This window comes from Euleptes europaea, chromosome 13 (assembly GCF_029931775.1).
Source record: "Euleptes europaea isolate rEulEur1 chromosome 13, rEulEur1.hap1, whole genome shotgun sequence".
Taxonomy (NCBI): domain Eukaryota; kingdom Metazoa; phylum Chordata; class Lepidosauria; order Squamata; family Sphaerodactylidae; genus Euleptes; species Euleptes europaea.
In genome coordinates, this window is record NC_079324.1 from 45,458,038 (window position 1) to 45,746,395 (window position 288,358).

General features: G+C 44.7%; 4 protein-coding genes across 7 annotated transcripts; 2 read left to right on the forward strand and 2 right to left on the reverse strand.

The window, feature by feature from the left end:
• Positions 1-36,641: 36,641 nt before the first annotated feature.
• Positions 36,642-90,540, forward strand: MTMR3 (myotubularin related protein 3). Of its 4 annotated transcripts, XM_056859276.1 has the most exons (20): positions 36,642-36,685; positions 37,253-37,334; positions 40,369-40,458; positions 41,424-41,540; positions 45,260-45,342; positions 47,523-47,689; positions 56,318-56,414; positions 63,192-63,305; positions 65,276-65,481; positions 66,481-66,612; positions 69,759-69,870; positions 71,883-72,078; positions 74,198-74,383; positions 77,372-77,542; positions 78,397-78,542; positions 78,744-80,145; positions 84,589-84,699; positions 85,197-85,285; positions 87,440-87,466; positions 89,586-90,539. In XM_056859276.1, the coding sequence occupies exons 2-20, from the start codon at positions 37,332-37,334 to the stop codon at positions 89,755-89,757; spliced, it is 3,621 nt and encodes a 1,206-aa protein (XP_056715254.1). In that variant the 5' UTR covers positions 36,642-36,685; positions 37,253-37,331; the 3' UTR covers positions 89,758-90,539. The 4 variants fall into 4 exon arrangements, with proteins under 4 accessions (XP_056715254.1, XP_056715256.1, XP_056715255.1 ...); XM_056859278.1 differs by lacking the exon at positions 84,589-84,699 and having other exon boundaries at positions 36,667-36,685; positions 89,586-90,540; XM_056859277.1 differs by lacking the exon at positions 87,440-87,466 and having other exon boundaries at positions 36,667-36,685; positions 89,586-90,538.
• Positions 90,541-99,159: 8,619 nt separating this feature from the next.
• LOC130485901 (acyl-CoA dehydrogenase family member 11-like) lies at positions 99,160-117,785 on the reverse strand. Its single transcript, XM_056859050.1, has 15 exons — positions 117,775-117,785; positions 117,062-117,341; positions 115,483-115,715; positions 115,171-115,270; positions 114,163-114,280; positions 111,594-111,736; positions 111,322-111,471; positions 110,486-110,580; positions 109,232-109,331; positions 107,209-107,349; positions 106,582-106,674; positions 104,283-104,390; positions 102,856-103,027; positions 101,884-101,950; positions 99,160-99,286 (listed from the first exon to the last, which is right to left on the reverse strand). The coding sequence occupies exons 1-15, from the start codon at positions 117,783-117,785 to the stop codon at positions 99,160-99,162; spliced, it is 1,938 nt and encodes a 645-aa protein (XP_056715028.1).
• A 7,619-nt stretch (positions 117,786-125,404) lies between these two features.
• HORMAD2 (HORMA domain containing 2) lies at positions 125,405-195,578 on the forward strand. The gene is made up of 12 exons (XM_056859051.1): positions 125,405-125,455; positions 125,561-125,705; positions 127,630-127,693; positions 127,905-127,941; positions 129,619-129,639; positions 134,003-134,029; positions 137,288-137,355; positions 141,537-141,688; positions 142,807-143,072; positions 180,742-181,182; positions 182,026-182,100; positions 195,537-195,578. Exons 1-12 carry the CDS (start codon positions 125,405-125,407, stop codon positions 195,576-195,578), a joined length of 1,389 nt encoding a protein of 462 aa, XP_056715029.1.
• Positions 195,579-274,755: 79,177 nt separating this feature from the next.
• LOC130485903 (oncostatin-M-like) lies at positions 274,756-283,915 on the reverse strand. The gene is made up of 3 exons (XM_056859052.1): positions 283,903-283,915; positions 276,263-276,411; positions 274,756-275,229 (listed from the first exon to the last, which is right to left on the reverse strand). Exons 1-3 carry the CDS (start codon positions 283,913-283,915, stop codon positions 274,756-274,758), a joined length of 636 nt encoding a protein of 211 aa, XP_056715030.1.
• Positions 283,916-288,358: the final 4,443 nt, after the last annotated feature.

Consider the following 288,358-nt stretch of genomic DNA (forward strand, 5'->3'; position numbering starts at 1 on the left):
ATTGAATGTAACTGTTGAGTTGACCGAGGTGGCCCATCCAGTCACAGCTTTGATGTTACACAAGGGTTTGACGGAGATATTTCACTCATCTCCTTGGCTGTTTTCAAGCTTTAAAGGAACTCTCCTGGCTCAGCCGATGATAAGGCACAAGGCAGCATTTTCATTTCAAAGAAAGCACAAAGAGAAGCCAAGAGAAGAATTTCTTGAGGTTGGCTTTTCAGCTTTCCTTGCATGTCTCACGCAAATCACAAGCTCAAATATTAATATTTTGTTTCTTGTGAGGAATTTGAAAAGCCGCCCAAAGTTTCTGGGTTATTTCAGTGTCAAATGAGTTTCCAAGTGGATAACCTCACAGTTTAAAATAAAGACCTGCTTTTCTGTACATTCAGAGAGTCAAGGTCTGTTTAAAGGTCTTTTCCCTCCAGCTCCCTCTAACCTCAGTGCAGCCAAGTGACCTTCCTTCTTGCATGCAAACAAGGCTACCGTTGACTTGCTGTGCTTTTTTCGTTCTCCCCCCACCCCCCGGAGAACATAAAGAAGTGCTTGCAGACTGAAGTTTGTGCTTGTGGGTTGTGTTGTTGATTTTTTTTCTTCTTCCCACAACTGGGTCAATCAGCCTGAGGAGTATGAATAAGTTAAGCTATAAATGTATTAGAGACTGGGGATATTAGAAGAAGAGATCCAGAAGTTACAAAACAGTTACAGAGTAAAAGGCATCCCAGTCCTTTCATTGAATGACAAAAAGACTTGTAAAAGAAGTATTTGATTAAGAATGTGAAATAAAGGAATAAGGAATTGTACAATGCTGCACCCCTTGCAAGCTCCATTTTTCTCATTTGGCGTTGTATGGGGAGGTCACATACTGTCTTCAGCTGGCCGGATGTTGGTCAAGGGCAGCCCAGGGAGCCAGCAGGGTAAAAAGCAGGATGTTCAAGTCACTAGGACTAAAGTAGGGTTGTCAATGTTCAGGTGAGGCCTGGAGTTCTCCTGGAATTCCAACTGCTCTCCAGACCATGAGATCAGCTCCCCTGGAGGAAATAGCAGTGTCAGAGGGAAGTCTCTCTGACATCACATCCCTGCTGAACTCCCTTCCCAAAGCACACCCTCCTCAGGCTCTGCCCCCAAATCTCTAGGAATTTCTCAAGCAACCCTTGACTAAGACTTGTGAAGAATTTGGTAGGCAGGACTGAGAGTCAATAATAGCTTCCTTTATGACAAGATTAAAATAGATTGTTGCCCAGAAAAAGTCCAAGCTTGATCTGAAAGCTTCATTCCTGCCAGGCTGGGGGAAATCACCTTAGAATCCGGAAGAACTTCATAGCTCTGGGAACAAAGGCTGCAGAATAAAGATACAGAGAAGCTGAGGTCTAGCCCGAATTGGATCCTGGCCTTTAGTCAGATGGTTTTCGTTCTGAAAAGGCTGAATACTGCCATGGTCCACCAAACTGGGAGGATGTTAATGTGAAATTAAAACATTGTTATTATTAGCTCTTTAGTCCTAGGCAGAGTTATACCAACTGACTTCAGTGGACTTAGACGGGCATCACATTATTTAGAATTGCACTGTAGATCTGCAGCCTGTGAGCCTTTTTTGTCAGATTAGGATCCAGATCTCATATCTGAATTGTTTAGCCAAGCAATATTAATACATACGATCAAATCTAAATTGATTGTTTTGCATTCTTATTTTTTAAACATGTAAAATCCTTTTGTGTGCTTCAGCTACCTTCTAAATAAGCTCTGTCACACTGCTACTTTCTATATTTTGGTTTTGCTCCATGATTATGCTTCCTTACACAGCCATCTTTGCCTTTATAGATTTCAAGTCAAAGTTGCTATTACTCATTATATGAGAGGCGCCTGCTCAAGTCCATAACCACGGGGTGGAGCCTACAGGGTGGGGTGAATGTTTCACAAGATATGTACTTGAAATTCCTCTATCCTCACACCAAAGACCATTGCCTGAACTCCTACTCTGTCCCCTTTGTATGTCACTGAATGCTTTTCTCTACCTGTTGTATTCATTTACTCTGCAATAGCCTGTTCTCCAGTGGCTTCTGAAGCCAGTTGTGTTAAGAAATAGTTCATGATAAGGCATTTCTTTAATTTAAGAAACTTAAAAATAACATTTAATACCAAAATAGGTCTTTTTGTATTTGTTATTGAATAACCTCAGATCAGCTAAATTCAGCAGTATTTTCTGTATGGATATGTATTGGTGGGCTGCACTGGTACTTTGAGAGGGAAGTTCACATGGCATCCTCTCCAGCTAATCAACCTAAGGCACAATTCTTTGGAAATTTCTGCTGATTTTTGCTGGGCTTTTGTGCAGCTCCCTCTCATTCCAGTATGTTCTAGGCAACACAATTTGCTGGTGGACTTGTCTCCAGTGGTAATCTGTCTCCAATTCAGGGTAGCTCCCAATATAATAGCCACCTGAAGAAGCTCCCTCAGCTTGTCATCTCCAAGGGGATCTTTACTTTTATTGTTATTATGGTCATTGACCAAAAAAAAAAAATCAATTTACTTCCTAATGCTGTAAGGAAGCAAACAGTGACCCCAATCCAACAAAAGCTATTTGTGACCAACAGAGCAATCGTAAGTAGAACTGAACCCTTCTAAATCCATTGAAGTCAATGGGCTTAGAAGGGTGTAACTCTGTTTAGGATTGTGCTGTCAATTCCATTGAAAGCAATGAGGCCTAAATTAAGTAACCAACTAGCTGGCTCAAAGCTTAAAGATTCTTCCTGTTTCCCCCTCATTCTGAGTCATCTTAGAGCTTTTATCCTTTTCATGTTTCTTCCTTGACTTATATATATATCAAACATCGTTACTCAGCTCCAGAACCACACTATGATGACTTGCAGAGGAGGATATTATCGTTTTACTTCTCTTACTATGCCCTTTGCATATTTAGAAAGCAGTTCCTCCTGTAATCATTATGTAATATTGGGCAAACAGGATTGAGGGTCATGTTTTCCTTCCTGTTACTTGTATCTCTTCAAGCATTCCTTTAGAAGATAGTTAACTTTTAGAGTGGATTATTTGGTCACATGTATAAAACATACTATGACATAGCCTCAGCTATGCATTGCTAAATAGTATTTATAAATGGGGAGCCTACTAGGGCTCATGGGGGGGGGGGCTCTCCCTCTTGCTTTTTTTCTTTGCTTTCCTCTGCCTGTAGCCTCTCCCCTTTCCTTCTCTCCCACCTACCTACTGTAATGCCCAGATATAAGGGCTGGTATAAAATACTATGTACTCATATGCACACACATGAAAGCTTTGGGGAAGTTGGCATCTGGGAGCCATGAACCAACAAATCATGCTCTCTGGGCCTGGTACGGCCTCACACCAGTAGAGAAAAAGCTCTGAATTACCTTCATCCTTAGGAATGTGTTTTCTACTTCCTAACTCACGAGATCAAGCATTCGCTCAGTGAACGCCTTTGGGCAATATCTATAGGCTATACTAATTAGAGTGGACACCTAATGTGTATTGGTGCTTTTGTGTATCAATCTGCTTGTCAGCAGCTATGGGCCTGCCCCATCCGAATGCATAAATGATACTGACTTTCCTTTGTTCTCTGGTGAGTAACCTTGCATCTTATCTTTGGTTATTTCACCCCAGGTCTGTGTTTAGCTAAATAAAGAACTGTTGCTTTAACTTAACCTCCTCCTTGGTGTCTATCATTGGACTCTATAAGACAACCAGGCACTTCACTACCCACCCACCCACCTACCTACCTACCTTTTTTTGGCTCCCCTTTTCCATTTTAATATTTTCCTTTTTTGCCTTTTCTGCTCCTCCCTCTCCAGCTTTATTTTCCCTCCTTCCTATCTTTTACCCTTTTTCAGTCTGGTTCTCTCTCTCTCTCTCTTACACACACATGTTCCCCACACTGACACTAACAAAGGCTTGGAATCCTTGGCAATGTTGGTGGTGAGATGCCTGGTGGTCAATAGTTCAGTTGAGTCGCAGCTGACTTATGGTGACCCTGTAGGGTTTTCAAGCCAAGAAACTAATAGAGGTGGTTTGCCATTAACTGTCTCTATGTGCCGCCATGGGATTCCTTGGTGGTCTCCAATGCAAATATTGACCAGGACTGACCCTGCTTAGGTTCTGAGATCAGGCTAGCCTGGGCTATCCAGGTAGGTGAAATACTTAGTGACCCCCAAAATGGTTACCAAGATCTTACAATGTGGTCTTGTGAGATCTCAATGGCATACTTTTATTAAAGAAGCAGACATTGCGTCTATGATTTTTAGGTTTTCTAAACCTCAATGCATTTTTTTTTACATTTCATTTTTTCCCTGCAAAGCTGGGGTTTCCCCCAGGCTTGTCTATCCCTGGCCCTGTTGTGCGGATTTTTTGATCCACACTTTATGGGTTGGTTCAGAATAAAACATAATGATCAGAGGAGGAAGACTTTAGAAATGTTAATTATCTTAAGCTCCTATCCCTACCCCCAAAAAGGTAAACTTGAACTTGTGAAGCTAACAACAGCATTCTACTTCTAGTTTACTGATGCAGTTGGCAGTAGAGGCGATTCCACAAATCCATCAGTAGTCTACAACACATCAGGCTTCATACATTACATTTCTTCTACATAGAGAAAACTTTACACATGGAGAAAGTGTCTGTTGCCACATATTGAAATCATGCAAGACTTTCTTGTGTTTAGAATGGTGCAGTGTGGAATAGCTTCCAAATTTAGGCTCCTAACAAAATAGGTTTGCACCTAATTTACAAACACGATGGTGTGCACTTGTCTGTATTAGACAAAGAAATCCTCTCTGTTAGAAATGTGTTGTGCATGAATCTTCATAATTTTGACAGCCCTGGGAAAGATACTATCAAGCTTTCTTAACCAGCAAGGGGTGGAGAAGGAGATGGCATGAAGCATAAGAACACCCTGGAGTAGCTGTCCAAATGACACTTCATTATTACATTTTTATCTTGCTGTCCTTACAAGGAGTTCAGGGTGGGTTCCACCCCAGTTTTAACAATCTTGTGATATATTTAGGCCAAGAGAAAGCAACTGGCTCTGAGTGATCTTTGTAGCTGAATTGAGCTTTTAACATGGGTCTCCCCTATCTAAGTCCAACACTAAATGCTAAACTGCACTGGCTCACATTGTTCGTACAAGCAGTCTTTTATCTTGCTTTTCCTCCAAGGAGCTCTGGGCACCATACATGATTCTCCCCTCCTCTTTTTATCCTCACAACAACCCTATGAGGTAGCATAGGCAGAGAGAATAAGACAGGCTCATGGTCACACAGTGAGCTTCATAACCAACTGGGGATTTTTTAACTCAGGTCTTCCAAGCCCAAGAAAACCAAACCAGATGTCAACCAAACCTTAAATGGTTATAGTCCATTACCAACTACCAGCACATATTAAATGCACAGTTTCTAGGGAAACAAATGTAAACAGTATGTGGGGAAGGGAGAGATGTTTGGGGTGAAAAGTTAGTTTAATACCTTTGATTGTCAACCCAAATGAGTAAATATGTAGAGTGATGATGACAAAGAGAGTAAATTGTGAAGGAAGACTTGCTGACTTCTAGGACCAGAGCTAAGTGAACAGAATTATTTATTACAGTTGTACACATACTTCGTCTAAAGGTCTTAGGACAACGTAGCTGGGGATCATCACAATAATTCAATGAGATAGGTTAGACTGTGAGATGGTGACAGTCTCAGAGCATCACTACCAAGGGGGAACAATGAAATCAAGGCTCCTTTGTTCAAAGTTGACAGTCTACTACACACCACACAGGTTAGTATTTTTGGCGTTACTTTTTATGCTAGGAGCAAATGTAATGCTAGGAGCAAAAGTAAGCACAGTGCTTACTCAATTATCCGTTAAAGGAGATGTACCCTTGTGTGTGCATCTGTGTGTTCCAGCATTAGCAACAGTGATGCAGAGTGAGGATACATTAATTCTACTACATAACTTACCACAAAGTTAGCATTTCCTTCCCATTTTGGGGTGATAGTCAAGAAAAAGAAGGAAAAGGAGGAGTTGATTTTTACATGCTGACTTTCTCTACAACTTTAGGAAGAATGAAACCGGCTTACAATCACCTTCCCTTCCCCACAACAGATACCCTGTGATTTAGATGGGCTGAGAAAGCTCTAAAGAGCTGTGACTAGCCCAAGGTCACCCAGCTGGCTTCATGTGTAGGAGTGGGGAAACCAAACAGGTTCACCAGATTAGCATCTGCTGCTCATGTGGAGTGGGGAATCAAACCTGGTTCTCCAGATTAGAGTCCACTGTTCCAAACCACTGCTCTTAACCACTACACAATGACATTTTAAGAAAAGTGGAAAACCTCAGGGCAGAGTACAATCAATGGCAGTTGTTGCCTATAGTCTACCACTCTGACACAAATTCTTCCTTGTACTGGTATCATTTTCCAGAGCCTCTAGAATTGGAGTAGAACCAGTTATGGAGAAGAATTTGTTGCTGTTCACAAATCAGCCATTTAAATCTCACTTTTGCAAGTTTGTTCTGGCAGCCAGGAATTTCTTTGACAGATTGATCTTTGTTCCTTCCAACAAGGTAGAAGTAAGGATTTAGTTTCAGCTCTTAGTCTAGATAATATCATCTTTGCTCAAGGAATGTTTTGAGTACAGGAAGTAGATTCATAATGTTTAAAGGTTTGGAAAACTAGACATAACTTTAACAGTATTGCCAAACTGCATGGATTTTAAGATTCTTTAAATATCTGCTGTGTTTTCTTAATTTACAGCATTAAAGTTGATGTGATCTGACCTTTTTTTCTCCACACTGGTTTCTAGCCTTGTCTGTTGCAAAGCAAAACTGTTTGTATCTCATGTTAGAAGGTAAATAATGAAGAATCATTGCTGTCATCAGAGTGAGCCCGCAATGATGATTTGTAAGAAACCCAATGAATGGCATGTATCGGCAGTTCTTGAATTATGAGGGAACAGTAGGGGGGCTCTTTTAAAGCCCCAACCCCTGACCCACATCAATGTTAGCACCTCCTACCTGCCATTATAATACACATAGCCCATCCTGTTCCTATGTGATACATATTTTAAAAAAATCCCCTGCACCACTAACCTTCTTTGTTGCCAGGTTGGTTTCTGGCCTAAACACTTGTCCTAGTGCTAAGAAAGTCTTGGGCCAATGCTTGTAGATTTTATTTAGGTATTTTCTTATGCAGTCTTTATTTGTGTTATAATACTTTTTAATTTGATTGTTGGAAGCCTGAGTGAGAGCAGGTGCTGAGGTGCAAGGGTATGAATGTTTTCAATCCATAAAATGTGTTTGCTATTCTTTAAGGTGCTACAGGGCTCTTTGAAAATAGTTTTTGTTTAAGAGTTAAAGAAGCTTTACTGCTTGTGTACAGTCATTCTGTTTTCACCTCAGATAAACAGAGTGGACATGTTTTTGTATTGCTTGAATAACCTGCAGTACCTATAAGACCAGAGGTGACACTGGGCAAAAATAAGTACCGGTATGTGTGAACATCATGGGTAGTGATGCTTCTCTCAAATCACTTTGAGCTCTCTCTTAAAAAGCATTGCCGGTTTCCAGCCTTGGGTTTGTAGATACAGAAACATCCTACAGTCACCTTGAACCTGGCCCAACTGGTTTGTAATCTGCTTGTTGTTTCAGAACAAATTTTCCCGTTCTTTGCCTGAGGGCTTAATTTGTGGCAGAGGCTGAGCCCTAGCATCTGTTTTCAGTGGTAGCATGCAATCATGGAACATAAGAAGACTGGATGAAAGTTCCTCAGGACAAGTGCAGAGTGCCTTTCTGCCATCATCACTGGTGATTAATTCCAGGAGGGCACATGCTTCTCTCCGCAAAAGCTTGGACCACGTTACATACCAACTGACGACAACCCTTCATGCTTCTGAGTAATCCTTCAAGCGCTCTGATCAGTACTGTCCTCATGGTTGTAAACATTTGTCTATTGTTAGATTTTGCTCTGATTTTAATCGTGTTTTGTTTATATATGAGCCACATTTATGTCTAGATCAGCAGCATATAAATCAATAGAAGAGTTGTCTTTAGCTGGCAGTTTTGCTTTTTAAAAGATAAATAGTGTGTGTGTGGGGGGGTAATGTCAGAAGGTAGCCGTGTAGAACAGCTAGATTCGAGTCCAGTAGCACGTTAGAGACCAACAAGATTTTGGGGGTATAAGCTTTCGAGAGTCAAAGCTCCCTAAACTTATACCCCCAAAATCTGTTTGGTCTCTAAGGTGCTACTGGACTCGAATCTGGTGGGGGAATAAAGACCCTAATCTGGTGAACCAGGCCATGAAATAAAAGCTTCTGCCACATCAAATCAATTAGTCTTTAAAGTGCCATAAGCAGGGCCAGTGCCAGTCATTTTTGCACCCTAGGTAAGGCTAATTTCTTGTGCTCCCCCCATTGCTAACCAGTTTTCAAAAACAGATGTCTTGTAGGAAAATAAAAGCACAGAACTTTTTATAAGACATAATTAATTATATTCCATAGCACTGTTGTAGTACTTATCTTACAATTAAAAATATATAAATTGTCAGTTGCGTTTTTTTCAAAAAACGAATCGGTTTAAAACTGTGCCCCTCAGGCTAGTTCTGTGCCTCTCTGAGGTCTGCGCCCTAGGCGACCGCCTAGTTCCCCTGATGGTAGCACCGGCCCTAGCCATAAGACTTTCCCTTCCAGCAAGGTTTCAGAGCGCAAAGGGTTGCCTTTTCACACAGGCAAGGAGAACCCGGAAAACTTGAAGGAAGCAGGAAAAGAGGAAGACCCTACAAGAGAGGGAGGGGCTGTGGCTCAGTGGCAGAGCATCTGCTTGGCATGCAGATGGTCCCAGGTTCAATCCCCGGCATCTCCAGTTAAAGGGACTAGGCAGGTAGGTGATGTGAAAGACCTCAGCCTGAGACCCTGGAGAGCCGCTGCTGGTCTGAGTAGACAATACTGACTTTGATGCACCGAGGGTCTGATTCAGTACAAGGCAGCTTCATGTGTTCAGATGGAGTGACTCCATAAAGGAAGCCACAGCCCTCAATTTGCAAGCTCTGAGCAAGGCTGTCAAAGACAGGACATTTTGGAGGACTTTGATTCATAGGGTCGCCATGAGTTGGAAGCGACTTGACAGCACTTAACATGCGTTTTAAGGTTGACAATGAGGAAATTGAAATTGTTCAAGACTTTCTATTCCTTGGCTCCACCATCAACCAAAAGGGAGACTGCAGCCAAGAAATCAGGAGATTGATACTGGGAAGGGCAGCCATGAAGGAGCTAGAAAATATTTTGAAATGTAAGGGTGTGTCACTGACCACCAAGACTAGATTAATTCATGCCATCGTATTCCCTATTACTATGTATGGGTGTGAAAGCTGGACGGTGAAGAAAGCTGATAGGAAGAAAATAGATTCCTTTGAAATGTGGTGTTGGAGGAGTGTTACGGATACCTTGGACCGCCAAAAAAACAAATCAGTGGGTTATACATCAAATCAAGCCTGAACTGACCTTATTATTCTTTTTATAATTTTTTATTTTTATAATATAAAACAAAACAAATACAATAACAAAAATAAAAAGAAAATACAAAAAAATACAAAAGAGTATCAATATTAATTATACAAAGTTATAAAGTTCAACAAAGCCAAAATACCCTTTTGACCCTCCACCCACCTTAAAAAGTGACCCTTCACCTGACTTCCGCAGAAGTGTCTAAACGGTTTTAAAAGTTGTTAATAATAATATAAAAGTAAATAAATTTGTTTCTATAACTCACCAACTAAAATAGTAAACAAAAAGGGCAAGAGTCCAGTAGCACCTTAAAGACTAACAAAAATATTTTCTGGTAGGGTATGAGCTTTCGTGAGCCACAGCTCACTTCTTCAGATACCTGATGAAGTATCTGAAGAAGTGAGCTGTGGCTCACGAAAGCTCACACCCTACCAGAAAATATTTTTGTTAGTCTTTAAGGTGCTACTGGACTCTTGCCCTTTTTGACTACTGCAAACAGACTAACACAGCTACCCACTGTAAAATAGTAAAATCCATTTTTGCCAGTTTGTCCCAATACGTGATGGCCTTTTGCCCAAGTTTTTTTTTAATTCTTCCATATCTTTTCCATGTAGGAATTCTGTTAATTTGGCCACCCAAGCCTGAACTGACCCTAGAAGCTAAAATGACTAAACTGAGGCTGTGGTATTTTGGTCACGCCATGAGACGACAAGAGTCACTGGAAAAGACAGTCATGCTAGGAAAAGTGGAGGGCAGCAGGGAAAGAGGAAGACCCAACAAGAGATGGACGGACTCCATGAAGGAAGCCACGGCCTTCAGTTTGCAAGATCTGAGCAAGGCTGTCAAAGACAGGACCTTTTGGAGGACTTTCATTCATAGGGTCGCCATGAGTCGGAAGCGACTCGACGGCACTTAACACACAGGCCAGAAGAGCCGGCGCCTCTCTTTTCTCCAGAAACGTAAGCCAGCTCCCGCCTTTTCTTAGGGGAGACCGTTTTTTCCCCCCCTCAGTTTGCAGAGGGAGGGTTTCTCGGGAGGTGGGGGAACTTCACTCACAGCCAGAGGGAGGCACCTCCACCGCCGTCGGCTTCCCGACGCAGCCGCCTAAGGAAGGAGGGCGGGGCCTGGAGGAGACACGCCCCCGACACGCCCCCGCGTTCCCTCCGGCGAGCGAGAGCCCTGCCCCGCCCTCCGTGGCTCGGCTGGGTCTCTCGCGGCCGGCCCCGCCCCGCCCTCCTCGCTCCCTCCCCTCCCCGCCCTCGCTCCCTCCCCCTCAGTGTGGCTCCGGCCGCCATGTTGTTGTGGTTGTGAGGAGGGAGGCGGAGGCAAAGCGGCGGAGCGGGAGCGACGACGGAGGGAAGGCGAGCGACCACCCCCCTCCGAGCCGCCGCCGCCGCGCCCCGTTGGGGGGTGGGGAGGGACCCGCGCCATGGCCGGACGCTGCCGGGTAAGGAGGAGGCGGAGGCGGGGGATGGAGGAGGTCGGGGCCTGGCGCTGCTCAGGCCGCCCGGGCCTGTCTGGGGCGAGGGGGGCTCCTCCCCAGGGACTCGGAGGGTCGCGGCCTCTCTGGGGCTCCCCCCCCTCCCCGATTCCTGCCCTTGTCTGGGAGCTGTTTGGTCTCCCCCCCCCCACTCCTAATACTAATCTGGCATTAAACGTTTATATGGCGCTCAATTAAGAGTCGCTTTTCGCGCGCATTGTCCCAGGCCACCCTGTATGGGAGGTCAACGTTAGTGAGTGAACTGGGGTGGGTGGGGGTGCTCAGATAGGCGAACCATTCGCAACCCCCTACCCCGGCGCAGTCTTCTCATACGGGGATCGCAGCCCTGTTCAAATAGGTCGTGACAGTTGTGGGGAATAATAGACGGCTGGTTGTTGTAGGTGATAATGGGGAGGGGGAGGACCCTGAGGCCGAGAGTGACTTTCCTAAAGCCACCCGTTAAGGCTGTGTCTGAGAGGAGATTTAGACGGGGCTGGATCTCCTGGTTCACTTGCAGCTTGGGCCATGGATGCACGGGAGGTTTTGCCTTGGGCTTGCCGCTCAATAGATGCAGGTTTCCCCCGTCCAAATTCTCCAAAGTCAACCAGAAGCCCCCATGCAGAGTTTTGAGAATTCGGATGGGGGAAATGTGGGTCTGGAGAGCAGCAAATCCAAGGCAAAACGTCCCGTGCATAAACGGCCTTAGTCTCTTTACAACCCTTGAGCGGTAGTAGCTTGTGTGTGTATACACAGAGGGGGGGGGAAGGCATACTTGTCCTTTCCTGGGCGGTCTCATGTGATTTGGGCTAAAAGCTGATTTGTACAGCAGACCAGATTCTTTCTTCAACCTAACCTTCTCTCTTAGGGACATGGTTTTTGGAGCTTCTTTTTAATTAAGAGATTGGGGATTTTGAGTCATTCCCCTACATTAGCGTTGTTATCAGATCACTTCTGTATTCTTCAGTAATTAAGAGTAACTTCCTTTTGGTTGCATAGTTGATAGCGCCATCCGGATTGAAAAGGCTGATGGGGGAAATCCACATTTTTGTCTCTACAGCAGGGGTGGGGAACCTTTTTTCTGCCAAGGGCCATTTGGATATTTATAACATCATTCACAGGCCGTACAAAATTATCAACTTAAAAATTAGCCTGCTATATTTGGTCAAACATTTAGCCAAGAGGCATGACCGGAGACGGCTCTGAGTGTCTGCCACACAGAGTGACTCGCTTTTGAGCTCTGCTGTCCCCAGCTGGGCCCAAGAGATTCAGGCAGAGCAGCATCCTTCTGCGCTAGAGATCTGGCAGGATCCATGAAGGGCCAGACCAAATGATTTCGCGGGCCTTTTATGGCCCCCGGGCCTGAGGTTCCCCACCCCTGCTCTACAGTCTGTGCTATGACTGTGAAGGGGTTGTTAAAAGTTGGTTTGTCAGTGGCCACTTACCTGGTCACCTATGGTGAATAAATGCCCTGATGCAACCATAAGCAGATACTGTTCAGAAATTGGTTCTTCTCATCTTGTAGACAATGCATGGGTAATTGTATTGCATTCCTCTCCTGCGTGTGTTTGTAAAGATGCTATTCACTCACTTCTGTATGAGATGTGCTCTGTGATGTTGTGAGGCAGCAGGAAGGTTCTTTGCTTGTGAAGGAACCCAAGTTAATCTCCTTCCATTTTGCAAAAAAGACTCCATCATCCCATTATAAATGCAGGTTTTCCTCTGATGTAGATGCTGCTTTTCCTTCCTGTGTTTTCTTCCTGAGTGATAAGCTAGATTTCATGTATAGGTAACGTGGAGGTCAGGAGGTAGTAACGTGGAGGTCAGGAGAGAACAAATAATGGAACCTTTACTTCGTGGATGACATGTTTTGAATGGAAGGGCTGGATTCTATAGCTGCTGGTGTGACTAGAAAAAGTAAGAATTATACCATAGGACCCAGTTTTACTTCTTACACTTTAAATTGTGTTGCAGATCCTGTTTGCACTGCTTCAGATACGAGATGCAATGTGGCATACTAAGAAAATGAGTTGTGGTGTGTGAAAGATTTCTTGCAGGCTTTCAGGGAATATAACCTTTGTTTCTGGACTTTGTTTCTTGAATGTAAATAGCAATTGACAGATTGCTATTTTCCTGCATGTAGTGGCAGTATATTGCCTGTTGTTTTGAAGGGGTTTTAATTCTGTACATTAAATTTCATGATCAGCCTACCTGTAAAGGAGTAACTTAGTGTTAAGAAACCATTTTCTGTATTAAATATCATTTCTTAAAAGCTGCTGCAGGTGTTTACACAAAGAACAGAACATTTATATACAAAGATCTGCCAGTGAATCCTTCTGTTCATTTTAAAGTCTCATCATTTGACCTTAGTGGGTTTGTAGGAGTCTGCCATTCACTAATGGACAACCCCTGAAAATTAACCCCTGGACTTGCTAATCAAATAATCAATCTCGCTATTAAGCCATATCACAGGGAGAGAGTAGATGAAATTGAGTAGGTACACATTTGTTTTATCTGTCCGTTTAGGAAGAATAGGAGCTGCACATACTTTTTGTGAAGTTGGGCTGTCATTTCCTATTGGCTGGCTAGAAGGCTTCTGCATATTCAATATGCAGGTACTGTTTGTGTAAATACCCAGTCTGGTTTCCACATTCTTGCCTTCTACTCCATATGATGGACAGTTATTACTTGTAAATAGTTTAGATACCTGTTAGGGTTTGAAAATGGCAGGGATGTTTCAGAAGTGTGAAAAACTTAAGTTATTAGAATGGCTAAAAGTATGTGGTGCTGTGTTACAGTATGGAGTGATTTCTCTAACTTCCATGCTAGAACATGGTGAATGGGGGAACAGAATTCAAAGGAGATGGGGAAAAGTAATGTGTAGGATTTGTGAGAAGGGAAAGGGGTAGTTGAACAGCTTCTGACTTTTGAGTAAGGGTTTCTAGAAGGCTGGAGATTAGGGTGAATGTCTTGTTTAATTTGATGTAACTAGCAAGGTATGTTATAATGTGTGGTACCGTGTTGAGCTGTGCATTGAGATTAAGTTGCTGCAGAGGTGTTAAGAGAAGAGGGGGGAGCTAAGATGAATGCAAAAGGGATACTTATTGTTCCAGGGCAAAATTGCAAGTGGTTGTTATGCGTAAGAAAATGTATAATCAGGTATGAAGGGAGGTTTTCCCACCTTTGATACTTTGTTTAAAGTATAGAGCTTGCTGAAGAATGTGATTTTAACTGGCTCCAGTGTGCTTATGTTAGATGTTCTTAATGGATAAGTAGAGTTTTATATCTTAGTAAAATTTTTGGATCATTCTGGAGCATGATAGTATGCTTCATGAGCACGCTTTACAGTTCACCAGCTATAAAATACAAACATTATCAGATAAAATCTTCCATTTGAATTTTTGTCCTGTTTTGACCTAATGCTTTTAGGCATATTTTAATGATATCTGTTTCTGATGTTGCTAGTGTTGGTGAGCTTATCCACAGATGTAAAATTTGTATGCGACCAGGTAGATTTGCATCTGTCTGTATAATCCCTCCCCATCATTACTTCAAGTAGACCAGGGAGGTGAACATGGTTCTCCCCTCAAGTTTGTCACAATAGCCCTGTGAAGTAGAATAGGCAAAGAGAATGTGACTGGCATCAGGGTGCTTAATGGCTGCATGGGGATTTGAAACTTGATCTCCCTGGTCCGTCACACTTAAGTACTACACCCCCAGGTTCAAGTGAGGGAAAAAAGCAATAGTTATCAAGTTCTGAAGATTTACTTTTTAGAAGGCTTGTAATCCCTCTAAGGTACCATGTATGCCCTCCTAGAACCATTTAAAACATTTGTTTGAGTGACGTTTGTTAAAATGCTTCTCTAGTCAACAAGAACTGCAGGTTAAAATGTTGGTTGTTAATTATTGTACAGTTTAGAACCTATTTACCAGAAACTGTCAAGTGTTTAATTCTTTAGCCTCTGCTACATTGAGTGGCATGCCAACTAGCACTGGAGTTGTTTGTTGGATGCCGAGAAAAGGGAAAACTGAAAATGAATAAAAGAATCCTGTGGTATACTTCTCCGTAGATCATACGTGACTTACTTATATTACTGGAGTTTCTGAAGCGGCTTTGGAATTTGTTTAAAGCTCATTCCATTTTGACATTCTCTCCTTCAGTTAGTTACCCAAAGCTGAAACCATAGATCCCAAAATAACTTAAAATGCCAACACACTGTTTTGAGCGTACAAAGAAAAACAGTATAGAAATATTTTAAGTAAACACACACAAGGCATGGAAAAGGAGCATTCTTTGCCAATGCTTCATTGTGCACGGGCGGCCCATTCCTGAAGGGGGGGCAGTTAGGCAGCGGCTGGGAGCGGGGCAGCCATGCCGTCTCTGCAGAGGCTTCCCGTCTGCTACAAAGAAAATAAAAAGCATTTAAAACATAAAAAGAGGAAAATACCCCCATTGAGAAAAGTGAGGCCACGTGCCCAAAAAACCTGGCATAGCAGCGCTGCAGCTCGACAGCATTCCCGGGTCCAAAGAGGTCCAGAAGCTGCCTGAAGGCAGCTCTGCCCCCAGGAGCCAGCACAGGCTCCCACTTCTGGGATTTCACTGCTAGCGGAGCCGCGCCAGCAGCAGTACCCCACACAGCAGTGTGGCTTCCTGGCGCTGGTGTGTTTGCCCCTGCGCCAGTGTGTGCGCCACTTAATCCGTGATAAGGTGGCACCTATGCTGGTGCGAGGTCACACCAGCTCCTGAAGAGCTTCAGATCCCCCCTTTCAGGATTGCAGTCTTATTCTCTCCTCTTAGCACATTGCTTTATAAGTTCACTCCTGTTTCCATGGTTCAGTAGTTCTTGGAGATGAAGCAGTGTCTAACTAGTCTGTCAGTTCACAGATTGCCCCAAACAATATGCTTCCTTAACCATGGTTTGGTATGATGTCTGAAGTAAGACCATCAAAATTGGTTCTTTTAGAAGATGTAGTCTACTACTTACCTAGCTGGTATGTAGGTGCTTAGTGAGAAACATGCTCATTGCAGCTAACAAAGTAAAATTAAACAAGAAAAGCATAAAACAAAATAATAAAAACTGTGAATAAGAGTCAGCAATAAAATAGTTGGTAAAACTGATACGTTTAAAACAGAATAATAAGGCAGAAGTTATAAAAAAACAGTAGTAAAAACATTGAACTCTTATTATGAAACATATGGGGTGATTAATTTTTGCAACAATTCATATATTTACAGCTTGAATTGGTGGTCCACAGAGAGTCCTCATTTGGATAGGAAATATTTCCAACATCACTGAGAACATCATCACAGCTGAGGAAAGCCTCCATTGGTGGGAGAGAGACACTGTTCATTGGCCAGGTACAAGAGTCTGACTCTCCCTCAGAGTTAGCCTTAAGCATGAATAAAACAGAGAAAATAATTTGCCCTTACTACGCTATCAGGAGAATGTTGAATCCTCAGGTTTGCATCCTAAATGAACAGGCCGGGGGGAGGGGGGCAATGCTGCAGTCTCTGGTGGGAAGCAGAGACCCTTTTGGGGGGGCATCTCCTAACCCTGAGAGTGGAACACATCAGCAGAGTTCAGAATACTCTTGGAAACTGGTTCAGCGGACAACAGCTGGATCAGGAAGACCTGCTGATGTGTTGGCACCCTCAAGTGGGCATATTTGCATTCCCACAAAATGCAGCTTCCAGGGTTCTACTGATTTCAACACCAAGAAGGGCAGCAGATCAATGCCCTCAAGGCATATTAGCCTCCAGGTCTAGTATATGTCTCCCCACCATTCCAGGGATTCTGGAGAAACTCCAGTGGAATAAGGCAATGCTAGTTTATGTTACCGCACACTGGCGCGGAAGATCTGGGTTGTCCAGCCTGGTGGAATTGTCCGTGGCATCACTATAAAGGATTCCAGTCACAGCAGACGTGTTAATGCAGGGTTTTCCTTTGTTCTATGCTGCATTAGATTCCATTGCCTCAGCTGATGCAGCCTTTGCATGAAGGGTCCTTCTGAAGGTTCTCCAGAAGTTTGATTTGTCAGTAATCTGAACTGGTTTATAACATTCTGGCAATCAAAATAATGTCTATGCTTCCATTGGAGAATTGAATGTTGAAACGCGCCATAGAAGTCTCTTCTACCTAGAGCTTGGAGGACATTTTGCCCCACCCTATAATGAAGTCAATGGCAAGTCTTGATGCAGGTTAATTTGTTAGCCACCAGTGACTGTTCATTCTTTTTCTATTTTTTCTTAGTTTTGCCCTCTAGCTTTTTGTGGTTAATACTTTATTTTGCATCAGTTGAAGTTTTGTTTTACCTTTATGTTCTTTCTATAGTAATTTTACAAGCCATATGGAAGTGTTTTTTAACTTTAATAAGTGTGGAACTCTGAATAGAAGGGAGTGATGGGTACTTCAAGGGGATGGAGGTAGCAATCTGCAATCAACTCACTTTTTTTTTAGGGATATAGGAAGAGCATAGCAATCACCTCTCAGTTCCAGGCAGAATTTTCATGATAAGTGCCAACTTTCCATTCCAAAGATGAAGTACCACCACTGAGAGTTCCATTTATATTTGTCATCTTCCTTACCTGTGGAGGCACAGAATAGGGCATGGAGAGCATCTTTCCCATCAGTTTGGACAGTAGGGCAGGAGGTAATACTTCAGGCTCTTAAAGATACGAGCCATCATTTAAGTTAGGCCTGGAAACAAATGGGCAGCATGTATAGATCTTCCAGCACAGGAGTGATATGATTCCTGTGTCCAGCCCACGAGACTAGTCTAGTCATTACATTTTGAACTGAATGAAAACAGTTTTCAAAGGCACCCTCATTTAAAAAGCATTACAGCAATCAAACATGGATGTGATCAGAGCGTGAATCACCATGGCCAAAATATGCTTTTCAAGGAATGTCCATTGCTGGTTTATCAGCCAGAGCTGATATAAGGTGCTACGTGCCATAAAGGAGACCTGAGCCTCCAACTGCAGGCCAGGGTCTGGCAGCACCCTCAAACTACTAACCAGCTCCTTCAAGGGGAGTGCAACTGATTCCTCAGTCCTTAAGTGGTTTTGTCATTGACCAGCAGCACCTTGACTGAACTTCAGTTTATTCTTGGCTTTCATCCATCACATGGTGTTCTCCATGCATTTGTTCAGGACTGCCACGGAGTCCCCTGACTCAGCTGTTAAGAAGTAGAGCTGGGTGTCATGTTCATATTGATGGCACATTACTGCAAATCCCTGTACGATCTCTCCCAGCAGTTTCATATAGATGTTAAATAGTTTGAGGGAGAAGCTGTGGAACCCCACAGCTTAAATCAGGGATGGGGAACCTCAGGCCCGGGGGCCGCATACGGCCCCCGAGGACATTTTTTGTGGCCCTCGGGAGCTCTGGGGCCCTGCCACGGAGGCGGGGCGCCAGAGCTACCCTCCCCGAGGGTGTTCCTGGGGCCGCGGCTTATAGGGGTGCTGCGGCGCCCTTTGGACCTCCTCTCGCAGCCTGTCGGCTGTTGGTCAGCGAGAGGGGAGGGGGAGGAACGCTTCCCCCAAGGCTGCCTCCTACAGCCGTGGCGTGCAGGAACGCTGCAGCACATTGTGAGCCCCTCTTGCTGCCTGTCGGCTGTTGAGCAGCGAGAGGGAGGGGGGAAGAGGCCGGCAGCTCCCGGCGGCAGAGCATGCATGCGGGAGCCGATCGGGCTTCGGGGGGGAGGGGCTTTTGTGGACTCTGGGGGGGAGGGCACGGAGACTGGGGCCCGGTCACGCGGGGCTCCGTGCGCCGCCGTGTGTGTGTGTGGGCGGGGAAGGCGGGGAGGCTGAGGCCTGGTTGCGTGGGGCCAGTGTGCGCGGGTGTGTGGGGGGGGAGAGGAAGGCTTTTCTCTCTTTTCTCCTTTTTCTGTCACTCTTTCTCCTTTCTCTCCCTCTTTTTCTGTCTCTTTCTTTGTCTCCCTCCGTCCTTTTCTTTCTTTCTCCCCCACTCTCCATTTCTTTCTCCCTTTCTCTCTCTCCCTCCCTCCCTCTTCCTCTTTCTCTGTTTTCCTTTCTCCCTTGCCGACTGACTGTGGGCTGTGCCCTCCTAGCACCTCGTTTGCTCAGGCCCACTGCTGGCTGCCCTCCTGCCTGGAGGGGGGGAGCGGGGGCGCCCTGCAGGCCTTCTCTGTGTGGCCTCCCCTGGGGTTGCCAACCTCCAGGTGGTGGCTGGAGACCTGGCAACCCTAGCCTCTCCCCCCTCCACCGGGAGATCTACACCTGGAATGGCCCCTGAATGATGTCATAAATGTGCAAATGGCCCTTGGCAGAAAAAAAGTTCCCCATCCCTGGCATAAATGCTATGGAGCCATGCAGCAGTCCCCCAGCACCATCTACTGGAGTTTATGGGTGTGGTTCTAACCATATGAATAGTGTGTATAATTTCCACTGTTTGTTGAAAATGCTTGTTCCAGGTATTTGATTTGTTGTCCACTGTTCATATGTAGTTTACATTCATGTTTGTACATCTTTTAGTGCACACACACAAAATATTAGGTGGACACCAAAAAATGTAATATGTGAATTGGATTCCACTGTCTTGGTTGAAGAAACGGAGATCTGCAGGAAGGATGAAGGACCAGGGGGTGCATTTTAATTGCCACTTGGTGGAAAACCAAGTTGAGATATGAGATGTCATGTGCTTTCACCTGAAGGCCAGTACCTGAGTGAATGAACAATACAGAGGAAGGGTGGGATAGAACTGTGGTGAAATCTTGAGCAGCACCTGGCAAGGTTCTATCCCACCCTTCCTCCAAAAGAGTTAAAGGCAGCATACATAGGTGACCAGCACCATTGCCATGGCTCAGCTCAGCCCAAATCACTGGCAGCATTGGTATGGGAGGCAACAAACATATGCTGTACCCATCGTCTCCTGCAGCACTACTGGCCAGGAATGAAGTGAGTCTGTGGCATTGCATGCCAGGACTTAGCTTGGACCCAGCAGTGTGTTATGGGAGGTAACAACCTACTGTGCCAGTGCCCTCCCACACTTGGACTCTTCTTGGTCAGAGAAGTTGTTCTCTCAATAAGAGAACCTTCATGTGGAATGCTCACCTTTCATTAACCAGTTGAGGGAATGAGCAGGGCCACAGGGCAAAGGAGGGGAAGGGAAGAGAGGAGACAGGCCCAGAGCCTCTGCTCCCAACTCACCCTGTTATTTGTATGACTCTCCTGAGAGAGTCGCAACCCAGTTTTGGGTCCTGACCCATAGATGGCGCACCATTTCCCTGTGATGCAACGTGTGCCTGGGGGAAGGGCTGCAAAGGGAAAAGTTAAGGACGCTCCCTCGGCTTCCACTTCACTGCCTATTATGTCCTTAAAATAGTTCGTACGATACAAAGGACCAAGTTGATCAATATCTATTATTTTTGAAATAAAATACTGTTGTATTATCTGATTAGAAGAACTAATATAGAAGAGAAACCAATGGCAAGGTGGTAGAGCATGTGACTTGGAGGAAAATTTGTTTATTAGGCAAGGTTGTAGACAGAGGAAATTCACTAGTTGTCAAAATTATAACAAGTGATCTTTTCCAGAGCAAATTTAGTTGGATCTCAATTTTTGTGATTTTGCGCCTTTTTAAAAATAGGACCTCATCTGCAGTCTGCTAACTTTCTGTTCACCCATCCTCTTTTCCAGATTTTACCTGGGAAGGTCTCACATTAAAGATTCCTTTTTGCTTGCATCAGTGTACTGAGAAACATCCTGCTGCCAGTTCCATCTACACAAGCTATGTTTGGAAAAGGAGTGCTGGCCAGGCAGATTGTTGGCAGTGAGCCGAGTCCCTTCTGAAACAGGGTCAATCTTTAGAATTGTCATCTGGGAAGGGGGGTACTTCTGAATTTGCTATTCTCGTTTCTTCCATTTTGAAATTCAGCACCATCACTAACCATCCTTTTTGGAAATGCTGTGCTACTCTGAGATTATAGCTAACTAGAAAAAAGTGATTATCTTTTTTAAAAGGCAGGGGAGCATAGCTTTGTGGGCTGCTTGCTTCTTAGTTAAAAAGATGAAGCGTGGCTGTATTTAATATTTATGCATCTAAAGAAATGAAGCAATTTCTAGCAGGCATTAAGTAGCACTTTGTTAAGAGATATCATGTCATCCCAGTACAGTTTCATCTCTTGGTAGAGTAAATTGCTTGGGGTAGGGTAATGCAGTTGATTGAACATATTATCAAGCCATCAAATGCAGTTTGCATGAATTATAAAGAAACTGGACCACTTTGCTTGGCATGCCAACTTCCTTGCTGTACCACGAAGCAAAGGTGTAGTTGAGCCAGAATGGGATAGAGTGCAACTCTGGGGTCTTTTAAAGAAAAAACCCTGAAGTGGACTTGTCATCAGCTGGAACTCCTGGCCCCACCCCCAATAAACTCCAGCAGCTTCATACCTGTGTTTGGTGCTGCCCTGCGTGAGTATGCAAAATTGATAATCAGTACACTCAGTCTGTGCTATAACTGTTGGATGTGTATTTTATTTAAATATTTATTAGCTGCCTTCCTACCTTATAGTAACTCAAGGCAGCTTACAATGTAAATAATAATGCAATACAATACAGTACATTAAAACCACTAGTTAAAATCAGTAATTTAAAACTGCCTGTTCTAAATACATGCTATGATGAATAAAACGGTCTTCAGCTGATTCCTAAAGATCGAGATTGAGGGGGCAAGGCACACCTTCCTGGGAAGGTTGTTCTATCATTGTGGGGCTGCCAGTGAAAAGGCCCTCTCTTGTGTACCCCTCAGACAAATTTCTTTGACCGATGGGGCTGACAAGAGGGCCTCTCTTCGTAATCTTAGTGCCCAGGCAATCGTACATATGATGCTGCTGTCTCTGAGGAGCAGGAGCCATTGAGGAGCCGTTGTCAGCAACTACTGAGGTTACGTGTAGCTGTAGCAAGCCAATCACTGGGCCCATCGTTAGGTTAGTGCAGTGGCCCATCCTGGGTGCCACTGCACCCAGGCCCTTAGGACCCATTGCTATCACCACCATCAGCTACCTGGCGTGATTCACCTGTGTTGGTGAAAAGATATCCCTGGTCTCCCCCCCCACCCAAAAAAAGATAGTGACCTCTTTTTCAGCCTAGTTTACTGGCTTTCTTGCCCGTAAATAGAATTTATTGGAAGCGCTGGTAGAGCAGGTTGATACCTGCACACGTAGTATATGAGAGACATATACTAACCAGTATCACAACTAGAACTAATCTGACCAGATGTTTGAGTAATTGGCAATAGATTGTACAACCTATACACATGCCTGGTTGGGTTTGAACTGTTTGTATATTTATTTATTTCTGTAAATGTGTGCAGGCTTAACATGGGTTTAATTAACCACTGATGAAGGCCCAATAGGCCGAAACGCGTTTGGTTGTGGTTACAGATGTCAACCTTAGAAAATGCCATTGTGCTATTTTAATGTTTTAAAAATATTTTTAACCTTTATATATTTCTTGCCAGTATACCAGCATCTTTGCAGACAGTTGCATTTTTTTGCTTGCCTGAAAAGAAGGTTGATGAGAAAATTGGGGGTGGACGGCAGGGGGGAAGAGACCTAAAGCCAGATTTAGTTTGAGTCTGGGAGGCAGAAGGACAGAAGCTATCAGGATTCTGGGGAGAGATACCCCCATGTAGACCAGCAGTTGTTTAAAAAGTATAATTTGAAGTTTGGTAACACCAAGAGTTTGTGTGTAACCTCTTTCACTGATACCTACTAGACAAAGCATCTTTTAGGATTAGTCAAGAGTTTTCATCCATTGTAGTCACAATCTGTGTGTATATCAAAAGCATGCCATTAATGTTTCATACTTGCATACCAGCATCTTTGTAGACGGATGTTGCATTTTTTGTAGCCCTCAGGCCAAGGACAAGGAACTACTTAAGTCAATTCTAGTCACGTGTAACATTGGGCCTGGCTAGATACAATTTCATAGCACAGGTGGAGATTCCCATGATTTGAATGTTCCTGAACTGATGTTGCTGCTGGGGTCCATTGTGTAATCTTGCTTCTCATGATTGACACATAGTACTCAAAAATAATTCGATATGCTTTATAGCATGAAGATTGGACCCCAGCAATTAACTTTAATCATTATTTTGAGAAATAAGTTAAACAGGCATTTCTAGCTGTAGCCGTATGGTTTTAACTTCAGAGAAATGTTTGTGATTCAGTTCCTGAAATATGCTGTTCTTTTGTGGCAGCTCGGCACAATTGGCACTTACAGTCAGCTAATAGCTCTTCTGGGAGCCTAAATCCCTAATGAATGCATATATGCAGGCCTTGACAAAATTTCTTTGGCTATAGGAGGCAGCCCAAACATTTAAGAGCTAGACTCATTTTCAGTCATCAGAGTTTTGTGTATTAATTACTGGATTTTATAATTATTGCTACCACAAAACCCAATCTTAACCTCTTCAGTTTCTTGTAATCTTATTAAAGCTATAACAAGTGTTGTATATAAATGCAGGGATAGGCCTGGTTGACATCGTTATAACAAAAAGCTAACCCCTAACTCTAGCTTAACTTGTCCCCTATTTCTGATCATTCCACTATGGCTTTAAAAGCTCAATTTAATTGAATATTTGAGCCAGTATAGAAAGCAACTAGTAAAGAAATGAATTCATCCACCGGGGAGGGGCTGAGGCTCAGTAGACAATACTGACTTGGATAGACCAAGAGTGTGATTCAGTATAAGGCAGCTTAATGTATTCAATATGCCCTGGCTGGGTTTTGGGGAGGGGCTGTGGCTCAGTGGTAGAGCATCTGCTTGTCATGCAGAAGGTCCCAGGTTCATTCCCGGCATCTCCAGTTAAAGGGACTAGGCAAGCAGGTGATGTGAAAGACCTCTGCCTGAGACCCTGGAGAGCTGCTGCCAGTCTGAGTAGACGATACTGACTTTGATGGACCAAGGGTCTGATTCAGAATAAGGCAGCTTCATGTATTCATGTGTTCACCACTGAACGTGTAAAGTTAACATATGAACAATGACAAAAACTTCATGCATAGGCATTTTTATGACATACAGCGAAATATATTCTGAAGTGAAATGCGAAGCTTTGTTTTTTTGTGGAGAGACTCACTACACTAAAATCATTGCTAAAAATACTAGGCGCCACAGTGAAATTTCTAGGTGCCATGGTGACCTGGTGCTTGAGATTTGTCAAGCTTGCATATATGAGTCTTGTTACAAATAGGTAAACTGAAGACTTCTATCTTTGAGTCTCTTTTCCCTCCATATTTTTGCTGTGCACATTGGCAGGAAAATGCCATTTTTAGGTTATTAAGTGCTATAGTACTTCATTGCTTCTGATTTAAAATCCAGCTCCTTACATCTGTGAGTAATGGAAGTTCTAGCGCAAGGTTTGTAAGAGGGTAGGGAGCAGAACCAAATACAGTCATTTTGGGATACATAAAATGATTTTAAAGAAGTCTGGTTAACTGCATGATGAGGTAATTGGTACAGCTTTGCAGGATAAACTATTTCTAGATGCAAAACAGCATATTGGTAGTATCTCCTTGGCCAAATTATGTCTGTTTAATTCTTCCAAGATTCATATGTAAAGTTTGTGATGTGTAGATTTATATAAAATGCATGGACTGTGAAATGAAAGAAGCTGAAATGTGAAATCCTACTTTGATTAATATTGGTGTCATGATACCCTATTAATATTAAATATTAGTCATTAGATTCTAAACAATGTGTAATATAGTGCCTCTTCTTTAATATGATAATAATTCCAAAGGGATAACCATGTTAGTCTGTTGCAGCAAAAATAAATTTGAGTCATGTGGCCCCTTAAGGCCAACTACATTTTACTCCTGCATAAGCTTTTGAAGACTAGAGTACACTTCTTATGAATTGGAAGAAGTGGACTCCAGTCTACAAAGTTAATATTGATTTAAAAATTTAAGGTGCCATAAGACTGTTTGTTTTACTATGCCAAGAACTATTAAGCGGCTCTACCCATTTCCACCTCCAAAGCCTTTATTATGTGCTAAGCAATAACCAGTCTTTTGATGTCTTGTTCTTGGAACATATCCAGCCACGTTGTGAAGTGTGTGTATTTATATATGGTGTTACTGGTTTCTATCTTTGTTTTATTTGTACCCTGCCCTTTCCCAGCAAAGTCCCGCTCAGGGCAACTAACAACATAATAAATACAACAAATATAAAAATTAATATAATATACAATTAAAACCATAAAATCTAAGCTAATAATATATTCTATCCAGTATATAGATGGTGCACTAAAATGTGCTCCAATTACCCGACCCCCTCAAAGGAAAAAAATATCCTCACGTGGTGGCACGCCAGCATGATTTTTAGAGGGATTACATGATCTTCAAATTAGAGTTTGAGAACCTCCTTATACCATCTTGGGGAGAAAAAAAAACAGATACACATCTTTTGGGTACCTGGATATTTGATGCTAGTATCTAGTAACTTGAAGTATTAATTTTTCCCTGCCCACCATTTTAAAATGCCAGATGCGATTTCTAGGAATTCAAAACAGTTATATCCTGACTTTTCTGAAAGAGAACCTCAAGGCAACAAAAACAAAGCTTACAAAATGAAATTAATCTCAGAAAGCTAATTGAAGAACTTTGCTGTCTTTCTCTTCTTCTTTTTTGCCAGCTGCGGGTGATGGATTCAGACAAGGAAAGCACGGGACAAAGAGTTTGTACTTTCCCTGCCCCTCCCCCACAGAATCTTGAACATCTTATTGCTTAATGATAGTTGATCCATCCCAGAAAAATCTAGTGCTATTTCAAGGGATCTTCCTTTCGTGTGACCATTATATGATGGTGGAAAACTATTTGGAGGAAATGCTTTTCGTTCTAGAAGGTCATCAGTTTGGATTAAGTCTGTTGTTTTTTGAGTTTGAACAGCTGAGTTGTTACCTGAGTTGGTTATGTGAATTTTGGGGTTTTGTATGCAATTTTGTATGTAATGGGGTTTATGTTTGTACTTTGCTTTGGAGCACTGGTTTGTTGGAAAAGGTAATAATAAATATGTAAACATCTGGAGGGAATCAGTAATATGGGGGAGAGAATTCATATCATAGGGATTGGTGCTTTTGCAAGTTTGTCAGGGAATATATTCATTAGGAAGATTTAGAATATGTCTACCCTGTCTCCAGAAAATCTTGCCTAAGGCAGCTGTTTACTCTTGGCAGTTACGTTGGCACTGATCACTACTTACCTTTGAAAGGTTTTCCTGGATCACTCAGTGTAGGGAACATCTGATCATTCAATTAACTGATTAATGTGCTTATAATGAAGACTGGGGCCCTGACTTGGATGGGCCAGGTAGCATGATCTTGGAAGGTAAGCAGGGTTGCCTTTGGTTTGTATTTGGATGGGAGACCGCCACGGAAGTCCAGAGTTGTGATGCAAAGGTAGGCAATGGCAAACCTCCTCTGTTTGTCTCTTGCCTTGAGAACCTATGGGGTTGCCATCAGTTGGCTGCAAATTGATGGCACTTTCCACCACCAGTGAAGGCTGCCTAAGTCAAAATTGTCCATCAACTAACTTAATCAGTTCCGTTTAAAGCATTGGCTTAGATCCCATGGAAGATTTCCATGGATGAAAGGGTGGATGAACGAGAGGTTAACTTTTCCAGATTTTTCCCTTCCAGCTATAGACCTGACTCTCCTTCCATGTGTTTTTTTGGGGGGTGGTCCCTTTCCCAGGAGCAGCATTTCAGGGGATAATTGGGCTGCAGCATGCGGGGGAGGGGAGGCAAAGAAGATGCACTGCATGGCAGAAATCTCTTCCCTCTGTGGGAATCCTTTGTAGGATCCAAGCCATTATCTCTCATGTGGACAGACTGATAATCATATACATGTGAAAAATTTATCATAATTGCAGACAGTTTTTTTATTTCCCATGTGTGTTTATGGCAACATTAATACCTAACATCAAATGTGAAATCTAGCCAAATGTCTGTCCGTAGAGAAAATAATTCAATGTGGATAGAAGGGGGAATGTTCTCAATTCTCATTTATATTGAGGAAATGACCATATGTGAGTTAGCAAGCGCATAACTTACTTGGGGAAAACTCAAATGCTTCTGTTCTTGCTGTTGTTCATATTCCTTGTAACAAGAATTTGCTGTGAATAAGAGCGTCATGTTCTGGCAGAGTACTCATAATCAAATTATGCTCTTTGTCTGTATCCAGTGAACCTTTTTTCTTTAATAGACAAGCTCCCACAGAAAATAATGTACCTTTTCATTTTAGAAAGAATTCTGCTTGCACCCCCCCTTTTTGTTTTTGCAAAGTAAACATTTTTGAGAACTAATGGTTTGCTTTCTACTGGCATTCTTGTAAGCTTTGGTTTGTAGCTGTAATATATAATATTGATCTGTCCTGGTGAACTGAGCTAGTTGTTCATGTTGCTTTGGCTTGTAATTTCGGTTTAACACGTTCTGTCTCATATCTAAATATTATATGTTTTGAACATGTTGGTTTTCATGTAGCTTCCTTGGGAATCATCTTGTTCTGCAGAGAATAATTAAAAACTCACAACTACTGTTTAAATATAAATTTAATTCAGTACCTCTAGTTTGTACCAGTCCTCTTAATATCTGACACTTTCTCAGTATGAAAAACGATGAACAACCTTATCCAATTGTTGTCAACCTTTGAGGAAATATGCCAAAATTGGTCAAATATTACTCCGTATTCCCCCCCACCCGTGCTTCGGCTTTTTTCTCTGATTTACATAGTTGCGAAGCAAGCTACAGTACATTGCTGAAGTGGCTGGCCTGGTTATGAACCAGGCTTATGGGCTTTCATGATCCCACCCAGGAGTGCTGCAAACATCTGTTAACTGTACTACTTGTGGCACCTGCACTACACGTTGATCCCTTATGCTGTATCTCAAGGTCTGGTCATTTTTAAAAAAAAAAAATTAATAGCTTTTTGCTCAAAAATTTAAACTTCGGAAAAGATACTATCTTACAATAAAATTGTACTTTTTGTCATCGCTCCTTTCTGGGGGCAGCTATATAATCACCTTTTAGTCAGGCATTGCACATTTTTCTGAAGTGACGTGAGTCTGATTTGTGTAGCTATTATACATTTTTCCAGTGCATGTAATCAGATATGGTATGAAATATGTGCACAAAAATGTAGAATCTGGAACATCGTGGTTTAAGGGTAAATGCTTTGCGTTTCTAATTAATTGTTAGGCAATTTATGTGACAGATTTATATGCATTTTAAATGTTATGGTGCCAAAACCACTTACAGTGCATTCCTAAGGAGAGTTACTCCAGTCTAAGCCCATTGAAATGAATGGGCTTAGACTGGAGTAACTCTCCTTAGGGACGTACTGTTGGTCAAGTTATTTTAATGACTCTGTGCTCTGAAAAAAAATATGATACAAAGATCATTGGAACTCTCTTCATAGAAAATTGTGTTTTTCCTCTAGTGTAAGTAGTCAAGGTAGCGTTTGCATATCTAGAAGCTCTGTGCTATTTAGTGGCTAATGAACAACATTGATGTAAAATGGGTGACAGGCAGGAGTATAGTTTCAAGAAATTCTAATATAAAATATTGCCCTAATAGCAATCATACTTTCTTAAATTTTTGATCCGTTGTGAGGTAAAGTACAGGAAGCTATGCTTTGTCCTTCCCTCCTCTCCTAATGGGAGGAATTGCTCCATGACTGACATTTTGTGTAATCAGGCCTTCAGCAGCAAGCAGGTTTAAAATGTATTACTCTTTCCCATGAGATTAAGTTGCTTGAGAAGGTATGGCCAGTGTTGGAAAGCAGGATAAAATATAGTACATTTGCTTTCCAGTAAAAAAAAATAAAGAATTGTTCTGTTAATGTTCCTATTGGGTAACTTATAAATGTTTTGCTGATTCTGTCATTCAACATTTGGATAAGGTGGGAATCCCCAGCGTGGCTCCCACGGGCACTGTAGTAGTCACTGATACATTTCCTGGTGCTCACCAAGTGTTTTTAGAAAGTGGGTGGGGCTTTCGTCCAGCAGGGCTTCTGATTGGCTGAACAGATTTTAAAAATTGTTTTCAGCAGCAGCTGCCACCACAGCACAAGGAACTTCACTGTGTGACTGAAAGGAAGCTGGGTGTGTGCAAGAAAATATTTTTTAAACAATATGTTCATTTGAAAGGGCACCACGTTAAGCAAATCTTCTGCCTAAAATGTTGCAGTGATACTACAAGTTATGTGTAATCTCACTTCCTGACCTTTTGTAGTTGGCTCCACCCCCTGTGGCAGCCATTTTGCAGTTGCATCCACAACCCCGTGTTAGAATACCAAAGGTGCCTGCAGGCTCAAAAAGATTTGGGGACCCCTGGGATGGGGGGGGGGTTGTGAGAAACCAAAACTGATAGTTTAAAAGAAAAAAAAGTATGTTTTACGATGGTTCAATGTTGAATTCTGTCACGCCTGTATAGTAAGAATAGTTTCTTTAAATTAAACAATGCTGTAGATTCTAGAGGGTAAAGATATATATAAAAAATCTGATCAAACTCCCCTTTAGTTAACTCAGTTCTTTGAAATGTGAATATAATTTCATGCAGACCATGGCTATGAAACATGCTTAATTGAAAACATTCTGAAGGCAGTCTTAAATAAAAAGTGCTTAATAATTTCCCCCAACCTGTCCTATGCCCTGAACCGATGGCCCAGGCTAGTCCAATTTTATCAGATCTTGGGAGCTAAGCAGGGTCTTCCCTGGTTAGTACTTGCATGGGAGACTGCCAAGGAAGTCCAGGGTTTCTACACAGATGCAGGCAGTGGCAAGCTACCTCTGAACATCTCTTGTCTTAAAAGCCCTACAGAGGTAGTCATAAGTCAGCTGCTTCTTGACAGCACATTTCACCACCACCCCTTAAGTCCATGTTGGGTGTTCTCTTGTCTGATACATGGATATATAATTTATCATTTTATAAGGCACCAGGTGTGAGTGAGATCCTTATGACCCTCTCTGATGGTACTTGAAACAGTTCTGTGTCAATGGGAAGCTAGCTTAGACTTCCACACTGATAAATGCCCAGCGCTTGAAACCTAATTCTCTTTAGAGCAAGGACTTAATAATGGGCCAGTCAGACCGCTGTCGAGGAAATTTCCCTGCTAATTCATTTGGTAGCCTCAAACTTGTGACTAAAATTTCACCTGACTGGTTGGTAATACAAACTTCATACAAAAATGAGGTCAAGAATGCTGAAATTCCCTGGGGAACATCAGCAGAGAAATGGCTGTGTGTTATTGTTACTTCATTCATTTGGGAAACAGTTGCCAAACTCTGCTGCTCACTTAGATATTGAGTTTTTAATTGCTTGTGGTTGCAGTAGTGCTTCTTATGCAGACCAGGCTTCAGTCTGTAATGCTAGTAGAGTGGCCAGCCTCTCTGTATAAAGCCACTGAGGTGGCTTGCATAATGTAAACAGATAACAGTTAAAATCCATAAAAATTAAAAATTCTAAACCTTTAAAGCTAAGTAATCAATAAGACTAAAAACCACAACTTCTCAAGTGCCTAAAATGGCTTAAAAATGGAAATAAATGGTTGCTTCTGTAGTGAATGGGTCTCTTTCTTACCATAGAAAACTGAGCAGCTCCCTCAAGACAAGTTTGCATTTTATGAAATAATACTATTACTCTTGTGTGGCTGGCTGTCCCTCCACAGCTACTGTGTTGCAGAGAAGTTCCAGAAATTTTTCCATTTCTAAGGACTTCTTGTTTCTTCGAATTAATAACAATGACTGGATGTCATTGCCAGTACAACATTAGACAGCCTTGACACTTCAACATTACAGTGTTTTGCAGGTGATTAGCTCAAGGAGTTGTGTGAGGTAGTAAATTTTATTGATATGTAAGCTAGGGGAGGGGAGAATAAAATCACAAATACATATAATAACCAACATTAAAATTCAAGGCATATATTCACCTGATGGGCTGTGCAGGTCAAATCAAAACCAAATCTAAAAATTCTTATTTCATCTCAGACTGCAGATGAAACCAAGTTTCTGTGTGTCACATTCTCTTGCTTCTGGAAAAGCTGTCACAAGCTCCACTAGCAAAGAAAACGTAGTTTGATAAGTTGCTGTAGCCCACAGACTCATTGCTAAGTCAGCAAAAAGTCATACTCATGTCAAGACTTGTGTAGCTTCACTGATTTCAACTGGCAGAAATAACCTATTTCCACTCTTTCCCCACAACCATTGTATAACTTTGTAGTACAAATTAGTGGCTGAGGCTATAGTCATGCACCATTATGAAGGAAGTCACAATTAGCATAATGCTGCCTTTTTCTTGAAGATCATAAATAATCTTGATTTTCTTCCCTGATGTTGAATTTATGTTGTAAGCTCCTGAAGCAGGTGCCTGTATTTGTTTCTCATCTGTGAAGTAGGGTTGCCAACCTCCAGGTATTGGAGCAACCCAAAACAGCACTATAACGCTATAAAGCAAATAAGTGAATTTTATAAAGTGCAAAGTGAATAAATATATACAACATATACAAAGGGAGTACAAACAGATACAAAATTTACACTAACAATCCAATAAATATGACTTATCAAGAGGATGCCAAAGATCCTAATTCAACAGGTAAGTTCAAGTATTCAACCAATTAAGGTATCATTTGATATTAGAATTTTTTTGAGTCTTTCAAATTCTTTTTAGGTTGCAGTTATTGGAACAAAGGCACAGGAAAAAGATGTCAGACGTGTCATCTAGATCGGGACCACGTTTCGCATATGGCTTCTTCGGTGACCTGTATCAATAATAAATATATGTATAAGTGCCTTAGTAGGTGTTGTCTCATAGGGACCGCAAAGATTTGTATCCAGGTCTCCAAAAGGTCTCCTTTTGGAGACCTGGATACAAATCTTTGCGGTCCCTATGAGACAACACCTACTAAGGCACTTATACATATATTTATTATTGATACAGGTCACCGAAGAAGCCATATGCGAAACGTGGTCCCGATCTAGATGACACGTCTGACATCTTTTTCCTGTGGCTTTGTTCCAATAACTGCAACCTAAAAAGAATTTGAAAGACTCAAAAAAATTCTAATATCAAATGATACCTTAATTGGTTGAATACTTGAACTTACCTGTTGAATTAGGATCTTTGGCATCCTCTTGATAAGTCATATTTATTGGATTGTTAGTGTAAATTTTGTATCTGTTTGTACTCCCTTTGTATATGTTGTATATATTTATTCACTTTGCACTTTATAAAATTCACTTATTTGCTTTATAGTGTTATAGTGCTGTTTTGGGTTGCTCCAATTATCCTTACAGCACTGAGCCTTCTTTTCTTGTGGTGAACCTCCAGGTATTAGCTGGAGATCTCCTGCTATTACAACTGATCTCCAGTGATAGAAATCAGTTCACCTGGAGAAAATGGCTGCTTGGCAATTGGACTCTATGGCATTGAAGTCCCTCCCTTCCCCAAACCCCACCTTTCTCAGGCTCCGCCCCCAAAACTCCCGCCAGTGGCAAAGACAGACCTGGCAACCCTACTGTGAAGCAGTATGCATAGTCATGGGGCCATATAAGCAGAAGCGAGAAACGTTCCCATTTTAAAAGCTGCTTGTTTAAAAACATTGAAATATTTAATATTAAACCCAAAATAAACCTTTTACTTAAAACTGGGTAAACATTCAAACAATCCAATAAAGAAATCCTTTGGAAGTTATAAATATTGTGAACTTGCATTTTGGTATTTGCTTTTTAACAGAACATGCACTGTTTACAATCTAATTTTTAGTAAGCTGAAGAGCAAAAATCTGATATTGAAATTGTTAGAATGCGAGTCCTTTTTTTAAAAACAAAAACTATAAATGTCATTACTATACCCAGATGCTCCTGTATGTATCTTTTCATTTTATGTATATGGCCTGTAGAAAGAATTATTGTAGGGAACGGTTATCCTTTATGTTCTGCATATATACATTTTGATTAGAGGATTTTACAAACACTCTTTCTAAAAAGCATTGTCAGTATGTAAATGACTTTCTAAATTAGTATGCCTGTACTCTTGCAAGAGGTATAGAAGAATACGGGAACTAGCTATTTAATTTTGTGAATTTGGATATGCTGTGTGTATAACACATTTCATTACTAGCATTGTATACCTTTTGCTAGACTTTTAAAGGAGGTGTTTATCTGAAGCTTGGAGGTGTTGTGTGCATTAGTAGAAAATAATGTGTTAGGGGAAGAAATGAATTAAGCTTGAGCATGTTGCTGTGTATCAGCCTTGTAAAAAGAGGGGGAAACCTTTTAAAAGCCCGTTTGAACATGTGGATGGGCATAGAAGAGTCATGTCATCCATTTTATACAGAAAAACAAAAATTAGTGGGCAGGAAGAAATGGTGTTAAATGCTATCAGCAAATTGCGTTTTTCAGCATATGACATAGTCATGTGCATTTCTGTTGGTTTGAGATAAAGGTTGCCGTGTAAGGGTATTTAACAAACCTGCAGTGCAATTCTATGCATATTTCCTCAAAAGTCAGCCACACTGGGTTCAGTGACTCTTACTCCCAGGTAAGTGTGTGTAGAATTGAATCCTTAAGAGTAGTTTTAGCATGTTAAAGTTGTTGTGATACTTGTTAGCACAAAACTTGTTCCTGACAGTCTGTTCATGCAAATAAAACATCATCTAAAAATAACAGGCTATATATGGCTTGGTTTCCAGAGCTCAGTTGGGAATTTGGGCTGTGGTATCTGCACTGTAAATGCTTCTAAACAAACTCTGAAAAGTAACTCTGTGCGGTATGTGATTTCTTTTCATTTACCTTTGTACATGAAGTACTGGAAGTAGCTCAAGATCATCTTACTGCTGAGGGGCTATGTCAAGGACTGTTCAGAAAATACTTCACTTTCTATGTGCAACGAGGGGGGAGTCTCATGGTGTCTCCCAGTTCATGTGTTACATTCTTTGTTAGGTTGAGGTGCCAGTTGAAGATTCAGCCTTGCCCCTAGTTTTCCTGTGCATGGGGCTTGTAGTGGAGGATGGGGGATTGCAGTAGGCCCTAAGATGGTGCCATATCCAAGGCCACCCATTGGATTTAAGAGGCTGAGAGAAACTTGCATATAAGTTTTCAAGGTCTGACCAACCGTTATGACCACACTGTTTAGAACATATGTACGGTCCTGCTTGATCAGACCGGTGGTCCATCTAATCTTGTACCCTGTCTCTCACAGTGGCCAACTGGTTACCCTGGAAGGCCAACAATGGGGATTAAAAGCTAAGGCCTTCCCTTGATGTTGCTTCCTGGCACTGGTACTCAGAAATGTACTGCCTCTGAAGTTCCATTTGGTCACCATGGTTAGTAGCCACTGATTTTATCCATGACTGTGTTCTCCATGAATCTGTCTAATCCCCTTTTAAAGCCATCTATGCCTCTGGCCATCGCTACATCATCTGGCAGCGTATTACACATTTTAATCACTCATTGAGTATTTCCTTCTTTATTTAAATATTGATTTAGTATGTATCCCCTGCCTTTTCTCTCTGGTAGAGACCCAAAGCAGCTTACAGCATCATTCCCCCCTTCTCCATTTTAAAAGCATTGCACTCATTCCAAAAGAAAAAAAATTATAGGATGTTTTTGTGGTGCACCCCCCAAATTCCCAATTTTTCAAGGTTTTTACAGGCCTTCACAACTATAGTGGAGAACCATTGTCTCAGATTACAGTTTAAGGTATCACCATTTTTCCTCACCTGCCTTGATGTTATGTAAATTCATCTGGCTAGACTAGATTCTAGTGTGAAGGAGTCTACCTGCTTCCTCACGGTTTTCTCTTCCTTTTATTGTTTCCTGTTTATATTACACCATTAACATAGGTGGTGCATTACACACTATCAGACAGAAAAGATTGTTCCTTGCCCCTAGAAACATGCAGTTTAGATCCTGTCAGTGAGGGAAGGGTGGACCAAGAGACAAGCGTGACAGAGTTAATATATGCAAATGCAGTTACACATTCTGGAGTTTTGTTTCAACTGAGGGTGAGGATTTATGCCAGTTTATCCTGAATCACTCACTATATTGATTACTCAACAAAGTTCATAACTAAGTCTACCGTACTTTGTTGTATTCATCTGTATAAGTTGGAGTTGGCATGTCAACTGAATATTGTCAGTTGACTGTTCAAATACCCCATTGTGTAGATGGAAGCTTAAGTTTTTAATGATATTACAATGTAATTTGTTAGCAAACAAATTTGTTAGGAGCGAGGATTGTGTGCTCTACAATAGTTGGAGGCAATTCTAACTGCATAACAAAAATGTTCCCGCTTTAATTGCAGGCATCTACAAACAGGAACACGAACAGTCATCTGTGGGCAGAGATCTCTCTGCCCATTTCCATCTTGCTTGTTGCAAGAACTAGGGACCAGTCCCTTCCCGTGTTACATTGATGTTGTTGTTTTCTGTTTATCACTTTTGATTTAAACTGCCTTTGTGTTCCAGGATAGAAGCTGAAGAAAGGAACAGTTCAGCCACATAGAAACCTTATTTAATAGTTCAAAACGTTGTAAATTAGTTAACTTGTGAAAATGGTACTTACTTTAATAATTGAAATTACGTTAATTATAGAAATATCATTTTTTCTGTAGTAAAGTTCATGTTTTCAAAATTAGTTCCTACCTTGTTAGCAGCTTTGTTAAGTATACTTTTCCCTGCCATGTCACAGTGTTTTGCAGCTTATGGCCTGGGGCTTAGTGGTGATAAACAGAGTGCTTCATTGCTTATTTGGGCTGTTAAAAACAGCAGATGCTCTTCATGCCTTCTTCTATCTGCTGGTAGAAAAAGGATATATGGATTCCCAGTCACCTATGCTCAGCTGCTTGCTTTTGGTTTGGAAGGTGTTCATATGCACAGTTGTGGGAATGCTATATTCTACTGAATAAATACAGGAAGTGGCATTGGAATTGGTTTCCAGCGCTGCATCTAATTAGATGACTTGTCCTAAAGTAAAGTAGTGATGTATGCTGTTCTAAGGCTGAGTGGTGGAGTATTTTCAGTCTTGAACATTGCAAGTTTAGGTGATCAGTGTATTAGAGTTTTTTTGCTCTAAGAATAAACTAGGATATATAGATTTAAGGAGTTCTTTTGCAGTCTTTGTGTGTTTGTAATATTTGAATACTTTTTCATGTTTCATTTTTCCTCTTTTCTGTGGAATAAAGAATTGAAACCCTTGGAGAACTGTTTGGGAGGCAGATGAGAGAGGTCACAGGGATGCCTAGCAGTTGAGCTAATGAAGCTGTATGGATTAGAAACTTTAGTCTCATATCCCAAGCTTTGCTGAGATTCTGTACAGAAATTATGACTTCCACTAATATTTCAGTGTCTGAAAAATAATTTAAACTCAGATCATACTTGTACAAGATTCAAAAGTCTTTTATTGCTTTCGTGTGTGTTTTTTTTTAACTTGTAATGATGAATGAGCTGAAGAGGCTCGTATAGCTTAATTTGACTGCTTAAATACCATTTTGGGATGAAAGCTGTTAATTAGTAGAATATGTAATTTTAATTTTATTTTAAAGTTTTGATCAATTAGGTTTTCAAAGTGGCTTGAACAAATACCATTACAATTTGATTATAACATAATTTTTTTTTCCAGTTTTCAATTTGAAACAACAGAACATCAACAACTTTTGAACCTTATTCGCAAGGAAGAGTATTACTAGCTGGTAAGTTGAGATGCTAAGCAAAGAAAAGAGACTTTTAAATTATGTGGACACATTTCACAATTTTATGTGGAAATTATTTTATTTATAGTCCACCTTTCAGTTTTTCAGAACAAATAGAGTTGTTCTCATTTTTATACGTTGTACTCCGCTTGAGTTTGTATCTGTACCTGTATTTTTCAATCTCAGCGCTTGCTTTTGTTTACTCTTTTTGATCTTGAGAATTTCAGGGAACATTCAGATGTACCAAACAACCTGGGATTGTAAATCACAATTAAATATTTGTTTAGAGACCTGGTTTATAAGAAAATACAAACTGCAGTTTGTTAAACTGCAAGATTCAGGCATCATAACAAATTATGGCTTATAGAAAACTTCCTGCTTTGCTATTTTGGCATTGTACATGAGGGGAGAAGTGAGAGGAGTGTGCATGCCCAAGGATGTTGGCTTGTTTTGATCACAAAGTATAAAGTTTTTGTGACATCTCCCTTAAATGAATATAAGCTACATATTTGCTAATGGTTGGTGATTTTTTTTACCCATCTTCTGATTTTTTGTTTTGTTTTTCAGAACTTTGCTTTATATACAGTGCTACAAAAGTATTGCAAACAAGGGTGACGAGGACCTTGCCTCTTAACCTGGCTCTGTCATGGTAAGTGTGTAAATTCTTCTAGGACTGACCAAGACAAAACAGGTTGAAGTATGAGAAAGTGGGGAGTGGCAGCCCTTGGATAATTATGGCAGGTTTTAAGTTCATCTATACCAAACACAGGGACTACGTTTCCTTCAGAAGATACTGCCACTGTCCCTTTCTGTTTGATGTGGGCAAAGATTGGTAGAACTTCCTTTAACCACACTTGAGTACATAATATGAATACGTAGTTGCCAGTTGCATTGTTCCCCTGCAAAAGGGATTCAAGTTAAATCTGTGGCTATTCTGCAGTACGGTGTACATAAATTATCCCCATTCATTGAAGTGGACATTCTGTTGGAAGTAGTCTCCCTTGAGTCTTGGAGACTAGGCCTTTTTTCCTGAGACTGCTTGAGGTATGTGGAAAACAGATCTGTTACTCTTGACTTTATAAGTTCTACTCACTTTTGGGTGCTCTTCATTGCTTTTAGTGGGAGAGCCCATTCTTTCTCGCTCTTACCAGTTTTGTGTTCCTCTATCTTGAATAGTTTAGATAGAAAGGCAGGTAGACCCTTCCTAGGAAGCACTTTAGCCAGCTGGACCAAATCACTACAATCCCTTTAATCCCCATCTTTGGAGTGACTCGGAGTCAGAGTGAGTTAGAATCATAGAGTTGGAAGGGACCACCAGGGTTATCTAGTCCAACCCCCTGCACAATGCATGAAATTCACAACTGCCTCCCCCCACCCCCAACTGTACATCAAGCCCCCTTTCCTATGTTTCTGTGGAAGAAAAGGGATGTAGATGGAGCAGGACATCTGTCCAAATTCATCAGGGGTTTGGATGGCTAAATGGTATCCTTTTTCATCACCTTCTGTCATCCTTGTCTGCACCATAATTTAACTTTTTAAATGTATTTATTTCATTTATATCCCAGCTTTCTCCCTGATGGGAACCCAAAGCAGTTTATATCATTTGCCTCTCCTCTATTTAATCAGCAGCCCTCTGAGGTAGGTTGGGCTGAGTGTGCAGCTACCCACAATCACCCAGCAGGCTTCCATGGCAGAGTAGGGGTTTGAACCTAAACCTCCCTGATCCTAGTCTGACATTCACACCACTTTGCTAATATGGTTGAAGTGTCATTTGTCAGAAGTCTGAAATTCATCCCTCAATTTAACTCAATCCTAGGAAAGATGGCTGTTCCTATCCTGTAGTTGGCATGGTTTCTGAGATGTCTGAAAATTAATGGTTGGTGTCACCAGAGATATGTTTGGAGGGTTTTTTTAAGAACTGAAGAAAAGCCATGCTGGATCAGACCAAGGCCCATGAAGTCTAGCAGTCTGTTCACACAGTGGCCAACCAGGTGCCTCTAGGAAGCCCACAAAGAAGATGACTGCAGAAGCACCATCCTGCCTGTGTTTCACAGCACCTAATATAATAGGCATGCTCCTGTGATACTGGAGAGTACTAGCATCATGGCTAGTATTCACTTTGACTAGTATCCAGGGATAGCCCTATCCTCCATGAACATGTCCATTCTCCTCTTAAAGCTTTCCGAGTTGGCAGCCATCACCACATCCTGGGGCAGGGAGTTCCACAATTTAGTGATCCCTGCACCACTCTCCTTTTCCCATATGAGAGCCAGTGTGGTGTAGTGGTTAAGAGCAGTGGACTCTAATCTGGGGAACTGGGTTTGATTCCCCACTCTTCCACATGAAACCTTCTGGGTGACCATGGGCTAGTCACAGTTCTCTCAGAACTCTCTCAGCCTCACCGACCTCACAAGGTGCCTGATGTGGGGAATAGAAGGGAAGGCAATTGTAAGCCGCTTTGAGACTCCTTACAGTGGAGAAAAGTGGGGTATAAAAACCAACTCTTCTTCATCCTGTGTGTTCCAAGTCCCCTGGCCTTGCTGGTTTTGAAGTCCATGACTCCTTCATTCCTAGCCTTTTATCCTTTCTAGCCCTCATCACAATATTTGAGTTTGGGGAAAGACTTCCAATTGTCTGTTTATCATTGATAAAGGGTGTCCAATTTAGGGTTCCTTAATATGGAATTTCAGTTGTTTTTGCAGTGTAGTCAGGGTTTATATTTAATATCAGTTTAGCAGTTATATGCAGACTTTTTGTGTAGGTGAACTGCTCATGTTGAAAAGCCTGTGATTTGGAGGAAGTTGTTCCTTTCATGTTCTGATGATCAGGCTGCATCTGAGATGGAAGTGGGAGCTGTATTTTTCAGTCAAAATGTAGGTTAATTAGCCACTGGGTGACATTTAAATGAGACCTGTTGCAAGAGACCACTGGCCAGGTCACATGTTGTGACAATCCTAGAATGGAGTAATTTTGAACTATAGGCGAAACCGATAATTTGATTTACTGTAAATACATAATCTGGCTTCTAAAAGCTGTGGCTCCTAAACAAAAGCTGCTTTCTTCATGGTTAACAAATGAAAGATATGTAAAATAACTTGTGTGGTCCTTTACATTCAGTTACAATGGTTGATATTTTTTAAAACCACTTTGAGCTTCATTGAATAAGTACCCCCTTGTGTGTGAGTGTGCAAGATATCTGCAGCAAGTTAGCAAATGCTGGGATACTTGGTGGGGAGATCCTTTGCTGCTGGAAGATGAACAATAGTTGGATGTCCGGGCTCTCTCCCCCCCACCATTTCAGGCCCTGTGGGAGAACTTGGCAGCTGCAGGAATGTGCTACTCAGTTCCTGTCCTTGGGTCGGTACCTGAATGTCCAGGCAGATCCTATCGACAGACATTGAAATGGAGAGAGAGACAGACTGGGGAAGAGAGAGTAGTAGTTCTGAAATCTGTTTGCCCAGATACACACATTTGCATGGGCTCCTATGAGCATCATGTAAGGATCCCCTCATGTTTCCAGCCAGAATAGATGATGATTGTGAATTCAGGGGGATCCAGGTTTGCTTGAGTAGTTTGTAAAAACCAATTCTTTAGTCAGTGTCTTGAGACAAATTTTTCAAACTTTTCACTAACTAGAAATATGTATGAATGCTAAGAAATCAACTTAATGATGTATTTCTCAGGATGAAGAGACTCAGCACAGCCTTGAATGCATCCAAGCTAATCAGATCTTCCCCAGGAAGCAGCTGATCCGAGAGGATGAGAATCTCCAGGTAACTGCCTATATTTTTCCTCATAGCATGTGCAGGCCTAGTAGTGCTTCCTTCTAGCCAAGACCAGACAGCAGAAGTTAAATGAGTTTGATTTGATCTGTGTAATGGAACTATACTTCAAAATTTGTTGCTGCACTTATGCTTATAATTACACATTTATTTTGTAATTGAGTTGAAAAGTCTAGGAAATGGAGCATTTCATTGTGAGAAATTTTCCTGCAACTACTAATACTCAGTAGCCTTAATCATTTACTTTTGAGGGCCTTCATCTCTGCCTTTCCTTCAGATTGGAAGAGTTCATTCTTCAGCAGGACAATGTATATGAATATTTTGGATTTCTCTGTGTATGTGTGTGTAGCTGGAAGGTGAAATATAAATTACCCAAGTAAGTACTTCTTGCAGTTGTGTACAATGTAGAAAAATAGTTTGCTCCCCCCCCAAATAGCTCCAGAGATTTTAGCCTTCTTTCACCTTTTCAAAATTTCTATCAAGTCTGAAATTAGACTAAGCCTCACCTCTAAAAATGTTAGTTCCAGACAGGTGTAATGTTACGCTATAGGAGTCCAAATTATTTGGGGTAAACATTTATCAAAATCTGTTCTCCTGTGAGCCCCGTGTGTTGAGAATGGTGACCACACACTGCCCTTTTATAGGAGGAATTCTGAAAGTTTCTTCTGAATTTAACTGCCTGCTATATGAATGTCACTTTCAGCAATGTTATTTTTGCTATGGGAATATCAAGTAGTAGTAACTTCCACCAGAACGTTTCCTCTTTTCTTTTGTCTTTCTGTAACTCAAGTTTTGTTCTAGCAGTGCTTTCTGTAAGCATAAGTGCTATATGTCTTATCATGTCATGTCTCATATTTATACTTAACGGTGTGTGTGTGTGTGTGTGTGTGTGTGTGTGCGCTAGCACCCACAGAGCTGAAGAGTCGTTTTTTTTTATCTTTCCATTTTGTCTGCAGGTCCCTTTTCTAGAACTTCATGGTGAAAGCACAGAATACGTGGGACGAGCAGAAGATGCCATTATTGCACTTTCCAACTACAGGCTTCACATCAAATTTAAGGAATCCATTGTGAATGTAAGTGTTAGTTTCTGCCTTTACTCTTCAGGAAAGGTGATTTAGCTCGTGACTCTGTCAAATAAACTTGTTGGAGGAGCATGAGCTGCAACTTCCTTAATATGCAGTCAGAGATTGGTAGTTCCGTGTGAATATCTTTGCAACCTCTGGAAATAATGTCAACAGGTAACAGAACAGTAGTATTCAGTTTCCCACTGATTTGAAATCTGTAGCTCCACTTGCAGAGAGAAGGGTTTGTTTTCTGTGACAAGCATTCTTTGGGTTGTGATACACTGAATCTCATTTAGGAGAAGGCTGTTCCACTGCTTGAAATAGATTCTATGGTCCCTCTTTGCTGTTTGTGCTAATGTGGTCAGGCAATCTGAGTTTTAATGATCTGTTGCAGTCTTTTTTAAAAAATGTTGATTAGGGCAAGAAATGCTTTGCGTAATTTTCAAAAATCATGTATTTTGGCTCCCATGTCATAATCCTTCAGGTTGCAAGTTACAACAGTTCTCTTGGGTTGCAGCTGCAAACCTTACCTGACATCTCAAGTGATGTTTCTTTTGCTTCATACCTCCTCACTAGCTGTGAGTCATGTGGAAGTTATGTTAATGAAATGAGGTAGACTAGAATTCAGCCTGTCATTCCATAGTAAGATTTGGTCTTGTTCTCTGATCCTAGTATATCAGTGTTGTTGGCATTCACATATGTGTTAAAAATGTGAAGAACTACTGAGATAGTTGTCTGAGAGAACAAGTACTTCAGTTGTCACTGAACATATATTGCTGTGATCTTCAGCATTCTGAAGAGCAAGTTTAGCGCCTTCACTGAACTAAGTAAATGTAGCATAAGGTTTACTGATGTGATTACCATAATTAAATTTTATGCTGCAAGGTCTGTGAGCATTAATAATCTAATAGAAAAAATGAATGGGCTCCTTGCAAAGTTACTGGCACTTAGCATGTAATGTTAGACATGAAATTCTGATAATTTTGTTACTGTTACCTGCCCCCCCCCCAAAAAAAAATACTCCTGAAGTTGCTGGATATTGTGGGTAGGACATTGGCAATCCGGCCCCTAGTTACTGATGTTTGGCATGTGAGAGGTAGGGGAAGTGAAATCTGGTTGAAATTGTCCAAAGTGTGCCTTCTGGTTTTATTCTAATTTTGTTCTTTGTTTACAATTCAATAGAATGTCTGTAAATTTGCTGCTTGTGAGACCTCAGTAAGTAAACTAGTGATACTATACAACACTTTTTTTTTCTGCTACACCTTTGCTTGGAACAGAATAAACGTGTGCTGACCAATGCTCACCTTGCAATAGAGGCTGGAGCTATTGTGCATGAGGCATTTGAGTGGATAAATTCATGGATGACCCAATGATAGGAAGTTGATGTTCCTTGTAGAGAAGACAAAAGGCTCAGTAGACCAAGTAATAAGCTGATGGCATTGTGACTTTCAAAAATGTTGACACATTCATCCGTGGGATCATTTGTACACCCAAGAGTGACAACTTCTGTGCGAATCTAAACTTGAATGCTCAGGCTGGTCTCTTGGTTGGCTTCAGTTAAAGTCAGTTGAATTCTAGCATCTGGGAAATGGGAAATGTAGAGAAATGAATATGTTTATGTGGTTTTGAATGCCACAGAGAACAATTGAGACTTTGAAATTAATTTTGAAATATGGCACAATAGGATTTAAGGAGTCAGAGATGAGAATTTTAATGATGTTCCCCCCCCCCCCTTTGGTTCAGTTAAAGTCTTGATTTTTCCCCTTGCTTATCTATGGTCATTTAATATCCCTAGAAGTAGCTCTTATCTACAAAGCACAGCAAATTCAGAAATGTTATTTCCCCCCCCTCACATCTGTTAAGACAAAGCTAGTTTAAGTACTGGCAATTGCCCACAGGAAAATGACTCTGGTCAACTTGGACAGCTTTGCATGATCACTAAAAGGCAAATTGATTGCTTTATACTCAGAACTGGTATACTTCTGTTGGATTCAACAAATTGCTGTTTGGAGAGTGAACTGACTGCATGGTGTGACTTGATTTGTGATACACTTAAGCATGGAAGTTGGTCAGGAAAAGAGGTTTAGACTGTCAAATGGACTGAGAAAAGTGGAAGGGCATGTGGTATTTGCATGGCAAAGTGAAGTGGTATGCATGGCAAGAAGACATAATGGAGCATGATACTGAAGTCTTTTCTAGGAAGTATGTGTGCCACACTTCGTAGTATATGATGCAGAAGGCTATATTTGATAAAGGAAGTTTGTTCAGAAGGAAAGAAGGAAATTAAACAAATGAAGGCATGGCACTGGCCACGGGGAAAGACAAGAGGGTGCTAAGAAACATCTGTTTGAACCAATAAGTTAGAGGAAGCGTTTAAAATTAGATGCACAAGTTAAATCTCAGAAAGTATTAAGGGAAAAGAGGAACTGACCTACAGAGAAAATACTTGGAATGAACATTTAACAAGGGGCTTCAGCAAAAGCTTTCTGCAAGTATATAATGTTTACCAGATCACATGTACCTACGTGTTTGATAATGTGGCAAGGCTTCCCTCTGGAAAAGACAGCTGATTCTTCCTCAGAAAGCCTTTTTCTTAATCAGATGCCAAAGTGTGAAGGAAGCCATTTGTCCTCTAGGCCAGAGAGATTTTTGAGGACCGAGCCCACGTGTGGCTCTGTTTCTGTATTCTTGGTTCTGAAGACAGAGAAGTACATGAAGGAAGCCCTTGTCTTGAAGGGAGGCTCAGTCAGCAAGGCTACATTAGTACTTTCTCTTCTCCACTAGTGTGATTCCTCTTAATCTAACAGGTTGTTGTCCTCTGTAGCTCCCTACCAGTTGCAGAGTTGTTGCCATCCTGTTTCCATTCAGCTTAAGGGGTGAGAGGAGGAGGATCTCTGTTTGATGCAGTCTGGCCTCTGTGACCATCCCCTCTCCACTTGTACGGTGAATGTGTATGCCATGAATTCTGGAGACAATGCTTCCATTGTTGCTTGATCTTACTGGCTGCTCTTCTGGTGGAGTGCGCAGTCTTCTCCACCAGAAGCTGAGTTATGAAGAGTTAAGAAGTGCAGAACTTATAAATGCTAGCAAGATGCACATCGTTATGATGGGCATGTCTGGGTATCGCTTCACTTGGGAGAGTACATTTCTTGCACCGCTAGGTGCTTGACAGCATATTCTGGGTCAGTCGCGGTCTAAGGAGGGTAGCCTTTGACATATTCCACTATACCTGTGGATGTGGCATTTCATTTCATCCCATGTAAATAGGAGGCTTCCTTTCAGTCATATTGGTATACAAGCTGTGTGTTTGGGGTACTGTTCAGCTGCAGTCCTCTGGTGATGCCAATATCGGGGCTGGAGAGGGCAGATTTTTATATCACCCACACAGTGGAGAATATCCCTATGCTCAGCCCTAGGAGTGGGTTTTGTTGTTTTTTTGCAACATGGCATGCATTTATGCGAGTGGAGAACAGCGGTAACTTAGGGTCAAAGCAGGAGGGTGAGGTTAAATTAATATGGCCTATCATAGCTTCACTAATGTTCCCAAGAATGTAGCCTTCTTCATGATTTAACACATGGTGCCTGTTCATTTGGGAAGCAAAGCGTGAGAGCGTTCATTCACTTAAGAGTAATAGCTCATTTCAGGTTCCGAATTATCTAATAAATCCTAATGAAACTACCGTTTCAGAGCCTCTTTGAGTAAGGCCATTTAATCTTTTTAATTGCAGGTTCCATTACAGCTTATAGAAAACGTTGAATGCCGGGACATATTTCAGCTTCACTTGACTTGTAAGGACTGTAAAGTTATAAGGTATGTATAAATAGCCTTGGAGGTTAGACAATACTGCAGTCAGTGGCCTTTTAAAAATAATTCTGGATTGTTCCCTCTAAGGGCAACATTTTGTTATCGGTACTTATCCAGTAGAACATTTCACAATCCAGTACAATTTATGTTTAACCAGAGTTGAAGGTGTCCCAATTGTAGCAGCATAATGAATTCCCAGTGTCTGGATTCAGCTTTAGTTTATTGGCACTGATCCATTCATTTGTTTATCCAAGCATCTGTTCTGGACTTCCACCAACCCATTTGCATCAAGCAAATTTTATTTATTTATTTATTTATTTATTCAATTTCTTCCCCGCCCTGGGTGAGGCCAGGCTCAGGGCGGGTCACATCAAGTTGTCAAGGAGAAATAGAGCTGGGTATCATCCACACATTGGTTACACCTTACTCCAAATCCCTGGGTAATTTCTCCAAATACTTTCATGCAGATGTTAAGCAGCCTGAGGGATAGCACCTTGTTGGGACACCATAGAGTGCTATGGAGTTGAGCAGAGTACTCCAGTACCACCAGCTAAAAACAACTAGCTGGGTAGGAGCAAAACCACCAGAACTCGGTGCCCTCAACTTCCAACTCAGCTAGCCTACCCAGGAAGGATGTCATGGTTAGTGTTATTGAAAGCCACTGGCAGACCAAGGGAAACTACCAGAGATGCTGTCTTCCTGTTGCTGTCCTGGCAAAGATAATCTGTCAGGGCGATCAAGGAAGGTTTAGTCCCAAATGCAGACCTTAATAATGTCATGGCTCTAAATCTCATGACACAGAAGCTGAAACAAGATCATACATCTTGCCACACCAGTTAGATTAAATGATACAACAACATTTTCCAAGTATTTTTCTTTTTGCATTGACTGTTGAAACTGGTCAGCATTTGGTAGAACCCAAGGTATGAATTTCTGCTTGTTTTTTTATTTTAATTTTTAATTACAGAAGTATTGTTATCACAGAGATTAAAGAACATAAAAGGTCTAATCCCATCTCTGATTTTATCATTTCACGCTGCTACAAACATTGACCATTTTTCGATGAATTTATCTGATTTTACCTTGACATCCTTAAGACTATGGTGGTACAGTAACTTAGACATTAATGCTATTTCCAAATTCTCAAAATCCAGTCACTTGAAGGAGATGCTTCTGATTTCCATTGGGAATCAATACGCTGTGACACTGCCGTTAATGAAGTAACTAGTATTTCCCTATCTGTGGCCAAGACACTTTCCTTTAGGTAGAACAACAAAACTATAGGTTTTTGTGGCACATTGTAACCTGTAAGCTCATAAATAATAATCAGAATTTGTTACCAGAAAGGTTGATTAATAGGACAGGTCCAAAACCTATGTATGAAATCTGTTCTACTGGAGGAACATCTCCATCAAGCACTAATAGACCCTGGATATATATGAGCCACCTTTTATGCATTAAGTACCAACTATATATAGTTACTGCCAAATTTTCATTTTAATCAGAAAATAGTGAATTTGAGCTGGGGTCTCATCTTTCATACCTTTGGGATTACAGCTCATGGGGCCCATGGCATCCATTTAACTAAGCCCCTCTTTCGCACTAAGATTGTAGGTTGGATCCAGCTAATTTTCTTGTTCAGTCTCACCAGATTCCCCTCATATTACATCTTCCCTTCTATTTGGCTTTTGTCCATGCAGTCCCATGATCCCCATCATAACCTTTTGGTGGTCATAGGAGACCGACCCCTTTCCTCCCTTTTTCACTAGTGGAAAAGCTAGTGTGATCCAAGATCCAACTTATTTGAAATTTCTATTCTATGGCTTAGGCCTAGATGAGCAAAGATATGCCGGATATGCCCCTTAAGGCAAGAAGTGATGCTAACCTTTGCTTGATTGGAAAAATAATTCAAATAACCATGGAAAAGGAATGAAAGTTTGTTCAGAAGAAACATGAGATTAGCTTAATACTTTAAATATAAATATCCTTCTTTTCCAAACCTTTCACACATATTAATACTTATGATATTCTATGGGTGATGGCATTATACTGCATTTTTGTATTTGTTGCATACAGTTTCTCTGCCATCAAATAAGCTCATGAATGCTTTCTACTCTGGTTTAGTGTGAATACTGTGGCTTGGATCTCGGTGAAAATTAATAGATCTGTCTTTTTTAAAAAAACAGGTGTCAGTTTTCTACCTTTGAGCAGTGTCAAGAATGGCTTAAACGGCTGAATAATGCAATCCGTCCTCCATCAAAGATAGAAGATCTGTTTTCATTTGCTTACCATGCCTGGTGTATGGAGGTGTACGCTAGTGAGAAAGAACAGCATGGTGATTTGTGTAGACCAGGTATGATGTAGACACTTTGTATGCCAAAATGAGTGAGCTTGTAACAGTTTTTAGCGCTATACTAGTTTTTTGCCTGGGAGAATTTGGAGCAAAAGTGGGGGATAACATTTTTGTGGAAAAATCTTCTCCGTTTTGAACATTGCTGACCATTTGCAGCCATTTCTTTCTCCAGTCTACAGCTTTTTGTGCCACTTTTTAAAAACATCGGCTTCTTCCTAAAGCAATCCTAGCCATTGAATGATCACATAGACAGCATGTTGATATCACAAAGCCATATTGGAGTGTTTCCTCCTTTCAGTATTTACGGGTAAGCATTTTTGCCTTGTTTGCAGGCCATTGTGAACATCTGCCAAAACAGCACAGTACATCTCACTCAAGGCAAAGTTATTTATAAAATATGCCCCTCTGCTCCCCACTGCATTTTGGCCCAGCCCTACAATATATGCATGTAGAAAAATACAGAAAATAACAAAATGCCTACTCTCTACTAGTGTTACAGCAGCATCCAGTTATAAATGAGATACATGCTACCTGCGCTAACTTCTTTATCTTGTAAATTAGAATTGATTCTAGCGTTTCTGTCACCAGCCTGAGATTAATTCAGGTCAAAATTAATTCATTGATTGGTTTCCAAATGGCGGCCTGTAGGCGCAACCAGGCTGTTACCACCTCATTGGGCCTGTGAGACTGCAGCCTGTTACTGGTGTTATGGGCTTCCATGAGGCTGCAGGATGCTTTGAGAGCCCGGGAAGCCACAGGAGGAGAGGCTGTTGGCTAATAGACTGCAGTAAAGGGAGTAGGACTCCTTAGAAGATGGTAGTAAGAGAGCCAGGAGCTTGACACAAAAGCAGCTGAACTTGTAAGCCTTAAAATTGATGCCATGTTGCCATCTTTGATGGGAGAAGAGACCTGGCCTAGCTATAGGGTTCCTTTAATGCCTGTATGTTAATGGTGTGGTTGGCTATTTAGATAGACACTATCTGGGCTGTAATAAATTCTTTCAGTTGTTAAATTAACTAATGAAATGCAGTGCACAGAGCTATGTTTTTGTAGGGCTTGAGGCTTGGAGCAGCAGGTTTTGGTGCTGCACTCAGTGAAAACTTGCTCCACAGTCAAAGGGGCTTTCATCAAACAGCTGAATCAGCCCTGTCTGATTTAGTGTGACAAGCAGCCCAGTTGTTTACTTCTGACAAAGGCAAGCCAGGCAGAGGAGTGCCGGGAAACGAACAGTGTTAGATCATCTTCCTTGGGAACACCTTCCTTTAGATGCTAAGTAAAGGCTGTGATTTAACTCCACACACCACCACTTCCTCCAGTGTTCCCACTGTGAAGTAGCAGGTGGAGCACCATCCCTGTCTAAGAGAACACCTCCAAGAAAAGTCACAAGAGACTCATCTCTAGTGACTAGATACCTTTGCTTGGTTATCCCGTGTGGTACCAGCAAGGTGTTGGAGGAGAGTGTTACTGATTCCGTGGACTGCCAAAAAAAACAAATCAGTGGGTTATAGATCAAATCAAGCCTAAACTGACCCTAGAAGCTAAAATAACTAAACTGAGGCTACTTTGTTCTTTGGTCACGTCATGAGACGACAAGAGTCACTGGAAAAGACAGTCATGCTAGGAAAAGTTGAGGGCAGCAGGAAAAGAGGAAGACCCAACAGGAGATGGATTGACTCAATAAAGGAAGCCACAGCCTTCATTTCGCAAGATCTGAGCAAGGCTGTCAAGGATAGGACATTTTGGAGGACTTTCATTCATAGGGTCACCATAAGTCGGAGGCGACTTGACGGTACTTAACACACACACCAGCAAGGAAGACAGGAACTAGACTGCTAATGCAAAAAGCTGCATTTCTTTTCCCACCAAATAATTGCTTGCAAACCAGCTGGGCATGTGTGGAGGAAGAGCATGCTGAATCAAAGTGCCCAGTCTTTGTATTCTTAATTATACAAATAGATAATATTGTGTAGGTACCAGTCAGACCTGTCCACACACGTTCTGGTGTTTAAAGAAAAGCTGCTCAAAATGTGAGAGTTGTTATAGGCTTGTCCCAGCTTCCATGCACTGTGGTGTTTGAAAGAGGATAGGCTTAAAGTGATTGTTTTTAATTTTTTAAGGTTGCCCCAAGTTTCAGTTCCATTGGCTTTAATTCTTTGAGGTTCTCCCAAAACAGGATAGGTTACATAAAGATCAGTAAGGACGTTCAGAACAGTGCCTGGGCTTTGTTTGAGGACTGTATTTCATTAGGTTTTGTGCCATAAGAATGCTTCCTGTTGTCGCTCCCACATCTCCCCAAAAATCTTGTGGGAAGGCTGAATATATATTACAACTACTTTTGAGGCCATCCCTGGTACATAGGAGGATCAAGGAGCATCTTAGAGTACTCACATGTATTTAGCGCACTATGTGTCCTTGCTTTAGGAGAGCTAAATTCTGGAAAAAATCTTGTGGTCAGCAAAAATGTAGAAATGAGAATTAGATACCTGTTCTGTTTCCAGGCCTGCAAACCTTCCTTTTGAGAATTACACACACAAAAATAATGATAATCAAGTAACTGGTATAACCAAATTTATAAGAAGTGTAATGATGGCTTTGTGAAGGCATAAGTGACACTTGTTCTGTTCTCGGCTCAGAGGGACAAAGGGCATCTTCAAGATGGGTGTTTCCTTTTCCTCTTAGCTCGGGAGGCAGGATTAAATATTTAAAATTTTTCTTGGCTTCTGAGGGTAAACGCTCCCTATAGCCAGTTCTATTTCCTGCCTTGATCGGGAGAGCAGTCCTTTGCAGCTCTCAGCTATTAGGATTAGAAATTCCAAGCTTTAACAATAACCTTCTTATCTAACAAACTTTATTTCTTCTACTATTCTATCTCTTATTATTCTATCTCCTATTCTTTCGTGAGGGAATAGGAGGGATAAAATCATAGTTAATAGGATCCTTCCTGCCAAAACAAAATGGCGGACCGGCAGGACGATAACTTCATCGCCTCAGTCAATTTGGATCCAAGCCTCTTAACGGCTTTACCAGAGCCATCCGAGGCTAATATGCCCTCCACCAGTCAACTTTCTGACTTGGGGGCTAAACCTAAAAGAAAAGGGAGTTCCAGCAGCGGAGGCAAGCGAAAGAGGGCCGTCTCGGCCAGCAACAAGCGTGTAAAACACCTCATCGCCACCGCTTGCTCTTCAGCCACACCGTCGCGAGGCGGACAAATGCTCGCGACGGCAAGCGGCCCGGAGAACACAGCGGCGTCAGTCGCTCGCGACGGCAAATTTCTCCTGGGGCGCACCAAGGAGGCTGGCGGCTCGCCATTAGCCCGTACTACCCCAGAGTCTGACGCAGGGATTACAGCAGCGGCGCCCGCTTCTCCTGCGCAACTTATACAAAAACAAACACAAGAGGCTAGCGGTTCGCATTTGCCTCATGGAGCTTCGTCCGTGGGTGTCTCGCCCTTTTTTCGCGGACCTGAAGCCTCAACTGAGACACCGGCTACCGGTAGGACCTTCTCCCCCCTCTTGCAGGATGGCGGGCTAGCTCTTTTTGAGGGCAGAGCTCTCCTCAATTATAAAGGACTCCTTTGCAGAAGTTTTAAGAGCGGTTCAGCCTCCCCCCCCCCCGCTCCTTTGTACTCCCAGCAAATGCAAGGATTACAACAGTCCCAAATTTATCCCCACATGGGAGACCAGGTTAACCGGGCACCTATTAATAATGAGGCCAACACCTTTGGGGACGGTAAATGGCCAACCAAAGCGGCACTAAAGGACAGTTCTGGCCAACAGACTGCGCAGGGAAAGGAGGGGGATGATTCTATGTCTTCTACAGGGGACAAATATGAGAGAGAAGAAGGGGAGTTCAGCTCCGATGGGGAAGATATTGTGGAGCAGCCTAAACAATCCAGAGTTTTTAATGCAGAGGAATTTCCTCTATTGCTTACAAAAACCTTGGCTGCTCTTGATCTCTCAGATGACTCTGAAACACCATACTCTCAAACCAAAAAAAGGGTCAAGAGAATTTTTTCATATGCGTGAGACACCAGACAAAGTAGTTCCAGTGCCTGAGTATTTTTTGTCCCTTATGAAATCAGAATGGGAGAAGCCCATGGCCTCCAAGCAATGGCCTATACACTCAAAGAAGTTTTATAATCTAGATCAAACCGCCTCAGAAATACTCAAAATCCCTCTGGTGGAAACACCAGTCACTGCACTACACACATCAGACATAGTTACAGAAGAGGGGCAGGCCTTGATCAGAGATCAGGCTGACAGAAAGGCAGAGCTGGCCTGCAAGAAATCTCACGAGGCCGCTGCCTTAGCAATCAGAGCCTCAGTGACCTCAGCACTGGTTTCCAGAGCAGCAATTATCTGGGCCCGAAAATTGACACAACTCATTCCCCAAGAGGAAAAACAGGCATGTGAAGGGGTTTCTCGTCTCAACAGACACAATGACATATGCAGCTAGCGCCTTGGCTACCACAACAGCTGCTAGGAGAGCACTTTGGCTCCGCCCTTGGCAGGTAGAGCACCGCTGTAAATCAGTGTTAATGGGTTATCCCTATCAAGGGAAATGCCTATTTGGTGATAAACTGGACTCCATATTAGTGGAAACCAAAGACAAGAAAAAAGCCTTGCCTAAGTACTTGAACAAAGATAACAAAAGTTCATCCAATACATCCACCTTTCAATCCTATCATACATTACAAAGATATAGACCAGATCACCATTGGAACCAATGGAATCAGAGCCGTGGTTCCTTTCGGAGAGGGGGAAGATTCAGCAGAGGGTCAAAATTTCCAACCTTCTAAGGAGACAAAGGGAATAAACCCAACAGACAACCAAAACAGTGATGCCAACACGCTGCCTGTGGGAGGAAGGCTAACACTGTTTCACCCACAATGGTCTTCCTCCCAACCGGACCAGTGGGTGATGGACACAATAACACACGGTTACAAGATAGAGTTTTCCCACATACCTCCAAACAGATTAATGATCTCGCCAGCATCCAAAAACAAGGACAAGCTGCTCAGAACCTCAACAGCGATCCAACACTTGTTAGACATCAATGCAGTAGAGATAGTGCCTCTATTGGAACGCTCATGGGGAGTCTATTCAGTGTTCTTTACAGTTCCCAAGAGAGATGGAGGATGGAGAGCCATCCTAGACTTGAAGTTCCTGAACAGATTTATCCCTTTGAGGCGATTCAGAATGGAGACACTAAAGTCAGTTGCGGAGGCACTACGACCTATGGACTTCCTAACCTCCATAGATCTAACAGAGGCATATTTACATATACTCATGCACCCCCATCATCAACGCTTTCTGAGGTTCTTATACCAGGGCATACACTACCAGTTCAGAGCCCTCACTTTCGGACTAACATCAGCCCCGAGAGTATTTACCAAAGTTCTAATCACCCTGTTGGCAAACTTGCGCAAAAAAGGGATAAGGATATATCCTTATCTCAACGACATACTGATTTGTGCGGACTCAATCCAACAAAGCATACTTCATACAAACATGGTCTTAGACACACTGACAACACACGGATTTGTAATAAATTACAAAAGAGCAAACTGAACCCCTCTCAGAAATTGACACACCTAGGGGTGGAAATAGATACACAACAAAGCAAACTCTTTCTCACAAAAGAAAAAATCCTACTCATCTCCACACTAGCAAGGAAGGCATACGCTTCCCGGTTGTGCAAGCTAATGTCCCTCGCCAAATTACAGGGACACATGGTAGCGTGCATACCAACTGTTCAGTGGGCGCACCTACATGCGAGGCCTCTACAGTGGCTACTCAGACCGTACCAAGGAGACATACAGAAGAAAAGAGACAAAAATGTCCTCCTTTCCAGGGTGGCCAAAAACAGTCTGATATGGTGGTCAAACCAACACAACCTGTCAAAGGGCCTCAGATTCATATATCCCGTTCCAGAACAACTATACACAGATGCTTGCACGACGGGGTGGGGAGCAACCTTTCACGAACACATAGCACAGGGCACCTGGTCCCCCCAGGAACAAAAATTACACAAAAACGCTCTAGAAATCAGAGCAATATTCAAAGCTCTACAGAGTTTCAAACATCTGGTCAAGGGAAAAGACATCTTAATCAGAACAATGTGGCCGCAAAGGCACATTTAAACAAACAGGGGGGATCCAGATCCTCAACGCTACACAAGGAAGCACTATCGATTCTATAGTGGGCAGAGGTCAATCTAACGTCTCTCTCTGCGGAACACATACAGGGAATCACAAATACACAAGCAGATTGGCTCAGTAGGGAGACACTACACGAGGCGGAATGGGCACTTCACCCAGATGTTTTCCGCAGCATCACACAAAAGTTCGGGACACCGTTCGTGGATCTGTTTGCCACCAAAGCGAACCACCAGATTCCGAGATACTACTCCAGATACACACAGGTAGGAGCCGAGCAGACGGACGCACTGACGGCACCCTGGCCAGCGCCACATTGGCCCAGGCGGCCATGGTTCCCTACACTGATACAGCTCTCGAACAACAGGACCTGGAGATTACCAGTAAGACAAGACCTTCTCATTCAGGGTCCACTTTGCCATCCCGATCCAGGATGGTACAAAATGACCGTTTGGGAATTGAACGCAGGAGATTGTCCAAGCTAGGTTACACGGAAGACATTATTAACACCATTCTGGCAGCACGGAGACCCTCTACACAGAGGATCTATAATTCAACTTGGAAAGCATTCACTAGATGGTGTAGGCGCAAGAAATTCAATCCCATCAAACCTCACACAATAGGCATCCTGTCATTTCTTCAGGAGGGTCACAAAATGGGTTTGGCTATCTCCACGCTAAAAAGACAGCTGGCAGCAATAGCCACTATTGTACCACAAGTAGCAGGCTACAGGGTTACAAAGCATCCTCACATAGCATCATTCCTTAAAGGCATATCTCAAATCTCTCCACCGGTTAAACATAGATTTCCCACGTGGAGCCTGCATACCGTGCTAACAGCACTCACAAAACCACCCTTTGAGCCTCTGACAAAGGTGAGCTTAAAATGGTTGAGAATGAAGGTCCTCTTTCTAACAGCCATAACATCAGCTCATAGAGTCTCGGAGTTAGGAGCACTGTCAACTCGTCCTGGTCTTATAATTTTCCAGAAGGACAAGGTGATTTTGAGACATGACCATTCTTTTATACCCAAGTGTAACACCAAATTTCATAGAGGGCAGGACATAGTTCTACCATCATTTTCCCCCAATCCAAAGACACCTATAGAGAAGTCGTGGCATTCATTAGACCTGCGTAGAGCATTACATGTCTACATATCCAGAACAGAAACCATTAGATCTTCAGAGTCACTATTTATAAACATTTCACAACCAAAAAAGGGTAAACCAATGTCCAGGGCTTCTATCAGCCGCACTATCTCACAATGCATTAAAACAGCTTACACGGAAAGTAAACTACCTATACCTGGGGGCATAACTGCTCATTCCGTTAAAAGCATGGCCACCTCGATGGCCTTCGACAGACAGGCGCCCATAGACGAAATCTGCAAGGCGGCCCACATGGTCGTCTGTGTCTACATTCGTAAGACACTACAAATTGAACATTTACTCGTCCGCTGAAGCAGCTTTCGGCAGACGAGTTCTGCAAAGTGTATTAGAGGACGTCTAACCCTCCCTGGGCGAGGACTGCTCTGGTATGTCCCATCTTGAAGATTCCCTTTGTCCCTCTGAGCCGAGAAAGAGCCTTGGTTACTTACCTTGAAGGCTTCTTCTGCTCAGAGGGACGAAGGGCATCTTGCCCTCCCAGACGTCCATCTCAGGTTTGAGTTTTCAGTTTCCTAACAGTTCACTACAGTTTCACGTTCAGCTACACAAACTGATAGTTCGTTAAGATAGATGTTTTTTAATTACCGTTATTAACATTCACCAGAGAGATACTGGGGACAATAGAATGTTGTTTAACTTTTCTGTCAGCATTTATCTACTAATCTTATAAGGCTTGGAAAGTATTTACCTGGCTATAGGGGGCGTTTACCCTCAGAAGCCAAGAAAAAATTTAAATATTTAATCCTGCCTCCTGAGCTAAGAGGAAAAGGAAACACCCATCTTGAAGATGCCCTTCGTCCCTCTGAGCAGAAGAAGTCTTCACGGTAAGTGGCCAAGGCTCTTTCTGGGTATCATCCCCATGCAAGGTGGAAAATATATTAATTGGCAGCTGTTTAATTAGCATACTTGCAATAAAATGAATGCAGGTTCTTTACTTCACACATGAGGTTGTACAGTGTCACCTGAACCCTCCCTGAGAGTTTGGTAGAACTAATTCATATAAATTGAGCTTCTATTTGCTGTTGTGCTTGCACCTGATCTGTTGAAACATCATTGTGGTGGTTCCTGGGTAAATCTAGAGAGATTTGAGTCTTAATACTGCTCATGAAACTGTTGACTATTGATTTTTCATTGTGTGAGTACCCAGTTAAATCACAGGCCATTTAAAGATAGCTACTGAATACAGATTTTTTGCAATGGAGAGAAATTCAGCAGATCTGTTGTTGTTGTTTTTTCTTTCTAAATCAGTGAGAGAAATTGTATCGTATAAAAAATTAAGTGCAGTTTTGCCTTTTTTTATACCTAGGCGATCATGTAACATCAAGATTTAAAAACGAGGTTGAAAGGATGGGTTTTGATATGAACAATGCCTGGAGGATTTCCAATATCAATGAGAAGTACAAGTAAGTTCTGTGGATACTTGTAGACAGCTGACCATTGACTAGATGTTGTTGATACTAGCATTCTGGAGCAGATCAGTCATGGCTACAACTGTGATACAATCTTGTTGCAAGCCTGGCACCGTCAAGAATGTTTAGTTTTTTTTGTGGATCATGTCTAATACATATGCTTAGTTTTCAGATTTCTGTAATCTTGGTCTTATTAATTTACTTATCAGATGTCTTATTCTGTTGATTGCACTGACTGACTTTGTGCCATTAGCCTTGAGCCTCAGTGAAAGAGGTGGGCTATAAGTAATATAAATAAATAGCCTTAAAGATCTGGAAAACAGAATTGACGAGTCTCACGCTCAATTAACCATTGAGATCAGGATGCGCAGCTACAATGCCTGTTGCTGGTAGCTGCACACCCTGTTCTCTGCTATGTAGCCATAAAGAGCTCTTGAGATAGTTCAGCATGGTATAACTAGGGGTTTTATATTAACAGTTTTTTAAATGGTTGCTTCTGGTCTGAAGTCTGTTTTATAGATTGTTTTTACACTGTTGATGTCCAGTGGCTTGTTTGTAATGGCTTATTGTTATATTCCTTTAATTGTAAGCCGCTTTGAGCAGGACTCTGAAGAGGTGCCAGAATATATTCCAAATAAATAAATAATACACATTTCTGACCCTGCTGTTGGCTCTCTGCTGGCCTTAAAGAACTACTAGCTGTCAGCCCTTGGCCCACAGAACCAGAAATCACCACAAAGTCGTATAGAGTCCAAACAGATGGATTTTACTGATCAAATAGGCATACAGTGCAAACGAATAAAATGACAGCTATGAAAGGCTCACTAGCTGAGAGATATTATAAGGCAGGAAAGGCGGGAGATTACACGCAGGAATACAGTTTCCCAGGAGCTGAGTTCCCAGGCTTAGGCTTAGGCATGCGACCTTGGGGGGCAGACAATACAGCACAGAGACAGAGGCAATAACGAAACCGAGATAACAGCCTGACATTCTGCTCCCCTCAAGGCCCCCTCCCAGTTCGCAAGGGGGCTGGCCTGTTCGGGTAAGCAATGTGAAAGGCGTCGACGAGGTCGGGGGCGGAGACATCCCGTGCGCGCACCCATTCGTCATAGGCAGGGGGGAAATGTCTCCAACGAACTAGATACTGGAGAGTACCATGGTGAATACGGGAGTCAAGGATCTTGGAGACTTCGAAGTGTTCTTCCCCCCCCACCATGATGGGTTGCGCAGGCGATGGGTCCGGATGCCACCGTGGAGAAGCAACATGGGGTTTGAGGAGGCTTATGTGGAAAACAGGATGCACACGCCTCAAAGATTTGGGGAGAGCCAGTTCCACTGTGACAGGGTTTATGACCCGAGTAATGGGGAAAGGGCCAATGAATTTGGCGCTGAGTTTATGGCACGGTTGGGTGGACCGGAGGTTTTTGGTGGAAAGGTAAACCAAAGCACCCACTTGCAGATCACCCCCGGGGGAGCGATGTTTGTCAGCTTGCGCTTTGTATTTACGTTTGGCCCGGTCGAGGTTGCTAACGAGCCAGGGCCAAGTGGTACGGAGGGCGTGTGCCCAGGAGGCAATGTCGGGGTTCCCCTCCCCCTCTACATCATCTGTAGGAACGATGGGACTGAAATCTTGTCCATACACAGCGAAAAACGGGCTAAAACCTGTGGATTGATGCATGGCATTATTGTAGGCATATTCTGCTAAAGGTAACAGTTCTACCCAGTTATCCTGGTGGTAGTTAACATAACAACGCAAATAACATTCGAGTACAGCATTGACACGTTCAGTTTGACCATCAGTTTGAGGATGGTATGCACTAGACATTCCCTGTTCCACCCCCACCAACTTGAGGAAAGCTTTCCAAAACTTAGAAACGAAACCACTTCCGCGGTCACAAATTATTTTACGCGGAAACGAATGTAAACGAAATATATGCGTTACGAAGAGGCGGGCCAGTTTCTGAGCAGAGGGGATCCCTGCACATGGAATCAAATGTATTTGCTTAGAAAACAAATCAGTAACAACCCACAACACAGTTTTACCCCCACTGAGAGGGAGATCAGTCATGAAGTCCATAGCAATCACTTCCCAAGGTCTGCTGGGCGTTTCAAGAGGTTGTAGCAATCCCGGGGGTTTGCCCTGCGATCGTTTCGCAGCGGCACAAACGGGACAGCTGCGGATGAAGGAGTCAATGTCGGAACGCATTCCCCCCCACCAGAACTGTCTGCGCAATAAGTGAAGGGTCTTCAGAAACCCAAAGTGCCCAGCTGTTTTGGCTCCATGAGCTAAATGTAAAACGTCCTTCCGGAGAGCTTTGGGTACATACAATTTTGAGTCTTTGTACCAGGACCCCCCTTGTTCCAAAACACCAGGAGGTAGGGTATGAGCGGAACGTTCTAAAAGGCACTGGTCCCGAAGGACCGTTAAAAAGGATTCGGAGATGGGGAGCTTGGAGGGAGCCCCCCCGTCGGTCCCGGAGATTTGAGAAATAGTTATAGGGTTAGTGCTTACGTGCGGCGGCGCGCAGACTGCAGGCGGCTGAGCGGTCGGAGGGGTAGGAGGGGCGGGAACTCCGGTCTGTTGCGGTGGCGGCTGGGCAGCCGGTTGGGCTGGCGGAGCTTGCGAGTTAGGGAAGGTGTGTTGATGCTGGGATCGGGTTTGCACAGCCAGCATAGGTAGGGCCCCACGTTGCATAGGGGTGAACAGAGAGTTGGTGGGTCTTTCGAGTTTCACCGGATATTGTGGTAAACGGGAGAGGGCATCCGCGAGAACGTTCTGCTTCCCAGGGACGTGCTTCAGGGTGAAACGGAACTGAGCAAAGAACTCCGCCCACCGTTGCTGTTTCGCCGATAGTTTATGGGACCCCGTGAGGGCAGCTAGATTTTTGTGATCGGTCCAAACTTCAAAGGGTACTTTAGACCCTTCCAAGAATTGCCGCCATAAAGTCAGTGCATGATGAACTGCAGAGGCCTCTTTCTCCCAGATGGGCCAGTTTAATTGAGCGTGCGCAAATTTTTTTGAAAAGTAAGCGCAAGGGTGAAGAAGACCGTCCGGTCCTTGTTGGAGGAGAGCCCCTCCCATGGCTACATCGGAAGCATCGACTTGTACAATGAACATTTGATTTGGGTCTGGGTGCCGTAGCACCGGCTCCGAAGTGAAGAGGCGTTTGAGGGCCAGAAAGGCGGCTTGGCATTGCTCAGTCCATAGGATTTTTGCGGAGGGCAAGGCAGCCGAGCTCACTTTTCCCTTAGTTTTCAGTAGGTCCGTAATGGGTAGAGCCACTTGGGCGAAGTTAGGGATGAATCCCCGATAGAAGTTTGCAAATCCCAGAAATTGCTGTACTTGTTTACGGTTGGTGGGGGGAGTCCAATCGAGGACGGCTTGGACTTTGGCGGGGTCCATGCGAAGACCTTGGTGGGAGATGATGTATCCCAAAAACGTGAGTTTGCTTTGGTGAAATTCACACTTAGCTAGTTTAGCGAACAGTTGATGGTTACGCAGGCGTTGTAGAACTTCTCTGACCAGAGTCACATGCTCGTCCATAGTTTTCGAATAAATGAGAATGTCATCTAAGTAGACCACCACCCCACGATATAGAAGGTCATGTAGGATTTCATTGATGAGTTGCATGAAGACCCCCGGGGCCCCTTTTAATCCGAACGGCATTACAAGGAATTCATACATTCCGAAACAGCTAGAGAAGGCAGTGAGGTGTTCATCTCCTTCGCGGATACGGACTCGGTAGTAGGCTTCCACCAAGTCTAATTTAGAGAATACACGGCCTTCCTGTAATTGTCCCAAAATATCCGATATTAATGGGATAGGATAGGCGTTGGTCTGGGTAACCGCATTGAGCTTTCTGAAGTCAATGCACAGGCGAAGGTCGCCCTCTTTTTTCCGGACGAAAAACGCGGGGGCCGAGTTTGGGGCATTCGAAGGGCGAATGAACCCTCTGGCGAGGTTTTTGTCCAAAAAGTCCCGGAGGACAGTGCGCTCGGAAGCGCTCATAGGGTAAATCTTACTTTTGGTCAATGTGCAGTCCTTTACTACTTCAATCGCACAGTCTGAGGCCCGGTGGGGGGGTAAGGCATCACATTCCTTAAGGTCGAAGACATCTTCAAAGTCCCGGTATACAGCGGGTAGAGCCGGTGGTACTGGAGTAGTAGAGGTTAACGCTGGAACGGGCGGAAATGGCAGAGCAAAGTTTTGCCGATGCTGGTCGCAGGTGGGACTAGCGAAAGAAATAGTGTTTGTTCCCCAATCAATACTGGGACTATGTCCTTTAATCCAGTTAATTCCCAAGACCACGTCAAATCGGATAGGGGCTATAGTGAAGTCTATTTGTTCCCAGTGGGAACCAATTCCCATTGCCACCCCTATGGTGCGATGATCAACTGGACCCCCCTGGAATTGGCTCCCGTCCATTTGAGCAAATTGGACGGGGGCGGGTAAAGCCTCTGAGTCGGCTCTGAGGGCAGCAAACGTGGCTTCGTTTATGAGAGTGCGACAGCAACCGGAGTCAATTAGTGCTTTGACGGGGATTTGTGGACCTCCGTTAAGTTGTTGTAAAACTGCATCTACGTAGACGGTGGAGTCCACTTCTTTGATTTTGGTAGGAGCATTCGGTTTGATAGGAAGATCCTGAGAGGTCTGTGGAGATGCTCCATTCACCACAGACCGGAGCCGTTTTTTGACAAGTCGAGGGGAGATTCCAGGTTTAAGGCTGGAGAAATCCAAGGGTTTTCCTCATCCGAAGAGGGAAAGCTGTCCCCCAATGGGGCACTTGTAATCCGAGACCCGGCGGGGTCGTTGGAAGCAGGCAGGGAGGCTGGGTCCCCGGCATGGAGTGCAGAGGGTGTGGGCCTTCCCGGAGCTGCGCTGCGGGTGGCCGCGGTGCCTCTGCGTGGTGGACGACCTCGGGCGCGGGTTGTCGTGCTGGGACGAAATAATTCCTGGCGGCGTGGGCAAACGGCTGCAAAGTGGCCCATTTCTCCGCATGTAAGACAGGCACCCCTCTGAAATCGGGCTTCACGTTCCTGGAGCGGACGTGGGGGATTTCGCGGGACGAGCAGTGGTGCCTTGGGTTGAGGCTTTTGGGCGCCCTTCTCCTTGTGCTTTTGACGGACGAGAGAAATAAAGCGGCGGCGGCTTTCCACTTCCTCGGCTAATAGGATCCAGCCTTCGAGGGTATCGGGATCGCCCCGCATGTAAGACCAGTTCAGAATGTCAGGATGCAAGGCTTCCCTGAAATGATGGATTAGGGTGGTCTCGGGCCAACCTACAATTTTACTTGCCAGGCGCTGAAATTCATCGGCAAATTCCCGAACTGTAGCAGAGCCTTGTTTTAATTGTAAAAGTTCCGTTTTGGCTCTTTCTCCCAGGAAGGGGTCCTCAAACCTCCTTCTCAGGGCAGTCATGAAGTTGTTGAGGGAACGAATCGCACGAGAGCGGGTGTCAAACTGGAGGACCATCCAGTCAGCCGCTTTGCCTGTCAGGAGGGAAGCTACGTACCGCACCCGGCTATCTTCCGTGGGGAAAAGTTGACCTTGTTCTCGCATATAACTGTCCACTTGATGCAAGAAACAAGGCAAAGTCTCAAGAGATCCGTCATACGTAGTCCTCAATTTGAGTTGCTTCCAAGGGCCGGGCGCGGGCTGACCCGGTTGCACGGGTGGTCCGGGCGGAGGAGCAACAGGAGCTCCAGGAGGCAAGGGTGGAGCAGGCACATTAGCAGGTGGTTGCACGGGTGGTCGGAGCGGAGGAGCAACAGGAGCTCCAGGAGGTAAGGGTGGAGCAGGCACATTAGCGGGTGGTTGTACGGGTACCGCCTGACCCGGTATCGGAACGGGCTGTCTCTGAGCTATCAGGGTTTGTTGTAATTGCCTGTTCTCGTGAAGCATAAGAATGTCAGGCTGTTATCTCGGTTTCGTTATTGCCTCTGTCTCTGTGCTGTATTGTCTGCCCCCCAAGGTCGCATGCCTAAGCCTAAGCCTGGGAACTCAGCTCCTGGGAAACTGTATTCCTGCGTGTAATCTCCCGCCTTTCCTGCCTTATAATATCTCTCAGCTAGTGAGCCTTTCATAGCTGTCATTTTATTCGTTTGCACTGTATGCCTATTTGATCAGTAAAATCCATCTGTTTGGACTCTATACGACTTTGTGGTGATTTCTGGTTCTGTGGGCCAAGGGCTGACATTATGACAGCTAAGAAAGGCTCACTAGCTGAGAGATATTATAAGGCAGGAAAGGCGGGAGATTACACGCAGGAATACAGTTTCCCAGGAGCTGAGTTCCCAGGCTTAGGCTTAGGCATGCGACCTTGGGGGGCAGACAATACAGCACAGAGACAGAGGCAATAACGAAACCGAGATAACAGCCTGACACTAGCATACAATAACAGGGCCAGCAACTGCAGCAACAGAATCAAGCTGTCCTCTAACACAGAGCCGTGTCTGGTAATTTGAAAGCAGTTATCACTGAGTGCTTATTAAGTAACTGACAAGAAGGTAATGCTAACAAAGGACACAGAGGCAGCAGAGGGCAAGGAAGGGGCACCATACAGCTTGATCTGAACTTCAGCAGTTATAAATCTGTTAGAGGGAAGTCCGAAGACAAATCCTAGCAGGTTGGCAGTTTTCCATTGTGCTGTGTGTGTTTTGCTCACTACTTCATACTGCTGGTTATGTTACAGTACGATGGAGCTGTAAATACATGGTTTGTTTGTTAGCCTATCACTTGCATTTTTTCTGTTAATGTGCTTCTTCCATGTAGACTTTGCAGTAGCTACCCTCAAGAACTCATAGTTCCTGCTTGGATCACAGACAAAGAGCTGGAGAGTGTGGCAGGCTTCCGATCTTGGAAACGCATCCCTGCTGTAGTTTACAGGTAAGATTTTCCATAAAAACAGTAATCTGGTCATCAAAAGCTAATTGATCTGGGCCCAGGTCAGCCTCACTGATCTTCGAACAGGCACAAGTGACCTTTGACTTGCCTTTCTCAGGCAGCCAACCACTGACTGCTCTGATAACAAGCAAAATCACCGAGGGCTCTGGGAAATCTCTGGAAAACCACAATAGTGTGAGTTTTATGTGCCTTCAAGTCACTTCTGACTTTCTTTAAAGCCAGAGTCATTCAGCATACTTAAGAAGAATTAAGAAAAAAGATCACTGTCTCCCTAAATAAACCAAATATTTGCAGCAGTGTGTAAATTTTCAAAGTCAGTAATATCTATCTAATTGCGGTATTGTGTATGTATGAGAACATTATTGCCTTTAATGATACTCTACATGCCATAAATAAGCGTTCCAGATATTCTGTTTATAGTAAACAAATTAAAAGGATTTTTGTCACATTGAACAGTCAGTTCAGCATCAGCAAGCTTATGTTTCAATATGTTGAAGGATTTGGTTCCTCTTACTTTCAAACCATGTTCTTGTTCTCCGCTGAACATCTCCCACTGCAGAGGGAGCATGTGCCCAGGCTTAAAGCCGTCATATTAAACGCAGCCTTGCAGGAACAACATTTAACACACACACACACACACACACACACACACGAACAGTTGCATGTTGGAAATAATATAGTATGACAGGTGTCGTCTTAACTCTGCAATCTCTCATTTGCCCATAGCAAGATACCTGGCTTTGGTGATGCATAGATTATATAAAACTATGCATGAGCTTTCCCGATGGTTTGTTCTGGGGGGGGGGGGGGAAATGCATGTCCGAATTGTTGAAGATGCTAATCAGCATTAACCTTAGCTGTGCATCACTGTGACTCGAGGACTAAATTGGCAGCTGCTCAATTCCAGATGTGTCTCTTTTGTACATATACTTGCCTAGACAAAAGCAGATTCAAATCATAACATGCTGTAAACGGAACCTTTGGTTCAATTTTTTTTTTTTTTGAAACATTTTTCTTAGGTGCTCTCACATAGCCTTTTAAAACAATTAAAAAGCTGAAACTTCACAGTTAAAAGCCTGGCTAAAGAAAAATGTTTTGATCTGTCTTCTAAAGGACAGTAAATACCTAGCTAGCCTCAAGGACTCCAGAGGTGCAGGGCTACAACTGAAAAAGTACTCTCTGGTTGCCACCCACCTCACCTCTGCAGGGCTTGGGATAAAGATCTTTACTGGCAGGCTGAACAGTACAGGAGAAGATGGGCCTTCGAATACCCTGGCCCCAAGCCATTTAAGGCCTTAAAGGTAAGGCCCAGCACTTTAAATTTTGTTCAGAAACTAATAGGCAGCCCCTACAATCTTTCAGCAGAGGGTGATATAATCCCTATACCTGGCCTCTGACAATAGCCTGGCTGAGGCATTTTGGAAGTTTCTGACGGAAGTTTCTGAGCAGATTTCAAAAGCAATCTTTTGAGGAATGGCACATCAGCCGAAGCTGGTAAAATTTCAGCTGGTGCAACTGTCCATCCTAAGCAGTGAGAGTGAAGTTGGAAGTCCATTTCCCCACCTCCCTCTCTTATTGCAGCTTTCTGTGCTCCCTATAATTATGCTTCTGCAGGTCAGGAAAAGTAAATGATCAGTTTGGGGAGCTAATTGGGAGTCTGCAGCAGGAGGAGGAATCAGCAGAACCCCCCCCCCCCCAACCACACAGGCACACAGCAATGCCACTCCATCAGAGGAGCTGCTGTTGTGCCCACAGAATGGTACCTTAGGATTTAAGCCACAAATTGTACATATGGAATACTGTTCTGTGAGGCATGCAGGCATTATAAACATTTGAGCTTGAATAACTTCTGGAATCTGCCAATGAGGTGCTTTTTATTCTAGCAGTATCTGGGTTTAGGGTCCTCTTATGATGTTTATGTTTAGATGGGTTGATTTCTGTTTCCTGTACAGGCACCAGAGCAATGGAGCTGTAATTTCCCGTTGTGGGCAGCCTGAAGTCAGTTGGTGGGGCTGGAGAAATGCCGATGATGAACATCTTGTCCAGTCAGTGGCCAAAGCCTGTGCTTCAGACTCTAGGTCCAACAACAGTAAACTAATGAATGGAAACTGTTCAAGAGACTTTTCTAATGGAGGAGACTTCTCTGATATGGAATTTGGTAAGCTCCCAAAGTTCTTACATTTTTGAAATGTCTTGTTCCATGAAGCTAAAATGAAAATCCCCGCCCCCCAGGAGAGGGACAAATTTCAATTAAAGATTTTTTTCCAAAGGATGTTTTAGGAGTACTGAAATTATGATCTTGGAGCACTGAAATGATGGAATATTTTGTCTTTTGGAAAAGCTTGGAACAAGCTTTTTAAGACAGGGTTTTACCCAAAATCTATGTGAACCATGTATTTAATTTTTGTTTATTATAAGACAGTGTACAGCATTATATAATAATTTAGGTGTGTATTATAAGCATATACAACATAGAATGTGTGTGATTATAATACTCTGTTGAATAGATCAGTATTTTCCATTATAGGAAGTTTAACTTAATATTCAAATATGCAGCTAGTCTTATTGTGACTGTTACAGTTGCTTGTTACAACATTTGTATGTTCTATTTTCACTGTTTGTTTTTTCCTACCTTTCATATGGCACAAATTACGATACATGTGCTAACATAGCACATAGTGCAACAGTCTACAGCTCTTTAGTAAGGGGTAAATTCACAGGATGGCTTGTATAAGCCGTTCTTCTTTTAAATTTCATAAATATACCAAACAGTACAATTTAATATGGTTCAAAATTTTAAATGTATTTTCCATTGTTAAACAGCAAAATATATTTGCCTGTATTTCAGTTTTTCTCCAAGTTTCTGTTTTTTCCAGGGGTAGATAATCTCTTTCCCACCTCCCTCCCGGTGGCTAAAATATTTCAGGGAATTTTGCATCTCCACTCCAGTCCTTTGTGTTGTTGTATAAAAGTTATAAGGCACTGGTCACAGTCCTGCTTTCAGTTAGGCTGTTCTGAAGTTGGTATCATCTTAAGCTGCCTGAATTCACCTCAGATGTGAAATAGATATTAACTTGCCCTGTGTATGAACTGTGTGGTTTTGAGATAACTGCTATAGAATAATTATCTCTCCCCCCCTTAAAAAACAAACAAACAGATTCCTCCATGTCAAATGCTTCAGGAACTGAAAGCTTAGCTATCCAGCCTCAGAAACTCTTGATCTTGGATGCACGCTCTTATGCAGCTGCTGTGGCAAACAGGGCCAAAGGAGGAGGCTGTGAATGCCCAGGTAAGTCATGGTGTTGTGCTCATTGTTTTACTGAGATATTTACACAGAGAAGAAAATAGATCTGGTTAGAATAGCTGCCATTAGAGACAGAAAGATGATAAGAAAGGAAGAAAGTGCCCTAAAAAATTTTTTCCTTCCATTATTGCCTGCCTCTGCATCAGGACCCTGGTATTCCTTGGAGGTCTCCCATCCAAAGACTAGCCATGACCGACCTTGCTTAACTTCCGAGATCTGATGAGATCGGGCTACCCTGAGTTATTTCTCATACTGTTTTGAGCCCTATCAACACTGGCAAGGCTAAAAGTGACAGAAGCTAAGTTGGAGGTGAAAAAGGCTGGGAAAGACAGACCCCTGCCTAAGATGTGAAGTATTGCTGTCAGATAATACTGGGTTAGATGGACCAGTGACTCAATATAAGGTACCCTCATATGACACAAATACATAATTTATCCAAAATACACATAAGAATCTCTTTTCTTTACAGTGAGCCACTGAATAATTTTTTTTAAATTATGTTGAAATAGAGCTCCATCCTATTTTATTTCACCAACAACCCACAGTCTGTATGATGTGATAAATGCCCACTAATCCAAGTATGTCTAATTTTGGAACATCGCTGATGGTTGTTATTAGACCTTCCTTCATCATTAACTAACTGTTTTATTCATTTCCCTTATTACATGTGATTACTGTTGTTATTATTAATAGCTAATAAATCATGTTAAAAAAATGAACAACTTGGACATCAGTAATGTTGTTTAAAAGGGTGGACCTAATCCAGTTCTTAAGTGACCCTCCATTTTTAGTTCTCTAAATTTCAGGGCAAGACCCAGTGTGGTGTAGTGGTTAAGATGTTGGACTAGGATCAGGGAAAGCCAGGTTCAAATTTCCACTCTGCCATGGAAACTTGTTGGGTGACTTTGGGCCCATCACACATACTCAGCCTCAACCCTGGGAATTATTTGGATGGAAGACCTCCAAGGAATACCAGGGGCATGATGTGGAGGCAGGCAATGGCAAACCACCTCTGAACGTCTCTTGCCTTGAAAACCCTACAGGGTCATCATAAGTCAGATGAGACTTGATGGCAATTTCCACCACCACAAAGATACAACCCAGTGCCACCAAAAACAAGCCCACAGGATGAAATCACAATTATATCCATATACCTCAAGTTCTGTGAAGGTACCTATACCAAAGAACTACCAAGTTTGTATCCTTAGGGTCACTTGAATTGAGATTCCTGCCTGTGTAGATGCAGCTGGTTTGGTACATCCAGTTACAGGTGCCACATTCTAGTAAGGGATGGCTGAAAACAAATGTGTTCCCAAAGAGTTTGAAATGGGAATGACATAAAAAGAGGCCCTGGGAATAATGACAATCCGCATCATTCCTCTCTCCCCAGTCATGCCATACTGCCAACTAATGGGTGGGGAGAAAAATGCACCACTGTACTGGTATCAATAGATTTGGAAATTAGTACAGGAGCGAGACAATATTTAACAAAGTGCAAAATAGTTTATAGTATGCTAATAATCACAAACAACAACACCACAATGGATAGACAAGACCTACAACATCATAAAGTGACAAGTGATCAAGTGCAAACAAAAAAGTCACATTTCACAAAAGTCTCTAGAAAGAGTACTATGAGTTTTGAGGAAATATTTCAGATGTCTTGCAGAAGCCAATTTATAAACCAGGATACGGCTGTTTCAGATTCTTGATGGGTGATTCTTCATCAGTCCTTCCTATGTTATAATCAAGTAAAAAACACTTATAATGTACAGCAAATATCTTATAACACCATATTAAACCAACAAGCAATTTACAGCTTTTATACATAAAGTCACATAATACTTACAATAAATGGTCTTCTAAAATTCATATATTTCCATTAATACATTGTAGGTTGCTTCAAAGTGTCCCATTGGGGTAAGTATGCTCAGTGTAGCAGATCTCACAATAGTAACTTCTAACTGCTAAATAGCTAACCGGTGTGTGATTGACGCGGTGAAGCTGCCTGCTTAAAGGTACAATGCACAATTCACAGAAAATGAATTTACAGCATAGCGAAAACGATCTGAGACATTTTGTGATTTGGTGCCTTAACAAGAAAAGATTTGATAGACAAGATGGTGACAGAATCTTGAGGCAGAAGGAATCATACTTTATTCATCTTCTGAACACACTGACTCCTCATGGTTTAAATTTAGATAATGACTTGTCTTGTTTTCTGTAAATTGGGCATTGTACCTTTAAGAAACCTCTTGGTAACAAAGTTGCTGGTGCAGGCAGCTTCACTGCATCACCGGTTAGCTATTTAAGCAGTTAGAAGTTACTATTGTGAGATCTGCTACACTGAGCATACTTACCCCAATGGGGACACTTTGAAGCAACCTACAATGTATTAATGGAAATATATGAATTTTAGAAGACCATTTATTGTAAGTATTATGTGACTTTATGTATAAAAGCTGTAAATTGCTTGTTGGTTTAATATGGTGCTATAAGATATTTGCTGTACATTATAAGTGTTTTTTACTTGATTATAACATAGGAAGGACTGATGAAGAATCACCCATCAAGAATCTGAAACGGCCGTATCCTGGTTTATAAATTGGCTTCTGCAAGACATCTGAAATATTTCCTCAAAACTCATAGTACTCTTTCTAGAGACTTTTGTGAAATGTGACTTTTTTGTTTGCACTTGATCACTTGTCACTTTATGATGTTGTAGGTCTTGTCTATCCATTGTGATGTTGTTGTTAATTAGCATACTATAAACTATTTTGCACTTTGTTAAATACTGCCAACTAAGGCAGTTCTCAGAATTGCATTCTGTAGGGGTAAAAATGGGTGCTGAATGGGATTTTATGGATGGAACCCTGTTGTTCTCAGTCTAGTGGATAAATAAGTTCATGTGTTTTCCTTACAGTGTGTTAGAATAATGTCCTCTATTCTGTCTTAATAATCACTCTTTGTTTTAATGTTTGGACTGCCTGAGAACCTCAAAGGCTGATGAGATAATGGTGCTTGGCATGGGCCACAGCTGCCGCTAGCTTGTTTATATGGTAAAGCTGCTTCATTCATTCAGTTTCTCCTTTGTTTGAAGTGGCTTCTCTTATGCTTCTGCTTTTTAACAGAGTATTATCCAAACTGTGAAGTAGTGTTCATGGGAATGGCAAACATCCATTCCATCCGGAAGAGTTTTCAGTCGCTGCGTTTGCTCTGCACACAAATGCCAGACCCTGGAAAGTAAGTTGTGTCCTCGTGTCCTTTTTCTCTCCGTTCCTTTCATAAGAGCATAGGAAAGGCCATGCTGGATCAGACCAAGGCCCATCAAGTCCAACAGTCTGTTCACACAGTGGCCAACCACGTGCCTCTAGGAAGCCCACAAACAGGATAACTGCACCAACGTGGTATAGTGGTTTGGAGCGGTGGGTTCTGATCTGAAGATCCAGGTTTGATTCCCCACTCCTCCACATGAGCAGTGGAGGCTAATCTGGTGAACTTTCCCCACTCCTACACACGAAGCCAGCTGGGTGACCTTGGGCAAGTTCCAGTTCTATTAAGAGCTCTCTCAGCTCCACCTACCTCGCAGGGTGTCTGTTGTGGGGAGGGGAAGGGAAGGTGATTGTAAGCTGGTTTGAGTCTCCCTTAAGTGGTAGAGAAAGTCGGCATATAAAAACCAACTCTTCTTCATTGTCCTGCCTGTGTTCCAAAGCACCTAGTTTTTGCTCCCCATTAGGCCCCTATGCTGCATTTAATTTTATTTATACACTATATATAAGTAAAAAAAATTTGGAAGGAGCCCCTTGGCGCAGAGTGTTAAGCTGCAGTACTGCAGTCAAAAGCTCTGCTCACGACCTGAGTTTGATCCCGATGGAAGTCGGTTTCAGGTAGCCGGCTCAAGGTTGACTGAGCCTTCCATCCTTCCGAGGTCGGTGAAATGAGTACCCATCTTCTGGGGGTCAAGGGAAGATGACTGGGGAAGGCACTGGCAAACCACCCCGCAAACAGTCTGCCTTGGAAACGTTGAGATGTGACGTCACCCCATGGGTTAGGAATGTCCCGGTGCTTGCACAGGGGACCTTTACCTTTTTTAAAGTAAATTTGACATGGTTCTGGCTAGTTCACATACAAGTGACAAATAGTAAAGTTTAGATCCATGTAGCTCCACAAAAGTCCATTTAAAACGCACTCTTCTGCTTTCCTTCTGCAGGTATGCTCTCAAGGAGTTCTTTAGTATTGTGCTTTCAATCTCTGTCTTCTTGCTAGCAACATTTTGCTGGCTGTAGTGTACCAAATAAGCCTTTAAAACATCCTCTTAAAACATTGCAGTGTTACAGATCAGTATCTGCTCAGAAAGTTAAATTAGGTGAGATAGATTATGTGAAACTTTTTTCAGGGCAGAGTATGGTGGCTTTCCCTCACTTAAGTGTCACAACAGCTATGTGATGTAAACTATATTAAGAAGAAGTAGATGACTTTCAGCCAGTTACTACATCTTCCTGACAACTATGTCAGTGCCTTTCTTATTTTCTCCCTTTAAAGAAATATTTTCACTCGGGAAACTTTGCAGTAGGTTGTAAGGTGCACTTTTGCCCAGTTCATAGACTTTTTGAACGTTGTTGGCCCACCCAAAGCAAGCATGTTGCTGTTGTAGGGGAGGGTCAGTAATGGTGGGCAATCTGTCTTCACACTGTTAGATTTTTCAGCCCATGCTTGCTCTAAGGAGTGGTTTTCCCATGCTCAATTTTATCTTCTGAACAGCCCTGTGGAGTAGGTTAGGCTAAGTGGTTGAGAAGCCCAAGGGATCTGGTGAGCTGTGTGGGGATTTGCACCTGGGTTTCTCTGGACATGATGTGACTAATCGCTTTATAGCCGTTCACTCCCACTTCTGATGTACTGTACTTACTCAAAAGGAAGACTAGGAGGAGGGGTTGTCTTAGGTTCACATACAAGTTACAAGTATGCACAGTAATTAAAAAAAACTTGTGTGTAAATTTTTTTGGGGTAGTCATCTTACATTCAGGGTTCTCTTCCTTTCAGATAAATGCAGGTAATTAAGGAATCTCCTGCAAGGTTCCAGGCCACCTCAGGGATCCTTGGAAGATAGTTTGAAAAATAACTGCATTGAGCTACACTGACTCTCAGTGCAGATGAAAGATAGGTGCCCTCCAGTTACTGTTTTAACAGGAATTTAATTTGCTGACCTGAGACTTCATTTTATGAAATAAAGACTATTCTCCCTTCATTATCTGTAGCTGGCTATCGGCTTTGGAAAGCACCAAATGGCTGCAGCACCTGTCTGTGCTCCTGAAATCGGCACTGCTGGTAGTTCATGCAGTGGACAGAGACCAGCGACCTGTCTTGGTGCATTGTTCAGATGGCTGGGACCGAACACCGCAGATAGTGGCTCTGTCTAAGCTGCTACTGGATCCATATTACAGGACCATAGAGGTTTGTAACAGAAGGCACGGGAAGTAGCAAAGCAGGGCTGCCTCTGAATATTACTGGAAAAGACTTTGGTCAGAGGTCGCAAAAGTGCGTCTCCTGAGCCGCAAGTGGCTCTTTGGGCCCCTGAGTGCGGCTCTTCCCACGTGCGAAAGCAGCGCCCTAGACCGGCCGAAGCAGCGGAGGGTCTCCGAGAGAGGAAGGAGTGGCCCTTCCTCCTTCTCGCCCTAGCGCCGTCCCCGCCTCCCACCATTGCGGCGGCCAGAGAACGACAAGAGCCCCTCAGCTGCCACCCCCTTCTTTTCTTGCCGCCCGGCTGCGCGCCTTGGTTTGGCAGAGAGGGGGCTCCTCCCTTCCTTCTCTCCACCATGAGGAGTGAGGTGTGGCTGTCCAGTCCTCGTCTCGGCCGCCGCCTTCCCTCCTCTATCTCTATGGGCGACCGGAGCTGGGCGACCTCTCACCCCCCCACCTCCTCCTCCTCCTGTTGGCTCCACCTGGCCCCGGGCAGGGAAGGCGACTATGCTTCCTGGGCCAGGACCGAGCTCGCTTCGCCCTCCCCGCTCCTCAGACTGAGAGTTTGGAGCCGGTCCGGCACATCGCCTTCCTGCCCCCCGCGCAGGCCGCATCTTGCCCGGCCGGGATCTTGCGGGGGAACTTCCAGGGCGGGGAGTGGATTTCACGCCTTAATCACCGGCCCACTTGGAAGGGGTAAACTCTCCTCCTTGCCGCCTTCCTCCTCCTCGTCCCCCTCAGGCGGCTCCCAAAAGTCCAGCTCCAGGCTGCCTTCTCTTTCCTTTCCCACTTCCTTCCTTTCTTTCTGTCCCTCCCCCACTCTTCCTTCCTTCCATCCTTCCTCCCTTTCATCCTTTCTTCCCCAGTTCCTTCCTTCTCTTTCCTTTCCCCCTTCCTTCCTTCCTTCCCCTTTCTTTCTCTCTGTCCCTCCCCCCACTCTTCCTTCCTTCCATCCTTCCTCCCTTTCATCCTTTCTTCCCCAGTTCCTTCCTTCTCTTTCCTTTCCCAGTTCCTTCCTTCCTTTCTGTCCCTCCCCCACTCTTCCTTCCTTCCATCCTTCCTCCCTTTCATCCTTTCTTCCCCAGTTCCTTCCTTCTCTTTCCTTTCCCAGTTCCTTCCTTCCTTTCTCCATTCCTCCCCCCTCCCTTCCTCTACTAGCGTTTGCTGTTCTTTCCCTTTTCGGTTCTACATATTCATGCAAACAATCTTTTTCAAGCATGAACCTTATCAAAAGTAAATTGAGAAGTCGTCTTATTGATGAGAACCTGGAATCATTCCTAAAATTAAAAACAACAACATACAAACCTGATTTACCCAAACTTTCCAAGGAGATGCAAGGCCATTGTTCACATTAAGTGTTTGTCAGTCATTGTCATGATTTAATTTTATGGATACCTTACTTACAGTTTAATTTTTATCAATAAATAAGATCATTATTAACTATGATATCAAGTTTTATTCAGTGTACCTATAGTTTAATTAAGACTTAAAACTTTAATTAAAGTTTATTAAGTTAATAAACAGTGTACCTACCTATATATAAGTTTAAGAAATTTGGCTCTCAAAAGAAATCTCAATGGTTCTACTGTTGATAATTGGCTCTCTTGACTAATGAGTTTGCCGACCACTGACTTTGGTGGTGGTTCTAAAGAATATTTACTCATTTGAAATATTTTTATTTTACTTTCCTGAGCAGAGGACCAATGCGGAATAAAAATGGGGAAAGGACAATAGATTTAATGCTGAAATGAGATTTCAGACTGGTAGGACATAAGTGCAGTTGAGTCTTGGAACAACGGGGGTGACTTTATTGTGAGACAAGGATGGATTTTAGATTCTGTTAATGGTGGCAGAGTATTAAACCGATCTTGCTTTGGGACACAATCCAGAAGGAAGCAGTTCTATGGAAGCTTCATTGGATTGAATGGGAGCAGCTGTTCATTTAATCCAGGCTTGTACAAGAGAACTTTCTGGTGGATTTTGACCTATGTTAATTAGTTGTCAGAAATGGAGCGATTTTGGATTTCCACCTCAGATCTCAAAATGTTTTTGGCAGGTCCACTGGAGTGGAAGGGAATTAAATGAGCAGATCTCATTTCATTGTTTCTCTCAGGGTTTCCAGGTGCTGGTGGAAACGGAGTGGCTGGATTTTGGCCATAAATTTGCTGATCGCTGTGGCCATGGTGAGAATTCGGATGACCTGAATGAACGCTGCCCAGTGTTTTTGCAGTGGCTCGACTGTGTCCATCAGCTCCAGAGGCAATTCCCTTGCTCTTTCGAGTTTAACGAAGCATTCCTTGTGAGTTGAGTGTGTTTTTTCCACACCACATCTAAATCAACAGATTAATATTCTGAATAGCCAGCCCGCAGGGGATTCTCACTTTTCCGACTGCCTTTGTGCCGTAGTTCAATAAAACATGTGAAAACTATCTGTCCATCCATACGAAGCAAAACAGTTTATTAGGGTGTATCTCCATCACAACCTCAATGGAGTAGAGTAATTCTTACTCAGAAGCTAATGTGGCATGGTGTTGCAGCATTTTGAATTTAGAAATCGCACCAATGTCTGTCATTCAGATGAAACATACTAGAAAGGAGTATCAAAGCCACATAGCTTTGGCTTGCTTAATAGAAGTGCAGGATTTTTTCAGAACACGTATTGTTTCAGAACATTTATCATTTTTCCTGGATCTGAGGAAAAGGAGAAGTAAAAATGGTCTCCTGTACTTTAGTGACACCTTACTCCAGATCCCCAGATGATCTCACCCAGTGATTTAATGTAGCTTCTAAAAGGTAATGTGTGTGGTGGTACTTTGTGGGATCCCATAGCACAAGTGCCATAGGCTCCAACCATTATCCCCAGCACCCTCTTCTGGTACTGATTAGCCAGATAAACCATTGGATTCCCCAGATTCCCACTTCTGCTGAATGTCCAAACATACACCGTGGTCAGTGGCATTAAAGCCTTTGAAAGATCCTGGAGAAACAACAAGGTTGCACTCCTCAGTCTCTCTCCTGGAACAGATACCGGTGGACTTGAGGTGGTTTTACAAAGCCAGGCCTGAAGCTAGATTGAAATGGGTCTGAATAAATCTGTCTCATTCTAGAAAGCCTAAAGGTATCTCTCAACCACTTTCTCGAGCACATTGCCGAAGAAGGGGATCATCACTAGAAGACTATAGTTAAGCTCTTCGGGGCCCAGGGTTGCCTTTTTTCAGGAAGAGTTTCGTAACCACTTCCTTCAGGACAGTTGGCACCACCCCCTCCTTTAGAGAGGCATTTACTGTCTTCTCAAACCAGCTAGATAATCCCCTCCAGCTGCCTTTTCATGTCATGATGAGCAAGGGTCAGGCCATGAAGATTCTTTCCAGATTGTGTGAATCCTCAGTTTACAGTAACTGAAATCCATCTAGGCAATTGTGATCAGACAGAGCTGTGGCAATTCTGTGACTTAACTCTTAAATTTGTGGCATTTGAGACATTGTGGATGTGAGAATTTTTTTCAGCAAAATGCCTTGCAGCTATGTCAGTGTAAGCTCAGCTTGGTGACTGTGTGCAGGTACAGCTGTGATGGTGAAGTAACCTCACTTTGCTGCCATTGCCACCACAGAAAAGGGAAGAAGTCGAACCACATTTCTTTCAAGTTTTCCTTCTCTTGCATTCAAGTTGCCTGTTTCATTGCTCCACAGTGAATCAAATAGCTGAGTGGGCTGTTCAGGAATGAAAACAGTACTTAAGTACTACCTAGGACATCTCTGTCTTCCAGAGGTTAATCAAATCTCTGTCTGTCCTCTCTGATTTTAACTAAACTAGTTATGTCACCATAACCATGAGAGGGAGGGCATCTTGGCCGTCTTCTGGGCATGGAGTAGGAGTCACTGGAGGTGTGGGGGGGAGGTAGTTGTGATTTCCTGCATTGTGCAGGAGGTTGGACTAGATGATGATGAAGAAGAAGAGTTCGTTTTTATATGCCGACTTTCTCTACCACTTAAGGGAGACTCAAACCGGCTTACGATCACCTTCCCCTCCCCAAAACAGACGCCCTGTGTGGTAGGTGGGGCTGAGAGAGCTCTAACAGAGCTGTAACTTGCCCAAGGCCACCCAGCTGGCTTCGTGTGTAGGAGTGGGGAAACAAATCCAGTTCACCAGATTAGCCTCATCAAACCCGGTTCTCCAGATCAGACTCCACTGCTCCAAACCACCGCTGTTAACCACTACACCACGCTGGCTCTCTTCCAACTCTATGACCCTGGTGGTCCCTTCCAACTCTGTGATGCTATGATTTTTGCATATGACTTTTAGTAGCCAGGCTGCTACTTGGGGAGCCCCCTCTTGGACACAAATTCCAGTTTTGCTGGGATTAGCACATCTGAGACTATTGATAATTCTTGCTTAGCATAACTCCTGATAATGTTCCTGTTGTTTTTTAAAATAAATTCACTCCAGTTGAATAAAATCTCCAAATTATATTTCCAGCATTTATTAGGAAAAGGGTAATTTTTTTCCTTTACAAGAATTTCTATATGCCACCTAACGTTTTCTGCAGTTAGAAGAAAGAGAATGCAGAAGGCTGTTTAGATGAATGATAAAACACTCCTAGGATTTTTTCTTCCGACATCTTGTCCCACTTAGCTGTTAAACTATAACATGGATCCTCTTGCATTGTCGCTATTGGAAAATAAATAGCTTCCTAATCTTTGTTGTGTTAAAGAACTAGCAAAAGGAAGAATGGGTTGTCATGTTGCTCATCTTTAGGCCAGTTCACGCATGTAAACCAGCCAGGTCACGCATGTAAACCAGCTGCTTTCTTTGCTTGTGTACATCTGTGTGCCATGACTGTGTGAAGACACCTCAGAATAATCTGGGTAGTACTCAAATACAGTTTGACAGCAATCAGTAACTGCTTTTGTGATTTTATCACCAGTTTTTCCTGGTTATATCATTGTATATTGTGGTTCATACCAAGATTTCTCTGTAAGATCCTATATTCATGGTGTGTGGAAAAAATAAGCAGCCATCTTGTATGTGTGAACTTGTCCTCTAGAAACAACAGTTTTGTGGCACCTTCAATTCTACAACTTTTTTTATTCCACATTTGCTTTTGTGGACTAGAACCCATTTTGTAGTAATAGTTTCCTGGTAAAACATGCAAAAAATGTCACATTTTCCTACAGCACCTGTCTCCAAAGCCTTGAAATAAATAAAACCACAAATGAATACATCGTTTTATGTTTTCAGGTGTGCGAGCTTTTTAGGCTTATGTGCTGACGCTGTCATTTCTGTGTAGGTCAAGTTGGTGCAGCACACCTACTCTTGCCTTTTTGGTACATTCCTGTGCAACAATGCGAAGGAGAGAGGAGAAAAACACACCCAAGAAAGGACATGTTCAGTTTGGTCTCTGCTGCGAGCAGGAAACAAAGCCTTCAAAAATCTGCTCTACTCCTCCCAGTCGGAATCTGTGTGTACCTCTTTAATTCCTTGTGCCAAGTGGAATAGATAGTATAGCTGTCAGATTAGCGGAGGAAGGAAAATATGTTGAGGTGAGGTACTTCTAGCCTGCCTTGTGGATTAAGAATTTGTATCTTAAGCAGGGGTAAAATAGTCTACCTGCTAGGAGAATACAAATTACTACATTAGATTAGCCATTGAACTCACTCTGTGTTGGCAGTTTTTATACTGGATGGCCAAACTTTGCAAATGCCAAAAAGGACACATGGTGCTGCAGCACTTTGAGAGTAATCGTGGCACAAAGCCTAATGATGTAGGGCCAAATCCAGTGGGAAACTCCCCTGTGTTCTGCAAGCCCCGCTGAAGCATATGGGAGCTGCTCCTCAGGATGGTAGGCAGCTCAGAGTGTGGCTTGAAAGCACATTAATGCAGTTCTGTTGCTGAAGTTAACCCATTAGATATTGCCTGTCTGGGGAAGCAAACTGAGAACAAATTTAGAAGTCCCTTTCAGCTCCTCTGATAAAAGTGTAATTCATAAAATCATTCTGAGGGCATACTAAATTGACTTTCTAGTTATTAGTCTGATTTCATTTAAGATAACTCCTGTCTGGTTGTTAGTTCTGCTTTTCCAGTCTTTTTCTAAGTTGGTGAAGATTTGCTGCTGAGAGCACATGCTGCCTTCTGGCAAGAACATCATATCAGTGGTGGGCAAAGAAATTTCAGTGGGAGAGGGGCACAGTTCAAAAGCCTTTCTTGCATATATTCATGATTTAATTGCACATTGGTGTCACTGGTCAGCCTTAACAAAGGGACAGCAGAATTCTGCATAGTGAGTAATAAGCATTACCCTTGATCTCCTCTTAGGTGCTGTATCCTGTGTGCCACGTACGAAACCTAATGCTTTGGAGTGCAGTTTACTTGCCGTGTTCTTCCCCTTCTACCCCAGCGGATGATACCTGTGCCCCTTATCCAGTCCCAAACTCCACTCCTGAAGATCAGCCTCTGGGCAGGTGAGTTCAACATTCTGTTGGTGGTGTGATTTAAGGTAGCCAAATTCTTCACATGTGAGGGAAGTGCCTTTGTCCAAATAATTGTCGACCGTAAGTGCAGCAGCCTGTTAAAGCTTACTGTTTGCAAAAGTGATTTGTTGTTGCGACTGAAGGAAAATGAAGTTAATATGGTGCCTAGAATTTTGTTCCTTTCTTCTTCAGGCTACCAAAGACAAGGTCCTTTGACAATCTGACAACGGCCTGTGACAGCGGTGTACCTACAACCAACCGGCGCAGTAGCGACCCCAGCCTCAACGAGAAATGGCAGGAACATCGGCGTTCTCTGGAGCTTAGCAGCCTTGGGAATCCAGGGGATGATCTCTTTGATGGAGAGAACCTGGGCAAACAAGGCAGGACTCTGGTTGGAGCAGAGCTTTCTGTGGCTGCAGGTGTAGCAGAAGGACAGATGGTGAATATCTTACAAGAGGCTACCAAGGAGGAAGGGGCCCTGGAGGAAAGCTTGAGGAGCACTGTGGAAACAGCAGATAAAGAAGGGGAAGAGGATGTTCCCCAGGGTAAAGAAAGCAGGACTGAAAACTTGGATGGCTATGCTGATAGTCAGCATAAAAAGATTGAGATGGAGGCAAAAACTCTTGTGGACAATCAAGTTTCCATCCAACAGGTGGATTCACAGGATGCTTTTGAGCTTCAAGGACAAGAGAATGAGCATATAGCTGTCCAGAAGCCATCTCAGGTGAGAGGACTGCAGACTGGCTTTTTGGACAGCATTGTAAATAGTAGCGTTCAAAGAGCAGAGGAGGACAATGCTAGACTATCTGTAGAAACTGAACACCCCCATGGTACCCCCCAGCCTAGCCCACCGTCGCCTGTCCTGCAGGAGGCAGGAATATCAAACATGGAGAGTTCTACTGAAACCTTAACAGAGAATGGAACTAAGCCAGAGCTGATCCAAAATGTCCCTTGCCGTTGGTTCCATTCCACGGGAAACAGTGCTGATCAACTTGCTCAGACTGTTGAAAGTAGACCTGAGAGGGAGGACACGATAGAACTTCACAGATTGGCAACAAACTTAAACAGGACTCCTAAGATCAGCAGCATGCACAACCTGTTGCCTTCACCTTGTGCCTTGCCTTTAAGTGAATGTAAAGAAGAGATTGTTTGTAATGGGGAGCTGGAGTCAGAGAACAAGGTGACAGAGAAACCTGCGGGGTTCAGTGTTGGCCAGAAATACCCCGCGCCAAATGGACACTGTGTGAATGGAGAGGAAGGTAGGATAAAGGTCCCTCTGAGCCGGCAGGTCTCCACAGCTAGCTGCAGTTCTGCTCCGTTGCATCTGAGGAACTTGCACCACAAGGGGGTTCATACCGCTGCAGGCCGGCAGCAGACAGCAAACAGCCCGGACCAGCCTGCACGTAGCCATCTGGATGACGATGGGATGCCAATTTATGCTGATGTGATTCAGCAACGCCTCCGCCAGATCGAAAGCGGACATCAGCAAGAGGTGGAGACATTAAAGAAGCAGGTGCAAGAATTGAGGAGCCGGTTGGAGAGTCAGTACCTGAACAGCTCACTACGTTTCAATGGTGACTATGGAGATGAAGTGGTAAGTCAAGGGGACAAGTCATTGTGGGTTGTGCCTGTGGTGCCGTGCAAGGTAAACGTTTGCAAAGCTACTGGTGTGGCTACATCCACAAAAATGAATAGCTGACAAGCATTTCCAGCCCTCTTGCCCACAGGCATCTATGCTAGTAATTTGTAGCATGTTGAAGGCATGAAAAGGAATGTTTAGGTGGGCTCTCCTCCAATTCACAAATGCTTTTTTCTCCCTGCTTGCCTGGAGGTGATTCTTAATTGCTGCACACAACTAGGGAAGTGGCTGCTTATAAGCTTGTTTACTGCTTTTCGATAGGATGGGTGGGTGTATGTGTGTGTGTGTCTAACATTCAGGCGCGGAGCTGGGGGAAGGAGTTCCTGGGGCAGGGTGTGTGCCATGTGCATGCTCTGTAGCCAGGCACTGGTGGCCAGAAGGGTGGTCGCTGCGCCGCCATCACGTACTCACCTGCCCCCTCACGATGAGAATGGGCAGGGGGCTACATGTTGTGTAGTGGGGCACACACCAGCTGCGCCACAGGCAGGCAGCTGCGCCTGTGCCATCGTGCAGCGGTGGTACTCCTCCATGCTCACACTGGCACCCCCCACCTACTTGTGCCTGGAACACTCCCCCCCCCCCCCAAGATCTGGCCCTGCTAAAATGATTGTAAAACCATACATGCTTTATTTGGCTGGGTAGGCTGGTGGTCTTTTCAAACCTATTATAAGAACATGTGCTTTTATCAGTATAAGATGTTGAAACACCGGTGCTGTACATCCCCACCGATCCATCATTTCAGCTTAACAACCAATGCAGTGATAGGAGGTTATTCAACAGTTGGGTCTGGTAGGTGGCACGCACTATCTGTCTCAGTTATGCACCTCCACCTCATACCAGTTTGTTGTTGTTTTTGCTCTTTTCATGCTCACTGGTCATCTTTCAAAAGAGCAGTTGCTGGTGGTGGCTCAAAGGATAAGGCCGCTGTGAGTGAATGTGCGGGCATTTATGGCTGCCCCAGATGTGCAGAAAACGTGTAACAGCACTTTGTGAGGGGTGGGAGGAGCAAAGGGTAAATCATCATGTGTGATGAGCAGCTGAATAGGACTGTGTTCTGCAGAGCCTCTCAGGTGGTGCTCAGCAGTTCACAATCCTTGGCCCAAACCAGTCCTGCAACTGGTACTGTCCCAAATAACTATAGTTGCTGTTATCCCATAGCCAATTCCGTGCCACTGTGTGACCTCTTCAAAGGGGTGGCCAGTTGTGTAGAAGATTGATAACAGCCAGCCAGCAGCCATGTATCTCTTGCTCTTCCCACTGTAATCTGGTGAGAGAGAGAGGTCCCTTGGTAGCTGGCTGAAAGCAAGATTGCAGGGAAGTGGCAAGATGAGCCCTGGCATTTGGAAATACATTGGGAGACACCCTATGTGTATTTGTATGTGTCTCAAGACTGCCCCCCACCAGCCAACTTAGTTGTTGCCTGATTAAAGACTTTGTAGGGTGAGGGGAGATGGAATTTTCTTTCTTTGAATGGACACATTATGGTCCTAGTTGTGATTGGTACCCCAAGACACAGTGACTTTTGGGGGCAAGCTCTTACCACACATGCATGTTTTACTGTGTGTTGGTTAGGACTATTTATGTGCTGCCAGGTACTGTCTTTAAAGGGAAGTGGTGGTGAGGGTTTTAAGGCTCTGTTGCTGCAGAGACTAGGATACGGAGTAATGGATTTAAACTAATAGAAAAGCGATTCAACCTAAACATTAGGAAGAACTTCCTGACGGTGAGGGCTGTTCGACGGTGGAATGTGCTGCCTCGGAGGGTGGTGGAGTCCCTGTCTTTGGAGGTCTTTAAGCAGAGGCTAGATGACCATCTGTCGGGAATGCTTTGATTGTGGGATCCTGCATGGCGGGAGGAGGGTTGGGGTCACTGGGGATGTGAGGGGGGAGGTAGTTGTTAGTTTCCTGCATTGTGCAGGGGGTTGGACTAGTTGACCCTGGTGGTCCCTTCCAACTCTATGATTCTAAGGCCCTGTTGAAGTCAACATATACCTTAGGGACTATGTTCAGACTCCCCTCGCTGCCTCCCTTCCTTTCCTTTCCTAGAACTGTTCAGAAAGACTGATACGGGTGTGGAAGGGAGAATTTTTTTCCCATATGTTCCAAACCCTGACATTTGTCCTTTCTTACTGCCAAAGTAATTTGAAAAGACTAAAGGGCATGAATGAGAAAAACTTGTTTCGTTGCATGCTGCTGTAGGTGGTTCCTTGGTGGAAAATAGCTAAAGAAGGAACTCTTGGACGCACAAGTAACATACACGTGCTTGTTCTTTACATAAAGAATGGGGTTAGGGAGTTAGATGTACTGGTAGGCCAGTTTGAATTTTGATTCAGTCATAACTGGGAACAAGCACTTGTTATAGAATGTGACTGAATACCTGTAAACAAAGATAGGTGAAGCTCTTCTTTTAACGAGTGCTTGGTCCAAGGAATGAAAGTGATCTCCAGTTTTAGTTTCTTGCCTTTTAATCTTGTATACCCATTCTTGTAATCGGAAGGGGTTATTAAGAACAGCTAAATTCGAGTCTGGTAGCGCCTTAGAAACAAACAAACCTTTTCAAGACTCAAAGCTGCCTTCATCAGATGCTCTTGAAAGCTTATACCCCAAAACTCTTGTTGGTCTCTAAGGTGCTACAAGACTCAAATCAAGCTCTTCTGCTGCAGACCAACATGGCTACTCTCTGAAACTATCTTATTAAGAACATTTCTTTAAAAAGCAGTAGTCTTTCAGCCCATTCCTGAGCTGACGGCGTAGGGGAACGGTGGGGAAGAGGCGCAGCCACGCCTTTCCTAAGGCATTTTGCCTACGCCATTAAAAAAATGTCGTTTCGCAGCTTTTTTTTAACTGGAGCTTTTTGCCCCATTGAAAACAGCGAGGCTGTGCCTGCAAAATAGCAGGCATAGCAACACCATTCCGGCTGCCGGCACAAGTGGCCGAAAGTGGATTGGGAGCCTCCTTACCTGCTGCTCCTCTCCCCGGAATGCCCCCCTGCGCCGACGCGGCCTCTCTGCGCCGTTGCCAGCGCCACGGAGAGGCTGCGCCGGCGGAGGGGCATGGCGCGGCCCTCACAGTGTTCCTCTGCCCGTAGCCCTGGCCTCCCCGCCAGCGTAAGTGCGTATAATCGCGTGATTACACACACTTACGCCGGCAGTGGGGTCAGGCTGCCTCCTAAGAGGTTCCCCACCTCAGGAATGTGCTGTTAATGACTGGGGTCAGGCTGCCTCCTAAGAGGTTCCCCACCTCAGGAATGGGATGTTAATGACTATGCAAATTATAAAGTTATTGGAACACCTGGTTTGCTTTCAAGGCACCAGCAACATGCAGATAGGTGGACACCGTTCTGTCTTCATATCTAGAAACTCTTGATTGTCCCACTATTGGTATAAGGTTCTTGACTAATGGGAGGCAATGTTGAATTGTATTCTGTGTGCCTGTCTGGCAGGCAACAACCACAGAGGATAGAACTGGAGAAAGCATCTATGGCTGCTGGCATAGGAAGTATGTGAGCAATGCTGGACTCAGCTTACAGAGCCCTCAAGTGGAACAAGCTCCCAAGACTCTTCTCACCCTCACTGGTGATGTCTTCATTGCATGACCAGAATTGCTCAGCAGTCTTATCTCAAGGGAAATCTGTACACCACCACTGATCCTTCCCACACACACACACATTTGCTGCCATCCAGTTTTCCATGCATGATATCTGTGGGTACCAAGAGGCAGATTTTCTTGGACTGGTCTAGGAGGCCCTTTCCACTTCCTTCTTGAGCTGGATTTTATCCTGGCTCAGAGTCCACATTATATGGTTGCATGTTCAAGGCTGGTCTGCTCTTCTGCTTCAGTTTGGTTCAGGCAAGTCTTGTTCCCTTGCATGCCCTAGAACTATCATAGGCTTGGGTGGGGTGGGGGGGATCATCCTGTCACAAGGGAATGAATTTCAGCATTGGAATTTTTTTATGCTGTTGTGGCATGAGAGTAGTTCGTCTTGGTGGAAACCTGAGGATCTGTGTTAGGTGTTCGAGTGATTACCACTGTAGGTTTTGTGTTCTATTGCAATGCCCTATGTCTGATAGTTCTCTCCTGCACCACTGCCATCCCTAAAACGTACCTACTGCATGAAGACAGGTAGGATAGAGTAGATAATAGGCATGCTTTAGTTTCAGCACCTGAATCTTTATCAACGTAGTAAAACCCTGGAGGCACTGCAGCCAAAACCACTTAAGATACAGTTTTCACCTGCAACATTTTTCTTCAACATGGAAAATAGAAGAAGTGCCCCTCCCTATCCCATAACCTTATCGTTTTTAGCAGGAATGTGCAGATTCCTCGCTCTCAGCTTTCTAATCCATGTTGCTTAGAATTTGAGACTAGGTTCTGTTCAGCTGTGTTTGTTTACCAACAGACTTCTATACCTGACTCGGAAAGCAATCTGGATCAGAACTGCTTGTCTCGCTGCAGTACAGAGATTTTCTCTGAAGCCAGCTGGGAGCAGGTGGATAAACAGGACACAGAGGTACAGGCATAATCCATCTCCGTGGCCTTCCTCTCCCTTTTCTTACATCAGCACGTGATATACTAATGATCCAGCTGTCTTATATATCCCTTCAGCTCTAACACTGGTCTTTGTAAATCTTGCCTTTTGTCCCTGTTTCTAACACTTTGTTCCCATGCCGGGGGAACCCCCCCCCCCCCTGCTAGCACCTGTCTCTGGACTCTCATCAAGAAATTATGACTAATAACATGCAGCATCCGTGTGTTTGGCTTTTGTAGCTTTTAACTGTGCAAGGAAATTGGGAGACGTCGTTATGATTCCCCCCCCCCCCACCGCCAACGGCTGACAGAATTTGGCGTTTGGGGTTCGCTGAGAAGATGTTTGTCTTTTATTCCTTGATGATAATCAATGTCTGCTGTTCATGGCAAATCATGCGATTTCCTTCCTTTGCTCCATTGTTTCTATTCATTAAACTTGCACGACATTAGTTGGTTTAAAGCCTTCTCTTGCCTTTCTAGGTGACGCGGTGGCTTCCTGATCACCTGGCTGCACACTGTTATGGCTGCGACAGTGCGTTTTGGCTTGCTAGCAGGAAGCATCACTGCAGGTAATGCGTGCCATGGGCAGAACAGGGTGATGAAGACGTTGCTGGCAAGCCAGGTCCTGTCTTGGAGGGATTCCTGTTCCTTTAGCCAGCTTTCTCTTCCTTGGTAGAGTCTGGTCCTCAGCCTGAGCCATTGTCACATCTACTGCGGAAAGCACATGCCCCTGCTAGGAAAAGCAGGGCTGCAAAAGGACAGTTGCGTTTCATGTTGTTTGCATCTGCTTCATGGAAATCAGCTTTGTGACAGAAGCAATTTGCTCTTTGAAGGCTGCAGGAGTATTTAGAAATATGCTGCCCCTTTTTCATTTCTTTCAACGCCAGGAGAAAATAACACCCTGGCATTTATATACGATGTTTTCAAGTGCTCGAAGTGTTTTTGTTCATAATTTCAAGTAATGCTTATAACAGTCCTGCAAGGCAGATTAGTATTACTATTACTGTCTTCTCCCTTCCCCCCCTTGAAGCTGTTGGTCTGAGGCAGAGAGATGGTAGCTTGCCTGTGGTCAGCCAGAGGGCAACACGCACTGCTGTGTGCCATGTCTCTGATCTAAATTACGTCTCCCCTACTTCCCCACGTACTAATATTTGGCCCATGGGGGAAAGCATACTGGTACCTTTATGTTACCTGTGTGTGTGGCTCTCCCATTATGGGGCAAACACCAGGTGGGAGGGCTGTATTTAGAGATGTGCCCATTCCCTTTGGTTTATAATTGATGTGGTCAGGGCTGCCCCCAAAGTATGCTAGAGCCTGAGGCAGACAATCCCTATAGAATCATGGAGTTGGAAGGGACCACCAAGGTCATCTAGTCCAACCCCCTGCACAATGCAGGAAATTCTAAACTGCCCCCACACCCCCAGCAACCCATACTCCATGCCCAGAAGATGGCCAAGGTGCCCCCCCTCTCATGATTTGCCTATGATCATAGAATCATTGCTGACAGATGGCCATCTAGCCTTTGCTTAAAAACCTCCAGGAAGGAGCACTTACCACCTCCCAAGGAAGCCTGTTCCACTGAGGAACTACTCTAACTGTTAGAAAATTCTTCCTGATGTCTAGACGGAAACTCTTTTGAATTAATTTCAACCCGTTGGTTCTGGTCCGACTTTCTGGAGAAACATAAAACAACTCGGCACCCTCCTGTATATGACAGCCTTTCAAGTACTTGAAGATGGTTATCATATCACCTCTCAGTCTTCTCCTCTCCAGGCTAAACATACCCAGCTCCTTCAGGCTTTCCTCATAGGACTTGGTCTCCAGACCCCTCACCATCTTTGTATGGTACACCTACTCCCTCCCTGTTAACATGGGGGGCACAGCCCACTTGGTAGTTCTGATGTTCCAGGCCCACTGAAATGAACAGGGTTGTGCAAAAGTGCAGTGCTGTTTCAGAGAGCTTCTGGGTGTCTTGAACCCCATGGAAAAGATTCTTCTCTCTCCCCCCCCCCACTGCCTCCTTAATAGCACCCAAATGCTGCTGCCTGTGCACCCGTTTCACCTTGCTAGAGCCTCATTGCTTCCTTTGGAGTCAGTTGAAAAATTAATACTATTATGCATTTCCAAATGTCTATATCTGGCAGGGGCAGGTCTTGCTTCTTCCGATCTAAAGTACTCTTTGAATGCTACATGTTTGTGATTCTTTTTCTATGTGCCAAAGGAACTTGAGATGGTTGGCCCTCTGCCCTTATTTTAGTAGGTTGGCTTGTTTCATGGTGTCTTGCTTACTTGTGTCATGTTTGCCATTGAGCAGCGTTGTCTCTTTTTGTAATTTGTTGCTCCCTTAGTAGTCAGAATAGTTCCCAGAACTTCCCAAGGCACATTTTCCCCCTCCATCCAAGGTGGAGAGAGTCCTGAAGGTGAGTTACTCCTCAGTGGAGCCCACCCACTTTGTCTCTGCATGAGTCAGTGTTCTGGGCATTGGAAGTCCAACCGGAAGTGGTTAGTAGAGAGCATCCTCTGTGAGTGGTACTGTGGTATTTACTTCTCACAATGCTCTAGCTGTTCTTTCACAGTGCAGTTTTTTTGAAAACAGTTGCAACGGAAAAAAATCCATTATATATTACCCTCTGTCAGACTGAAGAAAAAAAACTATCCCGCCACTCGTTTTTAAACTTCTTCGGTTTAGTCCCCTTTTTGAGCTTTCTCTCCCCTCCTTGCAGGGACCCTGAACGTGTTGATCAGACTTGGTGAGCATTTGCAACAGCCTCTGTTGTCTGTCTGCATTTCTCTGATAACCTCTCCAGACTAACTTCCTGCTTTATGCTCCCTTTGCCCATGCATAAAAATAATGAAGCCTGAGGTGAATGGCAGCAGCCTGTGTAGTGTGATTCAGTCCATGGCCATTGGACCAGGCATCTCTTCCCACAATAAATTTTATATTCCAGCCTTTTGTTTCATATTCCTCCCCAAGTGTCTTCTGTGAACGTTGGGGAATGCTTAACTTATAACAATAGGCAATGAGTTTCTATTTAGGAACCATCGAGAACCATTCTTGTTGATAATAGAGAGGTCTGGTGGTAGCTTGGGAGTTCTTGAGCAGCCTGATCAGAGAGAGTAAAAGCTTTTTTTTTTTTAACTGACAGGCCCAGGCTAGTAGGGATAGTAGTTGGGGCAAGGCAGCACAGGGCTGTAGGATCTTTGCTAGCCCTGTGAAGCACAGTCTCTGAGCAGGAGCACAACTTTTACAGTGCTCCCCAGGAATCTGGTAGAGAAAAATGAAATAGGTGAACACAGCTTCTGGGATGGGACAAAATCGGACCATTTGGGCAGTGACACTTTGGACAGGCTCTGTGAAGAGCCTGTTTGAGGATAAATGATCCCTTTCTATGACATTTAGACAGAGATACTGAGGAAGACGTCCCATACATAGACTCTGCTTTTCAAAAATATTCAGGAAATTCTCTTAAAACAGATATTCGTTCCTCTTAGCAAGTGTCTGCTGTGATTTATCATCCCTTTGGTATCAGAGCTGCAAAGGCATTGTAATGTCTTTTTCATAACACTTTTTAAAAATTCACTGTACTAAAGTTTTCATTCCTGCTGTTTTTTTCTAATAGCAGTTTCTATTGGAGTCCCTAAGAAGACTTCCAAATCTACTGCCCAAGTCTAGCCTGAGTGAGTTCCTAGAGTTGAGCTTGATATCCCAAGGCTGCTTTGCAAAGCTAGAAAGGTCAAGCTGAGAGATGGAAAATGTGGGGGGTGGTCTCTTTGCTTGATTGTCATTGCACCAATTATTAGCATAAAGAAAAATCACATTCTGGCATTGCAGCTTTTAAATCAAGGCTGTGTGAGATGCATCATCAGATTTTTCTGTCCATAAAACCTGATTGTCTCAGACCTTCCTCCATCAGTCAGTACATGTACAGAATGCTGAAATGGAACAGATGCAAGTTGCAAGCTTGTGTGTGTGTGTAAAAAAAGTTAAGTTGCAAAAGCTCAGACCACTGAAAGTATGGGGCACAAGTTTTTATTTAATGCTTGCCTAGATTTAGAGGACAGGGACCTGCTGCCTTGTCAATTTTTGTTGATCTGAACCCCAGTTTGGGGGAGAGGATATGAGAGAAAAAGTGTGGGGTTGCGGTTTCTGTTTTCTGACAAACTCTCACTCACTCTTACTTAAACATGTGCATACATACGCACCCCTTCCGGCTGAAGGTGCATGTTCTAGTGTGCCCCTGCTGACTGACACCTGACAGGAATGTGACTGCTTTATCATTCAAAGCCTATGGGGCTGTGTCATCTCTGGCTGCTCACCTGTGTGGCTTTGCATGGTCCTTGTTGACTCACACACTCTCCATGCTTAAGGATGGTGCTGCTGTAGTTCCTCTGGGCTGCAGCTGGCTCAATGTTTCACTGCTATATATTTTTTGGAATAGTGATTGGCGTGCCAATTTTCAGGTTTGATCCTAATTTACTTCTCTTCCCTTAACCCTTGGAGAGCATTAACCAGAAGAATATGGAGGAGTAGCTGAAGTGTTCCGCTGCACCCGCTGCAAGGCCTCAGTAGTTCAAAATTTAAGGGCTATAATCCTTTTTTTCCCTCCAGGTCCTCACTTTGGGCTGGCATCATAGCAACATCACCATCCCTTGGCGCTCTGATCCACTGCAAGTTGCCGGAGGGAGGGCTCTTCGCTTCCTCTGCCCAGGCTCTTCTTCGGCAACTAGCCCTTAGACCAATGGGTTGCCCCCCACCCACTTTTTTGGGGGGGCAAGCAATACATTAATTCCTGTACTATTGTTGTGCAAACTGCACTCCTGAGTTGCAAAATTTATTTTAATTTCTTTTCTTCCTGTTCCTGACTGAAGGAATTGTGGGAATGTGTTTTGCTCCAGCTGCTGTAACCAGAAGGTGCCAGTCCCCAGCCAGCAGCTCTTCGAACCCAGCCGGGTCTGCAAATCCTGCTACAGCAGCTTGCATCCTAACAGCTCCAGCCTTGATCTCGAACTGGACAAGCCTATTGCTGCCACTTCAAACTGAAGCTCCAGCCTGCAAGGAAGCTGGGGGAGAGGCTGCCGCCTTCACCCCCCTAAGCGGACACGCGCCTCCTCGATGGACTGAAGCTGGTTGGACTGGAGAGGCTGTGCACTTTGGAGCGGAGAGTGCAGAACACTGCTCAGAGGGCGAGTGTGAGGATGTATCTGCGGAGTGTGGAAACCTCTCCTCTCCATCTGTTGCTCCCCATTTCCTTCTCATCCTACTTGTGTGTTATATTGTGTTGATTTTGCTGAAAGACTGTGAAAAAGGGGGCTGGGCCTGGAAATCTGTTTTTCCCCCCCACAGGCATTTTTTGCTGCCCTGCTGATGAATTGCGCTGCAGACAGATAGCTCCTGTCTTACCCCAGATGAGAGTAGGTGCAATCAGTGCAGGGACATTGTGAATACCTGTAGCATCAGTGCTAGTGCTTTCAGTCACTCCTGTTGCTTCCCAACAACAAACTGCTGTTTGGGAAGTTGTTGCTGCTAGAAGAAGTGGAAGCTGCCTTCTCAAGAGAACTCTCTCCCTCTCTGTTCTTAGAGTGGGTTTAGTTATCCTTGCTGCATGAAAAAGTGGGAGCCGGTCGCAGTTCACCTCACTGGGCAATTCTTTGCCAATGTCGGCCAACCTGTGGCTTGGAGTGGGAAATGTCAGGACAGTTATGGCTAAAGGAAGTGTGTGCTTGTTTGAGGGAAGTGTGAGGGAAGGTGATTGGGCAGGCCACCTGTTCCCAGGGTGGGTTTTTTTTTTAACTGGCACCTCTATGTAAGATGCAACCTATTTTAAACAAATTGGTGGCTGGGCTTGTTAGAACTTGTTGAGCATCTCCCTTTGCCCCACTTCTTAAGACTGATTTACACAGGAGGCTCAAGAGGCTGCATGAAAAAGTCTGCCTGCGTCATGTCGTTGGACAGGTTCTCCCCGTCAGACTTTCATGCTGAGCAGAATTTCTCAGCAAAGAAGGAAAGCTGCTGGTCAGGGAAGATTGGCCTGCTGAAGCCCACAAGGGGTGGGTGGGGGCGCTTTTTCTCCCAGGTTTCCTCCCACACAAAAATCGTATATTTAAGGATATGACTGGACCAAAACAATTTTTTAAAAGTTTCCCTTATATTAAAATCACCTTTTAAACGTTGCCCTGTTAGAATGTGACTGTGCTCACATTTTGGGGGGTTTATGTTGGCGTACTGCTCCACTTTTAATCTGCTTGATAGCTGGAGGGGCCACAATGCCACTTTCCCCAATTTGTTGTCATGGCTAAGCTGAAGCAGTTTCTGCCTGACGTCATCAATTAATGATGTGCCTCTTCCCCCCCTCCAAATTTGGATTAGTCTGCATGTTTCTTTACTGTACTATTACTGCTTGGAATGGCATCCATGAGGTGGTTTCTCCCGGGCTGGCATGGTTGGCTTGATGCAGTAATGCTCCGCACGGCATTCTTGTGAGTTGTGCTAGTAGTTTCCACATCAGAGCCAGTACCTGCCGCAAAGATGGCATGAGAAAACTCTTCATGTGGTGTGTCTGACCTGCGCAGGAGGAGGAGCCACACAGGGAGGTCATTTCATGCAGCTGTAGTGTCATAAGTGTGTGGACCAGCTTTAAGAAAAGAGCCTGCAGACAGTTGCAAAGAATTTACTGCAAAGACAGGAGTTTTGCCTTCTGTGTAATGTAACAGTGATGGCTTTCTGAAATGAAATTTATAAGGCTAAGATTGTCTTGGAATATCCGATAGATCTATAGATAGAAAAGATGTGTCAGCATCTGTGACTCTTGATGCCTGAATTGTTCAGGTTGTTTGAGGAAAGTACGAGTGTTGCCTATAACACAATGCAAAGGAGGTGTTGGGGGGTGCAAACCAGGATCCCAAGAGGCCAGCATAGAAGAGCCTTTTTATTTTTAAGGCAGTCGTGGAGTCTAGCTTCTTGGCATTGTTCACTTCTTCCAACAGGGGGAGGATCAGTGCAAATTCCAATTTAGACTTTTAAAAATATCAAATTAAATGATTGGAGATTATGCAGTGATGCATAGTATTTCTGTAGAGGTTGCAGTTCTAGGTACAGCAGAGACTGTTGGAACAGGAAATGGGAGGAAGAACAGAGTTTTTCTGTATTTTCCATTAATGCAGGGTTGTTGTTTTTAATTGTTGTTTGGAGGGAAACGGGATTGCATTACACACTGATGGCTGTGTGGTTTTCTGGTACAAGTAGATGGCGAGAACAAAGTCTGATATTCTGCAGTTCATAACGACAGGTGCCAAGAGGTTCTGATACGGGTTTTTGGGGTCTGTGATGTACAGTGTGAATAAACGCTTGCAGCTCTTAGTCTTTTTTGATGAATGAAGCACTTTTTTATTAATATTTTTCTTTGTATGTAAAGCAGGAAACTATCTCCACATAGCTGTATATAACCATTACTTTCCTAAAGAGGAGCAAAGTTGCTCCTTTATATTTTTCATTTTTTTGTCAAAGCAAGACGTAAATACTTTAGAATTGTTAAATATATAAATAAAAGTAAATAAAAGTTTAGAGTTTTGCATGGGAGCATTTGCTGACCTGCTTCCTACTTTTGATTTGCCCTTTCTAGGGTCAGAAAACCCATCTGGTGTTCCGTGACAGTGTGTGCTCTTGGTAACATTACTGCCTGCTTCCCTATAAGTTCCATGCCTTTGGCAGTAGTAGCACAGAATGCCCAGGGTGGGGTGCTTGCTGCCTTTAAAAGCCAAGTGATCCACTGTGGCTTTCTGGTATAAGAAGCCCCACTGTTCATTTTTTGCTTAAGAACCGGAAAGCATTTTGATTCTTCAAATCTCTCTGTCCCTTTTAGGGGCCATTACATTTAAAAGTTGATCCAAAGGTTTTTTTCAATTCCAAACAGCCCAAAAGTATACGGGGAGGGCAAGTACAGTTTCTGACAGCTTAAATCCTGCTTCACTGCAGTGTAAAATTCCTACCTCTGAAGCTGTTGTTTAGGCCTTTTTTGTTTACACGTGCAGGAAATTGAGAATAAGGCAGTAGAATGCTGCAATGATGGAACGAACTTCATCATTTTAGACTGTAAATGAGAGTATTACATAGGAGTGATCTCCTGTGTACAAAGCTCCCTGTAAATAGAATACAGCCACATCAGGTGACTAGCAGGGGTAGAAGCTGTCTCCCTGCTGTGCTGATTTTCTGTTTGCATCTAGTTTTTTTAATGTGAGTAACATTAAAAGATGGGATCCATCATATAGTCTATTCTACCATCTCATAGTCTTGCAATTCAAAACGTGCAATACAAGTGTATATGAAGAGATGCTGTTGGAGAGGTGATATTTGCTGCTGTAAGCAATCCTTCCTGTGTTCCCACTTTCTCGCTATAAGCGTTTTTTGGATTATGTGCAGCTACATATCTCCGAATAAGCCTGGAGTTCTTCCTAACCACTTCCCTTTCAACTACTATCTTTTGGCAGGAATCTCCAAGCTTAAGGTCCCCCTTCTTTCCCTCCACTCTAGTGCTGTAGAAAGCACTTCTAGTCTGCCAGTGTCAGATGTGCTACAAGTCTTTAGGTGACTCCATGAGAACATTTGTGGTATAGAAAGCCTTGCATCAAGAACCAATGATATATATTCTCTGGTCATGTGTGGTGAAGCTACTCTTACCAGCTCCCCCCCCCCCCCCACACACAGTTTTTTTCAGGAGCAGGTAATCTCACTGTAGAGCTGGATGGACTGGCTATACACCAAGTGAGTAATCACACGTTTTTAGGAACCTTTGGCCCTGCTGACTTTTGGAATTGCAAATTGAAATGGTAGCATAAACTTAAATCTGTTTGTGACATTTCATCACTTCTTTTTTAAAAGTACTTGTAAAATTCTAAGCACTGTACAGGAACAAAGACATTCAGGTCCCTGTCCACAGCCTAAATGTTTTGAGCAGAGCATGCTTTCTACTGTGCTAACCAGCTCTGCAAGCAGTTCTCGAGAGTTAGGGTTCACTTTATGTTGCATAAAAGCTTAGATAGTGGTTTTGCTGAGACACTGTGACAAACTTGGAACTGGACATTTGTCCTTGGACTTGCATAGTACGTCCTTCTGTGATGATAGGGACAGGAATTAATAGAATATTGATCTCACACTTTGAACACACAATCTTCTTTTTTCCATTATTAATTTCTGCTTGGTATAAGAGCAGGGAGTATGAAAGCTCAAGATCTCATCCAGGCTACGGTCCTGAGAAGAAGTGAGTGACAGGGAAGGTTAAGATTATTTTCTCTACATATGGGGGCAGCAAATACCAAGCTCATATAGAAAGACTTGTGTTCTCCTCTCCTCCTTGTTTCAAAGGCTTTATTTACAGCTATGTACAGCATGAAACATAGTTTTAAGTGTGCCAAAATCTGTGTGGCAGGCTGTGGATGTCATGGATCCTCAACCATTTTATGGGTTCATTGTTCCTAATCAATGAAATCCGATTTTAGTGCTTTGTTAAAAATTTGGCAGGAGCAGAGGTAGAGGGATGCTGTAGCTGCAAGAATTATCTCCTGGGCCTGCTATGCATTTCCTGAACAGTGTATGTTCAGTGATGAACTGCATCTAGGATGGCCGGCTATACCACACAATAAGGTTATGAAAGAACAAGCTAATAGGTGCAAGAAAGGTTGACATTTCAAGCTAGATTCCAAATTTCCCAGTAAGCTTTGAATAAAAATGTTCTTCCTCAGGATTTGCATAGCTTCTTGCACACTTTAGAGTAAGGCAACAGTGGACTGAATTTATTAGCATCCTCATGGTCTACTAACGTTTACAGAGTTTACAAAGCAAATGTGCATTCTGAAGTCCTCTTAAGGTGTGACTAATCTGTGTTAAGTGGTGATCTTGCTTAACATAAGATTTGCTTTATTAGAATGGCCCAAGGCCTGTCCAGCAATCTTTACAAGAATCCAAACAACAAGGAGGCCCCAGGTACCCTGTTAGTAATTAGGGCATAGACCCGTGTTGGCGAACCTATGGCACGGGTGCCACTTCCGGCACTCGTAGCCCTCTCTGCCGGCACGCGCGGTTCCTCCAAGCCGCTGGCCTTTCCGGCTCTGCCCTGCCCCGGATGGGGGAGGCTGTAGCCCAGGGGTGGGGAACCTCCGACATCATTGGCGGTGGCCCCCGGACTCTCCCACAGAAGCTGCCGCCATTGCTGCCACTGGAGCATGCGTGGCCGGCCAGGTGGGTGGGAGAGCGGGGAACAGAAGCCGAGCGCCCACACTCGGCATGGCCGGCAGCTTCTCCGGCGCCCTCTGTGCGGGTGGAGGGGCGTGGATGGCCGGTGGGTGCGAAGGAGGCGTCCTCTGCCCTACCCTGCTCGCCTCTCACAAGCCTGCCGCCACTGCCACGCCCCACTGAGTGGCAAATCCAAGGCAAAACCTCCCATGCATAAATGGCCTCTTTCTTTTTGTCTCCCTCTGTCCTTTTCTTTCCCTACTTTTCTTTCTCTCCCTTGCTCCATTTCCTTCTCCCTTTCTCTCTCTTTTTCTTTCTTTCTCTCCCTCCCTTCCTTCCCTTTCCTTCTCCCTTCCCTTCTTTCCTTCCTTCCTTCTTTCCCTCCAGCGGCTTCTCCAGCGCCCTCTGGGTCTGTGCGGGCGGAGGGGTGTGCAGTCCTATTCCACCTTTGAAGTGCCCACAAGCCATCCTTCAAACACCTTTCCATTTGTCTGGATATGTAGAGAGAAAACACTAAGGAACTGGTTGCCAATCTCCAGGTACTAGCTGGAGATCTCCTGCTATTACAAGTGATCTCCAACCAATAGAGATCAGTTCCCCTGGAAAAAATTGCCACTTTGGCAATTGGACTCTATGGCACTGAAGTCCTTCCCCAAACCCCGCCCTCCTCAGGCACCACCCCAAAAACCTCCCACTCATGGCGAAGAGGAACTTGGCAACCCTAGCCTCTCCCTCTGGGCCCCCTCTGGGGGTGGTATTCAGGTTATATTGCCGCATTGGCACTTGGCGATAAATAAGTGGGTTTTTGGTTGCAGTTTGGGCACTCGGTCTCTAAAAGGTTCGCCATCACTGGCATAGACCATAGCCTGTTCTGCTGGCCTGCAGTCTAAAGAACATTTACATTTCCTTCTGTCTACCCATGTTGAGTCGCTGTCTAGAAGGGGGCTGCTTTGCTATTACCCACCTAATTCACTTTTTCTTCTTTTTGGAAAAATCTTGTGAGTAATTGTAGCATTCTGCAGTTATACTGGACAAATTCAGTCTCCCATAAAAACCAACAGAAGTACCTCCACTGCCAGATGAAGGCAATTTGGTTTAATGGATCTTACCTACATATCCATTTATTGCACTCTAAACTGAAGTAGGAAAACTTAATAGTACAATTTTCACACTGGGAACGTTTTCAGACACTTGACTTCTACATTATTTATCCAGATGCTACATGCAAAAGGTGCTGGCTTTACGGGAGCCTTCAACGTGTACAGTCAAGGCATGATGAAGACAGTGTTGTGTCTTCATTTCAGAGTTGCCTCCCTGAACAGTTCACTGTTTAATGAACAACTGGATCATCCTTATTGTTCAGAATAGGTCTTTTAACATATGCTAAGAAGAGAAAATTTTAGCCGCACCCACACAGCACAGTCCTAACCCAATGCAATTACATTACACTAAATCTAAGTTAATGTCTGTTTCTTTAAAGAAGGGGGTATGGCCAAATGTGGGAGGGGGTTGGGTCTTCATAGATGTGGATCAAGGAAATGGGGTGATAGGGCTACAAGTCGATATCTGCAGGTTTTTTATTCTTACCATCCCCACATCCAGACATGAAGTAATTTTTGTTTGGAAATGAGTGTGACTTGCTTGCCTCTAAGTCCTGAGTATCGCCGTAAGAAATTATCAAGACCTGAGCACTGTAGCCATATATCACAATTAAGATGTGGGTGCAGGAAGATGGAGCTGCCCAACTAAGTTTATAGAATTGGAAGGGACCACCAGGGTCATCTAGTCCAACTCCCTGCACAATACAAGAAATTCACAACTACCTTACCCCCCACACCCCCAGTGACCTTTACTCCATGCCCAGAAGATGGCAACAAAAACCTTCCAGGATCCCAGGCCAATTTGGCCTGGAAGGAAATTGTTTCCTGACCCCAATGTGGCGATCAGCATTTCCCTGGGCATGTCAGAAAGGGACAGAGAGCCGAGCGCTGACTCATCCCTTCCTGCCCTCGCTCTCATGATCTGCCTAAGTTCACAGAATTAGCATTGCTGTCAGATGGCCATCTGGCCTCTGCTTAAAAACCTCAAAAGTTGGTTCACCAACTTAAACAAAATATTGCTTTCTAGGCAGCAGTTTTAACTTTTGGCGTTGTTTTCTTATTAGAATCACATGTCTTTTCTACCCAACTAAAGTTGCATAATATTTTAGGGTACTTTTCTATCATTGCTAGAGAGAAGAAGATTCAAAGAAGAAGAGTTGGTTTTTACCGTATTCTTCGCTCCACAAGACGCACTTTTTTCCTCCTCAAAAGTGAGGGCAAATGTCTGTGCGTCTTATGGAGTGAATGTGTGTCCCAAGGCCGACGCCCGGTCTCGGGACTAAACCCCGCCCCCTCCGCGGTTCCCACCCTCCCGGGGGTTCCCGGAAGGGGAAGGGAAGAACCCCACTTACCAGGAAGAACCCCACTTACCAGGATCCCCGGAGGAGCGCCGTGGAGGAGCCGGGGCGACAGGCCTGGGTGGCAGGAGCCGCGGCTGCACCCAGCGCGAGTGGCTGGTGCTTGGCCGTGAGAGGGGAGGGCTCGGCGCGGAGGCGCCCGTCCCCAGTTTCTCCCTGGTGGCGGCAGCGCTCCGGGCGCATTCGGAGGGGGCCAGGGCTTGGCCGGGAGAGGGGAGGGCTCAGTGCGGAGGCGCCCGTTCCCAGCTTCTCCCTGGTGGCGGAGGCGTGCTGGCCGCATTCGGAGGGGGCCGGGGCTTGGCCGGGAGAGGGGAGGGCTCGGCGCAGAGGCGCCTGTCCCCAGCCTCTCCCTGGCAGCAGCGGAGGTGCGCCGGGTGCATTCGGAGGGGGACGGGGCTTGGCCGGGAGAGGGGAGGGCTCGGCGCGGTGGCGCCCGTCCCCAGCTTTTCCCTGGCAGCGGCGGAGGTGCGCCGGGTGCATTCGGAGGGGGACGGGGCTTGGCCGGGAGAGGGGAGGGCTCGGCGCGGTGGCGCCCGTCCCTAGCTTTTCCCTGGTGGCGGCCGGGCACATTTGGAGGGAGACGGGCCCCTGCCCAAGGCGGGCCGGGGCAAGGAGGAGACACCCCGGGCCAATAGTCTCCCAGGGGCAGTGGCTGGCCTGACCGGGACCCGCTGGTTCCCCGAGGCGGAAGGGAGGGGAAGAGGCGGCGGCTCGCCGCTGAGCGCCCCTCCCAGTGGGACAGGAGGAGGTGAGGGAACAAGGTGGCGCGGGGTGGCGAGACCCTACGAGGGGGAAGGCGGGGGTTCGGCCTCTCTTTTGGCGTTTGCTGTAATTCTTTCCACAAGACGGTCACTGCTGTGGATGCAGCCATTCTCTCACGCTGCTTGCACCTGTTTTTCTTGATCTTCTGGAAGATCAAACTTGGATTTTTGGAGGGTTTCACTCTTCATTTCTGCAATGGCACACTGAAGAGACAATTCTGTTTACAGACTCAGCACAACTTTTTCCCACCAGTAAATCCGCTCACTTTTGGGTGACTTCACAGTCGTGTTGTAAATTGGCTCCTGGTTGCATGTGGAATTTTCTGCTTCATGAATGCCGCAGGAATCTTTATAGTTATTGTTTAGCATTTTTTTAAATTGAGTAGAGCCTTTCTGGTCAAAGTATTGAAACTCCTCTCTGTTTGGTCCATCTGACTTTTTATTTAGTCCAAAAAAATCCGTCCAAAAAAAATCTGCCTTGGCTTTGCAGGATGTCACAGCTACGGTATATTTTTTCTTGTTTTCCTTCCTCTAAAAACTAGGTGCGTCTTATGGTCAGGTGCGTCTTATGGAGCAAAAAATACGGTATATGCCAACTTTCTCTACCACTTAAGGCAGAATCAAACTTCCTTTCCCCTCCCCACACTAGACACCCTGTGAGGTAGGTGAGGCTAAGAGAGGGTGATTCACCCAAGGTCACCCAGCTGGCTTCATGTGTAGGAGAGGGGAAACAAATCCAGTTCACCAGATTAGCCTCTGCCACTCATGTGGAGGAGTGGGGAATCAAACCCGGTTCTCCAGATCAGACTCCACCGCTCCAAACCACTGCTCTTAACCGCTACACCATGCTGGCTCTTAGTCAGCGCTATGAAGCATGCACTCATTAATTCACCCCAACAATCGCTGTTCTATTCATGGCTTTATTTTATCATGTACACAGAACTGTGCCTGCAGCTTTTTTTTATTCCAAGCAGGCACATGGCATGTTTTGATTCTTTGTCACAGTTTTGCTCCCAAAACTGGACATCCATCATAAACTAAAGAGAGATCAAGAAAAACTGCTTCAGTGTTGTATGAGCCAGCTTTTTCTTCTCCGTCTATAGGGCAAAGGTCTTGGTGGCACCACCTGCAAGAAAAGCAGTAAGCATATCCAATTTAAGTTGAAACTGCAATTCAGATTTAAAATTTGTTTTAGTGTTTCTTTGTTGTGATTATATGTTGAACTGGAAAATGATGTTATATCTTTGTCATCAGTATACATAATTCTCAATGTGGCTAAATCTGTGGATATTTAAATCTGGATATTGAAGCCATGGACAGACAAGACAGATCTTTCTACAAAACTGAAAAACACCCAGGTTGGCAGAAAAATCTGAAATCTAAAAATAAACACATACATATTGGAGAGGTTAAAAAAACACCCCAAAATCATAGTAAAGGCACCTGTAGTTTCAAGAAACGCATGTCCTCAGTGGGTGTTGTTTGGCAACCATACAGAATTTCCAGTTTTCGTGCCTTAGTTTCTTTCAGTAAAAGAGGGGGAGGGCTCTTTCCAGGACTTTGGCCTCTGAGGGAGGATTCATTGGAGCCAGCCCAGCAGCAACCACTGGGCAACTTGCTGCCATGTAGAATCATAGAATCATAGAGTTGGAAGGGACCACCAGGGTCATCTAGTCCAACCCCCTGCCCTATGCAGGAAATTAACAACTACCTCCCCCCCACATCCCCAGTGACCCCAACCCTTCCCCAACCATGCAGGATCCCACAATCAAAGCACTCCCGACAGATGGCCATCCAGCCTCTGCTTAAAGACCTCCAAAGACAGCGACTCCACCACCCTCCGAGGCAGTGCATTCCACCATCGAACAGCCCTCACCATCAGGAAGTTCTTCCTACTGTTTAGGTGGAATCGCTTTTCTCTTAGTTTAAATCCATTACTCTGTGTCCTAGTCTCTGGAGCAACAGAGAACAAGCTAGTTCCCTCATCACCATGACATCCCTTCAAATATTTAAACATGGCTATCATGTCTCCCCTCAACCTTCTCTTCTCCAAACTAAACAAACCTAACTCCCTAAGTCTCTCCTCATAGGGCATGGATTCCAGACCTTTGACCATTCTGGTCGCCCTCCTCTGGACACGCTCCAACTTGTCAACATCCTTCTTAAATTGTGGAGCCCAAAACTGGACACAATATTCCAAGTGAGGTCTGACCAATGCAGAATACAGTGGTAGTATTACTTCCCTTGATCTAGACACAATACTCCTATTGATGCAGCCCAGAATTGCATTGGCCTTCTTAGCCGCCATATCACACTGTTGACTCATGTTCAGTTTGTGGTCCACTAAGACTCCCAGATCTCTTTCACATGTACTGTTGTCAAGCCAACATTCTCCCATCCTGTACCTGTGACTTATGTTGTTTCTGCCTAGGTGAAGTATCTTACACTTCTTCCTATTGAAATCCATTTTATTACTTATGGCCCAGCTCTCCAGTCTATCAAGGTCATTCTGAACTCTGATCCTATCCTCCGGGGTATTAACTACCCCTCCTAACTTGGTGTCATCTGCAAATTTGATTAGCATGCTCTCTATCCCATCATCCAAGTCATCTATAAAAATATTAAATAGTACCGGTCCCAGGACAGACCCCTGTGGCACCCCACTGGTCACTCCTCTCCAGGATGAAGTTGTGCCATTAATGAGCACCCTTTGGGTTCGGTTGGTCAACCAATTACCAATCCACCTAACAGTAGCAGTGTCCAGCCCACATTTTACTAGCTTTGTTTCAAGAAGTTCATGGGGGACTTTATCAAAGGCTTTGCTGAAATCAAGGTACACTACATCTACAAGCATTCCCTTCATCTACCCTACTTGTCACTCTAAAAAAGATATGAGATTAGTTTGGCATGACCTGTTTTTGAGAAACCCATGTTGACTGTCAGTGATCACGGCATTTCTTTCTAAGTGTTTACAGACCTTCTGTTTAATTATCTGCTCTAGTATTTTACCTGGTATTGATGTCAGGCTGACTGGGCGATAATTGTTTGGGATTTCTTTTTTCCCTTTTGTAAAGATGGGGACCACATTTGCCCTCCTCTAATTTGCTGGATCTTCTCCTCTTCTCCATGAATTCTCAAAGTGAGGATATGGGGGTTTCCAGGAGAAGGGAATAATGAAATTTCCCCTGCAAGTCTTTGCAGGTCTCTCTTCATTTAATTTTGTACCAGACCATAGAGAGTGGATTTTAAAAAATCCACACAATAGGTCCAGATATAGGTGGGGAGATTTTCTTACAAGCTTGATGAAACCACAGGTTACAGAAGAAGGTATGTAGTTGGAAGGGAAGGGAGAATGGGAGACAGGCTGCAACCAATGCCAGAGGGGAGGCAAAGATGAAATGTAAGAGGAAGAGGGAAAGGAGAATCTGTTTGCATCCCCTTTCCACCAGTATTACATAGCCCATTGTCTCAGACCCTCTTTGAGACTAACCATCATGCTCTTCGGTCTTTCTCTCCTGCAGCGCACACCCCTTCTGCCTCTAGGCCCCTGGGAGAAGGTTTGTTCCAATCAAATAGCCCTCCTTCATCCTTCACAACAGCTGTATGGACTTCAGTATTTCACGACTGTCGCTGTCCTTCAGTGGCATCACAGCAGCTCAGTCAATTGTGGGGGGGATGTGACTTGACAGCAAAAAAAGGGAGGGAATTAGGTATATTTGGTACCTCTGAGCAGTAACGATGTCTGTAGTTGAGGCACTGGGTCTGGCGGCATACTCCAGCAAAAGCACTCCTGCAAGCAGTAAATGTATTATTAATGTTTCCAAACTAGATTAACAGTCCGTTATTCCAAGATATCTACCACATGCAGCTTAATTACTCTGGCATATGTGGGCTTTTTATAGTCCAACGATTTAGCCCCCTCCATCTAAGGGCAGGGTGTCATCAAAGCAGCAGTACTCCAAGTTCTGGTGCAGTCTCCTTCATGGATGCTTTGTGACAAATCTGATTCTGTGGGCAAAAGCTTTACAGCAGCTTGGGAACAGGCCAGGGTAATGAGGGCAAGCTTTCCTATGGAAGCGGTGGCAGTAGCTTAAATACAATTCTGTGTCTAGTGTATAATGCTCTCCTCCCCTAACACTGCACAATGATTATTTTAAAGTAACTGTGGACATACGTCTACAAAGCAGGGGATCTTCTCAAGGAGGTGTGAAAAGGGCCTGAATGTGATGCAAAGAATGGAATCTCTTAGAAGAACCTGAAAGAAACCCTGCTACTAGAAATAGAGCCTTCCTCCAACGTGTACTGGGGAGTGTTCAAAAAGAATCAAGTCAGTTGCACAAAGTTTCCTTATGTTCTTGATGCTAACAAGAGTCTCAGTTTCTAAATAAAACCAGCACAGCATGTGATGGGGTACAACAAAATGGATTATCTGTTCACTTGTTAGAAGTATGCAAATGAGTTGGTGCAAAGCTGAGTTTCTGGGGAATAAGCAGGAAACCTACTGAGAGTTTTTTCATTCAAGTTCCTAGAAATGTGATTTGATTTCTAATAACCTGAATGATGCATGCATGATCTCCTGTTCCTGTAAGCCACAGATGTGAGCTTAAGAGCCATATGTTGCCTGTGACAAGTAATTTTTGACATTTCTGAATTTTAGTAACTGGCAAAGGGTTACTTTAACTGTATCCTCCTTACCTCCATATATCCGGGCTAGAGTGTAGGCAAAGTCTCTTGCTGCTAGCTGCATTCCTGCGTCCACCTTTGAGCCTGCTTTCTGAACAAACTGTCCAAGCTTGTGGAGAGCACTTTGAGCTGCTTGTACAGAAGGCTTCAGTTCAGAGACGCTGACAGCCGCCTCCATCTTGGCCTGCAAGGAAATCACACAGGTTGCGTTTCCAAAGATCTGCTGCTATTGGCCAACCCCAGTCATTGTAACTAGGAGCTGCTTTGAAGAAAGTGCCATTTATTTTGTTATCTGTACACCAAGGTTCTGTTTGGCTATCCTGGCTCATAGCTATTTTTCAGCTTATTCTCCATGTATTAATCTAATATTTAAAAAAACTTTCTAAAGGCCAGCACCATAGTCTCTTGTAGTAATACCTATGAGGCAGTTTCTTATTTTTACACAGATTTTCACTACTTCTTCCTCTGAAATGTAAAAAGTATACTGGGGGCCCATCTTCCACCGCTAAATGATACTGTCTATCTCGCTGCATTATATTCTGGTTAAGACTGGAGTTCTGAAAAGGAGTTGGCTTCTGACTTTAGACCATAAGAGTGGAAGTGTGTCAGAAGGTTGCCTTGGGAAAACTTACCGTACATTGTGCTTTTTTGCTCTTCTCATTTCTAGTTCCAGATGTGTCAGTCATACTAATGTGCTAAAGTGACTGCCAAGCAGTGGGTCATTGTGCTTCCTACTTGCAAGACTGAGACCAAGCCAGTAAAGTATCCCTGCTAACCCAGCTTTCTGTTCTCTAGAGACGTCTTCCCCCAAGAGATGCTATATGGAATCTTGACTGCTATTGTTAACGCAAAATTGAATGCACTGCACAGAGCAACATGATCTTTCTATCTGTGACTTATTGCAGCAGCCCAATAGAACCCACAAAATAATTCTAACCATTTCTTTAAGAAGACAAACTTAACAGGGCCCTAGGTTGTTCGCTTACAGCACCTCAGTGCTAGCTTTAAAGCCAAGAAAGCTGCTTGGATTTCATTGGCAGCTGATTTGGTCCATTGCTGCTAGGTTCATTTGCAAACTGAAAAGCATGCCCAGCAGAGACACAAGTGACAACCCCCAAAGCCAGCGTGGTGTAGTGGTTAAGAGTGGTGGACACTAATCTGGAGAACTGGGTTTGATTCCCCACTCCTCCACATGAGTGGCGGGGGCTAATCTGGTGAACCTGGTTGGTTTCCTCACTCCTACTCATGAAGCCAGCTGGGTGACCTTTCTGGGTCACATTCTCTCAACCCCACCTACCTTACAGGGTATCAGTTGTGTGGAGGGGAAAGGAAGGTGATTGTAAGCTGGCTTGAGTCTTCCTTAAGTGGCAGAGAAAGTCGGCATATAAAAACCAACTCTTCTTCTACTTCTAAGGCAGAATTGAATAGCATACGCTCACCTGTGCAGAAGAGAAAAATGCATCCAGCACCTTTCCTTGACTTTTGATGAGGGAGCGCAGGACATCCAAGGAAAGGATATTGGTTGTTCCTTCCCAGATGGTCAGCACCTGTTACGGGAAGGGAGGTACAGAGCTAGAGCTGTTCAAGTGAACTGATCATACGGGAAAGTGAGATTCCTTGAGGTTCCCACCCACAGCAGATGAAAAGAAAATAAAGGATACTGAAAAGAGATTGAGCTAGTAAGGGACTGGAGAGTAAGAAAAGCTGCAAGCCCCTCCTGACAGATTCTATTCGTGGGAATCTTTCCTCTGTGGAGTGAATGATGAGGGGAAACCTTGGGGGCATACCGTTATACTACTGCCATAGAATCAGAGTTGAAAGGGACCACCAGGTCATCTAGTCCAACCCCCTGCACAATGCAGGAATTTCACAACCACTTCCCCCACGCACACACAGTGACCCCTACTCCATGCCCAGAAGATGGCCAAGATGCCCTTCCTCTCATCATCTGCCTAAGTTAATAGAATCAGCATTGCTGACAGATGGCCATCTAGCCTCTGCTAAAAAACCTCCAGGGAAGGAGCACTTACCACCTCCCGAGAAAGCCTGTTCCACTGAGGAACCGCTCTGTTAGAAAGTTCTTCCTAATGTTTAGACGGAAACTCTTCTGATTTAATTCCAGCCCGTTGGTTCTGGCCCAACCTTCTGGGGCAACAGAAAACAACTCAGCACCCTCCTCTATATGACAGCCCTTCAGGTACTTGAAGATGGTTCTCATATCCCCTCTCAGTCTTCTCCTCTTCAGGCTAAACATACCCAGCTCCCTTCAACCTTTCCTCATAGGACTTGGTCTCCAGACCCCTCACCATCTTTGCTGCCCTCCTCTGGACACGTTCCAGCTTATCTACACCTATCTTAAATTGTGGTGCCATGTCTAATAAAGACTTGACAGCTCCCTTCTCCAGTGCAAAGGCCTTTCAACAGAAGGCTCTTCATAGTGGAGGGGGTGCGTTTGCTTAATCCCTTCTTGCATTCCCTGCTGTAGTATTTCTGCAAGGTAAACAAGATATGAAACTTGAGAGGGAGACAAGCTGCTGGGGGGAAAGCAGCTGGTAGGGGAAAGGTTAAGCATCCCTTTTCTGATTAAACGTACACCCTACTAGGTGTGCTTTGCAGTTGCTGGGGTTTGTTGCACATGGCTGCAGTGCAGTGTGGTGTTTGCCTTTCAGCAGGTGTAAAGTTATACTTGAACTTTGAGCAGACAGGTCTGTGTAACCACTGTAAATGTGGTGTTCACTCTATAGCTCTGAGGAAAAGCCCCCTTTCCATTTTTGCCTGACAAAGTTCAGTAACCCAAAGGCTTACATTTCTCCTGCACCAACAGCCACTTCTTAAAGGTATCAATTATACCCAGCAACAGCTGCGTGCTTAGAACTTCTTAGAAATGGCATCCACAGCAAAGAACTGAAGACGATTTTTTTCTTATTTAAACTGGTGTTAATCAGAATACCTGGTTAATTGTGAATCAGATGCAATCCTTTCGTATCAGTGCTATTTATTCTCAGCCAATGTTATTCATAACGTTTCGGAGTGAAGAGAAGATATAGAGAATATCGGTTCGCAGAACTGGGCCAGTTCTAGCGGGATCTTAGAACTGGGTGGCAATGCACTCTTGGACAGCGGTGGCAGGGTGTGTTTTATGCTTTTTTTTTCTCTGGGAGAAAGATCAAGCTGCACTGACTTGCTCAACGCTCCAACGTTCCAGCAATCCTTTGATAATCCTAGTGCTTTTATTTTTTTAAAAAGTAACAACCCATGGCAAATGGATGCGGGAGTAAAAGAGGGGAGGGAAGATGGGTTACACAGCTGACTACAGAGGGGCGAAGAAATATGCAACTTTTTAAAGGTATACGCTCCTCAGGGGAAAACGATCCTGAAACGGAGAAAGTGGAAACATCGTGCTATCAGCGTATGTTGAAAGCACGGACATTTGGCGCTTTCAAATCATTTCCAGGACCATGGGGTGCAATCAGACAAATATAAGATGTTTGTTTAAATGTTGTTTATTGTTAGTGCGTTAACCCCCCCAAGGGGTTACTGGCAGTGTTTTAATATAAGCTACCTTGAGCCGGTCTCTGGATGTGAAGCACATATATATTCCAAATAGATGAACACAACACAAAACACTGGAGCCTCATAATGAAGACCTTTCTCCTCTTTTTCTGACCCTGTAACATTTCAAGAAGCAGTTCAGAGGGAAAAAATGAGAGACCACATTACTAGGTGGTGTTTCCTTACCTGGGCATCCCGGAGAGTGACTGGCAGGCCTGTGTCTTCTATGTAGCCCTGCCCTCCGAAACACTCCAGCCCTTCTGAGATAACAGCGATAACCTGCAAAATGGAACTGTGATGTGTGTGTATATCCCCATATAGTTTGTAGACCAGGAGATCATGTCTCTACACGCAGCTGTCCTACTACTTAAGTTTGGTTCATGGACATGTATTGGATGTGATGCGCATGGTACCTGCTACGTGCAGTCAAGGGATGGGACAGGCGCAATACAGCAGCTCCACAATGCAGTCTGTTGTTCACAGCATGGAAACAGTTATTTTTATTAAAATATTTATACCCTGCCTTTCCTCTTGGATTAAGGTATACAGAAGAGAGATGGGTGAAACTTCATCAAAAAGCAGACCTAGACTGAGCCCAGACAAGAGAAGGCTGAAGGAATTGTCCCTGCTAGCATTTTGTCCTTAAGTATGAACATACAACCAAACCAGCGGTGAGGCACTGAATAGGATATTTTAATAGTAATTTTAAGAATATGTGGTTCACTTTTCACCTGTGGTTTTTACTACTTTCCTTTATGCCTTGGAGTGGAGAACACAAGAGGAAAGCGCCAAGTTTAGGATGTGGAACACTACCTGTTTACCCGTGTAAAGTTTTGCAACTGGAGTGAGCAACCTGAGCATGTGCTGGTCCTGCTCAGTGGCCATGTTGGTTTCCTCCAACCCAAGCAGTCTGCTCATCCCCATGAGGAGGAGGAATGCTCCTCGGGCTTGCACCTGTGAAGTCAAGAAAGCTGGTGACCACTTGTGCGATACAGGATCTGCCCCCCCCCCCAAAAAAAAGATTAAAACAGAGAACTAAGCAGTCTCCATCTGATCAGAACCGAGCTAAAAATACAGATACTGTTTATATTGGGAGGACTGGACCTCACCAACTACCTCTGCATTAAAAGACAAATGTGCTAATCTAACATGGAAAACATTGCCTCGCAAACGCTCTGAATCGTCCAACAAATAAGAACCTAAGAAAGGCCATGCTGGATCAGACCAAGGTCCATCAAGTCCAGCAGTCTGTTCGCACAGTGGCCAACCAGGTGCCTCTACAAAGCCCACAAACAAGACAACTGCAGCAGCACTGTCCTGCCTGTGTTCCAATACACCATGCTGTTCTATTATGAAGTATAGCTACTGGCCATGCATACTATCAACTGTCCCCACCCCCCCAGCAATGCTGACATCTATATAGACTTTTTTTTTAGTTTTCAGACTACCGTATATACCCGTGTATAAGCCGACCCGCGTATAAGCCGAGATGCCTAATTTCTCCCAAAAAATGGGGAAAAATTAGGCACCCGTGTATAAGCCGAGGGTCGGCTTATAACCCCTCCCCTCCCCCCGCAGGCTTACCCGACCGGGCTCCTGGCGGCGGGAAGCGGCGGATCCGGCGGGGGCGGCTTTCCTGCAGCTGCAGGAGGCCCCCCCAGGCCGCTCCTGGCGGTGGGAAGTGGCGCGAGCCTGGCGGCGCAGCCTCCCTGCGGCCGCAGGGGGCCTCTGGAGGCCGCTCCCGGCCGGGAGAAGTTCCCCCCTCCCTCCCCTCCCCTACTGACCTGCGTATAAGCCGAGTTCGGCTTTTTCAGCCCTTTTTTGGCGCTGAAAAACTCGGCTTATATATACGGTATATACGTATATACGGTACTTCATATGCATTCTCTTGGTGATCTTTACAATTGACCATGTATACGAGGCCATTATTCCTGTTTGTGTGTGTGGATGAATGCTATGCACAATGATTTTACAAACGATTAGAGCAAAGCAGGACCTCTCTGAGATCCCAACTGTTGAGTTCACGTGACCCGGTTTCACAAATCACACTCTTAGCCACTGCACTAAATCTAACAGCGATGGTCAGTTTCAGACCTGACAATTTGCTCCTGTATATGAAGGTCAGAAGTCATACATATTGGCATGTATCCACATCAATGAGCAAAGTTTGAAGACGTCCTCCAACCTCAGTGGCTCTTCTTCCAAAGGAAGAACCACTTGAGTTGGAGGAAAGCTTCTTAGGATGGAGGAACCACTTCTAACCTAAGATAGGATACAAGCAATTAGGTTTTTCAATGAGGCGATGGCTATTGACAGCCACTGTTCGGTAGAGTTCAATATGGAACTGAACTGTAGGAAGGTTCCTGATCATGTTCCATGTAGGTTCTCAGAGCAAGGCAGCTGGGAATGATGACTTGAAAAGATACTTAGACACACTGAATTCCGTATTTTGATTGATTGTATAATTGCCTTGTGTGTTACTGGGACTCAGCACCCATAGCTTAAAAGGGGGGATCACAAGAAGCTGATTATAGGCAGACTCATAGAGAGGGCCCGGTTAATTGTCCACTTTTCATCTGCAAAGTAACTCGGCCACTGTTGTTGAAGGCCGCTCAGTGATGATCAGTCCCAACCAAAGAGAGTAGTTTTCCTCCAGCACATCAAGTGAGTGTGTATTGCAGCACAACTGGCAAACACTTTGGTGACCAATCTGCACCCTAATAACCATGAAAGAATAAGATGGTCTCGTTCAATTACAACTCTACATGGTCGCTGGGTTCTTTGCCAGGCATTTCGCCTTATGTAGTCAAGGCAACCAGCCCTTCAGAAGGCTTACCTCCATTCTCGCCAAGGTCTGCATGTGCAAGGGGTGCTCCTTAAGGGGCTTGCCAAAGGCCTCTCTCTTGGTGGCATAGTCCCTTGCCATACTGATCATTCTGGGAATGGGAGTGAAACAAGTCAACAAGGATCCATGCATGCGTTTCATGATCTCATTCTATACTTCAGTTCAGGGATCCCCAAAATGGTGCCTCTGGACACCATGGCACCCGCTGACACCTTTCCTGATACCTGCCAAGTGTTTTTGGAAAGTGGGCAGGACCAGGTGGAGCTTTTGCCCAGGAAGCTTTCGATTGGTCATCAGATATTTGATTGGCTGTGCAGATTGTTAAAAACATTGCTTTGGCAGCAGCTGCCACCACAGCACAATGATCGTCACTGTGTGGCTGAAGGTAAGCTGCGGCAGCCAGCTCCCCCTCTTGTGGCAGCTGTTTCATGGCAGCTGTTTCATGGCAGCCCACCCCACTGGGTCAGAATTCTGAAGGTTCCTGCAGGCTCAAAAAGGTTGAAGGCCCCATGTTAGTTGCAGGTTGCTTTCATGCTCTTTGCTTTATGTCACAGGATAGCTGCAGGTCTGGTCCAAGGTCTTTTCATATCTGAGGAGGAAAATCCCTCCTCATTACCTTTTGATTAAGCCACACCTCAGGCTTTTGGGAAATTCTCCAGTGCAAGGCTCGCTGGGATCAACAGAATGGTGCAAGAGTTGTACCGTGCTCTTGAACAGCACCCATTCGTTTCATTAAGGCTTGTTCAGAAGAATTTGCCAATAGATTGTGCTCCGTGCTGGTTTCTTCATCTCTCACTTTGCCATTTGTAAGGGCACCCAAAATGCAACATCCGAAGCCACGGTCTCACCTATGACCATCACATCTAGAGTCCTACATTTGAGGGATGCAGTTTTCAATGCTCAAAACCTTGCAGAAACATCCTGCCTCCTCATTATTTACATGGCCTGCTGTCAGTGTAACAAACTATTCAGCTTTCAAGAAGAAATATCTTCCGTCTTTTCCTCGAAGGGACGTACCATTAAGCAATTATTTATTTGCAAAGAAATAGGAATGTTAATAGATGAGTTGAACCCTCATTGCATGCAATAAATTAGAAAGCTAGTTCTGAAATTCTACCATGACTTGGATGCCAGGAAGTTTAAAGATGCATTTTCTGAATCAACATTTTGCTGCTATGCTCGGGTCCTTTGGTTCTACCAGAAATTGTGGGGCAGTTGGGGGCAGAAATAGGGGACATAAATTACCTTCTCATACTTGCAACTGCATATATGACATTATGGATCCTCGTGATGGTCAACATGTTAGCAATGGAGGCCACACCCCGACCCAAAGAAGAGATCTGGAAGCATCAAAGCAATAGTTTAGAATGAGTTCTGGATGCTCTGTCAAGAATAGGGTAGCACATGAAATCTCTTTGCTCCCCCTTTATTATCTAAGCAGTTGAAGCCCTATCTAAATCTTCACCCTGGGCATGACCCATAAAAAGAGTGGTGGAAACCACCCCCCCAAATTCTGCAGCCATAATTATGCAAATTGAGAACATTTGCCCAGGTAAATGCATTTTTATACTCAAGATCAAAGATGGAAGGGAGGGTCAAGTGTGGATTGTAGGCTATGAAAGTAAGGAAAGGGAAAGGGAGAGCAGTTTTAAAAACATAAAGCCTTCAATGTACCTTGATTATTTTAAAAAATGCAGTATGTTGTACAGATGTGAGTGATGAAAGAGTATGATCACGGATGGAGTACAAGTTACATGGAAGCTGCGCAGGATGCTGAATCTCTCACACACATAAATACAAGCACACACACAAAGTCCTTCCTCTGGATTCTGGAAGATTTCACTAGGCACCTAGTTAAATGGTCTTTTCAAGTGGCAACTCACTTCTCCTAAAATAAAAATATACAATCTGGAGCATGCTGCATTCATCACTGGCTATCAGGCTCAGCACCTGCATAGTTGCCCTTCGTATGCACAAAACTCACAGAGACCTTGTTCTTCTTAAAAGTTGCTCATCTCACTGAGTTAGGCAGAAGAGATAGAATGGTTAGGGCCTAATATTTTCCCCCTTGTTTGGCTTACCCGGTGTGCCCTGGCTCCATTTAGGAAGAGCTCAGCGGTTAGCACTGGCTTCGAGCCCAGCTTTTCCTTCAGCCGTTGTATCTGGATCCCATTTAGCATCCCTTCCTTATCTCGTGTTTCCAGGTAGAACAAAGATAAGCCTTTGGAGCCCTGCATCCAGAAAGATGCTCACATGAGAAAACCCTGTCAGGTAGTAATTGAGGACAATAGGAAATATACTACTGCTTATGTGTATATCTCTACGACTATCTCGTTTCTCCCAGGAAACTGACCTGTTCTATCTGCCCCTCAGCAGTCATGGCCCTTGCCAGGGTCAGACTTATGTCCGAGTCAGTGGCTGATGAAAACCATTTCAAACCATGGAGGGTGTAGGTGCCATTAGGCAGCTCCCGGGCAACTGTCTCAGTGCCATTACCTGCAAGAAAAGAATGAAGAAGAGTTGGTTTTTATATGCCATCTGTCTCTACCATTTAAGGAAGACTCAAACCGGCTTACGATCACCTTCCCTTCCCCACAACAAACACCCTGTGAGGTAGGTGGGGCTGAGAGTGTGACTAACTCAAGGTCACCCAGCTGGCTTTGTGCATAGGAAATAAATTCAGTTCACCAGATTAGCGTTAGCCGCTTGTGTGGAGGAGTGGGGAATCAAACCTGGTTCTCCAGATCAGACTCCACCGCTCCAAACCACCGCTCTTAACCATTACACCACGCTGGCTCTCACAATGCAGGATCCTAGCTGCTGGGAATCTTTCTAGCTGAACAACACTGGCTGGAAATTGAGGAAGGAAATATTACTGGTTGTTTCATGTCATATCAAACTTGTGTTTGTGCAAAGTGCTGTCAAGTTGCAGCCTGCTTATAGCAATCTTAGCAAGGGGTTTTCAGGGCAAGTGAGAAGCAGAGGTGGTTTGCCATTGCCTTCCTCTGCAGAGTCTTCCTTGGTGGTCTCCCGAGTACTGACCCTGCTTAGCAAGATCTGATAAGATCAGGCTATACCATGCTGACTTCCCTCATATCAATCTTAGGTTAAACATATGTAGAATGTGCAAAGCACAAGGTTTGCCATTGTCAAGAAGTTGAGGTCCCTCAATTTCTTGGGGTTCATGATTTCCTTGGTTCAGGCCTGGAGGCCTATGAGTTTTGTGCTATTGGGATGTTAGAACAGTAAAATAGTTCCATGTTGAAACCTGCTTCTGGGGAGGGAATAAGATAGGCATCCAGCTGCTGCTCGCTGAAGCCTCCTCTCCCCTTTTTGGAATGCAAGGCCATGCGTTGTCACGGTAACTAATCGGTCAGCCACTACCTTAATGTTTGTGACGACATTCAGGTGCAGGGAGTTCTGCAGGCTTCACCACCTGTGTGAGCAGCAACTCTTGTCTATTTGCCTAATTGGGTCCCTTTGCCTGGTGGAGGCTGGCAAGGTGCCCTGCAAGTGGAAAGATTGTTTGCATTCTGACCCAGATAGGAGCCTCCCACTCCTCAGAGCTAGGCACTGAGGGCTGGAACTCCTTGACAGCCATATCGTAATCAGCACCAACATTCTCATGATGCTTGCTGCAAGACTAGAAGATGTATGACTCGGGACAGCAGCTTGGGGCCTTGGAGGACCAAGTTTCACTACTGACATGGGATGGTTGTATGGTTTTGGGTAAGTTATGCATTTCTTAATTATTCCTATGCACACATATGCAAAAGGCACACGTAAAAATTAAGATGGGTTGCCCCTAGGGATGTTGCCCTGTGTGGCCAGTGAGATTCCCCTGCTCCTTTGGGGGTTCTCCACATGACATCTTGCTCATTCCAAGCAGGAATAATGTGGCTCCTGGGATTTTCTCCTGTAAGACAGGGGAAAGGAAACACCTCCTTTGCTCCAACTTAAAACAGTGGGGTGGCTGCAGCACAGCCTCTGTATGGAAGATCTGACTACAGCCAATCTGGAGAGGGGGCTGGAGCTGAGCTCTGCCTTCACAGTGGCCAAGCTAAGCTCTGTTTTGCTCCCCAGCCCTTTAATGAGCTCTTCTTGGTTGTTTTTCCCAGTTGAGCCACAATGTTCCTTTAACCACAGCTGAGCTGTGAAGGGGGAAAGGGGTGTTGCTCAGCATACATGTGTGTGTGATTGTCGTACCCTCAGTGCTTTCTTCACTAACACAAATAACAAACGGGAGGGGCATGAGTGGTGGTGGCGGCGGCATGGATAGAAGTGAGCAGTATGGAACCCATCCCCTCCTGTCTCCATCCCATTTACTTCTTCCACAGCATGGGCACCGTTTGTGAATCCATTTGAAGTGTCCCTAAAACAATTTGGTGTGCTCCATTTGGAATGCCCCAGGTGCTTCTGGGAAGGGCCCTGCAATGTCACTTCGGGTCATGTAACCAGAAGTAATGTTGTACATTGCTGGGACACTAGTAATCCCCCCCCCAAAAAAAACTCTATGGTTGTACCATAGAGTTTTAGGAGATTTCTAGAACATCATGGTGACACATGACATCACTTCCAGTTATGCAATCTGAAGTGACGTTGCAAGCCCTCTCGAAACCTCCTGGAGCACTCCAAATAGTTTTAGGGCATCACTTTTTGGGCCAAATTTCTCTTGCTGCTGCTATAGCGGGAGACCTGGTCTCTCTACATAAACAGTATCCCAAAGAAGTAGAAACAAATAGTTGGAGGGGGGAAGAATAAAATTACACAGAATACTATCTTTAGAAAACGTAAATGCAGTTGATGGCATAAATGTGGATCCTCAAATAAACCCTCATTGGCTTTTTGAAATTTTTTGATTTTGTGGCAGAACGAGCAGGAAGAAGAGGTCTGGTGGTCTTCCCACTTTACGGCATGCTTACCTACATCAGAACCTCCTTTGCGTTCAGTCATCCACTGGCCAGAGGTCCAGAACTTCCTGGGGTCATGCGATGTTAAGTTGGCATAGGCTTCTTGCACAGGCCTGGAGATACCTAAGGACTGTTAGCGGAGGGTGGGGTGGAACAGGAAAAACCCCGGATTTCCTTAGATGTGGAAAATGTCCCCAAATCAACTGGGGTGTGTTTCAGTGCCTAAATGCAACTACTAGGACCATGGGAGTGAAACAGACATAGTCAGAATGGTGAAGTGATTTCATTTCAGGTGCACACAGGCCCACAATCCCATCCTCTTCAATGGGAAAGGGAAGGTAGGGTACACTTCAGACAACCCCTTTTGTGAACATTCCCTGGAGGTTTTTAAGCAGAGGTTAGATGGCCATCTGTCAGCAATGCTGATTCTATTACCTTAGGCAGATCATAAGAGGGAGGGCATCTTCTGTGCATGGAGTATGGGTCACTGGGGGTGTGGTTGGAGAGGTTGTGAATGTCCTGCATTGTGCAGGTGTTGAACTAGATGACCCTGGTAGTCTCTTCCAACTCTATGATTCTATTCTATGATGAGCTGAATCAGCATGCCTGACACCCACAATATACACACAGTGTTCTAATTCTTGTGCTGATCCCAGCATGTAAGTCATGACCACTTAGGGTCCCTGTTGGGGAGAAAGGCAGGGTATAAATGAAATAAATAAATATATAACAAATCCTGCCTGCTACTGTTCATATTTCTCCAATGAAATACTTTCCTGCCTCTAACTCCCCCGCCCACAAACACACACACACATGTACACTTTGATGCTGGGACACAGCTAGCTAGAACAGCCTAAGAAAGATTTGTTTGGATCCCAGTTGCCCTGAGGAACAGATTGTTTCCCATTTCCTCACAGGATCAGAGTGAACTATTCTGTTATTTGCAAAGAAGCATTTTGAGCCGCTGCAGCTTACTTTTTCATGAATGTAAAAACGATACCCTGCAGGCTGGAGTCTCACCTCAATTACTTTCGCTGCTCCATCAGTCATGGCCAGAGGACATGTGAAGAAACCAGCAGAAGGTGCATATAGGTAGAGTTTGGCTACCTGATAAACTCGGCTGCAAAAATCAGAAACACAAGATGCCTCCCTAAGTTTAGTGATACCAAGTATTAAGATCTTCAACCACAGACAGAATACAACCGGGAAACTTTTGTACTTTGAGAACACTAGTCTGAATGATATTGGGGATATATAGACCCATGCATGATTATTTGCCTTGAGATGTAGCTAACTACAAGGCTGCAGGGGCCAACCAGATCCATATTTTACCTCCAGCTGGAGTATCGCCTCTCGTAAGCCTCAGCAATCAGCCCCTCTTTGGCTGAGATCTCCTTCATCTTCTTCCAGGCTGCACAGGTGATAATTTGGTCGACACGCCGGCCCCAGGCATCAAACTGCTGCAGCCTCGGAGGGTTTAACTCACACTCGCGTCCCAAGGCGTCAATTTCATTCTTCACACGAGCCCCAAACCTCTCAAGGTCAACATTAATCTCAGTGAACACCTACAAATTAGGAGTGTAAATGTTCTGGGGAGGCCGGAAGCAACAGTAAATATTTGGCAGTGATAAAAGCAGCTACTGAATTTACCTTTGCTCTGTAATGTGTGCCTGGGTCTAAAGCAGCTTCTCTACGAAATGATGCTGAACATGTTGGAACACCTTTCATAAGGTACTTGATGCTAGTACGAGGCCCATGTATTTGCACCCTCGTCTGCTCAAGAATTAAGCTCCTTCAAAGAAACTCTGCCTCTGCCTTGACAGAGGTTTAATTTCTTATCTCCATTACTCCTTTGCTATATTCACCAAGCCGAAATGAATGCTTAGCTGATCACAACACTGATTGATGTAACTATGCCAATAGGGGAAGTTTTTTTTATTTTGTTTGTTTGTTTACTTAGAAAGTCAGACTTGAAAACTGATGCCTTGCAAGTGAGTGATTTGACCCTACGTTTACTAGAAAGTGAGTTTACTCTGTATTTGTAAATTGGGAAGATGGGACTGGTGATTTGAGATGTCAACTGTAATACTCCAGGTATTTCACAACCCAGAGCTGGCAACTCTACTTCTGCCAGCTCCGGGTTGGGAAATAAGGTATTCTGCCAGCTCTGGGTTGGGAAATAAGGTAGGGCTGCCAGCTCCAGGTTGTGAAATACCTGGAGATATTGGGGGTGGAGCCTGATGAGGATGGGGTTTGGAGGGGGAGGGGTTTCAGTGGGGTAAAATGCAATACAATCCCCCATTTTCTCCTAGTAAACTGATCTCCGCCATTCTCTCCAAGTAAACATAGGACAAAAGGGGCATTTTCCACTGACAAAATTGATTGTGATTTTTTTCAATAAATTACAGTTTGTTCTAGGAAAGATATTATTGTTGGTAAAGATCCTCTTCCTAAGTCCTGCTCTCTGTGGAGATAAGGCAATCAAAGATGGGGCTTTTTCAGTTGTGGTGCTTTGCCTTTGGAATAACCTCCTTTTTGAGGCTTGTTTTGCACATACTTCACTGTCCTTTAAATACCAAGTCAAAATATTTTTCTTTACCCAGGCTTGTAACTGAAGGGTTCCATCTCTTAAAGCTGTTTTTATGATCTGCTTCTAGATAGGGGGTTGTTTTATGCATTAGGCTACTAAATCTGTGTGTCAGGAAGGCAGTGATCCTTCATATGATCAGGGTGTTAAACAGGTATATCTTCTTCATATATGTACTATTGGAGCTTATATAAAGATTGCCAAGCTAATTTATATGAAGGGCTTTGGAGAATCAAAAGTCATACATATAAGAATTAAGTATTATTATTGAAGTATACCCATGTATGTTTCCCCCAACATAACATAAAATATAATAAACCAAACCTTGGGTGGTAGATGTGACTTCAGATAAGCCTGAAGAAAAGTATCTTCCAGATATGGGTTTCCAAGCTGGGGTGGTTCTTGACAAAAGATCCCAGCTTTTGCTCTGGCAAACAATGATCTTGGATGTTGTCTGGTATATGCATCCATGGCCTCAGTTTGTAGACTCCGCTTTTTAGACAGCTGGATTCCTCTATGTTCCAAGATCCAATACCAATCTTTGCAATTTGACAGCCTCAGTTTATAAGAATTCCAGATGGACGAGTGACCAATAGAATGGATCCTTCGAAACACACAGGCTGCAGGTTTGAGTTCTGAGAATTCAGGTATGCAGGTATAGCCTACACAGTTGTGTATAGAAGGTCGCTGGATGAGCTTCGGACTACTGAACCACTCAGAGACTCTAAAGTGGCTTTTGTCTTGCCCCTCCCCTAGTATACAAGCAGCTCTACAACTAGGGGAACCGGCCCTGCTTCTCCCTGCCTGTCAGCTGTTGGGCAACTAGAGGGATGGGGGAAGAAGCAGCCAGCATTTAAAGCTGCCTTTATGTTTCTCGCATGTGCACACTACCAGCTAAAGAAGGGCTGAAATGTGCTTCAGGCAGAATATATGGATTCAGTTTTAGTCCCATAACTGCATCATCAGCTAGCAATTAGCACTCACAACAACCCTCTGAGGTAGGTTAGATGTGAAAGCATGACAAGCACTCAACTCACGCGAGTTTCATGTTCAGCTTCCGAACCCAGGCCTCGCCAAACCAAGCCCAACACACTGACCACTACACCACATTGGCATTCACTAGTGGACTTAAATTGGGGCGACCAACGTGGGCTTGAATTTTCCCTTCAGCCCTGAAGCTGGAGGGTTGTTGTGAGAGGGAGTGAATGGGATAATTCAATCCAGGTAAAACCACCCCAACTCCTTGGAGGAAAAGGGGTGCCGTAATAATACAGACTGGCCATTTATGCATGGGAGGTTTCGCCTGGGATTTGTCGCTCTCTAGATGCACATTTCCCTAGGGTTGCCAGGTCCCTCTTTGCCAAGGGCGGGAGGTTTTGGGGGCGGAGCCTGAGCAGGGCGGGGTTTGGGGAGGGACTTCAATGCTTAATTCCTGGGAGTATATGACTGCAATGCCATAGAGTCCAATTGCCAAAGCGGCCATTTTCTCCCGGTGAACCCAGATAAGCCTCTCTATCAGCTGCAGATCAGTTGTAACAGATCGCCAGCCTGTACCTGGAGGTTGGAAGGAATCCAGACAGCACTCACACGATATATATTAAAGTACTAATTTATAAAGGTGAGGGAAGGTGCAAAAGTGAACAATATATACAACAAGGTAATAACCAGATACACATATAGATATCAATAGCAGTCCAGCAGCAAAAAAGTTCTATGTATAAATATCCTGGGAGTCAGGTAAGTCAACGTCAATTCCTGAGTGTCCTGAGTAACAGGTAAGAAAATTTTTATACTCAAATATGGACTTCTTTCGATGTTGTAAGTTGCTGGAAAGCGGAGTCCCAGGCAGGAGCCACGGAGGGAAGCTGTTAGGACGTGTTGTCTAGATCCAAATCACGTTTCGCTCATGGCTTCATCAGCTATCTGTATCTTTTATCCAGGCTGAGTCTGAAATAAGGATGGGAAGTTGTCTCCTGGGAGGCAAGCAAGCCGCTTCTTCTCTGGCAGCCGTCCTGGTTCTCCAGACGCCCTCTGAGAACCAGGACGGTTCATTGACTTCTCCTCCCCCTCCTCTATCTCTTTAGTATCTCTCTTCTCCCCTTTGCATTCAAATTCTAATTCATTATATGTCATTTATATATTTAATTACCTATCTCATGGTCTTAAAAACTAAGTTTATCATTATTTCTACTTTAATCACTTGAATTAGCTCAAAACATAACCTTTGACACTTCCCAAACTAAATTAATTTACGCAATATGTTGTCCAAGCCTCCCATTCTCCCACAAATTCCATATTTTCCTTCTGATTTACTAATGCTGTTTTTTTATAACGTTTTCAAACTCTTAACACAACGGTGGGACTAGGTAGAAAGTGCGAACAGTATTTTTTTTGTAACGTTTTCAAACTCTTAACACAACGGTGGGGCTAGGTAGAAAGTGCGAACAGTATTTTTTTTATGTTTTCCAACTCTTACCACAACGGTAGGAATAGGTAGAAAGTGCAAACAGTATTTTTTTTTATAACGTTTTCAAACACTTACCACAACGGTGGGAATAGGTAGAAAGTGCACAGTATTTTTTTTTATAACGTTTTCAAACACTTACCACAACGGTGGGAATAGGTAGGAAGTGCGAACAGTATTTTTTTAATAACATTTTCAAACTCTTACCACAACGCTGGGAATAGGTAGGAAGTGCGAACAGTATTTTTTTTAATAACGTTTTCAAACTCTTACCACAACGGTGGGACTAGGTAGAAAGTGCGAACAGTATTTTTTTTGTAACGTTTTCAAACTCTTAACACAACGGTGGGGCTAGGTAGAAAGTGCGAACAGTATTTTTTTTATGTTTTCCAACTCTTACCACAACGGTGGGAATAGGTAGAAAGTGCAAACAGTATTTTTTTTTATAACGTTTTCAAACACTTACCACAACGGTGGGAATAGGTAGAAAGTGCACAGTATTTTTTTTTATAACGTTTTCAAACACTTACCACAACGGTGGGAATAGGTAGGAAGTGCGAACAGTATTTTTTTAATAACATTTTCAAACTCTTACCACAACGCTGGGAATAGGTAGGAAGTGCGAACAGTATTTTTTTTAATAACGTTTTCAAACTCTTACCACAACGGTGGGACTAGGTAGAAAGTGCGAACAGTATTTTTTTTGTAACGTTTTCAAACTCTTAACACAACGGTGGGGCTAGGTAGAAAGTGCGAACAGTATTTTTTTTATGTTTTCCAACTCTTACCACAACGGTGGGAATAGGTAGAAAGTGCAAACAGTATTTTTTTTTATAACGTTTTCAAACACTTACCACAACGGTGGGAATAGGTAGAAAGTGCACAGTATTTTTTTTTATAACGTTTTCAAACACTTACCACAACGGTGGGAATAGGTAGGAAGTGCGAACAGTATTTTTTTAATAACATTTTCAAACTCTTACCACAACGCTGGGAATAGGTAGGAAGTGCGAACAGTATTTTTTTTAATAACGTTTTCAAACTCTTACCACAACGGTGGGACTAGGTAGAAAGTGCGAACAGTATTTTTTTTTTATAACGTTTTCAAACTCTTAATACATCGCTGGGAATACAAGCGCGGTAACAGGTGGGGGAGACGGGCACCTAAGAGAGCGGCAAACCCAAGGCAAAACCTCCTGTGCATGAAAGAGACATATTCGTTAGCAAAACAATTGTAAATTCATCAGGCCATTTATTCATAGAAGGTTTCGCATTGGATTTGCCACTCTTTAGATGCACTTTCCCCCCATCCCTATTCTCCAAACTCAACAATAAGCCCCCATGCAGAGTTTTGAGAATTCAGATGGGGAAAATGTGCACCTAGAGAGTGACAAATCCAAGGCAAAACCTTCCATGAATAAACGGCCTCAGTGAGCGCGGGAACCCCGCTTGGCACGAAGGGAAAAGAGAAGCCGGAGAAGGCGATGGGGGAGAGCGAGGGGGAGGCGGGGAGCCTCGCGAGGCCCGGGCGGAGGCGCCGGAAAGCCGCTCCAGCTCTTCTCCCCTCAGGCCGCCGACTCCTCCCCCCCCCCGTTCCCGCCTAAAATCCAACGGCCGCCCTTTTGGCTGCGGTGGGGGAAGAGACCGAAGATTCGGGGCAATTATCCCCCCCTCCCCCCGTCCCCCTCTCTGAGGAAAGAGCTCCTCCTCGGCGCCAAGTGAGGTCAGGGCGCCTTCCCGTGTCGGAGATTCCCACGTGTCCCTAAACGAGGGCGAATGGGAACCCTGAGGGGAACGTACTCTGCACGTGCTCGGGGGAACGTTCCCATCTAGTGTGCCTGCTCGTGTGTGCGTGTGTGAGGGGGGGGGGGTTTACCACACTTGTATTCCCACGGAGGCATTAAGAGTTTGAAAACGTTATAAAAACATCGCTTTAAAAGGGGGGTTTTACCAACTTTGTATTCCCAGCGATGCATTAGGAGTTTGAAAACGTTATAAAAAACATCGCTTTAAAAGGTTTTTTTTTTTTACCGCACTTGTATTCCCACGGATGCATTAAGAGTTTGAAAACAAAAAACATCACTTTAAAAAGGGGGGTTACCGCACTTTGTGTTTCCAGCGATGTATTAAGAGTTTGAAAACGTTATAAAAAACATTGCTTTAAAAGGGGGGGTTACCGCACTTTGTATTCCCAGCGATGCATTAGGAGTTTGAAAACGTTATAAAAAACATCGCTTTAAAGGGGAGGGTTACCGCACTTTGTGTTCCCAGCGATGTATTAAGAGTTTGAAAACGTTATAAAAAACATCGCTTTAAAGGGGGGGGGCTACCGCCCTTGTATTCCCACCGATGCATCAAGAGTTTGAAAACGTTATAAAAAACACTGTTCGCACTTTGTTTGGCCCCTTTAGCTGCGAAGACGTCTTCCAACCATTTATAAGCTGTGGTATCCAAAAACCCTTTTAAAGCAATGTTTTTTATAAAGGGGTTACTGCACTTTGTATTCCCAGCGATGTATTAAGAGTTTGAAAATGTAAAAAAAACAAAACATCGCTTTAAAAGGGTTTTTGGATTTGCCACTCTCTAGGTGCACATTTTTCCGATCCAAATTTTCAGAACTCTGCATGGGTGCTTATTTTTGAATTTGAGAATTTGGATAGGGAAAATGTGCTTCTAGGGAGCGGCAAATCTAAGGCAAAACTTTCCATGCATAAATGGCCAGAGTAAAGTGGGATTGTGGCACATTGGAGTTTATATGGGGGGGGGGGATAATAATAATAACAGGAGTAGCAATATTAGATGATATACTTAAAGGATATATGATATAGTTTTTAAGAAAAGGTAAATAGAGATCATTAGTTGATTGAAGATTAAGCGGATAGGTAAGAATGATTAATACTATTGCCATCGTTCAAGATTAAACAGTGTATTGTAAGATAGTTGAAAAGCCATTGGTTTTCTCCATTACCCTTTTTAAAAATAATTACTATTTTTGTAAGCTGGTAATGATAAATTTAAAAGGACGCCCCTGGAAGGTGGATTATACTGTATGTATGGGAATGATTGAGTTTGTTATGTGTGGTTTTGTTTTTGAATTTTCAATGAAAATTATTTTTTAAAGATTTTTTTGCCCCATGTGCCCTGACTCAGAAACTTAAACTGAAATAAATTCTCTTCATCTTTAACATTCCACTGGATTTATGTTTTACATGTCTGTATGTGATCCTCTGGCTACCCTCCAGGGCCAAACACAAACTCCCCCCTTTAAAAAAAAACCTTTTAAATTGATTACCCCACCGTGGGTGCTGTTTGGTTTATGTTTTTACATACGGAAATGTTTTATTGTTTTCCATATTTGTTGTAAACTGTATTGAGTATTTTTAGTTTGAAAGGTGGCATATAAATGTTCTAAACAAACAATTGGAATTGGGTGCCCTGTAAACTCCTTGGGGCAGGGACCTGTTTTCTTGCTGTCTGTAAAGCAGTGCCGGATTTACGTATAAGCTAAACAAGCTATAGCTTAGGGCCCCACTCTCTTGGGGGCCCCCAAAAAATGTAAAGGAAAAAAACCCTGGATGTAAATAGAAGATAAAAAACAAATAAAATAAAACCTACGTACAATTGTATTTCAGTTCAACAATTACTTTGATAAAATACATATTTTGATGTGTGCAAATGGCTTTAGATACCTATTAGGTCCATAAATTACCATATAGCATATATTCAACACAAAAAACTGTGATAATTTGTTGTTGACAAAGGACAGCTGGACATATAAAGGGCCCCATTACCTTCAGTAGCTTAGGGCCTCATCAAACCTAAATCCGGCCCTGGTGTAAAGTGCAATGTATATTGGTGGAGCTTATTATTAATGATAATACCTGGACCTCAGACTGATTAACCCACCCTCTGAGGAGGAAATATAGTGCCTATCTCAGTATCATCCTTAGCAGAGTTACACCCTCCTAAATCCATCTAGCTCTACCTCTGTTGATGGAAACAGAACAGTCATATTTAAATGCTTACACTTTGTTTCAGGTTGTTTCACATTTCTGCTATCCATTCTCTATTGCACTATTTTATTGGATGCCTAATGCTGTTGATTGTATCTGACTTACACTTAATGTGTTTTTAATGTCTATGAATTTTAGCATGAGAAATGTATATGTTGAATTAAGAGTTCTTTTTAAAGTTCAGAATGGTTAACCTACTTATAATTAATACCTTCCTTACATAAAACATAAGCCCAGTGGCACTTTAAAGGTTAACAAAATTTATGGCAGCATCATGTGATGTATCTGATGAGGTGAGCTTTGACTCAAAAGCTTATGCTAAATAAATGTTGTTAGTTGTTAAAGTGCCACCATATTTCTTTTTTTATTTTGCTGCAACAGATTTTTGTTACTTCCATTAAATTTCTTGGTACCTCCATTGATCCCTGTGCCTTGTTCAAAGTCATAGTAACTAAATGAGGATCTCTACCATGCCAACACCTTAAATATGGTAAAATAATCACTGTAAGCTACAAGGATTTTGGATGGGCACATGGGTAGAATTTGCAGAACTACCACAAAGGTGAGCACCAGCAGTTAACTATTTGCTTTGTATAATGCAATCCTTCCCTAAATAAAACAATGAACCTCAATGGACTTAGAAGGGTGTAACTCCACTTAGGACTGCAGTGGTAAATCCCTAAATAAAATTCAAAATCGTTCAATGGGAACTGTCATGTCTCAAAATTAAAAAAACCTTTTAAAAATTCAAGAGTAGTAACCATACTAGTTTGTTGCACCAAAGAATAAACAGGAATCCCGTGGCTTTGGGGTTGTTTTTAGACATAGGAGTAGCTGTAAACAACAATTGCACTACTTTGTGCAAAATGTACAGTGCAATCCTAAACAGAATGACACCCTTCTTAGCCCATTGATATCAATGGATTTAGAAAGGTATAACTTGATTTAGGATTGCATTGGTAGTCTGGTAGGACAGGAAGCAGAAGGGAAAGTTGGCTTATTGAATGATGCAGCAGTTACAATAAACATACTGGTAACTGTGAACTTTAAATTGTATTCAGTTGCTTAAAACATCACACCTTAAAGTTTTACAGATTTTTACTGTAGCATAAAGTTTTATAGGTTCTTGTCTGAGAGTTTATGCTACAATAAAGTTGCCACAAGCCTTGTCCACTGTTTCTTAGGATCTTAAGTAGCAGGTGTTAGGAAAGACTGCCTGAGACCCAGGAGACCACTGCTGGGCAGAATAGGTAGTACAGAGCTTAATAGCAGTCTGACTTGGTAGAAGGCAGCTTTATAGGTATGTTTATATTGGGCTGCTAATCAAGTAACTGAACTTAAAATCATGAGAAGACATTTGAGAGATTGGATAGATATGGTGATATCCTGGTGATATGCAGCGGCAAAGGAAAAAGGTAGAAAACAAGAAGATATACTCAGAGGTCTCCTCTTTTATCTCATGAGCTGGAGTAGTATCATGACTAACAGAAGAATCATAATTAATCTGACAGCTATGTTTGTTGCGAGCATACCAGTGTTATGCATCAAAGAAATAAATGTGAACAACAGAAACTTGTCCTGATTGGGCTGGAGTTCCTCAAAATTTATATACTCTTCACACTTTAATTTATGTACTTTGAGCAAACATGATTGCACGTAGTATGAAGCCACTCTATACCCCCCCAATGCTGTTCCTCTGGGACAGGGACCCCTTATAATCAGCACCAGGGAAGAGTTGTAGGTCTGTAGCAGCAGGGGAGAATTGGCAAAAACCATCTTCCTTCCAGCCAGAAATCCTCTATGGAATAAAAGCCAGTCTGTGGAATGTTTTTGCATTTTCTGAGGTGTTATATGAATGCTAAGAATTATTATTTTAAACAGCAACATGTAGACAAGGGGCAACTTACAACCATCACAAATTGGTAGTCAGAATAAAACACATCAGCCTTGGAATACCCCTGCCCCAGTTGCCAGCCTGTAATGATAACTGGCCTGCTCAGAAAAAGGGGTGGGGCCAGTTGTTAAATATCCTAAATGGATGGTTTCTGAGCCAATTCATACCATTGATAATCAGACTAGGTACTGTTTGCAGGCTTGGCACAGGTAGTGTATATATTTCATTCTTTTTCTTTTCTTTTGTAGCTTTTGTTTTTACTGCAGGTCCTTTACTGCACGTGAAAAAAAAACAATATGGCAACCGCTCAGCTCGTGCACAGTGGGCAAAAGCCAAAAACATCCAAGGTACAAAATGTGGGATCACAATAAACATTTTATAGGAAAAAATGGACCTCTAATTTATTTCTTTGCCTTCTAAAACCAATAGGAGACACATCTTTGTCTTTTCAGGAAACAGTTCTGTTTCCAAACAGAGTTGCTACTGAGCAACAGTCTACAAATCTGGTGAAAAGGCTGCTGGCGATTTCAATCTCCTGCATAACATACCTCAGAGGGCTGTTCCCAGAAAGCTCTTATGGAACTCGCTATTTAGATGGTAATGTCATTTATTCCTTTTAACTCTTCTGTTTTCTCATTGAAGGATGCTCGAATTTTGTGATTGGAACTACAGTTACATAGTTTCACTCTAAAGAGTTGTTTATTTATTTATATAGTCAGTGATTTATAGCCAGCCCGCCCTGGCCGAAGCTGGCTCAGGGCAGGTGACATCATATAAAAGCATTATACATCAGTAATAAAATTAATCACAAAATCTAAATTTAACAATTATGGGGAGTTATGGATCTGGATCAAGGCTGTAAGTGCTGAAGAAGGGGAAGATAATTCTTCCCTGCATGTCATTTCCATATTCAGAATTGCCCGAGACTGCTTTTAGCCCCAGCAGGGACAAAAAACAAGCACAAAAAACAAATCTATATTTTGAACATACCAGGGATCAAAGCATTGTGGGGAGAGGGGAATTTCCATTGAAAAAATGGGATCGGGTGTTACACCACATTCCTTAGCACTGTGAAACATTTACAGCGCATTCCTGACTAATGAGGACCAAAGTCCTCAGGAGGCCAGGAAGGGGCTGCGTTGGGTGTTGGGGGCCCCTCGCTGTCATTTGGGACAACTTATGCTTTCTTAGCCAGAGCCAGGTAGCTGCCAGATTCTCAGATCACCACTTGGGCCATTGAAACAGTTTCACCTTGAAAGAATGAATATCTAAACGCATCCTCATAGATCCTGACTCTTTTTTCCAAGTTAGCTGTATGTTTTTCAAGGACATGAAAAACTAGGATGGATCTACTCCACTACCCCTCTACCCGAGTCAATGTGGGAAACCTTCATTTCTTCTGAGCCTTCAAAATCCGACACCCACGGCTCGTCTCCGTGTTCCAGCTGGTCAATGAGCTCTGGCTTTGGAGCCAGAAATCCTACTCGGAAAAGAAATGAACAAGAGGATTTAGCAGGAATTTAGAATTTGTGTTGCTTTTATTTTTATTTCTATAATTTAATGTAGTAGTATAGTTCATACTCTTGTCCCCCTAGCATTGGGTTCAGTAACGAAAGATTGTCATACACAAACAGAACAGTTGTCTGTGGGGGGGGGGTCGTTCCTGGGGCATGCTGGGGGGTGGTGGAGCTGCCTTTAGGCAGCTCCCTGTGCCCTTTCAGCCCGGCACATCAGTGGCGAGAACAGTGTTGCTGTGCCTGCTTTTTAGCAGGCGCAGCCTCGCTGTTTTCAATGGGGCAGAAAGCCCCTTTTTAAAAGAAAAAAGCCATGAAAAGGCTTTTTCCAAGCTTTCAGCGGTGGGGAACTGCTTAGGAGGCGCCACGATGGCACCTCCACCACGACACCCCGCATGCCAAAAGCTCAGGAATGGGCTGCTAGATAGCTTCTTCACAGCTACTTTATAGGCCTAAATTGTATATCTAGAGTTGCAGTCATGGAACTTCAGCCTCATATGTAGTTGGGTCTGAGATAGATTAACTGCCTATTGGCAAGTTTCCAAAGAGGTCAAACAATGCTAACCCCACTTAACGTCAACCAAAAGCTGGATACAATTGGTTTTACCCTCACAAAAACTGTGATATTTATTGGCCTTAAGCCAAAACAAACAAGCTATGAAGGGTGAAGAGGCTGCTCAAATTCCAATGCACAGTTTATCCATTTACACTGAGGAAGGTCACAGTGCAGCTCAATAGTGGGTTTTTCTTGGTTTTTCACGTCCTGTTTATGAATGACAAGTGGGGACCCCTCAAGGACTTGCGGGGGACACTTCATTTCCCCATATATTCCCTTACACTATTTCTTCTTTCTCTCCTCCTGGCAGACTCTATCCTCTCCCATCTTATGCTACAGATGTAAGCATGGTGTGCAGAATGCCACAATCTTTGCACTATTTTTGTGTAGTATATGGAAAGCAACAATGCAAATACATTAACTCTGGTTTGTGTGTGTATGTGTTTTGCAGACATGTGCCTCAAAATCCTTCGGGAAGATAAAAGCTGCCTGGGTTCACTGCAGATAGTCAAATGGTAAGGATCAAGAAAATGTAGAGTAAGTACCTTATAGTTGATCCCTGGCTCTATACAAGCTCCAAATAAGGGCAGAAATTGTTATGTCATTACTGATTCATTATTCCAAAAGCTCTTCATTCTGTTAGCTGTGGGCACCAGATGCCATTTGACAGCTCAGAATATCCTGCTTTTATACATTTTCATATTCTTGACACATTTGTCTTATCAGGATTCAGGGATGCTTTGATGCACTGGAGAAGCACTATGTAAGTTTTTGTTTAATTATTTTTAAAGTGGGTTTTAAATATTGTGCAGTTTTCTTACAAGTTTTTTGACAGCGTGCTGTGGTGGGGGACCCATTTCTGCTCAGTTTTCTGCAGATTTTTCTGGAATTATCTGTCTTGCACTGCAGGATGGTGTGACATGGTTGTTCAGAGATGGAAAAGATTCCTTTTTAGCACAGGGAGCTTCAGATACCCCCATTAAATCTCTCTTCTCTCTCCCACACAGTCTGTAAAAGAACAAAAACACTTTAAAGTGATTGGTTGTTTATGTAAAATATAATAAATTGTAGTTCCACCTTAATTTGGAACTTTTGTGCCAAATGTTTTGCTATAAACAAGTGAAGAGCTGTTGGGGCAAACAGAACACAGGGTTAGGGTTGCCTGCTTTCCTCTGGCATCTTCTAACAGTTGCATAACATGGTAGGGAAAGGGAATGTATATAGGACTTTAATAAAGGTGGATGCAGCTAAAATATATACTGGAATAAATCTGTTTAAATGAATGCATGCGTTAACCCAATTGGCCACAAGGTGTCAGTGATGCTTTTTGCACATAGGTTTGAATTGCATAGAAAAATGATGCAAGTTCAGGTATTGCCTTCAGGAAGGGAACAAATCATTTAGATTTGAAACTAATGGGCAAACTATACTTTGTACTGGAGGTCTGATTGTACCACTCAGTGTATAATTTAGCCTCAGAAATCAGCTGTAGAGAGCAATATAGACTGGGATGTTAGTACTGAAAGGGTTTTTTTTAAACAACAACAACAACATTATTATTTGTCTGCCTATTTGTTCAATAAAAATTGGGATCCCTGGGCTATTCTTTCAATCCAGAGAAAAAGACACATTTACCTTTCCCCCTACCAGAGCTAAGGGCAGCTTGGGAGAACCAGTTTCAGAATACCAGAAGAAGGAGAGAGAAATTCACTGTTCCCCACCACTGAGGACCAATCTGTGTGCCCCCACCCCCCGCTTTTTGAGAGTAAAGTATATTTGGGGGGCTCTATCATATTTTAATTTCACCCTTCCTTCAAGTAGTTCAGCATAGTACATAGTTTTCTAACCCTCTTATACTCACAGCAGTCTGGTGAGATGGTTAAGGCTGAGACACAGTAGCTTGTCTAAGGAAACCTCATGGTTGAACAGTGATTTGAACAAAGGCTGTGCAGTCCACCTTCAACATTCTAATAATTACATCATGCTGTCTGAAGCATGGATTGCCAGTATTGTATGACATTTAGCCCATAACATTAATCACTGGCTGAGATCATATTACACTTAATAAAAAGAAGCCAGATTTTCTTTTCCTAGAGTTTTTAGGGCCGTGACCTCGATAGCCCCGGCTACCTCGATTTTGTCAGATCTCAGAAACTAAGCAGGGTCAGCCCTGATCTGTATTTGGATGGGAGACCATGGAATACCAGGGTCACTACACAAAGGCAGGCGATGGCAAACCACCTCTGAATGTCTCTTGCCTTGAAAACCTTATGGGTTTTCCATAGGTTGGCTGTGATGTGAATGCAAAAAAAAGTGTTAGGAGTTTGTAGTGGTGATGGGTATTCACCAACTTCTTCATTGGCTCTAACCATCAAATCATTGCCTTTTTACATTTGGTATGAAATGTAGATTTTTGACCATTTCTTTCCCCCCCCCCCAGCTCCATATGGCTGTCTTGGCAGTAAGTACTCACGAAACTATTGCAAACCTTATGCTTGAGTAATGTCGATGATAACCTGGGACACTTCTGTCTACCCTTGACTGTCTTAGGCAAAGATTTAGAGATCTCAGCATCGCACTTAATGTCAGTATCTGGGTTGCTTATGCAAGTTTTACTTCCACATGTGATAGACATTAACATGAATGATTTATAAAAGGCCTGCCTTTGCTCATATCCACATTGACTAATGCGGGCTGATTGTGTGAGCATCTCCTTTGCCTTGTGAAAAGGGGACTCCTTCTCAAGCCCCACCACAGACCTGAACCTTTGTGGGAGATAGATCCTAGGCTTTCAGTTGGGGCTGTCTCTGCCAAATGAGCTGTGGAGGCACCTGGCTGGAGTGGCCACAGTTCCTTCCCTGTGTGTCTGCCTGGTGAAAATTTATGTAGTTGCAGGAGAGAAATCAAACCTATCTGTGTAGGATAGGGGTCCTCAAACTACGGCCCGCGGGCCGGATCCGGCCCCCAGAGGGCTTTTGTTCGGCCCGGGGACTGAGAAAGCCAGTCCCCCCTTGCCCCCCTCCACAGAGCTTTTCTGGGCTTCCTGGCAGCGTGCGCCCAGCCGGAAGCCTCCCTCCCACCCCAGTCGCCCCTTCCCTGCTCCCTCTCCAGCCCAAAACCCCCTTTCCTGGGCGCACGAGGCGTCTTGCCTCCCAGTGGCCCCCTTCGCCCTCTAACTCCCACCCTCCCCTGCCCCAACCCCCTTTTCCTGGGCGCATGAGGCGTCTTGCCACCTTGCGTACCGCCCAGTGGCCCCCTTCACTCTCTCCCTCCCAGGCCCAAAACCTCTTTCCTGGGCCCGGTCGCCCCCTTCTCTTCCGCAGCACTCCCCACCGGGAGACTTCTCCCATTGCCTAGCTTTGTGGCCTGGCTGGGCCTGGCCTCCTCGAGCTCCATGCAGCTGCGCCTGGGCCTTTGGGCCCTCCACGATGCAGCCCAACGTGACCCTGGCGTTCCTGTTTTGGCCGCAGTCGGGCAGCGTTCTCACAGCTTGGGGCTCTCTCTCCTCTTGGGGGTATCCTTGTGGCCTGGAGGTAATTGTAGGGGCCCCTTGGGGGAGGGGGCTGGGCATATCTCCAGGGAGAAGAAGAAAAAGACTTGTGGCCATTTATGCACGGGAGGTTTTGCCTTGGATTTGCCGCTCTCCAGATGCACATTTTCCCCATCCGAATTCTCAGAACTCAAAAGTAAGCTCCCCCCACCCCCGGGAAGAGTTTGGAGAATTTGGATGGGGAAAATGTGCATCTGGAGAGCGGCAAATCCAAGGCAAAACTTCCCGTTCATAAATGGCCTTGTTTTTTACATGCTGACTTTCTCTACCATCAAAGGGAGACTCAAATTGCCATACAATCCCCTTCCCATACCCTCCCACAACAGACGCCCTGTGAGGCAGGTGGGGCTGAGAGAGCTCGAACAGAGCTGTAATTTGCCCAAGGTCAGCCAGCTGGCTTCGTGTGTAGGGGTGGGGAAACCAACCAGGTTCACCAGATTAGCCTCCGCTTCTCATGTGGAGGAGTGGGGAATCAAACCTGGTTCTCTAGATCAGAGTCCCCTCTCCAAACCGCCACTCTTAACCACTACATTTGTAAGGCGCAGGCACTTGCCGCGGACTCCAGCCTCTTTATTCCCCATTAACTCGCCTCTGTGCATGCGTGCGTGTGGAGAGCGCAAGGGAGGCTGGGGCAGGGGCGAGGCTGCGTCTGCCGAGGGAAGGTCGAGCCCCAGCTGCAGAGCGAAGGGGGAAGGTCCGGGCTCGGTAGGAGGATGCTTTTCAGGAGAACCCCCTCGCGCCGCCTCCTCCTCCCCACACACACGGGGAATTTGTTCATACTTTTTTCAAACTATAGTCCAGCCCCCAACAGTGTTTGAGGGACAGTGAACTGGCCCCCTGTTTAAAAAGTTTGAGGAACCCTGGTGTAGGACATCAAGGGAGCATGCCAGCATCCATGTGTGTTGGTTGGCTACTTCCATCTGTGGCTGACACAGGGTTGTTGTCAGCATGTATGGTGGGTATAAGCATTGTTGCTCTGGACTCCTGTGCAATTCACAGAATCATAGAATAGAATCATAGAATTGGAAGGGACCATCATGGTCATCTAGTCCAACCCCCTGCACAATGCAGGAAATTCACAACTACCTCTCCCCCATACCCTCAGTGGCCCTTACTCCATGCCCAGAAGATGGCCAAGATGCCCTCCCTCTCATGATCTGCCTGAGGTCATAGAATCAGCATAGCTGACAGATGGCCATCTAGCCTCTCCTTAAAAACCTCCAGGGAAGGAGAGCTTACCATCTCCCGAGGAAGCCTGTTTCACTGAGGAACTGCTCTAACTGTTAGAAAGTTCTTCCTAATGTTTAGATGGAAACTCTTTTGATCTAATACCTCCCCCACACACACCCAGTGACCCCTGCTCCATGCCCAAAAGAGGGCCAAGATGCCCTCCCTCTCATGAACTGCCTTTCATGAACTGCCTAAGATCATAGAATCAGCATTGCTGACAGATGGCCATCTAGTCTCTGCTTAAAAACCTCCAGGAAAGGAGCGCTTACCACCTCCCGAGGAAGCCTGTTCCACAATTGCTATGCTCTTGGCTCCTTGGAAGCGAGTCTTTTTGTTGAATATCTGTTCTATGCTGAGAGAGAATGGGATACTGAATAACTATGTTGGCACCACACTAACATTGGTCATGCACTGCTGTCTCAGATTTGGGATTGGGATACCTGTCGCTCACTTGCAAGGAATCAACCACAAAACAAAGCAAAACCCCCCAAAAAACAACACCAAAACTTTGGCAGTTAGCACAGTTGAATCAGTGTTGTGGTCACCTGAGCATTTGTTTTGGCTTGGTGGGGTGCACTGCTGAATCCAGTAGATGAACTTTCTGGAATAAGCAAATGAAAAATGACCTTGACATATTTCTTTGGCTTTAGGAGCCAGCCCTAACAATTGAACCGATGCATTTTTCAGCCTTCAAGGTTTTGTATTTTAATGACCATATTTTCTCATTTTTTTGCTAGCATAAATTCTAAGCTCTTCACAGTTTCTTCTGATTTTACTAAAGCTATGACAAAAAATGCTGCATTGTATAGATAAACATGGGGTAACCCTGTCATTATCACAAGAAAAATGTAAGCTGTAACCCTAACTGAACTTCTCTCTCAATTTAGTTATTGCTTTAAAAAGCTCTATTTAAGTGAAAAGTGGAGACAGAAAGCTTAGAAAGCCACTGCAACAAAGAACTGAGTAGAAGTGCAGCTCTGCACACTCTAGGCATGCGTAGTTAGTGCATGCACTGAAAACATTTAGCTCTAAAACCTGAAGATGGTCTCTGCGCTCACAAAATCCCCTCAATGTGATCCATAGAGACCAGAAAGAAGATTGAATGTATCTACTACCAGTGAATGATGTGAAGTTAACATCTAAAGAAACAGTGAGAATAACTTCAGTCACATGCATTTTTATATCATACAACAAAATGTTCTGATATGAAATGATAAATAAGCTTTGTACTTCGGAGGATTGCTGAGAGACTCTTCAATAAAATCATTGCTGAAAATACCGTAATGAAATGTCTAGGTGCCATGGCACCCTGGCACCCTGGATTTGTCGAGCCCTATATTGTCATACAGAGTCAGAACTACTTAAAGGTGTATATTACTTAAATAAGCCTAAATCCTTTGGTCACTGAGAAGATGCCCAGCAACAAGGGAGTTCATGCACTGTTGAGTTTAATGTCTGTTAAAAAGTGATGTCTTAATGCATCTTTAAGTTTTGTTTTTTCCTGCCAACTAGTAGGTTTCATGATTAAAAAGGCAGTTTCTCCACTCTGCATGATAAGTTTTAAAAAGGGTTGTATCTCTCCCCTTTAACAAAACCCTGAAACCAGTTTCATAGCACTCATGATTCTAGCTTGGCTTTGTGGTGGGCTTGATGCTCTAGATATTGTAACTGAAATTTCCAAATAGGTTAAGACCTACTGTTAGAACTTAATTTTTTTGGGAAGCACTATGTGGTGGGTGGTTTGGAAACTGACCACAGGTATCATTTCTGGTGATACAACGTGGTGAATTCTTTGAGTAGATACTGAGCTAATGGAAGCTTTGTACTAACTTTGCTTGATTGAGGCAAAGATAGGTATTATAGACAGCGTTTTCACAATTTGTTCAGTTTGCACAACTGTTATAGGTAGGAAGGAGGATGAAAACAAATCTCTACAGTGAGTTTTGCTGTTTGTCATTTACCATATTGAACTGTACTTTGCTTTATTTTTCTGTGACAATGCAAGGAAAGGGCAACATTAATTCAGTCTGCTTCCTTAAAACAGATCTATACCAATCCCCAAGAACCGGAGGTAAGAGAGTCTAATGATGTCTAAATCAGAGATATCGTAGAAACACTGGCTTTATGTTAAAGTGAATCAAAATATAAGCTCCCTTCAACATGCACAAACATGACACATGCTTATTGAATGAGGCGAATGCTAGAGGGTGAGGGGCATTTCCAAAAAATCTTTTCTAAATTCTTCAGTTACCATTAAAGCAGTGCCTTTCACTACACTTTAAATCTGTCTATACTAGTAATAGATCTGCCAGCAGCAGGAGGAGGCTTCAAGGCAGCCAGCCCTCGATTTATCATCCCCACTATTGGGTTTGAATATGACTGTCCACAAGTGGGAAAGGGGGAAAAAACTAGCTCTTATTATTTAGAATGAAATAAAATAGGAGTCCATGGCTCCTTAAAGACTAACAAAATGTATTCCAGAATAAGCTTTCGTGAGTCAGACCTCATTTCATCAGATGAATGCAATGTACATCCATTAGACCTATACATTTATGTTCACGACAGAAATGCAAGAGATGTTACAAAGAGAGGCCAGTTTAAAACGAGCCAATCCAAAGTGTGACTGTTGTTAGGTAGATAAAGGTGTTTTCCACACATGGACAGGCATGTGTAGTTTCCCCACTGCTGCTGTAACTGCCAGTACAGTGCTGCAGCAACGAAGCTTCCACCTGGCAGGTTTTTCCAGGATTTCCCTGACATTCAACCCGCTGCCCTGTGCTAGCAGGGCTTTTTCATTTTTAAAAAATCAGCAGTTGAATATTGTTCCATTGTTGTAGAGGTATGCCTTTCCCCTTATATCTTCTCAGTGAAAGACTTTTACTATGTTCAGTTGGGACGGCAGGTAGTAAATATATCATTAAGGCTGTTGAAAAAAAATTCGGTAAGATTTGGAAAAATTCGGCCTGTTTTTATTTGGGAAATGCCAAAGTCCAAACTCCCCCACTTCGAGTCCGTGCAATTCGGCATGAGGTCTGAAGTTCGGGGAAAAATTCGGCCGAATAAAGCCATTAATATCACAACCGCACCTTTTTTCGGCTCCGGGGGGGCATTTTTGGGGGTAGAGGTCCCAAACTTTCAGCGTAGCTTCAAAGGACCCCTCTTGCAATAACCCCCAAGTTTTGTAAAGATTGGATCAGCGGGGGCTGAGATATGGGCCCCGAAAGGGGTCCCCCCTTTTTAATGTGCATTTGCAATTAGCAGAACTTGCCGAAGCTCCCAGCCCCGACAAACAGCTGAGCTGCGGGGAGCAAGGGTGGGGCAGGTGCGAAGAAGTTTGCAAACCATGCAAAGCAACACAACTATGCAAACCATCACGTTTGCAACCATGCAAAGCAACACCTGACGCCTGTGTGTTTGCAAACCTTGGAAAGGGACAGAAGAATTTTGCAAACCATGCAAAGCAACACAACCATGCCTGATGCCTGGGAGTTTGCAAACCATGGAAAGGGACAGAGGCATGCTAGCTAAGCATAAGGAGCAGGAGGGGGTGGGATTTCCCCTTTTGCATCGGACTCGGGACCAGGCAAATGCATTCTTTAAGTCACAATTTGAAAACAATTTTTGAGCAAGCATCAAAATAGACCTAACCAATCTTATGAATGAGGGAAAACCTGAGGACACACAACTGAAGTCCCGCCCTCAAACCAGGGAGAGAGAGACTCGAGGGGAAACACACCCCAGACAGAACGGGCGAAATCCCCCTTTGGCTTAACCCTCACCCACAGAAACTGCTCCCTCCCCCCACACACACAGACTCTGCTTCCCCCACACACACACACACACAGGAGAAAAATTATAGATTAAAGCCCCCAAAGGGGTCTTACTGTGGATGTCTTCTGTTCCATCAGGAGGGACTTGGAGGACTGGGTAATCCAATACGGTTCCATTTAAGCACGGGAGGTTTTGCCTTGGATTTGCCGCTGTCGAGATGCACACAGGATCGGCTGATCCCATTCATCCCAATAGGGAAAAGGGGGCATATCTCAGCCCCCGCTGATCCAATTTTTACAAAACTTGGGGATTCTTTCAAGAAGGCTCCTCTGAAGCTACGCTGAAAGTTTGGGGGCTGTGCCCCCAAAAATGCGCCCCCTGCAGCCACGGAAAGGAGCGAATGTGTGCTGTAAATGGAATAAAAATGTACATTAAGGGGGGACCCCTTTCGGGGCCCATATCTCAACCCCCGCTGATCCAATCTTTACAAAACTTGGGGATTCTTGCAAGAAGGCTCCACTGAAGCTACGTTGAAAGTTTGGGGGCTGTAGCCCCCAAAATGCACCCCCTGCAGCCACAGAAAGGAGCGAATGTGAACAAGCACCCCCCCCCACGGGGATTTCTCTCTCACACAAACAAATACTCTCTCTTTCTTTCCCCGGCCGGGCTGCGCAGCAGCTGGGCTCATGCACTCAATCGCGACTGATTGGCCAGAAGAAGACCCAGCTTGGCCACCGATTGGCCGGGGGAGAATGCTGCTTACTAACTGACGGTTATGCTGCTGCGCCGAACCCCGAATTTGCCTGATTTATTCACCGAACACCTCGAACTCACTGAATTCGGCTCCCCGTTTTCCCGCCTTTTTTGAGTTCGGTTCCATCCGAACTAAAAACCGCTGAATCAGGGGAAATACGGCTGTTTTTCGGTTCGGGACAAACCGAATCAACAGCCCTATATATTATTGCTTGTTTCATTGTAAGCAAGTTGTCTCTTGATGTTTCCTTCTTTGTCCATATATATAGTTACCCTTAATATGCTCCGTGAACTAGGACACTCCACTTAAACGTTTCCTGCCAAACAATAGTATACTATACAAGTTGGGGGCCCCTGAGGAAACATAGGAAGGAGAAGGGGGGAAACTGGGAAATTGCCTCCGTTTGAGCCTAATCCGTCCCCTCTGGATACCATACATTGGTAGGATATTGAGTAGTAGACAAACGTTGGCAGCCATACTGGTCCAAAGTCAAAATCAAAAACATGAGGTAAAACTACATGGGCCAAGAAGGAATTACCTATATTACACTGCTATTTATGCAATGAACTTGTTTGTTAAATAAAGTGTGGAGCTGCAATTCACGTGGCACACTAAGAGTGTCTATGGAAAAATAAATAATTGAAGGAAGAGGAAAATGTCAAGAGACAGTTCACTTGAATTAATCTCAGGAGACTATGAAACAGAGTGGGTATTCTTGTGTGATAAGAAAACCCTTTAATAGTCACAAGCATATCTGTTGTGATAGCTTGTTACAACTGGACTCTTTTTCCTTTTGTTCTCTAGCAAGTGACAGAACTCTACCAGTTCAAATTCAAATACTCAAAGAGTGGAGCCCAGATGGACTTTGCTAGGTACGTTATCGCTATTTCTGGAGAAACTGATGTTTGCATATTTGAATGAAGAAAACTTCCTGCTATGTGCACACAGACCTTTATTTTCTTATTTATCTTTTGTATAATGTTTTTAAAATGCAAAATACTTCATAATCCTTGATTTCCTATCCCCCACAACAGGTTGGTGAGTTCATTATAACAACCAGTTTACAGCTGAAGAATTAAAGCCGTCATTCCTAAAACATAATCCTATTGAACATAGAGAGGCTTATTTATGCACAATCATGGACAGGATCAGGCTATATGGTTGAGAGACATTAGTGAGCTAACCAAGCCTGCCTTGTGACTTGACAGACAACCAGAGATCTGTTAGCGGAGGTGCAAATTTAACAATTTCCCACCATATGGTGCTCCTTCCCCCCCATTTCATACGGCAGAAATTATGTGAAAATTTCGCTTACAAAGGGATCCACTATATCAGGGGTGTCGAACTCATTTGTTACAAGGGGCCGGATATGACATACAGTGAGGGGGGAAAGTATTTGATCCCCTGCTGAATTTGCCCGTTTGCCCTCTGACGAAGAAATGACCAGTCCATAATTTTAATGGTAGGTTTATTGTAGCTGTGAGAGGCAGAATAACAACAGGAAAACCCCCAGAAACCCAGAAGACAAAAGTCAGAGATTGATGTGCATTATAATGAGTGAAATAAGTATTTGATCCCTTTGCAAAAGATGACTTAGTTCTTGGTGGCAAAACCCTTGTTGGCAATTACAGAGGTCAGAGGTTTCTTGTAGGTGGCCACCAGATTTGCACACATCTCAAGAGGTATTTTGTCCCACTCCTCTTTGCAGATCCTCCCAAGTCAGTAAGATTTCGAGGCTGATGTGTAGCTACTCGAACCTTCTGCTCCCTCCACAGATTTTCAATGGGATTAAGGTCTGGAGACTGGCTAGGCCACTCCAGGACCTTAATGTGCTTCTTCTTGAGCCACTCCTTTGTTGCCTTGGCCGTGTGTTTTGGGTCATTGTCATGCTGGAATACCCATCCTCGACCCATTTTCAGTGCCCTGGCTGAGGGAAGGAGGTGCTCACCCAAGATTTGACGATACATGGTCCCGTCCATCGTCCCTTCGATGCGATGAAGGTGTCCTGTCCCCTTAGCAGAAAAACACCCCCAAAGCATAATATGTCCCCCTCCATGTTTGACGGTGGGGATGGTGTTCTTGGGGTCGTAGGCAGCATTCCTCCTCCAAACACGGCGAGTTGAGTTGATGCCAAAGAGCTCGATTTTGGTCTCATCTGACCACAACACTTTCACCCAGTTCTTCTCTGGGTCATTCAGATGTGCATTGGCAAACTGCAGACGGGCCTGTACATGTGCTGTCTTGAGCAAGGGGACCTTGCGGGCTCTGCAAGATCTCAGTCCTTCACGGCGTAGTGTGTTACCAACTGTTTTCATGGTGACTATGGTCCCAGCTGCCCTGAGATCATTGACAAGTTCCCCCTGTGTAGTTCTGGGCTGCTTCATCACCGTTCTCATGATCATTGCAACTCCACGAGATGAGATCTTGCATGGAGCCCCAGACTGAGGGAGGTTGACAGTTAGGGTTAGGGTTGTCACCTTCTCACCAAGCTGCTTGCCAAAAGTCTTGTGGCCCAGTCCAGCCTTGTGCAGGTCTACAATCTTGTCCCTGACATCCTTGGACAGCTCTTTGGTCTTGGTCATGGTGGCTAGTTTGGAATCTGATGGATTGATTGCTTCTGTCAACAGCATAACCCTAACCCTAATCTGGCTGGTTGATAGGGGATCAAATACTTATTTCACTCATTATAATGCACATCAATCTCTGACTTTTATCTTCTGGGTTTCTGGGGTTTTTCCTGTTGTTATTCTGTCTCTCACAGCTACAATAAACCTACCATTAAAATTATGGACTGGTCATTTCTTCGTCAGAGGGCAAACGGGCAAATTTAGCAGGGGATCAAATACTTTTTCCCCTCACTGTAAATGTCACTTGGTTGGGCTGGGCCATGCCTTGCCGGCCCAGATCGAGAAATGGGGTGGGGGAGCTGCCTTGGCTGATGAGCCCATAGCAGGCTTGCCAGCTCAAATTAGGACTGGGTGGTGGTGGCTGGCTTGCAGGCTGGATAAGAGCTCCCAAGAGGCCGGATGCGGCCCGTGGGCTGTATGTTTGACACCCCTGCACTACATTTTAGCATCAAGTTAACTTTCCAATTTATCTGATAAGAGTGGTGAAAAAAACATAGCCGCTCTTTTATGTGGGTGTTCTGTATTTCACACTGGGGCACGGAGAATGGTACTGTTGCTGCTGGAAATACTTTTTCTGTTTTAGCTTCAGTAATGCCAGGGAAATTGCTTCACTACTGTAGAATAGGTAGTTGCTCAAGCAAACACACATGCTTGCTCTGATGTACCTGAGAGTGATACTATGGGATGGTAAGCCATCTTGTTAATGTTATTTATGGGTTGCACTCTTGTCACAACAGTGTGCTACGATGTGCTCCAGTATTATCTATTCAGATGGTTAAAGTTCTCTGCAAGTAGCTCCGTGGTCATCAAAATACCTTCAGGTGGCACATATGTGAGATATACCTCTGGTACACCTCTTAACATAAGAACATAAGAAAGGCCCTGCTGGATCAGACCAAGGCCCATCAAGTCCAGCAGTCTGTTCACACAGTGGCCAACCAGGTGCCTCTAGGAAGCCCCCAAACAAGACGAGTGCAGCAGCACCATCCTGCCTGTGTTCCACTGCACCCAAAATAATAGGCATGCTCCTCTGATACTAGAGAGACTAGGTATGCAGCATGACTAATATCCATTCTATCAACAGCCATGAATACCCCTTTCCTCCATGAATATGTCCACTCCCCTCTTAAAGCCCTCCAAGCTGGCAGCCATCATCACATCCTGGGGCAGGGAGTTCCACAATTTAACTATGCGTTGTGTGAAAAAATACTTCCTTTTATCTGTTTTGAATCTCTCACCCTCCAGCTTTAGCAGATGACCCCGTGTTCTAGTATTATGGGAGAGGGAGAACAACGTCTCCCTGTCCATTCTCTCCAAACCATGCATAATTTTATAGACCGTTATCATGTCTCCCCTCAGCCGCCTTCTTTCCAAGCTAAACAGCCCTAAGCGTCTTAACCGCTCCCCATAGGACAGTTGCTCTAGTCCCCTAATCATTTTGGTTGCTCTTTTTTTTTTTGCTCTTATTTTGGTTGCTCCCATTTGCTTGCTCTCATTTTTGCTCTTATTCCATGTTCCCTCCTAGCCCTTTCATAGGTTGCAGAATGACTTGGTATATCTCGCTGTTGTTCCCATGTTCCGTTGGTTGGTCACTCTAGCAAGCAACTGTTCATGTGATTGGCCTAGTAGCATGAGCAATAAAATATCAGAAGAGCAAATTGCAAAATCACTTTTCCCATACTGTGAACTGGACAGTTAGTAGCAATTTTTCATTTCTGGGAATTGGAGTTGCAGTCTCCTATGAGTTCACCAATCTGATGTTCCCGTATTCATGAGAATGGACTGCTTGTGTGAGGAGTTAGTTATCTGCAAGAATGTGGTTGGCTATAGCAGTCGGAGCAGACACGTCATATCTTACAATGGCAGCTGTTACCAGTTTAGTAGTAGCAATGTTGCATCCTCCTGTTGATCTGATGCAATATTTTGAATCCATACTGCCAGCATGCAGCTATAAGTCACAATGCTCAAGGGGGCCTGGGCAAAAGTCCAGAATGGGGCCCCAGAATCACTGCCACCTCTCACCAGCCCTCCCTTGGTGGGGCCAAGCAAGGGGTGGCTGTCACCCTATATAAGGTAGGTGGGAGCCACTAGATGGGGCAGGTGCAAGTAATGGCAGGAACCTGCTCTATTTCTTTTTTTCCTCCTGTTTGGGGGACAGGCCATCAGAGGTCAGAGCCCCCCACCCCAAGCATGGGGCAGGTACCCTTGTTGCCCGTTGGCTAAGGCCACCCCTAATAATGCTGCTCGGCTCTAGGACAACAGTCCTTGCACCTAATTCTGTGCATCTGTGTTCAAGCACACTTGTTTTGAGGGTTAGACGGCTTCAGCAACCTGTTTCTTAGCAGTTATTGAAGCTTGACCTCTCTTTGTCATTCTTTTACAGCGGCTTGGGACAAGCTTTGATTTCTGTCTTGTTTTGGTTCCAGCTCTCAAGTGAGCGTTATGAATAGAGTAAACAGCGAGGAAATTAAGGAAGCCAGCATCCTACTGATCCGCAAATTGTATGTCTTAATGCAGAATCTCGGACCACTTCCTAATGATATTTCTTTGACCATGAAACTCTTCTACTACAATGATGGTATGTGGTTTAGACTGCCACCCTCCTCCCTTCTGACCATTTGTGTGTGTGTAAAGTGCCTTCAAGTCGCAGCCGACTTACGGCGATCCCTTTTGGGGTTATCATGGCAAGAGACGAACAGAGGTGGCTTGCCAGTGCCTTCCTCTGTATAGCAACCCTGGACTTAGTGGTTGGTAAATAGCACTGAAATAAAGAGAGGGAGAACCTGCTGCCATCAAACTGTGTGTCAGAATTGGCAGCCTGAGGGCAAGCTGTCATGGAATCCATAAACGAGGGATGGAGGGGCAGCCTGTGATAAAATGCTCAAAGTGAACATTCAGGTCACAGTCAGAAACTTCATTGGGCTGTGCAAAGACCTATCAGTTCTGTGTGTCACCTGCTATTTGTAGAGCTGCTGGAAACAATACCATTTTCTGGCCAACTGCAGTGATATTGCTAAAGCCACAGCAGAGTGTAGGGCAGCAACTCCTACTTTTCACCTGTGCTCCATTGTTTGAGACCCTTGATGCTTTGCACTTGAAGGGCTGTCATATAGAGGATGGCGCCAAGTTGTTTTCTGTTGCTCCAGAAGGTCGGACCAGAACCCACGGGTTGAAATTAAATCAAAAGAGTTTCCATCTAGACATTAGGAAGAATTTTCTAACAGTTATAGTGGTTCCTCAGTGGAACAGGCTTCCTCGGGAGGTGGTAAGCTCTCCTTTCCTGGAGGTTTTTAAGAAGAGGCTAGATGGCCATCTGTCAGCAATGCTTATTCTATGACCTTAGGAAGATCATGAGAGGGAGGGCACCTTGGCTATCTTCTGGGCATGAAGTACGGGTCACTGGGGGTGTGGGGGGGGAGGTAGTTTGGAATTTCCTGAATTGTGCAAGGGGTTGGACTAGATGACCCTGGTAGTCCCTTCCAACTCTATGATTCTACGATTCTGTGGTTCACTGTGCTCAAGAGACACAATTATAAAGGCACCTCATGTAGCCACAGTGCTCAGTGGACTTAGCATGGTTGTTTTTGTGTTCTTTCTTCCTCTGTCCACCCCAGCTTCTTGCTGTCAGTATTGCATCTATCTCTTATTGCAGATTAAAAAGCTTGTGTAATGTAGGATTGTATCTTTCCTTTGTAGTCACTCCTGATGATTACCAGCCCCCTGGTTTTAAGGAAGGTAGCAGACCAGATTGCCTGCTTTTTGATGGCAATCCAGTCAACCTAAAAGTAGGATCAATGTCCACTGGATTTCATGTTCTGAAAGTGAGAGTAACAACTGAGAGCAAAAGAATGGGGACGCTGGAGAGCAGCCTGGTTGAAGAGAGCAGTCCTACTGAGATCTCCCATGAGGGACTAGACTGTGAGGAGGAAGAAGAGGAGAATAGCACTAAGGTACAAGAACAAGTTAGTTTCATGACATTTTCCAGAATCTGTTGTGGGACAGAGTTACATACAACTATACATCTAAAAGGAACTGTTCAAAGACAGGCTATCGTATATTAAAACATCCATGAGAGGTATCTATACACTTTTTTTAAAGGCAGGATGATCTAGAGCAGGCTTGTCCAAACTGCGGCCCCTGGGCTGCATGCGGCCCAGGACAGCTATCAATGCCCAACACAAAATTGTAAACTTACCGTATATACTCGTGTATAAGCCGAGTTTTTCAGCCCCAAAAAAGGGCTGAAAAAGCCGAACTCGGCTTATACACGGGTCAATACGGTAGGGTAGGGGAGGAGGGAGGAGGGAGGAGGGAGGAGGGAACTTACTGCCGCCGCCGCCGGTCCCACGCCGCTTCCTGCTGCCAAGAGCGGCCTGGGGCGGCCTCCTGCATCTGCAGGGCGGCTGCCCCGGCCCTCGCCCGGCCTCGCCGCCGCTGCTGCCGGCCGAGGGCGGCCTGGGGCGGCTGCCCCGGCCCTCGCCCGGCCTCGCCGCCGCTGCTGCCGGCCGAGGGCGGCCTGGGGCGGCTGCCCCGGCCCTCGCCCGGCCTCGCCGCCGCTGCTGCCGGCCGAGGGCGGCTGCCCCGGCCCTCGCCCGGCCTCGCCGCCGCTGCTGCCGGCCGAGGGCGGCCTGGGGCGGCTGCCCCGGCCCTCGCCCGGCCTCGCCGCCGCTGCTGCCGGCCGAGGGCGGCTGCCCCGGCCCTCGCCCGGCCTCGCCGCCGCTGCTGCCGGCCGAGGGCGGCCTGGGGCAGCTGCCCCGGCCCTCGCCCGGCCTCGCCGCCGCTGCTGCCGGCCGAGGGCGGCCTGGGGCGGCTGCCCCGGCCCTCGCCCGGCCTCGCCGCCGCTGCTGCCGGCCGAGGGCGGCCTGGGGCGGCTGCCCCGGCCCTCGCCCGGCCTCGCCGCCGCTGCTGCCGGCCGAGGGCGGCTGCCCCGGCCCTCGCCCGGCCTCGCCGCCGCTGCTGCCGGCCGAGGGCGGCCTGGGGCGGCTGCCCCGGCCCTCGCCCGGCCTCGCCGCCGCTGCTGCAGGCCGAGGGCGGCCTGGGGCGGCTGCCCCGGCCCTCGCCCGGCCTCGCCGCCGCTGCTGCAAGGCCGAGGGCGGCCTGGGGCGGCTGCCCCGGCCCTCGCCCGGCCTCGCCGCCGCTGCTGCCGGCCGAGGGCGGCCTGGGGCGGCTGCCCCGGCCCTCGCCCGGCCTCGCCGCCGCTGCTGCCGGCCTGGGGCGGCTGCAGGGAGGCTGCCCCGGCCCTTGCCTGGTTGTGTCGCCGCCGCCGCCAGGCCCGCGCCGCTTACTGCCGGGAGCCCAGGTAAGCCTGCCGGGGGGGGGAGGGGTTATAAGCCGACCCTCGGCTTATACACGGGTGCCTAATTTTTCCCCATTTTTGGGGAGAAATTAGGCACCTCGGCTTATACGCAGGTCGGCTTATACACGGGTATATACGGTACTTAAAACATTATGAATCAGCTATCGTTAGTGTTAGTGTATTTTATGTGCGGCCCAAGACAATTCTTCTTCTAATGTGGCCCAGGGAAGTAAAAAGATTGGACCCCCTGATCTAGAGGCAGCTTGGTTCATTGCTGAACTGCTGTCATGCTCAAGAAATTCTTCCTATGAGCACATCTAAAAGGTTAATTAAAAAAAAAGAAACATTACATTTGTTTGTTTGTTTGTTTCAAGTTTCTTTATTATTACAGTCCATGACCAGTATATAAATAAAGGAAACATTAATTACAAAAGGGATAAAAGTAATATACAAAAATTCATTAATAAATACAGGATAGTGTTTGTTAAAGAATTTCTGTGCCACCTTTCTATCCAAATTGGTCCCCAAGGCAGCGAAACTCAAGGAATTAAAACATTAAAACTACATTTAAAATGTATACGTAAAATATTTAATAATACAAGAAAAACGTATAGAATACAAACACAACACAACCAGGGAGGAGGGCCAGTAAGAGTTTACTGGGGATACACCAAACGAAACAAAAAAGTCTTCACCCACTAGTGGAAGACAGTGACAGAGGGAGACAGACAAATCTCCCTGCAGAGGAAGTTCCAAACTTTCAGTGCCACAACCAAGAAGGTCCTTTCACAGATTTCCACCAGTTAGATGGCAGGGGCACCCAAAGCAAAGCCTTCAGACACAACCATAGTGGACAGGAAAGTTTCCAATGGGAGGATTTTCTGAATAAATGTCTAAATGATAGGCTTTCATTCTTTCTGTGTGCAGAACCTATGGAACTGCATTGGTGATGGTGACTTCTAATACGGAATTCTTAGTTCTCTCACCAAACTATAATACATAGGATTCTTGGAGGGAAGATGTGTCTGCTAAATTGATCATAAACCGACATAAATTTGCAGTGTAGATGTGCCTGTGTGTATGAGCTTTTTCCTTGTTGTTTCATGACAGATTTGGGTTTCTTCTGTTATGTAGTTCTTAAAAGCAGGACTGCAAGCTTTAGTGAATTTAATCAGTAGATTGATCAACCAGAACCACAGATTATAATTTTTCATGTACCGGTAACTCATTTAAACTGCTTTACAGGACACAAATAGTCAGATTCTGTCCTATATACACTGAAGTTAGTTTTTTTAAAACCCTCAGGGTGCTATAAATTTGATTTACAGAAAGACCTTCAGGCCATTAGCAAGAAACTGGATAAAAAGAGAATGCTTGAAGAAGCTGCAGATTCAGGCTGCAAGACTGTTTTGTCTTTGGATCCAAAGAAAGCAGGTAGCAATCTTATTTTTAAAAAAATCAGGCCCCTATTGCAACAATGTACTAATATTTCCATTTTTAAAAAGGAGGCAAGTCTCTAGTTGTTTTCTTCAGCAAGGAAAACCTGCTAAGCCTTTCACACAGGACGCTTATGAGACAAGGCCTTTATATTATAGCTTGCAACATCTCTCCCCCCTCCCCCTGAAAAATTCTGAACTCAAAGGTTTGCCCATTTTATGTCTTTTGGTTGGTCCTAATAAAAGGCATTAAATTTTGCCTTGCACTAATGTGGTGACTTGCAACCTCTATGATATTTGTGTTTCAGAAACAACCAGGAAACCTGGAATAGAAAATCCAGAAACTGCATTTGGTGCTAAAACATATTGTCAGGTGAGCATCACTATGACCTTTTGCACATGGGTTATTTGCTCCAGGTTCAATGCTGTTGGAAAGCAGGTTTCTTCCCCACTTCCCCACAGCATCATAGTGCATTTGTGTATATTCCATGTTTTCCCCAGCTTTCCTCTGATCTTTCTCAAATATGGTTTGCTGCAAAGTTTTGCAAAAGATTGCAGTAAAGCCTGGATGCCTGCAATGTGAGTGGGAAAGTCTGGATTTTCTAGTCTTGCCTGCATGGCAACCTTTTTGCCTTCACCAGTCCTAGCAACATCCATTCCTCCTGCCACTGAGGGGTCTCTTTGAGGATTTTAAGAAATTGGTAATTGACACAGCAACATACTGATATAATGGTATATCACTATGTCAATTATCAGTAAAAAATAAAACATAGAAAAAGCCTCCTGGTGGTCTCTGTGGGGACTGGGGCAGGGAAAATGCAGGGAACCGCAACATCTGGAAGTCCTATTGCTGCTAAAATGTATTTGTTTAGAAAATAAGGCGTTATCCCCCCCCCCCTCTAGATCACCAATTGGGGTGGCAGGACCGAAGTCCTGTCCGTACACTGCATAAAAGGGGCTGAAACCTGTGGATTGATGTACAGCATTATTGTAGGCATATTCTGCAAAAGGTAACAGTTCTACCCAGTCATCTTGGTGGTAGTTAACATAACAGCGCAAATAGCATTCAAGTACAGCATTGACACGTTCAGTCTGGCCATCCGTTTGGGGATGGTATGCACTAGACAATCCCTGTTCCACCCCCACTAACTTGAGAAAGGCTTTCCAAAATTTAGCAACGAAGCTACTTCCGCGGTCGCAGATTATCTTGCGCGGAAACGAATGTAGTCTAAAGACATGTGACACGAAGAGGCGGGCCAACTTTTGAGCAGAGGGGATCCCTGCGCATGGAACCAAATGTATTTGTTTAGAAAATAAGTCAGTGATAACCCATAATACAGTTTTTCCCCCACTGAGAGGGAGATCAGTCATAAAGTCCATAGCAATAACTTCCCAGGGTCGGCTGGGTATTTCAAGTGGTTGCAATAGTCCCGGGGGCTTGCCTTGAGATCGTTTGACTGCGGCGCAAACAGGACAGCTGCGAATAAACGAGTCAATATCAGAACGCATTCCCCCCCACCAAAATTGTCTGCGCAATAGGTGAAGAGTTTTCAGGAACCCAAAGTGTCCGGCTGTTTTTACTCCATGGGCTAAGTGCAAAACGTTTTTTCGGAGCGCTTTGGGCACATACAATTTTGAGTCCTTGTACCAAGAGCCCCCTTGTTCGATTACACTAGGGGGTAGGGTTTGGGCTGAGTGTTCCAGAAGGCATTGTTCTCGAAGGGACCTTAAGAAGGGTTCGGAGATGGGGATCCCCCCCTTGGTCATAGTGGATTCAGGAGTTGTTATGGGAACTGAAGAGGGGGAAGTGCTTACGTGCGGTGGCGCGCAGGCTGCAGGCGGCTGGGTGATCGGTGGAGGAGCGGGAGTGCCGGCTGTTGTAAGTTTCCGGGCAGGCTGGGCAGTCGGCTGTGGGGCTGGTCGAGCAGCCGGCAGGGCTGGAGGAGCGGGTGCGCCGGTTACTGTGTGCTGCCGCTGGGGCAGCGTTTGGGAACGAGTTTGTACAGCTAGTCCAGGCAGGGCTTCCCTTTGCGCGGGGGTAAATAAAGAGTTTGTAGGTCGATCAAGTTTCGCCGGGTATTGTGGCAACCGGGAGAGAGCGTCTGCGAGAACGTTTTGTTTTCCCGGAACGTGTTTCAGGACGAAACGAAACTGAGCAAAGAATTCCGCCCAACGCTGTTGTTTTGCTGACAATTTATGAGACCCCGTGAGGGCAGCTAGATTTTTGTGATCGGTCCAAACTTCAAAGGGGACTTTAGACCCTTCCAGAAATTGTCGCCATAAAGTTAGTGCATGGTGAACTGCTGATGCCTCTTTCTCCCAAATGGGCCAGTTCAATTGGGAGTGCGCAAACTTCTTTGAGAAGTAAGCGCAAGGGTGAAGGAGACCATCCGGACCTTTTTGGAGGAGAGCCCCCCCCATAGCCACGTCGGAGGCATCGACTTGCACAATGAACATCTGATTCGGGTTTGGGTGCCGTAGTACGGGTTCTGAAGTGAAGAGGCGTTTGAGAGCGACAAAGGCAGCTTGGCATTGGTCGGTCCACAATATCTTAGCGGAGGGTAAAGTAGTTGAGCTTTCTTTACCTTTGGTTTTCAGTAGGTCGGTGATGGGTAGCGCCACTTGGGCGAAGTTAGGGATGAACCCACGATAGAAATTTGCAAAACCCAGAAATTGTTGCACTTGCTTGCGATTGGTGGGTGGAGTCCAATCGAGGACGGATTGGACTTTGGTAGGGTCCATGCTAAGGCCATGGTGGGAGATTATGTAACCCAAAAACGTTATTTTGCTTTGATGAAATTCACATTTGGCTAACTTTGCAAAGAGTTGGTGATTGCGCAGGCGCTGCAGAACCTCTCGGACCAGATTTACATGCTCGTCCATGGTTTTTGAATAAATAAGGATGTCATCCAAATAAACCACTACTCCGCGGTATAGCAAATCGTGGAGGATTTCGTTGATTAGTTGCATGAAGACCCCCGGGGCCCCTTTTAATCCGAAAGGCATCACGAGGAATTCAAACATTCCAAAACAGCTAGAGAAGGCAGTGAGGGGTTCGTCCCCCTCGCGGATACGAATTCGGTAGTAGGCTTCTACCAAATCTAACTTGGAGAATATACGACCTTCCTGTAATTGTCCCAAAATATCTGATATTAGTGGTATAGGATAGGCGTTGGCTTGAGTAACTGCATTGAGTTTTCTGAAGTCAATGCATAGGCGAAGGTCGCCCTCCTTTTTTCGGACAAAAAACGCGGGTGCTGAGTTTGGGGCATTCGATGGGCGAATGAATCCTCTGGCAAGGTTTTTGTCTAAAAAGTCTCGTAGAACAGTGCGCTCGGAAGCGCTCATAGGGTAGATTTTACTTTTGGTCAGTGTGCAATCCTTGACTACTTCAATTGCACAGTCAGTGGCCCGGTGGGGGGGTAAGGCATCACATTCTTTAATGTTGAAGACATCCGCAAAGTCACGATATGCATCAGGTAGGATTGGGGGTGTTGGGATCTTGGAGGCTAATGCTGAAGCGGGTGGATGTAGCAGCGCAACTCGCTGTCGATGCTGGTCGCATTTGGGGTTGGCAAAGGAGATAGTGTTCGTCTCCCAGTCGATACTGGGACAATGTCCTTTGATCCAGTTAATTCCCAGGACCACTTCGAACCGGACAGGGGCTATGGTGAAGTCTACCTGCTCCCAATGGGAGCCTATTCCCATTGCGACCCCTATGGTGCGGCGATCAACTGGACCCCCCTGGAAATGGCTCCCATCCATTTGGGCAAAGTGGACGGGGGCTGGTAAAGCCTCGGAGTCTACTTTGAGTGCGGCAAACGTGGCTTCGTTTATGAGAGTGCGACTGCAACCAGAGTCAATAAGCGCCTTTACTGGTAGTTGGGGACCACCTTCATGGTGTTGTAATATTGCGTCCACATAAACGGTGGTTTCCACTTCTTTTATTTTAGTGGGAGCATTCGGCTTAGCAGGAGAATCTGCAGGGGTCTGTGGAGACGCTCCACTCACCACAGACTGAAGCCGTTTTTTGACAAATCAAGGGGGGATTCTAGGTTCAAAGCTGAAGAATTCCATGGGTTCTCTTCGTCCGAAGAGGGAAGGATGTCCCCCAATGGGGCACTTGTAATCCGAGACCCGGCGGGGTCATCCATGGCAGGCAGGGCGGCTGAGTCTCCTGCGTGAAGTGCAGAGGGTGTGGGTCTTCCCGGTGCTGTGCTGCGGGTGGCCGCGGTACCTCTGCGTAGGGGTCGTCCTCTGGCTCGAGTCATTGTGTTGGGACGAAAGATTTCAGGGCGATATGGGCAGGCTGCTGCAAAGTGGCCCATTTCCCCGCAAGTGAGGCAGGCGCCCCTTTGAAATCGGGTTTCACGATCCTGGGGCGGACATGTGGGTTTTCGAGGGACAGGAGGAGGCTGGCTTGCCCCTCTAGGCTGGGATTTTGGGACGCTCTTCTCCTTGTGTTTTTGACGGACAAGGGAAATAAAGCGCCGGCGGCTTTCCACTTCCTCGGCCAATAGTATCCAATCCTCAAGGGTTTCGGGGTCACCCCTCATGTACGACCAGTTCAGAATATCAGGGTGTAAGGCTTCCCTGAAGTGGTGAACAAGGGTGGCTTCGGGCCAGCCCACAATCTTACTTGCCAGTCTCTGAAACTCATCGGCAAACTCCCGAACAGGAGTAGAGCCCTGCCTTAATTGTAACAGTTCCGCTTTGGCTCGTTCTCCCAAAAAGGGATCCTCAAACCTCCTCCGTAGAGCAGTCATGAAATTGTTGAGGGAACGAATAGAGCGGGATCGGGTGTCGAACTGGAGAACCATCCAGTCGGCTGCTTTACCTGTCAAAAGGGAAGCTACATAGCGCACCCGGCTATCCTCTGTAGGGAAAAACTGTCCCTGTTCTCGCATATAACTGTCCACTTGATGCAAGAAACAGGGTAGGGTTTCGAGAGATCCATCGTACGTAGTTTTCAACTTGAGTTGTTTCCAAGGACCGTGCATCGGATGTCCCGGTAGCACGGGTGGGCCGGGTGGAGGTAAAACGGGACCTCCGGGGGGGGGGGTAGAGGTGGGGCAGGCACATTAGCGGGTGGCTGAATTGGCGCCCCCTGCCCCGGCATTGGAACGGGCTGTGCCTGGGCTAACAGGGCTTGTTGTAATTGTCTGTTGTCCTGGAGCATACGTTCCATTAACTCTTGGAGCTGATCGACTCGACCGGAGAGCTCTCGATTCTGGGCTCGTAAGAGGTGAACAACTTCTCCTGGCCCCCCGGTACGATGAGGTTTACTTGTACGAAAACTCGTGGCCCATTGAGAACTGTCTCCATATAGATCCTCTTCCTCAGACTCACCGGAGTCTTGGCGTCGATCCGCAAGGCGGCGTGCGCGTTGGGTTGTGCGCGACGGGGCAAATACCGGGGAGAAAGACAGTCCCAACGGATGGTCGCTCCTCACAGTGTCTTTAGGGCGGCTGCCCGTCCGCGCCCGATCCGCAGCCAATTGTAACTCTTTGTCCCTTGCGGCTTGAGCCTCGGCTGCCGCCTGAGCCGCTTCTGCGGCTGCCTTATCAGCGAGGACCTTTTCGTTTTCAAGTCTCAGGGCTGCAGCTGCAGTAACATGGGGTAAAAGTTCCGTTTCCAGGATAACAAGAATAGGATCTGATTCCCCGCCCAGCAATGGTTGTATACGAACAGCAATAGCAGGTGCATCGGGCCCAAACGTCGACGCCAAACGCTGGGCCAAGGTAGCTACCGGGGTATCCTTTGTACAATCCACAAAGAGGAGAGCTGTGTGAACAGCGATCCGTTTGGCTTCGGCTTGACAGTCGGCCGCATTGGGTACCAGGGAAAAACCTTCCGGTGCAGGCCCTGCCATGGCACCTATATCCAGGGTAACAGTGCGCGTTAGAGCCGTAGACGGGAGAGACTCCTGGGCAATAAGTTTGTCCAATAATCCGGTCAGTACTTGTAAGTCCTCGGTTGCTGATCGAGCATCATCCAGTAGTCGGTCAAAATCCTGGAGGTCTAAACTGGTATTAGTATCCTCCGCGGTTAACATCCAGAGAGCCCTCCCTAGAGACTGCCACTGAGTTTGTACCAGGTCCCTCAAGCGGCAAACCTCTAGAGTAGTCCTAAAAAGTTCAGCGACCAAGTCCTGTAACAGGGTAGGATCCTCAAATATGGACTCCAGGGTTCCACAAGGCCGCAGACACGGTTCACTCGGAGGGCAACCTCCTGGCTCCCACCCGAGTGGCAGGTGAACCCTCCCGGGCTCCAACCTGACTAGGGGAACATTGAAGAGTGATAGCTGACATAATGTAAGCTCCTGACCCAAAGAACCAGAAATCACCACAGAGACACTTAGAATCCAAGCAGATGGCTTTTACTGGTCAAATAGGCAATACAGTGCTTATAGAGTAAGATGTCAGCTATGGGTGCCTTGCTAGCTAGTTGGCAATATAAAGCATGGTAACGGCGAGAGATTACAAATCATAAACATCAGACACACTTTCCCAGGAGAGCGTTCCCAGGCATAGGAATGTGGCGTCGTCCTTGAGACCAGGACGGTTCAGCCAGGAGAGAGAAGCAACACTGGAACTGAGATAACGGCCTGACACAGTCACAGCAAAACGGAGCTTCCAAAGGAACAGTCCTAATTGAGTCACATCTGCTGGCTCTCTGGCACTTGGAGAATGGTTTTCTTTTCTCTTTTCCCATTTGGAGTCCAGCTACTTTATAAATTATTTCACATTAGCGCACCAAACAAAATGGGAAAAAAATATCCTTGTGCTGTGGAATGTGTGAAACTGCTGGATTTTCTGGTGTGATGGCTGCTGTCGATATTAAATGACAATTTTTTTAAAAAAAGGTTGCTCTATTCATAAGTAGCTTAAAGCATAAAGAGTAAATTTTAATGAGACAAGACTTGTTTTCTCTACCGGGTACCCTTCTCATTATTGAAAGAGCTAATGGTATATTTCACCCTAATCCAAAAATCTATGGAGACTTCTTGTCCTATCCCAAAGGCTGCTAATCAGTCCCCAGATCCACATGATGGTACCAATGTGAGGTAGAAACAAGCTTTCTGGGAAGGAATTAGAATGAATGTATGTGTGAAGGTTTATTAGAGGAGTGGCTGATGCAAAGGTCCTATCAGTTTGTTAAAAGCCTCGTTTATTTTCAACTCTGAGTAAGGAGTTCTGATTTTCTGGATTAGAGAATCATGAATGTTCCAAGATTGAGGGGCTGTTGATCAATGAAGAAGCTGCTCGAGAAATGCAGAGCCAGCCTGTTCTGGAGGGGGTTGCTCTTCCCCTGAAGGTTTGTAGCCTGCAGGTTCTATGGGATCCTGGCCTAAAGACGGAAGTTTGGGTCTTCTCCATGGCATGTAGCGCCTTTTATCAGCTATAGCTGGTTCATCAACCATGGCCATTCCTCAAAAAATCTGGTCACAATCCTCCATGCTCTGATCACATCCAAGTAAGATTACTGAAATGCGCTCTCTGTGGGGCTGCCATTGAAAACAGTTTGGAAACTTCAGTTGGTCCAAAATGCAGCAACCAGGCTAATGTCAGGGGCTGGTTACAAGGATTGCATCACCCTTGTACTGGAAAATCTGCACTGGTTACCCATCTGTTTCCCAGCACAATGTAAAGTGCTGGTTCTTACTTTTATGGTCCTAAATGGCTTGGGCCCAGGGCTCTTGAAGGATAGTCTCGTCCCCTACTAACAAGCCTGCCAGTTAACAGCTATCTCTCAAGCCTTGATCTCTATGCCCCTGCCTTCAGAGTTGAGGTGGGTGGCAATTAGATAAAGGGAATTTTCTGTGGTGGTACCTCACCTTTGCAATTCCCTCCCCTTTGAGGCTCACCTGGAGCATACTGTACTTTCTATTAGGTGCCAAGCTAAAACACATATTTTTACCCAGGCTTTTAATGAGGGGTTTTATCTTAGCTCTTTAGCAGTCTGCTGTGTTTTATGGATAGTTTCTATGCTGCTTATGCCTAGCTTGGGTTTTTTTATACTGTGTTTTTTAACTGTAAGCCATCTTAAGCAGGATTCTGAAGAGGTGGCATAGAAATGTTCTAAATTAAATAATAAACAAGCATTGGGCATCCATGTAAGGGGTGAGAAGACCAAATCTGCCTTCATGTATGACTCTCATGTTGTCTCTCAACCCTTGTGTCAAGGTCTCCAGCCAACCTGGGCAATTCCCCAAAAGCCACTCGCTCAGACAGCCAAGTCAGAAGCAGGTAAACTTTATTGTAGAAACAACAGGTCAAGCTAAGGCAACATGCAGTTTCAAAGCTGCTAATGAGGAGCCAGGCTACTAGGCATAACTTAAAAGCATGATTATATCACAAGTGCAGGTTCAAACGGCCTGGGAAAACGGTGCTTGGCAGGAAGGAGGAAGACGGAGCCTAAACACGGCGCTGCTCGTTAGCCTGCTCAAGGCAAGGGAGGGGGGAATGGACAGGGAGTGGGAAGAACAGAGCAAATGAACATCAAAGCAAACATGCAAACACTGGCCTAACTCATGTCAGGAGCCTGACCGCTTATATGGGTCAGCCCAAGCATGGCTAGGCAAGGACTCTGAAGACATTCAGTGAAGAACCAAAAGGCAATTGAAAGGCAACCTCTGACACCTTGGACATTAAAGTATATCCAGGTACACTGTTCTAGCCCTCACAGTACAAGCATGTGCTTTCTTTCAGGCTATGCCGGTTCTCCAGTGACCTGTATAGTCCACAAGCCTTGCTACTCAGAGTATGAGCACTGTTCTCCACATAGAAGTGGTATATTCAGAGCTGGCCCAGGCTGGATATGGTAAGCTATTCCCTTTCAGCCTAGCCCCTGCAATATAATGACAATAAAACTGGCCTACTGTGACTTGACAGGACTTTCCACCACCACCTTTCATGATTGCTGCAAGGATAACTGAGGAAGTATATGTGAAAGACTGTAAATACCACTAAAGCAATATATAAGCTATGATAAAGAGGAAAGAGGTTTCAGGGAACCAACAACTATGAATCCAGCACTACACAAGGGGAAATGGGACAGGATTAATGTTTTACCAAGATAAAGATGATAATAAGAACCTGTGAATGAGAAAACATACTTCTGTGCTTCTACTTCTGCAAGATTTGTTGTTGTTTTTAAGGAAAAGCTACTTTTTCTGAAAAATGGGGAACAAGAATATTGCTAGAGGGAATAATCTTTGAGTTTAAGGGCTTGTTCACATCGGCTCACACTTCTTTGAATCAACAGTCCGAATTTGCTGACTCACTGAACATACAGTAGGATTCTAGCAGCTATCTGGTTCATTAAAGTTGCATGACTCATTCCATGCTCCAGATCTGAAGGGAATAGCTGTATACCTCTGAAGGCAAGGAGTGGGAATGAATACATGTTCTACTTTCTTGTACCAAAGTAACTTGTCAGTTCTCATTTTCACTGGCATTCTTATCAGCAACAAAACTGACCTCTTTTTTTGCAGAGACGCTTGACATGATCATGTGGCCACTTCAAGGAAAAAGGAAATCAGATCACTAGACAAAAACAGACCATTGGCCTGGAAATGCCATTACTTTTTTAATGATTCATTCATTCTGTTCCTCATCAAAGGGACTTTCCCTTCCTATTGTCTCACTTAGGAAAGGAAGCAAAGCACATAAACAGTTAGTGCATACTTCAATGGAATTAGGGAGGAAGTAATAAAAAAAATCACATTACAAAACTTTGAACAAAGCACTGTGATTCAGATTGTGCTTAAGTGCCCCAAACTGTAGGCAAGAGATTTCACAGTATATACCATGGTGGTCTTGCTCTTTTTTCCTCGCAACCTAGGGAACACTGAAGAACATGTTATTTGATAATGCATCTAACAGTGCTCCAATACTTTTTCTTAAAAACAAAGCTATATCAAGAGGGGTGAATTCAGAAGCAACAGGGAAGGAGTGATTAACATTTTCCCCACCAACCATTTCTCTGCTCCAAATTCCCGTCCCTCAGTGGCTTTCCCCCCTTTAGGATTCATTAGCTTATGCAAGGATAAGCATGCATTTGGAATCTTGTTCTAGGAAAATTGAGGAAGAGATTTATCTCTATGATAAATACTCCCCTATATAAATAGCTTATTTTTAAAGGCATTAGGGCAGGGGTGCAAACATAAGGACCATGGGCCGGATCCAACCCCTTGAGAGCTGTTAACTGGCCCACAAGGCAGCACCCCCTCCCACTCTCGATCTGGGCTGGTGAGGCCTGGCCCAACCAAATGATTTTTATGTCATATCCGGCCCTCATAACAATTGAGTTCAACAACTTTGTCTGCCACTTCGCTGTGGACATAGATGAACACCAAGATTCAGTAGTGGGAAAGGCTGTTTTACATTCTCTATTTGATTGAACAGCTCACTCTGCCTCCATTGGTGAGTAGCTTGCTAGGCTCCCAATGTGGGACTGCACAGAAGACCAAAGATGAAAACAGGGTAGCGCTTACCTGTTACTGTTTGTCACGTTGTCTTCTGTGCAGGCACACATTCCCTCCCTCCTGCCCTTCAGTGAGAGCTATAGATATTTGACTTCCGATGGTTTGGGAGAACCTGCGCCCTTCCCTCACAGCGTGTGACAGTTTTGGCAGGAAAACACCTCTTCAGGTGCTCACCAGAAGCTAAAAAGTTCTTTCTGAGGCTAGCCTGCACATGCGCAGTCCCTGATGAGTGCCTGCACAGAAAACAACTTGATAAACAGCAGTTACAGCTAAATGTAACCCTGTTTTTCCACTGATAAAAGGGTGGCTAGGGTACTCATGGGGTGAGCATATGGAGTTTAAAAGTATTTCTTTATAGTTTCCTTCCCCACCTCTGCTCCAGGAACTGTCACCTCTATCCTTTGCCAAAATTGTTAGCTTTCCAAGGGCAGTGCAGTCTCCAAGGAGAAACAAGGTGGAAACACAAAGGATTAACTCTGTAGTGGTGATTCAGGGGATGTGCAAAATCAATGTCTGTGTGAAAAGGAAGGTTCTGAGACAAAGAGGATATCCAGGGAGCAGATCTTGAGTCGAAAATGCCTTTCTTGCATAGTCATTTTTCTAATGATGTAAATACATAATTGTCTGTAGAGATTCTTGACTGGAAAGAGTTGTCCATGAAGGGATTGGCTTCACTTTCCCTTACTCTTCATACTTTTCATTGCCATATTTGGTTAAAAAAAATGGAGGTATTGGGGTTTTCAGAAAACCTTGTTCTTCACCAGCTCCCCCCCCCCCAGTCTGATATAGGTGTGTAATAAAAACCTATTCATGCAACCAGTTTGATGTGACAGCAGCATAGCAAAGGCCATTTTATGTTAAAGAGTCGCTGATGTTGTGAATGCGCTGCAGGTCAAGCACATAGATTGATACATACTGAAAAGCTTTCAAAATGTGAGTTAAGCCACAGTGTAGTAAGTTCCAGTATGTGTGGATGCGAGCTTGGCTGAAAAAATGGCGATGTGGCCATATCACTCTACACCCACATCAAATTAATATTGTGCTGTTAAAAAAAAATGTTGGGGCAAAGTTATGCATAAATGCATGAAATGTTAAGTGTGACAAATTAGAAGTTCCCATTTTAAAGCTGATCCTAGTCATGAAGACATTAGGTATCCTTTGGCAAGCCACTGTCAGCTTCAGCCTCTCACCTACAACGAGGAGATAACAGCACCAAACTTAGTTGTTGTTTTTATATATATATATACACACACACACACACACACACACACACACACACGTAATGTCACAGAAGAAAATCCTAGAAAGATGCTGATGACAATTAATGATGACGTTCCAGTAAATAATTTCAAATCCATAACAGATGATAAATCAACAAAAAAATCTTGCATGATATTTTCACTGGGCATAAGAACATAAGAAAGGCCCTGCTGGATCAAACCAAGGCCCATCAAGTCCAGCAGTCTGTTCACACAGTGGCCAACCAGGTGCCTCTAGGAAGCCACAAACAAGACGACTGCAGCAGCACCATCCTGCCTGTGTTCCACCGCACCCATTCAGTTACCCATTCAGTTACCAAAAATAAAATAAAATAAAGGAATACCATTGTTTCTTAAATGGTTCATATGAGTCTCTTATCTTCCAGTAAGCATTTGTATGAAATTAGTTTACTCATTCACATAATGTTCCAAGTTTTCTGCTTCTAAATGTGTCTTGATGTCTTGCTTCAAAATTTTGCAATAAGATTTTTTGCTGTTCAACAGATAGGTTACAAGATGGCCATGATCTTTCTTTATTATACCCTTTAAATATCCAACTAAGGTTAAAACCAGAACACAGCGACTTGCATATCCAGTAATTTTACCAATTTCAAAATACATCTTTCCACTAAATCTGTGCTTCTCATGATGCCTCCAAACATGAATATACGTTCTGGAGACTTTTTTAGACCTCTAGCACAGTAGCAAACTTCTTTATAGGGTTTTTGTAAGGATTGCTATATTAATATATGTGTCGTTTGAGCATATATATATTTTTATTTATGTATCATCCACTTTTCCACTAATCATTCAGCCTTAACAATTCATGACCTGTCTCTTCCTACTTAGAAGATATTTTAAAAGAATTTAAGCTCTGAAAACTGTTACAAGACAGAAACCTCTCACTTGAGGAGCCCTGCAGAGAAACTGATTTTTTAAAAACTACAAAGACATTATCTCAACCGTTTACAAGCAGCAGTTTATCGCTTCATTATCTTTGTGCTGTATCAAATAGAAACTTCCAAGAATATCTCTCAAGTATACCCAGAGCAACGTGACCTAAACAGTTCAGAGCTCACTGTTTCTCTTCTTTTCCAGTGGCCATTTAACACATTAAAAAGGTAAAGGTCCCCTGTGCAAGCACCAGATCATTCCTGACCCATGGGGTGACGTCACATCCCAACATTTACTAGGCAGACTTTGTTTACGGGGTGGTTTGCAAGTGCCTTCCCCAGTCATCTTCCCTTTACCCCCAGCAAGCTGGGTACTCATTTTACTGACCTCGGAAGGATGGAAGGCTGAGTCACCCTTGAGCCGGCTACCTGAAACCAACTTCCATTGGGATCTAACTCAGATCGTGAGCAGAGCTTGGACTGCAGTACTGCAGCTTACCACTCTGCGCCAAGGGGCTCTATTTTACACATTACATAGTGACAAATCTGGATTTGCCTCAAGGTACAAATCACTTGGAAGTTGTTCTGTCCACGTTTGTGTTATTTGATGGCTTATTGCTGAGACCAAAAGGGGTCAGTTTCACTCTCTTTTCCCCCAACTTCTTCCAACTTAGGGCCAGCTCTGTTGTTGCTCTATATGAAAATTAATTTTGCTGTCCTGCTTTGTATCTGATTTCATTGTGCATTGGTAGATTGTGTCCCCTGTAGAGTTTTCCAAATTGTTTCAAAAGTGAATGGAGCAAGAGGAAGGGGTGGTAGCTGGGAAATACTTGGGTAGTGGGATCTGCTGCTGCTTCTCCTGTTAACCCAGTGTACCAAATGGGAAAGTACTATACTGTTATTTGAGGGGTTCCCACAGTCATGGCACCTCTTGAATTCTGATACCCCTGCCATCTTACTTGTGTTGCTTACTGTATTGGGACAGTTCTTCCCCAGTTTTAACGAGACTTAGGTTTGTGTGAATCTGCTCCATTAGGAACAGGAATCAGAGTCATAGAGTTGGAAGGGACCACCAGGGTCATCTAGTCCAACCCCTGCACAAGGCAGGAAATTCACAACTACCTCTCCCCCATACCCTCAGTGGCCCTACTCCATGCCCAGAAGATGGCCAAGATGCCCTCCCTCTCATGATCTGCCTGAGGTCATAGAATCAGCATTGCTGACAGATGGCCATCTAGCCTCTGCTTAAAAACCTCCAGAGAAGGAGAGCTTACCATCTCCCGAGGAAGCCTGTTCACTGAGGAATTGCTCTAACTGTTAGAAAGTTCTTCCTAATGTTTAGATGGAAACTCTTTTGATCTAATTTCAACCCAATGGTTCTGCTCTGACCTTCTGGGGCAAAGGAGTTTGACTGCAGGTTGGAATTTATACCACTCAGGTAATTTGAGGAGAATTTTTATTTGGCTCCCCATATCAGAGGACCTGTCAGTCTTACAACAACTCTGTATTATAGGCTTGTAGTATTATTATCTTATTACAAGATAAGAGATTGTGAGACAGTGGCCTGCCCAAGGCCACACTATTAAGTTCAGTTGACTTTTGAATGAGTACATGAACACATGAAGCTGCCTTATATTGAATCAGACCCTTGGTCCATTGAAGTAAGTACTGTCTACTCAGACTAGCAGTGGCTGTCCAGGGTCTCAGGCAGAAGTCTTCCACATCACCTACTGCCAGATCTTTTAACTGGAGATGCCTGAGATTGAACCTGGCACCTTTTGCATGCCTACCAGATGCTGTACCACTGATCCGCAGCCCCCCACCCCCGCCGGATGGTTGTGGCTTCAGCTCATAAGCACTTTCTCTTAAACAGAATGATAGTAGGCCGATATTTTATGTGAGGATGGGGACTTGTAGCACATGCTCGTATCTACTACACTACCACATTATTTCCCATCTCCTGTATATGAGTCTGCTTTTACTATGTAAAACCATGGCATTGGCCTTTTGTTCCACAAGGCTGCATGGTTGCCTCATGTTCAGTTTCCTTTCTGCTTAGGGCTGCCAGGGTCCCTCTTCGCCACCAGTGGGAGGTTTTTGGGGCAGAGCCTGAGGAGGGCAAGGTTTAGGGAGGGGAGGGACTTCAATGCCATAGAGTCCAATTGCCAAAGCAGCCATTTTCTCCAGTTGAACTGATCTCTATCAGCTGGAGAGCAGTTGTAATAGCAGGAGATCTCCAACTAGTACCTGGCGGTTGGCAACCCTATTTCTGCTTCTCAACCCTACTACTGCTTAGCTAGATATTTTTCATCACTAGGTTATGCATTTGATTCTTTGTTCCTAAATTTAACTTGTTAAACATAATTGAATTTCATTTACACGCACATACACACACAGCCCAGCTCTTTTATTTATTATAATCATTAATTAAACCTATTTGAGGAGGCAGCGCAGCTCACTGGTAGAGTATCAGCATTTCCTCTTTAAAAGGATAGGTAGTGGGTGGTGTAAAAGACCTTTACTGGGACAGCCTCTGCTAGTCAGAGTAGGCAGTGCTGACCTTGATAGACTTGTGGTATGATTCAGCGTACAATAAGTCAGTTTCAGGTTCAAACCTTTAGGAAAAGGAAACTCCAGCTTTAATTCAAAACTTTCACACAGTGAGCAAAGGGAAAAGGGAGAGGAACATAAATAAGAAAATGAGATCTCGGAATTATGGCAACATGTTTCTACTGGAAAAATTAGGTTTCATTCATTATATGAATTTGAGGAGAGATGGAAATTGTGACAGTCTAGCCGAGCAGGTACTATTCATTGGGAAGTACTTATGTACAAACTATGGAAATGAATGGTAGCTGTATGAGCAGTTTTGCCATTTCCATTTATGTCTGAGAGGCTTGCATGGATTGTACCTGAAGAGACCTGTCTTTATTTTGTTGGCACCAGCATAACTCCTAGTCATTTCAACGACACTTGCACTGAAGTACATCTTATTCCCCATGTTAACTGATGGCTGTGTAGGGATGCCATGTGGATTTTCTGCCTTGAGCATCAAAACATATTGAACTGACCATGCATTAGCCACATCTGGAGTCCCTACTCATGATATTTCCTTGGAGCCAGTGGGTTTGTGATCACCGGTGCTTGATTTTTTTAAAAAGAGCTTTTCAAAGGGCTCATTTCCCTATGCAGCAAGATGGTCACTCCCGTCAAATTACACTCTTCCCCTTTTTACTGTGTGAAGATATTACTGCAGATAGTCAACAATCACAGAAAGCTGTGGGAACAGACCCCTCCATATAATAGTGTCTATACTCACTCTTAGGCCTGTTTGCTTTCTAACCATTTGAGGTTTCCTGCCGTTCTATAAAAATAGTTTATTTTTAAGTTAAGGTAAAATAATATTTATGTAAAGCCTAGAAGAAAGCCTAGGCCTTGAAAGCAACATATCCACAAAGGAAATGTGGTCAATGTGGTTGCTGCTGTGCAACTCCGTTAGACTGTGCAGAGTTGCTTAGTGCTGACAGAAGCAACCAATAAACAGGGTAATCTGCTGAAGCTGGAGGGTAAGAGATTCCAAACAGATAAAAGGAAGTATTTCTTCATACAATGCATAGTTAAATTATGGAACTCCCTGCCCCAGGATGTGGTGATGGCTACCACCTTGGAAGGCTTTAAGAGGGGAGTGGACAAGTTCATGGAGAAGAGGGCTATTCATGGCTACTAGTAAAAATTGATAATAGTCATGATGGATACCTATTCTCTCCAGGATCAGAGAAGCATGCCTATTATATTAGGTGCTCCACAATGCATAGTTAAATTGTGGAACTCCCTGCCCCAGGATGGTGTGATGTCTGCCAACTTGGAAGGCTTTGAGAGGGGAGTGGACATGTTCATGGAGGAGAGGGGTATTCATGGCTACTAGTAAAAATGGATGCTAGTCATGAAGGATACCTGTTCTCTCCAGGATCAGAGGAGCATGCCTATTATATTAGGTGCTTTGGAACACAGGCAGGACAATGCTGCAGTTGTCTTGTCTGTGGGCTTCCTAGAAGCACCTGGTTGGCCACTGTGTGAACAGACTGCTGGACTTGATGGACCTTGGTCTGACCCAGCATGGCCTTTCTTATGTTCTTGCATGGGAAATATCCATGTGGGGCCTGGCTAAGTAGCATTTGAATGCAAACTCTATACAATTCTTGTTGATGTTTTCAGAAGTTCAAAATTCTGTATAAAATATTAACCAGTATGTTTGCTTAAATATATTTTTCTTAGATTTATGATTAATCATCATAAAGTAACATTGTGGAAGTATGGAGTTACTTAAGAGACAGGAACAGAAAGGCAACTTACTGCAGTGACACAGTGCTGTGGCACCACTAGGGAGCAATGGTTACAGCATTCCTTAAGTGGCAACCTCACTAGTCTGTCCTCACAAGTCTGGGGGAGCAGGATGGGAAGAGGCATATGCAGTAGTGGAAACCAATACCAGGCAGCTCAGTCAGGAAGGAACGCCTTATGAACTCACAGCTGTGGTCAATTAACAGCAAACCCATGGCAAGCAAGGAGGAGGCTGACCATTTCATTCCCTTTGTGTAACCGCCGCAGACCTCTTGACCATGCTGGTATACATACACCTGCAAGAAAATGGCTCATTTGAAGAATACATGTAGAAGGTCTCAGGAACACAACACTAAACTAGCAGACTAATCATTTAAGGAGGGGGCATGGCTCAGTGGTAGAGTGTCTGCTTTGCATGCAGAAGTTTCAGTCCCTGTGTGTGCGCGTGTTAAGTGCCGTCAAGTTGCTTCCGATTCATGGTGACCCTGTGAATGAAAGTCCTCCAAAATGTCCTATCTTTGACAGCCTTGCTCAGATCTTGCAAATTGAGGGCTGTGGCTTCCTTTATTGAGTCTGTCCATCTCTTGTTGGGTCTTCCTCTTTTCCTGCTGCCCTCAACTTTTCCTAGCATGACTGTCTTTTCCAGTGACTCTTGTCGTCTCATGATGTGACCAAAATACGATAGCCTCAGTTTAGTCATTTTCGCTTCTAGGGTCAGTTCAGGCTTGATTTGATCTATAACCCACTGATTTGTTTTTTTGGTGGTCCACAGGGTATCTGTAACACTCTCCTCCAACACCACATTTCAAAGGAATCTATTTTTTTCCTATCAGCTTTCTTCACTGTCCAGCTTTCACACCCATACATAGCAATAGGAAATGCGATGGCATGAATTAATCTAGTCTTGGTGGCCAGTGACACATCCTTACACTTCAAACTCTTTTCTAGCTCCTTCATGGCTGCCCTTCCTAGTCTCAATCTCCTTCTGATTTCTTGGCTGCAGTCTCCCTTTTGGTTGATGGTGGAGCCAAGGAATAGAAAGTCTTCAACAATTTCAATTTCCTCATTGTCATCCTTAAAGTTGTGTAATTCTCTTTTAGTCATTACTTTTGTTTTCTTGCTGTTCAGCTGTAGTCCTGCTTTGGCACTTTCTCTTTTAACTTTCAGCAGTAGTCGTTTCAAATCTTCGCTATTTTCTGCCAATAATGTAGTGTCATTGGCATATCTCAAATTATTAATGTTCCTCCCTCCAATTTTCACTCTACCTTCATCTAAATCTAATCCAGCTATCCTAATTATATGTTCTGCATATAGATTGAAGAGATAGGGATGTCAGTCCCTGACATCTCCCTAAAAGAGAGCCAGCGTGGTATAGTGGTTAAGAGCAATGGTTTGGAGCGGTAGACTTTGATCTGGAGAACCGGATTTGATTCCTCACTCCTCCGCATGAGCAGCAGAGGCTAATCTGGTGAACTGGGTTTGTTTCCCCACTCCTACAGATGAAGCCAGCTGGGTGACCTTGGGCAAGTCACAGGTCTGTTAGAGTTCTCTCAGCCCCACCTACCTCACAGGGTGTCTGTTGTGGGGAGGGGAAGGTGATTGTAAGCCAGTTTGAGTCTCCCCTAAGTGGTAGAGAAAGTCAGCATATAAAAATCAACTCTTCTTCTTCTTACCCACAGGTATTGTGGTAAGTCCCTGGAGAGTCACTGCCAGTGAGAGCAGACAAGCTAGTTGGACATGGCATAAGGCATTTTCACGTGCTCGCAGAAAGTGCTTTAGAGTGTTCAAAGTGCTTTATATATATTATTCCTTACAACAGTCCTGTAATGTAGGCAAGTAATATTATTCTGTACTGCAGATGGAGGCCAGGGCTGGGAGAGAGGAAAGCGGCTTACCTAGAGCCATCCAGTAATTTCATGGCTTACATGAAAGTTGAACCTGGGATGTGAGCTTGTAAAGATGTATGTGCGTGTAAAGTGCAGTCAAGTTGCAGTTGAATCGTGGTCTAAAATGATACTGATGAAACCATCTGCAGGGTAGTACAAAAAGCTTTAAAGATGGTACTTAAAAGCCTGGATAAAGAGAAATGTTTTGTCTTCATGTCTAAAGGAAAGGAATGTAGGTGCCAGGCCAGTCTCAAAGGACCATGTTAGCCGAATTGCTCCTTTATATGGGGAAATTAGCTGAGCAATCGGTAACTATGTATTTTTATAGCGATCTCGCACTCAACTATACCAGAATCCGTTTAATGAGACGTTTGAATAAAGACAGAGACTAGGAGTTCCAAATTAAACAGTGTTTATGTATTCAGGCATTCAAATGGTGCATCACAAGCATACAAGAAGCTAGTAAATTAAAGGCAGTAGTACAGGGAAATTTGCCAATTTGGCAGGATATCGTAGACCCAATATATTTACCTTATCTAGATGAGGTGTTGTCCAACTCACGCAGACTATAAACAGATTGAAAAGGAAGACCGAGATGGGGGTGGGGGTTCCCGTGGACTTGACCAGCAAGGCGGGAGGGAGCGTGGTAAGGCTGCGCAGACCAAACCAACAGAGTAACGGCAAAGGTGCCAGGAAAGACCTAAGGTGCTATGAATGGGCCAGGGGTATCCTAATTATACTGTTTTCTGGGGGCGGGAAGAGGGGGTTTGACCCCTCCCAGGTTCCCAGGTGGCGAAAAGGTGGACAAAAGGATTAAGCTGTGTCTACCGGGGCAGGGTAGTGAGAATTTGGAAATCTATTATAATTCCAATGGCTTTCACAACCCGAGATGGTCAAGAATCTTTCTGCTGATGGGATTTACATTCCGGAACAATAGGTGCGATCTGTGCAAATGTCCTGGGGTCTCTGCAGCTGGACAGGAGGGATGACTCATCTGGATATCAGGATTACTGCTAACGACTCATTGAGCAACGGAGGAAGTTGGGAGGGGGAGCAGCTCGCATTGGGTACGTGGCTGTCAGCTCTCTGCGAAATGGCTGCTTCTAAAACAGAGATGTACAGGAACATGGCTCCTCTCAGGTTCACAAGAGACAGCCCTTTGCATCTGGTTCCTAGTAGCTGGTTGCCCGGGCTGGCAAGAGCAGCTGTGTCAGTTTCAAATGAGTCGCGCCGCGACTGCCCAGTAGCGTTTGAGGCAGGCGTGCGGCTAGAAAGCAGTCTGTGCGCTTGCATACCGGGTTGCCAGGTCCAGTCCTGGAGATTTAGGCAGGCCCGTATGCTATCAATTCCCCTCCTTGCCGCCTGAAGACAACGTCTGAAATGGCGGCACACCTAACACGTGTTGATTGAAGTCTTGATTGGAGACACCGGGGTCGGGTTGCATTGGCCAATGGAGGTTTGGGAACCATTTGTCCTATACTAAAACCTTAGATTAAAAACGGGGCCGCCTAGTGAAGTTGGACAACCTCTCAAGAAGGGTGCATGGTTAAATTTGCAAGCATATTTCAGGGCGGGTGCATTTCATATATCAAAGCATCTGGTTCATCTTACAGTACAAAATAAAACATTGTTTTCTAAACTCAAGCTTACATTGCTAAACTATCAAACTGAAAACATATACATTGAGTCATAACAGCATACATGGGATACAAAGAAAAAACCTTAGGCAACACTGCCGGATGTAAAAAGGAAAAACTTTGTACCCTTTTTAAAGTTACAGATAGACAAAGATAGAAAGACATACCGCTGGTTTACAAGCATTCGTTTTAGGATCTGGAAAATCTCGTTCCCCTCCTAGTAGAAGGGTGAAGGTACACATAAACACAATGGTTTCCAGTTCGCTCCTCCCCATGGTAAAGAGAGGGGGGGGGAGTTAATTAAGAAAAAAAGATCTTCTTTGCCTCTTCCGTTGGCAATCGGCTGGGCTCGGCTATCTTCGTGCTTCTTCGGTAGCACTCTTCGGGGCCTCGCCTGTCTCGGGGGTTGGTATGGGATGGCCTGACTAAGGGGGCGTGGGGTGATTTACATACAGCCCTGCAAGGCATTCTGGTTAGATCTAGGGCCATGCTAGGGGCACAATAAGATTACTATACCATTTCACTCTGGCACCTCTGCCTGTCATCAAGGGGTCAAGTGGTCTGGGATCCTTCCTGCGCACTGGTTTTGTGCCCACTATATCCTTTTAGGGTTGATCTATTGTAGTGGATGCCCTCGCCTTCCATAGCCATCCATCAATCATGAAGACTCGCGCTTGCGCGGTCTTCACTATGGTACCTCTCGGGGGTGGCGCCTATCTGGCGGGTCACCAAAGGTGACCTTGCTGGCTTACACTCGCGCCATTCTGGTTTCGGGCCGGATGATCCCGCCGGGCGAACCGTCGAGGCTCTGACTAATGAAGCGATTCCATTTGGTCAGGCTGGAATCGCTTCCTCGGGAAGGGCCTCAATACTCTTGGTAAAAGACAGATCAGACAAAATATACACACAACACACGCATTAAAACATATATGCATAACTAGAGCCTTAGGGTTGGAGGGGCGGTCGTATGCAAATGGCGGGCATACTGGCATGTTGGGTAGGGGCACCTGTGGGGGCCCCTAGCGCGACTACACACCGGGTGCTCCGTTTGGAGACCTGTAGGGGCATGTGCGGGGGATTAGGTCTGTCTTTGACCTTCCTAGCATGGGCTTTTTGCAATTTTGAGTCGGTCGCCATGCTAGGTGCGTCTACAGCTGTCGTGGACCCGGAGGACTTTCTAGCCCCTGCTCTTTACCGAGCCGGCCTAGTGCTGGCCGTGGGCTGGTGGTCCAAAACCGGCCCGACAATAACTGGCAGTGGCTTCCAAGGCATAGGCCAGATCAGACAGTTCCATTCCCGCGAGTACCATAGTGAAACTGCCATCAAATTCCTGACTGTTCCCAGTCAATTTTTCCAAAGGGGCAAGCCGAAAAGGGGTAGCCCCGCCTATGAAGGTCAAAGAACAGCCTTAACAGATGGGGGAAAGAGCCCGGATGCGGTCCTATCGGCAAAGGCCGGCCTTTCTCGGATTTCTCCGTAAGGGAAAGGTGTCAATCATTCCTAGTCTCGCGGCCTTTCGAGCTGCGGACCTTCGCTTTACTGATATCACGTTGGAGGCGATTTTGGGGGAGGAGAGGCATTTTGCATAAAGCGCAGGGTATTATGGTACACAATACATTTACACATTTCCTAATAAAACCTTTGCAATAACATTTCTATATCCAGGTGTCTGTAAGGCCTTTCCTGGTTTCCTATTCTCATACATATGAGAAAAATACTAGATGAGAGGTTTAGCTGGACACAGTTTGCAGAAGGTAACCGGGGCTAGGGGACCAAGTTAGACCGAGGCGCAATCCATTAGCTCTAAGCTAATTTTCCCTGGTGGCATGTCCCCACACCCACCAGTAAATGCGGTCCTTTACCACTAGGCCCAGGTGGGCCTTCTGGTTTGCACGCGGATCATTCTGGTTTTGGATAGTCAGCCCACCGAGCGGGCTAACTATGTAACCAGGACCTTGAGGTCTCTTCCTAACAGGGCGATTCTACGGGAGCCGGAATCGCCTTCTCGGGGGGAGACCTCTCCTATACTGGTAAAAGATAGAATTCCAACTAAACAAAGCAGCATATACAACAACATTTCCTATACTTGACTTGGTACGCTCCAAGGGGAGGGGGCGAGGGGACTTCATGCTAAAACTGCGCAGACTCGGTCTGCACCAAAGGGTCCGGCTTATGCAAATTTTTGAGTCCAGGGGCTTGATGGGTAACTGACTGCTCCTGGTGTTCAGACAGGTATTCAGCCTAGGTGCTGTCCGTTAAAGAGACAGCGGCAGATTTTTGACACAGAGAAGGGTGCTGGCTTTTCAGGGGAATGTTTGTTTTTCGGTGGGAGGGGGCCCCTGTGATTTTAAGGCGGGTGTCTTTAGGAGACCATGCGGTGGCAGTGGAGGCCTTCCTGCATTGGTGGGTGGGCCGTCCAAAACCAGGATGGCCCGAGTGTTTGCACACCCCACCGTTGTAAGGTTCTATTGGTTTTCCCCAGGGTTTTTCTTCTGCTCCAGCAATTGGTGTGTCTCTCCTTCAACAGCCTGAAATCGGTAGTTGCACGGAGGTTCCCGCCTTTACGGTGGGTGTGATGACACGCCACTAGCGGAGCCAATTTTAGAGAAAAACCTTTTCAATTTTTGTGCCCGGGGTTTGGCCAATAACAACCCCACTCTAAATGTTAAAGAATAGATCTTGCATTGATGGAAGGGGGAGTGTTCCGTCCTTTTCACTTATGGGTGCTTTGCGATGCTGGGGGTTCTTTCTTTGGGGGGGGCTGTCTCACCTTCCCTGGTGAGGACTAAACTTCATAACATTCACATGATGCAAACAACAATATGACATTCATCTAGGTGTGCGCGCACAGCATGCTTTGATCTTGGCAGACCTCCGGAGGTGGGGAGGCCTCTGCACTTAGCACTAGGCATTACAATCATTCATATTTACACCTTTGCAAAATTAAAACCTTTAAAACTTAATTCATCACCTTTTCCATTTGAGTGGCATATCTGTGTCACACACTTTTACTTGCCACAATAATAATAATAAAATTGCTAGACGAGCCAGAGAGAGAGAGAAGAGAGAGAGAGAGAGAGGGGGGGGGGAGTGGAGAAATGGAGGGTTCCATCTCCTCCCCTCCTCCCTTTCTTTTACAGCGGCTTATATGCTAGTTGGGTGGTGCGATTGACAATCTCCAGCTTGCTGAGCTGCCGTTTCACCCAGCACCCAAGAAAAAGAATCAGCACAGTTAAGCAGGCTTGTGTTACCAGGATCTGATGCTTAATTGGCTGCACCTTTCAGTGGTTTAGGCTGGAGGAACTACTTTGTTCTGATGGTTAGATCACAATAGTATAAAACATATGGGGGAGTTCATAGACTTAAACATACAGGACATCATGGCTCCAAGGGGCTGGCCCTTGCAGCCTGTATTGTACATATTGAAGAATACACATATGAAAATCACCCCTCTCCCTCTTTGGCGAGAGCCCCTGAAGCAGCAGCGGCTGGATCAGTTGTCAGATATCTTCTTTGGGGATGTTCGGGTCTGACCAGGAGGTTGGCAAAGGGGAGCCCTGGATATAAATATCAGTGCGGGGTCCCACTTGAACCAGTTACCTTAGTGCATAGATACTAGGGTTGCACAGACTTGAATGCAACCCTGGCTATACTGGAGGGTGATGCACTTATTTTTAAAGCAGAAATCCAGTTTCTAATTATGCCCTGTCAGCAAGGAAAGATTTCTTAGTTGTTCCCTTCCCTGTGCATTCTCGCAAGCCCATTGTTGACTACCCTCCCTCCTTTGGCGACCTTTGGGGCACCTTGCCAGCAGGCTGGCTTGCAGCAGGATTGTTGCTGACCAGGAGTCTCCTGCCTGGAGGTGGCATAGAGGAACAAAGGAGCATACAGCAGGGAGTTCCAGCAGTAGTTGCAGGTGCCCGGGAGTAGAGGCTTGCATACTTAACAATATTACTTAGACACATTGATGGCTTGGGGGGGTGCTTTGCATTTGCATTGCACTTTAAGGCAAGGCAAACAATCAAACAAAAACACTGAGGCGGAGAGAGCTGAATGCAGTCAGCTCTTCTGGTAGAAGGGTCCTTGCAGGGAGAAATCTAGCAAAAAAAGGCTAGCAGGCATGTATATAACTAGCATTGATTGCTGAGAGCAGAGTTGCAAGGCTAAAATAGAGCATTAAGACTTTTTGTTCCTCTTCCCCTTGTTTCCCAAGGGGAGGGAGTACCTGGTTGTTTATTAAGTTCTTACAAAGCAGGCAGGTATTCATATGATAGAGACAAGTGGCGTTTGAGCAAGTTAGATCAGGGAGCAGCCTTATGCAGGCTGCCATTAATAATCAAAGACAGTACACATTGTAGTATGCATAAAGCATTGAGGTTTCTTAAAGGAGAGAAAGTTGAACACTGTAAACAGAACAAAATTGGTTGGGGGACGTTACTCTTCTTCCCGGTTCTCCTGGTTGGTTGGCATGGGTCAGAATACCATGTTAATGAATACCATGCAATGTGTATCACAAGATCACAAGAGGGGAAGGAAGAGACCCTTCCAGTGGCGGTTTGCTTCTCCACCCCCCTTCATAACCCAGATAGCCTTGTTAGCATGCCAGGGAATGAAGGAGCTAGGTTGAAACAAACAAAAATCAGGACTTTTTCAAGATTTTCAAAAATAAATTCAAAAGAAAATGAACCCAGCTTAAAATCTGATATTTCTCTCTTCAAAAAAAGGTCCAAATTCAAAACTTCAAATCAACTTCAAATCGAGTAAAAACTCCACTCGACTTCAACATTAAAAAAAATTGATTATATTTCTTTCCTTTAAAGAGTTCCAAATTCAAAAATAACAGTGCTTCAAAGATAAAAGTAGATTGGATATCTTCTCCCCCCCCTCCTTTCCTCTGAATACATGAGGAGGAAAGGATTGTTTCCATGCGGTGCACCCCATGCCAGAAGGCTGTGTGGCACCACTGGGCATATGCAGAGTGCACTTTGGAAGCCGGGGTGGGTTCCAGTTTGTCTAAAGAGCGAGGGGAGGGAGAGCAATGGGGCTTTCCCTGTTCCTAATGAGATTTTGGTGAGTCTTGATACTCAGGGGTTATCCACACAAAAATCAAATTCCAAACTGTTTACCAAATTAAAGCAAAAATCCATCTTTTAAAAATAGAGCACCTGGGTTTTCACAAGGTTCTTACAGAGCTTAAGTTGCAAGCAAGCATGAGAGCTTCCTCCTGAGGAAGGATCAAGGGTGAGAACTAAAGGGTTACCAAAAGGGACTGTATCTCTGTGCACGTGCAGAGTGCACGATGTACATTGAGCTGCATTAATGGGATCTGCCATGACAGGCAAGAACCAAAATGTGCAACTAGAATGAGAGCTTGGGGGTTGCTTCAGGGGGCTAGAGAGCCCAGGTTGCTGTTTTCCTGAAACAACCCTAACATTTTGGAGAAACAAAAAGATAAAAATGGGGGGGGGGAATCCTATTGCTTGGATTACAGATTATTACCATGTTGGATGAATTCATTCAGCTGCTGCATCACTTAGGGTTGCAGCCCCAACTTATTTTTAGTCACCACTCTTGAGACCATCTTATTCATGTACACTTCAAAACTCTTCACTGACCTTCTTATAACAATACAATCCTTTTTGGCCGCTGCTTATGGGCTGCAGTCCCAAAGCATTAGCCATACCATTCTTTTATCTTTTATATTCTAAACACCTTCTTTCCTCACACCATGTCAACATACTTTCACCTTCATGTTTCTCCAACACAGTAATAATAGCTATAAAACCGAATGAAGAGGGGCTGGGAGCTGTGGGGGGAGGTTGTGGGGGGGGAGGGGCAGAGCACACGGGGCTCTCCCCTTCATTATTCACTTTTCACATATTTACACAGACAGCATCGAGGTTGACAAATATACTATTATGTAAGACTTTTACTGCGCAGTAAAATTAACTTTATATTTATTCTACGAGCACATGGAAATAATTTCCTCTTACTTTCCCAGGTACCTTGGGAAAGCATTCATACAGACACACATGCTAGTTTCACTTGCAAACATACAGGCACTTGGGGAGCGTGCTCCCTTGCATATTTCCATTTGGTGCCCCATGCCAATTTTGCGCAAACCGCATTGTACTTTTGGGGAACCAAGGCAGATGTTTCTGTGAGATTGGCCAGATCTTCACAAAAGCATGTACCCTAAATATCGATTTATCATATTTACCACACACACAACTCTATTTCCTGTAGGAGAAAAACATGTTATATCATTATCCTTTTCCTGTGCCAGATAGACTTCTCTGACCCAGGGAGGCTTTATTACAACTGCACATCATGGCTACTTTTTACACATATTCAGCATTACATTAGAAAGACCAGGAGATAAAGAGTCCTCCCTGAGGAGGCTTGCTTTCCTTTATTAACCTGCGGAGAAAGGGTTAAACTTGGGCTGGTGCTGGTGCCCTTCTATTCCCTACAGAGGGAGCAAAAATGATTTACTTTACCATTCCCTTAGGATGGGGAGGCAGCATTTTCTTTGAACATGGTCTGGACTTCTTAATTCTTACTCAAAATATAGGGGGGGGGGGAACATTCACACATGCATTCACTCACACAAGGGGGAGAAAAGGAGGGATACTCAAGAAGCTTGGAATATCCCAGGTTAGTTCCAGCGGGCTGCTTGGAACAGCATTTTCCTTTAGCATGAAATTCAATGGTGTCTGATCGTACTTTCAAAGCTACTTGAGCTCAGCCTCGCATTCTGGTGTTCCTGGGGCTGTAGGTCAGTTAGTAACTTTGCAGCGAGCTCTTCTCAGTTGGGGAAGAGGCTGCTGGTTCCCTTTGTCAATTGAGGGAATGGTGATCCTCTGCTGTCCGGTCTTTTTTTTTTGGGGGGGGGGGGCAGACAGTAAGGTTTTTAATAATTTTGTCTTGGGTCAGAAGCTTCTGCTGGAGAGACTGAATTTTGGCTCCTGAATGGTCTAGTTCCTGTTGCAGCGAGGTGATCCTGCTTAGAGCAGCAATCAGCACTCCTTTTACCTGATTTAATTCTTTTTGTGTTTCGAGGAGAGCATGAGATAACTCATTCCTCTCTTTTTCTAGTTCATTTTCTACTGATTTTAGTTTTTCATTTTCTTGTGTGCTGGTTCCTGATTTTTCACACATTTCCTGGTACTTAGGTTGAGAGGTTTCACAGCGCTTACTAAAAGCACCAGTTGCCCGGGATCTAACTGGGTTGCTGTTGCCGATACTGCACCCCAAAAGACCACCACGGGACCCACCCAATTTTGGCAGCCATTTCTTTAATTTGTTGTGGCTGGGGTCACTGTTCGATTTCTCTGCCATGGTAAACTATAGCTCAGGGAAGGGCAGGATCACTCTGGCTGATCCGTGTAAGGCAAAAAACAATGCTTCTCAGTGGAGAAAAGGAGGGGGGGTTTGAGCCTGAATTGATCTCTTTGGATTAAAATGCCCCCTGTGGGTTTTGCAGGATGGCGGGGGATTTGGCAACAAGTTGCCCTTTTTATTTTCACCGCAAAGGAAGTGGGTTTGAGTCAATCAGGGCTCCTTGGATTTTCTAAATCGCTGGCTGTGGGTTAGCAGCTCAGCACGGAAGGAGGGTTCAAGGATTCAAACTGAGCTACACTTTAACTTAGAGAGAGAGCAGGCGCTGCCACCGCCTTTTCTCCTTACGCTGGGGGTGATTTTGCTGGGACTTGGCTCTAATATTCCCTTTTAAGGAGGGTGAGCCTGCCTTAATAGGGGAGATGTTACCTTGCAGATCCTCTAAGGAGAACCTGCTTTTTTTCTTTTTCCAATGTGGTCATGGTAGACCTTGCACTAACTTTCTGGCAGATATCCTAAGGGAAACTGCTGGTTTCAAAACTGGGAAACGCTCCTGGCTGTCCCTCTAAGGAAGGAGAGCGCGTTTCTGTGCTTACGGGAGAAGGTTCCGGCTCGCTTCCCAAGGGAAACGGGCTCCTCTCAGCACATTTGATTGGTGCTTGCGGGAGACGGTTCAGGCTCGCTCCTAAGGGAGACGGGCTCGTCTCAGCACATGGGGACAACCTTTATCAGAGGAATGTCCTTCAGTCGCGGTAGCGCTCCTGGCACTCTCCTAAGGGACGGGTGCACGCTCCACTCGGGAACCCTTCTGTCGTGGGAACGCTCTTGGCAAACTCCTAAGGGACGGATGCACGTTCCACTTGGGGACCCTGTATTAGTGGCAACGCTCCTGGCACGCTCCTAAGGGACTGGTGCGCGTTCCACTTGGGGATACTCCTGGCAGAACTCCTAAGGGAAAACTGCGTATCCCAGCCTAGCGGGAGTGGCCACTCCTCCGTCCTAGGTCTTTCTGGGTGATTTCAACCCTATGCTGGGGCGCTTCTACTCGCCCAATAACCTCACTCCGCGTCCGGGGTGAGTGAAATAATATTCAGCAGGCAACGCCTGGTAAGGGTGACTTGAGAGGGGAGAGGAGAGATCGTTTCCTCTCGGGGGATTTCTCAAGGAGGGGGGGGAATATTATATTGGCCTACGTGTAGGTGCAGATGTCTACGTGCAACCTTACTCTGCAACACCCAACCCAGACAGCCGTTCAAATGGGGAGTCTCCGAAGAGAGGTGGTTCCCAGGGCAAAGCCTTTCAGTCTCCTTGCTTTGCTGAGAAGATAGCTCAGCTGGCGGCTAGACTTAGGGCTGAAAGAATGAAGGGGGGAGAAGCCAACCCACAAGATAGCGCTCACTAGAGCCACACACTCAGGCACACACACACTGTCGTTTTACGTGACAATTGATTTTTTGTGAAAAACTGGTCAAAATTCAAAGCGTCTCAAAAACTTTTTCCTACGTCAACACGCTAAATACACACGTGCCGACTCGCATGTATTCAGACGTGCAGGAGTGCCCGCATTCCTCCACCAGTAATCTGTTAGCCGAATTGCTCCTTTATATGGGGAAATTAGCTGAGCAATCGGTAACTATGTATTTTTATAGCGATCTCGCACTCAACTATACCAGAATCCGTTTAATGAGACGTTTGAATAAAGACAGAGACTAGGAGTTCCAAATTAAACAGTGTTTATGTATTCAGGCATTCAAATGGTGCATCACAAGCATACAAGAAGCTAGTAAATTAAAGGCAGTAGTACAGGGAAATTTGCCAATTTGGCAGGATATCGTAGACCCAATATATTTACCTTATCTAGATGAGGTGTTGTCCAACTCACGCAGACTATAAACAGATTGAAAAGGAAGACCGAGATGGGGGTGGGGGTTCCCGTGGACTTGACCAGCAAGGCGGGAGGGAGCGTGGTAAGGCTGCGCAGACCAAACCAACAGAGTAACGGCAAAGGTGCCAGGAAAGACCTAAGGTGCTATGAATGGGCCAGGGGTATCCTAATTATACTGTTTTCTGGGGGCGGGAAGAGGGGGTTTGACCCCTCCCAGGTTCCCAGGTGGCGAAAAGGTGGACAAAAGGATTAAGCTGTGTCTACCGGGGCAGGGTAGTGAGAATTTGGAAATCTATTATAATTCCAATGGCTTTCACAACCCGAGATGGTCAAGAATCTTTCTGCTGATGGGATTTACATTCCGGAACAATAGGTGCGATCTGTGCAAATGTCCTGGGGTCTCTGCAGCTGGACAGGAGGGATGACTCATCTGGATATCAGGATTACTGCTAACGACTCATTGAGCAACGGAGGAAGTTGGGAGGGGGAGCAGCTCGCATTGGGTACGTGGCTGTCAGCTCTCTGCGAAATGGCTGCTTCTAAAACAGAGATGTACAGGAACATGGCTCCTCTCAGGTTCACAAGAGACAGCCCTTTGCATCTGGTTCCTAGTAGCTGGTTGCCCGGGCTGGCAAGAGCAGCTGTGTCAGTTTCAAATGAGTCGCGCCGCGACTGCCCAGTAGCGTTTGAGGCAGGCGTGCGGCTAGAAAGCAGTCTGTGCGCTTGCATACCGGGTTGCCAGGTCCAGTCCTGGAGATTTAGGCAGGCCCGTATGCTATCAACCACCACCCCAAAAGCGCCCACCTTTCCTCTACAAGCAGGGTCACGGAAAGCAGGGCTTGAAAAGAAGATCTTGACTGGCAGTCTAAACAATATATGTGGGTGCTGTCTTTGAAGTACCCTGGCACAAATCACATGACAGGAATGTCACTTGGATGTGATAGAGGATGGATCACCATTGCCCAATCATACTTTTCAAGCATGGACCGTAGCTGGTATATCAGCCAAAGATGACTAAAGGTGCTATGTGCCATGGAGGAGACCTGAGCCTGAAACCATAAGCCAAGATTCAGCAATACCCCCAAGCTATGAATGAGCTCCTTCAGGAAAAGTGCAACTTCCTCCAAGACAGACTGCCTTGAGTGGCTCTGTCATTAAATGATAGTACCTTAGTTGTCTGGACAGAGCTTCAGTTTATTGTCCCTCGTCCATCCCATTACCTTCTTGAGGCACCCTTTCAGGACTGCTAAAGTCACACTCTGATGTTGATAAATAGAACTGGGTGTTATCTGCAAATTGGTGGGACCTTACTCCGTGTCCCCAGAAGATATGTTATCATACCAATACATGAATTATGGATTTGTTTTAAAGCCCTTTAACAGCAGGAGGAAATGGTGGGTGGTGGGTGGGACAAGGAAAATGGTGCTGATGTGGGTGGGACCTGAAAAAAGGCAGACCTTCCCATCCATAGCACACAGACATGCTTTGATTGTGACCTTCCAAAAAGATCATACTAAACAAGGTTTGAGAAAGATTTCAACAAAGCAAGGCAAAACACAGAAAGTGGATGATAGGGGACAACATGTACATGCTCCATTCAGAAGCAGCCTCAATCACAGATCTTCTAGCATCTCAACTGGCTTAACTCTAGATTTTAATATCACAGCTCTGTCCAATCTTCTTTTCCTTGGTGACTCTTACAGGCACGGAGAGTAAACCTTGTGTTTAGCCAGGAGGAAGTGGGTGGTGCAACGAAGAAGAGGAAGGTCAGTGAGCCAGTCAGTTTAATTCCTGCAGCTCACAGATTATGACTGTCATGGATGGGGTTGCCTTGACTGTAATGAATTAGTAGGTATTCTTCCCGTTTGCAGTCTTCAGAATTTTTAACTGCCTTTACTAACTTAGCATACAGAGTAAATATTTGTTTTTTCTCTGATTCCTTCTGTTTTTCTGTTTTAAACTGTGTGACAAATAGATAAAACAATGAAATGTATCGCCAAATGCTACAGCCACCCTGATGATATAACTGAGCTAAAAAATTAATCTTCACAAATATTCTGCACTGAGGCCTGTTAACTGCTTTTTTAATATTGGTTTGCCAATATGCAAGTTGAGTATGGGAAGCAGTGAAGTAGCTAAATGTATTATTGTTTAAAGCCGGACTGGTTCCCCCACCCCCAAATCCACAGGCCTTTAGCAGACCCTCAAAAGGTTGCTTGTTGTCAAAGAGGTGCAAAAAAAAACGTCTCCTGACTATCCAAACTGCCAAAGTCCAAACCATCCCACCTAAGCAGGCAGAGTGTGTCCAATACCTAGATGCTACTACCCATTAAACACCACCATTTATTTAACTAAACATTTTCTAGCCTTCATTGCCCATAAAGGAAGAACCTGTGTCAAAGGTAGGCAGCCTTTTTGGCCAAAATACTAAAAAAAAAAACCCTACTGCCTTTTGGCTTTCTCCATGGTTTACGGTGGCTTACAATACGTAACTTAAAAGATCCAAGTAACAACAAAACTGTGGGCAAAAACGCACGGTCGCTTTATCCTCCTTTAATCCCTGTTTTAGCCAGGATCGAACGCACATTAGGCGAAACGCATGCATTGAATCCTGGCTGAAACAGGGATTAAAGGAGGATAAAGTGACCATTCGTTTTCACCCTATGACTCACTCCCAACATAACAAAATGCCTGCAATGTGTACTTTATTAAAAGCTCTAGTGAATAAAATAACATTACAGTGCCTCCTAAATGTTTCTAAGGATGGCACCCACATTATCTCCTTGGGGAGGCCCATTCCATAAAGTGGGGACAACAGCAGAGAAAGCCTGAGCCCTAGCCAATTCCAGGTGGGCTACCTTTAGTAAGTAAACACCCAGAATATAGCAAGCCAAAAACCGTAGCTGGTGCGTGAGAATGTACCAAGAGAGACGGTCCTTTAGATATGAGTGTCCGAGACCATGAAAGGCTTTAAAGGTCATAACCAGAACCCTGATTTGAACTCAAAAATAAACTGGTAGCTAATTAAACGGTTTTAAAATAAGCAGGATTTATTCACAGTTGTCAGCACCTAACAGCTTTTGGGCTGCTACATTCTGGACCACCTCCAATTTCTGGGTTATATTCAAGGACAACCCAAAGTAGAGCATGTTATAGCAGCCAAAATGCAGATTAGTGCTGAAGCCCCCAAGGCCTACTCTGCCATGAAGCTCAGCGGCAATGCAGTCCTAAACAGGGGGCCAGTCCCTCCCTCTCAACTTATTCTACTTCATAGGGCTGTTTGGAGGATGAAATTGGAGAAGAGAACCATGTACGCCATCCTGAGCTCTCTGGAGAAACTGGTGAAATAAAAATGTAATAGCTGGGATAGACGAGTGTGTTCAAAGGAAAGAACGTGGACATACAAAGTGTAATTAACCTGTACTTCAGATGTAATTAACATTAAAAAGCATGCTTCCCTTCCCCTCTTTTTTAGCTGGTCCCTTAATTATAAGGATTACAACAGCCCCTAACTAATTCCTGAATATTAAAAAGAAACAGGGTTACTGTTTCCTTTCAGACAAAGTTCAAGCAACTGTAACATGCAACCTGATGAAACAGTGAGTAACACAGAGGATCACATAACATCCTCCCTTTGATCTCTTACCAAGGTACAAATTACAGTGGGTGTCAGTAGGCATACCTGTTGGAAATAGTCTGTGGTGCAAGGGTTTTTTCAGGAAACTGGTGAGCAAGGGAAAGTCTTTTGTGGTCCCCTGTCCCGTCCTCACAAACACAGGTCTTTCCTGCTATGCTGCATGGAAATCCCACACCTGCGCATAGAGACGTTTCAAAATTCCCTAAACAAGTAGGTATCGTTTATCAAGAAACAGCACCAACTCAGTGAGACTTTGCTGGGAAAACCACCACAAGAGTTTAGAAAGGTTTCAAGCCACTTCCTTCCACAACAAATTTCAAGTTGTGATAAGAAAACATAACCAAGGAAGTTAGTGTCGACTATGACTGTACTGTTCGTCACTAAAGCATCTTTAGTGATATGAACTGTTTGTCAGGCATATCAGTGTTGTTCACTCTTTTCACATCCTGCCATCCTGACTCAAGGAATGTTATACTTACTGAACCGCAGCCAAGGTTGCAAGGGCTGTTATGCCTACCACTCTCTGTTTGAAGTTGCTCTCTCTCAGGGCTGTTATGCCTACCACTCTGTGTTTGAAGTTCTGGGAACCTACTTTGTTTTCAATATGTAATCTCTCACCCTTCCTGTGCATCTATATTACCAAGTTTCAGCAAAGACAGCCCCATAGCTGTCACCCTTTCCTTTATGCTCTGTTATTCTATTTGACCAGTAAAGACCAGCTTCTTTGGACCTAATTGTCTATGTCGTGGTTTCTGGTTCATTTGGACCAAGGGCTTACATTGTGACAGCTATCTCCCACCTATCTACTTTCCTCCGTCAGGCTGGAGCCCAGGAGGGTTCGCCTGCCACTCGGATGGGAGCGAGGAGAGCGCTCTCCGAGTGATCCCACAGGGGCCGGTGCCCCGTGCGATTCGTCTCAAACCAGCTGGTTGTGATCCCCGGACTACGGGTGTCTGGACCAACCCTGGAAGGTGACGACCCCAATCTCTTTCGGGACATAGTAGCTGAGCTGAGCAGGACTAGCACGGAAGTTGGTCGCCTTAATGGATTACTACAGTCCCAATGGCGTTCTCTAGTGACTTTTCCTTGGATGTCTGACACTGAGGATACTAACACCTGTTTAGACCTCCAAGTCCTTGATCGGTTGGTAGATGATGCCCAACTAGCAGCGGAGGATTTACAAATACTAACCGGTTTGTTGGATAAACTTATTACTCGTGAAACTCACTCAACAGGAGCCATGGCGGGAGCCACACCGGCAGGTTTTTCTTTGGTACCGAATGCAGCCGACTGTCAGGCAGAGGCGAAACGGATCGCTATCCAAACAGCGCTTCTATTTGTGGATCTCACCAAGGATACTACGGTAGCCACTCTATCACAATTGTTGTCCCCAACGTTCGGGGCTAATGCACCTGCGCTCGCGGTCCAGATTCAACCGCTGTTGGGGGGGGGGGAGTCCGAACCGCTCCTCGCCCTCTTGGAGAAGGAACTTTTACCGCTTGTGACTGCTGATGTTGCCTTGAAAATCGAGGCCGCTCAAACGCTCGCGAACAGAGAAGCAGTGGCGGCGGCGGAGGCGGCGGCCAAAGCTCAAGCCGCACGGGACAGGGAACAACAGTTGGCTACGGAACGAGCACGGGCGAGTGTGCGCCCCAAGGATCCCGGTCAAATCGGCCCTTCGTGGGGACCAACGTTTTCCCCGACTTTTGCCCCGTCCCGCACCACCCAATGCGCACGGCGCCTCGCAGAACGACTTCGGGGATCCGACAATTCTGACGAGGAGGACTTGTATGGAGACAGCTCCCACTGGGCCACGGGCTTCTGGGCCAGCCGAGCGCACCGTACAGGGGGATCTGAGGACGAGGTGCACTTGTTGCGAGCGCAGAACCGAGAATTATATGATCGTGTAGACCGTCTCCAAGAACAAATGGAACGTTTGCTCCAAGAAAACGAACGTTTACAGCGGGCGCAGGTAACTCCGGCGCAGCCCATCCTCCCTGGGCCCGCCGCACCAGTTCACCCACCAGTTCAGCCGGTGGTACCCGCTCAACCACCAGCTAACCTCCCCGTTCAACCACTGGTCCCCGGAGCGCCAGTTGCCCCAGCTCCCGGGGCACCCATACAACCGGGACAACCCATACCCGGTCCATGGAAACAACCCCGATTGAAAATGACCTATGACGGCTCGCTCGAGACTCTACCCTGTTTCCTACATCAAGTGGACAGTTATATGCGGGAACAAGGGCACTTCTTTCCCACAGAGGATAGCCGAGTCCGTTTTGTAGCTTCTCTATTGACGGGGAAAGCAGCTGACTGGATGGTCCTCCAATTTGACACTCGGTCTCGGTCTATCCGCTCCCTCAACAATTTCATGACTGCCTGCGGAGACGGTTTGAAGACCCCTTTATGGGAGAACAAGCCAAGGCAGAACTTCTACAACTCAGGCAGGGCTCTTCTCCAGTCCGAGAATTTGCAGATGAATTCCAGAGACTAGCCAGTAGAATAGTAGACTGGCCGGAAGCCACCCTAATCCACTACTTCAGGGAAGCCTTACACCCTGACATTTTGAACTGGTCATATATGCGAGGCGATCCCAACACCCTCGAAGATTGGATTTTACTGGCGGAAGAAGTTGAAAGCCACCGGCGTTTCATATCCCTGGTCCGGCAACGACACAAGGATAAGAGCGCCCAAAAAGCCCCATCAAGAGCGCCGCTCCCCAGCCTGCGGAAACCAACGCGACCACCTCAGGATCGCGAAACGAGGTTCCAGAGGGGGGCTTGCCTCGTGTGCGGGGAATTGGGCCACTTTGCAGCGACTTGCCCTCAACGACCGGAGACCACCCGCCCCAGCGTGCCACTCCGAGCTCGAGGAAGACCTCAACGCAGAGGTACTGCGGCCACCTGCAGCGCAGCGCCGGGACGACCCACACCCTTTGCACTTCACGTTGAGGAATCGGCTAACCTTTCTGCACCAAGCGACCCCGCAGGGTCTCGGATTATAAGTGCCCCAATGGGGGACAACTCTCCTTCTTCTGACGAGGATCAATGGAATACTCCAGCTCTAAACCTGGAAACCCCTTTTGATCTGTCAAAAAACGGATTCGGTCTGTGGTGAGTGGAGCGTCTCCACAGACCCCTGCAGAATCTCCTGCTAAACCCAAAGCTCCCGTCAAGGTGAGTGAAGTGGAAACCACTGTTTATGTGGACGCAGTATTACAACACTATAAAGGGGGACCCCAACTGCCTGTCAAGGCACTTATTGACTCTGGCTGCGGTCGCACTTTAATTAGTGAAGCCACATTTGCAGCTCTCAAAGTCAAGTCCGAGGCGCTACCCGCTCCCGTCCAATTTGCCCAAATGGATGGAAGCCGTTTTAAGGGGGGACCAGTCGATCATCGCACACAGGGAGTAGCGATGGGCATAGGTTCCCATTGGGAACAAATAGACTTTACCATAGCCCCCATTCGGTTCGAAGTTGTCCTAGGGATTAATTGGCTTAAAGGCCACAGTCCTTATATAGACTGGGAAACGGATACTATTTCCTTTACCAATCCTATGTGCGAACAGCACCGATAAGGAGTCGCAGTAACGTCTCCACCCACTCCGGCTTTAACCTCCGATGCCGCATCGCCACCGCCTTTGCCCGAGGCATACAGAGACTTTGCAGATGTCTTTGATGTCAAAGAATGTGACGCCTTGCCCCCCCACCGTGCCACTGACTGTGCAATTGAGGTGGTAAAAGATTGCACACTGACTAAGAGCAAGATTTACCCCATGAGCATTTCCGAACGCACTGTGTTACGTGACTTTTTGGACAAAAAACTTGCTCGAGGGTTCATTCGGTCATCGAACGCTTCCAACTCAGCCCCAGCGTTCTTTGTCCGGAAAAAGGAGGGTGACCTGCATTTATGCATTGACTTCCGAAAGCTTAATGCAGTTACCCAAGCCAACGCCTACCCCATACCGTTGATTTCAGATATTATGGGGCAATTACAGGAGGGTCGCGTTTTCTCCAAATTGGACTTAGTGGAAGCTTATTATCGCGTCCGTATCCGCGAGGGAGACGAGCCCCTCACCGCCTTCTCTAGCTGTTTTGGAATGTATGAATTTCTTGTGATGCCTTTCGGATTGAAAGGGGCCCCCGGGGGTCTTCATGCAACTCATTAACGAAATCCTCCATGATTTGCTGTACGCGGCATGGTAGTTTATTTGGATGATATTCTTATTTATTCAAAAACCATGGAGGAACATGTTGCTCTGGTCAGAGAAGCTTTACAACAACTACGTAACCACCAGCTCTATGCAAAACTGTCAAAATGCGAATTTCACCAAGAGCAGATAACGTTCTTGGGATACATAATCTCTCGTCGTGGCCTTAACATGGACCCCGCTAAAGTCCAATCGGTACTTGACTGAACTCCACCCTCCACCCGCAAGCAAGTGCAGCAATTTCTGGGCTTTGCTAATTTCTACCGCGGTTTCATTCCCAACTTCGCTCAAGTAGCGCTGCCAATCACTGACCTCCTGAAAACAAAAGGTAAAGGGGTTTCTGCAACGTTGCCCTCTGCCAAAATACTGTGGACTGATCAATGCCAATCCGCCTTTGTAGCCCTCAAACGGCTTTTCACTTCTGAACCGGTCCTGCAGCACCCAGATCCGAACCAAATGTTTATTATACAGGTTGATGCATCCGACGTAGCCATGGGGGGGGGCCCTACTCCAGAGAGGACCGGACGGCCTCCTGCATCCTTGTGCCTACTTCTCGAAGAAGTTTGCACATTCCCAACTAAACTGGCCCATTTGGGAAAAGGAAGCAGCAGCCGTCCACCATGCCCTTACACTGTGGAGGCAATTCCTGGAGGGATCCGGGATCCCCTTTGAAGTTTGGACCGATCACAAGAATCTAGCTGCCCTCACTGGGACCCATAAATTATCCGCGAAACAACAGCGTTGGGCAGACTTCTTTGCTCAATTCCATTTTGTTCTCAAACATGTGCCCGGGAAACAGAATGTGCTTGCAGATGCCCTATCCCGGTTGCCTCAATACCCAATAAAACGTGATCGACCGACAGACTCTTTATTTACCCCGGCCCAAAGGGAAGCCCTACCCCTGCTAGCCGTGCAAACCCGAGCCCAAACCCGGCACCGGCAGGAAAACCATACCGTAGCCGACAAGGGGTCCAGTCCAGACCAGCAGGCTCCCTCGCCTGCCCCCCTTGCGCCACCTGTTTCCAGCGCTCCTCAGCAGCCTCTCCCTCCACCTCCACCAACTCCTGATTCACCCTCTTCTATGAAAGGAGAGGGGGTGACCATCTCCAATACCTTCCTGGACTCCCTTCGGACTCAGTGCCTAGCCGAACGCACTGCCCAAACCTTGCCCCACGGTGTACTTGAGAAAGGGGGTTGTTGGTACAAAGACTCAAAACTATACATGCCTAAAAGACTTCAACAAGAAGTTCTACAGTTAGCCCATGGAGCTAAAACTGCAGGACACTTTGGGTTTCTGAAAACTCTCCACTTGTTGGGCAGACAATTTTGGTGGGGGGGAATGCGTTCTGATGTGGACTCCTTTATTCACAGCTGCCCCATCTGTGCCACAGTCAAACGATCTCAAGGCAAAACCCCAGGACTACTGCAACCACTGGAGATTCCCAGCAAACCCTGGGAAGTGATTGCCATGGATTTCATGACGGATCTCCCCCTTAGTGGGGGGAAAACTGTACTTTGGGTTGTTACTGACTTATTTTCCAAACAGGTGCATCTGGTTCCGTGTGCGGGTATTCCCTCCGCCCCCAAGTTGGCCCGCCTCTTCATGTCACATGTGGTCCGGTTACACTCGTATCCGCGCAAGATAATTTGCGACCGCTGAAGTAGTTTTGTGGCAAAATTCTGGAAGGCGTTCCTTAAACTGGTGGGGGTGGAACAAGGGTTATCAAGTGCTTACCATCCCCAAACGGATGGACAAACCGAACGTGTTAATGCTGTGTTGGAATGTTATTTACGTTGTTATGTCGGTGAATTAGTGTACCTTTCCACTAAAAACCTACGGTCCACCCGACCTTGCCATAAGCTCAGTACCAAGTACATTGGACCCTATCCCATTGCCCGGATCATCAATCCTGTCACTGTGGAGCTGACCCTCCCCAAAACCCTGAGACGTATCCACCCTGTTTTCCACGTCAGCCTCCTTAAACCTCATGTCGCCTCCTCAGACTGGCATCCGGAGCCACCTCCTGAGCAGCCCGTGATGGTGGGGGGGGAGGAGCATTTCGAAGTGTCAGAGATCCTAGATTCACGTATACGGCATGGATCCTTGCAGTATCTAATTCGATGGAAGCACTTCCCCCAGCCTACGATGAATGGGTGCGGGCCCAGGATGTCTCCGCCCCGCACTTAGTAACCACCTTCCACACCGCCTACCCGGATAGGCCGTCCCCCTCGCGAGGTGGGAGGGGGCCTTAAGGGGGGCAGAATGTCAGGCATATCAGTGTTGTTCACTCTTTTCACATCCTGCCATCCTGACTCAAGGAATGTTATACTTACTGAACCGCAGCCAAGGTTGCAAGGGCTGTTATGCCTACCACTCTCTGTTTGAAGTTGCTCTCTCTCAGGGCTGTTATGCCTACCACTCTGTGTTTGAAGTTCTGGGAACCTACTTTGTTTTCAATATGTAATCTCTCACCCTTCCTGTGCATCTATATTACCAAGTTTCAGCAAAGACAGCCCCATAGCTGTCACCCTTTCCTTCATGCTCTGCTATTCTATTTGACCAGTAAAGACCAGCTTCTTTGGACCTAATTGTCTATGTCGTGGTTTCTAGTTCATTTGGACCAAGGGCTTACACTGTTATTCAACCCGGCCAACAGCTTCCTACCCACCCCGTCAGACCACTACTGAGTCTTCCAGATTCAGAAATGGATCCTATAAGCAAAAAAACCCAAAAACCTTTTATTATACTTCTAGTAAGAGATTTATTTCATAGGATGATCAAACACGAAGAAAAGCAGGACTCCTGTTCCTTTAATAGCAGCATAAAGAGATTTTAGCAGTTGCCAAAATACTTGTTTTGCACAACTATTAAAGTGATGTGAGGCCAGTCCTAATGTACATCTGGTCAACCATGTTTTGGACTTTATGGTACTCAATGATAAACAGGATTGCTATATTGCAGCCCAGAGATCGCCCAAATATTGTAAATTCCATGATGCCACAGGAGATGAAGCAGCCATAGCTTTCTCTCACCTGGTGCTGCCCCAAGCATCCCTGCTCAAGACTGCTGTTTGTGTAACCTGCAAAGTAATTTTTTTGTAATTTAAGTTTTCCAAGGTTTGTCCTCGTAGTCTTTGGATGTGACTTATGAGAGTGCACCTGTATCCTTAAACAGCGCTTGAGAAAGAGTTATCAAAAAGCCAGTGGAAGGCAAACTGAAAAAGGGGCAGACCGGAAACATCCCTATTGTGGCCCTAGTCAAGGGTGGGGTTGGAGGCTTTTCATGGCATGAAGATACACACCTTATTGCCTGCTAATGTCAGCACAGGAAGTTGCACAGGAGCTGATAAACACATTGGCTGTCCTCCCTACTGATGTTTGTGAACCATCTAAAGCAGTGGTTCCCAACCTTTTTTTGACCAGGGACCACTAGGACTTCTTTGTTCGGTGCAGGGACCCCAAGGTTCAAAATAAAAATTCTGAGAATTTGAAAATAAACTTTAATCATAGCTGTTAGTTAAACATTAAACTTAGAATAATATTTGAATATATTTTTTTATAAAAGAGAACTTAATTATAAGCAAAGCAGAAAACCTTGTTCGCATAAATAAGTTGTGGAGAAGAGCATAAGATATCGCAAGGCGAATCCCCGAACTGTAGGATATGAAATTGCTTTTTTACACCAGAACTCTTCAAGAGAAACTGATTCAAACGCATCATTACAGTGCCTATCACTTTGGAATTCAATGAGCTCTTCCTGGATTTCTTCTGCAACCTCTTCAACAGCAATACCAAAAGGATTGCGAAGCAGCTTTTGGATATCTTTTGATTCGGTCTGGTTATATTTCGGGAACTTTATAACTTTGTTTCGCAGACCTTAATTTAGTTCTCGTGGACCCCTGGTCCACGGACCCCCGGTTGGGAACCAGTTATCTAAAGACTAGGGTTTTCAGTAGGCTTGTAAGAAACACGTCCTGTACCTCTAAAAGGCCTTGACCTGGATGGCCCAGGCTAGCCTGATCTCGTCAGATCTCAGAAGCTAAGCAGGGTCAGCCCTGGTTAGTATTTGGATGGGAGACCACCAAGGAACACCAGGGTTGCTGTGCAGAGGAAGGCACTGGCCTTTCTCTGATAGTCTCTTGCCAACTACCTCTGATAGTCTCTTGCCATGAAAACCCCAAAAGGGGTCGCCATAAGTCGGCTGCGACTTGACAGCACTTCACACACACACACACACACCTCTCTAAAAGAGGCTTAAAGTGTGGAAATGGGCACCTGAAGCTTTTCATGGTATGGAAGTACCATCTTCAAGTATTTGAAGGGGCTGTCATATAGAGGATGGTGACGAGTTTTCTGTTGCCTCAGAAGGTCGGACCAGAACCAACGGGTTGAAATTAAATCAAAAGAGTTTCCATCTAGACATTAGGAAGGTTTTTCTAACAGTTAGAGCAGTTCCTCAGTGGAACAGGCTTCCTCTGGAGGTGGTGAGCTCTCCTTCCCTGGAGGTTTTTAAGAAGAGGCTAGATGGCCATCTGTCAGCAATGCTGATTCTATGACCTTAGGCAGGTGATGAGAGGGAGGGCATTTTGGCCATCTTCTGGGCATGAAGTGGGGATCACTGGGGGTGTGGGGGGGAGGTAGTTGTGAATTTCCTGCATTGTGCAGGGCGTTGGACTAGATGACCCTGGTGGTCCCTTCCAACTATGAATCTACAAGTAAATAATATCACCTGGTCAATAACATTCCATTAAAGAGACAGGGCATTTTTTCTCTCCAGGCAACCCTTCCAGCCATCTCACAACATAACCATGAAAGTCACCCCCTTGAGGCCTTAGCAGTATCTCCTCATTCTCAGAAGTCTGAAAATGCAAAGCATAGTAAACATGGTGTTTACTAAGAGCCTTTTGTAAGAGTCTTTCTTCTGTCTCCTGCCATCTTAACAGTTAACAAGAAGAAATAAAGCAAATCCAGGCCTAAATAATGAGTCCCAGAAGGATTCATCACTTAGGTCTGGATTTGCTTTATTTGTTTATATGTGTTCACCTGACACTGCAAAATCAACAAAGTCTTATAAGCTTTCATGTATGAAATGGTATCCTAAGTCAGCTGGTATGTATATACAGAGAAGGAACAGAAGTTTGTAAACACTGGAGCATAAACACACAAGACATTCAAAGGGCAGCTGTAGGTTCCTCACACTACTTTGTCAAGTCCAAATGTATGCAAGATAAAATCAGCGTGACCCAATTTCAACAGCAGCCAGTTAGCGCAGCAAGAAGGAAATGTGTTTATTGTGTCTGCGCTCTGCTTTTAAACTGGGTTTTCAAAGAAGTTTATATTTTTAAAAAGGTAACAACGGGCAAGTCTTTCTTTGGAGTTTGAACCACACATGACAGAGAGACATGGTCCACGCATGACATGACACTCCCTTTGGTGACCTCACTGATGGCATTTGGGAACTGGAGGGAGGGGGTCCTCAGCTAGATTGGGTCAAGGCCCAATGGAGGGGCGCACTCCACCCTGCACTCTCTTGGCCACCCCAATTACAACTCAGCCTGAATTCATTAGTGTCAAATGTGCTAATGAATGAAGTAAGTAGTATCTCTATTAAATAATGCCCCTAAGAAATGTTTCCAAACATAAATGAATTTCTCCTGTGATGGGAGCCAACTTGTATTAGTAATCCTATTCTGCTAGCTCTTCAGCGTCATGACTTCATGACTCAGGGTTTTCTGACTGAAAGAGAGCACGTCAAAGCCCTGATTTCTGCAGGTTTTGGCCAGGGTACAAGCTGAGCATCCAGCGAAATGTGCAATGAATGGTGTTTTAGTGGGTGTTGGGGCGTGTGCATCGGATTTCACAAAACTATTTTTTGCCTTGGCATCCTCCAAGGCTGGACAAAAGGCACATTCAGCAACTGTTAAAGTGAGCTTCCTGGTGACTAAAGGGCCTCCAAAGCAGAGTTTCCGCAGCTCCCTAAACCCATAATACAACCAGGAGGAAATACACAAGACAGCAACCTTTGAAATTGCTCTTTTTCCTGCTTGGTTTTATCCATGAGCATGGCAAAAATGCTTTCAGTTGTGTGTGACTGGGGCTGCTTTGCGCGGAAGGGGGTAAAGGGTTAAGCCAGCAACGGAGAGCACGATGTCTCATTTAAAAAGAAAATACTGACAGCCTGTTACTCACTGGTATGTTACATCACAAGAACTTGACTCCTGAATCTGATCATTCATACTTCAACAGCAGAAAATTTTGCTCTGATATAAATCAGGACTTTTTTTACAATGCTTTGAAATGTCCCAAATTTCCCCTTTTTGATTTGATTGCAGAATGCTCATCATTATGACAGGTGGGTGTTGCATGAAGGGACAACTTACATATTGCAATCTGGAATACATATCTCCCTGTTTCTGAAACCAGTACCCAGCTTTTAGCTCTTGTTCACCCTAAGTGTAAACTCTGGCAGAATGGTGGAGACTGGCTATTGTATAGCTGTAGCTGTTGGCTGATCCCATATTTGTTGGGTTAATGGTTAAGAATAGTGAGCCCTGTGGCACAGAGTGGTAAGCTGCAGTACTGCAGTCCAAGCTGTGCTCACAACCTGAGTTCAATCCCGACGGAAGTTGGTTTCAGGTAGCCGGCTCAAAGTTGACTCAGCCTTCCATCCTTCCAGCTTGCTGGGGGTAAAGGGAAGACGACTGGGGAAGGCACTGGCAAACCATTCTGTAAACAAAGTCTGCCTAGTAAACGTCGGGATGTGACATCACCCCATGGGTCAGGAATGACCCGGTGCTTGCACAGGGGACCTTTACCTAATGGTTAAGAATGGTTGGTTGATGTATCCTCAATGTGTGCTAATTGTTAAGAGAAAGTCTGCTGTGATGTATCCATAAGAGCTTGGAGCTGGTGGGGCAGGGGGCGGGCAGATGAAGAAACTGGAAGAGATAGAAATAGAGCCTTCTGTGAACTGGTTAGAGCCCCTTAGGGGAGTGCAGAATCTGTTTCTCTCAGGATGTGATGTGAGGTAGCAGATTGGTTGCCATGTAGGAGTCTCTGTGCCTCTACCTGAGATCTGCATGCATATTTCTAAATAAAACAAATACTATAAAAATGCCGCAAGTTTCCAGAGTTTTTCTGGCACCAACGCAGGAAGTATTGCCCCACTGGTAGTATTACAGGAAGTGGTGCAGGGCAGATGCCACCAAACTTCTCCTGGCCCTCAGCAGTTCTAGCCACTCACTCTGCAGAATGTTCCTATCTTGTAGTCCATTTCTGGGCCTAACTTTCAGAGTCTTTTATGGCATTCTGATGAACCCAAACACCACATTTGCTCATACCTGGTTTACTGTGTTCAACAGAGACTATTCCCAAGTAAAAGTCCATGGGATTACATCATTTCAGGATTCTATTGTCTCATTCACCTGCATATATAGGCTAGGTTTTAGTCTTCTGTTCCATAAATATGGACTTCCACGGGATCCCTGTCTGTATCTAAGCATTTCAAGCAATGGTTTGTGGATCAAATTGTGTTGGACTTAGCATTCCCTACTGTGGTTCAGGAAATTCCTAGAGATTGAGAGGGAGGAGGAAGAATAAGAATTGGTTTTTATATGCTGACTTTCTCTACCACTTAAGGGAGACTCAAACCGGCTTGCAATCACCTTCCCTTCCCCTCCACACAACAGACACCCTGTGAGATAGGTGGGGCTGAGAGAGCTCTAACAGAGCTGTAACTTACCCAAGGTCACCCAGCTGGCTCCATGTGTAGGAGTGGGGAAACAAATCCAGTTCACCAGATTAGCCGCCGCTGCTCATGTGGAGGAGTGGGGAATCAAACCCATTCTCCAGATCAGAATTCACCGCTCCAAATCACCGCTCTTAACCACTACACCACGCTGGCTCTCCTAAGGAAGAGTGCTCAGTGGGGATGTGATGCTGTAGAATCCATCCTCTGAAACTGCAATTTCATCCAAGGGAACTGATCTATGTAGCCTGGAGATCAGTTGTAACCTGGGCAAACTCCAGGCCCTACCTGGAGGTTGGCAACCCTAGCTGGACCACAGTTCCCAGGAGACCAGAACATAGTACACTTGTAGTGTGAAGGACAAAGGTTTCAGCTAGATAGGAATTTCCCTCACTTTCTTTATTGTTTCCAAATATTCTAGGCCCCAAATGGCTGGTGGGCTTTGCTGTGCTTTGAGAATAGCAGATACAATCTGAGCCACTTTGTGCTTAACTGAATTATTTATTTACAAAAGCTATTTGGAAGATCCAGGACTAATTTAGACTCATACAATCAAATAACTAAACAAATATAAAAGCTTGTTTCTTCAGCCTAGTTTTTCCTGTGAACTTCAGAAGACAGCTGCTACTCAATTACGGTAGCTACTTGAAACAATAGTGTCTATCTTGCTGAATTACAGTGCTGTGAAACAGCTGTAAAGTTCCCATAAACTCACTCCTGAAGACTGCAGTAAGACAGAACAGCCGTATATAAATCCTGGGGGACTGAATGAGTTATGATGCAGTGATATAAAACCTTCCAGGCCCCACTGTTGGAAGCTGCTGGCAAATTATATCCCCCAGGTTAAGGTCTCCATGCAGTGTCTTGCCTTCCCTGGAATATAGCTGCCACTTACTCTTTACTGCCCTTTGCCCTGCAACACAGCCTGCCTACATAAATGATTCTTGTTGATGTGAAAGTCTTAAAATCAAAAATGCAGGATTTCAATTTCACAGTTTGAAGGCAGTCTCATAAATCTGGAATGGTGAGACAGGAGCTGATTCATGGTTGTTGCTGTGTTGTTGTTGTTTTTACAAAAAGGGAAACTAGACTCAGCAGAAACAGCCACCAGAAAAGGCCATCAATTGCAGTTTGGGAAAGCAAAGCAAGGAACCAACATTTTGCAAGCTGACGAAGACTGGCACAAGGTCAGCAGCCCTCGCTTCTACAAGAGGGGAGTAGCAATTCCTGGAAATAACCTCTTTCTCTCTGGGGTGTGTGTGTGTCTGTTTGAGTCATGAGAAGAGATTTAGGAAGGTGGTAGAATTTTGTTAAAAGAGGTGAAAGGAGCTGTAGCACAGTGGTAGAACATACATTTTGATGGACTGACTTATTGGATTTTGTATACAGAAGGTCCCAGATTCAAGCCCTGGCATCTCCAGTTAAAGGATAGCAGGTTGCATTAGTAGGAGAGATCCTTGTTTGTCAGAGAGCTGCAACCGACCACAGTAAACAACACTGGGCTAGATGGACCAGCGAGAGCCGGTTCGGTGTCAATCTCAACGTTGATTTGGGGAAGCTTGTACCACCAGTGGGTGGTTTCTGTCTAAGCCTAAAGTACATGCATGCTCTGCCCTTTCCCAGCCTTGTTTGAGGATAGAAGGAAAGGGGTTCTGATTCTGGCAACACTCCAGGACTTTTAAGAAAGGTCAGCTCCTTTAAGAGGCAATCCCTGTACAGCAGGGGTGGGGAACCTTTTTTCTGCCAAGGGCCATTTGGATATTTATAACATCATTCACGGGCCATACAAAATTATCAACTTAAAAATTAGCCGACCAAGCCCCAAGCAGGCAGCTGCCCCAGATGACACCCCCCCGGCGTGGGCAAACAGACAGGCATCCAACCGGTGGCGCACTCGCCCACCTGGTGGCACAGAATGGTCTGTTGCACCAGCTGGGCATAGCCATCCAGCCACACACCAGAGTTGCTCCTGCTTTACATGGTTGGGGCCGGATTGTACAGCCGGCTCCTGCTACCTCCGCCTACAGGGATGAAATGAGGACACACTGGCTAAGAACTCCCCCCGCCCCCGCGCATTCTGGCCCTGCCCCCTTTAACCCCTTTATTGTCACCACTTCCACCCCCAGCCCTCTTCTAGTACAGAGGGAATACGTTTCTCCATGGCCTGGGTGGGAAAGGATTAATACAGTTTCTTGAGCAGTCCAACATAGCTAACGACTCTTCTGCAAAGGGGAAAAAAAGGTTCCTTTTCTCGGTAAAGCAAACTCACATCAACCTTGAATAGAGGCTATTCCTGTCCACGGGAGGGGGCTGATCGCCAGTCTTAGATCCTTCTGAGCTAGAGATCTGATCTGCCAGGACCCACGAAGGGCCAGACCAAATGATTTCGCGGGCCTTAAACTGCCCCCGGGCCTGACGTTCCCCACACCTGCTGTACAGGGATGCTGAGAAGGGGAACTAGGGGGACAAAACTGCTGGGTCGCTGCTCACCTGGGGGATGATCAAGCTGAGTAAATCATGTGATTTGTTTTCATATGAAGTTTGGGTTGGGTCTGGATTGTGTGAGGGAGCCCCACAGGGAACCTTTGTCTGGGAGGCCCATAGTGGTTCTTGGCAGCCCTGACCCCCAAACCACTGCACACAGGACACTTCGTATGAACCATCTCTGACCGACCTGGCCTCTTGGATATTACTTTCTAAGGAACCAGGGAAGCCTGGTACAAAGTTAATTGGACCCACAGGGTGGCCGTGGAGGGCAGTGCTTCAGTTTCCTCTTGTGGGTTTGAGGGCTAACGACTGCTCTGGATTATTTTATTTCAGCAGCAGGATGAATGCATTAGAATTTAGCCTCGTAGAGCAATCAAAACATCCAGGAATTCAAAGCCTGGGCCAAAAATGTTGCTGATGCATCCTCAGAGGGTGTAGATGTAAGAGGGATCAATGTCACCACATGATTTAGAGCAACAGCAAAATCTGTCCAAATATGCAGACGCAGTGAAAGAAGTGACATCATGGTCTACTTATGCCACTGTTCGCCTATTGTAGACCAAAGCCACAAAAAGTTGTATTTGATTTGAAAACAGGCGTTTGGATAAAAATAAAGGGCTCAGCATATATAGAGATGGATGGGATGTGCATGTGTCAGGGATAAGTGGTCAAATTCAGCCTTTTAGGGCATAGCCACAACGCAGACTTAAACTTCTTTAACAGTCATTTTGGGATGGTGAGGCAGGGCTCTCTGGCAAAGAATTATGAGCACTTTGCCAAACTACAGTTCCAGGGACGCTATGGGGAAAATCATCAATGAGCAATTCTACACATTGTACAAACCAAGGAAGGATGATATGTTAGAAGACTTCTGGGATGTCACTTCAGATTGGTGATAGGGGTCTCTTTTTTAATGTTCCCCCATGGTAAAAAGCACTCAACATGTAAACTAGCGCTGCAATCCTAAACTGAATTACACCCTCTAAACCCATTTATTTCTTTTTTTTTATAATAATTTTATTGGTTTTTATAATACAAATTTTCCATGATAGTAAACAACAATAAAAGCAATATGAAATTCAAAATCAAAATTCTAACTCTATGTTGTTATAATTTCTTGAATTCATAACAAAAAAAACAAATTAGAGGAAAATTTATGACTTCCCAATCACCTCTCTCCGCCTCTTAATAAAATATTCATCCCATCGTAATTGGTCTGATCTTAACTGTTATAAATTCATTTAACTTTCATAGAACATTTTCTATTAATCTAAATGATTATAACTCTTACTATTAATTGTATCTTCTAGATCAGATTAATAAGTATTCTTCCATTTCCCCCAGTTTTAATTCATATTCACAGTATTTCATCCAATCCTCCCATTCCCCTAAGAATCGAACTTTGTCTTTTTCATTTAAAATGGCTGTAAGTTTTGCCATTTCCACCAATTCGAACATTTTCCCAATCCAGTCTTTTTTCTCGGGAATTTCTGCCCCCTTCCATTTTGCTGCATAAAGCAGTCTCGCAGCTGTTGTAGCATAAATCAAAAAAGTTCTTTGTATTAACAAGTCGTCAGGTATCATACTTAATAGCATCATTTCTGGTGTTTTGGGTATTTTTTTTGTACTATTAGTCTCAGTTCATTGTATATCATATCCCAAAAGTCTTTAGCTTTATCACAAGTCCACCACATATGGTGAAAGGAACCAATTTCCTTATTGCATTTCCAACATTTGGGGGATGTCACTTTATATTTCGTTTTCGTGGCTTCTGTGCAGTCCCACATGGGACTGCGCAGGCGCAGGCCAGCCACGGAAAAGATTAGCAGAGCTTCTAGAAGAGTTAGCTCCCAAGGAGCGCTCCCCTCCCCCTCCCGTCAGGGCCCCAGCCTTAACGGCTCTTCCCGCCCAGGAGTCACCTGACCGGAGGGGGTGGGGAGCACTCTTCCCTCAGTTCTCATTCTGCCGCCGCGGAGAGAACAGCGTTTGATTGAGCTTCGTCTATTATAGTGAAACTGAGGTAAAAGTTTTTTGATTTTTACCCCAGAAGGATTTGAATTTATGGACATGGCCCTATTTAAGAAGTGCCGCACATGCGGTACGAAGATGGCTTCATCTGATGAGCATAATGACTGTCTCCTGTGTCTGGGCGAGGGTCATGTGGTGGCGGCTTGTAAGGCCTGTGCACTTTTTACTCATAAGTGCCGCCAACACAGAGCAAAAAAATTGATGGCGGCCCTGTATGAAAAATCGCTCCGCCCGGAGCAGGCCTCGAGGCCCAGCTCTCTTGACCCCGCTTCCTCATCTAAAAGATCTGTCTCTCAGGCGAGAGAAGATAGGGCCATGTCTGAACCACCGTCGAAAAAACACAAAGATAAAAAGAAGAACCCTGCTTCGCCGAGATCAAAGAAAACGGGAGAGTCTGTTCGATCGGCCCCGGAGAGTTCTGCCATGATTAGGCCTTCGACGTCGACTGCGACGCCGTGTGCGCCGGATAGACCGGTCGACGTCGGTAGATCGTCGCCGAGGCATCGAGCTCCCTCGCGGAGAGGATCAAGATCTCCGAGGCTGACGTCGGCCTCACCTCGCCGCCGTTCTCCGCTGAGTAGAGGCTCAACGCCCCCTAATGATCGGGGTCGGAGCCCACGCCAGTGCCTGCAGAGTGCAATTGCACCTGCCTTAAGGCCCCCTCGTCCCCCATCGCCTTCGGGGGTTGAGGTACGTTCCTCGTCGTCGGAGGAAGACGTCTTGGAAGTTCCCGGGATTGCCATCTCGGACTCGGAGGAGCCTTTGGCGTCGGACGCGTGTCGGAGGGATTATATCCCGTACCACGACTGGGGCCCATGGGGGTACTGCCCTCCCCCATGGTATCCACGATTCAACTACATCGACCCTCGACGCCAATTCGACATCGACTACTATCATCGTCGAGTCGACGCCGACAGCTTTCACCGGAGTGACGACGGGACCTACCACCGACGTCGAGGTGACGCTGTTCCAGACCACTACCAGCGTACGCCGGTCCTCCCTCCAACTTTCGCTGATGCCCCTCCTCGACGCCATAAGGTTTCCAGACCTCCGGCGAACACGGCATCGACTTCGGCGGTCTTGGCTCCCCTCCCTTCGACGTCGACAGCGATCGGCGCCGAGGAGCTACTGTCTTCGGCAACTTCGACATCGAGGCCCAGGCAAGTCGCCGAGGTCGACCTCAGTGACGCCGACGCCGACCGGGACTCGGAGTCCTCTTCGGAGGGCACTTCTCTGCCATCCCCGGACGATGTTGTGGGAGACCCCACACCGGTTTCCCCCACAGAGGACCTGAGGGTTTTTTCTGAGCTGTTGCTACGCATGGCTAAGGTGTTAGGGTTATCAGCCATTCAAGCAGACCCTAGACCGTCTGACCCCATTATGGGGGTTCTCTATAGCCCTGATACAGGCCCGGCCAAACTACCCATGGTCAAGGGCATTAAAGAGGTAGCCATGGCGACTTGGCAGAGGCCAGCGTCAGTTGTGGCTTCAATTAAGAAAATAGAGAATCTTTACAAGATTAATGAGGAGGATGCTGAGTTTCTTTATAAACACCCACAGCCCAACTCCATCATTACTGAAGTGCTTGCGGCAAAATATAAATCGGGCGCCCACTCTGCTCCCCTGGATAAGGAGGGGCGTAAATTAGACGGGCTAGGCCGGAAGCTTTATTCTTCGGCTGCTCTGGGCATTCGTATTGCCAACTTTGGTGCCCTAATGGGGAGATATCAGATGTCCTTATGGGACAGGATATCTGAGGTGTTCGATTCTCTGCCCGAGGAGAAGAGAGTTTTCTTGAAGGGCCTCCAATCTGAGGGCCAGAGGCTGGGAAGGAACCAGATCGCTCTCTCACGCCATATGGCGGACGCCTCGGGTAGGAGCATGGCGTCGAGTATTGTTCTCCGCCGTCACTCTTGGTTAAGGGCATCCACACTGGCCCCTGATGTCAAGGCAAGAATAGAGGACATGCCTTTTGACGTGAAAGCGTTGTTTTGCGATTTAACTGATGAAGTGTTACATAATCTTCGCAAACAAAAGGCAACAGCAAAGTCCTTGGGGGTTACTCAGCAGACCGGGCCTTCCTACAGACCCAGGCCTTTCTATAGGCACTCTCAAACTTATTATTCGGGAAGGGCTCACAGGCCTCAATCCTGGGGTTACCAGCAATCCCAGTCCCGTCAATTCCCCACGGCTCAGCAGGACAAGAGGTTCACCCCTAGGAGTAGGGGTAAAAAAGGAAGTTACCCCCCACGAGACAACCAGGGGGGAAAGAAGAACCTTTCCTGACTAACTAGTTTAGGATTACCAATCCCAGTTCTATCTAGCCCTGTTATGGAGGATTTGCCTAGATCTGGTTCAGTTGTGCCAATGTTCTTTGAACGTTTGTTCCCCTTCTTGAGTAAATGGTTGCAAATTTCCAATGACTCCTGGGTGTTGAATATTATCTCATCAGGGTACTTCTTGGAATTCACTGATGCACCACCGTGCTCTTATCCCAGCCCAGAATTGGGCAGGTTTTCTATGCAACTGTTTCAAGAGGTACAAGCCTTGCTGCTAAAGGGAGCGATTCAGATTGTTCCACCCACTGAGTCACAATTAGGCTTCTACTCCAAATATTTCTTGATTGACAAGAAAGGTGGAGGGAAGAGGCCCATTATGGACCTGAGAGATCTTAATGAATACGTCCAGTTCAGGAGGTTTAGGATGTTATCCTTACGTGACATTTTACCCCTCCTCTCACCTGACATGTGGTTTGCAGTGGTAGACCTCAAGGATGCATACTTCCATATTGCAATCCACAAGAAATGTAGGAAGTATCTTAGATTTACATGTCAGGAGGTGACCTACGAGTATACTGTTTTACCGTTTGGGTTATCTTCCGCCCCACGTGTCTTCACTAAAGTAATGTCGGAAGTAATAGGGTTTCTGACATTACAAGGTTGCACCATCTACCCCTATCTAGATGACTGGTTGGTGGTGGACACATCCCCGCAAAATTTAATCGCATCTCTCACGAAAGTGAGGGATACTTTGGGCAATCTTGGCTTAGTTATTAATTTTGAGAAATCCCGTCTCATTCCTTCCAAGAGGGTGGAATTCATTGGAGCTACCCTAGACGCAGACGCGCATTCGGCTTTCCTACCATTACCTAGGATTAGAGCCATCAAAAAGTTGGTGCGGTATTTTTCATCACAGAGGTATCAAAAAGCAGTGACTATTCAGAAGTTGTTGGGGCTCATGTCATCGACTACTGCAGTAGTCCCCTATGCTAGGTTACGCATGAGACCCCTCCAAAATTGGTTCTTGAGGGCTTTCAGAATCAACGTTGACCCTCAAGGGAAAATGTTGTCTATCCCCAGAGTGGTTATTCGCTCCTTGGCGTGGTGGGCACAGGAGTCCAACCTCCTCAAGGGTATCAGTTTCGGGGTCATCTCACATGATCTCCAAGTGTTTACTGATGCCTCCATGGGAGGTTGGGGGGCTCATTGCGGATCCCTTATGGCTAAAGGAAGATGGACCCCCCAGCAAGCCTCCTCGCATATTAATCTGTTGGAGCTGAAGGCTATTAGATTTGGCCTCCTTTCTTTTGCAGATGTTCTCGCACAAAAGAATGTGCTCGTCGCAACAGACAACACCACAGCTATGTTTTATATAAACAAGCAAGGGGGCACCAATTCCCTAGCTTTATGTCGGGAGGCATCCCGCATATGGGAGTGGGCGATAGAACATCAAATATCCCTCACAGCCATACACGTGGCGGGCTGTTCCAACACTACAGCGGACGCCCTAAGCAGGGATGTGTCCTTAGATCACGAATGGTCCATCCCTTTTTCCTTTCTCAACCCTATTTTCCTCACTTGGGGTTGGCCGGAGGTAGATCTTTTCGCTACAAGCGACAACACACGATGCCCGCAGTTCTGTTCAAGGGCAGCACGGGAGAGGTCGTCTCTAGGAGACGCTTTTCAACTCCCGTGGTCAACAACCCTGATGTATGCCTTCCCGCCTATTCCCCTGATCCCCAGAGTATTAGGGAAAGCCCTCCAGGAGGAAGCCAACTTGATCATGGTAACCCCCTTTTGGCCAAAGAGGCCATGGTTTCCAACCCTCTGGAACATGTCTCATCAGACATACATCAGGTTTCCCGACTCCCCCTCTCTACTGACCAGGGGACGGGTACTACACCACAACCCATCCGCTCTCAGTCTAACGGCATGGAGGATCACCCCGTGACTCAGTGGTCGGACAGGGTTGCCCATGTCCTCCTCTCTGCACGTAAGCCTTCCACCAGAAGATCGTATTCGCTTAAATGGTCACGATTTTCCGAATGGGCTTTGTCGCAGGACAGTGTACCACAACACTGTAAATTACCGCAGTTGTTTGAGTACCTTCTATCCTTAAAGGACAGTGGACTATCTAATTCGTCCATCAAATGTCATTTGGCAGCTATTTCCGCCTTCCATGACGGAATAGACTCTTGTTCTCTATTTTCAAATAAACTTTGTAAGAGATTTCTGAAGGGCCTCCAGAATTTATTTCCCCAGATGCACGCTCCAGTCCACCAATGGAGCCTTTCTTTGGTCCTGTCACACCTAACGTCTAAGCCCTTCGAACCCATGGCTTCTTGTGATGTGTCCATGTTGTCCTACAAGACTGCCTTTTTGTTAGCCATCACATCGGCCAGAAGGGTCAGCGACCTGAGGGCCTTAAGAGTGGATCCACCTTTTACAAAGTTCTTTTCAAATAGGGTTGTCCTTCGGCCGAGTTTAGCCTTTCTACCTAAGGTGGTGTCAAAATTCCATCTCTCGCAGGATATCACCCTACCTGTGTTTTTCCCTGCCCCACAATCCCCTTCGGAGCAACAATTACATACCTTGGATGTGCGTAGAGCACTTCTGTTCTATTTACAAAGAACCAAACCTTTCAGACAGGACGACAATCTGTTTATTTGTTTTAAGGGGACACATAAGGGTAAAGCAGTCTCCACTCACACACTCTCTAGGTGGGTTGTGTCAGCCATTAGGTTGTCCTATCAGTCAGCAGGGGTAGAATGCCCTCTGAACCTGCATGCACATTCCACGAGAGCACAAGCGGCCTCTGCTGCGTTCGCCTCGACGGTCGACATCTCGGATATCTGCAAGGCTGCGACGTGGTCTACTCCGACGACCTTCATTCAGCACTATGCCATCGATGTCGACTCAAGAGCTGATGCGGCTGTGGGGAAAGCAGTGTTGAATACGTTATTCCGTTGACCATCCAACACCCACCTCCACAGTAAGTGAGCTTGCTATTCTCCCATGTGGGACTGCACAGAAGCCACGAAAACGAAAAACAGTGTTGCACTTACCTGTAACTGTTGTTCGTTGAGTGGTCTTCTGTGCAGGCACACATCCCTCCCTCCTTCCCCGCTGTGGGATGGCACCGTAAGAGTGTCTACTCCCCGCGGCGGCGTTAGGAGAACTGAGGGAAGAGTGCTCCCCACCCCCTCCGGTCAGGTGACTCCTGGGCGGGAAGAGCCGTTAAGGCTGGGGCCCTGACGGGAGGGGGAGGGGAGCGCTCCTTGGGAGCTAACTCTTCTAGAAGCTCTGCTAATCTTTTCCGTGGCTGGCCTGCGCCTGCGCAGTCCCATGTGTGCCTGCACAGAAGACCACTCAACGAACAACAGTTACAGGTAAGTGCAACACTGTTTATCTTTGCCATCTTCTTAGGTGTTAAATGCCATCTATACATCATTTTATAAATATTTTCTCGAATTGATTGCGCATTTATTCCTTTCAAGTCTTTTGACCAAAGTCTTTCCCATTTGTTTAAAGGAATATCATGTCCAATATTTTGAGCCCAATCAATCATAGTTGGTTTAATTGTCTCCTGCTCACAATATAATGTTAAGAGTAGATTGTACATTTTAGAGATCTAAACCCATTTATTTCAATTGACTTGACTGTAACTCTGTTTAGGATAACTCTGTTTAGCACTGTAAACCTTTCTTGCTGATGTGCTAGTTTTCCATACGCAGAGAGGGTTTAAAAAAACCCAGAGGGGAATACTAACAGTGGCCCTGTCCAAAAGGCTAACACCTCATATTATTCTCCATAATGTGTAGGATAATTTTTTAAGTGATGTAAGACCAGCATACATTTGCAGGGTAGACACATAATCTGCATCCTCCCTACAGGAAACAGACTTGGAGGCTGCAATATGTTGCAAACCACATCCCAGATAGAAAGCCTACATTATGTAACCACCCCTACAACACCTCTGATGCAAGACTGTGGCATGGGCGTGGCAGAAACATGCCCTCCATGGATTTTATTCCTTTTATTCTATCTAAGCATTTCTGTCTGGAAATGGGGGACTTGCCCATTTTTGAAAACATTTTGCAGTATTTCTAAACCCTATCACAGTGGATCAACCAGACACAATCATGGCACAAAAGAAATTAATGCGTATACAATGGGCAATAACTGTCTCTACATGTTCCCTTCAACTCTTTACAGCTATGCTATCTCCCACATGCATCCATCTTCTTCTCAAATTGTGTCACTGAAATTCTTAGTCTGAAGTCACTTTCTAAAGAGCAGGGAGGATGGGATGTATTGAAAAACCAGATTTTCTGCTTGGCTGTCCATTGATTCAGAAACCTAATAAAGCCCATTTAAAGCTACCTTTCTGTTTCCCCCCGCATACCAGCAGTGGGGCTAAAAAATCAGTGTGAATGGCATGTGTGGATTTCGCCTTAGTCCAGATTACAAGTGAGGAGGAAACAAGGGTGGGGGAGACTCCAAATCTTGAGCTAAATGATAGGTATGTAAAGACTACCTCTTCAGAAACTTCTCTTGGCAAGTATGCCTGGACAAGCCCTTTCATCACCTGTCAGTCATCACCTTGCACCTTTTGTATTTGGGTGTAACTTCCAGATAACAGTTATGTATTCTAAGTATGTTATAAGCAGCTGTCAGTCAAAACAGGATGAAAGGCTCTGGCTCAAAGAGAACTGTTGATTTTATCAGTCTGCACTGTTGCTTTATATTGAGTCAGACTATTAATCCATCTATCTCAGTTCTGTCTCCTTTGACTAACAGCATCTCTTCAGGGCTTCTGGCAAAGAAAGGTCTTTGCTAGCTCCTCCTATCTGAAACCTTTTAGTAGGTGATGCCAGGTATCGAACCTGGCACCTTTTGCAGGCATAGTACATGTTCTGCTATTAAACTACAGCCCATGCCTGGGCTGCAGAGATGATACCATAGAAAGGGCAATGCCAGACTAACATTCAAATTGTGAAAATAGCATGATAGGAGTTATAAGCTAATAATATGATATAGCAGGTAGTTGCGAGCACTGTTTGCATTCAGTGCATAGGCTCTTCTCCTGCTACACTGATCCATCCTTCTGTAGCTTCCAGGGTTGATTACTGCAATGTGCTCTGAGTGGGGCTGCCCTTGAAGATAGTGCAAAGGCTTTAATTGGTACAGAATAAGGCATATGGAGATATCACGGCTCAGTAGGGGAGTACCTGCTTTGTAGGCAGAATGCCCCAGGTTCAGTTGCTGACATCTTCAGTTAAAGAGTCTCAAGTGACAGGTGTTTTTCTACCCAGGATCCTGGAGAGCAGCTGCTTATCACAGTAGCCAATACTGAGCTGGATTGACTGATGGCATAAGGCAGCTTTAAATGCTCACCTTTCTACATTTGTGTAAGATTTGTTATTATTAGTTTGCTCTTCTGTAACTGGCCAATATTTTAATCCTATCTCTTCCTGGGCAGAGTAACCCATCTTGACTAGGTAAGCTTTTGAATCCAAGGGAGGGATTCATGAGATTCAAAAGGAGAGTTCCTCTTCTTTTTTCCTTTTTTCTTTTTTTATAAATTTTTATTAATTTTTATAACGTAACACATAAAAAAACAAATACAATAAAATAATAATAATATAATAATAATAAAAGAAAATTAACATAAGAAAAATACAAAAGAGTATCTATATATGTTAATTAATACATTCGTAGTTACAAATATAATAACCAAAGAGATACCCCCTCACCCCTCCACCCACCTTAAAACAGTGACCCATCACCCGACTTCCGAAGAAGTGTCTTAACAGTTTTAAAAACATCTATTAACAATTAAATATGAAAATATTAAAACTAGTTTCTATAACTCACTAATTAAAGTAGTAAAATCCATTTTTGCCAGTTTATCCCAATATATGGCGGCCTTTGCCCAAGTTTTTTTATATTCATCCATATCTTTTCCATGTAGGAATTTGGTTAATTTGGTCATCCTCATATACATCCATAATTTCTCTCTCCAGTCGTGAATTGAAGGTTTATTCACTTGCTTCCAAACTTTAGCTATTATAATCCTTGCAGCAGCAAAACTATATTGACAAATAACCCTATCATTATTAGACATTTTTTTGTGGAATTCCCAATAAACAGAATGCAGGTTTTCCTTTTACTCTACCATTGATAAAATTATTAATTTCCCTAATTACCTTTTCCCAAAAACTTTTATTTTTTTTACATATCCACCATACATGCATAAAAGTACCTTTCCTTTCCACATTTCCAACATAAATCCATATCTCCTTTTCTCATTTTAGATATTGTAATGCCTGTAATCATTATTATGATTATGTGTTCAGTTTGCATAATTGCTCTTCTGGAAAAGCTAGGCCTAAAGTATAAAAGCAGGTTTGGAATACTGTGTATTCATAATGCACACATGGAAGCTTTGGGAAGGTTGGCATCGGGGGGCCATGAATCAGCCAGCTCACACTGTCTGTGGCTGATACAGGCTTTCACCAGTAAGCAGCGTATCTTCGGAATTACCTTTCCGTTGAGGAATGTGGTATCTAGTTGCTTCCAAGATCACAAGACCTAGAGCTTGCCTAGAAACAACATCAGGCAAAATCTATAGGATAGTCTAATCAAAGTAAAGTATATCCCTAAAGTGTGATTGGGGCTTTTCTATGTCAATCTGCGTGTCAATAGCCATGGGCCTGCCCCCATATGAAAGCATAAAGGTTTGATGCTTCCTTTGTCTCTCTGGTGAGTACCCTGCATCTTAATTGTGGGCTATTTCACCCCAGTTCTGTTGTTTAGCTAAATAAAGAACTGATTGTAACCTCCTCTTAATTGTCTTTATTGGACTCTATGAGACGATTAGGCATTTCAATATCATCACAGGTGTTATGTACCATCTATAAAACATTTTATATAAGTTTTCTCTAATTTCATTAGTTATTGTAGATTTAAATTCTCTCTTCCATAAATTTTCCCATATTTCCAAATCAATATTAAATCCTAACTCCTTCATCCATTTCACCATTACTGGCTTAATTCTTTCTTGTTCTAAATTAGTTTCAATTAATAATTTATAAATTCTTCCTATCAATCCTTTATTTCCCTTTGTTAATATTTTTTTCCAGTTTGGATTTATTTTTATTAAATCCAACCTGATTATCTTTATTGAATATATCTTTTAATTTATAATACAAAAACCAGTCCTTAATATTAAGTTCTTCTCTACTTTTTAAAACCCATTCTCCCTCCTTACATTCAATAATTTCTCTATATACATCCATTTCTAAGTTTAAACGTATCCCTCTCTTCATATAAGCTTCTACTGGGTTGATCCATCCCGGGGTCTTATTTTCCAAAATCCTTCTATATTTTTTCCAAATTTGAAATAATCCAAATCTAATAATGTGCATATTAAAATCTTTATTTACCTTCTCCTTATCATACCATAAGTATGCATCCCATCCAAAACGTAAGTTAAAGCCTTCTAATTCTAATAATTTAATATTCTCTAACAAAATCCAGGTCTTTAACCAAGCGAAACAGGATGCCTCATAATACATTCTTAAATCTGGTAATCCTAAACCTCCTGTTTCCTTTAATTCAATTAAATTATTATATGCTGTTCTGTGTCTTTCCTTTCCCCATAGGAAATTTAAAATATATCTTTTCCACGTTTTAAATATTTTAACCCCTTTTATAATTGGTAGATTTTGAAATTAAAAAATCATTTTTGGTAAAACCATCATTTTAATTACCGAAATTCTACCCCATAACGATATAGGATTTCCCCCCAATTTTTCAAATCTGTAATAATTTGCTGCCAAATCTTAATATAGTTATTTTTAAATAAATTTAGATTATTTGAGGTTAACCAAATACCCAAATATTTTATTTTATGTTCAATAGAGAAGCCTGAACATTGTGATAGTTCTTGCTGCTGCAATAAAGTCATATTCTTAACCAATATTTTAGATTTATTTTTATTTATTTTAAAACCAGCAAGCTTTCCATAAACCTCAACCGTTTTGTTCCATTCTCCGATCTGACTAATCGGATTAGTTAAAAAACATACTAAATCATCAGCATAAGCTTTAACCTTAAAATGATTTCTCCCAATTTGACAACCTATCATATTTGTATTATTTCTAATTTTCCTCAATAAAATTTCTAATGTTAAAATAAACAATAAAGGTGAGAGAGGACAACCTTGTCTTGTACCCTTTTGGATTTCAAATTGTGATGTCAAACTACCGTTAAGAGAGTTCCTCTTCTTAACTGGTCCTGGGTTTACAATGGAACTGAGCTGACCATGGGACAAATGTCCTTCTTCGTTGTCTGGGGCTGTCTCCATTTTGAAACAAAGAGATGCTTGTAACCAAGTAAGATTGAACTCAGCTGGCCATAAAGTTCTTGGCCTATTCAAGGCTCTTTGGCTAAGGAAACTCACATTTGGAGAGGGGGATAGATAATTCTAACTTTTCTCTGGAAGAGGAAGGTTCCTGAATTTTAGAGCCATCATCATAAAGAGCCTGCTTCTGGCTTGTCACCAATGTGGTCATAATAAACATGTTTTGTAGCCCAAGTCTTAATTTTACAAGATCTGGGACAGAACAAGGCAATCTTTCAGGTATGTGGGTCCTAGGCCATGAAAGTCCTTAAAAATTAAAACAAGCACTTTGAATTGAACCCAGAGGATCACAGATAACCAATGCCACTGGTGTAAAACAGGCTGGATCTACTCATGCTTCCCTACTCCTGATAGGAAGCACACAACTACTTTTTATTAGGCCATCGGTGTCAGGCATAGGCCTGAGAATGGTATGCTGTGGTTACACCAGGTGCTGACCAAGGCCAGCTCCCAGATCGTTTTGACTTTCTCAAGTGGGAACCCTTCCAGAGCTCCTGACAACTCTAGGGAGGGAGGTTGCCATGGTACCCAGACTTAACTCCCGTTTGCCCATCTATTTATACCTTGTATTGAACTATGATCTTTACTAGTGTCCTTTTGACTCCTGGCTTCTGCTACCTGTGGATATTTCTAATAAATCAGCTTTGTTTGGACTGTCTGTCTGCTGAAGTCTGTTTATGGGATTATCACGAGACTAGAGCTCACAATCGGTCCACTGTCCACAGTATTATCTACCCTGACCAGTAACAGTTCTCCAGGATCTCAGGCAAAGAAAAACCTGCTACCCCATAACAGAAAAAGCCACAAATTGCACCTTTAACCGCTCATATAAGGCATGCGCTCTGTCGCTGAATGACAGCACCCTCTAGGCTATGTGCCATAGAATATACCCTTTAATTTTCTTGTGTAAAATAGGTCTCCTGTCCAGGGAACTGAATATATATATAGTAGTTTAAATTGACCAAATTTTAGAAATCCAGCTGAGACAGACCTTTTCCACCACAATCCCCAAATGACAATCCACAGGATTTTTGGGGAGTGGAAGAGATCCTGACAATTAAATTGGCATAAAACAAATACAGGTTTGTAGGGTCAATTCCATCTCACTGCCTCTTTCATAAATTGAAGGCAAGTTAGGGAAGAAATACTCTGATTATGCTGTGCATCAACAGACTAGCATTGACCCTCATGTAATACACCTGGAAACGTCTCAAAAGTGCTGAAAATCCACTGCAAAAGTAAATTAAAAATAAATTAATAAAAATCAATACAATTTCTGGAAACTGCCATAAGATCTTTCTATATACCAAGCATATAAAGGAAATAACTAATTAAGTTCAGTTGTTTCCACATTGGGTATTTGGCTAAAATTGTTGCCACACCCCACGTCTTCTCTTTGACAGGTAGGGCAGAGAGCCATTTTTCTGCTTCCTGTGAGGATGATAGATCATATCCTGTGATACCAACCTGGGTGCGGTAAGGAATTTTGCTTTAGGGTGCTAATCTCTGTAAAGTCAGCTTCGGTTCCGGGGTGAAATGCATTGTGATATTAGTTCTCTTTCTGTGGCTAAGTACCTATTTTCTAGGATAATCTTTATGACCTGATAGTAAAAGTGGAAGGCTCCCTTATGGAGATTTAGCAGGGCACCATGGCTATGAGAATGAATTCCAGATCAGGAAAGCCTTGTTTCATATCTTGCCTTTTGGCACAAGCTGAATAGGTAGCTTTAGGCCAGGGATGGGCAGAAGATCATTTTGGGAGTGACCAGTTGCTCTCCAAGCAATTAAAAATATTTCTTTTTCTCGAAAAGGAGAAGGAGGCTTGTCCATGCATGTACCTTTGCTCTGGATAGGAAATCAGGACCCTTTCCAGTCTGCCTTTTCTTCTCCTCCTTCATATGCACACACATGCACCTTTGCTCTAGATAAGAAAAGAGCATGCTATTGCCTCTTTCCCCAGCATGAAAGCTACTATTTGCCTCTTCTAAGGCAGTGATGGCGAACTTTTTAGATACCGAGTGCCCAAACTGCAACCCAAAACCCACTTATTTATTGCAAAGTGCCAACACGGCAATTTAACCTGAATACTGAGGTTTTAGTTTAGAAAAAACACATACATTAACATCTTTTGCCTTAAAAGAAAAACACAATAACAGAGCTTTCAATGATACAAACAACCTTTTATTGAAAGGTAAAAGTTTGCATTTGGCATGCTTTTGAACAATTAATGTTTGTTCAAAGCCCCTAAGCTGGGCGGCGGGGAGTCCAGGGAAGGCAGACGCGAGGGCTGCTCAACTTACCCGCGCATGCCCACAGAGAGGGCTCGGCGTGCCAAGTCCGGCACTCGTGCCATAGGTTCGCCAACACGGTTCTAAGGAAAATGTAGAGGTAATGTTTATTTTTCCCTTGCAGGGCAAGCTACAATTTGGGCTGGTGGTGGTTCGCTTTGGAAGAACAGCAGAGGAAATGTTCCTTACCTGAGCACTGCAGACCTGTTCTGAAACACTATAATTTTTGTACAAGCTGCCATTTTGTGATTGGCTTCACCTACCAAGCTACCATTTTGTGGTAGCTCCCAGGCTCTTGAGGAAAAAAAACACCAAGCAGCTCCCAGAAACATAAAATCTTCCCTCTCTTGTATTAGGCAAATTAATCTCCCTCAGCCCCTTCTCATCTGCAATAGGGAACAATAATATTGGCCTACACTACAGGGCTGTTGCAAGAATGACAAGATAATGTACGTGAAACACTCTGAACACTGAAAATGCCGAGTATTATTACTGATAGACTGTGCTAGCCTAATCTCAACAGATCTCGGAAGCTAAGCAGGGTCGGCCCTGGTCGCTATTTGGATGGGAGACCATCAAGGAATACGAAGGTTGCTAAACAGAGTCAGGCAATGGCAAACCACCTTTGAACATCTTTTGCCTTGAAAGCCCTTTGCAGGGGTTGCCATGCCATGCGACTTGACAACAAAAAAAGAAATAGAATCCTACATCTATCTATCATGGTGGTATCTACTACTGCCTCTGGTAGCACCTAACTCTCAGCCCTGTTTTCCAGTACTGTTCCCTGGTATATCACTGTATTTTTTTACCCTTGGGGAGTATTTGAAGATATCATTTGTTGGGGAAAAAATATGTGTGAATTTCTAAGCTTTCTAGTATGATCTTCAGCAGAGGCCCTACTCTGAATGCCCATATCCTCAGAGTTATGGGGAAGAGGAGCCATCAGAAACAGGACCTTCATCTTCGTGGCTTCTGTGCAGTCCCACATGGGACTGCGCGTGCGCAGAGCCAGCCGGAGACAGACTTGTCAGCTTCTAGAAAGCTCAAATACATAGAGTGCTCCCCCTCCCCTCTCGCACGGAGCCGTAATTTTCCCGCCTGGACGGTCACGTGACAAGAGGGGGGGGAGCACTCTCCCTCAGTTCTCTTTCTGCCGCCGTAGAGAGAGGACACTGTTAGCTTCGTTGAAGAAAGATTACTGAGGTAAAATTTTCTGAGAAAACGTATAATGGAGTCAAAAGGAAAAGGAACTCCTTTTAAAAAGTGCCAGTCGTGCGGCACTAAAATGGCAACATCTGACTCTCACCAGAATTGCCTTTTATGTCTGGGAGAGGGGCATATTCCCTCAAAGTGTCGTGCCTGTGACCTCCTTACACCCAGAACCAGACAGGAGAGAGAGTCCCGGCTAAAAGCCCATTTATATGAAGTGTCATTGGGCCCAGATAAGAGGGATGGAGTTTCCACGAAGGAACCGTCTCCCTCAGTGCCTCTTGCCCCGATTGTGCCGACTTCAAAGAAAGCGAAGTCAAAGAGGGCTAATAAACAGGCCACGTCAGACCCATCGAAGGAGGGGGAGAAAGACGTGAGCCCAGGGAGAAAGCGAGCTAAAGAAAGAGCGGCAGAATCAACATCGGGGCCAGCAAAACCTGCCCCTCAGCGCCGCTCGCCGTCAGCCTCACCTCGGCGCCGACGCTCGCCTCCTGTAACTCGGGGCCGAAGCCCCATCCGGCGCACCCCGACGCCGAGTTATGACGCGGGATCACCCATCCTTCTGCACTCAGCAGCTGGCTCCCCCAACAACCCATTGCCTTTCTGCCGCGAGCAACATATGCTCAGCGTCAATCGGCGTCAAGAAGGCTACAGGAGAAGCCGATCCCCGCTGCAGCGTCAGTCTCTCTCTCCACTGACATTTGTGCGGCCGCACACACCTTCGCCGTCATGCCGACGCCGAGAGACAAGGAGTCCCTCTACTGGTAGAAGGAGGGAAGATCAGCAACACAGTCTTATCAGACGGTCCCCTCAGTACGATCAACAAGGGTTTCCTTACCAGGACCGTGATTGGTATGATTATGCCCCCTGCTCCTGCTGTAGGGGACATCCTTCTGGCTATTCTGAGAGGAGCTGTCATAATAATCCTCCATCACTTGGCAGACCTTACCAGGAACCTGTGGCCCCAAAAGACCACACAGCCCCAGGTGCAAGCAGCTCACCACGTCGTGATAGAGCTCCTTTATCAGAGTCGGTGCAGGGTCCAAATGATGATTCATCTGATGAGGAGGATGACTCCTACTTGCCTTCACCTGCAGAAGTAGCGGGGGATCCCACACCAGTCCCGACTTCTGATGATATCAGACTGTATTCAGAACAACTAATTAGAATGGCCAAGGCGCTGAATATTGATTACCAACAGTCTGAACCTCGCACATCTGACCCGATAATGGACATTCTGTATACTGAGGACAATGGGCCTATTGCTTTGCCAATGGTTCAAGCTATTATGGACATTGTTATTGCCAATTGGAAAAATCCAGCTATGAGCTCTGGATCTATACGTAAATTGGAGAATCTGTACAAAATCCGTCATGAGGGTTGTGAATTTCTGTTTAAACATCCTCCTGCAAATTCAACTATTACTGAGTCTCTCCCATCCAAATATAGAGCTGGCTCAATGTCTGCGCCACATGATAAAGAAGGGAGTAAACTAGATATGTTAGGCCGTAGATCATATTCATGTGCAGCATTAGGCCTTAGAATTGCAAATTTCTTTGCTATTATGAGTCGATAGTATTACTTATGGGACCGTATGTCTCATCACATTGACTCCCTCAACGATGACCAGAAACCCTTGGCCAAGGTGGTTCAGTCAGAGGGTATGCGTTTGGGGAAACAGCAGATAAATGCAGCTCGCCACATGGCAGACAGCTGCAGTAAATCAATGTCTGCAGCCATTCAGTTGAGACGGCATTCTTGGCTAAGGTCATCTGGCCTTTCTTTTGATAACAGAGCCAGAATTGAAGATTTACCTTTCGAAGGTAAAACACTCTTTAGCGAAGAGACGGATACAATGCTCGACCGTCTTAGAAAAAACAGGTATAATGCACGTTCTCTGGGGCTTGCCCCTCAATCTTTGCCCCAATTTAAACAACGTTATTTCCCTAAGCATGGCCAACACTTTCAACGGCCATACAGACCCCAGGCTGCAAACTACCAACCATATCGTTCTTCCTTCCCACAATCCAACCAGGGAAGAAAGTTTCACGGTAGACAACGAGGCAAGAGACGTCCTCAATCCCCACCTGATCTTTCCCACAAGGGAAAGGGCCTGCCATGACTAGATGCTCATACCATGTTTAATAACAGGTTACGCCAATTCCTCCCTGCTTGGCAGTTGGTTACAGTTGACACCTGGGTTTTGACCATAATAAAAGATGGCTATTTTCTTGAATTCAAGCACATGCCTCCTTCTTCCCCTCCAATACCCAACCGTGACCCATCATCCCCCTTGCTGCAACACGAAGTTGCTCAATTGGTCTCTAAAGGTGCTGTCCGGAGGGTGGTTGACTCTGATAAAGGTGTTGGGTTCTATTCCAGATACTTTTTGATTGATAAAAAGGGAGGTGGAAAGCGTCCAATATTGGATTTAAGGAGGCTAAACAAGTATTTGTATATAAAGAAGTTCAGGATGTTGTCTCTACCTGATGTTCTCACATTATTAGATTCAAATTCCTGGTTTGTTGGGCTGGATCTCAAAGATGCCTATTTTCATGTTGCTATCAATGAATCTTGTAGACGTTTTCTGAGGTTTACTGTTCAGAATGATCACTATGAGTACAATGTTTTGCCTTTTGGGTTGGCTACTGCTCCCCGGATTTTTTCCAAATGTATCTCAGCTGTAATAGCTTTCCTGGTTATGCACGGGTGCACCATTTACCCATATTTAGATGACTGGTTGCTAGTGGGCCCCTCTAGGGAAGAGTTGCATAACCAGGTCTCCTTAACGTTGTCCACATGTGCTGACTTAGGTCTAGTGGTTAACCACGACAAATCCTCCTTACAGCCAACACAAAATTTACAATTCATAGGAGCATGCTTAGATGCCACCCAAGGGAAAGCTTTTCTCCCCATCAGTAGGATACGGGCCATACAAAAATTGGTAGCTAGTTTTACAAAACATCGTTACCAAAGGGCTATCAAAATACAACGCTTGCTTGGTCTGATGGCATCTACTACCTCTGTAGTTGCATGTGCCCGTCTGTATATGAGGCCACTGCAGCTATGGTTCCTGCAGCATTTTAGACCGAACTGGGACCCCCCAAGGATTAAATTGTCAATACCCAGATCTGTTCTCAGATCATTAACGTGGTGGGGTGAAGAGAGTAATCTGTCCCAAGGTGTCTGCTTTGGGGTCAGGGAACATCGGTTACAATTATTTACCGATGCTTCTTTATCTGGTTGGGGTGCCCATTGTAATGGTTTACATGTCAGTGGCCTTTGGTCACCATCGGAGAAAAAGCTGCATATTAATGTACTAGAGTTAAGGGCTATTAGATACGCTCTTCTTTCTTTTGCAGCTTTGACCAGAGATACATCAGTTCTCATCGTGACAGACAATGTCCCAGCAAAGTTCTATATCTGCAAACAAGGGGGCACAGGGTCCCGAAGGTTATGCAGGGAAGCCTGCACCATCTGGCACTGGGCTGTCTCCCATCACACATGGCTATCAGCGATCCACATAGCCGGGGAGGACAATGTTGTAGCCGACAGATTGAGCAGACAGAATGCACAGCATCACGAGTGGGAACTTCAGACCAGTTACCTCGAACCAGTATTTCAGGAATGGGGGTATCCCTTAATAGACCTGTTTGCTACATCACGCAACAAAAAGTGTCCCCATTACTGCTCCAGAGCAGCGATAGGTCCATGCTCCATGGGGGATGCTTTTCAGATGCCGTGGTCACAGGGGCTCCTCTACGCTTTCCCCCCTTTTCCGTTACTCAACAAGGTAGTAGCGAAAATAAAAGCGGACAGGGCTTCTTGCATACTAATTGCACCACACTGGCCACGGAGAGTATGGTTCTCCACGCTCTGGGCATTAGCTCGACAAAGATACATCACTCTCCCGGTTCAAGACGACCTGCTAGAGTTCGGTTCACTACGCCACCACGATGTGAGGTCGCTACATCTCACGGCATGGCTCATCAACATGTAAATGAATTGTCGGCTAGGGTAGCTAATGTTTTGCTTTCCTGCCGTAAACCTTCCACCAGGCGCTCATATGCTCATAAATGGAAACGTTTTGTCTCTTGGACTGTTACTCAGGGCTTACAACCTGACTCCTGTCCTTTACCTAAAGTGTTTGATTACTTGTTGACTTTAAAAGACTCTGGTTTATCCAATGCGTCCATTAAAGTTCATCTAGCCGCAATTTCAGCTTTCCACATTGGTTTTGACTCTAAATCCCTCTTCGCCAACCAACATTCTAAAAAATTTCTGAAGGGACTTAATAATCTATTCCCGCCAGTGTCACAACCTACACCACAATGGACTTTATCCTTAGTTCTGTCCCAACTTATGTACCCACCATTTGAACCCTTGGCAACCTGTGACTTCAGCTACCTGTCATACAAGACGGCATTCTTAGTGGCGATCACTTCGACCCGCAGAGTGGGAGATTTAAGAGCACTTCGTTGTGACCATCCTTTCCTAAAATTCTACAGTGATAAAGTGGTCCTTCGACCTAGTTTGGACTTTTTACCTAAAGTCGTGTCCAGATTCCACATTTCACAAGACATTGTGCTTCCGGTGTTCTTCCCAGACCCGGAATCATCCCCAGATAAGACACTACACACTTTAGATGTTCGTAGAGCGTTGTTATTTTATTTGAAGCGAACATTGCCCTTCAGAAAGGATAAACATTTGTTTATATGTTTTAAAGGGGCAAACAGAGGTCAATCAGTCTCATCACAGACTTTATCCAGGTGGGTGGTGCAAGCCATTAAGAGAGCATATGAGGAGGCGAAGCAAGAGTGCCCGCTACATATCAGGGCTCATTCCACCAGGGCGCAAGCTTCATCAGCTGCTTTTGCATCCCATGTTGATCTTCGGGAGATATGCAGAGCAGCCACCTGGTCTACGCCATCTACCTTTATACGCCACTACTCGATGGATGTAGATTCCAGGAGAGATGCAGCTGTGGGGAAAGCAGTGCTTCAGTCTCTGTTCCGTTGAGCAGCCACACCCCACCTCCTACAAGTAAGTGAGCTTGCTATTCTCCCATGTGGGACTGCACAGAAGCCACGAAGATGAAAAACAGTGTTGCACTTACCTGTAACTGTTGTTCATCGAGTGGTCTTCTGTGCAGGCACACATCCCTCCCTCCTACCCCGCTGTGGACTGCCCGGACTGTTTATAGTGCTTATGGTAGCTCTACGGCGGCATAGGAGAACTGAGGGAGAGTGCTCCCCCCCCTCTTGTCACGTGACCGTCCAGGCGGGAAAATTACGGCTCCGTGCGAGAGGGGAGGGGGAGCACTCTATGTATTTGAGCTTTCTAGAAGCTGACAAGTCTGTCTCCGGCTGGCTCTGCGCACGCGCAGTCCCATGTGTGCCTGCACAGAAGACCACTCGATGAACAACAGTTACAGGTAAGTGCAACACTGTTTTTCTCCACTGTGGCACCTCAGCTCTGGAACCTATTGGCTGGAGAGGTTTTAGGTGCTAAGTAAAGACTTATCTGTTGGTTTGATTTTGGAATGGATATGTATCTCTTTGCCTGATTGCTGTCATGATATTGTACTGGCTTTTAGTTTTGTGGATAAATATCCCATTTTACATGCTTTGAATCCTGTTCTGTGGTTTGTTGAGTGTGTGTTTGTGTGTGTGGGGGAAGACCCTTCAGTAGGCAAAGTTGCATCCCTGAAGCTGCAGAACCTGGTTGACCAGCCTCACCTTGTCCTGGCTTATATCCTAACCCAGAGAGCCTTTTAAAATGCATGTTATATCCTTTTATCAATTATTTATGCAACACAAACTCACAAAACCAAGTCTTTTGTTCTGCTTCCTGGATTCCACAGTGCATTTTCTGCTAAGAGAGCAAAGAGGGGACTTTGATTTATTACTCAACAGTACTACTGTGGATTTTCTGCAGCTTTGTGGGGCTGACCTAACCTACCTGCTTATTATATTAGCCAATTTTTTATTTTCTTGACTGCAATTCTGTGTTCTTTATGCTTTAGGAGAAAACTAGAAGCAATATACACTACTTTCTGACCATCGTTTTAAAAACAGATATAGCTGGACAAGGAGGTTGTGTTTCTTCTGACCCCTCCCCCACAAGCTTTTCACTTGCAAAAGTAAGAAATGTGTCTGTTGGATCCCAGCAACTTGCAAAGGCAAGCCCCTGGGATGCAACATGATCTGAGAACAGCTTCCGGTAGTCCCTGGCCCCAGAAGCTGTCCACAATCAGGGACAGGGCTTTCTCAGTAGAGTTGCCAGCTCTGGGTTGAGAATTACCTGGAGATTTCCTCAGGAGAGCCTGAGGAGGGCGGGGTGTGGAGAGGGGAGGGACTTCAATGCCATAGAGTCCAATTGCCAAAGCTGCCAGTTTCTCCAGGTGAGCTGATCTCTGTCGGCTGGAGATCAGTTGTAATAGCAGGAGATTTCCAGCCACCACCTGGAGGTTGGCAACCCTATTTCTCGGCTCTGGCCCAGGCCTGGTGGAACTCTTTGTCAAATGAGACCCATGCCCTACGGGATTTAGCCCAGTTCCGCAGGGCATGTAAGATGGAGATGTTCCTCCAGAGACATGGTTGAGGACAGTGACAGTTATATGGATTTGTGCCTCCTTTCCCTTTCCTTATCTTTCCTTTATTATCCTTCCCCTTTCCTTTAGTGTCTTTTCCCATTGCTCCTCCTTCTTTGGGCTGTTGGCCTTCTGTTTTGTCTTCCTTAGGCCTACCTCCTGTGTAACTATTTATAGAAGCTAGTTATGTATTTTAGACTCCATCTGTGTTTTTAGAATAGGTTTATAGTTTTAAAGTTTTTAGCTATATATTTTAATGTTAACATACATATTCAAAGTATTTATTATGTTGAAAGCCACCCTGAGCCCTGCTGTGCCGGGGAGGGTGGGGTACAAATCTAATAAACAAACAAACAAACAAACAAACTGGAGGTCACATTTCAGCCCAGAGAACAGCTCAGAGGCAGTTTTCTGACCCCTTTGCCCCCACGGTGTGTGTCCGAATTGAACCAGGAGCCATCACAGGATGGAGCTCCAGTGGGGTTGCCACTTTCCAGGTCCCTCTTGGCAACCGGCGGGAGGTTTTAGGGGTGGAGCCTGAGGTGGCCGGGGTTTGGGGAGAGGACTTCGATGCCATAGAGTCCAATTGCCAAAGCGGCCATTTTCTCCAGGTGAACTAATCTCAATTGGCTGGAGATCAGTTGTAATAGCGGGAGATCTCCAGCTAGTACCTGGAGGTTAGCAACCCTAAGTTCCAGGCACTATCATGGGGAGCTCAGCTCCAGTCTAGACCCCTTTTGGCCTGCCTCACTAGTTGTGCACTCCCTACAGTAGGTGGTGTCAGCCACTGGTTTCTTGTGTGCCTTGTGGTGGATGAAAGTCCCAGCAGCACAGTTGAAGCAACCAGGTTGTTATGCACATACATTACACCAGTATTCATCTTGTTTAAGGGTACTTCGTTATGTGGCAGGGACTGTACAAGCACCTCAGGTATATCCCACCCCCCTAGGAAGTATCAGGGATACATTGGCAACAGAAGGCACACATATAAAGCCAGATGTAATGAGAAGGTCAGGGCAGAGAGCAGGATGGTGTCAAAAGGGATTAAGTGTTACCACATCCAGGAAGTTCCTAGATTGCGTTGTTGGGAGTTTTGTGCCCTGTATACACAGGGCAATCAGTGTTGATTCACAGGACCCTAGAGAGACTGTTTGGGTCTAGGTTAGCCAGTGCTTAAGAAATCTCTCCTTTCCCCTGCTTTGACCTGTGCAAATTAGAGGGAAGCTCACAGATCTTTACTAAATTGAAATTCCTTTGATCCTAAACTTAATAGACAGTTCTTCAGCCTCTATTTGATGCCCCTCCAGAGTAACTGTGTGAGACAGGATGCAGGTGGACTGCTGGTCTGATCCATCAGGGCTCATGTCCTTATTTTAAAATATTCCTTTCCGTACAGTAGCCACAGCATCTTTGCAGTCTTTCCTAAAAGATCACAGTAAAGCAGGTTTAGGAAAGAGCAAATGAAAGCCTGGGAAATGCTGGAAGGTGCACAAAGGCATCACAGTGTTGTATGGAAGTGTGTGTGGGGGGGTCAGCTTTCCATCAGCAGTGAAGCCGAACCAAATTCCCAGTGTGGAAGCGACCTATGCCAAACCGTAGAACACCCTCTCCTGCGATGTCTACATTCCCCCCACAATATCACTGAAACGCTTTTTGAGGGCTTTAAAAAATCAGTAATTGCGACAGTGCTATAGCGTTATAGTGTTACAGCAATTATGGAGTCTAAAAAAGAGCCTCCAGGGCTCTTTTGTGTGGAAACCAATGGCTGTGAGGAACTGATAGAGGGGAAATGTCACTGGGCAGGACTTTTGAAAATGCACACTCCCCACAAGAACACACTTGGACTGTTCTCTTTCCAGAAAGATTACAGCAAAGCAGATTTGGGAGACAACATTCTGAGTAGGGTTGCCAGGTCCCTCTTTGCCACCGGCGGCAGATTTTTAGGGCAAAGCCTGAGGAGGGTGGAGTTTGGGGAGGGACTTCAATGCCATAGAGTCCAATGGCCAAAGCGGCCATTTTCTCCAGGTGAACTGGTCTCTGTCGACTGGAGATCAGTTGTAATAGCAGGAGATCTCCAGCTACTATGTGTTTGCTTAACTACCTGGAGGTTGGTAACCCTAATTCTGAGGGAAGGGAAAAGAGGATGAATACAGGACAACATAATGTGAATGTTCCACTCAAAAAAGAGCTCCAGTTTGAAAATGCAGGCAGAGGAAAAACTTGATAATCTCCTGATAATCTTCCAGGGAAACCCTGGATTCCTTAGGCCCTAGGACACAATTCTAAAGCCATTTCTCTGTGGGAATACCTGTTATCCAATACCTAAGGAATCACTGATAAATTTTCCTGTTCCACCCATGTAAACCATCAGCCAAGAGGAGTTTAACCTAATATTTTGAATATGCTCCAATGGCAGGTGCCAGATGTTTTTAAAAACTACATTTGAAGCAACAAGCCTCCTGCCAAGACCTACCCATATTTCCACTGCTGCAACACTTAACCTTGAGTGACTTGCTATTTGAATAAGTTTTACCAATGAACTGCCCGGGGTTTCATTTCTCTTTCGGCTGTTGCCAAAGCAGTTCGTCTGGATCCAAATGCAATCCTTCCCAGTCACTTCCGCAGAAGGATTGTTCCCAGGCACATGTGGAACTGTTTGCTGTTGACATATTTATTGCTGCCAGTACGTTGTTTAATTTCTTTTGTGGCATGGAGAAAGAAAGGGGAGAAAACAACTGCAATAAAGAAAAGTTTGGAAGGAAGTATGTTTTGCTAGGTCATCAGTGCTGTGGTTATTGGCTGTCTGGAGGCTGGATGAGGGCAGGAGTCCAAGAGGAGCTGGTTAGCTTTCCAGCTTGTGATTCAAGGATGCATATGTGCCCCTTCCCGCCCTGCCCCCCAATCTCCAGACAGAGCTAAAGAATGGTTGTTACACTCAAAGGATGCATTCAGACAGCAAGTTTAACCATGGTTTAGCATTAGATAATAATGTGCCAGAACCCACCATGCCAGTCCATATGTGCTCAGCATGTTCCAGGTCAGGAAATGGTGCGGCAGGGAAAGCTTAAGTCCTCTCTCCCCATGTACTACATTCCTGATTCTTATTGGACCTTATGTTGTGGTGGAAAGTGCTGCCAAATGGAAGCTGACTTATAGTAACCCTGTAGAGTTTTCAAGGCAAAAGATGATCAGAGGTGGCTTGCCATTGCCTGTTTCTACATAGGAACACCTTGACTTCCTTGGTGGTCTCCCATACAAATACTAACTACATCTGACCTTACTTAACTTCTGATATCTGATGAGATCAGGCCAGCCTGGACCAACCAGGTCAGGAGAGGACCCTTTTGTACCTGGGAATCAAGTTCTAAGCTCCATACTCCTATAACACATCTGTCAGCCAGACATAAGGGACACAAGAACTTTGTGAAGTGAGAAATGGCTCTGATTGAAAGAGACCAGCCCAAGGTCAGCTTCATGGCTCAGTGGGGACTTAACCTTAGGTTTTATGGGCCCTAGTCTGATACTTTAACCACTATACCACACGGGCTACAAAGGACATTGATGTCCACCCTCAACCACAGAAAATGTTATTCCCACCACTTTCTGCTTTCAAGAGGTATCACTGATAGATTTTCATGCATACTTTCATAATGACTAGAGATTGTTAGAAAGCTGAGTTCTGTCTACTATTTCACATTCTGCGCTGTTCCTCCTGTCATATTGCAGCATTCAGAAGCACTCTAGAAATAACAAACTGGGACAAAATGATGACATAGCCCTTCATGAACCCCGCTTCTCTACATGGGGCTACTTCTTATTCAAAGAATATTCTGGTCCTTAAAGATAAATGTCTAGAATGCAGCAGAGTCCACAGACTCCCTCTTCCTCTGTATCTTGGGTAAAGCGACTTTCTGTCTTGGTGATTCCAAGTAAGTCTCAGTGGAAACTTTACAAATGCAGCATGCAAATGATAAAGAACACCAAGGCAGATTAGATGTTGGTCTTGATTGTTAGATTTCATCATCACTACCCTTTTATCTGGAAAAAGAGACCTTTGGTTTCCACTTTTCTTTCACTCTTTTGCAGAGTGTTTTTACCAAAAAAAACCTCACACCAATATTTTTTTTTTGTTTGGGCCAGAAAATGGACAGTTCTGTCAGAGGAAGAGCCATTTAAGTAGGAGGAAGGTTCTTCAGGTGGTCTTCAAACTATGGGTCAGGACCCTTAGGATATCATGGGGCCTCTACATGACTTTTTTGTTTTTGAGTTGGACTGTTAGATCATCTAGCTTAGCATTGTCTGGCTGGCAGCAGTTTCTAGCCAGAGAACGCTGTTTCCCCACACCAGCGACAATTTCTTTTTATCCTCTGATGTTGGGGATTGAACCCAGGGTCTTCTACCTACAACACATATGCTTGCCCCAGCCCCTCTCTAAAAGAAATGTTTGAAAAGGTGACTTTAGATGTGATCTTTCAGCCTTATAGACTAGCTTTGAAATTAAACAAGAACAAGATATTTGCTCCTTTGGCTAAGATGGCAATTGTAAGCAGCCTTGTGTGGGAGTTCTATTGAAATCAGAGGGATATTCCGAGTAATGTCCTCAAATATAACTTGGCTATTCTTATCCTGGCTGCTCGCCAAGACCACAAATATTCTTAATGTCCCCATATTTACTGTTCATGCCCAACTGAGACAGATAACTGTGATGTGATCAGAGGTTTAATCAGATTTGCTGCCAGCATGTGATTTTATTATTGAATCTTGCTATAGTTTCCCCAAATGCCAAACATAAGAGAATAAGGCAGTATACAATATAAATAAAACACACAATATACGTAAAAACACATACAACCAAAATTTTAAAATCACAGTTTAAGACCGCTTCTATCAAATGCAGACCTCAATAAAACCATCTTCAGCTGCCTCCTAAAGATTGAAAGTGACTGGTTCCTTGCTTTCTTTTGGGAACGGGAGATCTGCAGTATGTGTCAATTTACAAATACACAGGTTGAGCAGGTTGGAAGCAAGGAGGCAAAAAGTAGGTGCTGCTAGTCCATAAAAAGCACCAGTCCCCAAAAGGCAAAGCAACTCTTCTGTAGCATCTCCACCTCACTGCCAATGCTTCTTGAAGGCCTGCTTCCCCAGGGTCTTTAAAATATACAGACCCTCCCCTCATGTCATCATGACAGACATTTCATAGTGGGGTTTAAATTGAACAAATGTGGAAAGTCCTATTTTTAACAACCATTGCTAACAGGCAGCCATAGGCACAGGCCTGCCTTCCACTGATGTATCTAATCACTTGGAGGTACCTTCTAATCAATGGATCAGAACTTCTTGATACATTCTCCATATTTAGAGGCAGTCTGCTTCTGACTGCCAGATTTTGAGGCAAGCACAATGTAAAATGTCTATCTCCATCTTGTTGGTAGGCGATGTGAAAGGCCTCTACCTGAGACACTGGAGAGCCGCTCCTGGTCTGAGCAGACAATACGGACTTTGATGGACCAAGGGTCTGATTCAGTATAAGGCAGCTTCATGTGTATGTGTGTTCAGTCTTCCTAGGAACATTTTGCTGGTGACAGATAGTTGGAGTAGATGGATTAAAATCTCAGGCCCTTCTCGCTGTTCTGCTGCCTTCAGAAATGAGGTGGATGACCATCAGACAAATGACCTTTTTAGTGGTTGGCCCTACAGCAATGGAATGGCCTCCCTTTTCCCCTACTCCTGATGCCACTGTTAGGTCTTACTTCAGCTGGCTTTCAGTTGATTGGATTTTGTCTCTTTTCCTCACGGCATTTTTTTTTTTTTTTGCTTTTGGATTTATTAGGATTTTAACTGTTTGCTTTTCATTATTTCTAATTATTGCTGCTTTTTAGTGTTGAGTTCCCCCCCCCCATTTGCTTTAGCTTGTTGGCTAGTCAGGTTAGTTTTGTTATTTGTTTGGTATGTTGATGATATTGTTATCTGGGTTTTATACTGTGGTGAACTGCTTGCTTCAGAGTAGCAGTATAGAAACATTTCATTTAAGTAAATGCTGCATTTGTAGTTTTATCATTGTGGTATTTAAAAGTGGGAGAGGGAAGGTGGCATGGCATAGCCCGATCTCATCAGATCTCAGAAGCTAAGCAGATTCGGTGCTTGCAAGGCAGACCACCCAGGAAGGCTCTCCAAAGGAAGGCAATGGCAAACTACCTCTTACTTACCTTGAAAACCCCTTGCTGGGATTGCCATAAGTCGGTTGTGACTTGACAGCACTTGTGTGGTTTTCAATTGTACTGATAACTATTAAGCTACCTTGAGCCCATTTCTGGGAGAAATCTAGGAAAGAAAGATTTCAGATAGCCTGGCAAAGTTATTTTTTAGGAGCACAGAATTATGCAAGGAATATGGCACAAGGGAGCCAGATACAGAAGGTCTGAGGCCCTACTAAAGTGAGTCCAGACACATGATGAAGTCCACGGCCATATATGCAGGGGAATTTTTTGCTTGGTTTGCTGCTCTCTTGGTGCACAATTTTCTACTGTGAGGTTTCAGATCCCTATGCATGGGGGCATTTTGCCCTGCAGAACTTCTTGGCATTCAGGAGTAATTTGCTGCAATGAAGAACAAATGGCAAAATGCGGCTCGTCAAAGCCCCCCCCCCAGACCCTCTTTCATTGGCTGTTTTTTTCTATGGAAAATCATATCACCAGCCCTGTTAAGCCCCACCGTGGAGCTGGGCATTAAAAAACAACAACAACTGGCCAAATCAGCTTTTGGGGGTGTTTGGGGGGGGGGAAGAAAGCTGCTCTGTGCCCAGAGATATGCAAACTCTTCTTAAAATGGACAGATCTGCATTTGGGGTTGGGGGGAAGCAGCTCTGTGTCCAGATATATGCAAACGCTGCTTAAGCTGGGCAAGCACATTTACCTAGACAACTCCAGCGTTCTCTCCTTCCCACACTCCATTCACTAAACAAAATGGCTTCCAGGGAGAGGGATTGCATGGAGGAGGGACAAGCAGAATAGGAGGCATGGGGAGAGAAACCCGAAGGTAAAACCTATGCATGGAAATGCTGACAATTTGCCTCGCTTTGGGATCGAGGCAAACTTAAAATTCGTGCTAAAACAGGTTGCTTAAAATGTGAGTCAAGTGCACAGTGGGGGTGAAATGACTTCTGAAGGTAAGAAAAACCATTAGTAACTCCAACTAAGCCCCAAAGCAGTCCCGCAGGGATCCCAAGGCAAGTACCTGAGTATGAATGGTCCACAAGTTGTCTGTTGATGACCAAGGATTACATAGAACTGCAAGACTCATGCAGTGCAATACTAAACAGACACTCCCCCCCTCTGCCAAGACACTCCAGTTTGGAACCAAGGTGAAGAAAAAACGCCATGTGAAAACAGTCATGGTCACTTCTCCCCCCCCCCCGAATTTTTAAATTAATTACCCACATTTTACTCTTGTAGTCCTTAGGCGAAGTGCTACCATCTGTTGCTTCCCTTGCTCTCATTGTTTTGTCTACCATGCTGAAATCTGAGTCTAAACACCCACATTTAAATTAGCGGCTAGGGGATGCACTGACAATCCACCTCTCTCAAGAGCTCTGTGAACTTCTGTTGGCTGCATCTGCTTGCCAGCTGCCTTTGCTTCTCAATCAAAACTTTTTCTTATAGCTGGATGCAAAGTTCCTATGAAGACTATCCTGTGACATGGCACTGGGAAACCAGTCACAGCTTACGCTGCTCTTGCCCCTGTTAGACTTGTGAATGACACAGAACCACCACAGCTTGGCTGCACATCCATCAGCTATGGAGATCAGGTAGTATGAGTGAGGGGGTTACCGCACTTTGTATTGCCAGCGATGTATTAAGAGTTTGAAAATGTTATAAAAAACATCGCTTTAAAAGGGTTTTTGGATACCACGGCTTATAAATGGTTGGAAGGTGTCTTCACAGCTAAAGGGGCCAAAGTGCTAACAGTATTTTTTATAACGTTTTCAAACTCTTAATACATCGCTGGGAATACAAGTGCAGTAACCCCCTGAGTTGAATCCAAAATAGACCTGGCCCCTACACAAGCATTTAGAGTGACCAGAGCTTCTTCAATTGCTTCTAGTCTGTGGTTCGTCAGTCAATGAGCTGAACGTAATTAAAAGAGCTCTTTACTCAGCCCATTTTGTTTCAGGACGAAATGTTCATATCATATTACCATTAGGTCAAAGTTAGTGATGTATGGATTTCTCAGAAACAAGCAGGGCAGAATCTGCATTATAAATGTATCAATTTTACACCAGTTTAGCTGTCATGGCTGCTCCTAAAGAATTCTGGAAATTGTTGTTTTCTGGGCATTTTCTTTGAGAAGTCCCTAATCACAGGGTGATAACTGGGGTGGGGGGGGGAGGGCAGCTGCCACCCCTGTGGCATGCAGAGAGGGCAGCAGAATTTTTTGCTGCCCTCTCTGCATGGCACAGGGGCAGCGGCTGCCCTCCTTGCCCCCACCCCCAGTTACGGCCCTGCCTAATCAGAATGACAGTTCTCAGGGTTCCCTGAAAGGAAAGAATAGCTATATCGATACATACCCACAGTGGACTGGTCTAAGAACTGCCAGGCACAAAATGGAAACAGGATCTTGTGCACCTTTAACACAGAAGGGAGAATTTCAGCAGGTGTGCCTTTCCCCTTCACAATGAAGCAACAGTGGAAATATCCCTCCGGTTGAGATGTACACTCTTCCGACTGTTGCAGATGCCTCTCCCAAGGCTGTTAAGAAAATCATGCAAATTTCACAGCTACTTGTGGTTTCCTTTTTAAAAAAATCAGAAATAATGAACTGAAACCAGAGTAGCATTCTGGTCAGTGTCCTAGCCTGGAATATGATGATTGTTATTGAGTTCCCCAGAAAAAAAAACATTTTTGCTTTGTACTACCCCATGTTTAGCTTCCATGTGCTAAGATGCACGGCAGATTACTGTTGTGGCGTCAGATGCAAGGAAGTTGATTGGACCTTGTGAATGACAGTTCATGGAAACCATCCAAGCATATGACTGTGAATGGTTCAATGACCAGAGGGGCACTTCCTTTCAAGCAAGGAAGGGATGTTTCCCATGAAATGTCACACAGAGGAGAAATGGCTGCCAACTTGGAAGGCTTTAAGAGGGGAGTGGACATGTTCATGGAGGAGAGGGCTATTCGGCTATTCGTAAAAATGAATGCTAGTCATGATGCATACCTATTATCTCCATCATCAGAGGAGCATGCCTATTATATTAGGTGCAATGTAACACAGGCAGGATAATGCTGCTGCAGTTGTCTTGTTTGTGGGTTTCCTAGAGGCACCTGGTTGGCCACAGTGTGAACAGACTGCTGGACTTGATGGGCCTTGGTCTGATCCAGCATGGCCTTTCTTATGTTCTTAATGAGGGCGCAGGGCTGGCTTGATTGTGCCACCTCTCATTCTCCCTAGCAAAGTGCAGGGCTGCAGCAACAGTGACCTCTTTTCATCCTGGACCCCTATGGGGTCCAGGACAAACACCAAATTCTCTGGATGCTACTTCTGTGAAAGGATGCAGCTTCTGTATCTTCTACCCTCCTCCCCCAGTCCATACATCCACCTTTCCCCACATTCTATGAGCAAAGCTAGAGACAAGAACACAAGCAAAACCCTGCTGTGCCAGATTACTGGTCCATCTAGTCCAGCATCCTCTTTCCCACAGTGGCCAACCAGATGCTCTAGAAGGCTTGGGAAAGGAGCACAAAAGCCCAAGCTTCTCCCTGCTGCTGCCACCCTCAGCAATTGACATTCAAAGGTATTCTACCTCCAAACATAGATGGTCCTATTTGGCCATAATGGCTAATAGCCATGAATGGACCTATGCTCCCTGGATCTATCTAAGCTAGCAGGCATCATCACTTCCTTTATAGTGTGAAGAAATACTTTCATGTATACATAAGGAGGGGCCATGGCTCAATGGAAGAGCTTGTGCTTGGCACACAGAAGGTTCCAGGTTCAATCCAGGTTCCAGCATCTCCAAGTAAAGGATCAGGTATCAGGTGATGTGACAGACCTCCATCAGAAACATCAGAGACCCACTGATACAGAATAAAATGTACCTGTTAAGGCTGATGTCTGACTCACCAGCCCTGTTCACATGTTATAGTGAACACACATACACCCTGCATGTATGTGCGTACATCTGTTTGTAAGAAACAGCCAACACACATCTGTTTTATAAATTTAACTGGAGGACAGGCACCTGGATAACTGCGGCGTTTATAGCCCATATTCAGCTGTACATGTGTTGAATGTAACATGAGAATTACTCAGTGTGTGTATACAGACAAATCTCTGTACATTAGTTTATTATAATCTGTGAACAGGGCTAGTATAAGGCGGCTTCTTATGTTCAGGTTTGCGACAGCTGTCAGGGAAGGAAGATGAGCAAAGGAGTTGGGCAGGAGGCCCAGAAGGTGACTTCTTTGAGTTTGGTTACTGAGGAAGAGGTTTTAATTGCAAAGTTTATGTTTAAGCAAGCAAAGCATTCCAGAGTGTTCACTTGAGTGTTTTCAAAAGGCTTTGAGCTTTAAGAAAAAGGGCAACAAAGCCAGCCCAGACGGCCAATTAGTATTTGAGCATCATTGGGACAGCGCCCTGCAGAGGCAGAAGAAATAGAACTCTGATTCTCCTGGGTTTTCAGACATCTGAACCATAGGAGACCCTGGATTAAGGGCTTGCTATGTTAGGTCTGTGACGCAGGGCTCTGATGCCATCTCGGCAGGATGGAGGTGACACACAGCACGACCCAGTTTCACCGCAAGAAAGTCTAAACGGAGCTATCAATGGAGCATTTGTACGGCCGGCCATTGTCCAGAGGCTGCCAAAAGGATAAACAGGCATCCACCCGCTTTGCATCACTGCAGGTCAAAGGTCAGCCTTCGACATCCTCCTCTCTCATCCCTCGTGATTTCTCCGCTCAGCAAGCCCAGAGAAAACCCAGCACGGAAACCTGACAAGGCATGTTGTTACACAGAGAGAAGTTTTTTTATTTTTTTTGTGCATTCCCTGGAGATGCGGACGATGATCAAACAGGATCTTAGCTCATCCAACTTTCTGTCTCATGCCTTGGAGGTTTGGCAAAAATCCCATTAAGACTTTGGAGGAGGATTTCATCACACTGCTAACAAATCACAATTGCCTTTTTGTGAGCTGATACAATCCTGGTTTTATTGGCCAGAGAAAGGTCACTGTACTTTCTTAGATCTAGGTGGTCTGAGCTGAGGTAAACACTCCAAGGGCTAAAATATTTGCGGTGGTTATAGACTTATCTGATCTCAGCCTTTCTTTGGTCCTTCTGTAATTGTACTTCTATCTGCCAACATACTGGGGTTTCTCTTTTTGGTGATATGAGATTTGCAATAGACAACACCCTTCTTGCCCAATAACCCAGAATCTGATGCTTGGAATAAGCATGCATACCACCGCTATCACCCCATTGTATCTTTTCCCCCGTTTAGATTTATAAACCCTGAAAAAAACAGGAAAAAAGGTACAAAGTACCAGAAGTCTGGAACAATAATTCAAAAAGAAACAAAAGTTACCGAAGTGTATATAATTCAAAAGTTTATATAATTACCAAAGTGTATATAATTTCTCTTTTTGTAAACTTTTGGTAAAAAAAATTTTTTTTTGAATTATTGTTCCAGACCTCTGGTACTTTGTATCTCACCACCACCACCACCATTTATAACCCACCTTACCCCAAGGACTCATATTTGCTACTGGAATCTCTGGTGTTCGAAGTAAACCAACGTGCTTTCTCTGAATCAACATTGTTCAGATTTCTTGCCCTCCGGCACCCCATTCCGTTCTGTTTTAACAGCCATGGAACCCTTGTAAAAAACTGCAGAGGACACCGGGTGTATTTTAAGGCACCAGTGGGCTTTACTGGCCCTGCATGAGTAGAAAGTGAATACTGGGACATGTTCAACATTCCCCTGCCGGCAAGCTGCTCATAGCCATAGCAGATGCTTGGATGTGATCCTAAGCCAGTGTGGTATAGTGGATAAGAGCGGAGGTACTCTGATCTGGAGAACCGGGTTTGATTCCCCACTCCTCCACATGAGCGGGGGAGGCTAATCTGGTGAACTGGATTTGTTTTCCCCACTCCTATACGCAAAGCCAGCTAGGTGACCTTGGGCTAGTCACACTCTCTCAGCCCCACTTACCTCACAGGGTGTCTGTTGTGGGGAGGGGAAGGGAAGGTGATTGTAAGCCGGATTGATTCTTCCTTAAGTGGCAGAGAAAGTCGGCATATTAACCTTCTTCTTCTTTTTCTTCAACAGTGGGTTTCCCAAGAACATGGCTTTTAAAAAACACTGCGCTTCTGCAGGGCCACTTTATTCTTCCCTCATCACTACTAGGGTTGCCAGGTCCCTCTTTGACACCAGTGGGAGGTTTTTGGGGCAGAGCCTGAGGAGGGCAGGGTTTGGGGAGGGAAGGGACTTCATTGCCATAGAGTCCAGTTGCCAAAGCGACCATTTTCTCCAGGGGAACTGATCTCTATTGACTGGAGATCAGTTGTAATAGCAGGAGATCTCCAGCTAGGACCTGGAGGTTGGCAACCCTAATTACTACAGTGTGTGATACTACTACACAGAAAGAGATCTATCCCCTCATTGCCATGGGAAGTTTTTGTAACAGTGGTGGATATAAGTAGAGCATCTATTGTTGGTGTGAAAACTATCCAAGCATCAGGTGGAGGGGCCAGCTTTTCACATAAAAACTGATACTACATATCAAGTACAAAAATGGAAACTTATATGGAAGTTGCTACCATGTTGATCAAGTAAGGGGTACACCTGCTCCAAAACACAGAAATCCTCGGGGGGGGGGGGTCCATCTGAAACACACTCTTGTGGTACCTTAAAGATCAAACAATTAATTTTGGCATAAACTTTCATGCACTAGAGCCCACTTCATCAGATGTAGGAAGAGTGTTAATATGCAAATTATGTGGTTCTGCATAAAGGACACCTGAAGCCCCTGACTATTTTAGCACATATACAACTCACCCAATATTGACTTGAAAGGGTTTTTAAAAAATTGGAATGTGTTTTGTAAAATCTAGCAACTTCTTTTGTATTGTATGTGCTTAAAAAGAAAAGATGCTAAATTCACATTGAATAACAGACATGAGTTCCAAAGATTGGGAACTTCCTATGTCCTTATTCAGGCATGGTCCCTATTTTCTTAATCCAGTTCAAGACAAATCACTATCTCTCTTCTTTTGACCCTAATTCTGCCTTTGGGGAATGAATAACTAAGATTTTGTTAGCATGAGCTGCTAGAGTTACCTGTCTTTATATTTTAGCTCTTTTCCTTTTGACTTAAGCAGAGGGGTCAGCCGTGGTTAGTATTTGGATGGGAGACCACCAAGGAAGTCCAGGGTTGCTATACAGAGGAAGTCACTGGCAAACCACCTCTGTTAGTCTCTTGCCTTGAAAACCCCATAAGGGGTCTCCATAAGTCGGCTGCGACTTGACAGCAGTTTACACACACATTGTATATATGGATATTAATGCTTGCACTGTCTGCTATATCACTTGCACTACAGCTGGTGAAGTTTATTGTAAACTGTTGATAATAGATTAGATGACAGGATTTTTTTTTTCTAGAGTTAAACCTTTCTGGCTTTTTAAACAGCATAGGATGGTCTATTGCAGAGTAAATAAACATAGCAGATAATAAGTATAGAACCATGAAGCAACTTAAAGGTTAATGTGTAATTGTGTGTGGGCAGGCTTGGACAATAATTAGGGATGCCAGCTCCGGTTTGAGAAATACCTAGAGATTTTGGGGGTGGAGCCTGAGGAGGGGCAGGGTTTAGAGGGGAGGGACTTCAGTGCCACAGAGTCCAATTGCCAAAGTGGCCATTTTCTCCAGGGGAACTGATCTCTGTCACCTGGAGATCAGTTGTAATAGTGGGAGACTTCCAGCCACCACCTGTAGGTTGGCAACCCTAACGATAATCCTTAGTATGAGAATAGGGGTGTCACTTATATTTTCCTCTGGAGAAAGCCACCACCAACGCATCCGTCTGTACAAACCTTTGACTTCCGAACTTAGGCTTGGATCCAGCAAGGCACGAGTAGGAAGGAAAATGTACTTAGTGCAGTTCTGCTTGTGCTAGCAATAGCTCAAGGGGCGCAGCAGGACACAGTACTTCAATATAATTTTTAATTAAATAACAATGTACATTTGGAGCGATGAAATGTACGACAGATGGTTTGCATGATTTTGTTTTTGAAATGGTATGGGAAGAAACACCACATGCTATAACTTGGCGTGCAGAAGATATAGCGGAGAAAGGGAACCAAATCGCTTCCCCTTTGCACAAGCAGGCAGCAAGGAGCTGAGTTTAGCACTTCCACTTGTGCAAGGACTATTGTGCACATGGAAGTCTTCCATGCGATCCAACCCTGGCTTTGAGGAACTTGCTGTTAGCCAATGGCAGAGTTTGTCATGGGACAGAAGCTTTCCAAATAATAGGGTGAAAGCGGGACGGAGGCTTTTTGCTTCATTTTCTGTGGAATATCTGCATAATGGGGCACGCGAGGTCCTTACCCCCCACCCCCCAAAAGGTAAAAAGATGATGGCCTAGGTTTCTGGGACCTACTTAAATTCACATGTACCCACTACTTTGTGCTAGGAATGGCTTTTGGCACACGTTTACTAAACAGTGCAGGCTGGTCCTTTAAGGTGAACTTGGGCAGTGCCCCACCGACTCAGGCTACCCCCCAGCTTCCTCCTTACTGTTCTTATCAGGCAGTCTGGTGCGGGGGGCGGGGTAGGGTTGCCAACCTCCATGTACTAGCTGGAGATCTCCTGCTGTTACAACTAATTTCCAGCCGATAGAGATCAGTTCACCTGGAGAAAATGGCCGCTTTGGCAATTGGACTCTATGGCATTGAAGTCCCTCCCTTCCCCAAACCCCACCCTCCTCAGGCTCTGTCCCAAAAACCTCCTGCTGGTGGTGAAGAGGGACCTGGGAACCCTAGGTCGGGTAATAGGCTGTCAGCCACATCTGTTTTGTCTTTGTTTACTTCAGCACTGCAAGCAAACAAGAACTTCACTACTGGGGTTGCCAACCTCCAGGTACTAACTGGAGATCTCCCGCTATTACAACTAATCTCCAGCCAATAGAGATCACTTCACCTGGAGAAAAAGACCACTTTGGCAATTGGACTCCATGGCATTCAAGTCCCCTCCCAAACCCCGCCCTCCTCAGGTTCTGCCCCAAAAATCTTCAGGTATTTCCCAACCCGGAACTGGCAACTCTATTCCCTACAGAGGCTTTCCTTCCTCTTTATACCAAACCCATCCACACCAGAACACTACTTCATTGGGCAGGAGATAGCAGGCTTTCTTGTTCCCTCTTAGTCCCGGATTGGTCAGTGGATCCATAAGAATCTATTAACCAGTCCTGTTCAATCAATCAATCTTTATTTTATGGTCATTTGACCAAAAACAGAACACATTTAATCAAGAGTAACATAAATTTGTAATAAAACAGTATCAGTCAATCGAAAAGTCCACAAAATAAAACATATCAAAAAGGTATATCTAAAAAGGTAAGTAAGCTAGCTTCTAAAACGTTTATCTATCAAATTGTACCTATTTGTACATTACATCCTTTCGGGCCTTATATATAGCAGCACAAAATTTGGCCACACATCTCGAAGTTTGTGTGTTACTATCTTCCAGTAGTCGTTGGATACAAATTTTATCAGGTAGCCCTGTATTATTTCTTAGAATTTCTTGAATAGTCTTAGATCTTAACTCATGATGGAGAGGGCAGTATAAAAAGACGTGTTCACGGGTCTCAATTTCTTCACCATTGCACGGGCAGACTGTCTCGGAAAGAAGAATTTTTTATATCTGCCTTCTAATTTTTCTTCTTTCCCAGGGAGGAGGGAGGGGAAGAAAAAAATTAACCAATCTGGGAAGGCCAGAGATGGTGGAGATAGGAATGTCTCCTGGCATTCTGATGACTCTGAGGCTGGTGTCTCAGGTGCTATGCCCCCCCCCCCCATTTCTCCCAGGGTTAGCCTAAGGCTGAAATCTACTGATTTACTTTAAAGCCTCCATCCATACACACACCCATTCAGAATCCAGCCTATCCAATAGAATGAATTCAAGTTGTCTGGGTGAAAAGGAGGTTTAAATCTCCCTCCCCCATACATTTTCAACAAATTGGTACTTTCCTTTTCCTGCAGAGGCCTAGCAACAGCATGGGGCAGGGTGAATCAGTGGAAACCACACAGGAGGAAGCTGTTAAGCCCGCTCTCTCCCCAACTGTGCAATCCCAGTGAGGCTTCTATTAACATTTTTAAAACACCAAGAGCATCTTGCCACAGCCTCCCAACCCTTCACCTAGTTGACCTGTACGGTTGCCAGCTCTGGGTTGGGAAATACCTGGTGATTTTTGGGGTGAAGCCTGAGAAGGGTGGGGTTTGGAGAGGGGAGGGACTTAAATGCCATAGAGTCCAATTGCCAAGGCGGCCATTTTCTCCAGGGGAACTGATCTCTGTCGCCTGGAGATCAGTTGCAATAGCGGGAGATCTCCAGCCACCACCTGGAGGTTAGGAAAAAAACAACAATCTATTCAAACAAATAAGCTGATTCAAGAGTATGAATGAAATCAAAATGTAATATGCTTCAAAACTGACTGCCCACTTACTAAGAGTTGGACTGTATTAGCAGCCGTGAAAGACACAATTATGTGTAACAATTGATTAAGTATTGCAAGACTCTCTGCAGTGCACACTGTCGAACTAACCGGATTTGAAACAGCAGAATACCTAGGAAGGCCGTCTGTGCTCTTTTCTGTGCTCTTGTGCGCTTTTTGACGCTTCCGTCCATGCCCCTTTTGCTTGTAAAAGAGACTGCTCTTTTGCTACACTACGGAGCCACGGAGCTCATGAAACTGACACGTTACCACCGAGATTAATGCTTTCTCTCTAGCCAGGTCTGTTGCAGGCTTCACGACTATTGTGGACTTGATATGTTTCTTTGCACCTTGTAAAAGTTGATGTCATGTGAGACTCTTTTTTGTTTAAGACAATTTGATATTCTGTTCACAGTGTTGTGGTTAAGATTTATGAGTGGGGTTTTGCAGCACGTTACATTTTGATGTCATACTCTTGAATCAGCTTATTTGTTTGAATAGATTATTGTTGTTGTTTTCCTATACTGCTTTTGTACCACTTTAACTGGTATAGAGGTGTGATTTTGTATATAGACCACCTGGAGGTTGGCAACCCGAATGACCTGTGATGCTGTTGTGCCTAGGTAATCATACTGGGACTGTTCACATGGACACGAGAGTAAAGAAGACACGCAAGTGTCAACCCCCCCTTCCTTCTCTCTATGTGCCTCAAAGCAGTACACCCACACACCGGCTCCAAAACCGCTAACTCTTTGCAAGGCTGATCGCTCTGGCTCTCGCTCTCCCATCACCTCCGGAACACTGTGAACTGTCAAAGAGATAGCTTTCATTCATAAATGTATCAAAAGGTGCATAGGTGCAATAGAAGCTAATTGAGTAATGATGACTGGAGACCAAGTCCTATGAGGAAAGATTGAAGGAGCTGGGTATGTTTAGCCTGAAGAGGAGATATGATAACCATCTTCAAGTACTTGAAGGGCTGTCATATAGAGGAGGGTGCCGAGTTGTTTTCTGTTGCCCAAGAAGGTTGGACCAGAACCAACGGGTTAAAATTAAATCAAAAGAGTTTCCGTCTAGACATTAGGAAGAATTTTCTAACAGTTAGAGCGGTTCCTCAGTGGAACAGACTTCCTCGGGAGGTGGTAAGCTCGCCTTCCCTGGAGGTTTTTAAGAAGAGGTTAGATGGCCATCTGTCAGCAATGCTGATTCTGTGACCTTAGGCAGATGATGAGAGGGAGGACATCTTGGCCATCTTCTGGTCACGGGGTGTGTGGGGGAGGTAGTTGTGAATTTCCTGCATTGTGCAGGGGGTTGGACTTGATGACCCTGGTGGTCCCTTCCAACTCTATGATTCTATGACTGGGGATCGCATGTTCAGAACTGTATCTTTATGTAAAAGGAATGCAAAAAGTCTATAAAGCTGCTTGCCTGTACCCCGCCCTGGGTGGGCAGTTTCTCGACTCTGGTCTTGATTCTGTTTCACCCAGCTGCGATTCTTTGATCAAATAAACGAGCTGACTCCAATCCAACCTCCTCCCTCATTGTCTTAATTGAATGCTCAGAGAATTGGGGTTCACAATAATGCCGCTTCACCCCTTCTGTGTGCTCCTCATCAAATCACTGGCTGATGGCATGGGCATTGACATCTGAGAAGGACCCCTGGGGAAAGTCTTACTAGTGGGCCTTGTATGTCCACCAGCTGTCCTGGAGCAGGACTGTGTGTGCCCCATTTGGTAGAGTCTACAGGCTTCTTATCGGAACTGCAGTTTCCTTGGTTATGAGTCATAAAACAGATCTGAAGCTGGTTTACATCTGGAGTATAGATATACTAGTCAAATATATACATATGAGCAAAATAGATGGAAAGGTGACAAAAGACACTTCCGAACAGGATCTCTTAGAAAATTTTATTTTATAAAAGGCATTTTTGATAAAAAATATAAAAAATAAATATTTAAATAATGTACAATATATTAACCTCAGAAATATTATTATTACTGTGTAAAAGTCACATAAAATATGATCCTTGTTCCCAAGGATCACCAGATGATACTGTCCATAGACCAAGGCACACTGGCTACCCTGTTGCCATAGACCAAATAAATAGTCATTCTAAATCATAATAATTATTACATTAACAATAATAGCAATAGTTATAATTAGACCTCACACTGCCAAATATTAAATACCCTCACAACATCCCTGTGAGGTAGGTACATCATTGTTGTTCCCACTTCCTACCCTTCTCTTTTAAATAGGAAGGGGAGGGGGAGATGAGGGGAGACCCAATTCTGACCCATCTTACATAAGAGCAACCCCTGATTATCACCAATGTAAGTGTGAGAAGAATTCTCTGATATTGTCCAAACTGGTCAACCAAGAGACAGAGAGGTGAAGCGTTCTTTTGGGCCTTTCCCCAGCACTCCACTATTACTGCTCCTGCCTGACCTGTAACATTCATCCGTCAGTCTGTAGATCACTCAGATTACATTCTGCATTGCGCTATTTTTTGGGAAGAGGGCAAAAGAATCTGGCAGAACGTTCATTCTGAGGATTCTCTTAGCAATCAAATTATTGGGGTGAAAGTGCCATTCCTCCCAGAAAGGAAGGGGGTGGTGGAATGTGTATTTGCATATATTCATACATCTAAATGAAGGTAATTAAAAAAAAAATAGCCCTTTGCTTAGCATTGAATTTGAGCTAAAGAAAAAAAGGAAGGTGGCCAGAAACAAACAAATAAAAATACCCTTATTAGACCAACTTGGAACCAGCCAGATGGCAACAACTTAGAAGTCAGTATGACAAAAACTGAGGTTGTTCAAGACAATAAAAACATTCAAAGCACTTTTTAGAAGGTTTAGAGTGTAAACACCTCACATTCATTACATCAGTATTTATTACAACAGCCCGTGTAGGATACGTACATGGTTCTCCTCACAACAGTCCTGTGAGATAGGTTAAGTTGAGAGTGTGTGAACATCCCAAAGTCAGCCAAAGAGCTTCAGGGCTAAAGATTTGAAGCCCAGTCTCCACGTGTCTACCCACACCACCATGATGGCTGTTTTACCCATATTGCAAACTGGGGGATGGATTGGGAGAAGGGCCGTGTTTGCCATAGGTCTACCTAGTGAGCTTTTGGCAGAGATTAGGTTTGCAAGAAGAGCTTCCTGGATCACACCTTGGTCTTCTAGCTGCTGCACCACACTGGCTCTTGTAAATATTAAACCATGACCCTAAATTAATACATCTGAATGTTAATGAAGACAAGCATGCAGAGGCTGCCTGATCAGAGAATTAGACCGCTGCCTCACCTGGCAGTATTTGGGTGCCACTAAAAGTTTTTTTAAAAAAGAAGAAAACTGACAGATGTTATCCATAGAGCAGAATCCACCAGATGTTCTAGAGCCACTTGATGGAGTGTGCTATGTCAGTTGTTCGGATCAGGTTTGTCATTGCACCCTGGCACCAAAATGTCACAGGCCAATCCTGCAGACAAGAGCTATAAATCCTGTTAAAAACAATTTAAATATCTCTTTCCACTTGCTTAATAGTCCCATTTTACCCCGCTAATTCCCCACCCTCTTATAACAACAATGCCTTTAACCTTGAAAGGTGCTGAATTTTATTGCAAAAAGCTAGAATTCAAATACTTAACAAAAAATAACGTAAATCACTGAGATTCAAATAAATATTAATCTGACAGCTACCAGGCAGCTGATATTAACAATAAAAACCAGAGAAACTGGGCAATAAATAACACATTTTGACAGGACTGACTCCAGGTTTTAGGGGACCCAGGGCCTCTATAGTCCCTCTCCATAGAGCCCCTTTCCACTTATATGTGCACACATGCACATACCTATGTGCATGTGTACCCACAATTCCTCCTGAAAGAAGGAGAAAAGCACATTTTGGTGCTCCTTTTTGCCCATGAGCACTGGCAGGGCAAAAAGAAGCTCGAAGGCTATGCCCTCTGCTTCTTCTTCTGTGTGCCACTAGCACCAGATTAGAATGAATAGGCAAGTGAGTGAGCTACTGAATCCTTCCCTGGGCGACCAAACAGTAATGATGGCAAAGAGCAGCTACTAAGCTGCCACCATTTGCCTGCTTCTCTCCTTCTCAGTAGCAGCAGCAGCAGCAAACAATTACATTGGAATTGGGTCCTCTTTTTGGCACTTATGCCAAGAAGAGTCATATGCTATATGCATCAGTAGAGGAAAGAAGGTCGAATCCCTTCAGGGAGCCAAATCCTGCTGCCACAAACACCACCCAAAGAGAGAGTACAGGAGGTGATGTCTGTGCCTTACTCTTACACAGCAGCAAGTCTCAGGGGTTGGTGGTGATGAGACATCCTGGTGCACCCAGCAATACCAAGCCCAGATGTTGGCCCTAGGTTGCAAAGAGAACCTTTGACTGGAAGAACCTGGGGTTGCCTTGGAATTGCAAGAAGAATTCAGCCACCCATGGAAAAGAGTTCTGCATCAAGGGAGGGATCAAAGCTCCAAAGAATGGCTAGGAAGATCTTTGGAGAGAGGCTGGAGATCTCATCAGAAGACCATATGTAACTTGTGAAGCAACAGTGGCCATTTCAACACATTATCCCCTGCCTGGATGGATCACTTTCCCTGTCTTTCCATGAATTGCTTTCTGCTGATCCCTGAACCTTCTCCAAAGCAAGCAGGAAGAGCTAGCTGAACTTATACGGGTCTGTGGCATTTCTTCAAGATGGAAGCTGCCTCCGAGATGACTCCTTTGTACCATCTTAGCACCTGGCAGCCTTGCTTCTTACTCTGGAACTTTTCCCTCCAATCAGAGCTATTGCCATAAGTCACATCCACGTGGGAGACATTGTACACAGAGCACAGCAGGCAAGTGAGGTTGGAAAGTATGCCTCGTACTGCTTCAGAGGTGTGATTGAGATTTTGTAGCAGCTGAGTTGAAGTGGGGTTGAGGACCTCCTGATCTCTGCTGATATTGCCCAATGAGGCTTTGAAAAAGACAAAGATCTTATACAGGGCTACCAGTAACTCCTCTTCGTCACATGTTTGATTCATAGAGGGGAAAGTGGCATTAATTGGACAGAGAGTGTTCAGATCCCACTTATCATTATTGAATGGAGAGCCTTGGTGTTTCAACTGTTGAGGAGAGAAAGAAAAAGAAACATATAAGTGCTGAAACAAATGTTTTTAATATCCCCCCCTCCAGTTTCAAATCTTGCCATTTACATTTTGAATTTGAAATCTGGATTTGAGTTTTGTTCTGGCTGGCATCTCTTGGATGTTTGGCTTTCGGCAGGCACAAAGCTGGACATACTACAAATTGTCTAATGTTGTCAAATACTAAATTGCACATCATTGCACATCATCTATCAGATACTAAATACCACTGCATGCCAATCATCAAGTGCAGTCAACTGTTCTGAGCCCGGTCTTGGCTGGAATAAAGCGGTATACTAATCCAATAAATAAATACTGTAAATACTAATTGCATGGCAACTATCAAATTGTTAGACTATTCAACTTCAACATATGCATAGAAAATTTTGAGAAGCACTTTTTTTCACCTCTAGATAGAGTTGCCCAGTTATTTCTTAGAGCCACTCAAGTGGAATAACTACTACATTTCCAAAATGATAATGCAAAATGAATGTGTCTGACTTGCTGATTATCTTTCTGCCATTGTCTTCTAGACTCTCCCATGGCCTTTTTATTATGGCTGCAGGCTTTCATCACTTTAATGGGTAGACTAATCAACTAGATTGGTCAATGAAGACCAATTTTAATTAATTCCTGTATCTTAAGTGGAAAAGAATATATTAAAAATGGCCTTTGCTTCTATCACTTAGAAGTAGCTTTTGTTTAAAGTCACCTTACACTTCCTTTCCTATTTCAAGTTCCCACTGAAATTTCACTTAAAACAACTTTCAAAGCAAATTTTGGGGGTTCTTTGTCAAGCAAAATGTAGTTGTGGAATTTTTAAGAAAAGCAAAAGAGTTTTCATATAGCTCTCAGAATTCCTTACAAAGGTTCTACTAAAGTGGTCCCTGGATTTTGGCTAAAACAAAATTTGAAGAGAATTTGGAGGTTCCTTCTTAAGTGAAACTTTGGTGGAAAGCCAAGAAAATTTTCAGCTATATCAGCAAGTTGTGTTAAGAACATTTCACACTTCTCCATAGGTCATGGTAATATGTCAAGACATTTCAATATTGGTGACCAAGAATTGTGACACATTTGCCCCAAATGTTTGACCACCTCTTATATGAAGCCTAAGGGCATGGTGTTCCAATTACATGTATGTGTGTTGGAAAATCTTTGCATGGAAACTTACGTAGATGGTCAGTAGAGATGGAGCCAGCCTGTTCAGATCTGCCACCTGGTGCCGAATCTGACCAAAGACATGATGGTTGCATTGACTTGAGCTGTTACACATTGGACTGCCTTTCTTCATCAGCAATGGTTTTCCAGACATCAGCTTGCAGTGCAAGAGCAGCAGCAATGGGATAACTCCTGTATGGAAGAGTAGAGAAATGTGAGGTTTCTGCTCCGTGGAAAAAACACTCTGCATCTAAACTTGACTACCTAGGTTGTGTACCAGGAGCCAATGAAGCAGGGTTCTCAATCTCGCTTTTAGAGCTCTTGGGCCGTTTATGCTTGGTAATTAGCAGCGCGTTCCAGGCTGAAGTGCCCCGCATTTTTTTTTTCTTCTTCACACTGAACCGTCATTCCAGATGTCACTGCGACATCTTCACGTTTCTTAAGAGCACCTTTAACATGACTTTTTGTATTTGCTCTGCCCCCACATTGAAGCATTCACTGAAGAAAGCATGCAGAATCCCAGCAGAGGCTTAGCTATGCAAACGACTATTGCTAATGGCTATGCAAACGAAGGAACGAAGGAGCAGGTGAGTGGGGGTGGTGGAATTTGTTTGACTTTCTCCTTTAAAAAATCAGCATTGAGCCAGGAGCAGAATCTACCGTGCATAAATGGCCTTGGCCTCAGCTGTTATGACTGGGGAAGGGCTTTTTCTGTGATAGCACCCTAATTATGCAGTGTTCCCCACAGAGACAGTGTTCTCCTACGTTTACTTTTAAGAACTATGTTAAGGCAATATTTTTCTGTTTTTTAATGCCTGAGATATCCATGACTACCACTGTTACTGCCACAGCTCTTATAGCATCTTTTAGGGCTTGGTGCCTGATGTTCATTTCTCGCTATTCGCTGTTTTGTGTTTGCCACCATGCTCAATGTTTGCTTTCAAGGGTATAACAACTTAAAATATTTTTTAAAAAGTATATCCTGGCCTGGACCCAACCACACAGTTTTCTTCAGAGGAAGTGGGATTTCTGCCTATCCCCCCTCCCTGCAGCCATTTTATCCAGGTAAACTGATCTCTGTCACCTGGAGATCAGTTGGAAAAGCCACCATCTGGCTCCCCAAGTGAAGACCTTTGGGGTCTCCCTCACGCACACCACTCTAACCTAAACCAACATCACATGAAAACAAAATACCTGACTTGTGAAACTCCATGGCCTTTGAGAACGATCTAGGTCCCCAGAAATGTTACCCTTTATTCCCCTCCTCTTAACGGACAGATCACAAATGAAGCTGACATTTCAGGTCCATTTTATGCATTGTAAAGAGCAGAAAGGTAGAGATGTCCACCTTCCCGCATGGCCATCAACTGGTTTCGAAACTTGAGACTCGCACATTTAATACTGCCCTTTCTGTTTTGCACACCTACATGCCAATAGAGAGAGGGGGCCAGAAAGTGCTCTCTCAATGGCACGTGTGAATTCAGTTTTCCTTATGTCACAGGGACAAGTCCGGACTTGACTGAACATGAAGCAGCCAGTGCTGCTTGTCTGCCTCTCTTCTCCCAGAGTATTACAGTCAGGTGCCTTCTCCCCCCCCCCCCCCCCCCGGCCACCCACTGCCACGCTCCCTCTTCCAGTTCAGGAAGCCCTTCCCAGCTACGTCATTAGAATTCCCCTTCCAGTCTGAGAGCCAGGAGGCAGCGTTCCCAGATTTCGTAATAACCTGTCAAATATGCAAAGCAGTTTCAGTCCCAGTCTACTCCACGTGTCCTCAGCTCAAAGCTATGAGAAAGAAGCAAGCCAGCTGGAATGCCTCCAGTTAAGCAGATGAACAGAAATACGTTGGGACAAATCTGTCCCTTCCTTGGCTTGGCCACTGGTTTTTCTGCAATTATGATGGGCTACATTTGCGTCCTCTCCTTCTCCTCTGAGGACCCTGGAAGGCATTCTAACCTCAGATCAACCCTGCAAGGTAGGTTAGGTTGAGAGATGACTAACTCAATGCCACCCACTTAGGAAGGTGCCTTCGAGTCAGACCATTGGTCTAGCTAGCTTGTTATAGTATATTCTGGCTGGCATCCTTTCCTTTATTCCTTAGAAGCTCCTTGATCCATTAATCTTGAGCAGCATAATTTTAGATCTAATGTTTGAGGGATATAAGGACTGAAATCAATCTTGCCACTGACAATGTAGCCTTGGGATCCGTGTCACTTAATAAAAAAGCCATCGTGTCAGACACAGAGGCATTAGATTTATATGTTAAAAGGGGAAAGATATAATGTGATCTAAGTTCCTCATAAAAGTGGCATTCCAAAAGGGCATGAGCTAATGAATCAATAGAGCCAGAAGAGCAAGGACAGGTCCTGTCTGGGTATGGTATATTCAAAATTTTGCCCTGCATAACCATAGAGGGGTTAGCATTCAGTCTAGCTAAACAGAAGGCTCTAGAAAGACGAGGAGTTGTCAAATAATAACTATAAGCGGGCAAGCCGCGTGGTGGTGGTATTCCGAAAAACTGAGATGAACAAACGCAGCGAGCACCTGGTTGGCATCAGCTCTCCAGGGTCTCAGGCAGAGAAGTGCCTTTCCCACCACCTGCTATCGGAGATCCTTTAACTGGAGAGGTCAAGATTGGACCTGGGACCTTCTGTGGGCACACCATGTATTCTGTCATGAATAAATGCTCATCCACCTGGCCGGCTTTGTAGCTGGGAGTGGTTTCACAGGCTACCCAGCAATAGTGTTGGCTGCTTTGGGGTACACCAGCATCACCCGCTGTGTTTCCCTCCACTAAACACAAGAGGGGTGAATGACAGCCACGCCTCCTTTAGAGACCCATCAGGGGTCTTTATTGAAACAAATGTTGTTAGCCCTTGAAGTGCTGTTGTTTCACTTTGTCATCAGGGGGCCACAGTAGGACTCCTGTCTCAAGCATGTGTGCACAGGTGTTTAAAACACACACACCCATCATTCACACCTTACATGTTTCCTGCAGAAAACACTAGTGTGTCCCCCAGCAATGGGGCTTCCAGCATCTACACCAAAACATATTAATGTTGAACCTGTTTAACTGTCATGGTTGCCTCCAAAAAACCTCTGAGAAATGTAGTTTGGTGAAAGTGCTGAGAATTCTCTGTTAGAAAGTTTCTTCTCTTGACCACTTTTGAAACCTATTTATTTGTTCTAAAACTCAAATTATATAGAGAGGTAATGCCATCTGGTATTATTAACACTAATAATGGTACCCTCAGTACCAATGGCTTTAGATAATAGTAACTTAATAACAGCATTTTATGAAAAGTAATAGTAATTTAATAAAAGTATTATTGCAAAGTTTATCTAGAACGCAACAAGAGTTGGGTGCACCTAATTCCAGCGGGTTTGTGTCCTGTTATCGCGTGCATTTTGTGTGAAATTAAACTCCTCTGATTAAGACTAATTTTTTTCCAGGCTGTTTCAAAAGAACATAGGAATGGAATATTTATGCTGAGTCACATCAAACGTCTATTATAGCATTCTATTTCTGACAACAGCTAGCAAGGTGCCTCTGAGAAGCTTAAAAGCGGGGCATGAAGGCATGTTTGTTGTCCCCAACATTTAATCATCAAAGGTATACTGCCTCTATACAGGGAGGCTCCATTTAATAGTCAGTAGCCATACATTTACCTAATCTTTTTTAGAGGCAGTTAAGCTATTGGCCAACTCTCTTGTAGAAATAATTCATAGGCCAAGATATAGCCTATGAAAAATCACACTGCAATACATTTGTAAGGTTTTTAAGGCTTAAAAAAAAGCCTGTCCTGGTTATTTTAGTTAGCGTATGGTAATATTCCAGCTGAGGAGTTATTTCAAGATTTATATTGCTCTAGCAGCATATCTGTTACAAACCTTATCTTGCTTATTTCAGTTTACAATAAAATGGTTTAAGAAAAAAAGTATAGTGAAAAAATAAAGACTTTGCAATTCAGATAAACCTGATCAAAGAAGATAGATCCAAATATAATGTTTTAAAAGCAGCAACCAGCAACCTACAAAGTGACGGGACATAACCCAAGCACCCCAGACTGGCAGAACTAGATTATTCCTTAGAAAGGACCAAGCACTTGGCAGGGTTAACGCTCATTCCTACATTCTGGTTTGGTTGGAGTCCTAGAGCTTAATACAGTCTTACAGCAGGGTTGATTTGACTCACTTGGTAGCTTTTTCATTTCCCGCAATTTAAAAAAACCTGAATTCAACAGAAAAGGGGGGGGGAAACTACTTTTACACGATATCTAAGAGTTTCCCCAGAAACCCAAGAATAAAAGAAAGCATTCATAAGTCCTTTTTTTAGCTGCCCAGATGTTTAGCAGAAGTATGCCAAAAACAGCATGTTCTTTTTTAATGCCAAATATGTAGGGGATGCTCAGACAAGGAAAAGGAAGGAGGGGGTTAAAGTTCAGACAGATTATGCTTGGATCTCAAGCAGGCTGCTTGACAAAGTTAAAAAAAAAAAGACCAGTTTGAAGAAGACGAGTTACCTGCAATCATGACATTCATTGTAAGCTGCATCTCGAGATGACTTAAGAGAGATGGTTGTTGACAGCGGAGCTCATTCAGAGAATCATGTTCATACTGGGGGATGTCACTGATTATATACAGGTCCAGTAAGCCTGTGTTGTAAGAAAGTGGGGGGAGCCAAAGTGAGGGGTAAGGCAGATTTCATTCAAGTTCAGAAAGACCATGGAAACAATGAACAGTTCCAAAGAAATTGAATTTTTTTGCAGTGTTGAGGTCACATTTTGTGGTTTTGTGGTTCCTCCCTCCCTCCCCCTCCCTGTGTATGGCTCATTTTGGAATAATCGTTTGATGCAAATGAAGTGGGCTGATAGAATAACATCATTTTAAAAAGAAGCTAATTGGAATCCTGTTCTCATTAAGGGGAGGGGAAGAAAGCTCTGCCTACATGTGCTAAGACAATGAGGCGAGTCATAGCAAGGGAAAAAAAACTGTCAGGCTAGAAGTTTGACATCATACTTCCCCCCCCCCTTCTCGGCTGAACACTTTCACCTAGCCAGGGTGATTCCCCTGAGGCTAACACTTTCTGTGGTATGTCTGGGTGCTGGCCAGTGAGAGGGAGAAATACCCCCACCCACCACCAACAACCTAATTTTTGGAAATTATCAAGAGAGAAGGCCACGGTGCCTGGGAAAGAATTTTGAGTGGGTGGGAAAAATGGCAAGAAATGACATGAATTGCTCTGTGCGTGTGTGCGTGTGATTGCGCCAGAGAGAGAGGAAGAGAAAGTGTGTGTATTGCCCCCTAGTGGTTCATTTGGCAAAGATGGCAATTCATTCATCGAATGACACGGGTTATTTACAAATTGAGGTTTGGAAGTATTCAATAAATGGGTGTGGAAAATGTCCAAATATGTATGGCAAAACTATAGAGAAATTTAAAACCACAAACTATGAAATGTTCGTATGGCTGAGTGCTTATTTGATCCTGAAAACTACAGAAATTAATCAAGCCCAACAAATACTTTAGTTCGCAGACATAGTGGCAACGCTTAGGTTTTCATTTACTCTCTTGGGGGTGGGCTCTTAGCTTTGGCACAAAAACTGAATTCTGAAATGGAAAATCAGTCTGTATTTGGGATTGGGGGGGGGATCAAAATTTCAGATGAACCTGGAGGGTCATCACATCAGTTTTCATTTAAGGTGCAATGCTGTGTTACCTCTTCAGCCCTAAGGTTCTGATGCGCATCTGAGACAGGGAGCTGTGCAAGTGAGGAAATACCAGAGGACAACGCACACCTACTCATATGATGTGGTAGTTTTCACTGGTACTAGAGAGAGTGACGTGCGTTGCAGTTGTTGAATTCTGTTCGTGCATCTGATGGCACAAATGGTATGGTGCTTGCACGGGGGGGGGGGAGCCTGTTTGTACTTGAGTTGGCTCATGGCAACCTATCACTGAATAAATTGTGTGTGTGTGTGTAAAGGGGAGGAAGGATATTTTCTGAGCTCTTGTAGAAACACTTGGAGTGTCTCTTAGCACATCCTTTTATGATATCCAGATGAACTGCCTCTGTTGAAAAATGTTGTGTCTAATGCTATGTGAAGCCCTCTTTGTGTCATGTTTTATCTATGAAGGCTGTTTCACACGTGTAACTCATAAGAACATAAGAAAAGCCCTGCTGGATCAGACCAAGGCCCATCAAGTCCTGCAGTCTGTTCACACAGTGGCCAACCAGGTGCCTCTTTTAAGCCCACAAGCAAGATGACTGCAGCAGCACCATCCTGCCTGTGTTCCACAGTACCTAAGATAATAGGCATACTCTTCTGATCCTGGTGAAGTTGTGGTCAGCAAGTGATTGATATGGATTGTAATCCCCCCTTTTGTATTTAAAGTTTTTGTGACACTTTATTTAAAAAGAAAACCACAGTATTAATCCACTCAGATTTTTCACTCAGTCTCACCTAATCCATCCCTACTACAGCTCCTGGCTTTGATACTATGGATGGTTCACACATACTGAATAATGCACTTTCAATCCATTTCCAATGCACTTTAATGATCGTTTGCAAGTGGATTTTGCTGTTTCACACAGTAAAATCCACCCATTGAATGTGCATTGTTCAGCACGTGAGAAAGTGCCCTATGATTCTCAGTATGGCCTGAGGCCCGGGGGGGTGGGACACAGCAAAAGTGGACCCCCTACTTCCTTTTTCACCAGCAGAAAAGCTGGTTGGATTCAACCCACTTTTTCTTAGATCTCACACCTGCATAGCCGGGTTCCTGACAGGTTCCAGTCCTGGTGATGCGTAAATGTAATGGAAATGGATTTTTAGATATCTAGATCAGACAGGAATTAGGGGGTTCTTCTGCGTCACAAAGGCTTTGTGGTTGCGAGCACAGAAGAGGATGCTGGCGACAGAGAACAAGTTGACCTCCGGGTGGAACAGAGAAGGGAAGTCACAAAGTATTACACAATTCTGTCAAAACTGAGTTAAAAGTATAGAGCATAGAAAATTGTGTGTATCAGCACAGCCAGATGGATACTGCGACATTTTTTGTGAAAGTCAATGCTCAGCAGTTTTCTTACAAAATAACCCTTCTGCATTTCTGCTATGGCTGATTAAATAATTTTTAATTAAATAATTACCTGCCCTCGAAGCAATTAAACAAGGAATTGATAAATTACTTTGAAATAACTGCACTTATAAGTGACTTTTTGAGAGGCTGGCTCAGTTCGGGCATCACACCAAAGCATAGTTTATTTAAACTAGGGCTAGTTTGTGAAACCAGGATTTGGTTCACAGATAACCACTGAAATCCTGGTTTGGTTTGATAAATTCTCCTTTGTTACCTTATCTCTGTAGCCTGGGAAGACACTGCTGGGAAACAAGGCAGGATTAGCCAAGATGACTGCAACTGGACATCACACAAAACCATTGTTAAGACTGGTGGTGGTAGAAAGTGCCGTCAAGTCACAGCTGACTTATAGTGACCCTGTAGGGTTTTCAAAGGTAGGAGACATTCAGAGGTGGCTTGCCATTGACTGCCTCCGCGTGGGCTGAGAGAGTTCTGAGAGAACTGTGACCAGCCCAAGGTCACCCAGCAGGCTTCATGTGGAGGAGTGGGGAATTGAACCCAGTTCACCAGATTAGAGTCCTGCCACTCTTAAACACTACATCATGCTGGCCCTCATTGTTAAGAGTAACCATGATCAATAAATCAACTTCAGGTCCCAGCCTCAGGTCCCACTTTGACAGATCCAAACTAAACATAGCAGAGTGGCGAAAGATCAGATGTTCACACTAATTATAGTTAGTTTAGTCAAACTGTAGTTATGTGTGATGCCTGAACTGAACCATGACAGAAAAATTAGGGTCCACCTGACATGAGAGATCTCTACTTCTTGATTAAAATCCTCTCTACACCCTTCTGAAATTGCTATAAGATCCACAAAGTCAACAACAACACTGAAACCTGTATTTTTCCCACTGCAGGCTAAAGAGCAGCTGGACAAGGTGTTTTAGATTTGGGAAAGGGTAGTGGGGGGTTTGACCTCCCATCCCCACTCCCATACTGCTGTTGTAATCCAACTGGGAATTCCTGCTTTAAAAATAATTGTTAAGTTTTCCAGATAACATAAAAATGATAACCAAATACAAATGTTCAGGGGATTTTTAAAATATACAAATAATAAGTTTCAGCCTTTACACTTTAACGAATAAAAGCTATCACTCATTGTTAGAGCATACTTTCCTTTTCCTTTCCTCTAACACGCCCAAAACCAAGACATCCTTAAAAATGGTGTGGCCTTAAATGATGTGGATTCATATTTTCCCATACCAATTCAAATTGGTCCCCAATGATTAATCAAATGAATCTTCCTTTAATCCAGTTGGTTCGGGTTTGAGAGCTTTAACTTTTGTGTATCTCCTAATTATGAATCCTAGGAGTTCATGTCTGAGAGTTCAGACATAACCCTTCACTTGTCTAGACAAGCATATTGGCCAACAGTGGGGACTCAGAGCAGTGAAGTTGCCATTTGGCTCTGGGACAAACTTTTCTTACTCTAGGTTCCCTTCTGACTCTTCTTGAACCTGCCTTCTTCCTCCTCATACATTCTCCACCCCCATATTCTTTCCCAACTTGTCATCCAACACCATAAAAGAGAATTCTTCCGATCCCAAGGAAGAGCTCTGTTCCAGCTACTCCTATGGAAATGTTGTAGTCATCTGCATTACTGTGCAAGGCCATGCATTTCAGACAAATGGCCCATCGGAAGGAACAATAGCACCATACCAATCCAGGCAACCCCAAGACAGATTTCAGCTGCCAGATTGTTTCCCTCTAGTGCCCACCCACTAGTGCCCACTAGTAACCACACACTATCTAGCAGTGCAATCCTAAAAAAGATGTGCACCCTTCTAAGTCCATTGAAGTCGGGTGTAACTCTTGCTTAGGGCTGCACTGTAAATGTTCCAAGGATATTTTAAGCAAACATCTTCAAATCATCAGTGCCCACTAAATAGTATATTTGGTCATCAGCTGTGCAAAATGCCAAGGGAAATGTGGATTTCTGCTGTTGTTGGCTATAAGGATAATCTGCCTCGGCTCACATCTCTGTAGTTTAGAGCCATTAGCCATGAAACACTAGTTTAAGTAAGGAACTTCTATCCAATGATGTCCTCCTTTTGCTACTAATGATACAACAGTCTAGTGTTCTTGCTAAGGTTGATGGCTCTGAGTTGAGACATTCCTGGAGATTTGGGGGGTGGAGCCTGGGGACGGTAAGGCTTGTGGAGAGGATGGACCTCAGTAGTGTATAATGTCATGAAGTCCATCCTCCAAAACAGCCCTTTCCTCCAGGGGGACTGATCTCTGGAGATCAGCTGTAATTCTGGGAGATCTCCAGGTCCCGGTTGGAGGCTGCCAATCCTAAAAGCTGTGTCATTGGCTATAGCCATGTCCATAGGTAGGGTTGCCAGGTTCGGGTTGGGAAATACCTACAGATTTTGGAGATGGAGCCTGAGGAGGGTGGGGTTGGGGAGGGGCTTAAGTGGGGTATAATGCCAAAGTGTCCACCTTCTAAAGCAGCCATTTTATCCAGGGGAACTGTTCTCTGTCGGCTGGAGATCGGTTGTAATCCCAAAGAGATCTCCAACCACTACCTGGAGGCTATCAACCCTATCCATAGGTATGGACATTGGCACCTCCTCCTAAGAAATTACACCTCCCATTTTGTTTTGTTTTTGAGTCACAATTCAGAATACAACATTATGCTTCACCACCAACTCAAGCAGCCTTATGCCCATGTTCATATTTACATTGTTTTACTGGTTTGCTCATGTCTTATAGAACCGCAAACAAGCTTAAATCCTCTCACACGACTGTGGCATGGGTCTTGAGTGCTATTTCGGGAGAGCAGAAAACTTTTGAGAAGTAAAAAAGGAAGGTGACGCTGGATATGGAGGTATTTGTGACAAAGCAATGGAAAATGTAGAAACTAGGCCAAAGCTCTGTTTCACAAGCGTCATGTAATGCCTACAAGTTGTGAATAGGGACGTCTCAGGTTCCATTCATGCCTCTGCCATGAACTCACTCTAAGCTACTCTTCCTCAGCCCCTCCCTCCAATGGGCAACAGAGAGATAACAAGTAGGGTTGCCAACCTCCAAGTGGTGGCTAAAGATCTCCTGCTATTACAACTGATCTCCAAGTGACAGAGATCAGTTTCCCTGGAGAAAATGGCTGCTTTGGCAATTGGACTCTATGGCATTGAAGTCCCTCCCCTCTCCAAACTCTGCCCTTCAAACGCTCCACCTCCAAAATCTCCAGGTATTTCCCAACCAGGGGCTGGCAACCCTAATAATAAGACCTTTACACGGTTGATACTACACAGAGTATGCGGCACACTTTTAATATTCAGAAAACACCAAATAACTTTTAATATTAAGGAGAGGTCATGGCTCAGTAGTTGAACACCTGCCATGTATATAGACTGTCCCAGGATCAGTTCCTGGTATCTCTAGTTGGTCTTAGATGAGCTTGCTTTCCAGGGAAAGAGGGTGCCCAAGAGTGATTTAAGACATCAGGCAAAATGAGGGTTACCTTCAGGCCAGAAAGAAACCTCACTTGGCCAGCCTTTGGCAGTTTTAATCCATCCATAGGTGAAACTTTTTACAGCATAAATGTCATCGCTGCTCATGTTGCCATGAAAGGCAGAGGAGCAAGGGGGCCAGTGAAAAGCTGGCAGCTCTTTGCAAAAAATACACATGGATTTTCATGGATTTAATTGTAGCACAGAATTTGAATTTCCGATGCATGGGAATTCTACATTCACCCCTGATCGTGACGCAGAAAGGAGAGGAAGCTGCCTGTCACTTCCAGTTTTGCGCCAACGAGGAGGAGATCTCACCGTTCGCAAGCCCAGCAAACCTCTCACTGCCCTTTGCGCACTCATTTGTTCCCTTTGGGGGTGGGCATTACAGGAAATACAAAAATGCCATTGATAAGCCAGCTGCCGATCTCTGAAAGAGTCACTCCTTGCCAAGCTGATTCAGAGCGCCATGCTTCGGAAGGGAAACATTACACCCCAATGAGCTGGACAAGGTAGAGAATTCAGCTGTCTGAAAAGTCTTTGCTCACAGAATTGCGGCCAGCCATTGACCAAAATTGAAGGGCTCCAGGGGGAAAAGAAGAAGAAAGGATTTGCATAAGCAAAAGAGCAGGAAAAACTCTGACACATTCCCTCACACACCGGTCATTGCCTTGGAGGGCAAGCAGCGAAAGGCAAGGCAAGTCCGTGCTCTTTGCGAGACCTCCATTCTTGTGGGCGGAAATACACCCCCCCCATACTGCACCACACAAGCGACTGGGCGTACAGTTGCATTTCTTGTGCAAATCATGGCCACCCAACTTGTGGCAGGAATGCCACAAGGTGATGCAGACAGCTGGCAAAGACTGGACTGGGACATTGTCATCCTTCCTCCATCTGACCCTTACTCCTAATGCCAGCATGGTGTAGTTGTTAAGAATGATGGTTAGGAGCGGTGGACTCTAATCTGGAGAACTGGATTTGATTCCCCATTCCTCCACATGAGCAGCGGACGCTAATCTGGTGAACCAGGTTGGTTTCCCCACTCCTCAACAGGAAGCCAGCTGGGTGACCTTGGGCTAGTCACAGCTCTCTTAGAACTCTCTCAGCCCCACCTACCTCACAGGGTGTCTGTTGTGGGGAGGGGAAGGGAAGGTGATTGTAAGCTGGTTTGATTCTTCCTTAAGTGGTAGAGAAAGTTGGCATATAAAACCAACTCCTCCTCCTTCTCCTCCTCCTCCTCTTCTTCTTCTTCTTCTTCTTCTTGACATGCATTCCCCCCCATGCACCCTTGCCTTTCCTACTCCACTTCCTCAATGGCAAACCTTCCTGGAATCCAACTAGCAAAACTGAGAAAGAAAGGAGAGGGAAGGAAGCCTCCTCTCTGCTAAAGATGCTGCTGGGAGGGGAGGGGATGTGCCTGGGACTTCCCTTTGCACAATCACCTTCAATTGAGGTAAACAGACAGAAAACTGAGGAAATCCACCCTTCTTTCCAACACATTCTGCAACCCTCACCCTTGCTTGAGATTTGCTGGCTACACATGGCGATGCTACTGTGTTGCCTTACATTTAGGCTGCAGCCTGATAAGATGTTGAGAGGTGGCTTAAGGCTACAGTGCTAAGGGATAGGAGGAAGAACTGCAGTCTTTTATGCATGGCTGTTTCACTCGCTGTCACCCCTCCGACAACTTCGGGTTGTTGTTTTGCCCTTTCCTTGCGTTTTGCCCACGTTTTGCCCACGTTTTCAGGGACCTGTTTTATCTCGAACTTGAAAACGCGGGCAAAACGCAGGGAAACGCAGGGGGAGAGCGAGGTGACCTCTGACGGTCAGAAATGGCATGCATGATCAAAACAACGACCCAAAGTCATGGGAGGGGTGAGACAGCAAGGCATAAAAGACCCTTGTTCCCATCCCTCCAATCATTTCCCTAATTTATATGCCCCCCCTTCAGAAATGCTGTTTCTCCTGTGGTCAATAAAACATAGGTACATTCTTATACCCTTATGGGGCACATAACGTCTCCAGAAAGGGGGGATTTTAAATCAGGAAAATGGCAAAAAAAGGGAAGAGGGTTTTAAAAATTCTCTAGCATTAGTTTGGATCAGTTGTTTCCTGCCCCTAGTAGCAAAAACTGTGGGACATCTGTTCATGGATCTTCAGCTCTTTCACTAGGGCCAAACTCATGTTGGGAAAGGGCAGGGTACAAATTGAATCATTATTGTTATTGTTATTGTTATTGTTATTGATGATGATGATGGTAATAATAATAATAATAATAATAATAATAATAATCATAATAATAATAATAATAATAATAATAATAATAATAATAATAATAATAATGTGATTGCATCCTTGTGGCCGTCTCAGGAACACTGCTGCCATTTTCAAGTGATTTAAAAATGCCACGAAGGCCCACAGTGTGGGGGCTCAGGTGCTACTATTCCCCCTCATTAGGGTTCCCAGGTGTAGTGGTTAAGAGCGGTGGTTTGGAGTGGTGGAGTCTGATCTGGAGAACCAGGTTTGATTCCCCACTCTTCCACATGAGTGGCGGAGGCTAATCTGGTGAACTGGATTTGTTTCCCCACTCCTACACATGAAGCCAGCTGGGTGACCTTGGGCTAGTCACACTCCCTCAGCCTCACCTACCTCACAGGGTGTCTGTTGTGGGGAGGGGAAGGGAAGGTAATTGTAAGCCGGTTTGATTCTCCCTTAAGTGGCAGAGAAAGTCGGCATATAAAAACCAACTCTTCTTCTTCTTCATTAGGGTTCCCAGGTCCCTCTTCACCATCGGTGGGAGATTTTTGGGGTGGAGCCTGAGGAGGGTGGGGTTTGGGGAAGGGAGGGACTTCAATGTCATAGAGTCCAATGGCCAAAGCAGCCATTTTTTCCAGGGGAACTGATCTCTATTGGCTGGAGATCAGTTGTAATAGTAGATCTCCAGCTAATACCTGGATATGCTTTGGAGACCTATATAGAAATCCTCTCGGTCCCTCTTTGAAATTGATATGATTGTTATAAATTGTTCTGATATGTGTAGCTGATGAAGCCATGTGCGAAACGTGTGCATGATCTAGACGACACGTCCGGGCACCTCTTCTGGCACCTCCTCGCTGTGGTCCTCATTTTTGACATTTTGTGTCCAGCTACCGAGAAGTACAGGAAAGTCTTTCATGGACAGCTATATTGTTTTTATGTGATCCATTGGACAATTTCTTTTGTCATATTGCATATCTTGCTGGACTATTTATGCTAATTGTTTTAAAAAAAACTGATTGTGTTTCCCTTAATTTTTGTACATATGTTCACTCCTTGCACTTACCTGCACCTTTATAAATTTATCTTGTGTTTATATTACCTTGTAGTGCTGTTTGGATCTTTTCCAATACCTGGAGGTTGGCAACCCTACCCCCATGCAACTTATCAAGTGCCCAAATGGCTACAGATACACACACACAAACGGAGCGACTGTTCCAGCACCTCTTGAAAAGAAGTGGGGGGGGGGGACAACAGTCCCATGCTGCAGGCCTGATCAGGCCCTTGTGGCATTTTAAAATCACTTAAAAATGGCAGTGACATTCCCGCGGTGGCCACAAGGACATTATCACGTCTAGTCTGGCCCTAAGCTTGGCCCCGAGCAATCCTGAATTCTTGCATATTGGTATCGGAGATTGCAGACAGCCTCATCCATTGTAAAACCTCTGGATTCTTACGCATTTATGAGAATTCTCATGCCTCTGACATCACCCGGCTGCATTTCTTTGGGCTCAGCCCAAATTTTGCACATGAGGAGTAGACCCTGAAGGGAATCTGACAGCTCAGATGTGGAGCTAGGGCAATTCCTGGCATTTTCAGACTAAATGCTTTCTAGCTAAACATTCCCCCCCCAGATCATGTATACTATAAGCTTAAACTGTTTTAACAACTTGCAAGTAACATCTTAGAAATGTAGTTTTGTGAGGGAAAGTCATAATCAGGGAATACTCAGCATACTCACCAAGCTATAATTCCCAGAATTCTTTGGAGGTAGCCATGCCAATTCAAGTGGTAACGTAAATCCAGACATGCCTCCAGTCCTGGATCAGCAATGAAAAGACTGCAGTACAACTTGCAGTTGGTACAGTGCTAGGCTGGCTACAGGTTTAATTTAACCTATAGCAGCAGGTAGTTCCAGATGAAAGAAAGACAGACAGAAAGTTCAGAGTTTGATCTAGGAAAGATCTTAAATAACTGCGGATCAAAAGCAAGCAACGAATATGCAGCAGAGACAGAGGGAGGTCCAGATGGTCTGTATATGCTCTAAAACAATGGAATGGTTGCATAGGCTATTACATCATATAGTTGAAGTGCTTCCAGTATTCTACTAGCAGATTGATCCAGAATTCCACCCATAAACGGCCCAGAAGCACTTGTTTCTGCTGCACAGTGCCTTACAGATGTGCTAATTCACGGTAACGTAGCTTTTCCCCATGAATTTCATGAACGGGTTGTTTTTTATTGGCTTATTTATTTATTTATTTATTTAATCATACTTATAACCCGCTCTACCCCAGCATAGGTCTGTATGTTAACCTTGCCCCTGATCTGGATAGACCAGGCTAGCCCAATCTCATCGGATCTTGGAAGCTGAGCAGGGTCAGCCCCGGTTAGTGCTTGGATGGGAGACCATCGATGAAGTCCAGGGTTTCCATGCAGAGTCAGGCAATGGCAAACCATCTCTGAACGTCTCTTGTCTTGAAAACCCCACCAGGGGTCGCCATAAGTCAGCTGTTATTTGACGGGGGGGGAGGGGAACACCACCTTGACCTTGGAATGGTGGGGTGAGAATTTTTAAATAAATGAAATTAAATGAATAAACAAACAGCCCATTCCTGACCTCCAAGGATGAAAGCCCTTGAAAGCAAGAAGGTGCTGCGTCAGCATTGGGACCCCTGCACCGGTGCCTGTGCCACCTACACGGTGCAGAGTGGCCCCAACGCTGGCGGGGAGGCCCAGATGCCGGTCTCTTGGCGCTGCCAGGGATGCCAGCTGGGCTTTCTGCCAGCGTCCCACCAGCGCAAAGCCCCATGCCAGCGTCCCAAGGGGCATTCCCGGGGCATTCCGGGGGGCGGAGCTGCCAGTAGGCAGCTTCCTGTCCCCTTTCGACCCGGCATGCTGGCCGGGAGAACAGCGTTGCTGCACCTGCTTTTTTGCAGGCACAGCCTTGTTGTTCTCAATGGGGCAATGTCCCATTTTTTTTTAAAGCCATCAGTTGTATGGTGTTTTTTTTTAAGCCATCAGGGCCAGCCCAAGGGTTTTTCAGCACACTTGGCCAGCTGCAAGCTGAGCACCCCCATGCCAGGTACAAGCACAGAACTGGGTGCACCCTGAGCTGCCATGCCTGAGCCAGGTGCACATGGACCCAGACACGCTTGAACCCAGAAGCCCTGCCTGAGCTGCTGGGCACAGACCCAGGCGGGCAAGAAGGAGCCAGGTGGGCGGGGAGCTTGGCAGTGGCACAGCTGGCAGCCGCCTCCCTCCCTCCCTCCCACGAGGCCAAGTGAACAGGCCCCTGCCAGCCTGCCATGAACCTGGGTGGCAGTGTTGAAGCCAGCGGCATAGTTTGGGATTGCCACTTGCCGCCCTGAGCCCCCACTCATCCAGCAATACCCTGGGCTGTTTGTAGTGTAACTAGGGTTGCCAACCTCCAGGTGGTGGCTGGAGATCTGCCATTACAACTGTTCCCCAGCCGATAGACATTAGTTCACCCAGAGAAAATTGATGCTTTGGCCATTGGACTCTATGGCATTGAAGTCCCTCCCCTCTCCAAACCCTGCCCTCCTCAGGCTCTGCCCCCAAAATCTCCAGGTATTTCCTAACCCAGAGCTGGCAACCCTAAGTGTACTCTTCTTCTTATATTTCTGCAATGAAAAGAGACTTGCCTTTTTTACACATGCATATACACACACCTTTCATGGCATATAGAAAGAAAAACGTACATTAGGATAGATCCAAGTACAAATAGATAAAATCAGATAAAACAATCCCGAATCAGCCATTAAGGAATGCTCATTCCCAATATCTGATTGCTAACTGTAAAAACAGGTCTCAGGTTCGAAACCTGGCACTTCAGGTTAATGGTCAGGTAATAGATTATGTGAAATATCACTATCAAAGACCCTGGAGGGCTGTTGCCAGTCAGAGTAGACAATACTAACCTTGAAAGACCAGTGGTCCAACTCAGTATAAGGCAGTTTTATGCAAATTCAGTCCTAATCCACATATTTATCTGTTAATGCAGGTAACTCCCGAACTGTATACTAAAGGATCAATCAGAACTGCAGCTAGCATGCCACAAGGAGTAGACCCATTAAATAACTACAAGGCTCATTGGGATTTTGGGGAAGGGGGTTATCAGCGGCATTTTAGCCTCTGTAAAATAAGCCATGAACAAGAGTCAACTGGTCAGGATTGAAAGGGAACTACTCTTCTGAGATAAGGTTCCCCTCTCCCCCCTCCCATGCTCCAGGGTATTTGCTAGTCCGTTGGAGGAGATATAATTGCTAAGGCAAAGCAGAAGAAGAAGAGTTGGTTTTTATATGCTGACTTTCTCTACCTTTTAAGGAGAATCAAACTGGTTTACAATCTCCTTCCCTTCCTCTCCCCACAACAGACACCATTGTTAAGACTGGTGGTGGTGGTGGAAAGTGCTGTCAAGTCACAGCTGACTTATGGCAACCCCGTAGGGTTTTCAAGGCAAGAGGCATTTGGAGGTGGTTTCCCATTGCTTGCCTCCGCATGAGCTGACAGAGTTCGGAGCAAACTGTGACTAGCCAAAGGTCACCTAGCTGGCTTCATGGGTAGGAGTGGGGAAACCAACCCGGTTCACCATATTAGAGTCTGCCGCTCATGTGGAGGAGCGGGGAATCAAACCCGGTTCTCCAGATTAGAATCCACCACTCCTAACCACTAAACCACGCTGGCTCTTTTGTGTGGTCTTGGGTAAAGGAGGAAGAAAACTTCCACGGAACTGAGTTTTGCAATAGAGTGCACAAAAATACTTCATTAATTCTGCTGCCAAGGCTTGAGGATCTATTTTGATTTTTCAAATATTAAATCCGGAGGCTGTGAATGAGAAAATACATCCCTATATTTTCTTTTTACAGAACGCCTACACTTTTTCTTGTCATGTACCCGATTTCGTAACAAAACAGGACCTTATAAAGAATAATCACAGTTGTACAAAGGGAGTTTTGATTATTCTACCTTCACACAGCCATAAATGACAAATGCTGCATTTCAGACACCACTTCAAGCCAGCATTAATTCCAGGTGTGCATGTGTTTTCCCTGTCTCAGGCTCAGTCATAGCCAATGGGCAACATGAGCAGCTGCCCCAGGCCCTATGCTGGGAGGATCCCCAACCTACTATGGCCCTCACCCTCCTGAAGTAAGGGAAAAAGAAGAAGAAAAAGCTCCTACCACTAGTCTTGCCCACCCTGTCTGGGGCTCAGGTAGCAGGCTTGGGAAAGCAGCTCCCATCAACCTTGCATGGGGTAAGGGCCACACCATGCTTGGCCCTGGTGGGGAGCCCCTGCAGTAGGGTGGCAGTGATTCTGGGGCCCCATCCTGGACTTTTCCCCAGGGCTCCAGGATCACTAAGGCCACCCTTGTCCCAGCTCACTAGGGTTGCCAACCTCCAGGTACCAGCTGGAGATCTCCTGCTATTGCAACTGATCTCCAGGCGATAGAGATCAGTTCCCCTGGAGAAATTGGCTGCTTTGGCAATTGGACTCTATGGCATTGAAGTCCCTCCCCTCTCCAAACCTCTCCCCCCTCAGGCTCCACCCCAAAAACCTCCCGCCAGTGGCGAAGAGGGACCTGGCAACCCTACAGCTCACACAGAGCATCATGACAGAATCCTGGTTCAAAACTAATTCCAGTTACCCATGATGAAAGGCACACAGCATAACTAGAGTTCATTTAACTAAAAAACAAAAAATGCATGATCCTTCTGTTATGGGCTCCTGCACAAAAGGAGGAAAAACATAGAATTTTCCCATTTGAAATCCATATAAACTGCATGTGTAAGGAGCTGACAGGGTTTTCAGAAGCCTGATTATCAGAAGAAATAACTCAGCTTAACTATTTTTAGTCAAGGAGCTGCAGCCCTCTTAGAAAGACGCTGAGGAGATGCAGAGTGACCTTGAAGCCAGCAAGGTGGCTAACAGGATGTCCTCCAAAAAGAGAGCAACGGGGTGTTTCTGACTTTCCCTCTGTATTCTATATGAACTTTCCCTCTGTACTCTGATAACTTTTGCTGACTGTGAGCAATGATGTCAAGAAATATCATGAAATGTTATGTAAAGTTTTTATGTCCTTTTAAAGTTAAGAAAGTCTTTTAAAGGTAAGACAGGTATCAAATTAACCGTATTCTTAACACAAAGAGAATGCTGGGAAAAGTTATATTTTAAGAAATATCAAAAGCCATAAACTGACTGTTTAGTATATGGCCAGGTCAGCAAATGATTAACAGGAAACCCTTACAAGGTAAAAGCAGTAGGTGAGACTGCTGCTAGAGGTTAAAAAAAGGGACAATCTCAAGATCAGATCCTACCAAGCAGCATCAAGGGCAGGGAAGGATACTGATCTTGGAAAGTATATGAGGAGGAACTTCCTAGCCAAGAGTTAGAGTTCCTAACAGGTTGATACCCATTGACCTGAATGGATCTCTCCATCCCTTACCTGGGATGTAAAAGACTTGGAGCCTTGATTCTTGCGTGGACTGAGGCTCTCAGGCCTAAAGAGGTTTCTTTAAGTGTTTAGTCCTTGTGTGTACTGGATACTTACAGATTTCTCCAACATTTACAAGTCTTCCTGTGAGACTGGAGAACTCCCTAAAGGGGGATTCTTTTCAAGATAGCCAACCCTTGCTAGGACTGGATATCTGAACTGAATGCCTGCAGATTCTCCATCTTATGAATGAGATGGAGACTCTTAGAATCTATCAACCTTAGTATGGAGTCTAAGGGTTTAGATCTTTCCATATTTGAAATGGAAACACTGAAAACTCATTGATTCTAGCAGGGATTGATGAGTTCTCACTAAGATCTATCAAGCCTTGTATAGGGCTCCAGTCCTGACAGACGTGGAGATTGTAAAACCTATAGCTCCCTTTACACAGGTTTCTGCAACCCTTCAAAGAGTTGAAAAGACCAGGAGCTTATCCTCTGAGCATGTGTCAGACGTTTCTCTAGCTAACAGAGAGAATTCTGAACATCCTCTGGAGCATGAGTCAGAGGTTTTCCTGGCTGACAGGGAAGCCTCTGCACTCAGTTCTTACACAGAACTCTAACATTCAAATGTCTTAAAGCTTTGCATTGCTTTCTGGCTCTGACACAGCTATAGAAGGCATGCACATACATATAGATCTCCCTGATCTTAATATTGATCAGAGGCCTTTTCATAAGCTAAAAACACTTAGAGATTTCTCTAGGGTTTCATGGCATGAACTGAAGTCCTGGCATGAACTGAAAATATGCTTTAAGAGCTCATGACTTCAGCTCTAACATGAACTCATGGAACCAGAGATTTCTCTAACCTTTGCATACACCAAAGACATGTGCATATTGAAATAACATATAAAAGACCCAAAAAGGTCTATTTATCCTTACCACGAATTGGGAACTTTTCAGATCTTTCTAAGCCCTGTTGTTCTGGGGAGGTTTGCAAATGACATGATTAGGCAAAGTATGTCTTATGTTTTATGATGTTTTAGGTACTTTGAATTTAACTAAATTAGTTCTAATTCATAGCACTAACCATATTTTACAAGATTTCTGTAACCGCATTATTTTCTGATTGAAATATTATTACTGGTTTAAGGTCTGACCTCTCATATAGAGGTTTAGAGATTGCTTAAGATTGCTTGCATACATGAACATGTCAGACTCATAATGTCTGAACTTTATAACATGTTTTAGAATATTGTAACCATTTACATGCATATATAATATGTAAAATAAACTGTATATACATACACATTCTTTTCATAATTTATTGGAGCACTTCAAGAGAAAGCTTACTTTGGTAAGAAGCATTGAGTCCTGTCTAGTAGGTGTCTAGCTGAATAAGATAACATACTTCTTCTCAGGAAGGGATCCATTCTAAGAGAACAGGCACTGAAAAGCATTGACCCGCTTCACTTCCAATGTTAAACATTCAGGCTCAAGCCTCGAAGAGCTTGTATGCAAGGAAAGACTGGAAGGAGGGGGGGTAGCTTTTCCATTCATTTCCCAACCCCCACAATTCCTTCTTTGCCTTCAGCTTGTTCCTTCTATTTCTGCGTTGGAGCAGGATAACAAACAAAGCGGCCATGCGCAGACAAGGTCACGGTTTCTGCATTCTCAGGGGCTTCCATGTTTATGCAGAAAAATAGGACTTCATAACATGGGAGGCATGGAACTGTGACAAGCTAGAGCCCCTACCCCTGTGAGAGCAGAATAATAAATTCCAGAGTTTTCAGTGATGCCTAGAGCTACCCTATGTAATTTCTGGGTTTTCCCTAGTTTTCTCCCTGTAGGATTTCCAGCTCTGGGTTGGGAAATACCTGGAGATTTGGAGGGTGGAGCCAGGGGAGGGCAGGGTTTGGGGAGGGGAGCACCTCTGCAGGGTACAACGCCATAGAGTCCACCATTCAAAGCAGCCATTTTCTCCATAGGGATCTGATCTCTGCAGTCTGGAGATCAATTGTAACACCAGGATACCTCCAGGTCCCACCTGGAGGTTGGCAATCCTATCTCCCCCGTGTTAGGGTTGCCAGCTCTTTTGGGGGTTTGAGTGCTAAATCAGCCGCAGCAATGCAGTGCTTCTGGGGGTACACAATCACCGCTCTGGAGCAGCTGGGTGAATTGCCCACGGAAACCACCCACCTGGCAACCCTACATAGAGTCCACCTTCCAACGTGGCCATTTTCTCCAGGTTAAGTGATCTCTGTCACCTGGAGACAAGTTATAATAGCGCGAGATCTCCAGCCACCACCTGGAGGCTGGCAATCCTACCCTGTGTTCCCACCACTGAACCCTCTTGCTGGTTGTCAGCACCAGCAGGCTCAACCTTATTCCCACCCCATAGCAGCAAAGTCACCCCCCCCCCCATTCAGCAACTTGAACTGAGCCCAGAAGCATGTTGGCAGCCAGTATAATTGTTTTAATATTGGTTTAATAGTGAGGATGTGGAGTGGTATCGTATAGCTCAATCTCATCAGATCTCAGAAGCTAAGCCGGGTTGGTACTTGGATGGGAGACCACCAAGGAAGACATTGCAGTGGAAGGCAATGGCAAACCACCTCTTCTTCTCACTTGCCTTGAAAGCCTCTTGCTGGACACACACACACACACACACACACACACACACACACACACACATGAATGCAGTGATTGACTGGTCCCAGTCAACATAACCAACTGAAGCTTCTGAGTTGTCTACAAGGACAGCCTCACACAGAATGCATTACAATAAGCCAGTCTATTTTATTTTTTTAGTCAAAATATGTATATCCTGCCTTATACTCAAGACAGCAAGACAGTTCCTAAGAACTGGGCCCATGACAGAAAAAGTCTATGACATAACTGTTGCCATATGAACAGTTCTAAGAGAGGGTACCATGAAGAGAAAGCTATCTGAGCATTTTCATTGTAGCACGGGCCTTAGGCCATGAAGGGCTTTAAAAGTCCAGAGGTCATAGAAGCAGTGTGGCCAAAATCAGCAGAATCCAGAAGAGAAGAGCAAGATGATGAAGAAAGAAGGTGCCAAAGAACACACAAGCATTCCAGATACAAGGAATTCTGTATCTATGTCAAGGGCTCCTGCTTAACTCAAAAGTCTGCATATTCATAAAAGTAACAAGTTTAGTGAAACTTTTTGCTATGCTCACTTTGTTTCATTCGTTATTTGGACCCAACACCCAGCAACAAGGGTACATTACACCTCCACCATCCAATTTTCTATTGGTTAGTAGAGAAACATTACCTTGCCTCTTGCTCTTGGATATCCAGTGCAGAATGGAGGGAGCTTGGATGAGCAGCAGAAAGGAGAACACTAGCTGGAGATCAAATCCACTCCTTGGTGTTGAAGGAAAGAAGAAAGTGAAACTAGGCTTGCTTGAAAGGACCGTTCCAGGAATGTCTCCTGGAGCGATTTGTTCTCTTTTTGCAAGAATCCAACTTTGAGATCTTCCAAGCTCAATAAAGATGCAAAGACAGCCAAGAAATCAGTGGACAATCCATCAGGCTTGCCCGTGTTGGTTCCAATTTAGGGTGGGGGAACAAGGGAGAATGGGGCTTTTGACTGAGGAAGAGAAAATTTCATACCCCTCCAACTGTCTAAGCCTGCGATCTAAGAGCAAAGCCTTCCTAGAGAGACTGACTCACTGTTCTGCTGATCTCGCTCTGTTTTCTGTCCAGGGCTGTGCCTGGAGGCCAGGCATGAGAGGAACGACTGACTCCCTCTGCTCTCATGACCAGACAGCGAATGCCTTAGGACTTTTTGACTCAGAGGGGGTCGGATTCACCTGCCATGCTAGCTTCTGTAGCTCCGTAGATTAGAAAGTCCCTAGTGCTGATGGCTCTAGCAAGCTAGCACATTTTAAATTCTGTCTTTCCTTCAAGGAGCCCAGGGCACCAGAAAATCTGGGGCCTCCTCCAGTTAATGGGGGGGGGGTATTTTGAATATCAGGTAAGAAGTGGGAGATTAAAAAATGTCTCCATCCTCACTTCTCACTTCCAGGTGGGTCCCGGAGATCTTCTGGAATTACAACTGATGTCCAGATGACACAGATCAGTTCCACTGGAGAAAATGGCTGCTTTGGACAGTGGACTCTGTGGCATCACACCCAGCTGTGGTCTCCCCCCTTCCCCAAACTCTACCCTCCCCAAGCTCTACCCCCAAAACCTCCAGATATTTCCCAACCCAGAGCTGGCAGTCCCTGCTGCCCACTGTGGCCTTCCAGCATGTTCTGTAGCCAGATGCCAGTTTCTGTATCCCCAGTCATCTGCACTTTGCCCCCAGCAAGAGGACTCTGCCCTGTGCGGTTTACAATTTCATATCATAAGACACAGAAATCAGAGTGTGGTTTAAATTCATTCTTAACCTTCAAGGCCTGCCGCCTTTAGTTTTGCAGGATAATTTCCAGTCCTCCTCATGGCTTAAGGTGGTCTACAACAAAATGGATAGAATACTAGTTTCTCTAATTCACTTCTGATTCTAGGGGGGCAACTATGGGGCCAGTTGGCATCCCTCCAGAAGGTTTGATTTGACCCAGAGGTCTCCACTTGCAGATACATGGTGTGCAGCATGTCTTCTACCATTGTTATGAAGCATGAAGGATGGACAAGGTCCAGGCCTAGGGATATAACCCAGGAAATCTGCCCATATGTGATGGCTGAAGGGCAGTGCAGGGTTGAAGCAGAACTGCGACAGGTCAGGAGCCCCGTGGCACAGAGTGGTAAGCTGCAGTACTGCAGTCCAAGCTCTGCTCACGACTTGAGTTCGATCCCAACAGAAGTTGGTTTCAGGTAGCCAGCTCAAGGTTGACTCAGCCTTCCATCCTTCCGAGGTCGGTAAAATGAGGACCCAGCTTGCTGGGGGTAAAGAGAAGATGACTGGGGAAGGCACTGGCAAACCACCCCGTAAACAAAGTCTGCCTAGGAAACGTCGGGATGTGACGTCACCCCATGGGTCAGGAATGACCTGGTGCTTAAGAACCGTCTTATACCATTCCACCAGCAAGTTTTGATTCAGACGCACTTTAGCGTTCACTGCTGTCCTTTCAATTTCTACAGTGTGCATGCTCCACGCTTCCTCCTCCGAGACGCACCATTTGGGACTTCGTTGCCTTTGCTACCAGAAGTGGGGCTTTGGATCTTGCTATTTTGGCACCATTTAGCCTTGCCTGGTTTATGACTATAGACTCTATTCTCAATTTATATTGGTTCTTAGAAACGTGGAGGAACTTTGTATATTCTTTTTATATATGCCTTAATATGCTTGATTACATGGTTTTGACGCTTTATATCCTGCACTTGTCTTGCTATCTTGAATAGATTTAGATTTCAACTACAATTTTTGTGGCTTATGTGCTTGTTATATTACTTGTCTTACTTGGCAACCCTACATGCAATTTGGTGTGTGTGTGTGTCTCTCCCCACCCCCCTTGATTTTCTCTTTTTTTAATTAAAATGAAAAGCTACCTTGGAAGTTGTCACTAGGAGCAGCAGATGGATGGGAGGAGGAAAGAGGCCACTGAATAATTTCCCTAATATTTGTGTTTCTCAATTACTGTCCCACTGATGGGGGGGATGTATAAAGGGTCTCCCACCCACCCTGCATATGAGAAAAAGCTTTGGGGTTGACTTTGAAGGTGACAAACAACAAAAATCTGCTGTCAGATTGATCGGTCAATTGCGTGAGAGATGTGGCAACTTTTCTCTTTATAGTGTCAAGGAAAAAATTAAGTTACATTTCCCCTTTTAAAGTGTGGTTGATGGATAGCCAGTGGCTGTTAAATCTAGGGAAAGAATAAAATACTGTGGAACACCAGATGCTGGCAATAGATTGGGGGGCATGCCTTCATGGTCTACTTGTGAGCTTCCCAGATATACCATTTCCATAAACTGTACTAGACTGACTTTTGGTCTGCTGTAATATCTAAACCAACCTGAATGCAATTCAAAATCAGGAGCCCTCATTCTTGTCCTTTCCCACCTTATCAGCATTTTCTCAATCACGAGAGGGTTTTATTTTATTGCTAATGATCCAGTTTATCAAAGCTAACTCTCACTTTTGGTCACTCCTCTACACTCACCCATTCCTGATTCACAGCATCTTGTTTTGTAACCTGATAATGGCTAAGTATCAAGAAGGCATTCCTAATATGCATTCATTCAGTTATTAAGACATTTATATACTAATTTTCTCCCCAACGAGGCTAACTGCTGCTTGATATCTGTTTGGCCTGATTGAAATGTCTTTCTTACCCATGGGCCTTTTGCATTCTTGCTGTATTTAGGGAGCCATCCTAAGCAGGTCTACTCAGCATTAAGTCTTCTGTTAATCAATAGGGTTGCCAGCCTCCAGGTACTAGCTAGAGATCTCCTGCTATTACAATTGACAGCTGTTTGAGATCAGTTCTTCGGGTTGCCAGGTCCCTCTTCGCTACTGGCAGGAGGTTTTTGGGGCAGAGCCTGAGGAGGAGGGGACTTCAATGCCATAGAGTCCAATTGCCAAAGCGGCCATTTTCTCCAGGTGAACTGATCTCTGTCGGCTGGAGATCAGTTGTAATAGCAGGAGATCTCCAGCTGGTACCTGGAGGTTGGCAACCCTGTCTGTTCAACCGGATAAAATGTCCTTCCCTTACCCTCCTCACAACAGACACCTTGTGAGGTAGGTGAGGCTGAGAGCGTTCTGAGAGAACTGTGACTAGCCCAAGGTCACCCAGCAGGCTTCATGTGGAGAAGTGGGGAATCAAACCCAGTTTACCAGATCAGAGTCTGTCGCTCAAGTGGAGGAGTGGGGAATCAAACCCGGTTCTCCAGATTAGAGTCCATCGCTCTTAACCACTACACCACTCTCGCTCTTTTAAATAAAAAGAGGAGCTATAATTATGGGTTTCCCAAATCTCATCTAGTTTGGCCTAGCTGGAGATGTAAAGGACGATTTCCTTCAAACACTCCCAGCCCTGCCCCAGTGGTTACCCAACCCCCTCAATCTCCCAAACGGCACTTTTCTGCCCCTTTTCCAGCTCTGTGAAATTCTTTCTGAGATAAGGCAGTCATCATTGCATTCCCGAATTCTCTCTCAGCTTTTGCCGGGTGCATAACAGGGATGTGGGATCGGATTGCTGCTTTTTTTCCCACCAGCTACTTTCTTCAGCATGAGCGGAACTCACCTCTCACCTCACTTTGCTGCAAGTCACTGGAGGAGGTTTGGAAATCAGGGCCAGAGGTATTTCAGAAAAGGCAGTTGTGAAAGATTGGCCAATCCATCCTGAGAGCCTTAAACTGATGGAAAGTGGTGGGTGGGGGGAATCTCAAGCATCTGAACATAGGAAATTGACCAAGGAGGAGCCAAACAGGTTGGATCTGTAGCCGAAGCGCTATTCTTTCAATCCAACCAAAATGAAGCTGAGGTAGTTAATTCACTCATGCCTCTCATTTCACTATTACACTTTCTTTCTGCATCCCTCTTGCAGGTAACTTTCAAACTGCAGACTTGGGGCAGAGAGTTTCCTGATTTGTTTGGAAAAGCACCATGTACACGAATTAATTTGTGTGTGTGTGTGTGTTAAGTGCCTTCAAGTCGCTTCTGACTCATGGCTACCCTATGAATCAAAGTCCTCCAAAATGTCCAATCTTTGACAGTCTTGCTCAGAGCTTGCAAACTGAGGGCTGTGGCTTCCTTTATTGAGTCAATCCATCTCTTATTGGGTCTTTCTCTTTTATACAGCTGTCTTATACCAGGTCAGATTGTGTCATTTCTCCTACCCCCGTTCCAGAGCTTGCCCCTCCCTCCATCATAACCATTCCTACCTCTAGAAAGCCAGCTAAGCTTCATTGGGGGGGAGGGGATTACAACACCTGGATCTTCCTCCTCTGCTCCACTGACCTCTGCTCCCCACCGCTCTGAGCATGGGTCCCCAACATGGTGCCCATGGGTGCAGTGGTGCCTGCCAACACCTTTTCTGTTTTCGCAGCAGCTACCAGCACAGCACAAGGATCTACACTGTTACTGAAGCTGTGGCAATCATTTGGTGGCTGGCTCTGCCTTAGGGTTGCCAGCTCTGGGTTGGGAAATACCTGGAGATTTTGGGGGTGGCGTCTGGGTGGCCAGCAGTGCAAGAAGGGCGTCCTGGCCATCTGCTGATAACATGGAGAGGGAAAGGTGGGATTGGGTCGCTGCTGCTCAGCCCCACCTTCCAGCTGATAAATTTGGGTGGGTTCCCACCACCCAACACCAACATTGTCTTTTCTGACAGGCTGCAGCTCCGCAGGTTCTCATACAGGTAAAAATCTTGCCCAATGCTGTTAGCTTTTATCTAGAGATGCTCGGGTTGACCTTTCTGCATAAATAAGCAGAATCACTGAGCCATAGCTTTCTCCAGGTGTGCGGTCCTGGATGCTTTTCTTTCAGCACAGAAGAGCATAGGCCTGGGTTGTGAAGTGTCATAGAGCTCCATCCTAGGCATTACCCATAAGTCAGTCCCACTGAATTCAATCAAACTTGGCCCAACTAAGCATGCTTGGGACTGCAGCCTTCAGTAACATATACAGGGAGACCCAGGATTGTTTCACACATGATGTAGCCACCAGGTGACAGATTCTCACCCAGTTCGGGGGCTTTGTTGTGTATACAGGCATACCTCGTTTTATTTATCTGCGCTTTGCAGATATTGCGTTTTTTATCAAGGCCATCGGCGCCATTTTTCCAACAGCATGTGCTCACTTCGTGTCTCTGTCACATTTTGGTAATTCTTGCAATATTTCAAACATTTTCATTATTATTACAGTACATTTAAAAAAAAACATAATGCTATTGCACACATAATGACTACAGTATAGTGTAAATGTAACTTTTATATGCACTGGGAGACAAATTTAATGTGACTTGCTTTCTTGTGATTTTCGCTTTATTGTGGTGGTCTGGAACTGAACCAGCAATATCTCCGAGGTATGCTTGTACCTGTTTGTACCTTCAGGTGCACCTTTAATTATCTAAATTGCCTTCTTAGGAATAGCTCTGCTCAAGCAGTCAACCCCATTTATATTTCTATCCCAACTTTCTCTGCAAGCAGACTCATGTGCACTGAATACGTGTACAGGGGAGTGGAATCAAGCACACTGTCCTCTCAGATGTATGTATATGCACCGCATGTCTGCAGTGTACACTAGGACTCCTCCATCTCTACATGTACATAAATATTAGTACACTTGTAAGCCTGTAAGCTCCTTCATATAATCAGGAATATTACTTTTTGCAAAGTTCCTGATCCCACGGCAGAACATCTAGGAATACAACTGTATGTCTGAATGGTTGTCAGATCCCATGGAGGAACCTCAAGGAGTACAACTGTATGTCCGAATGGTCGTCTGATCCCAAGGAGCAACCTCTAGAAATAAACTGTATGGCAGTTTATGCTTGGTAATTAGTAGTGCATTCCAGGCTGAAGTGCCCCACATATTTTTTTGAGTTCTTCACGCTGAACTGTCATTCCAGAAGTTACTGCGAAGCCGGTGCATACCTGCTTTGCATTTCTTAAGAACCCTTTAACGTGACCTTTTTTATTTGCTCCGTCCCTGCCTTGAAGCATCCACTCAAGGAAGCATGAAGAATCAGAGCCGCTGGTTAGCTATGCAAACAACGATTTCTAATGGCTATGCAAATAACAGAACAAAGGAGCAGGTGAGTGGGGTGAGGCGGAATTTGTTTGACTTTCTCCTCTTGCATCAGGACCGTGAATAGGCATTTTAAATGTCGGATTTTAAAAAGGAGCTTTGAACGAGCATCAAAGTCGACCCTGCATAAATGTCCAATGGTCATCTGAACTTCTGTAAATCAGGAGGTGGGACCCACAGGTATAATCCTGCCCATCTGTACGTTCATACAGCAGTTCTAAAGAGTGATAGGGCACTCCTCACACACAAATCCTGACAGAAGTTACATGATCTCTGTTGTTCATGCATTGGGTGGTCCCTTTGAAAAGTGCCAGTAGGTGGGAGGGGATCCTTCCTCTCCCTCCTTTTGAATACTTTAAATGTATTAGGAGCAGGCTCAATTCAGCCAAAGCAAAGAATGATTCAGTTTCCCTCAGGTTTCAGAGCCAGCAAGATTCCAGCTTTACTTCTTTCATGCGTACCAAAAGGCCTTATTGGAATTTACCCGAGAGGTAGAAAGGAACAAAACCGTCTATCCGTCTGGCTTCCATTCTCCAGAAAGAGCCCCAGAAGAACAAGATGAGGACATGAAAGGGCTATCCTTACCACCCATTCTATAATTATCTTTGTGTCTGTGAATGGAAAAAGAGAAATAGATGAAGCGTTTCCTCCTCCCACGTTATTTTGGTTTATCATCAACAGCAGGCTAAACTGGACTTGAGACTTAGAGAAGCGTTCCTGTTTCTTGTTGCCTTTTTATGCAGCTTTGCAACAAAAAGATTCCTGAGAGCCCTCGGGGAACGATCACGGGATATGGGGTGCAGTTCTGTCGGAGCCCTAGCTGCTGTTTGGAAAACGGTGTTGCGCTTACCTGTGTGGTTCGTTGAGTTGTCTTCTGTGCGGGCACACATTTGGGGGCTGTGCGCATGCAGACCAGCCGCCGGAGGATTTTCTTCAGCTTTTTCTTTAGCCTTCTAGAAGCTGAGGGGGAGCCTCTCCCCTTCGGAGTGCGCCAGTGGCTGTTTTCCCACTCAAATGGTCACACGCTCCGAGGGGAGGTGCCCACCCTCTTCTCTTGAGCCGCCAAGAGCCTAAGAGAGCTAGAGAGACCTCACAGCGGGGCAGGAGGGAGGGAATGTGTACCTGCACAGAAGACAACTCGATGAACAACAGTTACAGGTAAGTGCAGCGCTGCACTTTTCATCTGTGCAGTCCCACATTTGGGAGACAAGCAAGGCGCTCACCTTGGTGGCAGGAGTGATGCTCTCATCCAAATATAGAATGCGGGACTGCCTTTCCAACTGACGTCTCCCTTCCAGCATTGACATCCACAGCATAGTGTTGGACGAAAGTGTCTGATGATGACCATATCGCTGCTGTGCAGATGGTCACTAACAGAGTACCTTGTGCAAATGTGGCGGATGCTGCCTGAGCGCTTGTGGAATGAGCCTTGACAGTGAGTGGGCGCTGCTTTTTGACCTGGTCCTAACAAAATGCAGCAACTATCCACCAAGGCAAAGAGATAGGGATACTGTGACCCCCTGACTGCTGATATACTCATTGCTGAGATATTATCTGTTTAAATTTGGATGATTTTCCCTTTGGCGATAGCTGTAAAGGAACTGAGGCCATAACGTATGGCTCTTAATTCTAACAAGTTAATATGCAATTCCTTTTCACAAGGTGACCATTTATCTTGAACTGTGAAAGAACCACAATGAGCTCCCCAGCCCTGTAGTTTGGTTAAGCTGCCAAACGATACACCTAGGTACTGAGAACCATTTGTTTTGCGAGTAGATGGAGGGGCTAAAGCTCCTTAAAAACAAATTCTGCACTTGCCTCATTCTTAAATGGGCTTCTCAACTGTGGCTGTAGTGGAAAATCCTCTGGTGGCTGGCCTGAGCATGCACAGTCTCCAAGTGTGGGAATGCACAGATGAGCAAGGAGTTGATCTGTGTGGTTGATTCAGTTGCTTCCAGAGGTTCACTCCCCACAAACTGAGCTCATTCAGCTCTGGTATATCAGGGGGTTGGGGGCAATGAAACAGGAGAGAGGTTGCTGGCTAAAGCGTAAGTGGAGAAAATCTTGGGATGGTCATGATGCATCACAAGGTGGCAGGAATGGTGGCGAAGGGAAAAGTCTGCTCTGCTGCCATTATACCTAGAGCCATCTGGCAAAGCTGCCAGAATTTCAAGTGGTGAAAATTTGTCGTCTGCCAAACAGCATAATACCTCTATAACACCTTTGAGGGATTGCTGTAACATGTGTTTGCTGCGTGTAAAATAATTCATTCTGAATAGAAGACATTGCTATTGATGCAGATTTATTACAAGATGTTATTAAATCCCCCCTCCAATTGCAATAGGCCAATATTATAATGGAACAGTTCAGACAGATGCTTTAATAAAAGGGAAAGGAACTGTGAAATATACTATGTTGCATAGTACATACAATCTGTTGTTGCATGTGTTATCATATTATGTAGTTTCTGCATTGTTTACTATGTTTTTAGTTGAATTTTATATTTTCAGCTGTATTTTTAATTTTTTTTAATGTTTTAATGTTTGCCTTTTTGAGGACCCTAATTGGGTGGAAAGTTGGCATAAAAATATTTTAAATAAATTAAATAAATAAATACCTGGAGAACTGCTGCCAATCTGAATAGAAAATGCTGACTTTGATGGACCAGTGGTCTGTTTCAGTATAAGGCAGCTTCATGTGTGGATGTCTCAACCGAATTGATTGCATTGCATTCTCTAATGCTGAATTCTCTAATGTTCTCTACCTTTAAGGAATCTCAAACTGGCTTACAATTGCCTTCCCTTCCTCTCCCCACAACAGACATCTTGTGAGGTAGGTGGGGCTGAGAGAGTTTGGAGAGAACTGTGACTGGCCCAAGATCACCCAGCAGGCTTCATGTGGAGGAGTGGGGAAACCAACCCAGTTCACCAGATTAGAGTTCACTTCTCCTAACCACTACACTGCGTATGGTAGACTATAAATAATGTAAATGGAGAAAGGCAGACTATAAATAACGTAAATAAAATAAATCTGTTGTTGCAGGTGGAAGATGTAGGCAGAGTACTTGGGCAGATAACAGCCCATAAGAAGGTGTTGCACATCACCCACAGGGAGCAACCCTAAGCAGGCCTGTTCAGAAGTAAGTCCCATGTTTTTCAAAGTAGGAAAAGCTTAGGATTGCAGCCATAATGTAAGAGAAGAAAGGGATGCCCACATAGGGTTGCCAACCACCAGGTACTAGCTAGAGATCTCCAGCCAGTAGAGATCAGTTCACCTGGAGAAAATGGCCGCTTTGGCAATTGGACTCTATGGCATTGAAGTCCCTCCCCTCCTCCTCAGGCTCCGCCCCAAAAACCTCCTTCCGGTTACGAAGAGGGACCTGGCAACCCTGTGCCCACCTCATGTTACACTGTGGCCGGGAATGTACATCCTCAGCAACAATGCTCAGTTCTTGTGATCGGAAATTCTTGTCCCATAAGTCTCCAGAACTTCCTCACTGGATCCAAGTAGAGTAAGTGATAGCTGAGGGATGGATAGAAAGGGATGCCGGGAGGAGAAGATGACTGTATTTCACATTTTGGTTTAGAACCAGCAGCCAAATCTAAGGCTACAAGACACCCATTACTATATACATTGAGCTGGGGGAAAGAAGCCCATCTTTCTTCAAGAAAATATTTTATTTAATTCTGTTCTCCAAAAATAAATAGCCTGAGGACAAAAGAGTATCTATCCCACCTGCAGTACAGCAAAAAGTAATTACATTCCCTTCTTTAAATATACTTCATATATACAACACACAAACATATACAGATATTATATAAATATTAAATTGAGAACTTTAAATAGATTTTGTGTGTGCAAAGATGCTTTCTTAACATTATAAACCATTAATATTAATAAATAGTCAAAATACACATCTCACGTGTTGACAGTTCAAACTTTACAATTAATATGAACTCAATATACGTAAAGTCACTAGATAAGGGCTACAATTAATTCACTAGAGCAGGGCACCCTATGGAACTGGTGCACCGAGGCAAAGTGCTGGCGGGGGGACGCATTTTTCATACCCTGGAACACGCCAGCTGGAAACACTGTCTTCTTTTTGCTGCATTCTTAAAAGTTAAAGAAGCCGCCACGCTCTAGGATGCTCAAGATTCTGCCACACAACAAGAAACCGAACCCAAGACAGGGCTATGCAAATGAACGATGGAATGAAACAGATGGGAACTGAGCCAGGAGCTCCCACTGAATTCTATGAGATGAGGCAAATCGGCTGCTGTCTGAAGATCAGGTAGAAGAAGAAGAAGAAGAAGAAGAAGAAGAAGAAGAAGAAGAAGAAGAAGAAGAAGAAGAAGGAATAATAATAATAATAAGGAATAATAATAAGAAGAGTTGGTTTTTATATGCCAACTTTCTCTACCACTTAAGGAAGACTCAAACTGGCTTACAATCACCTTCCCTTCCCCTCCCACAACAGACACCCTGTGAGGAAGGTGGGGCTGAGAGAGCTCTTAATAGAACTGTAACTTGCCCAAGGTCACTAGAAGACAAAAAATGTGCCATAGAGTTGCAACTGACTCATGGCAACCCCACCCCATGGGGCTTCCAGGCAAGAAGAAGAAGAGTTGGTTTTTATTCGCTGATTTTCTCTACCTTTTAGTGAGAACCAAACCAGCTTACAGTCTCCTTCCCTTCCTCTCCCCACAACAGGCACCTTGGGAGGTAGGAGACACTGAGAGAGCTCTAAGAGAACTGTGACCAGCACAAGGTCACCCAGCTGGCTTCACATGGAGGAGAGGGGAAACCAACCGGTTCACCAGATTAGAGTCCGCCGCTCATGTGGAGGAGTGGGGAATCAAACCCGGTTCTCCAGATTAGAGTCCACTGCTCTTAACCACTACACCATGCTAGAGAGGAGCAGTTTACCATTGTATATCTCTGTGAAGCAACCCCAATCTTCCTTGGTGGTCTCCCATTCAAGTACTACCCATGGCCAACCCAGCTTAGCTCCCCAGCTCTGACTACTTGGGGCTAAAATGGGCTATTCATGTTGAAAGGCAACCAAATATTTTCCTGTTTAGGTTCTACCATGGTAAGGGGCGAATTTAGTCACTGTCCAGTGTTGTCCCTGAGTGCACTAATTTTAATTTCTCCCATATAAATGAATGGTTGCCGTTGATTTGTATGGGAAAGCTATGTCTAACTGATGGGGAAAGGGCATGAATTAATCCACTCTTTAAAACAATCTCCAGCTGATACTGAAAGGCTAGAAAGGGGCATACATCTGATGAAATCACATGCAAAGCAGTGTTTGTCCTGCAGTAGTTTAGTCACACAGGGTCACTGGGTATTGAATCACTAGAGAGGAAACAATCAGAGGCTATCGAAAGCCTCCACTGGCCTGAGATGCTGGCCTGCAGTAACCCCTGAAGACATTCCTTTCCTCCACGACCCATGACGGCCAACTAGTAGCAATGGGCTCTAACCATTCACTCTGCTGCCCCCAGGTATCTTTGGATAATCAGGTAAACTGCAAAATGGGATTTCAGGAAGAGGACATGCCATTTGCTGCTTCTTGTGGGTTTCATAATCCGGCTATTTCCCAGAGAGTAAAAACTCCAAACAAGGGACACTAAAGTAGGATTCTAACATGCCTTCCACAACCACTTGAGGTATTTGCTTGCCAAGCACTTGTCTGCAAGGTGCCTGGTTTTTGCTTCAGCTCCGTAGGCTGATCCGTGTGGCAGCTGGAGAACAAAAGGTTTTGGCTCACAGCAAAGACTTAGACTGGGTGTCCTTACAGGATGCATCTGAACTACAAACCTGAAGCAGCCTAGCAGTTATTCCCTCTCCCCAGAACTCTGGATCTACAGTTTGGGGGGAGGGTGTGTGTGTGGACTAACAGATTTATCAGCACCCTGACCACAGTACAATTCCCAGGATTCTTGGTAGGGAGCCATGACAGTTGAAGTGCTACCTCATAGATAGTATAGATATATTCTTAATCTCTTTCAGTTCTGTCAGAGCTAAGCAGACCTTGTACGCTGCTTGGATGGAGGTATTCTCAGCTCTCTGCAAGAAAAGTGGAGTGCATGAGTAATCAACGTCTGTATTTTTTAACCGCCCGGTCTGAAAGTCTCCGTTTTCAAAGGACTCGTACATCTCCAGAGCATTGCTTTGGTGTTGGTTGCAGTTGGTTGGCTGTTTCCGGTTATCACTTCTAATGAGTCATTCACAAAGTAGCAGTGTGCCTGTCTGCGTCTCTTTTTGGGCTGCGGGGGCCTGCCCCTTCGGACCGCCTGCTTTTGAAGGCCTGGGATAAATGACTGATGAACTGCGAGTAGTTCCAGAGCACGCGGCATCCGTTAATCTTTGCATCAAAGGATGGAGGGTCTGTAGGTCTTGTCAGGGGAGAGATGCTAGTCGGGGTCTGTCCCCGTAAGCCGAGGGCGCATTTAGTGTTCTGGAGAAGTCCCTTTACTGACAAGCGCGCTGCCTTCAGTTCTTCAAGCAGCAAAGAATTTCTGTGGTTCAGAGCTCTCTGTTGCTCTCTGATGACCGCGAGGGAGTTATGCACATGCGCCAAAGTTTTGTGCAACCTCCGCAGCATACTGCCTGTTTTCTTAGTGATATCTCCCTTGGGAAACCAAGAAATTTTATGCTGGCACAAGTGAGTTGGTAATGAATGCAGGCCTTGATGAGTCATCTAGAAAGAAAAGAGAGAGAGGGGAAATGCAAATTCTTTATATATAGGGTTGCCAACCTCCAGGTACCAGCCGGAGATCTCCTGCTATCTCCAGCTGATAGAGATCAGTTCCCCTGGAGAAAATGGCCGCTTTGGCAATTGGACTCTATGGCATTGAAGTCCCTCCCCTCCCCAAAACCTACCCTCCTCAGGCTCCACCCCAAAAACCTCCTGCCGATGGTGAAGAGGGACCTGGCAACCCTATTTATATATGTCTAGAAGTATTTTATTTCTAAAATGTCGTCCCAAAGCAAAGATATGATGGGTATGTCTTGACAGATGAACTCCTCAGGGTCTGAATTAGGGTTGCCAGCTCCAGGTTGGGAAATTCCTGGAGAATTTGGGGTGGAGTCTAAGGAGGGTGGGGTTTGGGGAGGGGAGGGACGTCAGCAGGGTATAATGCCATACAGTCCACCTTCCAAAGCAGCCATTTTCTCCCGGGGAACTGATCTCTGTCATCTGGAGATCACTTATAATTCTGGGAGATCACCAGGCCCCAGCTGGAGGTTAGCATGGTGGGCAAATAGGAAGTGCTGCAGGAAATGACTTCCTGCTAGGTTTTCCAGGTCCCCCCCCCGGGGGGAGCCTTGGGAGGTCAGGGTTTGGGGAGGAGAGGGACCTCAGCACGGTAAAATTCTGTAGACTCCAACCTCCAAAGCATCCATTTTCTCTCCGGGAACTGACATCTTTCATCCGGAGATCAGTTGTAATTCTGGGAGATCTCCAGGCCCCACCTGGAGTTTGGCAACCCTAGTTATATCCTTTTTAGTCCATTGAAGTCAATGGTCTTAGAAGAGTGCAATTCTGCTTAGGATGGCACTGGTAAAAACTTAAGACTATCCATCTGCCCCTTTCCTCCTCCCAAAGCTAGACTCCCAACTCAAGGGAGGCCAAGTATCTCCACTGAGGTGATGGAGGAGAACCTCTTGGTAAAGTATGCTCCAGAACAACAATACCAATTCTATAATGGTCAAGCAGATCCCAGTTTACTTACATAGGTCTCATACAGTTGCTTCGTTCGACCTTCTATGTGCATTATGAGTAGTTTCGTTTGGCTGAGTGATGCTTCAAAGGTAGTCGAGCACAAGCTGGCACTGGAGTTCTCTAGCATTAGGCACAGGATAACCAGTGAGGGCACAAAGGCTATGGAGGAAGACGCATATGAGAAACAGGTTATGGACACTGTGGAACTACCACCTTGGAAGCCAGAAAGCAGGCCAAAATTTTCTTTGGGCTTTTCCGCATTCTCATTTTCTCGGTTATAAGTTCCTGTTTCTTGGGGGAGGGGGTCAGTTCCACACGTGTTTTGCTCCCTCTAGTGGTCGATTTGGTATCACACAGGTTTATGTTCAGCATATCACCCTGCAGGTTTAAACTGCAGCGTTTCTTGCAGGACATAAACTGGAGTAATGTTGAATCAACCACTAGAGGGAGCAAAACACATACAGAACAGACCTGCCCCCCAAAGAAACAGGAACTTACAAGCAAGGAAAATGAGAATGCAGAAAAGCCCTTTGTCTGTCTGTCTGTCTGTCTGTCTGTCTGTCTGTCTCTATGTGTATATGTATGCAGATACTGTTACTGGAGTAAATTATGCAAACCCACTAAGCAAACTTTCAAATTACAAGAACAGAAATTGTCAGCAGATTGCAAATTTTGTGGGGGGTTTCTTCAACTAATTTTAGCTTCTGTGTATCCTGTGTAGAAAGTTTTGTTTTTGTTTTTTGGCATAGTGCTTTGAATGAATGGATGCAAATTCTCATATTCATGCCAAGGGTTCTGTTTTTCAGTTAAGTAGGAAATAGGGAAGAGGGATGTAAACTCGCCATCTTTTCACTTTTTCCAAAGTTTTTGAATTTAATTTTGTGTCAAAATTCTCCAGAAATTTCTTTTGTCGTGAATGTTCATGTTAAAATGTCAATTTAATCTTCAGCTGGTACAATTTTTCCACCCACAGCATTAATGACACAGTTGAATTTTGGAATTCAAAAACAAAGAAACAAACCCCCCCAACAACTCCTACAAGGCATAAAGGTATTGAATTTAGCAAGTTGAATCTTAATATTATTGCTTTTAAGACCAAGAGTTAAAATCCAATCCAAGTGAATCACCTGATAAGGTCAACTGCATCTGGAGAGAATTAAACAAAACTAGGCAGCTATAGCAACAACAATAGTAGTAATTAACCATAGGAAAAAGTGAATACTGTAGATAATAACCCCTCTAGTATACCACCTTCACAGTTGCCTCTGTGAAGCTTACAAGCATGGCATGATGTGGAAGAAGAGTTGGTTTTTATATGCCGACTTTTTGTTCCTTTTAAGGAGAACCAAACTGGCTTCCAGTCGCCTTCCCTTCCTCTCCCCACAACAGACACTTTGTGAGGTAGGTGGGCCTGAGAGAGTTCTTGAAAACTGTGACTAGCCCAAGGTCACCCAGCTGGCTTCATGTGTAGGAGTGGGGAAACCAACTCAGTTCACCAGATTAGAGTCCTCCACTCTTAACCACTACACCACACTGGCTCCCCCCATAACCTCTCCCCCCATATTCCCCCCACAACAGCCACACATATAGGGAAGTGGTACTTGAGCAAAATATAAACTAGTGAGGCAATGTGTCAGAATCAAAAGAGGAGAATTAGAGCCATCACATACCAAGTGCCTGAGACTTCTGCACCATGCTTGAACCAACGAGCTCCATCCCTACAGAAAGCTGTACAGAGTATCACTTCCCTTGTAAAATGGCTCAGCCATGGGGAGAAGCATCCTTTTTTCGCAAGTCGGTGAGTTAATCCCTCCCGCAGGGTGTGGCCCTGCGTAGTGGAAATTAAAGATAAAAGAAAAAGAGAAGCTTCATGAACAGCGATCCCCAATGGGTTCTCAACTGTGCGGTCTCTCACAGGAAGTGATGCTTTCCCTTGTTCTTTAAGTTCCTCGAGGTCACCGTCCTCATCTCCTTTCCTGAAGCTACCCATCACTTCCCACTGGTTGTCTAGTGGTCTGGGTCTAAGAAGAACGCCACCCACTTCCCATGGTAGCAGCGATCTACTGACTTGGTGTCAAACCAGGGTGATAAAATCGTGATGACAGTCACCCTAGATAAAGCGCATCTGCCCCAAGCTGCGAATGGAAAATAAAGATATGAATGTAAAGGGGGCTGTTTTCCGGTTCCTAAGTACACTGATTTAAATCAGTGAAACTACACTGGAAAGAGAGATGTGTGTATAAAACATAGGAAAATTTAAGTCTTCAGAAGAGATGGCAGCGATTTTAGCTGATTTTCCACTCTCACTGCAGAACCCCACTTAGTCTCCTGTGTTGTTGACAGCCAGCGTAGTGTAGTGGATAAGAGCGGTGGTTTGGTGGACTCTGATCTGGAGAACCGGGTTTGATTCCCCACTCCTCCACGTGAGCGGTGGAGGCTAATCGGATGAACCGGGTTGGTTTCCCCACTCCTACACATGAAGCCAGTTGGGTGACCTTGGGATAGTCACAGCTCTCTTAGAGCTCTCTCAACCCCACGTACCTCACAGGGTGTCTGTTGTGGGGAGGAAAATGGAAGGTGATTGTAAGCCGGTTTGATTCTTCCTTAAGTGGTAGAGAACGTCGGCGTGTAAAAACCAACTCTTCTTCTCGTTGTTGTTCCTGAGGGTCTCCTGCACCAAGACCAAACATTGGGGAGCTCAGAGGACTACAATGGGACCAAGAAGTGGGAAAATTCCACTCTGAGAGATCCATAGATCATACCTATGTAGGTGCTACCATCAAAGCCAACTTATGGCAACCCCAGCAGGGGGCTTTCAAGACAAGTGAGAAGCAGAGGTGGTTTGCCATTACCTTCTGCTGAAGAATTTTCCTTGGTGGTCTCCTATTCAAAAACGGACCCTACTTGGCTACCAAGATCGGGCTATACCATGCTGCCTTCCCTCCCCTATGGATACACACTGAAGTATTTTTAGACCTTAGCAACACTACAAACATATATTGCCTTTATAATATCTCCCTGTCACACCTAGGGTTGCCCGCTCCAAGTTGGGAAATACCTGGAGATTTTGGGGGTGAAGTCTGAGGAGGGCGGGGTTTGGAGAGGGGAGGGATTTCAATGCCATAGAGTCCAATTGCCGAAGTGGCAATTTTCTCCAGGGGAACTGATTTCTGTTGCCTGGAGATCAGTTATAATGGCAGGAGATCCCAAGCCTCCACCTGGAGGTTGGCAACCCTAACCACACCCCAAGGAAACCTGGGATTATCAGTCAAGTGCTGATAGTTCTGAGTTAAATTCTTACTTGCCCCTTGACAGAGCTCAAATTTCCAGAGTTTTCTAGGGCTTCCTGATGATGATTTCTTCATCACTTTTAAGTCTGTAGGGTGACTGCAACCCAAAAATCAGAAGGCGATTGAGACTAGGAAGGACAGCCATGAAAGAGCTATAAAAGGTTCTTGAGTGTAAGGATGTGTCACTGGTGACCAAGATCAAGATAATTCATACCATAATATTCCCTATTACTATGTATAGGTGTGAAAGTCGGACAATGAAGAAAGCTGACAGGAAGAAAGATGATTCCTTTGAAATGTGGTGTTGGAGGAGAGTATTATGGATACCGTGGATTGCCAAAAAAAAGACAAAAAAAGTGGGTTCTAGATCAAATCAAGCCTCAACTGTCCCTAGAAGCTAAAATGATGAAACTGATAGGGTTTCTCCAACCCTACCCAGCTGGCTTCATGTGTAGGAGAGGGGAAATAAATCCAGTTCACCAGATTAGCCTCCGGCGCTCATGTGTAGGAGTGGGGAATCAAACCCGGTTTTCCAGATTAGAGTCCTCCACTCTAAAGCTTGGGGACCCCTGCCTTAGGATCTGCACATCTGCCCTATAGATAAGGCCTGGCCAGCAAAGTGGTTTTCCCACCAAGTGTGTTAGGGTTGCTAGGCCCCTCTTCGCCACCGGCAGGAGGTTTTTGGGGCGGAGCCTCAGGAAGGCGGGGTTGGGGAGAGGAGGGACTTCAATGCCATAGAATCCAATTGCCAAAGTGGCCATTTTCTCCAGGGGAGCTGATCTCTATCAGCTGTAGCTCAGTTGTAATAGCAGGAGATCTCCAGCCACCACCTGGATGTTGGTAACCCTAGGGGGAGGGCTGCGCCAGTGAATGGAGACAGCACAGCTGCACTGCCTCCAAAGGAGGTTTCAGCCCCCCCTACTGAAGCCGAAACCTTGCCCTTACCTGGAAAACCCATGCAACCACTCCATTGGGTTGCATGGGGATATGCCACCGCAAAAGGTGGCGTATCTCCAGATAAGAGCAGAGGTGGCGTTCCCGAGCCAAAAGGGCTTAGGAGGCTGTCTAAAGGCGGCTGCTCCCCTGGCCCTGAGCGGGAATGCCCCTGGGAGGACGGCGCACAGAAGTGTGCCGTCTGGACACCGGCGCAAGGCTGTGCTGGCATCCCTGAGAGTCGCTGCCATGGCAGCGCCAGAAGGATGGCGTCCAGGCCCCCTCACCAGCGTCTGTGCCACCCTGGGCAGTGTAGGTGGCATGGGCGCTGGTGCAGGGCCCCCGAATGCCGGCGCAGTCCCTTCCTGGCCTCCTATGGACTTTCGGCCTTTCGGCTTAGGAATGGGCTGTCAATCTTTAAATGGTCCAATGTCCACGCCTTTCAAACTGTGCTCTTCATGGAAATGTGCAGCAGATAAAAACGGATTATTTAACTCTTGAAAAGAGACTGCCTTATTATACAGACTTGCTCAACTTCGTTTTGACAGCATCAAGTGATTCAGTGATCAAAGAGCCTCATCTGAGTTCTTTTGAATTCTGGTATCAGCAGGAAAGCAGAGAGAAGAATTTAGATTAGTCTGGTTGATTAACAAAGCATCGCTCCTGCTTTTGTAGAAGGCCAAGAAGTCAACATGACGTGATTCTGAAACTTATTTTATCCCAGTTCACCACATGATTGAATGTGTCAGTTTATATGGAAGGGAATGGAGACCTGTTTCTATTTGTCAGGGGGCGTCCTTTGTTTGAATCATAGAATCATAGAGTTGGAAGGGACCACCAGGGTCATCTAGACCAACCCCCTGCATAATGCAGGAAATTCACAACTACCTCTGCCTGAGACCCTGGAGAGCCGCTGCCGGTCAGAATAGACAATACTGACTTTGATGGACCATGGGTCTGATTCAGTTATAAGGCAGCTTCATGTGTTCGTCTGTCTCCATCACTGTTCACTAGGGTTGCCAGCCTCCAGGTACTAGCTAGAGATCTCCTGCTATTACAACTGATCTCCAGCTGATAGAGATCAGTTCCCCTGGAGAAAATGGCCACTTTGGCAATTGGACTCTATGGCATTGAAGTCCCTCCCCTCCCCAAACCCCACCCTCCTCAGGCTCCACCCCAAAAACCTCCAGCTGGTGGCAAAGAGGGACCTGGCAACCCTACTCTTCACCTTGCTCAGAACATGTTTGAACTACAGACGAATTGATTCTTCTTCCTTCCTAGGCAAGGCCCATGATATTTACAAATGGACGGCATTTTGGAGTTGTATCTTGATTAATGCGTTTCTAACTGCATGCTTCTCATCCCATTTAGTCACTCCCTGTGAGAAGAAATATCCTTTTTGTCACCAGTGGGTGTAAGGAATAAGGACAATCAGTATTTGGGGAAACTCTGTCTTTGTCAGGGTGGAAACAACTGGGGGAGGTATTTCGACTCAGGTCAGATATTATCCTTTATCTTTCTTGGAAGAGGAAAAGACATGGAAGGGAGAATCTTCTACACGGAACTGAATTTAAAAATAAGGCTTGTGGTTGCACAGTACGCAGGCTCTGTGGTTTCTTAATCTCCTTTGGCTCTCCGGTTGTACGTCACTGCTGCCTCATGGTTCTGGAAAGAGTAGCAAGGCAAAGGAAGGATGAGAGGAAGGAAGGACCTTCGTGCTTCACAGGGCCTCAAGAGCTTTCAAGTACAAGCACACTCTTTAGGGTTGCCAGCCTCCAGGTACTACCTGGAGATCTGCTATTACAACTGATCTCCAGCCGATAGAGATCAGTTCCCCTGGAGAAAATGGCCATTTTGGCCATTGGACTCTATGGCATTGAAGTCCCTCCCCTCCCCAAACCCTGCCCTCCTCAGGCTCCACCACAAAAACCTCCTGCCGGTGGCGAAGAGGGGCCTAGCAACCCTAACACTCTTGGTGGGAAAACCACTTTGCTGGCCAGGCCTTATCTATAGGGCAGATGTGCAGATCCTAAGGCAGGGATCCCCAAACTTTGGAGTGGAGGACTCTAATCTGGAAAACCATTTAATCAACACTTTCAATTTTTTGGTTAATAGGGATATAGAAACCCTAGAGAAACAAACTTGGAAATCCCCTCCTAATCTGTCACCTATGCAACATGAAATTTTAAATGACCTGTCTAGAGATGATTCCATAGTAATTAGACAGGCTGATAAAGGAGGCGCTATAGCCATTATGGATTTTGAGAAATACAATTATGAGAATCTGAAACAACTATCTGACTCCAGGTTTTACAAGAAATTACCTGGTAATCCAACCAATAGAATCTCCAAAATTATAAGAACCGTGATCTCAGAAGGTGTTTCACTAGGTTACATTGATGACCATACGGCTAAATTCTTTTCTGTTCCCTACCCAAAAACGCCCTTTTTTTACAGTTTACCGAAGCTACACAAGGATGCTGTCAACCCACCAGGACGCCCGATAATTTCTTCTAAAGGCAGTCTGACTGAACCACTTGCCCAGATGCTGGATTACTTTCTACAGCCCTTTTCAAAAGATACCCCATCTTACATTTTAGACTCTAGAGATCTTATACGCCAGTTAGAAGGCTTTAAGATTCCAGAGGGAGCTATTCTAGCCACACTTGATGTGGCTGCCCTCTACACAAATGTTCCCTTAGATACTGCACGGAACATCATAGCTCACTGCTTAGATAGCCGTTCTTCCTTAACACCGCCATCCCACTTTCTACTTGACATCTCGGATATTGTTTTAGAAAACAATTTTTTCCGATACGGATCTGATTTTTTTCTTCAGATTAAAGAGTTGCAATGGGCGCTTCCTGCGCCCCTGCAGTGGCCAACCTTTACATGGTTGACTTTGAGAAGCGTTATATTTTTTCTAATAATCCCTTTGCTTGTGATATGTTATTTTACAGACGTTTTGTAGATGACTTGCTATTTTGCTTTAAAAATGCAGACACTTACTTGAAGTTTTCAGAATGGATCAATACCCTGGACGAGCACTTGCACTTTACAGGATCATTCAGTAATGATTCTATTTTCTTTTTGGATTTGGAATTATTTATTTCATTGGATAGAACTCTCGCATTCAAACCTTATAAAAAGCCTATGACTAGGAATTCTGGCTTAAGGTACAACTATCATCCTTATCACCTTAAAATTAATCTACCCTATAGTCAATTTATTTGTTTAAAAAGAAACTCTTCCCAGTTAAAGACTATGAGCAAGCTGCTCAACAGTTACAATTAGATTTGGCGGATAGGGGATATCCCGAGAATGTAGTATTTAGCGCTAAGCTTAAAGCAGGATTATTAGATCGATCCTCCATGTTGACTTCCAAACAGAAACCTGATAACAACCAAAGAATTTTTTGTTCACTTACCTTTAGTCGCCATTCCTCGTCCATAAAAAAGAATTATTAATAAACATTGGCATCTTCTTTCTTCTATACCTGGCTGTTCTAACCCCCCGTTGTTTGGTCTTAAATGAAATGTCTCTTTAAGAGATCGACTTGTACAATCAGACTGTTGTCCTAAGAGACTTATTCCTTCCACCAATGGACATTTTCCGTGTGGCTTGTGCTCCTTCTGCCCCTTAAGTTTGCCTTTGAAAACTTTTACATCTACCACCTCCAATTTCACTTTTAAATTAAATCAATTTTCAAACTGTTCCACTAGCAAATGTGTTTATTGCATTTCGTGCAAATGTGGAAAATTGTACGTGGGCAGTACAGTTCGTCAGGTAAAGCTCAGGATAGGTGAGCACAAATCTAGGATCAGACAGAAGATTTTAGAAGCCCCCCTCACTTTGCATTTTATTAATAACAAGCATAGCGAAAATGACATCCTTTTTTTGTAATTTGGACGTATAAAGGTAATCAGTTTGATTTGGAGAATGTACAAAAAAATTTACTACAGCAGGAAATGCGCTTTATATATTTATTTAAATCTTACTCTCCATTTGGGCTTAATAATGAAATGGATTTGTCTTGTTTTTTTATAGTCTGTTACAGTATACAATAAGCTAGTGTATTTTTAACCATGTATTTCCTCGGGCAGAAGTCCCTTTACATACATGTTGTTGGTAGTGTTCCCTTTAAATATTCTCTACTGAAGAGTACTGTATAAATTAACATCACCTGCGATCTCAGTATCCGACTTCGAACTGAGCAGCTCTATGAGCGCTTTTGAATTGTCCTGCTCTTTGCAGAGATTTGATACATTTTCTTGTTAAGGTATGTCAGGCAGACTTTGTTGAGTTTTTTAAAAAAATATTTAAAAATATTTAAAAATGTTTAAAAATATTTATAGTATTTATTGCATTATACAGGAGCTTTATTTAGGAGCCTTGTCTCCTGATATTTTTAACAGAGTTGCTGATGAAGCCGCCGCTGCGGCGGTGAAAACATTAAGTTAATCCGGACTGCGTTTCGACCAGACCTGTTCTTTTCCATCGTCTTCTGATTCAAATTCTATGTATGAAGTCTTTGGGACTTTTTGCAATAAGACAGACTACTTCATTGAAGACTCCAGCGTTAGCAATCATTGAAGACTCCTTTGGGAGCAACGCATTCTAGAGTTGTGATGTGATATTTGTTGTGTTGTCTCACTTTGGCACCTGTTTTCACTTACACTAAAGTTTTGTTTGCATTCTAAAATTTTTGTTGATTGGTACTTAATTTTCTCTTAACTGCCAGGTAGTAGCAGGAGATCTTCTGCTAATTCAACTGATCTCCAGCCAATAGAGATCAGATCACCTGGAGAAAAATGGCTGCTTTGGCCATTGGACTCTATGGCATTGAAGTCCCTCCCCTCCCCAAATACCACCCTCCTCAGGCTCTGCCCCCAAAACCTCCCGCCGGTGGCGAAGAGGGACCTGGCAACCCTACAGCTGGGTGACCTTGGGCTAGTCACACTCTCTCAGCCCCACCTACCTCAGGGCATCTGTTGTGGGGAGGGGAAGGTGATTGTAAGCCGGTTTGATTCTCCCTTAAGTGGCAGAGAAAGTCGGCATATAAAAACCAACTCTTCTTCTTCTTCAGCCTGTGGGCACCTCTGGAATTCTGACACAGGGTGGTGGGTGCAACCCCAAAGTGGCTGCTGCGGGAGTCATCCTCAGGAAATTCAAGTGTAGGGGAGAAGAGGGGCAATTTTAAAAATACAATGGGAAACATGAGAGAATAAAACCGACACTAGTGTCCAAAGCAACGCTATTTGAATCTGCTCAGCCAATCAGATCCATGGTCTATCAGAAGCCATGCTGGGCAAGAGCGCCAACTGGCGCCGCCCACTTTCTGAAAACACTTTTTGGGCACCAGGTAAGGTGTCAGTAGGCGCCATGGTTGGGGATCCCTGCCCTGGGGATTAGGAATGATTATTTAACCAGTCTAAGATTGCAATCTTAGACACATATCCTACATATAGGTTTGCCAACTTCCAGGTGGGGGCTGGAGATCTCACGGAATTACAGCTGAGCAGACTACATTAATCTCTATTTATTTAAAACATTTATTCCACTTCTCCTGGAGAAAATGGCTGCTTTAAAAGGTGCACCGCATGGCATTATACCCTACCAAGATCTGTTCCCTCCCTAAACCCCACTCTCCCAGGCTCCACCCTCAAATCTCCAGGTATTTCTGAACCCGTAGTTGGCAAGCTGCTGGCAATCAGAGTGTACAATGTTGAGCTAGATGGACCAAAGGACTGGCTCAGTATAAGGCAGCTTCGTTAATTTCCTGAATTATCCCCCCTCCTAGTAGTCATTAGTCATGCTGGTGGGAATATAATATGGGGACACATTCCCCACCCTTACAACTTGTGTGTGTGTGTGTGTGTGTGTGGAATCTCCTCCCAGGGAACAGCATAGAGGGCATAAGAACATAAGAAAAGCCCTGCTGGATCAGACCAAGGCCCATCAAGTCCAGCAGTCTGTTCACACAGTGGCCAACCAGGCATGACCACAGCCAGCTGTCCTTGCTGGGTGGGGTTGACTTTTTCTGGTGGGGCTACCAAGGAAAAGAGAATCAATCATTTTCTCATAACCAGCAGAACTTTTTGGAAGCCTTGAGCCTTTAGTGTGGTTACTGTCGGAAATGTAGAAGTCGAATTAGAGCAGCTATTTTTAATTTCAGAAGTGTTTCCCTGCTTACAATGAACACTTCTTAATAATAACTTCCTTTAAGAACCCCTTGACTTCTGTAAGTACTCTGCTGTGTTCACAGGCACAGCGGCCAAAGGAGGAATTGTTCCAAGATCACGGCTGCATGATAAGCTGAGATCATGCTTTTGAATCTGAGGAAATCTTGGCTAGGCAGACCTAGCTAATCCTACGTGGGGAAATTCCTCTCTGCTTGGAGGGACCGTAGGTCGGTAGCAAGGCACATGCTTCTTGAGCTTCTCACTGGTTCTTCAGAAACAACATACACAGCTTTCGGTACTGCCTGTACTGTGACAAACCCAAGTCTCCATGCCACAGCTTCCCTCCAAGCCTGACTCTTCAGCTGCCTGTTTGATATTCGTACTTGGATAAGAACGTAAGAAGAGCCATGTTGGATCAGACCTAAGGCCTGTCTAGTCCAGCATTCTGTTCACACAGTGGCCAACCAGCTTCTTCTAGGAAGCCCACAAACAGGAAGACTGAAACAGCATAATCGTGCCTGTGTTTCCCAGCAACTGGTTTAAAGCAGTGTACTAACTCTGGTACTGGAAGAAATAGATATCCATCATGATTAGTAGCCGTTGATAGACCAGTCATCCATGAATGTGTTCACTTCCCTTATAAAGCCTTCCAAGTTGGCAGCCGTGACCACATCCTGTGGCAACGAGTTCTACAAATTAACTATACGCTGTGTGAAGAAAGGCAAATCCTCTATACAGTTAAATACTTCTTTAATAAATCCCCGGAAGTCACCGAGCATGTCGCTGAATTTCTTGCAATTGTCATAAAGACAAAGAGAGAGAGAGAGAATGATGCTTTAAGACAAGAATGATGACCATAGAGATGTAATAGTGTTTTGTTATTAATGGGTCCATATTAATGGGTTTTATTCGCTTGAAATATGAGGAGATCCTTTTTAATGTTAGTTATTTACTGATTTTAACAGATTGTCATTTTATGATGAAACACTTTTTTTTCTTTTAAGGCGCCTGTATAAATGCATATGCCAATATGGTTATTATGCCAATAAAGGTTCATGTATGCATGTATGTAAATACTCCTTTAACATGCTACACCAAGGAGAGGAGTTTAGTTTTGAGCAGCTAAATGGGTGCAAGGGTTCGACCTCCTCTCGTTTCCCTGCATGGCACAGAGGCAAATTGAACCCCAGTTTGCATTTAAGGGACAGGGGTAATCTTTGTCTTACTTGTTTGGCTGCAATCCTACGCATATTTGCCATGTCGAAAGTACCGTAACACATTGAAATCAGTGGAATTTACTTCTGAGTAAGCATGTATGGGATTCAGCTGCATGGATGTGCATTCTTCTGCTACCTTTGCATCTGTTATCCTGCTCATCTCCAAGTGTTGTCTTTACCTCTGCCAAAAAACGTGGTTCCAAAAATCAGGGACATGTTATCAATTGCATTTGTAATTGAAGAAGTGAGCTGTGGCTCACAAAAGCTCATACCTTGCCAAAAATTTTGTTAGTCTTTAAGGTGCTACTGGACTCTTGCTCTTTTCTATTTTTAACTTATTCTTCCTCCAGAGCTTAAGTTGGCATACGTGATTTTCCTTTGCCCTCGTTGTGGCCTGCCAACAATCTTTTTAGGTAGATGAGGCCTCTACACTTTACTCTATAAAGCTCTAGGGGCACTATTGATGAAGATAATTTACTTTATT

Bases quoted from the DNA above. Each gene is read 5' to 3' on its own strand.
- MTMR3 (XM_056859276.1), top strand. The intron at 45,343-47,522 runs GTATGTATAAAT...TTAAAAAAACAG, and splicing joins AAGGACTGTAAAGTTATAAG to GTGTCAGTTTTCTACCTTTG. The intron at 56,415-63,191 runs GTAAGTTCTGTG...TCTTCCATGTAG, and splicing joins AATATCAATGAGAAGTACAA to ACTTTGCAGTAGCTACCCTC.
- LOC130485901 (XM_056859050.1), bottom strand. The intron at 115,271-115,482 runs GTAAAATATGGA...TGATTTTTGCAG, and splicing joins AGGCGATACTCCAGCTGGAG to CCGAGTTTATCAGGTAGCCA. The intron at 114,281-115,170 runs GTGAGACTCCAG...CTCCGCTAACAG, and splicing joins GAGCAGCGAAAGTAATTGAG to TCCTTAGGTATCTCCAGGCC.
- HORMAD2 (XM_056859051.1), top strand. From the start codon at position 125,405: ATGGCAACCGCTCAGCTCGTGCACAGTGGGCAAAAGCCAAAAACATCC. The intron at 125,706-127,629 runs GTAATGTCATTT...TGTGTTTTGCAG, and splicing joins TGGAACTCGCTATTTAGATG to ACATGTGCCTCAAAATCCTT. The intron at 127,942-129,618 runs GTAAGTTTTTGT...CCCCCCCCCCAG, and splicing joins ATGCACTGGAGAAGCACTAT to CTCCATATGGCTGTCTTGGC.
- LOC130485903 (XM_056859052.1), bottom strand. The intron at 275,230-276,262 runs GTAAGTAAACTG...TTTTCTTTCTAG, and splicing joins AGCAACTGTATGAGACCTAT to ATGACTCATCAAGGCCTGCA.